Genomic DNA, 244,116 nt, shown 5'->3' with positions numbered 1-244,116 from the left:
TAGAAACTAGTACTTATTCATTAGATACTAGTACTTATTCCTTAGATATATTATAGATTAAATACTAGCATTTATATAGCATTTATTCATTAGAAAAACTAGTACTAAATACTATAGCATTTATTCATTAGAAACTATTACTTATTCATTAGATACTAGTACTTATAGTAACTATTATATTGTTAATAGTATTAAATACTAGCATTTATTAATTAGAAAACTAGTACTTGATTCATTTTAGATACTATTATTAGGTACAATTATTTTAGTAATAGTGACTATTAACTATTACCTTGTTAATAGTAACAATTACTTGACATTTTTGCCATTGACTTGGAGTCTATGGGGATCTGGACATTGCTCACAGATTTCAACTATTCAGTTTTAAGTTTGTGTAAAGATATGTATTCCTACCAGTGACTAGTAACTTACAACAATGACAAACCATGGTTACTAGTATTTATTCATTCAGGCCACAATTACTATTTTTTACAGATACTAGTACCCATTCATTAGATACTGAAAAAGGAGACCTATTAAATAGACATTAGTACCTATTCATTGTTTTTTTAAGCTCCTGCCACCGATCTGGACGAGCTCACAGAGAGTAACCCCTCTATACAAGCCTGTTTTGACCACACTGATTGGAGTGTTTTTTTAAGCTCCTGCCACCGATCTGGACGAGCTCAACAGAGTGTACCCCCTCTAAATGACTACAGACCTGTGGCTCTAACATCTGTGGCCATGAAATTATTTGAAAGACTGTTTTTGGCTTATCTAAAGGAGATCACTGGACCCTTACTTGACCCCCTGCAGTTTACCTACAGAGTAAACATACCTGGCAATAAAGCTCATTTTGATTCTGATTAGATACTAGTACTTACTTTTTAGATACTAGAGAATATGTATTAGGTACTGTTGCTAATTTATTAGAAACTAGTACTCATTCATTAGATACTAGTATCTATTAAATAGATAATAGTTCTTATTCAATAGATAGTCAAAACATAAGACAAGTAAAAAAGCAGATCTGACTAGTAAGATAAGAATTGTTAGTAATTACAAAAGATACTAGTGTCTAATAAATAAATAATAGCACCTAATGAATAACTACTAGTACCTATTAAATAGGTACTAGTATCTAATGAATAAGTACCAGTATCTAAAAAATAAGTACTAGTATCTAATGAATGCTTACTAGTAATATGATATCTTCTTTTAAACAGATCATTACATAAAAATTAAAAATTAATTACACATTAATATGCTGAATTAATTTGATTGTTAATTAAGACTAACTGGTTTTGTATGTTAGCCTGTCTTGCTAATTGGTTACTATGAAAACACAAGGAAAGATTACAAACCTGTTATCCAACAAAAGTATAATTATATGTTTTAGTCCAAATTCACTTCACAACATCAGTTAAGTATTTGAAATAACTTATTATTGTAATCAGACACGGTTTCATTAAACAGAATGAGGCAGAAATCATGCCACTTTATATTATTCTGTACAGTGATAAAGGCTATATCGATTAGCATTGCATTTTAAATATACTTTATTCTTATAATAATACCAGAAATGGCTTGAAGAGCACAGATAAAACCACATATTGTCACAGATATTGTTTATTTTCTTCATTTTTCATGTCTATGCATGTTATTCAGTTGAAGCTGAATGTCTTTGTCCATATAAGGGATTTCCTGGACCGTCATCAGTGAGTCTCACTTGTGGAGTTTCTGAGTGAGGGCACACTCCAGAGACGAGTATGAATGAAAAAGAAATTTCATTAATTGAGTACTCATTATTGGTCACAAAACCCTAATTTTATGTAAAAATAGCAAAAATAATTAACAACTTTTTTCTTGCAGCTATATTTATTATTATATTTATTCTTAAATACTCAGTTTTGTATATTATAGTGAAATTTTGTTATTACAAAAGTAATATTCCTTATTTTTATTTAAAAATACTAACATAATCATTATAAGTTATATTGATATATAAAAACAAATTTTTTGGCCAAATTGTGCCGACCTACAAGTACAGCAAACATGGTGTTTTTATTTTATTTTATTTTTATTTTTTTTTATACAATTTTTGGCCTTTTTTTCCAAATAAAGAAAATGTTTATCTGAAAACTATAAGGTTTTTGTGTGCCCTGTACAGAAAAAAAGTTTATGTACAGCCCTGGTATGATATTTATTGTTTTAACTGGAGATAAAATAGGACAATAACAGATAATTACATTGGTGTCTTCTCTCCGTCCTGCCACCAGAGGACACTTGATGACCAACAAACACACTAGGCTACTTTGTTTACGAAATTACAGTGTTTACAAAACTGACAAAAATACGTTTTCTATGTGCTCATGTACAAATAAATGTTTCTTTTCTATGTGGTTTCCTCAAAAAAGTACATCCATCTCCTTGTTTCTGTTTCCTATCTAATCGATCTCCTTTATGTTGCTGGCTCATTAATATTCAACATACGATTACCAGACTGGGTTGAAATGCAAATTTAAAAAGTACTAGTATCTATTAAGTCGATTAAGGATATCTCTGGCCTAAAAAGTTACTAGTAACTAATAAATAAGTACTAGTTCTATTTTTTCTTAACAAGAAGAGTATAATTAATAGGTAGCCTTAATGGAAAAGATACTAGTATCTAAAAAATAAGTACTAGTACAATGAAAATAGATACTTTAAAAAAAGTGCATAGAAATATTTCAGTGTGCAAATGGATTACTCAGTATTCTGGATGAACAGACAGTAGTGCAAGTAATAACAAGTTTACTGTTTTTTGTTGTTGTTGTTGTTGTTGTTGTTTTGATTTACAAACAAGCTAAAAACAGTAAACTTGTTATTACTTGCACTACTGTCTGTTCATCCAGAATACTGAGTAATCCATTTGTACACTGAAATATTTCTATGCACATTTACTGTCCATTGCACTAGTGTAAATGGTGTTCATATGTTCATAGTTTCTGCTTATAATGTACATACACTTTTACATAATCCATCTGTATAGTATGTTCATAGTACACCTGTCTATCATGCTGATGATATTTAAAATCTGTAAATTATGTCCATAATGCTGCCTTATTGGTATATTTATTGTACATTTGTAACATACTGTAGACACTGTATATCCTGTACTTACTGCTTATTGCACTTCTGGTTAGATGCTAACTGCATGTCGTTGCCTTGTACCTTACATGTGCAATGACAATAAAGTTGAATCTAATCTAATCGAATCTAATACTAGTACGGTTTATAGATTAAATGCTAAAACGGCTTTCCATACTCCCGCCAGGCAATCGGACGGTCGGATGAATTTCTGACATGTCAGAAGTTTTGGTCGCCCCTCGTGATTGTATCGCACAGTTGAAGCACAGCTACGAACCGACTGCCCTAGACGCAGTGCTTTTTCCCTCACTGCGCCTGCGCGGAAATAGAACTTTAACTATTTAATCTTTGATACAGCAAGAAAGAAAACGAAAACAGGGAGATCTTTTGATAAAACAATCTTATTATCACGGGATATGTGAATCATTGTCCATCATTTTGTAATTGGTGATAAAGACAGACACGTCGCAAAATAATATTTCCGTTTTAAACCATGAAGGCGAGCCAGTGCATGGCACACAAACAATGTGCAAACTGCAAGAGCGTTATCGTGAAGACGTTTTAAACTTCAGTCAATTCATTAAGATACAGAAAGTGAAAGCAAAAACAGACCGAGCTGTCGGCATCTGATGCTTAACGACACATATTCTCAGGAGTCGAGACATATTGGGTATTGTCTTCATTTATTTTCAAAAAAAAATAGGGCCTACGTAGTGAAACAACAACAACATAATAGTATATTTGAAGTATTTTGTGTAGTATACCTATAATAAAAGTACCATGATAATAATATGATAATAATAATAATAATAATAATAATAATAATAGTAATAATTAAATTCATTAAATGGAAATGCCAAATCCTCTCGATATCAGCTGATGCTTTTTTTCTTTCTTTCTTTCCTTTTGTTTTGTTTTTTAGATATCTCTGGCTATGGTCCATATACAGTGTCATCGTCTGCGCAACTGGAGTATTTCACACTTATACAGTCGTAGCCAAAAATTTTGGCAGTGACATAAATTTTGTGTTTTGCAAAATTTGCTGCTTCAGTATTTGTAGAATATTTTCCACGTGTCTATGGTATACTGAAAAAAAAAAGATAAGCGTATCAGAAGTTTTAAAGGCTTTTTTTGGCCCAAAAATACAATGAGTCAATATTTAGAGTGTTGACACTTGTTCTTCATAACCTCTGCAGTTCACTCTGGCATGCTGGATATTAGCTTCAGGCCCAAATCCTGACTGATGGCGATCCATTTTTGCCTTATTAGTTCTCGGAGTTGATCACACTTTGTGGGCTTCTGCTTGTCCACTCACCTTTTGAGAGGACAAGCAGACACAGGTCACCACAGGTTCTCTATGGGATTGAGATCCGGGGAGTTGCCTGGCCATGGATCCAAAATTTAAATGTAATGATCTTCGAGCCACTTCTTTATCACTCTTGCTTTGTGACATGGTGGTCCATCATTCTGGAAAATGCACAGATCATCACCAAATTACTCATGGATCGTTGGCAGAAGTCGCTCTTGCAGGACGTTTTGATACCATTCTTTATTCATGGCAGTGTTTTTGGGCAGAATTATGAGAGGGCCCACTCCCTTTGTTGAAAAGCAACCCCACACATGGATAGTCTCAGGATACTTCACTGCTGGCACAACACAGGACTCATGGTAGCGTTCACCTTTTCTTCTCTGAACAATCGATTTTCAAGACGTCCCGAACAGTTGGAAGTGAGCTTCATCAGAGAAAATAACTTTGCACCAGTCTTCTGCTGTTCAATCCTTGTACTTCCTGCAGAATTTCAGTCTGTCCTTGACATTTTTTTTGGAGAGAAGTAGCTTCTTTGCTTCCCTTCTTGACACCAGGCTGTTGTCCAAAAGTCTTGGCCTCACTGTGCATCCAGATGCTCTCACACCAACCTGCTACCATTCCTGAGCAAGCTCTGCACTGCTGGAGACATGACCCTGCAGCTGAATCAACTTTAGGAGACGGTCCTGGCATTTATCAACCAATGTCATGAGGTGCATCCTGGGATGATTTGAAACACAACCGAAGGAGGAACTCATGCATTTAGGAGTTTTGTTAAAATTCAAACATCTCTAGTTCAGAAATTTTTTACGATCATGAGAAGCATAAATTCACTCAAGTACATCCAGATGTTTATGCATTTGTTACAGAAAGCTTGCTTTTAAAGTCAAATCTGAAGAATGGATTCATGCATAAAGATTAAAACACCCATAAAAGGCATTTTTTGTGTGGTTAGCAGCTTTTTCCAATAAGGCTGAATCATTCCCCAAACTGTAAACAACTAATTTGTCACGCAGGTTCAGTTTGTGCTTACATGATCAAGTTTAATAGTGACACAGTTTTGCTTTATTGTGTCTTTCTCTGATAAAACTTTTTACAGGATATTTATTTTACACTTATCGCACAATTTCCTACAAAGAGTAACACTGCAACAAAACATTAGCAACTTACAATATAAAGTAGTTTCAGAAGGGCCCCCCCTCGTTTATCTTAGCCCAACATTTAAAAAAAGTTGTATAAAACAAAACAAAAATTAGGAAAAGAAACCTGGTAATTCCACTTTGGTTTATTTTAAACCATTTTTGGATGAGAGCGAAGAACTGATGCATAGACAAAAAGGGACCAAATCGGATCGTTTTCACCCTTGATCGGCCACAAGTAAATGCAAAAAACCTGAATGCTTCTTACCTTAATAAGGTTTACAGGTGAAATTAACAATTGAATGAATCATTGCACATGCAATTTATGATCTCCAAGCATTTCTTTGTCAATGCTGGGAAAACCTATTGATTGAAAATGTAATGGATTTTAAACAGACATACAGATTAAGTGTGTGTGTGTGTGTGTGTGTGTGTGTGTGTGTGTGTGTGTGTGTGTTTCCACCCAGCTGTATGAGGTGAACTGAAAAAAGTAAGGGAGGAGGCCACTTTACTAGGTCATTAGGTCTTCCTGTTTGCTGACTGGCTTCTGAGAACTACCAGTTATAGCAACTTCAAAGCTGTTGTAAGAGGTTTTGTGTAGCATCAGTTGTATTTAAAGGGGCTTGAGAAATGTTTTCACTACTGCGACACGTGCTGACTAGAAACTGGCACAATGACTTCCTGTAGTAGTATTAAATCTTTATTGTCCATTTATTGCACTTTAAAATATATTAGTTGCACATATAATGTGAATTATTTATTATTATTATTTATTAAACATGTAAATTGTTTAATAAGTTGAAGCTATAATAATTTTGCAATTTTATTTACATGCATTTGATCCATTTTATGATTGTTTTTAAGTGTTGTATTTTAATATTTTATTTGTTTTATTTTATTTTTATTATAATTCACTGCATTTTTATTTTTTTATTTTTTTGCAAACAGCATTCACACAGGTGACAGATCTTTCCCAATATGTACTATATTCATTACCAAATCTTAATGCATGCAATGCAACATGATTTTTCTTATGGGAATCCATGATTTGTACACTTTCTGGGAATATGTCACAATTGTGCATTTTAAAAAGTGTAGAAATTGAGAATTTTTGCTTTCTCCATTGGGTGTGTCGAATATCTGCAAGAAGGCTTCCTTCCTTGTTACTGCAGGGTATATAATCGTTCAGTGAGCTAGCACTAGAGCTTTCTGCATCAGAGCATGGCTCAATACCATTTACACCAGCATCACAAATAAGAGGTGAGTTAAGACCCACCAGGAAAATGTCATTGGTTTTTATTTAAAAAAAATGTGATTAAATTTTTTTCCTATTAAGTTTATTATAAACTATTTTGTAGTAATTAAAAAAAAAAAAAATCATTATTTAGCTTAGATAAAAACTTTTAAAATTAACCTATAAGTTTGTATTTAAATTTAAAAGATTTTTAAGTTATTTGTTTATTCATTAATTGATTGATTTATTGCATTTACTACGTTTTGTGTGGTCACGTGTTGGCTCTTTAAACATGCCACATACACCCTCTAAACCACAAGTGCAGTAGTGAAACTACAGATATTTAAATGTACTTTACACATGCAGAGATTAAATTAGATCAATCTCATGATGCGTTCACTTCTAAAATATTGTTTTTAAAACAAAACAAAACAAAAAAAATATATATATAATATAGGATATTTAAATAATTCTTTACTATTCTTGTCATTATTCTCTATATTGTAGGCGGTGGAGTAATCTAGTGGTTAAAAATCTGGTAACCGAAATGGGCTTCACAAACTACTGAGATGACACCATTGTGCACTTAAGCAAGACACAGTGTCAGCGGGATGGTCCCTGTGATGTGAAATCAATTTTAAAGCAAGATTATTTTTTACAACCACATGATAGCAGGGCAGCTTAGTAAAAACGAACATTTAACTGCCATCACCTTTGGGACGATGACTTTAACAAACGTGATGACCCTCATTTGGCAAACACTCCTAAATTTATTGGCTTAATTCATTTATTCCATATCTTCATCAATGGCATCAATGAATAAAATTAAAAACCCACAAAATCCATCCAATCTCTCCAAAGTCCAAAAAGTGCAAAAAGGGTTCTTTAGAATTTTTTTTATGTTCTTCACACTAAGAGAACATTTTTTAAATAAGTTCTTTGGGGAACCAAAATGGTTCTTCTATGACTTTGATGTGAAAACTCTTTTTTGGAACCTTTATTTTTAAGAGTGTATTGCAAATTGTAAATCTTTGATTTTTATTCAGTTCAGAACCCAACAACAATGAATTGACTTTGTCAAATCAACTGTTTTCCATCAGGTCACTCCAAAAGAGGGCACCGATATTCCTGAGAAGCCGGAGTCTGATTGCCTGGAGTCAGATTGCATCGAAGACCGAATCGACCCCAGTGAGATTCAACTCCACATTCCAGCTTCTTACACCATGGAGGTCGTGCGTTCTTTCAGCTCTGCCTCTTCCTGTCTCGACATCTACAACAGTACCAGCAGCAGTCTAATCCTGGAGCATTACAACTTCACCGGACGCCTCCAACACCGCAAGCCCTCGAAGAAAGGCATGAATGCCATCACCATCCTGTTCCTGTGCATCAGCATCTTCATCATCCTGGAGAACCTCCTGGTGCTGCTGGCCGTGCTGTTCGGCGTCCGTTTGCGCCATCGCTGGATATTCATCTGCATCGCCAACATCGCGCTGAGCGACTTGCTGACTGGATCCGCCTATGTGGTCAACATCTGCATGTCTGGCGACCGCACCTTCAAGCTAAGCCCAGTTCTGTGGTTATTCCGCGAAGGACTTTTGTTTGTAGCCTTGGCGGCGTCCATATTCAGCCTGCTCTTGATCGCCGTGGAGCGCTACGCCACCATGATGAAGCCCGTCCACCACAAAACTGCCACAAAGACTTACCGAATCTACATAATGGTGGTGCTCTGCTGGGTAACAGCGCTCATAATCGGATTCCTTCCGCTGATGGGCTGGAACTGCGTTTGTGATCTAAGAAGTTGCTCCACGCTGCTCCCGCTCTACTCCAAGAGCTACATCTCGTTCGCCCTGGTCATCTTCTTCATAATCCTGCTCACAATCGGCGCTCTCTATTTCGCCATCTACTGCCACGTCCGCAGTAGCACTGATACCATATCCGTACGCAGCAGCAAGCGTTCGCTTCGCCTCCTGAAGGCTGTCATCTCCATCGTTGGAGTCTTCATGGTGTGTTGGGGTCCTTTGTTTATCCTCCTGTTGGTGGACTTCTTCTGCTACTCTCGTAATTGCAGCACGCTCTTCAATCCCGAATGGGTCATCGCCATGGCCGTACTCAACTCGGCCATGAATCCACTCATTTACTCATTCGGCAGCCTGGAGCTGCGCAAAGCCATCGCAACGCTCCTGTGCTGCTGCTGTCTGAAGGCGGGACTGTGCGACCCCAAGACCTTCATGTCCAAGGAGACTTCCAGCACCTCTGGGAGTCGACGTAACAGTCTGCGCAACAGCTTCAGTAAGGTGCGAAACCTGAGCACCAGCCCTCAGCCCGAGCCCAAGAATGGCAAGAAAACACGCCTTAGCTCCACCACTTCTTGTTTATCCGCATCGAGCGGTTAAGCCGCAGTGGGCAGGTGAGTTTCACCTTCGCCACAGGAACTGCACCTCCTTAATCACACCGTCTCTGTGGCTTCAGTGGCGTTTCACTCGTTGTGGATCAGTAGTCAGCAGGTGTGAGTTTCCATGCTGATGGACAAATGCAGAAAGGACTGTAAAAGTGAGCAGCTGTGCAACAAAAACCATAAAAACCATAAAAACCATAAAAAAAACATAACTTGAATGCATTTCTGTAAAACATTTGAGCCGAATGCAAAGGAAAGCAATCAGAACTGTAAAATACTCAAATGCATACTGCCTTCTGTTGTTGTTGTTTTCTACGAGAATGTACAAGTAGTGTATAAATGTTATAATTTAAAAGTCAAAAAGTATATTTTCATAAAGGGAATTTTTATATATATATATTTTTAACATGCACTTTTGAAACGGTTTTCAGGGAAACATTTTATGTATATACATTGTCAAAGTTTGTAAAGGAAATAAAGAAAGCATTGATTATTATTGATAATGCGAGGTTTCTTGAGGATTCTAACTCAGCAACAATCATTGAACACAAGAGGGAGACAACATACAGACTTCTTCAACGCAACATGTTTCAGTATTTCAAAGAGCATTAGGTCTTTTCATTTCAAACACATCAAATTCTGATGAATAATGCATACGATTTTACACAATATACACAAAATAATAACATTCTCTTGTCAAAAGATTCCAAGTTTCAGGTTAAGCTTTACATGACACAACTAAGATTAGATTAGTGTAAAAATCCACATTTTGAAATCCACTCAGCGTTCACTTAAGTGTGCATGGCAACCCATAACATGACAACCCATCTCAGAACCACCTGGATGATCCAGACAGCTATTGGAAGAATGCATTATGAATGGAAGAAATGAATAGGGCCACACCAGAGATGATTTTAAAAGATGTACATGTCCACATACCAGTGAGGTTGCCTGAGGAACTGTTAGCATTTGCATATTAGCTGTAGTATTTACTGAGACATGTGGAAAATATACACAAACACTGACTCAACATGCCTGTGGTTAGCACACACCTTACGTCCGTTTGTGATCCTAACTGATGCAAGCAACGAGATGTTTCCTTCAGGCAAAGTCAAGTAGGCTATTAGCGCCATAAAGGCCTGTTCACAACAAGGACAATAACTGTAAATATAACGTATTTAATATGCAATGTAATTTTATAATAACACAAACTGTGACCCTGGATCACAAAAGCAGTCCAACAGTACATTGTATGGGTCAAAATTATCTATTTTTCTTCTATGCCAAAAATCATTAGGATATTAAGTTAAGCTCATATTCCATGAAGATATTTTGTAATTTTCCTTCAGTAACTATATCAAAACTTCAAGTGTTATATATTGCTAGGAACTATTTTTTTGCACCCTCAGATTCCAGATTTTCAAATAGGCTAGTTGTGTCTTGGCCAAATATTGTCCTATCATAACAAGCCCTACACCAATTGAAAGCTTGTTTATTCAGCTTTCAGATGATGTATAAATCATAAATGGTTTTGTGGTCTAAGGTCACAATTTACATTACATTTACACTTACTTTTATCCAAAGCGACTTGCATTGCATTCAAGGTTCACCTTTCAGCAGTTCTTGCGTTCTCTGTGTGCCAAATGTAAAACTATAGGCTTATACCTTATTTAGAGTAGTGCCATGTTAAATTTTTAACAGGAGCGATTTTTTTTTTTCAGCAGAACAATAAAATATTAACAGCCAATCAGAATCCACCCAACAATAAAGTGCGCCAATATTTAAATCTGCAGTTGTCATAACAGCAGCGTGCACGTATAATAAACAGAACGTTATTGTCCGTTGATGCGGTATTATTAATCATTCATGGTGTGAACTTGCCTTAAGACAGAGAGGCGCCACGCACCGCAAACACGTTCCTGAGATGATTACAGTTTAGTTTATGACAGGAAACGTGGATTTATGTTCTATGTTCTTCTCTTTACAGAGGGCAGGAAGGGTTAACCGCGGTTGCGTGCAGACAGAGCGTCCCGCCCTGCGTCATTACAGCACGTAGCCTCCAGGTATTCTCCAGTCTGATAATGATGAAGTTCTCGGAGGGTCCTCGGGTGAAGGTAGTTCGGCGGTTTCTGCACATTTGTAGCTGGTTAGCTTGATAGCAATTCAAACCATTACGGAGTCCATGCAAATTAATTCAACATTTCAGTTAATCGACAATTCAGAGGAGAAATGAAGACAACCACAACGTTCTCATTGTCTAGTGTCTTATTTAATTAAGAGAATCATGTTGTTTTGGCATATTTGGAAAAAACATCTCCATAAATCAGATACAAAGAGCAGATCAGATAAACGTGTTCCCTGCTTATTATGGTGATTTGCATATAATTTCACTGTGTGATATAAATTTGGCTCTAGGCACCGTAAACAGGACTCCGAAAGAGTCTGCTGAACAAGAAATTAAGCATGTGTTTATCGTTATTCAGTTGCTACATGATTTAACTTAAGAAATGCTTGCCAGATCGTTGAGGATAGGAGAAAACTAGCCTAAGTAATGTCTGCATGCTGATTGGAGGAGAGGAAAACATGCTGCATGCTGATTGGAGGACAGTTAATCTGTCGCAAATGGACCTCACAGGCATTCATGTGGTGTCAACATGTCTTTAAATTTATTTTAATAAATATGTCAAAAAGTCATACTTTCAGCACATATGTGAAATCCTTTTCTTTACGCGCTGGATCGTGATCCAGAAGGATCTACGGACACCCAGTACCGCGGGTTTCTCCACACGGCTTTGCTCCTTTATTGCACAGCTGGTCTTGTTCAAGTTAAATCAATTATAAAGTGCACAGCTCTGGTCTGCACCGCAAACACACTGACTACATGGTGGCGCAGGGAGCAAAACAATATCAAACAACTTAAGGAGGCCACGTCACGGAATCTGGTCAGTCTCTGAGCGCATGATAAAAGGACTCTGGAATCGCTGTGAAACTAAAATAAGAGGCTTTTCGCTTTTATCCCCGCAGCTCCTTCCCACTGATGCATTTATGTCCTATAATTGTTTCTGAGCAGCACAAATCTTTCCAAGTAGCTGTCAATGCTGCAGACCGAGGAGAACGGTTCAAGTAAGGCCACGAGACCTGCAGTATGTCCCTCAGAAACTGTCCCTCAGAGATGCGCTATAACAGATCAATGGTTAAGACACTGTCAAATTATGCAGCATTTTTTTTTGACTAAGTAGTTTTTGAATAATTTTTTAACACACTAGCAACTACATAGCAACATGCTTATAAACACCCTAGCAACTACATGGCAACAATCTAAAAAGCATGCAACCAAACAGCAACATTCTAAAAACTATTCTTAACACCCTAGCAAATACCCAAGCAACTGCCAGATGTGTTACAAACACTCAAAACACCCAAACGACTGCATAGCAGCATGTTACAAAAACACCCTAACACTGCATAGCAACAAGTTAACAAAACGAAACTATAAACTATAGCAACATAGTAAAAATCTCAGAACACCCTAGCAACTGCATAGCAACAGCATGTTCAAAACACCCAAGCAACTACAATAAAAACACAACAACAAACTACAAACAAAACACCAACACAAAACAAAAATTCAAAACACCCAAGCAACTGCATAGCAACATAGTAAAAATCTCAGAACACCCTAGCAACTGCATAGCAACATAGTAAAACTCTCAGAACACCATAACAACTGCATAGCAGCATGTTACAAGCACTCAAAACATCCTAACAACTGCATAGCAACATGTTACAAACACACAAAACACCCAAGCAACTGCATAGCAACATGTTACAAAAATTCAAAACACCCAAGCAACTGCATAGCAACATAGTAAAAATCTCAGAACACCCTAGCAACTGCATAGCAACATGTTACAAAAATTCAAAACACCCAAGCAACTGCATAGCAACATAGTAAAAATCTCAGAACACCCTAGCAACTGCAAAGCAGCATGTTACAAGCACTCAAAACATCCTAGCAACTCCATAGCAACATGGCAAAAAAAAAAAAAAAAAAAAAAAAAAGAACAATTAGAACACCCTAGCAACTGCTGTAACAGTATAAACACAAGCACTATTCAACATGGTAAAAACAATTAGATCTAGCAACTGCATAGCAGCATGGTAAAAACACTTTTCAAAATGGTAAAAGCTTTTCAAAATGCCCTAGCAACTGCACAGCAACATACAGTTCTCAAAACTATTCAGAACATCCTAGCAACCACATAGTAACAGCATAGTAAAACTATTCATAACACCATAAGAATTGCATAGCAATACATTTAAAAACATGCCAAAAACCTCAGCAATGACATACTAATGCCATTAGTATTACACCAAAACCACACACATTTCCAATCTATTTTACAGTTGAACCTTGAGGAATTTTGGTACATATTAGGAAAAAGAGAACTACAAAAATGCTATTTTATGTTTATATGTGTATATCTAAATGATATCCAATTAATAAACTTGAAATTTGTCCTCTGACGGTTCTATTAAGATGCAGAAAAGGAAAAGCCAAAGTTAGCCTGCAGAAAGTTAACACTCTGAGGTAGATTTATGATCTACCTGAAGTATTCCATTTTTTATAAACGTAAATTAATAGGACAGCGCCACCTAAAATAAGTCTCCCACCGTAATTCATTCGAACTATCTTTAACACGCAGAGACACTGCAGGTGTTCCTCAAGCACGCTGAACATGAGGTAAAACCAGCTGAACATAGATCTTCAGATCTCATTATCGTGCAATCCCATGGCCATGCGTGTGCTGAGAACAACATGCAGTGCTAAAGATATGGATATGGCTTTCATAAGTATGCAAAAAATTGGTTAACCATTCATATTTCAAGGTTGGTTCGCTTGAAAACATATTCAGTGATGACAGATGTTTATGTATTTGAGAAAAAGAGAAGCACACTTCATGCTAACTGGATGAGAGTAGAGGAGACTGCGTGCTGATTGGAGGATACCGACGTACGCTGCATTCTGATTGGAGGAGAGTGCAGCAGCGGATATAGGGCTTCACTCCTGTTCCTGCTGAACTGAGCCAGCATTTAATCAAGAAACTGATACCAGTTTAGCAGGCACAAGAGGGCACAGCCCTCAATCGTTTTGTCAACACCACACCATCGCAATTATTCAAATAATCTGAGAGGATTTGTCTGGACAAATAAAAGGTTGGTTACAACATCACTCTGGGGAAGCCACAATTCAAGCAATCTGACCCCAATTTGTTAATTGAAGGTTAAAAGTGCAGTTACCGCAGCTGGCAAGAGCAAACGTCTACAACGACAATCCATCATGTTCTCAAACATGTTTTGTGTTTAGGTGCGGTTGTTCAACAAATTTTCAATGGCGAAATTCAGTCACTTTAGTAGGAATCCATGTGAAATATTTGCCCATGCAGATTTCACAATGGGTTCAAGTTGGTCACGTGAATTTGCCAAAGCTGTTCTTAATACATGGCAACACTATTTGCAATAGACAATGGATGTCTCTGCCTAGTAAATTTCACTAAAGCTGAAAACTTTCCTTCTTACAAATTTCCATCATTTAGACAGAAATACAGTATAAAACGCACTTGGATTTAACCCTAAATTTCATGGGTTCTTAAAGGTACAAAATAATCAAGTGGCAATCTTCCGGTTGCTCTCATGAAACCAACACTAAGTGACTAAAAGTGACTAAAACTGTAATTCATCGGCTGGCCGCTAGAGGCAAAGATTGGGACGGCTGGCTCCGCCCTCTTTGAGCTTCAAAAACGCTCTTCAGAAATCTACAGGTGACGTCACGGGCACTATGTCCATGTTTTTATACAATCTGTGATGCCAATGGAAGAGTATGTGTACGAACCTTTTATGCTCACATAAGAGTAAAAAAAAAATCAACATTGCTTATTAAAATGTAAAGGTAAATAGGCACAAAATCTAGTACTATTATTATATGCACAAATGAGTAACATTTTAACTGCTTTGTGATAATTACATAACTGTCATTAATTATATTAGTCATTTCCTAAAAGAAAAAACTGAAAGGATATTTGTAGTTGTTGATGCTCTTGTTCACACTGCATTTGAATTGAAAATTAGCTGTGATTTACACATTTGAAATAATATGATTTTTATTTTAGGAACATATTTTGTGCATTTTATAATTCACACATGCATGAATGCATGAAACTGTCATACATTCACATTAAGGATCATTCTATGCACTTCCTTATTAATGAGGCCTATTTTCTTTAAAACATTCCCAAAGTCACATTAATGCTACGTGTTATTATTATTATTATTATAGAGGGAATAATTAACCACTTCGACTTCTTTAAAACAAAAGTTTTTAGGACCAAATTCATAAAACATAAATAATGAACAAATGAACACTTAAACAAACACAATCTTGGGTGGGGTTTCCCGCTTGGTAGAATTTGCATTCTGCTTTCCAATTGCGTGGTTTAATGCAAATCTGTAACGACTTTCATTATTCTTGTCAAGTCCAGGCCTTTACAGACTTTAAATCATGCTGACATAGGTCTAAATTATCGTCAATGCTGCAAAAAAAAATAAAAATAAAATAAACACCACCATACAAAGCTACATTTGGGATACCTCTAAAAGCATGACAGAAAATGTTCAGCTCAGTCCATCAAAGTGACGGATGATTCATGTTAGATAATGATTCCTGGAACATCCACACCTTGCGGCTTTCAAACAACTGTGTGAACTTACTAACACAAAAGGACTGGTCTAAATGGACTTGAACCTTGTGTGCCAGCGCTTCCATTGTGTTCGACAAAGTGATTCGAACCTGAGATATAAAATGATAGCCTGACACATTTACATCATCTGCTCCGGCTAATGGTTCTCAGATGTGATGCTAACTGATAAGGGCTAAGAGCTTAATTTTACCTCTCTTGCATTCATGTCCTAACTGGGTTCACATTTACTGGCATCCCACCCTTCATTACACCCAGTTTCTGCCCAGTCTCACTTTGATGCCAGAAAAAGTGGGTGGACATCACCAGTCCTCGATGGGACGGGCGGTCTTCCCTGTACACTTACCGTCAGTTCACTTCAGGCACTGAACTTAGCCACTGTGAACAGTATTCTTAAGGGATCAATGCTCACCAATTAGCTAAGCTCTGCGCCTTTAGCAAGTGATGACCTGCTGGACGAACTCGAGTTGGAAAGGGTGCGACCGAATGAGATGTATTAGCTAACAAGATGAATTTTGAGTGTTTATACCTACTTAGTCATTGCAATTTTAACACAAATAATTCTTAAAGGCATAGTTCACTCAAAAATATTGGGAACACAAATTAAGATTGTGTACTTTCGATAATGGTGGAAGACGGTAGCCCAGGGGAGCAGAAATTGTTGAACGAGTTGTTATTTCTGTTTTCTTTATGCCTAAAAAGTATTCTCATAGCTTCGTAAAATTAAGGTTGAACTGCTGATGTCACATCGACTATTTTAACGATGTCCTTACTGCGTTTCTGGACCTGGGAACATTTCAGTTGCATTGCTCTCTGTGGAGGGTCAGAAAGCTCTCGGATTTCATCAGAAATATATTAATTTGTGTTCTGAAGATGAACAAAGGTCTTATGGGTTCGGAACGACATGAGGGTAAGTATTTTTGGGTGAACTATGCCTTTAATACCGGGGTTTGAATGAAAAAAGGACACAAATATCTTCTGATTTAGAAGCACACTTGAAGCCATTGTGAAATTACGATAAATCTGTGAACACACGTCCTTTATCCATTTTTGGTAGAATATATATAATAATAAGTTAAATTAGCACTAACATTATTACACATATATTATATATATTTGTATATATATATATAATACATATATATATATATATATAAAAATTTATGCATTTAGCAGACGCTTTTATCCAAAGCAACTTACAGTGCATTCAGGCTATCAATTTTTACCTATCATGTGTTCCCACGGAATCAAACCCCAACCTTGCGCTTGTTAACGCAATGCTCTACCACTTGAGCTACAGGAGCACTATATCTATCTATATATATATCTATAGATATATAGATATATATAGATACAATTAAATATTATATATAATGCATATTAAATATATATAGCATTGTATTTTATATATAAGACATCATATTTAAATATAAACACAGTATTAAGACCATAGTACTAGGTCACTAGGGAAGGCTTTGGGACTGTAAACGCTCTTGCAGAGCATTTTTTTATTCAGGATTTTTCAGTCATTCATAACATACCGTCTGATATCAGGCCTAAGCACTGTGGGTGTCAAATGAGGTTTGCATCCTTTTTGAAACTTGCCAGACGCCCTTTTGCCTTCGCCGATATTCCAGTAAGCCATTATCTGTCATTCCTGAGGAAACATGATATTTCCAAAGCTATGAGTCACTGTTTGTATTATTGAGTCTGAAAAACACATCAAGCAGTTGCACTCGCATGAACTAAATGCCAAAGAGGTTACATAAACAAAAACTGAATCTCAATGTGCTGTAGCAAGCAGTGAGTTAAAAAAGAGAGGTTTACATTTTCAGAAGAACATGTGAGTGCTGTTTGTTAAGGTAAAACTCACTAATACAATGCAAGGATGTTTTTGGTGATTGTCAGGGTATTGCTGTGTATTGGTAAAATGTTTTTAGTGGATTTAGCACGTTGCTATGTGGTTGCTATGATGATTGTTCATTGGTAAATGTGGAAAGGGCTCTATTTTGGTTCTTCACGGTTCCTCCTGGGTTGTTTTTGCACATTTCATCATCCACAAAGCAGAAACAAGTCCAGCTTCTTAGAAAAGCAAGCAACCAAAGTTTAATTCTCACGGTTAGGGGTTTGCTTAAATCCATAACCCCAAGGATGAGCATTAGTAATAGTGATGCTTGACTTATTAAAGTAAAATCATTTTCTAGGTGGAGCAAGTACATTCTGATGAATGATAAAACCAGCACAATGAAAGCAGGAACGCACATTAATAAAGTAAACACACTCCATGTTGACTTTAAGCAACATGCACACAAGTGCACTGACAGACTAATTCAGACAAATCTCTGTGCTTCTTACAGGATCTCCAAAATACAGCCGGTCAGGAGCTGGACACGTACCAGCGGGAGGCGTTGTAGGTGTGGGGCACCTGAAGAACTGTGCAGGGGTGGAAATCCCTGGCAATGTGATTTTCATTTCTGTTTATCCACCAAATCACGGTGCCAGGAACCCTCCCCACCACAGCCGCACCTCCCAGCCACCCACTTCACATCCAAATGCTCTACAGCTGCCATCCAGCTGTGTCCTGGGGCGGCCCGTACCCTATGGGGAGAGAGGGAGAGATCGTCAGCTTTTCCAAACCAGGTTGGCATTGTTGGGTTTGACCCCTGGTGGTGGTCTAAACCACTCTACTGGATATTTTCAACACTCTCAGGGATTCGAAGGCAAGCTGCTCATAATTGAACAGTACAGTTCACCCAAAAATTAAAATTCTGTCATTAATTATTCACCCTCATTTCGTTCCAAACCTGTAAGACCTTTGTTCATCTTCGGAACACAAATTAAGATATTTTTGATGAAATCTAAGAGCTTTCTGACCCTGCAAAGACAGCAGCGCAACTGAAACATTCAAGGCCCAGAAAGGTAGTAAGGACATCAGTGGTCCAACCGTAATTTTACGAAGCTATGACAATACTTTTTGTGTGCAAAAAAAAAAAAAAACCTTTATTCACTGATTTCTTCTTTTCCATGTTAGTTCTCTACGGGCGTCCACAATGCATGCGTGTGCATTTTTATGCTTGTAAACAAGGTGCAACACATGCGTGTTCTACGTTAGCAGCATCACACAAATGAGTCGCGAATGGCAGTGGTGACTGACCAGAAGAGAAGAAATTGTTGAATAAAGTTGCTATTTTTATATTCTTTGCACACAAAAAGTATCTTCACAGTTTCGTAAAATTAAAGCTGAACCTCAGACATCACGTGGACTATTTAAAAAAAAAAATGTTGGTGTTTTTTTGCCTTTATTGCAACAGGAAGCAAAGTGGGAGAGAGAAAGGGGGTGGAATCAGGAAAGGTCCTCAAGCTGAGATTTGAACTCGGGACGACCGTAACAAAACGGCATCACGTCCGCGCACTCCCCACAAGGCTATCTCAGCTGACACGTGGACTATTTTAACTATTTTTTTTCTAGGGTGAGTAATTAATGACAAAATTTTCTGTTTTGGGTGAACTATTAAGTTGTTAAACTTGAAATATGCAACTTTTTATGTTAAATAAATTTGTTTCACCAATTGCAGATGATGTGAGCGTTCAGGAAACCTGTTTGGAAACGGTCATTATTTCGCTATTCCGTTGAGTATGGAGGAATTATTGAGTCAGATTATAAACTAAAAGTCTAAAACTAAAAGTCTTAAACCAAAACTAAAAATCTAAATTTGAAACTTAAAGTCCAAGTCGAAAATTAATTTGGTATTTAGGATTGGGCATTTGGTATTTAGGATAGGGCATTTTGTATTTAGGATTGGGCATTTTCTATTTAGGGTTGGGCATTTGGTCATTTAGCCATTTAGGATTTAGGATTGGGCATTTGGGGATTTACAGTCTTACTATTCATCTACTATCAAGATCATTTGAGATAACAATTAAAACAGCAAGCCCCGCCCCACAACTGACAAAAATAAAAGTGTTAGAGCGAGCAGGTGAGAAGATCGAGCGCGAGCAGCTGGGGAATGATCATGCGCGCGCGAGGGCTTGTATTGCGCGCAGAGAACATGTCATGCGCGCGCTAGAGTTTGAAATGAGCTCGCGGGCTCCCGTTTCCTCCCGTGCGATTTTGTTTTTCATCTCACGGAAGTGATTTACCGCGCGCGCAAGCATCAGTTGTACGCTCGGTTATTAATGGCATTGAAATGCCGCCATAGTATAGTCTGAGGGCACAAATGTTACAAAGCTGTCATTAAGTTGAAGTTATCACACAGTCCTCGCTCAAGCCGCTCACTCGCTCCGTTTGGTTTCATTACAGTGTGCTCCTTAGCACTGGGAGCTCCCTCTGCTGTCCATAAAGTGCCTCTGCGCACCAGCCATTTCAAACCCAGCCTCCAGTATTTGGGCCACGCCTCCTAATTTGCATACACTCCTCAATCCTCAATCCTCAAATGCCCAATCCTCAATCTTCAAATACCCAATCCTCAATCCTAAATGGCTAAATGATTAAATGCCCAATCCTAAATACCAAATTCCCAATACTAAATCCCCAAATACCCAAACCTAAAAACTAAAATTCTAAATTACCAAATGCCCAATCCTAAATAGAAAATGCCCAATCCCTAAATACCAAATTAATTATCGACTTGGACTTTAAGTTTCAAATTTAGATTTTTAGTTTTGGTTTAAGACTTTTAGTTTTAGACTTTTAGTTTATAATCTGACTCAATAATTCCTCCATAGTTGAGTAGTGCTAGTGAAGCAAAAAATGACACTTCAGATTTAAACTAGAGTGATGTTATGAGTTATGAGGAACTAAACTGAGGATAATTTATTCTAGAAAATTATGAAGTTATATAATTTATAAAAACAATATACACAAAAATAATTTATAAAAAAAAAAAATTAAAATTTTTTTAATAGTGAAATAAAATTAAAATAAACTTAATTCAAGTTTGCGTCCTAATCTAGTTGAAACCAATAAACTATTTAATAAACCTGGCATCATATTATAAATACTTTGGCTCTTTGACAAACTGCCTTTGTTCCTCTTTTGTAAGCACTTTGGATAAAAGCATCTACTATGAACAATGTAGCATTTGGTCACACACTATAAATATGTATTTTTTATTGAAAAGGTAATTTGTAAAAAGTGATATAAAATGCTAGAATAAAGCCTTATAAATGGTTAACTAATTACCAGCTACCTTACCATATACTGTACAGTGAAAAGTATTAAATATTTCAGTCTTATGTTATCTAAAAGCCTCTGAAAAAAGATAAATGTACAGTACTTTATTTAAAACAATGCTTTTTCACTGAATAACATGAAACCTGGCATTTTCACATCATATTTTACTCTGAAAGTGTCTCCACAGCTTCGCTTGTCACACAAAACTATTATATTACTTCAAAAAACATAAAAAGAAATCAGTGCACAGCTACTTTCATGACACTTTAATACTATTTGTGATTTTTGTAGCTTGACAGACATGGTCACTATGAGCTGAATACATTTCAGTGCTTCAGAATGAAACAGAAATAAACAACTTGAGAGTGAGTCATTTTTGGTGAACTATTCCATTAAAGTTGCACTGCTTTCAAAGCTTCCCATATCAGCATATTTGGGCTTTAACTAGACTTTTTGGAGGACAACTGGCTCCACAAAAGCCCCGATCCTAGGGGAATACAGTGAAAATAACAGTATGCTTAAACCTGGAATACAACAATCTGCTTCTCGATATAAATTGTCCTGTTTAGCTGATAGACATTGTCTGCCTGAGAAGAGTCCAACAGGATTATACAGCAGATGTTACGGTGCAGAGGCTACAGATACAGCTGCACAGTCAAAGTTCATCTTTTCAAAGCTCCTTGGGGAATAACATGACTTGTGTTTTGAATGGCTCAAGACATGAGCGCTGCAAACAGCTACTGGACAAATTTGTTCCCAGAATCCTATTTTAAGGACTCTAGCATTTTTTTTCTTTTTCTTTTCCCTCTTATGGAGTGAAATTTCCTCAAGAATATAAAATTAGGGAAAAGGGGGTGAACATGTAGAAAAGAGTTTGCTATGCTCCTGTGCAAAAGTGGCCCGATGTCTCAAATCTCCTTTCATGGAGCTGATCGGAACAGAAAGATCCATTAGATTTGGACATTCCTAGACTGGAGGATAGACAGCCGAATTTTAAAGCCATGACGGCTGCTATTTTTCATGCTGCAGAAAAATGCGATGTGTTATTGTTTTTTCCACAGCATTCCTAGGCCACCCTCGTAGTGATGTCATAATGGCACGATTGTGCTCCTGTCTGATAGCGTTTTGCTGAGCGAGAAGAATATATTTAGGTAGATTTTTCTTGCTGAATATGTTTAAAATATCACTGATAACAATGGGAAAAAAACAAGGGTTTTGATGAATGGATTTCCGTGGCTGATTGTGATTGTAAGTATAAGGATTTTGAAATATTCCTTCTTCTGTTGAACACAAAAGAAGGTATTTGGAAGAATGTTGGTAAACAAATAGTACATGGTAGCCACTGACTTCCATAGTATTTTTATTTTTTTTTCATATCATGGAAGTCAGTGGCTACTGTCAACTGTTTGGTTACCAACATTCTTCAAAATATCTTCTTTAGTGTTCAAAAGAACTCACACAGGTTTGGAACAACTTGAGGGCGAGTAGCTAAATGATGACAAAACTTTCATTTTGGGGTGAGCTATCCCTTTAAATATGTATCTACCATTCAAAATTTTGGGGGTCAGTAATAAAACAATAATTCTATAAGTTCACTTTTCTCCAAAGTGACAGTGAAGTTGCAAAAATATTATTCAGCACAACTGTTTTCAACACTGATAATAAGCAGAAATGTTTCTTGAGCAAATCAGCATATTAGAATGATTTCTGAAGGATCATGTGACACTGAGGGCCCTATTTTAACAATAAGTGCACTTAGGGCATGTCCAAAACCACTTTTGCTAGTTCAAAGACAGAAAAAACAGTCTGCGTAATATCCATTATGACATCATGTAGGCATTTTTATATTTATGTAGCCTACACAATAATAATCTTTTATACTGTAATCCTTTCATTTTTAATATTTGGCATGTTTGTGTGCTGCTGCACATCCCTGTATGTGTAATAAACAGAGTGTACGCGTGTTGTGGACCCGCCAATAGCACATCCTAAATCAGTTGCCTCAAAATAACCATTGACTTCAGACCAGGTTTTAGATGGTCAATGGCACAGTCTATTTCAGTTGCCTCAAAATAGCAATGTGCCAACAATGAGCCTGAACACACCTCGTTTTCAACAAAGCATGCCCATGAGCGCACAAATGCATTTGCTATTTAAACAACGTGGCGCAGGGTGTGAAAATGATAACTAGCACAGTGAAAAAACACTTGCGTCGCACCTGGCGCCACATTGCACCAGATGTATGATAGGGCCCTGAAGACTGTGTAATGATCCTGAAAATTCAGCTTTGCATCATAGAAATAAATTACATTTCAAAATATATTTGCTTACAAAACACTTATTTTAAAATTGTAATAATACTTAAACTTCAAACTTTTGAACGGTAGTACATAATTTCCATGACTTTTCTAGGCCTCGAAATCACAAAATCTCATTTTCCCACGTGATTTCCATTATAAACAGCAATATATCTATATTTACATTTTATATGACATCAGCTTTGTTCTGTTATGTGCATTTTTATTTTTAAAAAAATGCAATAGTGTTGGTGTACACTGGGTTTACAGTGTAGCAAGAGTCTGCAACTGTCCGGTTTTCTCCAGGAAATTGCTAAAGCTCTTGAGGGTATGTGTCAGTGTACTGTGAATAGGACACTGTGGTGCCAATTTTTTCCAGCCAGGGAAAATATATGTTAACACCTAGCCCCCTTTCCTACCGTATAATCAGGGATTGAATTTTATATATTAAAAAAGCGTGGAACCAATGAATGAGGAAAAGTGGAAAACAGAAGCTGAGAAACCGATTCTGTGTGATCTGCCTTTGAGTTTTGAGCTGATTACAGTTTTTCGTTGCCAAATACATTCTAAAGGTCACAGTAAAGTTCAGAGAGTAACACATTTTATTGTGAAACACATCATACAGAGATTAAAGCTTTACTGAGCACTAAATTTAAAATAAGAGGCGTTAAATGATGTAATACCATTATAAATATAAGAATATGTTATAATATGATTAGATGAAAAACAGCATTACATTTGCATTGATTGGTCAAGTACATTCTGCATGAGAAAGCAAAGAAGGAATTCACATTAGCTTTTGTGGAATTTCAGTTTTTCTTCTTTATTAAAGGAATAGTTCAGCCTCACATCTCCAAAAAACAAAATATATTTTAAAACACTTTTTTTTTTTTTTTAGATATTCAAAAACATCACAATAAAAACACACATTATATACAAAAGATCCACAAATATTCTTAAAAAAAAAAAAAAGTGTGTTCCACACAAAACATAACAACATACAGATTTAGAATGACATGAGGGTGAGTAAATAATGAATCGTCTTGAATTTTGGATGGACTATCCCTTTAAGTCGATATTCCAAAGAAAGACAGCACCAAACAGCTCATGGCCGGACTGGTTCTGCTCCGGCGAGCAGCCATGCAGGAAAAGGTCAGACAAAATCTCTGAGACTGATTGGATAATGGCCGCATGGCCTCATGTTTGGGAGCCGTTAAGACCAAATGATCTGTGGCAGAAATGTCAGATTCTAAAAACATGTTGTGCACTCATAAAAATAAAGGTTCCAAAGAGGGATTTCAGAGCGATGCCATAAAAGGAACTTTTAAGAACAGTTAAAAGTTCCTTTTAAGAACATCCACTAAAAAGAACCCTCCTGTGGAATGGAAATATTCCATAAATGTTTAAGTTTCTTCATGGAACTACAGATGCCAGAACCTTTATTTGAAAAGTATAAGATGTTTCCAGTGCCTTCTACCATGCCGGGTTGGATGTATATCACAAACAACTCTCAAGAGGAAAAAAAGGAGGAACATAATGGTTTAAAAAGCTTCAGACCACGTTTCACTTAAATCTGAACGTACATAGAAAGTTATGACATTAAATGAAGAGGAACTATTTCTAGGTCACAAATAAAATGCAAGTAAATGATTGATCATGTGACTCATTGTATAGATGGTCAATGAAGCTCAAGATGCTCTTTGGATCATGTTAAAAACAAAAGAGATACATGGCCAAGACATTCTTTTTCATTTTTTCAGTTCAACTTTTAACTCAATTTGTTATGCTTATAATATGATTTGTAATGGAAAGTTTGTATTAAATTAGACATTTGGATACCACTATATTCACTCTAATGCGAAATATGTTTTTGCACGTATAAAACACATATGGAAGCATTTCTCCAAATCCGCTAACCAGCCTGCTAATATTTCCTCCTCATGAGAGGCCACAGAATCAATGATTGTAGAATAAACACCATTTAACACTAACATCCTTTGAAGTGTACATGATGCATATTAAACATCAAGACGTGTTGACATGGGCAGAGTGTGACCTTGTCAAAGAGGAAAATCCATCCATTCTGTTTTGTATTTTAATTCCAAGCTGTGCAATGCATTACTGTCCTTGTCATGTATGTACATTGACCTGTAGATACAAATGTTCTTTGTGTGCAATATCTTTTGATAGATATGACATAAAACAAATGAATCTAGCATGGAAGTTAAAACGAACGGATTTAGTGGAGACCCGCTGACTCACAGGGTGTCCAAAGCACTAAAAACGTCAAACCCGAAGCCAATGCATTATGGGCCCGTGTCTCCACGTGTGTGAGCTTGTACTTCATCAACCGCAGCCGAACTTTCCAGAGGGTCTGTTTATGCCATGCTTGTAAAGTGAAAATGCAGCAGTCTGGCCTATCAAAGTCATTTCATGCCGTGGTTTGCATTCGTCTGGCTGCCTGATTCAATCCTTCCAACCGCATCCCATTCATGAAGGACGGAGTTTGAAAAGATGCATAAAATTTCCTTCTACAGCTTCCAGACTTTCCAAATGAGTTGTACACATTTAAATATTTATCAGGGTCCATGCGTTTGGAACGTGTTCAATACAGTTCAATACAGAAACTATGCAATCCCAATGCAAAGTGCATGCACTTATGTTTACCCTGAAGGTCTGACAAAGCAAAAAAAACTTATTGATTTGGAATGTTTCAGTTTCATTTCAGCTTAAATTGAACTTAAAACAGCGACCAATGTGAAAATAAATGAAAAAGTAAAAAAAAAAAAATTCAAATAAATAAAGTACACTCAAAGATAGATAGATAGATAGATAGATAGATAGATAGACACTAAATGTACCACAACATGCAGCCTGTCAACAACTTAATTACAAAAAGATTGACTAAAAAGTAATCTAGCATGCATTATAGAGCCACTTACCGTGTTAAATCAAGTATTGTGACTGTAGGGTTCACATGAGGATGTTGGAAGTGAAGTGAACCTCTCTAGATCATGTCATTTCACATCGAGCTCCGACGAGAATTTACCAATCGTACTATGGTGAAGGTTTTCCTCTTAGTATTCATGATCCATGTATTAGCCTTTTGACGAATACCAAGCGACGTCGGAAAGCCTTAAAGCGCAAGACTTTCCTATAGGTAGGTCAGCGGGTGACGTCAGAATAAATTAACGAAAGTTTAGAAGAGAGCCGTTTGCCATTGGAAGACTGTCCGCGCTACGTCATCGAGAGCTACTTAATATTCAAGAGATGAACGGTTGCCGTAGGACTGGCGATTCGCGCGCTGCCGAGCTGAGGTAAGGAGCTGTCCAATTAACAGCTAAAACTCTCACTAAAACCTGATGAATTAGTTCCCAGACTGCACCAAGGCTGTCGAGCCATTATCCGAAAGAAAAAAAAGAGGGATGGAGCGAGATAGAGAGACAAAGACATGTCTAATTATTGTCCCAAAGGATCCTCACAGTCCATTTATGAATCACCTCAGCGCGGTTTTCTCCAGCTCCGGAGATTTCTTCACCATGGCAATAACATTAGCCTTTAGCCTGAGGAGAAAAGCTTTTAGTGCTTTAATGCTCTCTCTCTCTCTCTCTCTCTCTCTCTCTCTCTCACCTCCTTGCCCCTCTTTTTGGCCTCCTATTTTATTTCTTAAAGGAAAAGTTCACCCAAAAAAGAAAATTCCGTTGTAATTATTCACCTTAATGTTGTTCCATTCATGGATGTTGTTCATTCTAATGTGGAACACAGAAAATCTTCACCGCATGAGTCAAATACACTATTTTATTAGTGTTTAAAAACTTTACAGCCATTGACAGTATGAACAATGGATGGAAAAACAACACAATGAGGGTGAGTAAATAAAGACAAAACATACATTTCATTTTAGGCTGCATTGTCCCATAAAGGAGCACTGTTTGGTTAGTTAACTGATCAGAATGTGAGCAAGAATTTTAAGCTTCTGCTGTAATAATTTTGGTTTTATTTACACCACATTTAATGCTAATGTTTTTAAACGTTATGGTCCAGATCAAAAAGTACCATGGATGAGTGGACAAGAGTTGTCCTTCTTTCATTTTTAAACGTATTGGCAGATGATCTCAAGAACACTTTAATAAGGAAGTGATCACATAAACTAAAAATTTAAATAGTCCCATCAGTCCTCTTTCTGTAATGCTGCAGTGAAACCTCAGCTATGTTGGAAAGAAATGACATGGAGTGATGTAAATGTTATCTGTGGCCATTTCAGATCTGCATCGTGATAAGTATGACCACCCAAATTAGCTTACCAGCAACTGTCAAAACATTAAAATTTTGTGGCAGCCAAACATGGGATCATTTTTTCCCACAACATTTCTTTCAGATTGTCTGTGAAAGCCACTGAATGATATTCGCAGTGACATGGAGTGACGGAACTTTCGCTGCCCTTGGTTTGTTTGTTTTGCCGGCCTGTGTGCCAGCATAGTGAAGAAGAAGTGTGGCTTGTTTTGGTCAGAGTGGGCAGTGGTTGTTCGGATGCCATGCTAGCCCGTTGCGCTGCTCGGAAGAAACGCCCACACACACACACACACACACACACACACACGCTAACACAGACGCACAAAGACACAGTGCCATGTACATCGGAGGCCTTCGTGGTATGTGGCAGATACCCAGAGCTGCAGCCCACTCCAGTGTGCCAAGAAGAATCCCTCTGTTCATGAGGTGGACCGTCACAACAGACTAAACAAGGGAAAAAGGTCTTTCTCTTGTGAGAACTGAAAAGAATTGAAGAATTAAAGACTTTGCCGAGGCATAGACCGTGAAATAACAAGAATTCTCTGTCATGCAAGTGGCTTGCAAGGTTTCCCCCGATGATAAACTGACTGGAACGTACAATTAGCTTCATTGTACATCACTAATTTCTATAGAACTACACAGATCTGCGAGGCTCCACCATGTGGTCATGATGGAGAATTGTTGCCAAGCAAAATAAACTGATTCCCAGAAATCTGTCTGCAGAACCACAACAGTCTAAACTGCACTTTTTGGATGTACATTTGGGTTGTATACATGAGTTTTTGTTATTTTTTTTAAATGTTAAAATACATGATCATCTCCCACATTAATATGCAAATACATCCAAGCTGTGGTACAGTGGATTGTGCACATACTTACAACATATATGTGCTCTTCACTTAAGGGGATCCCACTCTTGTCAACTATCCTATAAAATAAATGTAAGAAAAAGCCCAAAAATTTAAATTATGACCTGTAAGTTGATTTGAATCTGTAAGTCGTCTTGAATCTGTTTGAATCTTCATAGAAGGCAGGTAAGTCTAGAATATTGTTTCATCATTGTTCCCTTTTGAAACTTAATTTTCTGCTTTCCAGAACTTAATTTTTCCAGCTTTCCAGCTTTGTGTCTGGATCACTGACAGCATATCAAGAATATACAAACACTTCCTGATATCTCCAAATCCTCAGGTAGTGCAGAACTCATGGCCAGTAATTAGGATCTGATGGTGGGATTTAAATAAGGTATTTAATTCTTTGTTGCCCTTGAGCTGAAAGGATCAAGATCCTCTCCATCTTAATTTTCTGGGTTTTTGGGGCAATAATAGTGTCATCTTCCAAGCATTACACAATTACAGCACCAAACTGACTGCCTTCACTCTTAAAAATAAAGGTTTTTAATTGGCATTGATAATTCTATGATGAACCTTTGATGTCCATGGAACATTTCCATTGGGGAAAAAAGGGTTCTTTATAGAGGAAAAAGGTTATTCAGGTAATTCAAATGTTTGTCACACTAAGAAAAATGATTATTTTAAGAACTGTTTATTGAAAGGTTCTTTGGGGAACCAACTTGTTTCTTGTATGGCAGCGGTGTGAAAACCCCCATTTGGGACCCATATTTGTTTTATCAAACTTGCAGTGAACTCTGCTATGTTACTATTCTTCTTCCTGCTATTTGTTTATCTTTTAATTATATATTGTGATTTATGCATATTCGGTGATTCATCAGCCTGACTCATCTGTGGCAATGTGCATCCTATCGAGCAGATGAGTATAAAATCCTAAAAGACTGCCTGCACTGGAGGCTCCAGACCACAGATGGGCCTCCACATCTGGCAACCACCCCTGTGCTCACATCAAAGTCCAATCCTGGACTGTGAGGACAGGTGGCGTGGTAATGGCGTTCAAAGAGGCCTGTGGACATCCAGATTTCAGTGGCATATGCAACACCCTTTTGTGGGATGGTGCAATTGTGTATTGCATTGCTTCTTGATGCGTGCCTCACTGCAGCTGATCTGAGATCATAGTTTTGCTTGTTCTACTGGGACCACAAGCCTCCTCCACCTTTAGGAATGGGCTTGACGTGGCCAATTCATCATCTCTCCCTCGCCGCTCCATCATTCACACAGGCAATCCATCAAGACCAGATGCTGAGACAAGGCAGTGGAGAAGAGAGCAGCTCTGGGTGAGACGCTAATGCTGTCTGCAGCCATTACTCAAGAGTGACGCTTGATGTTACCACTTCAAGTGTAGTGGTGCAGTTTAAATGCGGAAGTTTTCATTTACAGCCCTGTCCTCTAAACACCATATTGGATTCATGTTTAGGAAAGCACTTTACTTCTCTATTAACAGTCTGGCCTTTGAACTAGGCATTCATTTAGACTTGCTTTATATATTAAAAAGAGCACCATTTGTTCTGTGTGTAAACACGGGCGGCAGTCGGGCTCTTTTTCATCATTTGTGGCTACGAGGTTTCTTCATTTCCTGTACAGAGCTTTCCAGATTTGTGTCTGGATCACTGACAGCATATCAAGAATATACAAACACTTCCTGATATCTCCAAATCCTCAGGTAGTCCAGAACTCATGGCCAGTAATTAGGATCTGATGGTGGGATTTAAATAAGGTATTTAATTCTTTGTTGCCCTTGAGCTGAAAGGATCAAGATCCTCTCCATCTCGGATATATGTTTGAATTTGGTTAGAAAACCGATACCAAAGAATCTTTTATCTCAAGCTGTATAAATCACAGTTAATATGAACTTTCAAAATTACCTTTAAGACAAAAGAAGACCTATGTTGTGTGTATCTTGCCATGATTCATCACTAAATCACAAAAAAATGCAAAAAGTGTTGAGACTCAAGGGGCCAGCAAAATATATTCCAGTCCGACTTTTTCTGTGATTAAACATGAAAAGAAAATCCTTGGACTCTAAGATCTGTGCTATTCAAACTATAATGGACTTGTTGTAATATCACTAGAGTTTTTTGTTGTTGTTGTTGTTGTTGTTGTTTTTAAATCAGTCAATTCACACCGAGATTCACACGTCTACAGATTAATTCAAAAGCTTGTCCGAAAACAAGTGCTATTGAATTTGGAATAAAAATTTTCTCCTTGTAAACTGACTTTAACAAACAAACAAAGTGTGCCTATTCATTCTGTAATTGTTGGGCAACAGATTCTTAATGTACAAACGTGAGCTTTAAAGATTCATTTTAGATGATTAAAACACCACTAGAGCTGTCAACAAAACAAGTGTGGGTCTGATAAAATTGAGAGTGTCACAATAGGATGCCAACAATGTTATTTTAGTAGAATATTGTGACATTTTGCAGAAGTAGACGATTTTATCATTGTTTTCTTCAGAAAAGTGATGTGAAACAAAAGTCTTACTCATTGTTTATGATATTGCGCTGCATTTAGTACTACGCAAGACAAATGTGTGTTACACAGCAGCCAATTTAAATCAGAACACTTTTGATGTATCATAATACATCTGTGCCATACACATAAAGTTCGCGAGGCAAATTTCTGTCATAGTGGGTCTTCTGTTTGTTGCTCTAAAGGTCATACACTGATTTAATGTCAGGCCTGAAGCGTTTTTATATTAAAAGGCAGACCATAGACAGCATGTCCTGCTCTTTGCTCTTTTAGAGTAAATGGCTTCTTTCAGAGCCATATGGGAGTTTAATTGCAGCATATTCAAGATGTTAATATTACAGTAACTGCCCAGCCCACACACATACCTCTGACTTGCTGCAATCTGTTTTGATGCTTAACCAGTGCTTTCCCAGCTAACAAAATTATGTTTTAAGAATATTCCTGTTATGTTATTTTAAAAAAATATATATAAAAATCATTTCTGAATGTTTTTTTATTTTAATTTTTATTCTTGGTTATGCAAATGTTATGCAAAACATAAAGGGATGTTCCATTTTATTATTATGGAAATGTTACTTTTAAATGTTCTCTGAACACCGAAACAAGTAGTGAGTCCAATGTTCCCTGAATAATGTACAGTATAAATAACATTTATGTGCTAATGTTTTAAAAACATTTTTCACCCAACAACTGAAAATATACTTAACCTCAGGCCATCCAAGATGTAGATGAGTTTGTTTCTTTACCAGATTTGGAGAAATGTAGCATCACATCACTTGCCGTCAGTGGATCTTCTGCAGTGAATGGGTGCCGTCAGAATGAGAGTCCAAACAGCTGTTAAAAAACATCACTGGAGTGCTGTGGATTATTATGATGTTTTTATCAGCTGTTTGTTCTCTCATTCTGACGGCACCCTTTCACTGCAGAGGATCCACTGGTGAGCAAGTGATGGAATGCTACATTTCTCCAAATCTGGTAAAGAAACAAACTAATCTACATCTTGGATGGCCTGAGGTTAAGTATATTTTCAGCAAATTTTCATTGTTGGGTTATCTATTCCATTAAAGCCCTGATAACTTTGAACATAAAATCTATTACAGTTACTGGAAGAACATTCGTTCATAACTTTGAGGGAATCTTGCCAGAACATTAGCCAAATGTACTGAAAACATTCTCTCTTAGTTGGATAATCACATTAGCTTAAAAAAAAAAAGATTACATGATGGCACATTTGTGACGCACAAGCACTTCAGTTTTAACAGTTATGTTTCAAAAGAGCTTTGGTCAGCCACAACATTGCAGCATCATCATAAAAACAAAAAGACATCACGTTCAGTATGAAGCAGGGTCATGGACGATTTAACCACATTAATATAGCCTATAATATTTTTTCTTTTTCATGCACAATTGACTCAATTCTGTTATTTGTGGGCAAATCGCCATTTATCCCTAAACCCTATAATGGTAAACAAGATAATAGACTCTTACAAGAGGGAGACGTTTAACCACATTTGCATTTCCCAGACATTTTGAATCCCATCAAGCAGTTTCGAGACAATATATCGTATGCACCACTTCACAGTATTTTCCCAGACAGAACATTAAAGTCCTCAGAGCAATAACCAGACAGTACGCAAGCTGTCAAACACGAGACCCTGTGTTCGACGGAGGAAGGAGAGCTATGAAGAGTTCAGGCCAGTCTTCTGGACCCGATGAAACTGATCTGCTCTGCTAATGGATGGCATAACATCTCTCCGGGTTAAGGAAGCAGAAAGGGCAGACGGGATGTTGGACATGCTCATGTGCATATGGGTCAGCGGAGACACTGAAGTCGTTGAGAGACAAAAGTGGCACTTTCACTTCAAGTCCAAACTCTAAATATCAGATAAAGGGTGCTGTCCCGGCCCGCGTGGATTTCAGAGAGTCTGAAACGGGATATGAAGAGATGAGCCGTGCGAGTCTCTCCTGAACGCATTAATGCAACTTAATGGAAACGCTGGCTCCTCCAGGACTACTCCGTCCATTAGCTCTGACTGCTCGGCTCTTCCAGACCATCAGAACGCAAGCCAAGCTGTCCGCTTCACTGCACGACTCTGTTGACGGATGTTTTCACATATATATATATAAATGTAAAATCGTGTTTACATTCACGTGTTTATTGCCCAGAACTAGTGCACATACTGTAGGTGACCTGTTCACCGCGGTGGCTTTGCACACACACACAAACAGAAAGCCAGTGAGTGAAGGATTGTAGCTATTCAAACACCTATAATAACTCTTTATATTTCACACATTCCTCCATTTTGAGAGGCTGGACTTCAGTTTAGTCTATGAGACTTTAGTTGGTCACAGTAGGCTACTTCCGAACATATAAAATAGACGTATAAAAATATGCTCTAAGAACGTTTTGAAAACATTCTCGTTAAGAATATTTAAAATGTCCATTTTTATATGTTAAAAAAACAACTGTTGAACACTTTGGAGACCTTTTTCTGTATTAAAGCACTTAAACAGATTGATTGTCTCCTTCAAGCACTTATAGCCATTACTAGAGTTTACCGTTCTGTTCTAAATGGCATTAAATATTCTGCTTCATGTGCTTTTTGTTTATTCAGAAATACCTAGTGCTGAAATGGGCATTTCTCAGATCAATTATAGGAAAAACAAACAAAAAAGCACGTTTTAATGTCATAAAATTGTTCGATAATCGCATCTTATTGGGAAACTTGTAACTGGAATCCTGCATGGATCCGTTTTTACAGTAAACAAAAGAAAAGACTTCAAAAAAAGATATAGCCTATAGACTTCACCTCACAAATAAAGCATTTTCAGCCTTTAGAATCTGTTTTTGTATTTTAGATGTGACTAAATGAAATGTTCTTACTGTGTCTATCTGTAGACTATATTTAGGGTAGAGAAGTGCAACAGGGGCCAAGTTTAATTGTTAGGAAAGCCGCCCCTCTAGTGGACATCAAGAGCACGTAATTGTAATTATTTAATGTAACTTTTACATATTTAATTTATTTTAATTCGAACAATATTATTATCAGGGAGCATATTGTTTTGTATGGCCAGTAAATAAATGAGAAAAATAAATTAGAGTTATTCTGACCGGTAAATAAAAATGAATAATAAATGAATAAATATTCTAGAAACATTGAATTATTTAATTTAAATATGGCAGCGTTTGTATATGAGGGAAGGTACATTAATTTATTAATAATGCTTTAAATTATTCTTTATATTAAGAATTGCACTGCACTCCCCACATATAACAGTTTCTGTGTGTTTTGCAAAATACATAAATAAATAGACAAAATAAATCTGACTAGAGAAAAGGGTCAGATGAGGCAGTCCCTGAATTGTCCTGAAGGACCCCAAACATCCCTAACAAGAGGCGCATGGACAAGATTGAATCAATTAAAATGATTTCCTAAAACCGAGATATCCTTAATTTGATGTATTAAACCAAATCGGTCACAGAAAAAGCTAAACGTGCATCGTTTAAACGGTGGTATCATAACAATGCATGCGGGCGTGTAGGTGTCCGTGGACTTCGCCTGTCTGAAATCCTCCCCGCGGCTGCTGACAGCTCGAGCGCTCGCCGTTATCCGCTCGTTGCGTGTTTTCTCGGTTTCTCTGCGTCGGAATCCAGCGCTCCGGCTCCAGGATGTTCGAGGAGGCCAGCGAGGTGTTGGAGAACATGCTGAAGTGGTCGTTCCCGCTGAGTCTCGTGCTGTTTCTGGTGCTGGTGTGTCCGCTGCGCGCGGAAGCGGCGCACGAGTTCAGCGTCTACCGCATGCAGCAGTACGACCTGCAGGGACAAACCTACGGTGAGACACACCGGACACCGCCACGACACGCTTCAAACCGGCGTGCAACGCTTTGATAAGCGACAATCCCGTCGTTCTGTTCAGGACGTGCCGTGGCGTAGTGGTTCGTGAGTCAGCGGTTGCTGGGGTTCAAACCTACAGCCTTTCACTTACACCCCGCTACCATGGTATGGTTTTTATAGGTTTAAAGCTCGCGAAGGTTCACCAGGGCTCTTAACTGAAGGTTGTAGGTTCAAAGCCATCAAGCGTTGACTGAGATGTTTAAATGTAACGTTAGCGTTACTTCAGTATTACCGTAGAAACAGTTATTTTAGTCCAAAAACATTAACAGCTTCATTCACTAAAAAGGTCACTGCTTTGAGGGCCGTTTGGGGATTAACACAAATATCACTGTGAAGCAGTAATATCGTAGAATTATTTAAATTCATTTATAGTTATATATTTAAATTTTAAATACATAGTTATACAATAAAAATATTAATACATACATATTCAATACACACACATAAACAAAAATAATTCATTTTACACACATATTTAAAATATATATATTATACTTTTATACATTATTGTTATATATTTATTATTATGTGTTTATGTATTTATAATTTTTTTTAATTTACTAATTGTATTATGCATTGTCTTTTTTCATTCATATTGTATTTTATAATTTATTATATTATTTATTCTATATTTTTTTAGTATATATATATGTATATATATATATATATATTATATATTATATATATATATATAATATTATATTATATATCTATATAATACTAAAACATAAGTCACTCATTTTAGAGCTGTTGAGGGATACAAATCATATTCATCATATTTAAAATCATATCTCATGTTGAAATTGAGTGATTTTAGTAGTATTTATGTATATATAGTATACTCACAGAGACACTATTGTAGTTTTTATTTTTATTCTTATTCATATTTTGATGCAGCTTCCATTTTTTGCATTTTCAGTTTTCATTTCAATTTAGTCATTTTTTTATTATTTATTTATTTTTCTTTTTATTTCGGTTTTAGTTTTTATTTATAGCTTTAAAATATTTTATTTATTTCAGTTAGCTGCCAAGGTATTTTTTCATTTATTTTTATATTTTTTTTTTCATTTAATGTTTATATTTGAATTCATCTTCATTTCAGTTAACAAAAAAAAAAAAAAAAAAAACTTTTTTAATAGTCTGCTAGTAGTGATTTTTTTTTAGTAATATTAAGGTTTTTTTTCTCAAATTTTAGATTCGCCAGCTCTGTTTATCAAACAGTGTCCTTCATAAGAGGTCATGACTCAGAACTGGTTTTACAGGTTTTTATGGACTTTTCACATATATTTAGTTAAAAAACAAAACAAGCCATTTATGTCTATGATCATAATGCAGTATTAAATCAGTTGGCTTTTTCGATGGTAAATAATACACTGCTCATGCTGTAATAACCCAAGTTAATTTTTTAGGTTCCCGTAATGCCATTTTAAACACGGAGGCTCGTACGGTGGACGCCGAGGTGCTCAGCCGTCGATGTGTGATGGTGCGGCTCGCCGATTTCTCTTACGAGAAATATCAGAAAGCGCTGCGACAGTCGGCGGGGGCCGTGGTCATCATACTGCCCCAGAACATGTCCACGATGCCGCAGGACATAGTGCAGGTAATGCTGGCGACCGCTGGAGTCGTGTGTGGGACCTTCAGCCCGCCGGAGGCTGATCGTGCTGTGCTTTGGTCTTCTGTAGCAGTTCATGGAGCTGGAGCCGGAGCTGCTGGCCACGGAGACCATCGTGCCCGTGTACTTCGCTCTGGAGGACGAGGAGCTGCTGTCCATCTACACACAAACACAGATCTCCTCTTCCTCACAGGGGTCTTCATCAGCTGCTGAAGGTACTTCACGCTGCAGTCCGGAAAATAGGACTTTCTGTGGCCTTGTTTATGAATGTGCAGAATTTAAAATAAAAAGAATTGCAATTGAATGCAAAAACAGTGCAATTGAATGTTATGTGTGTATCTCAGTGGTGCACGAGATGCAGTGATGATGCAAGTGACATTGTTGTATTTGAATGTTTTGTTAGTCTAGCCCATGAGACACGCCGCTGCTGCATTATGCATTCAAAATATTAGAGAAATATAGAAGCTCAATGCATAAGCAATGCATAAATACATAATGCTGTTTTGTTTATAATTGTTCATGCAATTTATGAAATTATATTTGATTTACATTTCTTAATTTAAACGTTATGCACATTTCATTGCACTGAATAAACAATTTAATGCGCTGCATTATTTTGCTCGTTGCACCCTCCTGTGGCCTCGGGAGACACAACAAAAGTTTCCTTTAGACTTATTTAATCTGCATATAAACATAAGTTTAAATTTTATTTTGTGTTTGACTGTTAAAACAAAACAAAACAAAAAATTTGACGTCTTAATAAATTGACTAAATTAAAAATACAGTGGTTAAAAAAAAAAATAAAAATCATATTGCTCTTTGTTTTAAAAAGGGTTATAAACAATGTCAATAATTATCGATAACGAACAATATGAAACATTATATCGTTGATACGTTTTTTAGTTATATCACCCAGCCCTATTTTAAATATAATTCATTTATATATATATATATATATATATATATATATATATATATATATATATATATATATATATAATAAATATATTTTGAATTGTATATAAATACAAATTTTTTATTGACATATTTATATATTTAAATGTAACTTTCTACATTTTTACATGTATTTTAATAGTACATGTAAATAAAAATTATAATTTATAATAAAATGCATGCATGTATACAAATAATTATATATATATATTATAGTAAATATTTCATATTAATTTGATTATATATATGCTATATAACATATATTCATATATATATATATTATATATATATATATACTTACTATATATTTTTACTAATATGCAAATGTATATGTAAATGTATAGCTTCTTATATTACATATAGCTACATAGTAATAGTTATATAGCATATATAGTTTATTATATTAATGTATGCATATCTAAATGTGCCTAATTTTGTAATAATATTTTTGTGCATATTAATTTAAAATATTGTTGATAAATAAATGTAATATTTCTAAATGCAGATATACACTTAAGTGTTATATGTATGTGTTTTTTATAATATTTCAGTACATATTAATGTGATATATTGTTTGTGAATTTTATATATTTATTTAAGCTTTATTTACTTTATATCATGTATATTTAAGTATTATAAATTTATACAGGATATATGCAAAGTATAATCAACCTTGTATACATACACAGTATATATTGCTATATATATTATATATATAACATATAAACATCCAGATTTTATATTTACTTTTAAGTATTATATGTGTGTAATCCGTGTATGTGTGTGGAAAGTTTTTAATGTATATGTACTTACTTATAATAAGCTGAAGTATATTAACCTGGGCATTGTGTGTTTTCCTCCAGTGCTGCTGCACACAGCGACAGCTAACGGTTTTCAGATGGTGACCAGTGGAGCTCAGAGTAAAGCTGTCAGTGACTGGGCCATTACTAGTCTAGAGGTGAGTATAACTCAGTCCAGAACAGACTCGTTTACCCATAAACCAAGCTTCTGTCATCACATGCTCACCCTCGTGTACTTCCAAACCCATGTGTCTTCCTTTGTTCTCTGGACCAAAAATGAAGATGTTTTGAAGAACGTTCATCCCGCTCTCTATCTTCCAATGAAAGTCAGTTGTGACCAGAAGCTGTCGAACTCCAGAAAGCACCATTGTGTTGGGTGTTCTAGCAGCGGTTTTAGGCTCAGAGGACATTAATAACTCTAATCTTCATCTCACTTATCATGTAATCTCTGAATCGTGTTGTCAGGGTCGTCTCACAGGTGCGGGAGGAGAAGATCTGCCCACTATCGTCCTGGTGGCTCACTACGACTCTTTCGGAGTTGCTCCGGTAAGCTGCTTTCATTCTTTAAGTGCATTTCTGAGTTATTTGTTGCGATGTTCAATGCGTGTTTTGTTTTAGTGGCTGTCGTATGGCGCAGACTCGAACGGCAGTGGCGTCGCCGTACTGCTGGAGCTCGCGCGACTGTTTTCCAGACTCTACTCCTACAAACGCACTCATGCAGGGTAACGTTGAAGATTTATTTTGTAAAACAGACTTTTGAAACCGATTTCTGTCTCTGCACTTTAGGGCTGGGTGATTTGGCAAAAAATTAAAATCTCGATTTTATTTAATTTTTTCAAAACATTTTACCGATTCTCAATTTTTTACGATTTTTAACCAGTCGACTTGAAAATGTAAATGTAACAAAAAAAAGGCTTTATTTGTCTAGTTCTATTCCAAGTGCACAACACATGAAGTTGTCAACATGATGCAAATGTTATTTGCAGAAAAGATGCATGAACTACAACTACATCTTGTACAAAGTTGTGTTATACATATTATGTGTTCAGATTTAATGCTTTTAACAAATTCTCCAAAGTCTCTGTGTGAATGATGCCTAGCGCTATATTTATGGTCCTTCATGCGTGAGTGGTTTATCACGGTTGGATCGTTCTTTTCTTTACTCTTAATACCGGCATATTGTCAAAGTGTCTAATTCTAATGTTTAATAATATTTCTATTCAAAATCGCAAGTCCTCAATTTCTAAAAAATACATTTGTGGCAAAACATCACATTCAAATTAATCGATAAAATCAGACAAAATGCCCAGCCCTAGCATGCTTTAAAATTTTTTTACATTTTTTTGTAGATACAACCTGCTGTTTTTCTTGTCGGGAGGTGGGAAGTTTAACTACCAAGGCACGAAACGCTGGCTGGAGGACAACCTTGATCACACAGGTACGAATATTGCTTCACAACCTAAGCTGGGAGTATTTCACTCACATTCGTTGCTAAAAATAGATGTTTATGAAGGTGCAGAGCAAAAAATAGTTTTAAATGGAGTACAATTTCAAAATAAGAGTCTCAGTGTATTTCGGCCTTGTTTATTATTAAAAGTCTCATATTATACATTTCTTTTTCTGGTTATTTTTTGGTATTTCAGTTAAACAATCTGATTATTATGAGCAGCTGAAAGTAAATTATATGCATTTCAAAATAAAAAAAAATGTGATTAAAAGTCCTGTATGATGCATAATGTTTTTTTTTCTGGTTATTATTGGTATTTTTTGAGACATAATCTGTTGATAATGAGCAGCTGGAATTAGTAAAGCATAGATATTTCAAAATAAGAGTTCTGGTTTATTTCAGGCTTGTTTATAATTAAAAGCCCAAAATATTATGCATAACATTTTTAAGTTACTACAGTGTGATGCAGAAATATCTCAAGATCTAGTTAACTTTTTGCCTTTTAACAAATGAGATCATTTTACTTGTAAATGTCTCCTTATATCTGTTTATTAAGGAAAAAGAAATTATTTCATACATTTTCATTTTGTACCCAAAATTTTACATTGCTTAAATACTTTCATAGTTAAATTCCCCAAAGGTGGCTTTAATAATGTTGCTTGGTACCAATAATAATGATAAAAATAAGAAATTTCAAGAAAAAAAAAGAAAAATCTTCTCGAATGGAACAAAAAGTGAACATCTTGTAAAACGGCATGGATTGACCTCCCCCTTGTCTTTCAGATTCCAGTCTGCTCCAGGACAACGTGGCGTTTGTTTTGTGTCTGGACACTCTGGGTAACAGTGACAACCTTCACCTCCATGTCTCTAAACCACCGAAAGAGGGAAGCCCGCAGCACGCCCTTCTCAGAGAACTAGAGACTGTAAGATTATCCGCTCCTCATCTAGAAATAAACACATTATTTACACCTCGTGACGTCAAACCCCATTGGCTCCTGTTCTTAGGTTGCGGCCCATCAGCACCCTGACCTGAAGTTCTCAATGGTCCACAAGAAGATCAACCTGGCAGACGACACCCTGGCGTGGGAGCACGAGCGCTTCGGCATCCGCCGCCTGCCCGCCTTCACCCTGTCCCACCTGGAGAGCCACCGCAGCCCCGCGCGCCACTCCATCATGGACATGCGGTCAGTGTCCTCTCTGGAGGGGGCGGGAGAGGCCACCGCTGGGTGGGTGATGATTGGTGCTCTCTCTCTGTCGCCCTGACGACTAGTTCCCTCCCTCGCTGCCCATTGGTTGGATTGGTTGATGATGTCATCTTTGTCGATTCTGTTTCCGGCAGGCCTCACGTGGATCTGACGAAGCTCAGTCGCAACACTAAAGTCATCGCCGAAGCGCTGGCGAGAGTCATATACAACCTGACGGAGAAGGTAATGTTCCATTCTCTACATTAGTCTTCGTTCCTCAGCGGATATGGATACGTATGAAAATATGTAATATATAACTCAACCATTGAGTAGGGATGCACGATTTGAAATCTACTTGATCTAATGCTGAAATAAAAAAAAAAAACTACTTTCATTATAAGATTGCATTTTTAAAATACTGTGATGGAGTATATTTGTAATGTATGAGTGTTATTTTGGTATCATTGAGTAGGGCTGGGTATCGAGTTCGATACTTTTTAGGCACCAACCGAATTTCCTCGATACCATCGAGTTAAGGAAAATAATATTTATTTTACAGTATAGCTTTAACATGCAGTACATGATTTAATTAATTCAGTGTTTGTGATTCAATAATAGCATTATAATGTAGCGTATGTGATTTTAAAAAAAAATTACATTTTAAATTTTAATATTTGACTGTTAAAATTAAAAAACAAAATACAAACTGCATAAAAAAAAAAAACAATCTGAAACACACAGAGCATATATGTGACCCTGGACCACAAAACCAGTCATAAGGGTCAATTTCTGGAAAATTGATATTTATACAGTACAGACCAAAAGTTTGGAAACATTACTATTTTTAATGTTTTTGAAAGAAGTCTCTTCTGCTCATCAAGCCTGCATTTATTTGATCAAAAATACAGAAAAAAAAAATGTAATATTGTGATATATTATTACAATTTAAAATAATTGTTTTTTAAATTTATTATACTTTAAATTATAATTTATTTTTCTGTGATGCAAAGCTGAATTTTTAGGATCATTATCACATGATCCTTTAGAAATCATTCTAATATGATGATTCATTATCAAAGTTGGAAACAGTTCTGCTGCTTAATATTTTTTCAGAACATGTGATACTTTTTTAGGATACTTTGATGAATAAAAAGTAAAAAAAAAAAAAAAAAAAGAAGCTATGTTTTTAAAATATAAATATTTTGTAACAACAATATACACTACTGGTCAGTAATTTGGGGTCAGTAATTTTTTTTCTTTTTTTTTTAAATAAAATCAATACTTTTATTCAGCAAGGATGTGTTAAATTGATAAAAAGTGATAGTAAAGAAAATATATTATTAGAATTTTTTTTGAATAAATGCAGTTCTTTTTAACCTTTTATTCATCAAATATATTAGACAGCAGAACTGTTTCCAACACTCATAATAAATCAGAATATTAGAATGATTTCTAAATGATCATGTGATAGACTGGATGTTACATGTGACACTGAAGACTGGAGTAATGATGCTGAAAATTCAGCTTTGCATCACAGGAATACATTATTTTTTTTAAGTATATTCAAATAGAAAACTATTATTTTTAAGTTGTAATAATATTTCACAATATCACTGTTTTTTTTCTGTATTTTTGATCAAATAAATGCAGGCTTGATGAGCAGAAGAGACTTCTTTCAAAAACATTAAAAATAGTAATGTTTCCAAACTTTTGGTCTGTACTGTATATCATCTGAAATCTGAATAAATAAGCTTTCCATTGATGTATGGTTTGTTATGAAAGGACAATATTTGGCAGAGATACAACTATTTGAAAATCTGAGGGTGCAAAAAAATCAAAATATTGAGAAAATCACATTTAAAGTTGACCAAATGAAGTTCTTAGCAATGCATATTACTAATCAAAAATTAGGTTTGGTATATTTATGATAGGAAACGTACTAAATATCTTCATGGAACATGATCTTTACTTAATATCCTAATGATTTTTGACAAATCGATAATTTTGACCCATACAATGTTTTTTTTGGCTATTGCTAAAAATATACCCCAGTGACTTAAGACTGGTTTTGTGCTCCAGGGTCACAAATATATTTATTTAGTTATATATGATAATCCCACTAAACCATATCATGATTTTGGTTTTATTTTAATTAATCATTCAGTTTTATCACAGAGCTCTTTTAATGATGCGATAGCTGTCTTATGTCCCGCAGGGCGTCGGCGGAGACCTGCAGATCTTCACTGAACAGATGGTGAGTGTGAAAGAAGAATCCATCAAAAATTTCAACCTTCAGAGTTGCATTGAATAAGCCCTCATTTCTGAAACCTAGTGAGCTGCGGTATTTGCAGGCATCATATGTGCGCATTTCCCAGCATTTAGCATTCACTGCAGACTCGTCTCTGTGAAGCTGACGTGTTGAGTCTGGTTTGTTGTTGTTTAAGTGCGGTTCTGCGTTCCCACCAGCAGGTGCAGGAGGATCAGCTGGCGTCACTGGTGGACTGGCTGACGGCCCAACCGCGAGCCGCCCAGCTGCTGGACAAAGACAGCAGCATCGTGAACACGCTGGAGTATTACCTGAGCCGCTATCTGAAGGACGTCAAGAGACACCTGGTCAGAGCCGACAAGAGGTGAACCAACACAGCAGCGATTCAGTGCTGAGTGCAAACGAATATTCAGAGCTTCATGATTGTTTCTTGTTTTATTTTTTTGACAGGGACCCTGAATTTGTCTTTTATGATCAACTCAAGCAGACCATGAATGCTTATAGGTGAGATATTCAATGATGTTTATTGTAATTTACATTTTTTGCATACTAGGCTTTGTTCATCCTGGATTATTTTAAACATTATGAGATATTGTTTCATATTTCAGAATTAAACTCAGGTTAGTATTGAATGTAACCCAGATTTCAAGGTTTACATTTGTAAATCCTAAATTCATTTAAAAAATCAAGTTAATAATATCAATAATTATGGAAGCCTGTTTCCGCCACTAAATAAAAAAATAAAACAAGGTGATTGTGACTTTTTATCTCACAATTCTGACTTTTTTTCTTGGAATTTTGAGTCCATATCTCGCAAATCTGGCTTTCTTTTTTTTCTCACAATTGTGAGATTATATCTCGCAATTCTGACTGTATAATTCGCAATTATGAGAAAAAAAGTCAGAATTGTGAGTTTATTTCTTGCAATTCTGACTTTATAATAACTATAACATGTTATAAAGACAGAATTGCAAGAAATTAACTCACAATTCTGAGAAAAAGTCGTCAGAATTGTGAGATAAAAAGTCCCAATTACCTTGTTTTATTTTATATTCAGTGGCGGAAACGGGCTTCCATAAATAATTGACCCCTCTTTAACTTGCACAAGAATGAAATAATGCTTAACCCAGGGTTAAAGACTTTGTTTGAATGATTGTTGTATTTGAAACGAACCAGGGTAAAACCAGCTATCTTTGACCTGCTGCTAGCTGTCTGTATCGCATCTTATCTTGGAGTGCTGTATTTGGCTGTTCAGGTAAGACAATATTCAGACAAATTGATTTTTTTAACACATTGATTTTTTTTTTTTTTTTTTTACATTTTTCATTTTATTATTATTATTATTTTTAGTGCAGTGATTTTTTTTTTTCCACTCTACTCATGAATTATATAATTGTCTAATCAACCCAAAATCACAAGCAAAAAATATTGTTTATTTTAGCAATATATATATATTTTTTTTTTGTTATTATAATATTATAAAAATATTTTTTTAATAAAACCTTTTTCTTTTTACTTTAATAAACTTTTTTTTCCCCTGTTATTTTCAGTTTAGTACATTTCCTTATTATTATAATAGAATATAGTTTGTATCTTTGCGTATCATTTTAATATTTTATTTGATCATTCTAGTATTAAGTTTTTGCTTTGTTTATATAACTTATTTTTGTTATTGTTTATATAGCTTATTTTTATTTTAAAAAATTTTAGTACATCAACTGAAACTTACTTAAAATGAGAAACATTTTCTTAGCAACTAGCTTTTTTATAGTTTCGTATTTTAATTATATAAAAAATATATATTCATTTATTAAATTCTATATTTTTTCAGTTAACGTCTTATTTCAGAGAGCGATTTATTGTTTAACAGTTTATGTAATATATATTTAATTACCATATTATGAAAAAGGCAAATTCTTGTTTTCCTGCAGAATTTTGGACTTCTGTACGGTTTCCTGCGTAGAGTCACAGCTCCTCGGGTCAAACAGCATTAAACCGCATCCGTCTCTTCATGCACCTGCAATACGAGGGACCGCCGGGGTCTCACAGCAGAGCCAAGAGTGTGTTTGCTTTCCTTATTTCACTAGTTTGATTGATTTAGTTGAACGTTGATTTCCATGCCAAGAGTTTCATCCACTACATCTCCACTAGCATTTAAAGTCTTGCCTCGACTCCTGCGTCCTTAAAAATACAATCCGGAATTGCTCAAACAGAGTTGATTTCAATTTAAATCGCAAACAGATCAGTTCCCATGTAATGTTGTCATGAAATGTGCCCTTCTTGCATCAATTACGGATTGTCCTTCTAAGCAGTGTTTCCTGAAAACCTTTCCTCGTGTGGTTATTCTTCACTGGCAGCTACTGTGAAGCTAAGTGGGCCAAAATCATTGCTGGTTGAGTTGAAGTCTGTCAACGCTCCTCAATCTTCATCATGCGATTGTGAGAGTCTCAACTCAAACTGCTGATTCTCTTCAGAGCAAGTATTTTATATATATATATATATACAGTACAGACCAAAAGTTTGGAAACATTACTATTTTTAATGTTTTTGAAAGAAGTTTCTTCTGCTCATCAAGCCTGCATTTTTTTGATCAAAAATACAGAAAAAACAGTAATATTGTAAAATATTATTACAACTTAAAATAATAGTTTTCTATTTAAATATACTTTAAAAAAAATAATTTATTCCTGTGATGCAAAGCTGAATTTTCAGCATCATTACTCCAGCCTTCAGTGTCACATGTAACATCCAGTCTATCACATGATCATTTAGAAATCATTCTAATATTCTGATTTATTATGAGTGTTGGAAACTGTCTAATATATTTGATCAATAAAAGGTTAAAAAGAACTGCATTTATTCAAAATAAAAAAAAAAATTCTAATAATATATATTCTAATAATATATTTTCTTTACTATCACTTTTTATCAATTTAACACATCCTTGCTGAATAAAAGTATTTGATTTTATTAAAAAAAAAGAAAGAGAAAAAAAAAATTACTGACCCCAAATTAACTGACCAGTAGTGTATATTGTTATTACAAAATATTTATATTTTATAGCTTTTTTTTTTTTTTTTTTTTTTACTTTTTTATTCATCAAAGTATCCTAAAAAAGTATCACGTTTTGAAAAAATATTAAGCAGCAGAACTGTTTCCAAATTTGATAATGAATCATCATATTAGAATGATTTCTAAAGTATCATGTGATAATGATCCTAAAAATTCAGCTTTGCATCACAGAAATAAATGATAATTAAAGTATAATACATTTAACACAATTATTTTAAGTTGTAATAATATTTCACATATTACTGTTTTTTTCTGTATTTTTGATCAAATAAATGCAGGCTTGATGAGCAGAAGAAACTTCTTTCAAAAACATTAAAAATAGTAATGTTTCCAAACTTTTGGTCTGTACTGTATATATATATATATATATATATATGATATAGAGTAATGTTTGGAAACCTGGCATTTAAAGTTTTTCATCAAAGACTAATATTAATTATTCCATGATTCTTTAGAAATTTTATAACTCCCATTTCTTTCTTCAGTCCTAGTTCCTGGTGTGGTTTTGACATCCAATGATCACTTCTGCTTTCGCTATTTATTGGGAAGCAGTGTGGTGCAAATTTGCTGTTATTTATGGAAGCTGATATGCTTCGACATGCACTGGTTTAATGTTTGTTAGTGTTTTTTTTGTTCTCCAAACTTAATTTAACTTTGCAAATCAGCGGTACATGAACTTGATTCTTAAGGGCGAAGAAGAAAAATAAAGTTTTTGTTGAGTTAAGAATATACTGCAGTGGTTTTCTTTGAACAGTTTTTATTAAATGGAAAACAAAAAGCATGACAACACAGTTGGTTGCAATTCACTAATTCAACTGGAATTATTAAAATTGTTCTATTACAAATGAGATAATACCGGGTTACTCCTATTGGTCAGATCAAAATCAAGGAAAAGAGTCAATAAATGATCCAAGAAAAATGTTTAAATACATTTTTTTCAATGTTAAATTAATCTGTATAAATCCCCTAGTTAACTATTTTTAAAATATATTTTATACAGGCGAAATTAGTGCAATTTCAATTAAATAACATTTTATAACCCAGATACAGCAAAACACCCCAGGCGAAAACACCTCAAACTTTACATTTACCGGGGGTTTGATATTTGTTTTTGGCACTTTTCTAGAAAATTAACACATTTTGATTATATCCTCAATGTGATCAAATGATTTCCACTATGAATAAAAAACAATGATTTTTCATGGAGTGTATTGCTATTTGGTAACCTGAATTTTGACTCCAGGCAAACGCTGGAAAAGTTTCACAGAATGAGGGTTACCATCTAGCCACAGCTGTATTTAACGGCAATGTTTTTGTCCAGTGATTTGACAGTGACGGGTAAAAATATGACTACAGACCAGAAACTGACTAAACTCGTTCGAGAGTACCATAGTACACGGCTGCTGTATAAATAATGGACGTGTACATCGAAAAAAACGAATTGCGTTAAGGAATATTTCGCGCAAAAACAAAGCATCCAAAAATAGCAACACGAGCGGAAGACATGACTACAGCGACGTGTGTTTGTGCGTGAAGATTATGAACTTTTGATACAGTAGGCAAATAATCTATTCAAGTATTGTGTTAGTTTTGGAGTTATCAATATGTCACGACAGATGATATCGGTTCCATTTCGTCTTTTGTCGTAAGATTTCTTCATAAAGCATATTCTCAGATATCATGCGTTCCTGAATACAACATCTGCATAAATACTTTAATTTGAGTACAGCAAAAATGTCGGACTGAATAAGCATCCACGATCACCTACTGCTAAGTTTTAGATCCATATTTATGCAAAACAAACACGATATAGCGTCTGAGTGTAAAGTGTTTAGCCAATCAGAAGCTAGCTTAGATTGCGCCATTACTGCAACGGTTGCTAGCAGGGGAAGAAGAAGAAAAATCTATGAGGGGAATGCAAGCAGTATTTGGTAATCCAAACATTGAAAGTGATTCCCTTGTACATTCAAAAATGGTAATACTGTACAAATGCGATTTTGGTTGATGCGAGTCAGGCTAATTTGTGGTTGTAACCCTGCGTAGGGTGTTAGTAGACAACTTTAACTAGTACAGTGGCTCTCAACTGGTTTTTCTTTAGGATATTGATTTTATATTGTTTTTGTAAATTATTTAAACTTGAAATGTATTAATATTACAAGGCCGCACTGCGAAAGTGGTGGATATTTTTTTCTTGTTTTCCAGTACATGTCTAAAAACTTTATTAAATGATGGTACATTAAATGACAAAATAAGAAGTCTTGTTTTCTGAAAACTGTATTTTTTTTCTTTAAAAAGTTTTTACTTTAAACAAGATAAAATATCAAAGCCAGTAAGGTCAGAAAAATAAAATTGCAACATTTAAATATGCAACATGCAGAATATCTAACATGACTTCTGCACAAACTGTTTATTCTTGTATACCTGTATTCTGAATGGTTGTTTTTAAGTTTTTACCATGCAAGATTTTCTTCATGGTTTTCAAGAGACTGGCATATGTCCCAATTTGACTAGTTACTAATAATATACATTTTAATGAATTTCTGCCGAAATATCATTGAGTGTGATTTGATGCACAACCTGCCCTTTGATGCCAACACCAAAAGATATGGTAAGAATTTGTTACATATACTGCCTTAACTATTTTAGGGCATTTATCATTTGCATTTAACATTATACACTTCTAACGTTTCCATTTCCTTTGCTTTTCAGATCAGACCTTCGACCCACTATTTGAGAACCACTCCACTAGTACTCACATACCACAAGTTACGTATTAACTCTTCAATTCTTTCACTCGTGGAATGAAAAATACATCAGAACAGCAAAAAACAGTGGTCTAAATCGAAAACAAACTGTGGTCCCAAATGATGACCACAAAACCTGTTTATCATGGTTTCCGGCATTCTCTAAAATGCATGGGTTTGTTTCTCACCGGCAGAGATATCACTCCCGCCGTAAGTTCCCGATTAACAATTAGTGAGAGGTCACTCATTTAACTTAAAAAAAAAATTAAAATACATTACACAAGACAGATAACAAATAACATTCACAGTGCTATGATTACAATTATAATATCAGTTACAATTATAATAATCAAGGTAAAATGCAAATGGTCAATATTATTTCTTCTCATGACTGTCCAAGCACCTTGGCATTCTGAGGTTAGAATCAAACTAGTTCGCATAAGTACCTTGCAGTCATCATTAAGTGCCTGCAGGTGGCAGCACCTAGACATTATAGATGTTTCTTCTTGGTGATGCCGTTCTGCACGTGTTTCCTAAGGAAGGAAGAGACGTGAAAAGCACACGGTCAGGCTTTAAGCAGGTGATCGCAGGATGCATGTGGCATGGTCTCATATCACTTTACTTCAAGGTCCGAGAGATAAGGACAGGACTAAGGCCATGATGCTTGTCACATATACATGAGACGGCACTTATCCAATCTCCACGTCTCACAGATCAGGTCGAGACGGACCGTCACACTCGGTGATCTCAGATTGCGTTACCCTAAACCTACAGCTATTGCTGTCATAAGGTGTGTGTTACAAAGCGGTCTTAGTGGTTAGTATATCTAAAGCTATAAAAAAAAACACTGCCCAACTGTAAAACTTTCAAAGGGGCCCAGGTTAAGCACAAATCAAGTGTCTAATACAGTGGTTCCCAACCCTGGTCCTGGAGGCACCCCAACAATGCATGTTTTGCATATCTCCTTAATCAAACACATCTGATTCAGGTCATAAGCTCATTAGTAGAGACTCCAAGACCTGAAATTGGTGTGTCAGAGAAAGGAGACATGCAAATTGTGCAGTGTTGGGGTGCCTCAAGGACCAGGGTTGGGACCACTGGTCTTATATAGCCTTGTTTTATATACACTCTCCTGGTCCTAGTTAGTGTTATATTTTAGTAAAGCAAAGCAGCATTTTCAAAGAAATAGAACATTATGCTGCCTTCAGGTCATGTTGGAATGAGCACATTAAGTGCACTTGTAGCCTACACCACTGCAATAATTATAAATACTAGTAGGAATAGGCAAAAACCATTTTGGTTCAAAAGAAGTCTAGGTAGTTGACTCTACAGGTCTCAGTTCTGCCTGAACTGCTAGTTGACCACACGACTTCCTCTTGTTTACATGCACATACTTTAAAACTGCACAAACCACCAACTGCTGCATGTCTTTGCTTACCCTTCAGTAGACATCTGATCATTAGTGTCTTTTTTCTCTTTTAGGTCCTCATCCTCGTACTCCCGGACATCATTTACCTCCGTCATCTGGCCCGTCAGGGCCTTCACCACAAACAGCACAATGAACTGTAAAAAGAAAACATTTGACATTTACTGAGAATTTTCAAAACACATAAGAAATGTAACTTGAACAGGGTAAATGATGGTAGGTAATTGTTCTAAAAGTTCTAAGCCAGTTTGTAGGTTAAAATTCAAGTTATAGTTAAAGTCAGGATAGCATGCACTGTTCATGTTGTAAGTGTACTGGAGGACACTTTCAGTATAAAGTATCTGCTAGATCGCTAGCTAACACGATCTGACACCACTGATTTCAGGTCAGTGAGATTTTTTAGAAGTACTCTTTTTAGTAGACCTTTTTATGTTAAGCTACCTAAAGCAGCGGTTCTCAATTCCAGTCCTCGCGCCCCCCAGCTCTGCATATTTTGCATGTCTCTCTTTGTTAACACACCTGATTCAGATAATTAGCTCATTTGAATTGAGCTCCGTGCATGAACTGTGTTCCCATTGACATGGTCCCTACGCAGTGTTCATTGCTCCTTACACCCTGAGGAGGGGAAATCTGTTGAAGTTTACTTCACTTCGGAACATTCATTCACAGATTTGTGCGGATTAGCGTCTTCACACACTGACAAGTGTGACATCATATACTTCTGTAAATAAACATGCTTCAGTGCACTTTGAATGGAACATATATGTTTGCTTTGAACTGGAATCATGGCGGAATATCCTGTGAGGTCCGCTTCGCAGGGCACTTACGTTCAACTCGAACAGGGATCCTCAAATCTGGACCTCGAGATCCACTTTCCTGCAGAGTTTAGCTCTAACCCTAATCAAACACACCATGCTAATCAGTGTCTTCGGTATCACTGGAAAAGCACAGGTAGGTAAGGTTGTTCAGGGTTGGAGCTAAATTCTGCAGCGCATTGGACCTCCAGGGTAAGATTTGAGGAACCCTGGACTAGAACAAACGTCTGAAGCCTTATGAGAAACACAAATTGTGCAGATCAGGGGGGCATGAGGACTGGAATTGAGAACCGCTGACCTAAAGCACACTTAATCCTGGGACAATCCCTCTAGAGCAGGGTAGTCCATACTTGTTCCTGGAGGGCCACTGTCCTGCAGAGTTTAGCTCCCACTTGTATCAACACACCTGCCTATAAGCTTCTAGTAGACCTAGATTAGTGGGTTCAGGTGTGTTTAATTGGGTTTGGAGCTAAATTCTTTAGGACAGTGACCCACCTGGAGCTGGACTGGACACCCCTGCTCTAGAACAATAGTCAACAGGTCATCAGCTCATTAGGTTGTCTCCCTTATCTGACGCACTAATGAGCTGATTGGTGAAATCAGGTGTGTTTGATAAGGAGACATTCAAAATGTGCAGTGTTGGAAGTACTCCTGCATCGGGGTTGGGAAACACTGCACTAGAGCAGTGATTCCCAAACCTGTCCTGGAGTACCCCCAGCCCTGCTCATTTGTATGTCTGCCTCATCTATCACACCTGATTCAACTCATCAGTGGAGACTGCAAGACCTGAAGTGGGTGTGTCAGATATAGGGAGAAATGTGCAGTGCTGGGGGTACTTCATGGAGAGGTTTGAAAACCACTGCATTATAGCTCATAGTGGATTCATTGTAAGGCTCAAGCCAGCAACCTTCAGGTTACTAACCCTGAGCTACACTACACTGCTGTTGTGTTCTTAAACTACCACTGATCTATATATGACTGGATCGCTCATCGCGTTCTAAACTACCAACAGGCAGTGAAGCCACCGGAAGTGTTCGATCTGCCATTTTATTAATCCCTACCGGCAGAGAGCATCATTGAGTCACATGCAAACCACTGTCCTAAAATCACCCGATTTGAAGCAAATCAGTCAAACGGGATTATTTTTTTATGTTGTATGTAAATAAATTTTTACTTTAGATGTTACCTGCAATGTTTATGGTCTTTTTGGGCAGGATAAGAGAGATATTTAAACCGTTTAGGTGGGTGTGTCTGCTGCACACTGATGACATAGGTAACTAAACCAACACAAAATATAGCCAATTATGAACATAATTTATATGAAATGGATTTGAATATATTACAATGAATAATACAATAGCCTCTGTTAATATTGCGCTATACTGAAATAAAGCTTAACTAACTTCTTGGAAATAAAGCCTTTAAATCCGTACTGTATACAGCAATTTATTTCTCTGAATAAATTATGATGTGTATATTTTTAATGTCCTGATTGAGCAACATCTATTTCAGACTCTCCAAGATTGCACAAATATGTTTACTAGCATTACCGTTTCCATGTAAAATGTTGTATGCTAAATTAATAAATAATTCAACCACCGTTTAAATCATTACCTGCTTCAAAATGAATGCTGTTAACGAAATCATTGTTGAAACATTTGCATTTAGCACCGAATTACGAATAAAAACACTATAACAAAATCATATTAACAATGAATAACTATGCAAGGCAAATAAAGGTATACAAAGCATAAATCTTTCTTCAGATTTCAGAATGAGCACTTTGTCGTTTTTTATATATGTTGAGGTGTCCGTCTCTTGTTTATCATATTCATGATGTTCGCTACTGTAAAGAAACTTAGCTTTTTAATAGGGAAATCCCCGACATTTAGAAAATAACCTTTTACATGCCTGCAGTGTTTGCATTGTAAGAATGTACAGAGATTTAAAAACGCTGACTTGTTATGTGATGTTTTCTCATTAAAATCCTACAATTTCCTATTAATTAAATAGAATGTTTGCGCACACTAGGGGTTACCAATATGGCGTGGCGGCTTCACTTTCATGACGTCATGAGCAATCCAGTTCTCTACTATAGATCAGTGTAAACTACCCATTCTTACCAGGAACCAGTAGATGTTCATGAGAAGCAGGGCAAACAGGAGTATGTTGAAGAAAAAGTAGAAAGGGATGTGGGGAACCGACTGGATACTGGTGACACAGGAGGCCCACAGAACTTTGAGAGGGAACCAGTACAAACGGAACCAAAACCTGCACAAACAGCAAGAACAAACTAGCTCACAGGTGAAGGCAACCTGGATCTCTCAAGCATCCTCTGGACAAAGGCTAAAAATTCCATTTCAAAAGGGCCAATAGGTAGTTGTTACTCATACAAGGGATATGGCAGAGCAGGGGTTGGAGAACTCTGGCCTTTGAGTGCCACTGTCCTGCAGAGTTTACCTCCAACCCAATGTCTAAGCAATCCTGAAGATTTTTTCAAACTCTGCAGGAAAGCGGACCTGGAATGTTGGAGTGGCCCACCCCTGCTAAACACCTTCACATAGATTATTAAACCAAGAAGGGCATGTTGCTAGATGAACACCTATTGTTTTGCATAGCAATCCTATCAACCTTCCCTAACCCTAAACCAGGGATACCCAATCCTTCTACAGATTTTAGGTCTAGAAATTACTATACATTTTGTCAGATCAAAGTGGAGGATTGAGCAAACCAATCCCTGAAATTTTAGGGCAATGATCAGGTGATGGGAATGTTTTCCTGGGACCAACAAAGGGTGTGTGCCAACTTTTGCAAATCACTTTTAGGCTTGTATAAGGTTTCAATGCTGTGTCACTATATATGTGTCAATAAGAAAACTTTTGGTTTCTTGAACAACAGGCACACCTCACCATGTGATGCTAAAACTAATAGCCCCCATGTTGGACAGAACATCATTGATGAGGTACTCTTTCCCTCCCCGGGTCTTGAAGTAAACGTTGATCTTGGTGAATTCCAACTGAATGTCATTGATGTCATGAAGAAAGAGGACGAGAATGCCAATGTTGTGGTATCTGAGGACGATACGAACCATGATGAGCGGTTTATGAACTGTGCTTTTAGTGGCATATAATTTGAGTTGATTATTTTGCAATTGCTGTAACTATGGAAACTAGAACTTCAGAACCTATTTTGACAAGCTGTAGCATCACTGCTTTAACAAAGCCTGTGAATTTGCCTGACCTGAAGGCATAGGAGAATGTGATCAGGGCCAGAGTGATAAAGTGATGCACCACCATGACGAGGGAGTCCTTCCTCCAGGCGTCCATGTAAATGGTGGCATATATGGAATGGCCGTAGAAGCTGCCCTGGATTAGGTAAGCTATTGTGATATCAGTGGGAACTGACATCCCACTCTTCCAGTCTAAGCCAAGAAAGAGAGAAAAAACAAGTGACACTGAGTTCTCCAAGTGAACTCCGCAACCATAAAACATCAACTCTAGATTGTAATGACCTTGACTTTCAAACAGTGGAACACTGGCCTCATAAAACATGATTTATACTGATATAGTAGAAATTAGAGTTGTTTGCATGCTGCTGGCAAAGGGCATTCATACTATCAATGAGTTGATGGGTTCCGGCAACATCAACAATCTTTGGCGATGTGACAAACTTTATGCAAATAAGCAATGACATGATACAGCAACAACCAATGGGAGATTAAATAGTGATCAGTGACCAGTGCAAATGAGCCTTCATTGTGTTGATAAAGAGTGTTAACAGATAATAGCAACTTTTGCAGATAACAGCAAACTTTGTGACCCTTAATTTTTTTTTTTTCATCAGATATTTAGTCATTAAACATCCTCAAGGTGTCTAACCCCCACCCCATTTAAAAGTAGGATGCAGTGTATACTACACAACTCTTACTGCTTGTAAGAAAACAATGGTTGAGTTATTCAGGTCTGACAGGGTTTAAACAAATTATTACATAAAAAAAAAACAGGACATGCGTCAAGTATAAACCTTACCGTAAAACACAGATGGGGGGTTTTGAAAGAAGGAGTAGTTAGTGAAAAACAAAAGGTAGGTGCTGTATGACCATGACATTGTGTAGAAGACCAGCTTCCAAGCACTCTCCGGCATCTTTGAGACATCCTTTGGTTGGATACAACACCATTGTGCAAAAGGCTGTGAAAGACGAGGAAAGAATGAAATTTAAGTGCCTGCATTTGAATAGCATCCATCAACAAAGACATCTAGGAACCAAATTACAGAGGATAAATGTAAATGTAAAAATATCAACAAATGGTAATTTACCATGCTCTACTTAATACTTATTACATAGTAACGTTGATTAATTTATGCATTTAACTTGCTTGAAAGTGAATGTTAACTATGTATATCTCATCAGGTGCCACAAAGTTGGTGTGATGTCATGCAACCACAACAGGGCGAAATCAGTTTTCAAGACTATCTAAGTTAAATACAGCATAAATTCTGTCTATAAATTCACATTAAACAAAACAAGAAATATTAAAGCAGCTTTGTGACTTCCTAGAGTAGGATGGGTTATAAAAAGGCCACTCTGATAAGCTCATGACATTGGATGACTCACGATTTTGGTTGATTCACATGACCCATTGATGGTAATAACCTCAAGCTAAAGTAGTACCTCATCTTTGCTAAACTTGGGTGCTTTGTTTACGTGTGCACTGACATGCATTCACCTTGTCTCTCCTGTGACAGACTATCCTCCATGTGAAGCCAAATGATACCGTAACTGAAGATGCGATTAAAAGCTTGTCTTAATCATTTATCTATTCATGATCACCACCTTTACTTGCCGTTACCTGATCTGCACTCTCCCTTGTGCTCAGGACAATCAAAAAAAGTAGGCCTTCGAAACTAAGCATATACATTGACATTATGTGGCCTCACAATTGTAGATGTAGGTCTCATGGTTGCCTCTGATTGGTCATAGGGCAATGTGGCTCGCACTGTTGGATTCTGCTCTCGGCTTCCACCCGCTGGGGTTATTTATAGAGGCCAGCTGTCACCAAAATGCCCCAACCCTGTTTGTCTATCACTACCTCTAGCTGAGGCCCTGAGGTTCAGGCTGTCTGCTGCTGATGCTGGTGGCTGCGGATGACTGCAGCTTATGGTTGTAATAGACAGCACACATCCTTTCTCAGCTGAGCAGCCTGACATTGCTCTGTGGTCTAAATGAGATCTCTTTAATATTCCAGCTGCTTGCTCTAGAAGTTCAGGGAAGAAGTTCAGTGCTTCTCAGACTAACTGTTTTCTTCTGGTAAATTTCTCAGAAGAGTTGTCTTCGAGTGTGCTCGGTTTGCTAATGGAAACTAGGATTTTCAATATGATTCAATAATTAATTAATTTATGAATCATCCACATCAGTTTCATAGCTCTGTTCTCTTAAGCCCTGAGACACACTGCACGATTTTCATCTGTCCCAGACGAAAGATTGGCATCGTAAAACAAGTGAGGCGATTTCTGTGATCGTGGCTCCTAATCGGTGGTCCTATGTCATACAATGACAGAGGTTCAAAGATGGCCGTTGTCACAGTCTTGTGACCTACGATAATTTTCTGGCAGTGTCAGAAATTCAGCATGTACATCGCACAGTGTGTTTGCAGTTACAACCCACATTTACTGACCAACCAGTAAAAATGCGACATGAAATCAACGCGACATGGCGCTAAAACCTAAAACTGCTTACCTCAAGTTCTACTTCCTTCCTCTTTTGCCGCTTCCACTTTTTTTCAGTGCACACAAAAACTACAACTGCCAAAGTGTGATTCATAATGCTCTTTTTGTTTACCACTAGTGCATGCTAATGATATTTTATTCTTCTATAGAAACGTGCGTCGTAGCCTACGAGTCAATAGGTGTCATCATCGTACAGTCTACATGCATATCGTACCCAAGGTTATTAGATCCATGTCGCAGTTAGACCAGCAATGATCTTATAGAATTGCTAAAATTGTGCAGTGTGTAGAAGGCTTTACTTTGTCAACCGTGTTTAATTTGTGTCTTGTCATTTCTCTATATGAATCGATGAAGAAACTTAAAGCTGCAGTCCGTAAGTTGTGCCTCTTTGTCGCCATCTCTGTTTGAAATCTGCAATTGCAGTTATTTGCAGAATTATCATTTTTGTATGGGTTGTGCATCGACATGACGACTCAGCGCAAATGAATCTAATGTTTTGATGTGTGGCTGTCAGTCACCACACTGGTGTGGATATTCACTGTACTTATGAATCAAGGATTGTACATCTTGGAAGTATGACTCTCGAATTTTCACCAGAAAATGTCATCTGAACAAGTAACTAACATGTCTGCCACTTTTGTTCTGACCAACTGAGGGAAAAAGCTTTACAATAGATTGCTTTAACAATGGTGATTAAATCTAATGATCGCTAAGCTCATATCACATCAAACCATGCAAATTATTATTATTGTTACACTTTGTTCTCAAAATGTTAATGTTAACAACATCAGCATTGCGTGACTACATCTATCTAGTGTGTATTAGCATTACCTGTAGACTACTGGTGACTATAGGTGAATCTCCAGTTGACCTTTCTGGATTACAAGCCACCATCAAAATGATAATTTAGTTATTCCAGATGCTGTGAGAAAAGGCTATAAATGATCCTCCACCTGCAGGATCCTCACATGCGATATAGCCTACTAGCAAGCACTCCTTTATGTTTAGGGAAGTGACGTAATGATGCAAAGACGAATGGAAAAATGCTTGTACTTCCCACGAAAACATACCAGTACCACTCAAATTAAAAATCATTATTACAAGCTTACCATTGTGGATCGGGCTATGGTAAGGAGATGGTTTTGAACATTGGCTGGTTATGTACTTGCCCAAAAATTGATTTTGCATCATTTTTAACCAAAAAAAGTTACGGACTGCAGCTTTAATGAAACACATAGGAGTTCCCCAAAGTCTCCTGAGCTTTGGAAGACCACCCTCTGGGCAGTAGAAGTTTCCTCTGGGAATGCAGTTTTGTTTTGGAAGACACGTTACAACCCATATTAGGCCGCCAACTACTTCTCCTCACTCTCCCAGCACATGAACGGCAAGCAAAAGCAAGGGCTGAACTGAACCCATTCTGGACCTGGTGACCGAATGCAACTGAAATACATTTTGTTTTAAGGGTCTTGTACAAGAGGCGACCTATCGGCTAAACATGCAGTATCCATGGCAACTGTTTGAGGACCGCAGGTGGTTTTGTAGAATAAATAAAAGACAAATGACAACAAACACAATGAATTAGCCCATCTCCCACATATGTAAATAGCTTTCCATCACACAGTGTCATTTCCCTATTGGTTCGATGCTCTCTTTGGATTTCCATTGTACTACAAGAGCAACTTGAAGAATAAATAAAAGACAAATGACAACAAACACAATGAAAAAGGACAAGCCCATCTCTGACGTATGTAAATAGCTTGGTGTTTTTCTTAGGATCTGCATTACATTAAAAGAGCAATTTAAAAGGACAGTCAACCAAATATTCTGGCATTATTAACTCATACCTTTTTTAACCAATAGTTTCCCTTTAAAGTTTATTTGAATCTTCATGCAACTTCTCAAATGGATCACTTTAGTCAAATGTGGTCACTTGTTTGGAAGTCAAGAATGAAGATTCTTCTACTAATGTGTTCTATACAGGTTAAAAACGACATAATGGGTGAACAAATCATTACCATTTTAATGTTTGGGTGGAAAAGGACACTCACTTGTTATGAGGGTGCAAAAATATAAACAGATCCGTTCATAAGAAGATATAAGAGTTTTATAAGAATAAAACCTTTTCCCCAAGACAAAAGTATCTCCACAGGGCCAGATGTAGCCACATCTTATACTTATTTTCCCCTCAAAAACCATCCTGCTTCCTTCCTGTTGGGGCTGAGTTATGTTTTTCCTTAAGCTTTGATTGTTCTTAGAATCACTGGTTCGTTTTCTGTCATCATTTCTGAAAATGATGCATCAGATCAAGAGATCAGAGTAGACGTTAAAAGGGCGCCACAAAGAGGAAGGAAGGATGCAGATGTATTTACATGCCTACTGATAATGGCATGCAATTTCCACTCTGAGCACCAAACATTCAAAGTACATCAATACAAGCATCTAGTACAGTGCAGTTTATCGGGTCTCTGAGCAGGCATAAATTACTGAGTGCTTTAATTGCCTTTCAGGGTCAGTTTACAGGGCTGCACATTTCGAAGGGTTACCTTTAGAAGAATCTTCTATCAGCATAAGCTAATAACCATTTCTGCTTGATCATATAAGTGCTATTTTATGCCAATTTCAAAATCTAGAAATGACTCTTTCACTATATGTATACATAATTGATTACTTAAAAATTGATTGACAGTCAATGAAAGATCAATGCACCTGCTGGTGTCACAATTACGTTTGTTCAGCATGTGTTAAGACTCTAAATCATTCAAACATCTGTATCTTTACTATCTGAAGAGCTGATAACCTCTGTCTGTACGAACCGCTGTTAAGACACAGAACTCAAAGGTTAGCTAGTGCCTGGAGAATCCACAGTGTGACATGATATTTATCTGGCAGCTCTTCAGACAGCTGATGTTGTTTGCCAGAACACGATACTGTCATGTATTTTGATTTAAGTGGAGTGATTACTGAAAATATCCTCTGGTTCAGTGAATAGTGATCATCACAGGCTCATCAAAGGTCAAAACAGCATGCAGTCAACACCTTGATTTTTTTCACACACACACAGTTTACAGTACTGTCCAGATGGCCTTGTGCTAGTCATCCATCGAGTCTGAAAACGTGAAAGTGCAAGGGAACTTAAAAAATGGATGGGCCTCATTAGCACTAAGAGCTCATGCCATAAATTGTTTATTAGGCAACATGGAGATTAGTTTAAAAGCAGGCGGAAAGATCATGTTACCTACCGCACGCATGTGTTTGAGAGTGCAGGACATAGTCCAGAAAACACTTTAAAATCTGCAGACTATGTCAGAAATTATCTCCCAAGACAATCCTGTGGCCAAGGTACAGTATTCTAATACTGCAGTAGCGAGTTCAGACAGCCAAAAAAAAAAAAAAAAAAAGATTTCAAAAGGGCTCCATATGACTTGTGCACTATATTTGATGTATTCAGAAGTCCTTTGATAGCTTAGTGTGAAGAACAGACCCATATTTAAGTCATTAATCACTGAAAACCTTAACACCTTCCCCAGCCATCCTTGGCACATTTCATGAATCAGAATGATTTAATCTTTTGAATCAGATCAGTTCATCCAGTCTCTTTACAAAGTTATGCGGTTTTCAGGTTCTGCTTACTAACTCCAAGAGTTGACAGTTCACTGCACAGGAAGATTATCAGTAAATAATGGGTTCCTCATTTAAACCTATCCTATGAGTTTGCAATAAAACGCAGGTTTTATTCGGGTGAACTATTCCTTAAAGAAGCCTTTTGGCAGTACCAGTACACCAGAATCCCATCTGGTTCTCATTGATTGATGGATTCTTTTGCAAGCAATGGTTTGATCACGTTGACATTAATACTGTGTTGTGTAGAAGGGGACACCCTCTTTCACTGAGAGAGTATTATTAGCCAAGAAGCACAAGTTACACTGATAAGAGACTAACGGTCTGCAAGTGCTAAATGCTTATCTTTTTATTTTCAAAGCCATGCCTGTTTTTAATCTCAAACTACGGTGCTGCAACTCTTTGCAGAGACCTCGCTGTCTCTTACTCAAGGGTTACAAACCAGACAAGGTCCTGACACGTCACATATTTCCGTATAAACATCACGCCAGCTGCCCGCGCCATCCGTCAGGGGTTCTCAATGTGCCGAGAGAAAGGAATTTACTGAAGGGGGAATAAACCGCAGTCCAGAGCAAACATGAATGCAGGGAACCCATGAATCAACTTGATTCCGCTAATTGCAACACATGTGGTGAACAAGGGAGAGTCGTAAACGCACTTGAAAAGCATGCTTCCGCCCCACACGTTTCATGACAGGAAGTGAAACCGACATTTGCATACGTCAGCTAAGCCGAAAATAAGATTCAAATGCAAAATGTGGGGATATCATAATCTCAGACGCGAGGCAATTTGGTAAAGTTCAGGTCTAGGAAACTTGATCGTAATATGGCCTGTTTGCATAGCCATCTTTGTATGTAAAAGTATGTAAAAGGTAAAATGCAAAGTAAAAAAACTATGTAAAATAGCTCTTGTGCACATTGCAACTTTGTACAGTGAGTTTAAAATGAATTTCACTGAGCTGTGAAGAGCGCACAAAACCTCAGAGGATTTTCTGCTTCAACAGAGGATAAACTACACCACAAACTCATCTTAATAGACATTTTGCAGTCACAGCTGAAATAGTGACTTGTGAACTTTCTGCATCAAGTGTGAAGACTTCTGTTAAAACTGCTGTCCAGATACAACAAGAGCTAAAAACTAGACTTTTGAGTGGTTTGCTTGAGCACAACTCATTTAGATTACTAACACCAAGTATGGGTGGTAGTACGAGTAATACGTGACACCATTAAAAACCTCAGAAGCACACTTTCCCACATGTAGATCTGCAAATTACCTTTAATATACAAATGGTGATGCAATGTCCAATGTTTCAAAACAACTTCAAATATTAATTGAGGGCGCCAGTGATGCTTTTTAAAACCCGGTGTTTAATACTCAAACAGTTACTGGATACGCTAATGAAATTTTTCAATAGCCGATGCCAGAATTTGAATTGTTTAAATAAATTAAAACCCACTGTACACAGTATAAATAATCGATACCAGTGTGTCACTTGATGCATTTGCATCGATAGTGACTTTGTTAGTATATTTACCTCAAAGATGTACACGGTCAGTCCCCTGCGCACCTTCGTCCACATGACCGCACACATGATGAACATGAAGATCTCCATCCAGGTTATGTATGCATGATCCAGCAAGGTTCTTCTGGACAGCTCCAGCCCGCAGTCTTCACAGTCTCTAAAGGCACTGAACATGACTGAACATGCTCTAGTGATGAGCTCCACGTAGCCAGGCATGCTCTCCATCTCCATGCCATCGCTGGAGGAACCATCATCCATGTGATTGGGGTCCATTATATTAGAAAAACTACTATAATAACAATGCAATGCACAATGCAAAAGTGCCACCAGCTACAGCTGCTGTAAACCTTAAGCTGATTATGGTCTCTGAAGTATCCGGTCTTTTCTTGTCTTCTAAATTAAGACTTATAAACGACTAATGCTAATTAACAAATTATACCAAACAATACAGATTCCAACATTAACCCTAATGCCAAGAGAAAAGAGATTATTTTATATCCTATACTGCATATATGCCAATGTCAGCCATTGGGGTGTAGCTTTAGAGTACCACCATCATCTGCTTAAACAGCCCATAACAAGAAACCTTCTCTGTATATAATATTCACTACAACACTTCCCTTACAGTGTGGTTACAAAATCCATTGCACAATACGCTATATCAATCAGCATGCCTGCTTAACAGTTCCTATATTCTCAATGTAAACTGATGGCTTACAATTTAACCATTCTGTGCAACCCTGAAATGAAAGGTTGATAAAAAGCATAACCAGTGTCGATTCGCCTGTTTATATTCCGCGCATGTGATGGGTGTCCAATTCATGTGCCAAAATAGCGCGTCCTCTCCTTTTCGTTATTTAGTATACATAACATCTCCTCTGGGTTTCATCTCATGTCTAGAGGTTTACAGCAGACATGATCCCGCGGTATGTCCATGTGTGGGTCGGATATAGAAAACAAGTAGAAATAAAAATCCCCAAATGAATACTACACTCAAATGAACCTGCGTATATACAGTATATCATCCAGCATGTGATATATTCACAAACGCATGTCTATGATACTGTGTCTAAAATCTACCTAAAGCATCCCGTGAGAAGCGACCGACGCGCCGCGCTGTGAAGAAGTTGAGGTTAATGAACCAAAAAAAGAAGGCAGATGATGTTCTCGTGTTAGCCGGTTCTTTAGAACGATTCGGAGGAGTCGATTCGCAAAGCGGTTTTGAATCACTTGAGTGTAGCCATCGCGAGACGTGTGTTTGGGTGTAGAATACATGTCGGAAACATAAAAATAGACTAAATCATAAGTATAGCAATATGTGACACAATAGAAATTGCGGCATTTGGGACAAAGATCATCAGCGTTTCAGAGCAATAACTGTACATCGCAAATATATGTACAGTAAGAAGCATACTAATTTATATAAATTAATCAATTATACAATGACTAAAAAATATATGTATATTTAACGAAATATTTATAGCCTATGTAATCAAAATAAATTGTTGTTCAAATCGTTCGAACAAACCGAGTCGCTAATGAATCGGACTTCTTAACTCAAGCAGCGGCCCGTTATCTTCAGATAGATTACACACGCGCGCACACACACACACACACACAGAGAGAGAGAGAGAGAGAGAGAGAGAGAGAGAGAGAGAGAGAGAGAGAACAGGAACTGGTTTAAAGTGACAGTAGCATAATTATGTGGAGTAGGCCTAACTGTTTATATGCTTCTCAGAAACGGGAAGGAAATTCAGAGGTTTTGCTTATATTAATAATACTTAATAATATTATTAAGGGGCTAGTAGGTTTCAGAATTTTAACTTTTATCCGAGCACATTTCTTGCGAACAAACAAAGACCTTTTGCTTAATGTTATAATGCACTCTCTGTAATGAATATAATCACATTAGTATAGATTTTTTATACCACTGCATTATATGCCTTCTAGATGAATCAACAATAATTATATGAAGACGTTCAGACGTAGCGACTATATCGCTATAGGCATATTTGATTATTATTATTATTATTGAATTTGGCTATTTTAACAATTGATTATGTAATGACAACCCAAAATGGTACAACATTCAAATGAGAATTGTATGCTAAAAAATGCATGTGTTTATAGCTTATCCGAGCGAGGGCTTTCAGTGTTGTGGCTCCCAGATTGCGGAAAGCTCTTCCCCAAAACAATCCGTCCAGCATCCTCCCTTCTCTCCTTCAAAAATCCAATTGAAAACACAATTGAGTATTACTCTTCAGCTCTCAGTCTGTCGTTCGTACCCTGTTATGGATGTTTATCTACATTCTCTCCGCAGGCCTATCTCTAATCTAACTTTGTAAGTGGTCTCTATACATCACTCTCAGCTCTTGGTATGGGTTCTGTCTTCTGGTATTGATGTTTATTTGTTTCTGTTCCTTAAACCTGACTTGTAAAGTAACCTTGGGTGTTGGAAAGGCTCTATATAAATAAAAAAGTATTATTATCTTTGATTGTAGGCTACTTATTTGTAGGCTAATTGTCCCATCATTTTTTTTATTATTATTATAAAATAAAAAATGTATGCAGTTAATTCTTTAAATAAAAGCATTAAATAAATAAAAATAATATTAATAAAATATTAGTGCATGTTGCTGGAGCCTCATACGCAGCAATACAAAGTTGTAACACTAGGTGACGTCATCGGGCTGTGTAACACCCAAAATGACGCGCTGCTTTTCTTCCAAATAAAAACCAACCGAATAAATTATTGAATTTAAATTAGTAAAAGCTTATTAGAATATGAAATTAATGTTGAGAAATTAAATGCATTCGGGTTTAAGAAAAAAAAGAAAGAAAATGTTATTAAATTTACAAGGAATAGCATTGCTGTGTGTTATTATCGTGCTAGATTATGACCATCTGTGGTCGCAGGTGTTAGGGCTCTTTGTGTTATCAGTCACTAAAGAGGATGTTATATGGTGTAAGGCTCTCTAATGTTTATTTCAGCCACCGGATGTTTCTAAATACGTTCCATTTATGAACGGAAAAAAACAGGTCCAAGACATCCGGGGAGGACTGACTGGATCTGTCTCATACCTTTCACAAAGTTAACAAAGCACAAAAATATATACAGAATGAAACTCTCAGGTAAATTACAGGCATTTTGTCACGGAAACAACTAAATAAAACGTCCTTAAGCTCGACAGCCATATTGTTTACAGAAAACAAACCACTAGTTGCGAGAGTCCCCCTTCATTGTCCAGCAGAATTTCCTCTGGGAAATTTTCAGCCTTGGATTTTCACAGCATAATGACGGGAAACCATATGGAAGGCGGGACGCGCGGGCCTCTCCGCCCTCTGATTGGCCCGCTGGCGTTCCAAACCCGAGCGCGATTGGTCAAATAGAACGTCACTCACCGAGCGCCTTGGACCCTCAAGTTTGAAACTTTTCGAAAAGGTGGAGTCAGGTTACAAACTCTGGTAACCAAACGCGAAAAGAGGGAGAAGAAAACGCGTGAATTATTTACACCAGCGGCGCAGACGCAACACATACCTGTTGGACACATTTTACCGTCTTTATATGATATTTTTAAGCCTTATTCATGCGGCTGTAGGTGGTTTATTGGCTGTCAGGGGTGTTTAGATGGAGGTTTGAAGAACGAAAGTTATTCTTTTGACGCCCAGTATCCGGTTCAAATAGGGGAGAGGTGAGTAAGTTTCTTACTGCATTGAGTAAACACATATTCTGCATAGTGTGCATTCATCAACTCCCTTGAAAATGTTTTTCCAGCCGTGTTTATATATATATATATATAAAAAAATCAATAGTTCTGCATAGAACACATTTATTATTGATTTAGGTTATTTCGCATAATATTTATTCAGTGATGTCAATGCATACAGTTTTATCTACAATTTTACTTGTGCTTTTACTGCATTTATATACAGATTATAACCATTACAACTGTAAAATAACAAACCAGTATGAATACTATGACTATTATGTCAACACTAACTGACAGCAACTCAAATGCAGGGAAGCATACTAGTGTTATACATATTTGAGATTAAGGACAAAACAATGAAAAGTCTGTATAGGAGTTACAGACCGGTAACTCATTGACAGAGACAGGGGGATATGACCTTATTTACTGGACTGCAAAGTTCACTTACATGGAGGCTTCGGTTGTAACCTAGGAAACATTTACCTTCTGTGTTCTTTCAGTTGTCTGGGATGTGTGTCTTTAGATTGTCTGAGCCTTGTTTATGTTCTGTACTCAATAGTCAGTGCTTATTATGAGCTTGAAGGCTCATGTTTACCAGCATTAATTATATGCAAATACATTTCGAACCAACACCTGAAGCCTTTATTATCAAGACAGAGACTTTGTTGACATAGATACTCTGGAGTTGAGAGTCAGGCCGTTGGATATGGAGTAAAGACTAAAGAGCATGCCGTTTTAGTACACATGGATGCTGACTAGGCATTTTCTATGTGTCTGGAGACGCTGGATGCAGGAAAAACCCTCATCCATCTCAGGCGATTTAACTTTACTAGTGCCGTAACGTAAAGTTGTGACGTAAAGTTTTAAAATAATGAATAAACTCACATGATCAGATATCACAATTCTGAGAAACACAACTGCAATTGTGAAAAGTTGCAATTCCAAAAAAATAAAAAATAAATTTTTTATTATTATTATTTTATGACAACAAAAGAAATGTACCAAAAATTGCACAAGATTTGCTCTGTATTTACTCAAATCACAGAAATTGCTAATGATTTAATTATTAAATAAATAAATGTACATATGTATGTGTATGTGTGTGTGTATATATATATATATATATATATATATATATATATATATATATGCACACACATACACCACAAATTATTTATTTAGTTATTATTTATTGAAAAAAATTATTTTAATAATGATTATTAAATAGTTAAATTAAATTGCAAAACATTTAATTCTTTAATAAACAATTTAATGGCAGTGAAAACACATATCAAATAACAAAAAAATATATATATATATATATATATATATATATATATATATATATATATATATATATATATATATAAAAATCACAATTTATGTAGTTATTTATGTATTTATAATTATTAAATATTGTCATTTCATTATTTAAATTGCATATGGAGCAGATCTGGCTACCAATTCGTCACCTCTTCAGTATATTTAATTAAACAAACAACGGGTTAGTTTGCTTATCTTTTCGGCATCTTGTATCTCACGATCACTAATTCTGTCGGAGAGACTTGTTCTCGTATTTAACATTTCAGGCTTTGATCACCTTTGCACAAAAACACATTTAGTCTACCCAAACCTTTATTCCTAAATTGGTTAATGTATTATTAAAATGCAGGACTATTTTGTGAAACCGCTGAATAATTCATGTCACCACAGGCTTCTCAAGATCTGTGTGGCCAGAAAAAAAAGAGAGTGTTGTTCTCATCATTTTGACTGTATCCCATGAACCCTGCACAGCAGATGATCGATAAGACCAAACACAGCAAACAAGAGCTAAACCACATGAACACTTGCTGCTGTTACGTGCTGTGACTCTGCTGCCTCAGTCCATACCTTAAAACAGAGCTAGATGTTAGTTGGAGTTTGGACAGTGGCCCTTTTGTTGGCTTTTCCAGCTTCAGGAAGCTTGTTCCTCGGTTCCTCAAGGCATGATTGCTGGGGAGGGTCGCTAGATGACAAGGAGGTCTAGTATGCTTGGAGAAAGTGATCCATTAGATGTAGATTCCAGCAACTACCAGCAGGGCAGGAACTAACAGCCAAACCTACAGGTGAAATCACTCACCCCCTTACACCTGAAACAATCAGTTCAGAGAGACAGGCATGGCTCAGTGATCTCCACTGTTCTCCACAATCTCTTGCTTTCCAGCTCCCCAATCATGGAGAACGTAACCTTATACCTCCAGGAAGGTGAGTGTTGGCTTCTGGTTGATGCTGAGCAACTGAAAACCCCAGTCTCTTGTTACAGCTTCTTTGTCAAGTGGTGAATCAAACACCACGAGCATTGCTGGGATATATATCTGTAGTCCTAAGTTGTTTGTTTCATGCTAGTTTTTGTTGTTACATGAGCTTTAATGTCTTGTTTTGTTTCCACCCATGTAAAACTGGCCACTAATGATAATGTTGTGAAGTTGGTCACTGCCCAATGTTACTTGGCCAGGGTTCAGCTATTTTTTGCTGCTGCAGTTGGTCATGCAAAAACGAGAGAAGAGCGTAGACTTAACGTTTTCAGATTTGTATCAACTGAGAAGTGTGGCTTGGAAACCCATTTCCTTCAGAGACCAGATTACCTTGGGATTTATGAATGATTTTGGTGTCATCTGTTTTGTGGGGGTATTTTGACAGCAGTTATTAGTGCCCAAATGCATCTAGATTTGGTTGTAAACATGCTAATTGATTTAGCGTGCATCTGTCGGGGAGTCCAGTGTCTCCAGTCTCACCTTGTCCCTTTCTCAAACGACTTACCTTTTGATCTCCACAGATATTGTGGAGTTCTTTATTAATACGAGGCTCAGCAATCGGCGTGTAATCCTTTGAAAACAATCGGCGTTAGAAGTCCCGCTAACCAGGGATACAGTCTCACGAAGATTTTCCCAGGGAATCGAGTCACATCAAAAGTGCCTTTTCAAAGAAATGCAAATCGCATGTGTTCAAAAAGACAATGTTCTAGAGAATCCGCCAGTATCACTTGTTCTGCGATTTAAATCGCAACAATTCATCGCAGTGACTCAGACTTGAAGGGATTCTGTTGTGACCAACGCTTCCCCAGGGAGCGGTCATTTTAAGAAGGGGAAATTGTCCTGTCAGGCCTATGCGAGACTTAGGAAGTTCATTGTTTTGTTAAAGCCTCTAAAGTGAAGCGTTCACCGTGTGAGAACGGAAATGCATGGATGTTGTGTGTTCGGATTGTTTAGTTGCATACAAAATCTGTGAATTGACCATTTATGTTTGTATGTGCTGGAAGGAAACATGTACAGGGGGTAGTTTCAGAAACCTTTTTATGTCTTGCCTCTGAGAAAACGAGTCAGTAAGATTGGTTTCCTCCATGTCCTGAAGAGAAACCTTTTGAAGTCTGCATGTAGCATGAATGTCTAACATGTTTCATGTACTCTTATAAAATTATGGTTTCCAATGTCTTTTGCAGAGATGCCATATAAGGACCATTTTAGGTTCTCCAAAGAACCTTTTAATTATCTGAAGAACATTTTCTCCAATGGAAACATTCCATGAATGTCAAAGTTTCTTCATTGAACTATAGTCAGTTAAATGCTAATAAAGAACCGTTATTTGAAGGGATGCATCGATCCGATACTCAGTATCGGTATCTGCTCCAATACTGGCATTTTCTGCCAGATCAGGAATCGGTCTACAAATCAGATATTGTGCTTATACTATTGTGTTTTTTGTTAGACTTGCGGTCTTATGGACTTACAATGGCCGCCGTGTGTCCATGAGACCATAGGGTGTCCCATTTGTAATTTTAGTGTTCAGAAGGGTGCTTAAGAATGCCCCATTTGAGGCTATCATTCCACAAAATAACCCGACGGGGGCGAGCTCTGCAGCAGACTTTTACCTGACAGTCAAAGCGGCATTACAACACAAAAGTATGGACTCAAGAGGAAGACCGCGAGGGTTTAGGGTGCCATATGGAACAGGGCCATAGTTTAATGTAAGCTCCATTTGAAAGCAGGTGATGGCAATTTAGTGGTAATCAGGAAACCGGCTTTACTGACGAAATGCGCGTGACAATTGCATGCGATATATCGCCCAGCCCTATGTAATGTACAGATTAATATTTAAGTCGTTAAATTCAAGTTGACAAACTCTTCTCTCTGCTCAGCTGTCATCCTCCATTCAGCAATCACACTGTGGGTCACAGTCACAGTAACTGAAATTTAAAACTGTTACAAGAAAAGGCTCAAACTATTTGACCAATTTAATAAACTAAACTAGAGAACTATGGCTCTGCGTAGTAAATGCTGCTCCACCTGAAAGCAGGTGATGGAGATTTACTGCTATGCACAGAACCGGCTTTACTGACTAAATGCGCATGACAATCACAATTAATCGCATGCGATTAATCGTGCAGCCCTAATATTTATAATGCAATGCCTTTATAACTGCTTAGAATACTATGAAATATGTTGCATGCCTTATTCTGTGTAACAAGCCACATCATCTCACAGAAGATGGCTTTACTGACAACTGACAAGATGTGCATGACAATTGCATTCGATTAATCATGCAGCCCTATTTGCATCCCTAGTTATTTATGAGTGTATGAGCCTGGTTTGTGTTCCTCTCATTAGATTGTGTTTGATTTAAGCATGAGTCAATATTTAGCATGTTTTGACTTCAACGTGGGAGTCATATACGCTTCCAGGCGAGACACTCAAGATAAACATCTGTTGTCCCAATTTGGAGGCATGACTGTTGTTTGAAAGAATTTCAAACAAGCAGCTCCGTTTTAAAGTTTTTCATGTTCATAAAACTCATTTTGAATGGCTGCCTTTGTTTGTTTGTGTCTCATCCATAGACATCATGGACTCATTCAGCACAAAGAACCTGGCCCTGCAGGCCCAGAAGAAGCTCATGAGCAAGATGGCAACCAAGACGGTGGCCAACCTCTTCATAGACGACATCAGCAGCGAGGTACTTGACGAGCTGTACCGGGTGACCAAAGAGTACACACGCAACCGCAAGGAGGCCCAGAAGATCATCAAGAACCTCATTAAGATGGTGGTCAAGTTGGGCGTCCTCTACCGCAACGGGCAGTTCAACAACGAGGAGCTCGCGCTGGTTGAGCGCTTCCGGAAGAAGGTACACACGCTGGCAATGACAGCCGTCAGCTTCTACCAGATCGACTTCACCTTTGACCGCCGCGTCATGAGCAACCTGCTCAACGATTGCCGCGAACTGCTGCACCAGGCCATCAACCGGCACCTGACGGCAAAATCTCATGCCCGTATCAACCACGTCTTCAATCATTTCTCCGATTGCGAGTTCCTTGCGACGCTGTACGGACCTTCGGAAGTGTACCATGGGCACTTGCAGAAGATCTGTGAAGGAGTCAACAAGATGCTGGATGACGGCAATCTTTGACCACTACCTGTTGTCTTTTTTTATGGAAATGCTAAATTTATTTGAACACTTTCTTTTGTGTGTTTTAAATGGAGCTTAAGCTCGGAATATCTCGTGCCTTATTTGTGCATTGGACACTTAATCATCTGTCTTGAATGTACGTCTGTCCTTCTAGTGGAACGTCTTTCTTCTTGACTCCTGTATTTTTAGAAACGGGGGTTAGAGGTGGTTTACAGCGCAAACCTAACGTGACCCAATGCAAATCTTGCTCCTGTTCGTCCAAAGGTAATTTTAGAGCGCAGTTTGTTTAAGATCCACCATCAGAGGAAATGAAGGACCATTTCCAAACCTTTCTGATGCTGAGAGGATATTTCAAGCACTGCAAATACGAAATGCACTGGGGGATATGTATGAAACGTTTCATCTCTAATTTTAGGAAATGAGCCTGCAGCATCACCCTCTCACTTCCCGAAAATAGACATGCTAAATCCGGAGCCCAAAAGGACTGTTTTTGGACATGTCTTTTGTGATTCATTGTCAGGTTGATGTAAAACTATTTGTAAACAATCACCCGTTATTTCTAAACTTGGTCATAAATCAGTTTACGTTCATCTTATGTTTGATTTTCCACTCCATATCGCCCCTCCCTGCTGATGGGAGGTCTTTACTGCGATGCAGTTCCTTATCGAGGAATGAAGAATGTGCTAGAATGTCACTGTACTTACCTTTCGGCGTGTTTATTTACTGTTTTAATGAAGGTTTTATGTGTATAAATACACGACTGAGCCGTTATTTCCCTGATACGTCACTTCTGATTGTTTTTAACTTATGTGAACAAAAAATTCAACAACTAAGTCTAACTGTCCCATTTCTACCATCAGTTTGTTTTAGCTCCAGTGGTTTTGAACGATTATTTTGTCCATTGTACTGGGTGTATACAAGTTCAGATCTTACGACATCACCTCTGGGATGTTGGTTACCACAAAAACAAAATGTGCATACAGAAATGCTTTCAGTAGGAGTCTATGAGGCAACTGTGTACTTGTCCAATAGACTTGCATTGTATGTGCAAATCTGCCCACATGTTTTATATTTGTACGTGTACTTGATTTTAACCTAGGATATTCCAAACTTGTCTTTTTACAAAATGACATACTGAAAGTATCACAAAGTTTGAGGTCTATATAAGGCTCTTATTGAACAGTTTAATGTGTCCTCTTGGGCTCAAAACTTTATTTTTCTGTATCTATGCACTTATTATGATTAATGCTGTTTAGTCTGGCAAGTCAATAGCAGATGGTTGTTTGAATTTGTCTTCTTGTCACTAGTATTTTTTTTATTTTTTTAAGGTAAAGTTCCAGCTTACAAATAAAGTATCAATTTCAAGGGGAAAAAAGTTAAACTTTTGATTAACTTTGATGGCGGTGAAAGCCATACCTCCTGATTATACTAAAACCTCTCAGGGTTCAGTCTCGAATGCCTCTTACATGTGGTGTTTTGGGCCAATTTAAACAGATAAAGGACCGGATACCTTATTTTGCTTTGTGCAGATATCATCTGAGCATTAAGACTATCTTTCACATTACAACATGTTTCTAAACTAGAATGTTAAAGGCTATTTTTGTTAATCACAAACAAGTCCTGTTAATGTATGTTGTTTTCTTTTTCTAAAAATTATGTATATAAATACAGTATTGGTGTGTGTGCCTATATATAAATGTGTCATTCTTAAGAGGCCAGTGTTCTGTTTTTATTTAATGAGAAATGCAGAACAATCTAGTGATAGAGTTCAAGCAGTATTAGCGTGTTTGCCCTGGATTACAGTATGCTAATCTCTTTAGGCATGCTAGATTGTTTTATCCAGAAAACAATCTCATAAATCATACAGAAGTTTTTTATTTTCAGAATGCAAAAATGCACAATTTTTTTTTATGGGTAGGTTTAGGGGTAGGTTGTTAGAAAATACTGTTTGTACAGTAGAAAAAAACATTATGCCTTCGGAGAGTCCCCTCAAGGATAGCAAACCAGATGTGTGTGTATGGCATCTATGTTTACAGTGTGGCGTCAGTATAAAAAATATAATCCTAATTTTCCCTGGGGTAGTCCCGAGCTTGAAACCAATCGGAGTGATGTTCATGGTTCTGACGAGTGCAAGACAATATAAAAATATGTTAAAAACGTGTGAAAATGACATGCTGGTTTCATTTGCTATTCTTCTCACGGCTGTTTCGGTGTGTCGTTCTGACACAGCTTCTGTTCTCTATGCTGATGCTCGATCTCCCTCCGGCTGATACCTGAGACGTGACAGTTACCAGGGACTTAAGTTCTTAAACCTGGCAAGTTCTTTTGTTTTTTTTCCTCCTTCGCTTTTCTCTCTGGTGTCCTCTGGGGATCTAAAACCTGCTGTGTTTGTTTTTTAGTTAAAAGCAAACATGATATATATAATTATTTATATAATAACAAATACATAGCCTATATAAAGAATTCATTGATATTCTGTATGGCTCTCAAGGTTATACTATCAGCGACATTACATTACGGACCCCGCCGGGTGGGGTATATCACCTTGTTTGTCCTGATTTCTATTTATTAGAAGTGGAATTTCTGAGTTATTAATAGCTGGCGACAACGTCATGCATTGACCCGATCTCCGCAATGTCCCTTCACACCTAACCTGCAAAAACACACGGCTGCCTGTCAGTTGTCTTGGTAACCGCCACCAGAGGTGTAGAAATGACCATCTGACCACAAGACAAAGACGAGAATCACATTAATAGCTCTTATTACAATCAGCTAGCAGAGGCTTGTAAAATCTGGTGCTTTGACTTATCAAAATTCAGCACAGAAAACGAGCATAGCGTTGGCGCTTCATAATGTAAGTGTCTGAGTTTAAACACACCACAGCTGTTGAACAGCATCTGCAGGCCATTAGTGTTATATAGTGTCGTCAGTCTTGACAGGTAACAGCACTTGTGCATCCAAACTGAATTTGAAATGAACAGCTGCGTTCAAGCGTTTTGCGCTATTTACGGCTCGCGCTCAGCGTGAGAGTGACGTCTCAAAGCAATGCGTTCACTGCTGCAGTGATGTGTCTGGTGTCAAAGAGAAGGCCCTCTGACCAGCGCTCTTGGAGCATTAGCCCACAGAAGCTACGTCTACGATAACATCTTTGTGGCTGCTTTCAAGTTGTTTATCAGTAAGACTGAACAGTGACTTTTTAGTCATGTTGCAGTCGGCTGCAAGACCTAGTGCTATACTCAAGATTTTTATTGCTTTTATTAAATTTTTTTCCTAAAGTGAAATTTCTGCACTATTAACTGCTGTTTTCAAATCACCTTACTGTTTAGAATAGCATGCTAACATGCTACTACCATGATGCTTGGAGAATATAGTATGCACACAATATACAAAATTTTCTGTTTGCAATATTAAGTTTGCTGTGGCATCCAGCATACAAAAAAATGCACTTTGTGCAATGCTGTATCCCACAATGCAACGTCCTCAACTTGACCTTGCCATTTCCAATGTGATGAATGGACTGAAAATGATTAGATCCATATTTTCTAATATTATTATTATTAAATATTATTTAGAATGCAAAAACAAAAAGTGTACTTAAAAGTACAAAATAACCATATTTTATTCCAAGATGATAATTGGACACATTATTAAAGATGTAATGAGGTCATGAGACAAAAATAAAACATACAATTGTTGCAGTTGTTTATTGTATGCTATATATAATTGGTATCTAGCAACATCAAAATCATGAGTAGTACTTTATAGTAAAATATAGTTGGGAGAAATGAGTAAGTAAATCCAGCCTGAATGCAAGCTATTTTTTGGCTGGATGTACTTTAGATTGGGATTTTATGAATCAGAGACTGTGTCAGGGGTAAATTCCTGACCTTTCTCAGAGTGATCATTCAGTTTATGTGGAAATGAGAAAAGAACTGAAAGCAAAAGCAGCTGGGAATAACAATGGTAAACATTTGCATTTATGACCTTTCAATCTTGGGTATGGAGAATACAAATGTTACCACAGGACTTCCATCTTAAAAATGTGGGAAATATATAGACTGACTTTCCAATTAATTGCACTTTTATTTTATTTGCAATGTTTTTATAGGTCATTATATAGCTAAACTGTTACATTTAAACATTTAAAACATGCAATGGAAATGAAAATAACAACTAATGTACAATTGAAACTTCAGTGCACTTTCTGAGAACCTCTCCATACCAGAAATAAACCAAAGACATTAAGAAGTATTTTCATGCTGCATTGTGCCAGGTTATTAATTTTAAAAGTCACATCCTCATGCATTTTTTTTAGGGACTAGCCCTGCCTGTGCTGCCCCATAAAGCACTAGAGGGGGAGTATGCCTCCCCTGGCATCCTGCTATAAAATCCTTGGTGTAATTGTAGTGTACTGAGGCAGAACAGGAGTAATCAGATCAGTCCCAAGGCTGGGAACATACATGGACACACAGCATCAGCACTGGATTAAATCCCCCCTCCATGACCACCCTCACTGATTGAGGTACGACGAGTTCCTGCAAGTACATAAATGAGAGCGAGGGAGAGAGGAAAATCCGTGAGAGGGAGTGGGAGGAAGAATGAACCAGAAAGGGAGGCAGCGCAGTGCGAGTGAGTGAGAGAGAGGGGATGGGGAGGGCGTCAAAGGCAGGAAGCAAGCAACAGCCAGTGGAACAGAAATGCTGGGAGTTTGAGGGAGAGGGTGAAAAACGGAGGCCCGCCGCCAACGAGAGGACGAAGCGAGCAAAGTGAGGTAAGAGAGAAAGAAGGGCAAGGGTCCAGAGGAAGAAAACACACCGGGATAACATCTGTGAGAAGAAACAACACACCAGAAGGTGGGGGTCAGATTGAAGAAACATGCAAGATAAAGTTTAAAGACAGGACAGATGAGAAAAACATCTCCTGGTAATGACAAGGCCGGGACACTTAAAGAAGAGACACGTCCTCTCGAGAGTCCCCTTCTTGGGCCGCAGAATGTTCTCCGAGACAAAAGGGGTCGGAGAGACACGCATTCAACCCACCAGTTTAAGCCAACTACAAAATGGAATACAAAGACCTCAAGCGGACATCCTTGCCTATTTTGGGACTGGGGAACACGGAACGAACACCTGTGGACCAAAGCAGCAGAATTCCCCCCTTAATGGATACACTGCCAAAAAACATTTAGCTGTTCAGGGGGGTCATGCACAGTTAGACGTGACTGGCCAGATTTCTCAGACCAGCGTGCAGTTGAACCGGCCTCCAGGGAACGGGCTGCAACATAACAGCGTCTCTGTGAACTACAGCTTGAGAAAATGCAGCTTTGTGGTCCACCGGCACCAGACCGAGCCACACCCCTTCTTGAGGAAGTGTGCTCGAGACGCGCCAACACAGTTCAGAGGTCATGGAAACTGTGGAGTGCCTGTTTGTGCAGCTGAGCAACAATCGGGCTCTGTGCAAGGGGCCTTGCTTACGGAACAACATGCATCAGACTGGATGGACGCAAGCGGTGCTCACAATTCGACCTTTAATAAGGATGCAGAACTTTGCCCTTCTAACAGACAGGGAACTTTATGTAAATGCCCGGGACCTGTAATGCAAGACTTAAATGGACCTAGTCTGGTAAATGAAGTTATGCTGTCTACCAAAGATGTCAACAAGACCAATTCGAACCACCTTAAGTGTCAAGCAAAGGTCGCCCAAGTGGATCTCAGTGGACCTGGAAGAGGGTCTTATGCTTTCAGCTCTAAGCAGTCAGAGAGAGCTATTCGGGACCAGATCCAAAGAGTTGTTGTGAATCTTGAGGAGGTTCTACATGGCCTGAAAGAGATACATCTGGAAATGAAGGAGGTAAAGGTTTATTTATCACTTGGGGATATTAACAGATGTTCCTCATAATGAGTTCAACAAAGGGCAGCGTTTAAATGTTCAGTTCAATTAAATCCCAAACTCTTTACTATCTATCAGCTGCTGGATACCCTTAATGGTTGTACTTTAGATAACACTTGGGCCATGACTTTTGTTTTAATATTAATCTCAATATCAATATTGAATACTGTTTATAGAGACCCCTGAATATATTGCACACTGGGCAATTTCACTTCTATGAGGGGATAGTGAAACTTTAATGCAGAGAGGATTGGTCTGATCTGCTCCATTTAGCAAATGTATTCGTTGGAGAGGAACGTTGGCCGGTGGTTTATAGTCCCCTCAGACAGGGAAGAAGAAAGGGCCGCTGTCCGCTCTCAGCTTTTTGACGCAGTTTCATAAGCTTGTAAACTAGCCTGTCGGCACTCTTGCGTGAAATGTGCCCCAATAGAAACTCGAGGCATGTGTAGTACTTAATGTTTCCAAGAACTATTTGCATTAAATGGTAAATAAACTATGCTTTGTCTTCCCTTGGAACACAGGTGGTCCAGAAGATAGACCTTCTGACAGCCGATATTGACATAGGCAATGAGGAACCAGGGGACCCTTTAAAAGGATGCCAGTCAGGAAGGATAGACTCCGAAGTGGCATCATCTCAAGGAGTCTGCTCTGACAAGTCATCCCTCAAAACACCAACTCCATCTGTGTCACCACCAGCATATCCCATAAAAGATCAAGGGCTGCATGATGCAGGTCAAACACGGGAATCAACTCAGGATTTGGTCATTTCTCAAAGACATACATTCGGGACCTGTTCAAGGCACAGGAGCCAGAAGCCTCCACCTTACCCCTATGCCAGCACAATGGGAAGAGTGACTCCTAAAGCAAAAGACAAAGGTCAGAAGACGCCACCCTACCCATTTAGACGGAGACTGCTCTCAACCATTGTTTGAGAAGACTGTGGCTTCAGGGTACAACGTGGAGCATTACACACTCTACATGGTATACCGTGTTCCAGGCACCTTTGTGGTAAGTTTGGGCTTTATTGGACCTGATAACTCAGAGCGCAGCAGCAATTTATTGTACAGAAAGTCTCTTAGATTGCAGGTGAACCGTGTAATACCTTTTCTCTTTAGGTCTATAAAGAGGACACGACAGAAACATCATGTACTAATAAATCTAGAGAGTGACACGGGTGACTGGGGACCACTTCTTAGAAATACTGTACGTCAGAGGAAAGCCGAAGGTAGCGGGAGATTATTTCTAGCCTTAGATGACATCTGGAGTGGGACGCAATCACAATTCCAATCTCTCAGCAACCCCCATCTGTTAAGGGATTATTTTTTATTGCTTTCCCAACTCTAGTCTAGTATTTGAAGTCTTGCCTTAGCAATATGATGTTCTCAGATACACCTCCTAAGGATATTTGAACAAAAACACAATGCAACAGTACTTAGTATTCAAATGTAGGCATTTTTCAACAGGTACTAATAAAGAAAATGGGCGAAAGGTTCTTTTACAGCATTTTGTCTCCCTCATGTGTACTGCAATGCTCATTTCAAGCTTTTTAAAGATGTAGGACAGCATAAAGCATTTTCTGGCTTTAATGTATTTTTAAAAGTCTAAATGCCAGAATCGAATGTAGGAAAAATGTCACCCTTTCGGTTCAAGACATTAATTTCCTGAACTGCTGACAATGAGGATTATGACGGTGCAGATGCTCATATGTCCATTTGTGGTACCGACAGTCCTTCTGCAGGGCTGAGTGGACAAATCTCACAATATGACCAGAATCTGCACATAGAAGGATCCTGCAGATTTTTTTCAAACACATTTTAGTGTAATTGAAGTTCATGCGGCAGAAATATACAGATTTCACCCCCTTAAAAGTCCAATAAAATGCTAAAATGTCTGTAGATTTTCAGATTATAGTACATAGAAACAGATAATGCACATTTACTTTATGAAAAATATTAATACAAGAAGTCATTTAAATCGGCAAAATGAGAAACCAAAAGGTTCTGATAACAGATTTATTAAAAATTCCAGTACATCAGCTATCAGAATAAAGCACGAATTTCTGTCTTTTCCTCCACCACAGAAATAATCAAAGGATTCTGACATACCCCAAAGATTAAGCGGAAATTCTCTATGAGCGTGCCATTACACCAGCTTAAGAAAGTAAGTATGAGCATGAACGCACTCGTAATAATCAGATTTTCAGGTATGAAGTCAGGCTGAAACCCTAAACCCATAAATGCTGCCAGGAATAGAAATCAATCTACTGCTCTGAACTTAATTTGAAAAAAAAAAAAGCCTTCATATCACCTCACAAATATGAATAAATGTGCATGTACATATTATTTTCCTCATTTTCAATAATAGACTTTTCGTCTACTATACAGTCCAGTTCTTGGCCACTGGCATAACGCTGCCTCTAGTGGAAATCTCTGTAGTATTTTCTATCACGGGAAGTTCTTTCTTTCATAACTTCCTGTGGTTTGATTTCCTTTGCTTATGACAGTGAGCAGTTAAGTGGCAGGGTGTCCATAGCTGTCAAATAAATGTCCCCGAGAGATGGGACAATCCTCTTTCGGATCGGCCAATCAGAGTTCATCGTGGCGTGTCCGACCAATGACAGTGAGCTTGGAAAGTTCCGAATGGAATTTCCCTTCTCTGTGGGTCACTGAATGACAGAACACACATGTGCTTAATTAGAAACATTTATTTTCAGTATTGCCAGAAATTGCCAGGATTGACTTTTCCAAACCTGGAAAACACTATTTTAATTTTCTCTTTTTTTCCAGGTTTCTCATAGCTGTGTCAGCCTTGCTGGAAGTAGGAATATGCAGACTCACCTGAAGACTCTGACACAATGTACTCTTCTTCCTTCAAAGCGACATCCCTCTGTCCGCCCACGGCCATCTGGGACTGAGAAGAAAAGAAAGAGAGAGGATGAGTGACAAGACAGCAGAGAAGCCTAGAGGAGTGGGCTGAATAACAAAGAGCTCCTCACTAAGAAAACAAAAAAGAGACATGGAGTGTATGGAGCACTTGTTTCAAGCACGCTTTTGAACTTTTCTTATTTACACAGGGGACAAGGCCACCAGGACATAACCATCATCCCGCTACTGAGAATTTCAATTTAAATTGAAGATGTTTTCACAAAGTCTTGATATGCAACACCTGTACAAAAAGGGCTGACTGCTTTTGATCTGAGAGCGACGAGCGTTAGGAATCTGAATTGAGGTTTGATCTGCGGCAAATGTCAATGTCACGACTAAGGATAAATTTTAAACGATCTTCAAAAACCTGTACCAATTCTTTGTATGTGCAAAGCACACAAATAAAAAGCTGTCATCTGAATATTCTTGGTCGATGAAATGTGTCAACACATTAAAAGCTAATTTCTTCATATTGAATCATACATTCTACGGATTGCTGAATGTTTCACTCAGTTGTATGTGGTGTCAGGTCATGAAAGATAGCTGAAGTTAATGTGAAACTTACATATGCGGCGGCGTACTCAATCTTGGCTCCTTTTATCTCGGCTTTGAACTGGGTAAAAAACAAGTAGGACTTCCCTTGGGGCCTATCGGGAAAAAAATGTCAGAGAAAAATCAATATTGTCCCCTCTTTCATCTCAAATTACATGACAATCTTTGAAAACACAGAAAACCGAGATTAGATTTGCTTGTACTTCTGAGTAAACCTCATTTTTGGTATTGCATACTGAGTACAGCCACCAAAAACCAATGCAACAGTGTTTTGAAAGTTACCTCCATACTGAACAGGAAAACATCTGGTCATCATCACTTAGTCCCACGCTCATTTGCCATTGCTAGAGGAAATTAAAGCACAAAGGGTTCACATTTAAGTCTGAAACTGTGCAATTCTATAAAATCAGGATGTTTTACAACAGCGCATAATTGCTACAATTTCCAGGTCGTTAGTGCCAGAGTGACAAATGTCTTGATGTCACAACAATAGTTGGCATTGTCTTAAAAGGCTCACAGACACAAAGCTATAAATTTTAGGAGGGTCGAAAAGCAATGTTTAACTTCCTCATATTATCTTTGAAAATATAATAAACTTCTCAGCACCATAGGAAGGAAAAGTAATAGTGAAGCAATAATATAAAAGTGCTACAAAATAAAATCATACATTTTGTTAATGCACTGACTTTATATTTTGTGAACTGTATATTGCTTACATTTATCTCCAATACACTTATGTAACCAACACAGAGTTTATAAAAAACTGAAAATATGTCTTACCTCATTGGTTCCTCCTTGACACGCATACGTGAAGGTGCATTTATACTTTTTCTAAAACGAAACCAAGAAACAGATCACTGTAAAACAGGTTGACAATGCCAAGCTTCCACCTACGAGATATGCAAATTTTCCAGACTAAACTGAACTTTTGAAGATGGCACTGAAAGGATGTTGACCCTTACAAAAATAACCATGGCAACGATAGTTCCTGTCAAAAGACCTACAGTTATTAATACTACAATAAAATAAAAACGTTTCTGAAAGGCCGCATGAAAACTGATGAACACTGCGTCACACCTGACACTACTTACATCTGAATATGAGATTTGATTTCAGAGCTAATATAGAGAGCAATATTTTGGTCCATCCCTCACTTAAAGGAATCGAATGGCTTCATAAGACTAAAGGCCCGTTCATAACCAAGGAAGATATCTATAAAGATAACGAAAAAGATATCGTTTTAAAAATAGTTCTCAATATTAGAGAATAGCAGAGTCCACACCACAGCTATAACGATAAAGGCACAGAGAATCACTTTCAGAACAATGTTTTCTAGCTGATGAACAATAAAAAGATTTGACAGCCAATCAGAATCCATCCTTCTATAACTAGCTGGAGAATTTAAAGTGGCAGACGAGTGTGTGCTAAGAATAAACAGCTGGTGTGGATGCAAATATGCTGTGTACAAACATCTGACAGCCCTGTTGAAAAAAACAACATATGCTGGTTAGGTATGCTTTGAAGCTGGTTTAAGATGGGCCTTTGCTGGTTTATGATGGGCCTTTGCTGGTTTATGATGGGCCTTTGCTGGTTTATGATGGCCCTTTGCTGGTTTAAGCTGGCCCTTTGCTGGTTTATGATGGTCCTTTGCTGGTTTAAGCTGGCCCTTTGCTGGTTTAAGCTGGCCCTTTGCTGGTTTAAGCTGGCCCTTTGCTGGTTTAAGATGGTCCTTTGCTGGTTTAAGCTGGTCCTTTGCTGGTTTAAGCTGGCCCTTTGCTGGTTTAAGCTGGCCCTTTGCTGGTTTATGATGGCCCTTTGCTGGTTTAAGCTGGTCCTTTGCTGGTCCTAAACTAGTCCGACCAGCTTAAGACCAGCACTTGACCACCTAACAACCAGCATAAACCAGCAAAGGACCAGCATCCCATCTCTAAAACATACCTAACCAGCATATGCTTGTTTTTCTCAACAGGGTGACGTCTGTAAGATGTCAGTTCTACATACATTCTAAACTTAAAGGTATCTAATAAATGTCTATTTGACATCTGAAAAATGTCCTATAGATGCATAGCATATGAGCAAACAGCCATGATGTGTGTGCGCTATCGGTATTAAGCCATGGTCAAGTAATATGGACTACTTTATGAAGACTTTCTTAGCTTTTCGTTTCTTCACATCTCCATCCCCTTGCATTCATTAGAAAAGAGCAGCTCGGAGATTCATTAAAATTTGGAGGATTTCACAGAAGTAATCAAATCACACGGGGTCGGAGTAACATGCAGGTGAGTAAATCATGTTTTAGTTTTTGACTTAACTGTTCCTTTAAAACGCAAACTCGTGACGCTAGGGGCGCATTGAACGTCATCATCGATCCTCAACAACAGTCCAATGAGAAGATGACGTGTGGATTTCCTTTCAACGCCTCGCGGTTTTTCAAAGACAGCACCCATTCACTACTATATGAGTTTAATACAACGCATTTTACAGTATTGCATTAACATACTTTAAAATGTAGAGATGACTGAAATCGACTGTGTAAACACGAAATCGAGTCTATATGCAAATGATTCAGTGGAAAGAATACACGATTGTTACTTTCGATTCACAAAAAACATGGTTTAAATTTTTATAAAAACATGTTATCATATATTTTTTCGTTGCTAAAACATCAAAGGGGTTTACTCACAAGTTTAGCAGAGAAAGTCTGCACAACTCCTCCAGGTTTGACATCGAAGTCGAGTGTTTTAGTCCTGTCTGCAACAGCGCGAGCCGCGCACAACACGACCAGTAGCAGCAGAAGCTTTACACACGAGTTCATCTGATCATTGCATGCCATGATGCTTTATGGAGGGGAGATCTGTGTGGATGTTGTGAATGAAAAGCTGCCAGCACTGTTCCTGTATGTTCTTCATAGGATGGGAAAGTGCTGTGGCTCGAGGTGTGAAGCATCTAGTGGACTGGAGTAGAATAACAACTCCTTTCTACAACTTACAGTGGCCCCAAAAAAAAGCATTTGGACACTAAAGGTCATGCACATTCAAATTTATGAAAATTTGTGAATATTGTTTTAATGATGTGGCTTTTTGAATAAACAAAAATAGCAATATCACTGTACATTCAAATAGAAATTTAAATATAGGCTTATATTTGAATGTGCATGCGTAAACCTTACCCTCACGGAAATTACCCATGGTTTTATTTTAGTAAAAGTGTTGTAACATAGTTTTATGGTGTATTGGCTACCATTTGTATAACCACAGTTCTACTACAAATACCATGGTTAAACTATGGTTAGTGTAGAAAAACCATGGTTAATCTGCGGAGACCAAAATAAATAAACACACTCATTTTTCATTAGGGCTTAAATTTATATTAAAGATCCCACTGTTTATCAGAGATGTTTTTCACTTCTCCAAACATCATTCACGGTCAGCATGTCAGATCAGAATTTTCTTCAGCTGTTCACCCTTTTGCAAATTTCAAAAATCCCAACACAATTCTTCAATATATTTCTATTCAGTTTCCTGAACACATCAAAAAGCACAAAAGAATCCCTCTCCATAACGGCTCTTGAATTCTCTTTCTCGTATCATTACTAAAGTCAAAGTTGATGGCTCAGATTTCTCGTGTTATTTCAAATGTTCAAGTGGATGGGAACATTTCTGGAGACTTTGTTGTACTCTCAGCATGTTTGGAGATCTTGAGTAAACTGAACTTTAATGGCTCTGATGTCTGGCTGTGTTGATTTTACACCATAGACACATTTTTAAATGAGCCTTGACCACAATTACGTCAGATTCTTATAAATATATGACCCAGTGGTTAAAACAAGATAAACTAGTAGTAAAACATATTTATGACTAAATAAATAGACCATAAAAATCTGGGTGAGCTCTCAGCTTTATTTCTACATGTTTTAATGCTGCACGCCTTTGTGGAACAGATATTCTATTAAGTCAAGTTATACTTAATCTATCCATAACAATGTGGATTTTTTGAATAATGTGCTTGGATGATTTCAACTTAGCACCGCAAGGTTTGAATGAAGTAAACTGGATCAGTATCTGTGAAAGAAATAAACATAATTAAAGTGTTTGCAGTGAAAAAAGAAACTTCTGATTCAACGCATTCTTAAAACTCACCCTGTGATTCTGCAGTTATTTGCTTGAACGTACAGCCCTGTGTATCTGATGTGACATCTAACAATGTTATTGGAGAAATCAGACTCTTGCACCTGGAAACCTGGGTTCACGGTTACCTGTCAATGGGTCACATAGTTTAAAAACATGTTTCTAGCTTTTGGTATTGCTAAATAATGCAGTGACCAATTGATAACTCACTTTTAAAATATAATTTCCAGGAGAAACATCTGTAATATCAATCCACTGACAGTCGATGTTGGCATGGTAGGTGTCATAGGGCCCAATCCCAGCTCCACAAAAAACATTAGTAAATGGCTTATTTGTATCAAAATAACACGTTTTACATGAGTAACTGTATTCTCTTAACCTGTGTGTGAGCTGTGCAGGCATATCTTCTCTTGCATATAAGATGCTGCTTGGATATATGGATCAGAAATGAGATCAGGCAGACCTGGAAAACATTTTTAGAACTTAAGAGCATTTTAGTTTAAACCGAAACGTCGTATAAAATAATTAAAATGCTCAAATTTTAAAGTTGCTTGTTTTTCAAAAGTAAGCAGGTAAAATTGTATAGGCCTCAAAAATCAGTTAATAATTAACATTTAAATGGACAGATATTTTCCACAAAAGGGCAAACTAATAATTCAGGGTCAAATATAATTTTATATTTTTATAACCCATTTAATTTATATTTTTATAAGGTTTCTTAACAATATACAGATGTTTACACATTTTTTTTAATTTATTTATTTTACTTGGCTCTATAAGCCAAGCCTGAGGTAACATAGCAACAGTAACGTTACCCGGCTCGATCACTTTTCGTCGGAACTTGACGCAAGAAACCATGACGGTAATGTAATTTATCGCTTTATTATAGATTTACATCACAAATATTGTACATAAACCGTTTATGCGTTAAAATGTGAACTGATATTTGGCCAACAGTTGGCGCCAAAGCACAATGTGCGTTGCGTGAAATACATAACCTGCTCGCGCCACTAAATTTAGTGAAAAGTGATAGCTAAAGCGCTTTAAAACGAGCGAAACCCTCATTTAAGTCATTGTATAATTCGCACCTTGCATAAAAAGGTACAATTGTTGTCTTACCGTTGTGAAAAGACCTTGTACCATGACCCGTTTCTCTCTGAGGAGATCTATCGTTACTTCCATACGGGAGAAGATTATAGTGAAAAGAGTTTCTGTTGCTTACTTGAGGATTAGTTGGTTCATCACCAATAATACTGTTACCTCAGCTTTCCTCAGCCTGGAAGGGAGGATGTATTACTGTATTTATGTGGTTAACAGTTACTGGAGATGCAGCAAAATTGGTTCTTGTTAAAAGTTTTGATTTATTAGCAGTTTTACTCCCAGTCAAAGTGGAAAGTTGAAGAAGCGGATTCTCCTCAGAATGAAAAGTGGATGGTTTTCCAGTAGCTGCAGTGGGTGATGTTCGTTTTGGCACTGGTGTGCTGGGAACTAAATTATGGCTTCTGGATGCTCTTGAGCTCCCTGAGGCTTTCAGTGTAGTTGTGCCAGTTGGTGCTGTCCCATAATTTATGGACTGGGGCACTTCATCTGAAGAAAGTGCAGTTCTTTTTGCATGCATAGGCAACTGGTTATTATTCCTCATTTGAGATGCATAACCAGATATCATGTAAGGTCTTGCATCCATACCAAAACTGTGCACTGGCAGAGTTTGAATGTACCACATGCCCAACTGTGTGAATCTTAGTATTGGCAAAACGTCCCATGAAAATTAGGCACACCACACATTTACAAAAATTAAATGTTGTGCCACCTTAATAATAAAGGCATAGTTAGTTGACAAAAAAATCCCATAGTCTATTTGTTTTCTAGTCTTTCTTTATTGCAGATCATTGCGTATGATTGGTATTACCACTAGAGGGAGTTAGATGAAATGTTTGAGTTATTTTATTTAATTGCGTAAGGGTTTATTACTGGCATAATGTTAACAATACACTTACCTCTTTATCAATAAAACACAATAAATAATGTGAGCATCTCAGTCACAAGGAAATCTGACCTACGAAATGTTTAAACCATTCCAATCTCCCAATGACGACAATTGCTCCTAACAGCAATGAATGTCTTCACTTTCCCCTTCCACTTATTTCATTGGCACAAATATTTAAAGTGAATGTGTAGGCATTTGTCATATGAGAAAGGCACACTATTTAAAAGCACATAGGCACATTCAACACTGAGTTTAAAACACGAGCTCAAGGTTTATTCAGGAAAATGTCTAGACAATGTTTGTTTTCATGCAGGTTGAACGTCAGCCATAGGCCTTACTGCACACAGCAATAAATTGTAGAGCGGAGCTGGAACTTGTGTTGGAGTGAAAATGATGATTATTTTGATCATGGAGATTACTGTATAAATTTTAAAGGTTGTTTTTGTAAAAATAGTCTATGGGTCAAATTCAAGCTAATTTGGGAGGGAAAAAAACATACCCTTGAATGTTATTTGTCAGATTATTTTTCATTTTAAGACTATTAGGACAATTTTAGGAAAAAACCATGAACATTAATGAATGTTTACGTAATAGTTTATGGTCTTGTTGAAATTTAGCATGATATTCAGCTCTTATCTTATACATTCATAGTATTTGATGGCTATAACCTTAACTCTAAATCAAACTTAAGTAACAAATATTCTCATATTGGATATGGCAAAGTATACAAAGAACTTAAAGTATTATTTTAAAATCATAAGTATTTAATTTTGATAAAACAGCAGCAACTTGGTCTTTATTGGTGTGAAATGCAAAGACGGACAAATGTAAACAAGTCAAAGCACAATGTTTATTGGTACAAACCAATTTCAGAAATTCATTTTATGTGGTAAACAGACTATTTCCAGAATGAAGTCGTCACAAAGGAGTGCTTTGAAAAACAAAAACAAAACTTAAAACATGGTCCTCAAATGGTAATGCAAGAAAGTTTTTCCACCAGTAATTAAGTTACATTTCAGTCAAACTATTTACAAAAGAACATGTTAAAAAAGGCCACGTGTCAAATTCCTATTTACAATATTATACAGATGATTGGCGGCAACCTCCTCCTGCTGAAAGACAAGAAAACAAAAGTTTCTTTATTATGGAACAAATACAATTAATTATTCCAACAACCATCTAGATTGGCTTTCTTACCTATAAACGATTCAGGAGTGTGTTGTGGATGTCTTCGTAAACTTGGTTGTAGATTTCGTCTTTTGTTTTCAAGCCGTCCAAGTATTCTTTGAAGCAGACGTGAAACAAAATGAATATTCATCTAAAATATAGTGGTTCTGATTCAAAGACAAGACTCTGAAGAACATATACCATACCAATTGGCAAACCGCAGTTCTCCATGTCATTTCGGTGTTTCAGGTACATGGGCCACACGTGACCCTCAAAGAGCCCAGGAGGGTCGGGGACGGTGTATTGTCTTGTACTGAAATAAATAATAAAAATTTATTTCAGCTGCTCAAAATAAGCACAACTCATGAGTTTTTGATTGCAGTTTTAACACACCTTCTCCTTAACTTGCACTGCTCATATGGGATGGTTATGTAATATGATTTGTCAAAGAACTCCAGCAAAGGCCTGTTTGGAGATAAAAAGGTCATAACCTTAAAAAGAACACAGTCTCTTAAGTCATTGACTGATTGGGGCACTTCTACATAGCTGACTCAGAAATCAGCACATGCAGCTCCACGCGCCCACCAATAGCTCAGCGTGTCTCCTTATCTACACTAATGCAGAGCGTCACATGACTGGCATGTATGCAACGATGTTCCCTTCTTACATATGCATTGAGCACATGTTACCAAACGTTCCCAGAATCTAATCTTTGCCATTCATGCGGTTCAAGCCACCGAAAGTTAAATATGACGCTCACTTGTAGTTGTACAGCAGAAATCCTTCTATGATGAGTATGTGCACTTGGCTCTCCGGATCGTCCATTTCCGTGGCTGAGGTCACTTGCACACCGTGGGAACGGGCGAATTTGATTGGGTTTTCAATCCAACCCTTGACAGTGTTCACCATGGCCTCCATATCCATAGCTGTGATCACTACAAAAGCAGAACAAAAGATTTTAGCGGCAGATTGAAATTTGAAAACGGAAGTTGAAATTTAATTTCAGTTATAGCAAAGCCACACAGAGAGAATGTAAATGGGTTGGGAGGGATTGTAAAATCTTTGTTATGGGAGGGCGATGCGTAGAATGAGAAGTTATTACTCTCCTACTGTTTATTGTCTTACCATCCCACTGTTTAAAGCCATCCTCTCCGACTGCTATCTGATCCGGAGGCTGAAATAACAGTGACCAGTAAAACACTGCAGCAAACGCCATCTTCTACATCTGCTGTCAAGTATATTTAAGCCAGACTGCTGATCTAGAATCAGGTCTCAGCCATCATAACCTGATGAATACAACTCGACAGATGGGAGGAAACTGATCTTGGATCAGCACTTTTGAGTTCTTAAATTGTTATATTACCCTCTTATCATGGACTTGTAAAAAAGGAGCCAAATGAAAGTTTTATGGAATAAAATTGAGAAAAGGCAAACATAAAGGGCATTACTAGATCATTATCTCAAAGTTACTTCTTATTGAATCCATGCATGCAGTACTACAACAGGCAAGAACAAAACCCTGTTGAAAAAACCAGAATATGCTGGTTTGAGCTGGTTGGACCAGCACATGACCAGCTAAGGACCAGCTTAAACCAGCTCAAGCCAGCATCAAAACCTACCTAACTAGCATATGCTGTTTTTTTCAACAGGGAAAGCTACAATTAAAATATTATGGTAATTAAAATACATAAATAAAAACCCTTTGTTTAATTACTTATTTAAACATAAAAAGTAGGGGGGTGGGAATTACAGCTATTTTTTTTTTTAATTGAATGGAATCATTTTATTTGTAAAGTCAACACCAAAATAACTAGAAATATTAAATAAAAATAACACATTTAGTTGAACTCACCTTGAAGAAGTCATCCTGGTGAACCACACAGCAGTTTGGTAAGGCTTTTATTAACCTGTTCGTCAGGGTGGTTTTACCACCATTAGTCACACTAAAAAATAAAAAAGCAAGGTTAAAATAATTAAACAGAGTTGAAACGACTCAAAAAGCAGAACGATTAAACGTATTTTCCATGTAATATTTTGTTTAATCGTGTATTTATAAAGTTTATTCGAGTAAAAATGGCGGGATGGTCCTCAGCTGGCTTATGACAACAAACTGACCCAGGTTAACATTGTTGTTAGTTATCCACGTGTTCAATACAATAACGTACTAAATTAACAAAAAACGCTTTTGTAATCTACAATAAAAATATAACAAAACACGGCTACTTTAGACGTCTTTAAAGTTTAATATTCCGTATTTTGTATTAAAGCCATGGTGGCCAGGCACAAACACATTACAAATCACAGATAACATTAAACATGTCACCTCAACAAGATAAACTAATTTAAAAGCTGTTATTTTACTTCATACACTATAAAAACATAAGCTTAATAGATGACTAGATATACCGAGGCGCGAATGTCCGTTAAAAACATTCAGAAGTTTCGGCGCGCTAAGAGTTTTAAATCTCCCGCTCAAAACCTCGTTGTTTCAAACCTCGCGATTCTTTTAAAATACTAATCCAACACGTCATAAATGAGAATAATAAATCATTTAATAAATTATTACATGTACAATATATTAACTTCATTAAAAATTATAATAATAATAATAATAAATAAAAGCCACGTGGCTCGACTGTAACTACTACAACTAGTTGGTCATAATATTACTGTAAAAAGCCACTTACCCCCCAATTCCGATGATGTACTTCATTGTATCCGACCTGGTTGAGGTTTTACAATCTAGACGCCGCAAAACGCCTAAAATAAAAACGTACGATTCAAAACTTCCGATTAAAACTAAACTTGTAGTCTTATCTCTGTAGACACTAGTGCGTTGTGAGAGCATATTGGGTTGTGGGCATATAACCAAAATTACACGTCACAGAAAAGGCGTGGCTTACGTGCTAGGCAGCCAATCGCGGCTCACGCAGGAAAGAACATACTGTAATTCTGAATCAGTCTATAAATTCCCACGAACTGCACGGAAGATAAAATAGTACAGATTAGTACAATTAGAACAAAAAGGCAAAAATAGATATTAAATACTGGGGTGATGATGAATTAGAGCCATTCTTTAAAAAATTATCATCACTAAAAGAAACAAGCTAAATTAAACTAAAAGAACATTTCCTGTAATACCAACTGATAAGGACAGACACAATTAGAGGCAATTAAACAAAGTGTTTTTATAGATATCATATTTAGGTGAGGGGTCAGAATAATCCTGCGGGATACTTGCAGGGCAACACGTTCCTCAAAGTCTCACAAGGGCAAAATCACATGCATTGTGGTTTGGTACAGTTAATACATCACAGATGTGCACTTGTACCATGAGGGAAGGATATCTTGAACACTTTTATAGTGTGAAATATTTAATTCACAACGTCTTTCAAGCATGTTAAGTCCCTTTCAGTGGTAATCCAAACTAAATATTCATTTACATTTGAATTCTGTTGACTAGAGCTAAACAAAATCCAGGTGTACATGCTTATGGTCAAAGCGTATGGTTAATGAGTGTAGAATTTATGACTGTATAATTGTTTCCCACTTCTAAATGTCCATGACAGTGAGGGTCATTCTTTATTTAGGTCAGATAGAGTGTGACTGGTCACTCCGTCGTAAAGACTGCTGATATAATAGTCACATACATACAGGAATAGTCTGTCACATCATGGAAATACGAAAATAACTCTTTCTTGTGACTAGATGAAAGACATCTACGCAACTCTTCTTGAACTCTTGAGAGGTAAAACCCCACCTTTTTTTAATTTAAGAAAGAAATGTGTTTAGTCTGTGTTTTTTTTGTTAATAAAAACACATTATTATTATAAAGTCCGATATAAATAGTATTGGCTAGATTACTTACAAAATGGAGTGTGTTACTAATTCCTAATTACATTTTTTAGGTAATATAATCAGACTACTTTTTGATTACTTTTGATTAACTCATTTAACATATTTAAATAGGATGATTGTGTACCATATTGATATAAAAATACAAAGAGAAAGAAAATATGTGATCCTGGACCACAAAACCAGTCTTAAGTGTCAATTTTTCAAAATTGAGATTTATACATCATCTGAAAGCTGAATAAATAAGCTTTCAATTGATGTATGGTTTGATGATGTCTGATGGATCAGACAATATTTGGCTGAGATACAACTATTTGAATATCTGGAATCTGAGGATGCAAAAAAATTTAAATACTGAGAAAATCGCCTTTAAAGTTGTCTAAATGAAGTTCATAGCAATGCATATTACAAATCAAAAATTAAGTTTTGATATACTTACTGTAGGAAATTTTCTAAATATCTTCATGGAACATGATCTTTACTTAATATCCTAATGATTTTTGGCCCATACAGTGTTTTTTTGGCTATTGCTAAAAATATACCCCAGCGACTTAAGACGGGTTTTATAGTCCAGGGTCACATATATTCCCTTCACTGCAATTAACAACATGAAATGCATTAAAGATTACATTACATCAAGGTTTCCTAAAACTGGGGTTTATAAAGTTTATTAATGTGTTTAATGAAAAGCTAATAATTAATTAAATTATAAAAATGTACAATTAAAATAAATCATTTTAAAATAAATAAAAGCAAACAAAATCAAGCAAACAATAAAAAGTAAAAGTAGTGTGATTACTATTTTGTAATATAAATGTAACATGATCTAATTACAAGTAGTTAATTTCTGGAATCTGATTGCATTATACAGATTACACATAATCAGTTACTGGATATAAAGATCAAGAAAAGACAAAACCAAACCAAAATTGTTGTCATACATATAGCAGAATGTTTTATTTTTAACCATTTTCATAGCAAACATAAGGCAACATAAAGGTACAGCTAATGTCAAAATGTTTTCAGAGATGACTGGCACTTATCGTTTACAAAAGCTGGTCATTAAACAAGATGGAAGGGGTTAAAACGTTCAAAAGCATCCAAGAAAGGATTCCAGGCAAACATAATCAGCGAAATGGAAGAAAGTTACATTCGGTTTGGGCGAATACACACAGAGAAGCACAGAGATGCTTGGAAATCGACATGCACCAGCAATCGAATCCTGAGCGGACACACCCGTCTATTAAAGGCAGGTCACATGACGTTCTCCAGGGTCAGCAAGCAGGGAACAGCCTATTTAAAATAGTGATAACAGCAAAGAGGCTACAGTGCACAATGGTACATCCTGGTACCAAACAGTGACGTTTCTCTGTGCGTAGTGCCATCTGTTGGTGGATTTCAAAATGCTTTTTTAAAATTGTGCCTTTCAGGACGAAAGCGAGAGCAGCTGGCCTTCTCACCCACCAACGTTCGATTATAGTTTCTGCTTTTTTGTTGATCTGAGACCAGTTTCGAGTCATCTGATATGTGTAATAATATATAATTTGGGAATATGAAAAATGGTCCAAGATCAGCAACAAAAGCATTCAAGTTCTTCCGCTCACAGTCCAGGTTCTTCCATCGCTGTTGTCCTGGAGGCAGAGAGTTGTTTGGTTATTTTATGAATCAGTCATGGAATAATCATGCATTTTGTTTGTTTGCTCACATCTCTGGATTGACGGGCTTCTGTTGCTGTTCTTGAGGCTGCTGCTCTTTCTGTTCCTGCTCCATTCTACGAAGAGAAGAGCATTCTGGGTAAATAGGGAGTTGCTGGTCTCCTCTTCCAGTTTGTGAAAGCATTATCTAATAGGTGTCAAATAAGCCAGTTTTGAGGAGTCTGGTGATTACCTTGCTTTTCTAGCGTTCATTCTTTCCTCTTCAAATCTGCAATACAAATTGAACTCAGAAATTGATATCAGATTTTAGTTTTGGTTAGCAAAGGGTAAAATATGTTTGTATGTTTGAAATCTTCTTACTGTAAGACACACTCTGGGATCTGGATATGATCCATAGGAACAATCTTTTCCAGCTCTTCCAGACTGTGCACATAACGGATCTTATTCATGAACTTCACACTGTAGAGCAAAAAATATCATTCATGAGCAAGTCTGAACCCTGCATAATGAACTTTGAATAAGTATCCGTGCACTTTTCATTAATTATGTGAATTTATTTCTATATAAAACAAAATATTTTATTTAAACAACATAAAATAACAAAAAATTTAAAAAATTTAAAATGAAATATATACATAACAAAAACTTAGGAAATATCAACAAATATATGTTTACCTGATGAAAGGTTTGGAAATTGCAATGACTGTCCGGATGAACCAGGAGGGATGAGTGATGATCAGAGATTTCAGGTTTTTCCTAAATCTAAAAATTTTATCTCAATTTCTTAAAATCCATTTCCATAAAAATGATCACTATTTCCATACCTTCTGTCGATCATCTGATAGCACTTCTTGAGCCAGCTAATGCCGGGCATCTTGCTCCGCGGCGTTCCTCCGTTCATGTATATGATCAGGTAATCCTCCGCCACCAGCATCTCCAGACTGCTCACCACATACCTGAGGAACAGGTGTGAAGTCAGCGTGAACGTGTGAAGAGAAGCCAAATAAGAAAATCACAGAACAAGAAGGTTGTACAGTCTAGCTTGGCTGTGTTTGCTATGTCAAATAAGTTCATTTCCTTACAGGAAGAGGTTTTCCATCAGGTAATGGTAATCTGGGCAGCTGCTGTCAGGAAGGTAACACGCCGTGAACACAATGATGGCGTTCAAGCCCTCACCATAGTAGCCTAAAGTACAGAGGAGAAGAAGCACCTTCAGGACACAGCAGAGATGATATACTCCATAAACGTTAATTCTGAAGTGTGACGTACCTCCATGCGATATGACACGCAGATAGGGTCGTATGACCTGCATGTCGATCCGATGTTCCTGTTCGCCGATGATCACGGTCCTCCATAAACGGCCATTGACACCCGTCCCGTCCACACCTTCTCCATCAGCGTCGCTGTCAGCAGGGGGTGCTTTGGCCGAGGCGACGGGTGTATCATCTAAAAGCCATGGATCAGTGAAGCTACTTAACTTCTTATCTACCGATCTAACTATCTACTGATTTTTCTATCTATCTACCTATCTTTTCGTCTATCTACCTACTGATCTTTTAATCTATCCACCAACCATCTAAATACCTACATCTATCTACCTACTGATCTTTTAATCTATCCACCAATCCTTGCAATATTTTTATCTATCTACCTACTGATCTAACTACTAACCGATCTTTCTATCTACTTACCGACCGAAAACTACTATTTACCATTTTACTATCTATCTATCTATCTGTCTGTCCGTCCATCTATCTATCTATCTATCTATCTATCTATCTATCTATCTATCTATCTATCTATCTATCTATCTATCTATCTATATATCTATCTATCTATCTATCTATCTGTCTGTCTGTCTGTCTGTCTGTCATGCTATCTATCTATCTATCTATCTGTCTGTCTGTCTGTCTGTCTATCAATCTGTCTATCTCATCTGTCTGTCTATCTATCAATCTGTCTATCTTATCTGTCTGTCTGTCTGTCTATCTATCTATCTATTTATCTGTCTATCTGTCTGTCTGTCTATCTATGTGTCTATCTATCTATCTATCTATCTATCTATCTATCTATCTATCTATCTATCTGTCTGTCTGTCTGTCTGTCTGTCTGTCTATCTATCTATCTATCTATCTGTTGGTCTGTCTGTCTGTCTGTCTGTCTGTCTGTCTATCTATCTATCTATCTGTCTGTCTGTCTGTCTGTCTGTCTATCTATCTATATATCTGTCTGTATCTTTCCATCTATCTATCTATCTATCTATCTATCTATCTATCTATCTACCTTCCTGTCTGTCTGTCTGTCTATCAATCAATCTATCTATCTATCTATCTATCTATCTATCTATCTATCTATCTATCTATCTATCTATCTATCTATCTATCTATTTAGCTGTCTGTCTGTCTGTCTGTCTGTCTATCTCTCTGTCTGTCTATCTATCTTATATCTATCTATCTATCTATCTATCTATCTATCTATCTATCTATCTATCTATCTATCTATCTACAGTATCTATCTATCTATCTATCTATCTATCTGTCTGTCTGTCTGTCTGTCTATCAATCTGTCTATCTCATCTGTCTGTCTATCTATCCATCTATCAATCTATCTATCTATCAATCTATCTATCTATCTATCTATCTATCTATCTATCTATCTATCTATCTATCTATCTATCTATCTATCTATCTGTCTGTCTGTCTGTCTGTCTGCTATCTATCTAGTCTGTTTCTCTTGCTCCCCCTCAGCTGTCTGTCTGTCGTCTATCTCATCTGTCTGTCTGTCCATCTATCAATCAATCTATCTATGTATCTATCTATATCTATCTATCTCTATCTATCTATCTATCTATCTTCTATCTATCTATCTATCTATCTGTCTGTCTGTCTGTCTGTCTGTCTGTCTGTCTATCAATCAATCTATCTGTCTATCTATCTATCTATCTATCTATCTATCTATCTATCTATCTATCTATCTATCTGTCTATCTATCTATTTCTCTCTCTATCTGTCTGTCTGTCTGTCTATCTCAATCTCTGTCTATCTATCTATCTGTCTATCTATCTATCTGTCTGTCTGTCTGTCATCTATCTATCTATCTATCTATCTATCTATCTATCTATCTAATCTATCTATCTATCTGTCTGTCTGTCTATCTATCTGTCTATCTATCTGTCTAATCTATCTATCTATCTGTCTGTCTGTCTGTCTGTCTGTCTATCTATCTATCTATTTATCTATCTATCTATCTATCTATCTATCTATCTATCTATCTGTCTATCTATCTGTCTGTCTGTCTATCTATCTATCTATCTGTCTGTCTGTCCATCTATCAATCTGTCTATCTATTATATATCTGTCTTTCTATCTCCTCTGTCTGTCTGTCTATCTATCAATCTGTCTGTCTGTCTATCAATCTATCTATCTATCTATCTATCTATCTATCTATCTATCGCTGTCTGTCTGTCTGTCTGTCTGTCTGTCTGTCTGTCTGTCTGTCCATCTATCAATCTGTCTATCTTATCTGTCTGCCTGTCTGTCTATCAAACATACAAACTATCATTCTGTCTGTCTGTCTGCCTGTCTGTCTGTCTATCTATCTATCTACGGATCTTTCTGTCTACCTACTTACCAATCTCTTTCCAGAGCCATGAAGAACAGCATATTCTTACCCTCCCACTCCAGGTCGTTGCCGTTGGTAATGAACTCCAGCGAGTCCGTATCATCGGGTGTCTCAATATCATCCACGTTAATATCCAGATCATCAGGCGTATCCAGGAAGTCATCGGAGAGTAAGGACCCTTCGCTCTGGTCCAACGACAAGTTCATATCCGGGGCCACCAGCGTGCGACGCTTCCGGTGTGCTCCGCTTACCCCGGCTCCACCGATGAGGAGAGAGTTTGGGGGAGCTGAGCCAATAACGATACGATTTGCATTACACAAATGCAAATTACTCATTTAAGAAGAACATTTGCGTATGAAACAAAGTCACTTACAAGTTCTCCCCTCGTTCAGGGAGCAGGAAGAGTCCATGTCACCCTCTGCAGGAAGTGGCCTAGCCAGGAAATTTTTTTAATTCACTTAAAATGACACAAATTTCTGCAAATAATGTTTCCTGTAAGAAAGAAAGTCCTATCTTTGTGTTCAAAAAAAGTCAAATGATTTTGGAACAAAATGAGGGTGAATCAATGTCAAAATGCAAATTTTTGAGTGAACTGCTTCTTTAAGACTAGAGCATATTGTGATATGCTAATTAGCAAGTAGGCCCTCGGGGTCGTTGCACACGCATCTGATAAACAGAGGGGGTTGTCAGAGCCGGTGGGGTTCACAGCTGCTGCTTCTGTGCTAAAAGACTATTTAACTCACAGTTGTCATTGTTTCCCTATGACAACGACAAACCAGAAGCCTTGAGAAAGACGGTTATTAGCATCAACAAAGCAAAGCATACTAAAGAAGTGCATAATAATATTGCATATTAATACTAACAGATGCAAATAAATGTATGAATCACATCCATGTTATTTCTAACAACAACAACAACAGCTTCCCTGTGGAGATGTATCAAATTTCTATTTCTCTCAGTGGGTGTTTGCTATTAAACAATAATACAGCATTAAAACCCATTTTAATCAATACAAACGTAATAAAATGGATGATTTTAGCATGCTTTAAAAAAAACAAACAAACCAAAAATGCACAATCAAAGCTGCTCTCGCTTACCTGCTGCGTGGTTTGTGGCTGCTTTCTGATTGTGTGAGTTCTTACTCCACGCTAGCATGAAATCTCATGGTCTTAACGCTGTTTAATATTTCAAAAGCATCATGCTGCCGTGTGATGCTGGAGCTGCTCCTCTATGCCTGACCTGCCTCCATTTTCCTGGTGATGCTGCTTGTGTTGTTAGCAGCTCACTGCGTCACATGACGTGGCTGCTTTCCGTTTAAGGAGAGAGCTGCACCTGCTCCCGTCTCCATTCAGCATCTCACTCAGATGCTCTTTTCCTTTTTTTAAAGCCTGTATCTATCTGTCAGCCCAGTGTAGCATTCAAGCTTCAAGTTTGTTTTGATGAACCTGCTTTGCTTCCATGCATTGGAATTTATTACATTCCATTCAGACTGGAATCATTAAATGAAATTTGAGGCAGAAAATTTAGTAAAGTTCAACCATTCAAAACCAAAACATCAATGTCTATGGTGACACATGGATTTTTCAAAAGAATAACAGTAAAGGTGATGGTTACCTGGGAAAATCATCGTCCAGCCATTCGTCTCTCACCTCAATGATCTCCATCAGCGGGCCGAAGTCAACGCTGCCCATGCTGAAGAAACCTGGAGCTGAAAAAACAAAGTCAAGTCCTCTCCTCGAGAGTTTAATCCCCAAAAGTCAGTGCCCACCAGAGGAATTTTTAGTGTGCTACGGATTAATGGGAAAAATCATTTTAATCCCTCTTTTAATCTCTGACGGAAGTGGCCTGTGCTTTAATGTGGAGATAATTCCCTTTTGTTCACTTTTGAATTGTATTTTTGAATTACGACTATTTTTATGTTTGAGCATTGGAAGAAATTTATATATATATATATATATATATATATATATATATAATACATTAACTGGATTATTATAGTTAATTAAAAGTACAATTAAACTAAAAACAATTAAAAGACATTTCCATTACTTGAAATAAAAGAAATATTAACTGGAATAAATTTGATAAAATATAAAATAAATATTTATATATTTACATAAAATAAGATTTATATAAAATAAATTATAGTATATAAAAATAGTTATTTTTATGTCAACTAGTTGCCAAAGCAACATTTATTATTTTAATTTAATTTAACTTGATGTACTAAATTGACTAAAACTGGATAAACATATTCAAAAATAAAATAAAAACATCTAAAAAAAAAATCACAAAACAAAATGACTAAATTCTAAAAACTGAATTTAAAATAAATATAATAAAAAAAATTCAAAATATGAAGATTATAAGAGTACCACAGTGATGCTACAATTGGAGTCTAAATGTTATATATTGAATATTAAATACAATATTACATTGAAATGTCATGGTGGTGTCTACAAAAGCACTAATCCACTATTTTTCTTCAGGATTCTTCAAAATTCTTTAAAAAACATAACAAATCTAGCTAAATTCAGTCTGTGATAGATTCAAATAAAAGCAATACATTACTAAGTCGCTCTTACTCACATAAGGATGGGATTATTCCTGGTGAACTGATTATTTTTCCTCTTCATCCAGAGCAGAGCGCAGGTGTTGATGCAGGTGCTCCGGGAGAAACACAAGACTCCTCTGTTCACTGTGAGGGAAAGAAAAAAACTACGCTCACCCTCCAGGTCACATCAGGCACTCTGACACTGAATTCAGCCCATCATGTTTCCAGAGGCGTGTATGTTCTGCTATATAGATCCACACATTACCAGTGAGGATGCTTTAGGAATATCAGCGATATTGCTTCTCCTCCTGAATGCTGAATGCTGGTGGTCCAGGCTCAGGATGAATGGAGCATCTGTTATTTAGGCACTTCCACATCCTCTGAGCACTGGAACAACAGAACCTTTGAAATCCCTCTTTAAACACTTTAACCCACTCAACCCACAGGTGGCGCTAATGTACAAGACATATTAATAAACAAGCTCATTCTGAGTGGATGAGACATTTATTTTAGTTTATTCATGGTTTGGTTATAAAATATTTGTAACCCTCGTGGGCAGATATATATATATATATATATATATATATATATATATAATTACATTATTATTAAAATATACAATATTAAGTATATATTTCTGTTTATATATATATATATATATATATATATATATATATATATATATATATATATATATAGTTCTCACAGTATTATTTTTTTCATATTTGAAATATTATTTTATACAATAAATATTTATAGTTATATACACATTAAATACAGTATTGTGGTTAATTTAGTTTATTTGGACAAACTTTGATTTATATTTGGATTTTTATATATCTATAAATCATATACAAATATTGAAATGTACATAATATATATAAAGTACATGTAGGTATGCGGACATATTAATATTAATTATAGAATAATATTATAAAATATTATATTTTTGTTTACTTTTATATTTAATATATCTGTACATAATAATAACATTTGGAAAAATATTTTAGAAAATATATTTATAGGCTTTCACATACTTGCATGTTGTACTGTTGTGCATTTGAGTTAGTGTTAATTATAATATTAACATAAAACAACGATAACCGCGCCACGCATGCGCGTTACGAATATCGGTCTGAATGAATCAAACTTGTGGAAATTTTTAAAAAGTACGGTACCTAACGTTAGTTTAAATCAAAACAAACTTTTTGTAACTTCCAAATTAAACCTGAATTACCTGAACTAAGGTCTTTGAGGCGGTTTTTAGCATGTTTTTAGATCGTACCCGACACCTACCGAGCATTTGACGTGTAAAGTTACGAAAAAAAGTGACTATTTAAAAAGTAACAGCTGAACATCGTTCACAAATATAATACAGACGAAACCTGACGGTTATTCTGTTTTTGTATAAATCTAAAAATAATCAAAAACGTACTAACTTTCTTATCATTTCAGAGCGCCACTGTAGCACAGGCCACTGATAGAAACATATGTTAACTATTCATAGGTCGCATTAGCATCATTCATAATTACATCGCAACGGTTTTCTTTTGAGGGCCAGCGGCGCGAAGGTGACCGGTGACGTCAGGGACACGTGTTGGTCACGTGATCGCCGGAGACGCCGCCGCCGTTGCTGCTGCTGCTGCTGCTGAAGTTTCTATGATGGCGGCCAGTAATTATTATGGATTCACGCATGCAGCAGCCGCTGCCGCCGCCGGCCCGCAGTACAGGTACCAAACACACACTCACGCGCTTATTTACAGCAGTCAGGATGCCACGGCAGCGCGTTTAAACGAGATGCTGACGGCCAGTGCGCAAAGATCTCACGAGCTGCTGGTGTTTATTGATGCTTGAGTGATATTATTATATCATTAACGTGTGTTTGCGTGTGCTAATATAAATACCGCGGTGCTGCCATACTCACTGACTCGTAGTACCATGGAGTACCATGTTTATACCATGGTAAACATTTGGTACTGTGCGTTTACCATACAATTCTGTGACTTTACCTTTGCACAGTATTAAAAAAATGCATATACTTCTGTATTTTGGTAGCCTATTCTCTAAAGTAAATACTATTACCATTGTATTGTGCACACTTGTAACCCTTAGGAAAAGTAGCCATGGTTTTATTGTAGTAAAAGTGTAGTTCTCATGTGAATAAATAAGCTTAGGATAGCTAGTTTGGGATCAGATAATATCTGGCAGAGATACAACTATTTGCGAATCTGAGGGTTCAAAAAAATCTGAGTATTGAGAAAATCTCCTTTAAAGCTGTCTAAATGAAGTCCTTAGCAATGCATGTTACTAGTCAAAAATTAAGTTTGAATATATATGCATGGTAGGAAATTTACAAAATATCTTCATGAAACATGATCTTTACGTTTTAAAGTAAGAGTACTTTTAATTCTGGACATTATGTCATAGCCTACTGTGTTTTTATCATAAAATTCATGTAAAATGACTGTTGCAGGGCTGCAAAATTATTATCTTTTTGTCATAGCGGGAATAGCAATGTCAAGTGAAAGAATTGCAAGAATTATTTATATGATTGCAATCGCATTTAAAAATATCTTGACTCAAAAATTCTAATATTTTTCTAATAGTCTGCATTGCTTGAACATCTGTTTTGAGAAATTACATTTTTCTCCCATTCGAAAATGAATCCCGCGTTCATGAGTGAATTATGTGTCACTCCAGAAACTTTGCTGCTTGTGTAGGGTAAGCTATTTTGCCGTTAGCAGCACGAAAAACATTTTTATTCAAATTCTGAACAGATTATATTCAGCCTAGAAAGTGTGCAGATAGCTCTTACTTTATAATCTCATTTTAGAGTCATTTACTTCAGTTCATCGCGATCTCACAAAGTTTGTTTATAAGCAATGAAGCTCTTATTTACATCTTGTTACAGTAAGAGGATTAGCAGAGCAGTGGCCAATCACAGGTGTTTAAGAAATCAACAGCTATGTTTGTGATTGGCTACATTGCTCATCGCTACGAAAACACGTCGTAAATAGAATCTTTTGGGGATTTCCAGAACGCAAACACAACTATGCACTGGAGCCTTCACCAAATCTGTTCCGCCAAAATCCTGTTATTACAGCTTTAACTGAGGGTGCTTCTGACTGCGTGAGAAAACGGATGTGTGGCGCGAGAGCGTGAGGAAAGTGTCAATTGCGTTGGTCTCGTGCTGAATGCGTGAGAGTTGGCAGCTCTGAATGTGTTTCTGGCTATTGCTACAGAAATACACCTGTGCTACTTAAGACTGGTTTTGTGCTCGGGTCACATTTGCATAACCACAGTTTTACTACAAATACATTGGTTAAACTAGGGTTAGTGTAGCAAAACCATGGTTAATTTTCATAAGGGAAGGGTGTAGGAAACTTATTAATTCTGAATCCCAAAATTCCCGTCAAGGCCCAGCCGCCTCCTGCATATTCCCACCCAACCACGGGCAGCTATAACGTCCAGCCTGCCCCTGGAGTGGCCCATGCGGTGACGGCCTCGTACCCTGCTGCCCCCGCCCAACCGGCGAGCCCCGTGGTGACCGCCCCCTACCCCACCTACCAGCCCCATCCCGCCCCGAACTACGGCTACCGGCAGCCCGAAACATCCCCACAGCTGACACCCACCCCTCAAACTTACCAGGTGTTGGCTGAACCGGTAAGTTTTCTCTTTGCTTCATTCTTATTAATGACGCATCTCAAGTGGGCTCACTTACTTATTCCCAATTTAATTGGTTATACAGGAGAATTACAGCTACGGTCGACCACCACCGGTCAGCAGCTACGAGAACAAGCAGTACTTTCAAACGAGCATCGCACCCGCGCAGAGATCCGCGACCGAGGCCTACTTCCAGACAGGTGAAGCTGCTTTCTCTTTCAGTCTGCTTTGAATGCTGTTAGAGGTGAAACAATGATAGCCAAGTCCTCAAGATGTTCCAAACTTGTATGAATTTCTGTCTTCTGTTGAACACAAAATAAGCTCTTTTGAAGAATGTCAGTAACCAAACAGTTGCTGGAAAAAAATACTACAGAAGTCAACTGTTTGGGTGCCAGCATTCTTCAAAAGAGATTATTTTGTGAGTGAATGATTTATTTTCATTGTTGGGAGAAGTAGCTATCCCTTTAAGTTTCTGCGTGTTTTGTAAACGTGTTTCCAGTTTTCCCGGCACTCTTGATGCAGATTCAAATGTGGTTTGCAACATTCACATTCAGAAATCCTATATAATTTTGAAAATAAACTTCAGTGTCTGTAACCATATAGTTATTATATTTTAGAAATGTAATATAGATGAATATTAATATAATATCTTGTATTGCAAGAATTAGTCATGTAATTGCAACCGCATTTAAAAACATCTTGACTCAAAAATACAAATATTTTTCTATTAGTCTGCATTGCTTGAACATCTGTTTTGAGAAATTATATTTTTCTAAATAATATTTGATAATATTTGAATGTTATTTGTCATGCATTATGTTTGTAAGAATTACAGTGATATATATATAAACAAAATTTCTGATTATTGCAATGATTTTAATGCACTTTTTGATCATAAAGTTTTCTTTAAAAACATTATACCAAAATTTCTAATTATTGCAATGATTTTAATGCACTTTTTGATCATAAAGTTTTTTTAAAAACCTATGAAAGCATTAATTTGGCAAGTTCAATTAATTTTCAAAAATCCGTTTCAATAAATCAAACTGTTGAAATGAAAATTCTAAATCAAAGGTTTATTAAAAAATTAAAACGTTTCAGTATATCAGTAGTTTTTGTTAACTAAAGCTATTAAAAATAGTTGTCATTAATTTAAATGAATTTAAATGTCTTTAACTTAAATAAAATATAAATAAATGTTATAAACTTAGAATAAAATTAGGAAATGTTGCCTTGGAAACTAACAGAAGTTTAAGATGAAGTCCTAAAACTGAAATAAAGCTGAATGTTGATTTTGAAATAAAAGAAAGAAGATTGAATTAAAATTACAAATACATTTGTACATAACAGAATACTGAAACTTAAATTGAAAAATCTAAATTGAAGTTTAAAATATGAAAAATAAAAGCTAATTCAAAGTACTTATCAATACAGTAGTATCTAAATAAACGCATTGCTTGTTTAGATCATTATGTATTATGTATTGTTACAGTGGCACATATAAATGGCAATAATTAAATATTCATGTTCTTTTGGTGAGAAACCATGTGAATTTTTATTTTTTTTTGTCTTGCATTAAACATTCTGAATGTAAAATGACCGTTTGATTGAAAAAAAAACCCAAACCGGCCCATCTAACCTATTTCAGAGCAATCAGTATACCAATAAAAAAATAAATCAAGTTATATTGCTCATCAATAGCTTCCAATTTTTAGGTTTAAATGCGAACATCTTTGCCTTTTCAGGGCTGAAAAGTGGCTACAGCCCCACGAGCACAGCGTACAGTCAGCCGCCTGTTCAAAGGCAGGTCGCAGCTCTGAAACCCCCTCCCGCTGTGACCTCTAGCTACACCATCTACCCGACGTCAACCAGCGTACAGCAGACTCCAGCCCCCATATCCACTTACACCCCCAGCTCTTCCTACAACTCCACAGCTGCTACGTCCTACTCCGGTACTACTCAGATTTATACGCCACAGCTAGCCGCCGGCGAATCGTCTAACGGTGTCTCTTTCTTTGTTGCTTCAGCCGGTCTCAGCTACTCCAGCTATGAGTCTAGCGTTTACACATCCACGCCGTCGTACTTCCAGCCGGCGCAGTTGGCGCCCCCGCAGGCACAGCCTCAGCCGCCCCTCCAGCAGCCGCAACAGCCTCCGCCGCCGCAGCAGACGCAACAACCTCCCAAACAGCTCTCCAACTCCTCCTGGAGCAACACGGGCAGCGGCGCACTCGCCAGCTCCACCGTCAACACGTACAAGAAACCCGTTTTCCATCAGAACAAGATCCAGAAACCCAAAGGCCCGCCTAAACAGCCGCAGCTGCACTATTGCGATATCTGCAAGATTAGCTGTGCTGGTCCGCAGGTGAGCAATTGCATTAAATCCACATTCAGCTTCACCCAAAAATGACAGTTTTTCTTATTTACTCACCTTCAGGCCATCCAAGATGTATAGTCTTTAATTCTGATTGATTGAAGTAGATGGATTACATCTGGGGGAAAAAGAAAGGCTGTGATGAGAACATGGTAACTACAGTAATTATCAGAGTGGGAAGTGATGCCCTCTTGGGGCATTTGGCCAAGAGTGTTTTTACACCACAGACAAGGTTTGAGAAGAAAAAAATAAAAATCATTATGAAAATATAATTATATTTTCCTTCAAATGTTCTTCCGAACTCCAGGCCTTATTCTCATGTCATATGTAACTGTGATGTTCTGCAAAACAACAAACTTTAAAACACTTTTCTCTTCCTGGTGAAGATCAGATGGTCAGATCTGTTTCCTCTCAGGTACATGGCAGTGTAAGCTTCACAGTGAACATTACTCTCGTCAATGTAGTCCATGTCAACAGCAAAAATATATCTCCATATAGTGGTTATTTTGGGAAAATCCCAGGTATTTTGAGCAGTAAGATCATAATAAATATGTGCTAATATAAAATTTAATTAAGTAGCCTATATAAAATTGCAAACTAAATCTATCAGTACTTTTTTACTTAAGTACATAAAAAATAGAGTACTTTTGTACCTTCACTCAAGTAAAATTGAAAAAGGAGTAATATTTTATTATACGTATCTGTACTTTTACTCAAGTACTTTATTTGTGCACTTCGCCCACCAATGGAAAGGACCTTTACAGTTGTAAAAATAAGTTATGGGTTATTTGTTATTAAAAATTAAATAAGCAAGCACATCCAAAGTGACAAAGTAATGCACTTAACAGTTTATTGTTAAGAAATGCAAACTTTTAGTTTTCTAAAATTATCTAATTAAACATGCGCAGATTTGCGTGCATTTCCACAGAAAAAAAATCTGTAAGGCCAGGTTCCGAATTCTTGTTTCATGTTGTTGACATATTACAGTCAGGGATTCTGGATATCTCTTTTTATAACTCCGTTTGAACATCTTTGTAGGAATAAGATGATATTTATAAAACGGATAATTCCAGTCCTTGATTCTGATTGGTTGAGCCACGTTCAAAGCTGTTTTAAATTACTCTACAAACATACACCCACTGATGTATAATATAGAATATATAGATCAGTGCATACACCTCTGTTTACTTCCGTGTGTTGCTCAGCAACTACTTTGTTGCAACCACAACTGTTTCTGAGGAACTACATTGTTTGGTGGAAGAATGCTTTTTTTATTTATATCATTACACATTACTTGCTCTGTTTTATTCTGTGAAACATTACTACGTATATGGAATAACCGTTTTATAAAAGCAATAAGTGAATTTATAACAGCTAAGGGGGTTTTAGGCATCGCTTCGTGTCGCGCCTAACAACGCCCCCAAACCCCTAAAAATACAATCAAAAATAATGCCTCCCTTATATTAATCCATAAAAGAACAAACCCCTCAGTAAAAATCTTCACAATATAGATGGGAATAAAACAGAAAAATTTGCGTATGGAAGTTCTACTAAAGTAGAGGGGAAAAAAACAACAATTTTTTAGAATACTTACTTTAAAGATCTGAATTGGAATCTAAATAGATAAAGTACAAAAAAATAAGTATTTGGGGTGTTTTCTTAACCGCTAGTCAACAACACGTTAGTTTCTTCAAAAAAAAAACAATCCTAATTCAGATAAAATGCTGTCATAAAATATACTAAACTGGTAGCAAATGTAACTTCTTCATTGACTTGTGTTCCTGTGCTCTTCTGCAGACGTATCGAGAACATCTGGAAGGACAGAAGCACAAGAAGAAAGAGGCGGCTCAGAAGAGCGGCAGTCAGGTGACTAACGGACCCCGTGGTGTCCAGACGCAGCTGCGCTGTGAATTGTGCGATGTCTCGTGCACCGGCGCCGATGCATACGCCGCGCACATCCGGGGATCCAAGCACCAGAAGGTTTGTTGTTGGTTCGTTTGCCATTTTTTGGCTTTTTGACGTATTTTGGTGTTGTAGCTTTGTTTGCGTCTTGTAAACTTTTAGTTGAAATGCACCTGGTATCGAACTTTTCCTCAGGTGGTGAAGTTGCACACCAAACTTGGCAAACCCATCCCTTCCACGGAGCCCGTTTTCGTGAGCTCTGCCCCTGCTGCTGTGACGATGACTACTAGCAAGACAGCGGCGACAAGCACTCCCACCCCTACATCGGCTGTGCAGAAGACGCCGGCGGCGACTCTTTCCAAACCCGTGGCGTCTCCTGCGAAGAAACCCGCCACTGCTAAAGTTGTCCTTATCAGTAAGTAACTTTACCAGGCATTTTCATTAAAGTGTCGTGACATCCCCCATGTTTCAACACTTCTCTTTCACACCTTAGGTCTGAAAAATACTCTAGAAATGGGTGTGTAAAACTGTGGTGTAGCGGGTGAGAAGAGGGGAGAAAACGACCAATAAAACACACTCATTAAACAGACACATGAATATTACAATATCTTTAAAACAGAAAGAATAAATGCAGACACTTTCTGTTTACTCTTCTTTGAATTTTCAGTCTATAAGAGTTAATTCTCATGAATAATACTGAGAGAAGCTCAGAAAACTGATGACGGAGATGTGACAAAAATTAATAAATGTATTTCTCATCATTGCAGTAACAAATTTGAAACGTTAAAAAAAGATTTATGAACGATTTACACCTTAATTTGTGACAGTTTATGTATTGTAATACACAGTTATGTTCAGCTCATGTCTTCTAAATGTGTTTAATTTTTAGTTTAAGCTCAGTTTTAGTCACAACCTAAAAAAAGAACGTCATAAATGCCGGGAATGTAGGCATTATAGTTGTCCTCTGTGTGTCACTTCACCTTAATTTCACCTTCTTATCTTTAATTTCACCAGCGCTTATGCAATCAGCGATCACACTGATCACAGAAATAGATATTTCCTCTTTAGTGCATCACTCACAAAACCCACATGATTGGAATGAATGATTTACATCCTGCCTCGAAGAAGAAAAAGCTCCTTGTACACATTTCAGTCATTAACGTTGACGCAATGCGTCGGTCAGATTGTAACATGACATCAACGCAGAAGTCTTGCTCAGTCTTTTTGCTTTATATAGTTTTTGATATTCATACCAGATAATGTTGCTCAGCAAACCCTGCACATCTTAAACATTTTGGTAGCATGGTTATGTTACGAACAGCCATCTTGCTGAAACATGAAATGAAGTGAATTCCCTAATATCCGTTTCTCTCCAGGCAGCAGAACGTCTGCACCAGCTCCGGTAAAGCTGGAGGAGGCGAAGGCAAATGTGGTGAAGACGGACACTTTGAGCGATGATGAGGACGGTGATGGTACTGGAGCCCTAGGAGACATTCAGCCTGTGGGGCACGATTATGTTGAAGAAGTGAGACCGTACAGTCAAAATATTTCATTATTTGTGTTGACAAATAGCTGGAACAAAACGAGTGAATCTGTCTTTTTGTCAGTGAATCAGTCAAATTGATTCATGAATCATATTTATTAGCGGATCAGTCAAAAGGATTTCTTCTAGTACTGTAAATGTGTGTGACATTCAAGAACAATTGGACTTGTGTCATTCCTTTGAGGGGTTTAAATCTCTGATTCATGTGTTTCTTCTTTTTTCTCCTCAGGTTCGGAATGATGACGGAAAGGTGATTCGCTTTCACTGTAAACTGTGTGAATGCAGTTTCAATGATCCCAATGCTAAAGACATGCACCTGAAGGGACGGAGACACCGGCTGCAGTACAAGGTGAGATGTCACCCTGTAGAACGAAAAAAAAAAACATCTTTGTGTGCTTTTAATTTTTTTTTATATAATTACATCTGTGTATATTAATTATTATATAAAATTAATCAAATAATTATTTATATAACAAACATGAGTTTGTAAAATAAAAAAGTAAATTAAATACTTGCCCGGTTTCATATAATTATATTTTCTATTTTATTAAAAAAAAATTTAAATGATGTAGCTGTCAGTAAATAGCCATTTTTGTACTTAAATATATTTACGTATATTTTTGTGTATTAATGTAATTATTAAATTGACAAAATAAGGGGTCATGACATGGGTTTTTTTATTTTATTATTATGGTCCCCTAGGTGCAATTATAGTATTACTATAGTTGTTTTTTTTTTTTTTTTACTTTTAAAATGTAGTGAATTATGACATTTTCCCACCCTGTTTCTCATCCTTTTGATTCAAACAGTCTGTTTTTGGGTTGTTTCCCCTTTAAGAGTTCAGTGTTATCGCCCATTGTTATGATTGGCTAACGACAGTGCCCATGGATCAATTATTAACACCCCCAGCCAGAACATTTATGGATTGAGCGTAACTGTTTAGTAGCGGGTGATGCATTGGAAGCGATGGCTCTTGCAATGATAAAACCTTATATGTCTGAGCACATCTGCGTGGCATTGTAATTTTCCTGTACACAGACCCACTCGCTGTCCGTCGACTGAACACTTGTGAGGCGCGCGGCGCGACAACGATAGGAAATTAGCGTAGTTGTCTTGTGTTGGAGGCGGTCATGTGCAAATGGTTGGAACCTCACTTCGCACCATGACGTCACTTCTTACCATGGATCCAGAACGAGCTGTATTTAGAGATTGATTAAATAAATGGCTCCTTTATAATGGGGAGGACGTCTTAAGCTATGAAACTTGCAGGACATTTTAATGGTACAAAGACCTCTTATATTCCAAAAGATCAAGGCAAATTTGGTTTCTCATTTCATGACCCCTTTAAAGGAGTCATATGATGTTGTACACCAAATATAAGATATTTTTTTTGTGATTGAATGTATGCATATTTCATTGCTTTGACTAAAAGCTTTTGCGGTTACCGCATTACCACAATACCGCGGTCACGTGACGCCTACCGCGGGAACAGAAATGTTACCGCATTACTAGCAAATTAACTATTTGACGTATTTGAAACCGCGGAACTTATGACCTGTTCAAGTGAAAGATCAGATTATTGATAAATAAAAAAACAGTGCAAAAACCAGCCTTCACTTTTGAATGCATTTGAGTTAAACACACAAGACAATTTTAATCTAACATTATAAAACAGAAAAAGACAGTTATTGACCAATACAACAATATGACTAACAACAAAAAAAGTGAACCCAGACCTCCCAGTGGAGATCAAGCCCAGTAATCGAGCACGGAAACTTCTGGAAGTCAAACTGCGGAAGCAGAAACAGAAATCTGTGCTGAAGAGACAACAAGAGGACGAACAACGCTGGTACACGGAAATGAGGTCTTCATCAGCAAGATTTCTGAGACAAAGTTTCAATTACCTGTTTTAACGCTAAAACCTTCATTGCACATTTCAAAAGGCCTTTTCACTACAAGTTAAAACATTTATCATGAAAACAAATACAGATAAAAAAAACAGATTTATATCCATGCTCTTAACTCCTTCAACACTTTTTATTATTTTGAATAATATTGTGCAGAAAAACTATGAATATTTGATATTTCCACAACTTTCATCTAATATGCATCAAACGCGATTTAAGTCACTTTGAATAGGAAAATCTGAAAAAAAAAATGATGTTAAAATTATAGACTCTTAAACATTATTATACATGTTTTGCCAATATTATAAATAATATTTAATTGTTATAAACATACATTTATTTTCACACCATTGTAAATTATAAACAAAATAAAATCAACATTTTATATTGCATAAACGTTTTTATAAATGAAATTTAAAATAAACATTTTTCATATGCTTGCAATTCAGCACTCTTAGTTTTAGTGTACGTTTTGCAAAATATTATTTATAACAATATATTATAATATAATATAGATATCTATTTCAGACCATTTTTTTTGCGCATAAATGTAATTATGAGACAAAAAGTGGTTATCACAAACATTTTCATATAATGATTACAATTCAACGCTCTTTAATTTTACTGTACATTTTTTTTGCAAATCTTATGTATAATAATTGTATAATAATTATAAATATCTAACAATTTTCACATCACATTTTACACCGAATGTGGTAGGGATGCACAATATTAGATTTTTGCCAATATCTGATATGCCGATATTTTTCAAATCATTTTTGCCAAGTGCCGATACCATAGTATCCGATTCCCTTTGTTTTCCAAACCTCATCAAGTCAAATATATGAGCAAGTTATTTTTATAAAGACATCAGATCAGAACCATGTTTCCATTGCTGCAAAAAGGGCACCTAAATCCTTTAGGAGGGCATCTGCCCTGCCATTGAAACATTCCTATAACGTTCCGATAATCTTGTTTTCCCTAGAATGAAAACAAACACCCCAAAAGGAGTTGCTTGTATACCATGATTTGTAATTTCTTATAGTCAAATTCCTATTTGTTTCCAGCAGGAGGTATGAGGGAGGACATGTACTGGAGGAGGAAATGTGAGGAATAGTTATACTGTTAAGATGAAACAGAATGGCCCTTTCCCCGTCTCATGGGCTTAGCCCAGCATGCCGGTGCAACCCCTATCGGTATAGTACACGTGAATCACATTTTCAAACGACGACTGTTGCCTAATTTGAAGATAAAAATTGTAAACAGCAACATTTCTCTTATTTATCTTTATCCCGTGCGACGGCCCGAAAATGCCCCACGGGACGACCGCCACTATCATGGCCAAGCTTCGGCCATCTGTTGTGGATTGGAGGAGCTCTCAGGCCGTCCCCCATCAAATATGAAGCTATTCGACCGCGCTATTATTTCTGGTGTGCTGAATTTTATGCTCAGACATCAGGCGTGTGGTTTCTAACGATCAGTGATGTAATGTATAAAAAAAGTGAGGAAACCTGTTCCCAGCTAGCTTCGTTTTAAGCCTCCCGTGTGTGTGCGAAAGTGAAATCCATCTATCACGGTGGTGGGGTGGGGGGGTTGGCGGGTTGCGGTTTACCGCAATACCGCGGGAATTTATTGCTTTTCAACCGCGGTAAGAAAAATTCATTACCGTCCAACGCATAATACTAATTAAACATAAATGAACTTATCTAGCAAATTAACTATTTGACTATTTGAACTTCATGAACTTATGAACTTTCAAGTGAAAGATCAGATTATTGATAACATCTGACATCAGTGCAAAAACCAGCTTCACTTTTTGAAACATTTGAGTTAAAAATACAAGACAGTCAAACTAACATTATAAAACAGTAAAGACAGTTATTGACCAATATTTTTATTGTTTTTCAGAAAAAAGTGAACCCAGACCTCCCAGTGGAGATCAAGCCCAGTAATCGAGCACGGAAACTTCTGGAAGTCAAACTGCGGAAGCAGAAACAGAAATCTGTACTGAGACAACAAGAGGACGAACAGCGCTGGTACACGGAAATGAGTCTTCATCAGCAAGATTTTCTGAGACAAAGTTTCATTACCCTGTTTTAAACGCTCAAACCTTCATTGCCCATTTAAAGGCCTTTTCACTACAATTAAAAAAATTAACAATAAAAAAAAAACACATAAAAAAAAAAAAAAAAATTAAAACCAACGCTCTTAATAACTCCTTCAACACTTTTTATTATTTTGAATAATATTGTGCAGAAAAACTATGAATATTTGATATTTCCACAACTTTCATCTTATATGCATCAAACGCGATTTAAGTCACTTTAAATAAGTTAATTTATTTTCAGGAAAATCTGAAAAAAAAAAATGCTAAAATTATAGACTCTTATTATACATGTTTTGCGAATATTATATATAATAAATCATTATTATAAACATGCAATCATTTTCACACCATTGTAAATTATAAACAAAATAAAATCAACATTTTATATTACATGAACATTTTTATAAATGAAATTTAAAAAACATTTTTCATATGCCTGCAATTCAGCACTCTTAGTTTTAGTGTACGTTTTGCAAATATTATTTATAACAATTATAAATATGTAATAAAATACATTTATTTTATCAGTGGTTATCACAAACATTTTCATATAATGATTACAATAAAACGCCCCTTAAATTTAACTTAATTTTTTTTTTCGCAAATCTTATGTATAATAATTGTATAATAATTATAAATATCTAACAATTTTCACATCACATTTTACACCGAATGTGGTAGGGATGCACAATATTAGATTTTTGCCAATATCTGATATGCCGATATTTTTCAAATCATTTTTGCCAAGTGCCGATACCGATATATATTTCCCTTTGTTTTGAAACCTCATCAAGTCAAATTATTAGCAAGTTATTTTTATAAGAGACATCAGATGCCCATTTTCCACAAGTTGATATGATTCTTTAGGGTCTTAATGAAAAGTCTATAACATACTTTGGTTAAAATTTCTCAATGGTAGTGTAAAAAAAACACTCTTTTTAACATGTCTAAAAGCATAAAACATCACAGCAAACAGCAACCCTTCACCTCCCATTTAAATTCAAATCAAACTACCCACCCTCACCCCGCCCCTCTCTTCTGTAAATGATGTAAATGCTATTCCGTAAATTATATAAAAAGTAAATGATGACTGCTAAGTTCATTACATTCATCAAAAAAGCACCTAAATCCGTTAGGAGACATCTGCCCTGCCATTGAAACATTCCTATAACGTTCCGATAATCTCGTGCATCCCTAGAATGAGGAGTTGTTTATGATACCGTGATTTGTAATTATTTATAGTCAAATTCCTATGTGTCGTCCAGCAGGAGGTACGAGGAGGATATGTACTGGAGGAGGATGGAGGAGGAGCAGTTATACTGGGTGGAGATGAGGCACAGAATGGCCCCGCCCCCTCTCATGGGCCGGCCCAGCATGCCGGTGCCGCCCCTATTGGTACGTACACGCAATCACATTTCAGACACAGACTGTTGCAAGTTTTTATCAAATTGTAAACAGCAACATTTCTCATATTTATCTTTAGCCCGTGCGGCGGCCCGATTCGCCCGACGACCGCCACATCATGGCCAAGCACTCGGCCATCTACCCCGTGGAGGAGGAGCTTCAGGCCGTCCAGCGAATCGTGTCGCATTCTGAGCGCGCTCTCAAACTGGTGTCTGATTCGCTGCTGGAGAAGGAGGCGTGTGCTGCGGACGATGACAGTGATGTGATGGATAAACAGTGAGGACTCTTCCCAGCTAGCTTTGTGTTTAAGCTGTCATGTTGTAGTGGGAAGTGTAAATTTACATGCTTCCTCTTGGACAGGTCGGAGTCTCAGGCTCGTGTTCTCAAAGGAGTCATGCGTGTGGGAATCCTGGCTAAAGGTCTCCTTCTGCGTGGTGACCGCAACGTGCAGCTCATCCTGTTAGCGGCCAAGAAACCCACCGTCTCTCTGTTGAGAACCATTGCGGAGCAACTGCCCAAACAACTAGCGGTAAGCTTGTCTTTTGTAGTGGAGTTGCTATGCATGCATCAAATGTTCATGTTGAAGCTGCTGAAAACCATTATTGACTTATGACCTGTTTATGCTCGTAACTTTCCACTTGTGGTTTATCACCATGTTTCATTATGTTCTGGCTGCTACATGATGGAAATCGCCCACATAAGAAATCACATGATCCCAGGGGTTAAGTTTAGACATAGCAACAGGTAGCTGGATGTGTGGTTAACACTTTGCAATTTCTTAAAGTTGACCTAAAGCTTGGCTGTCATATGAGTGAATCTCACTAAGAAATGTCCAGAAATCTAAATAGTAAAAAAAATTTGATATAATGTTTACATTTATTCAAAAATATTACAATTAAAATGTATTATACTTTGCATCAAGCAAGTGAGTATTTTAAAGCCCATTTTTATATTTATATATATATATATATATGTGTGTGTATATATATATATATATATATATATATATATAATATATATATATATAATATATATATATCTATAGTTGTATGTGTGTGGATATATATGTGTATATATATGTGGTGTGTGTGGGTATATATATATATATATATCTATATATATATATAATATATATATATATTATATATATCTATTATATATATATATATATATATATATCTATATATATATATAGTTTTTTTTTGTTTTTGTTTTGTTTTTTATCTCGGACCGTTAAACATTTTCTAAATTGTCATTACCACAATTCAGCAATAATTACTCACTATGGTAACACAGAAAATCATACAGAATTTTTTTATTTCAGTTTAATTATATAAAAAAAACTTATTTACTGTAACATGCAGAAAATTATATATAAAAAATATTTTTATCACAGTTTGACATATTTCCTAAATTATTTTCATGACAAGTAAACATAATTAATAAAATGTCATTACTGCAGCACAAACCCTTGTTACGGAAACTTGTGGAAAAGTATAATTTTTATTACAATTTAACATTGTCTAAATTGTCTTTACTATGATGCAGCAAAAACATTACCATGACATGCAGAAAATGTATTTTCATGACAGAAAATGACAGAAAATCATAACATGCAGAAAATAATAAAAAAATTCTTTTCATGACAGTTAAACACATTTCCTAAAATGTAATTACTAAAATGTAGCACAAAACCTCATTACTGTTACATGCAGAAAAAAAATATACAAAAAATTGTTTTTTGGTAAATATGTTTTCAAAATTGTATTTACTATAATGCAGCAAAGAAATCATTACCGCAACATACATATAATGCAACGACAAAAACTCATTACAGTAGCATATATATATATATATATATATATATAATATATATATATATAAAAACACAAAATTCTGATTTTTCTTTATTAAAATTGGAATTAAATTCATTACAACACTACTACAATATAAAAATACTTTTTAAAAATAAATTATCTTTATTTTTTTTTTATTTTTTTCACATTACAGCAATGAGATTGGGATTGTTGTGCATTGTGGTAATGACTCTTGCATGGGGAAAATGTAAAAGTGCAACAAATCTTTCTGATCTTACAAATGTACTTTATTTACTTGATGCAATCGTTAACATACAGAAAATTGTTCCTTCCAACTTTTAACTATCTTTATTAAAATCAGCACAAATTCAGTGCGATACAACCATCATGTTTTAATATTTTTTTTAATTTAATTATCTATTTATTATTATACATTTTTCCACATTAATGAAACTGAGATTGTTGTGCATTGCGGTAATGACTTATTGCATGGGGAAAATGTGCTATATGTCATGAAAATAATGTCAAATCTTTATAATCTTAAAAAAAATACTTATTTATTCAATCATTAACATACAGATTCTTTATTTTTCACATTACAATAATGAGATTGAGATGGTTTTGCGTTGCGGTAATGACTAAGTGTGCTAAATGTCATGAAAGTAATGCCAAAACTTTGATCTTAAAAAATATACTTCATTTATTTGATGCAAAATATATAGATTTTTGGGAGGAAATATGACCCAGACATATTTCTGGTATTTTATTGTGTGATCCACCCATATATAATTCAAAATAACTGCCAATAAATGAGCTTTTGACTTTGCTCCTGCTGCTGCTGTTGTGGTCCATGTATCTTTAACTGATCTTTAGTTCCACTGCCTGGTTACGACACCTACAGAGAGACTGGGGCATGTACTTCATTCCCATACCCATTATATCCCATTAACCCCTGCATTATCCAGCCAACACTTTGAGTGTGGTATTTACCACTGGGAATATAAGGGACAAATTAAAGGCCCCTGCATTGACCCCCGCTGTCTCCTCTGTAGTAATGCAAAGTGTCCTTTTAACCGGCAGACCTTTTCTGAAGATCAGTATGAGGTGCAGGTACACCCTGAGGAAGCCAACATCGTCATTTTTTCAAGCAAGGAACCAAATGCAGGTCACCATCTCTCTTACCTCGCCAGTGATGCGCGAAGACCCCGTCCCCAACATGGAGAAAGGTTAGAGAACCCGTGCTTTCCCTCAGCAGCACTATATGTGTTCCCTTGGTTCACAAAAAATACGGATATTTCCATACAGGATTGAATTTTTCATCAGGGAATTGGCTTTCCTGTTCATTTCTTACCCCACCCCCCTTCTTCATTTTCCTTTTGTTTAGTTTTTTTCGGTTCAGTCCATTATTTGCCCTCGTTCGGTTTTGCATTGCAGGGCTCCAGACTAACATTTGAGAGCAGTGGCACCAGCGCCACTAAGTTCTACAGATGGTGGCGCCAGGAACAGATTTGGTAGCGCTGTTCAGGGGTGTGATTCTTCCGGAAAAATAAAGAAAACCTAATCATCAGGGGTGTGATTCTTCCGGAAAAATCCGGAAATCCGGCTTTTCCGACCTGAAAATGATGCTCTCATAAATCTTGCAAAAAAAAACAAAAAAGGGGTGGGGGGGGGGTGATGGGTTGGGTATTGGTAAACATAATGACCGCTCACCGCTGTCAACGTTTTTTGTGCCTCTGATTCATGCCGTCACTCCGCAAGTAGTCCAATCATTTGTCACGATTGAAGTTCAAAGTGTACGCGCACCGTTATGAATTCGCGCACACCCAAGCATCTACTCACGTGAACCGCTTCAGTTGACTGACGAAGACAGTGAACACGGATGATTCAGGTGATCAAATCCAATATATTGTCTTTCATTTTTATATGCAGGTCTAGTAAAATTTAATCAATCTATTGATCATTTTTGTCATGATTCCATAACATTAATGTTAAACGATTCTGGGCTAACTTAGCAAAGTAACACCATGTTGGTTATTGCTTACTTCTAGCTAGAAAGCTTAGCAGCTTCTACAAGACTCGAAATTGCTAACATTTTTGTCGCATATGCTCCTGAAATTTAATCTGTGCGACCTAAAAATATATTTGGGAGTAACGTTATATGTGCGGAGCATATGAGCATATCTGTCCACTAATGACACGTCCGATACTCAAAACCACTACTAACCTAAACACATTCACTAATACTAAAAACTAAAACTGATCTAGTTCCACTATAACGATAAATATTAACTCTAAATATCAATATCTCCTTCCAAGGTCACAAAAGCTTACAAACCACCGCCACAATTCCACGCGCTTTTCCCAAAAAATTTACTTGACACAAAGGCGTTCTACGTGCTACTTAAGAGTCGCTGTCCATTCGCGAAATTAGTGCTGAAATATAACCTATGGAATCGTATTCTGACTTATCAAAAGCTGCGGCTGAAAGCATTGAAAAAGCTTGCTGCCAAGTAGTGTTGTCAAAAAGTACCGGTGGTACCGCGAGCGTCCGGTCAACCCGGTCTTGATGCGCTATCCGAAAGGTGCGCAGATGCGCTCTCTTCAGAAAAGCACTGAGACATGACTACAAAAAAAGAATTAATTAAAGGAGCGCTTATCTGATTACAGCCGTTACTGAGGAAACCTCTCGTGTGCTACAAGCGCCTCCTGCTAGGGCTGGGAGTCGATTCCAAAAAGAATCGATTCCTCGATTCCGTGGGCTGTGGAAAACACCAAAGGTTGGAACATCGATACCATCAAGGGAGTCTTCGCTCATTCAGAGTGTCTTTTATCATTCAAAAAGTTGATCAATGGCGGGTCCGAAACGGAAGTGCTACATCCGACAAAAGCGCACACATTTAAATTAACGAAAAAAGGGAAAAACCCAACCTCCAAAGAAAACGAGTCGGTACTGATCAATTGAATTTTTAGATGTAGGCTAGCCCTTCCGTTTCAGAAGCACAATTCACCACAGCCATAATTACAACAAAGATATAAAGCTTATTGTATATATAAATACGAGTCAGCGAGGTTATTTTACCAGTAGAACTGCCTTGGTCCAAACGGTTCATGGAATAGAATCATTGCCGACAAATGAGGGTATTGACACATTAATCTAAAATACTATTTTTTAAAAACATTTCTATCAAATGAAATAAACAAAACGAGCAGATCAGGTTTCCGAGAAAAACGGAACGTTCGGTCTCGTCAGTTGTAATGTCTGATCAATTGAAAGTTTATATTTGGTGTAGTGTAGCCTACAGTTTCAGAAGCACAATTCAGCAACAACTGTGCCCATAATTCATGTCTTCAGTTGTGAGATAAAAAGGATTATGGCCCTGATATATGGGCATGACGATTCAGAGGTTATTGAAAAGTTAGAACTGGGCTGTCGCGCACAATTTTAGAGCGGTTCATGACAGAATAGATCATATGACGTCAATGAGGGGTCTTGATCCTTATACCATCTAAAATACTATTTTTCCTTTAAAAGCATTTCTATCAGCCAATGATAATTATAAAAGAATTCGACGTCACGAGCAGGAATAGATCTTGGATGGCCGCGCTTGCGCCAGCTGATTGACAGATCCAAAACCAACAGCTCTACTCGCTTATTAGAAAGTGAGTTTGCATTAAATTCCCGCCAAAAGAGAGTGGAAGGATTCTGGGCCGGGTTGGAAAGTAACCGCCTTGTTTTATTTACTTTTAGAATATTTTAATTTTGCATGTCGGATGAAATGACAATTGCTAAAATTTTTGCGAGTTAGTAGGTTAAATTAATCTGTGCGACCTAAAAAATCTTTTGGTGTATAGTTCTATGGCGGAGCAAGTATCTGTCCTTAATGAGTCGTCCGTTAAACATGATCATTCAGCGCTTCATACCATGCACATTTTAAAAATTTTCTGGATCGATAGTTTCCGATCTTCGATGTCTTGAGCTCATGAACCATGCGATCACCAAACGCATGTCACATGCTGAGCTGGGCTATGAAAATAATTTCACGAGCAAAGCTGAAAAAACAAAACTTTTCATATCATCATTTTTTTACAAAATTTTTTTCATGGCTCATATTATATGAAGGATACATTATACGACCCTATCCTGCAGTCATCATGATGAGATTAGGTTCCTTTAATCAAAAAAAGAACGAAAAAAAAAAAAAAGAATCCGGAAAAAGAATCGAAAACAACCGAAAGTGAGGAATCGATTCTTGGAATCGATTCCCATCGATTCCAGGACCAGGAATTGGAATCGGAATCGATTCCAAAAATTGTGGAATCGAACAGCCCTACCTCCTGCTGGCAGAAAATGAATTTGCATATATATGCCGCCAAAAATAGAGTGGAAGGCTGTGGAAAACACCGCTTGTTATGAATATTATTAAATATTTTAATTTGAATGTCGGATTGAAATGAATGCTGTTATTAGAGTAGTTAATCGTATAATGAATTATAACTACTATAAATATAATGAGCATTAGAATGAAGTTTCTTTATTAACTATTTAATGCTCCTATAACTTTTATTATGTTAAAAAAAACAAGAGGACATGATGCTATTTACTATTTTACACACAAGAGGCTTTTAAATGAATTATGAATGTAAGATATGCGTTTTAGAGAATGAACAAATAGTTAACATTGTGTCATATCAGTCAGAAAAGCAGTTCTGTTTTTTTTTTTTTTATGTAGTCTACTAACTTAGATGTTATTCTTCACTGAATAACTCTAAAATGTTCTCAAATTTTTTAATTATGTTTTAGTGTTTTGCTTTGGTACCGAATACTGAAATTTTGGTACCGTGACAACACTACTGCCAAGAAACAGAAGTAGTCTAATTCGCCGCGTCATGGTAAGTCCACCGTATAGTTTCCTGCTTTTTTGTCCTTTGTCCTATGAATCATAAAATTACTGTTGTTTTGCATTAATAAGTGCAGTTACTAATAACATTTCATGTTCATTTCTTATTTATTGTTTATACAGATTTGACAGTAAAGCACTAAGCTTGAGATAAGATGCATACAAAATGTACTTTTGTTAACAACTTTTTATATACAGAAAATTTATATATTCCACTCTTATTAAATGTACCATTATTCTTTTAGCATACGGAACTGACCGACTTCAGTGATTATGTGTGATTTAGTAGCAAATTGAAGATAAGTTTGTGACTTTTCTTACTTTATACACAAAAAAAAGTGTAAAATTCTGACAAAATCTGATTTCTTGATGATTTGATATTTTATAATAGTGATTTTATCATTTCAAAATATAGAGAAAAAGCATAAATGAATGACTAATAAGCAGTAAAGTGCTCCTCTGCTGCTTGTCTACTGGTTATAATTGTGATTTGATGTATTTTTAAACATTTTACATTAGTGTTTGTTTACCACAAAGTATATTTTGTTCATCCCATTAAAAATAACATTCAAACTAGATCATTTTAGAGATTTAAAGTGCTGGAAACAGTTGTGTGAAATGATTGAAAGTCACTAAAAAAAAAGTGCTCTCAAAAGGTTGTACAAACCCTGAAATGAATTATGTAATACAGTCTGACACCATGGTTACAGTTAACATTACCGCTTTCCTGACGTATGTCAGTGCTGTTCATGACAGATTTCTGTGTAGAATTTGAATGCTTCTCAGTAAATCTCGCAGAATTCAAACACTTCTCACTGGATCTCGCAGAACTGTTGCATCCGTGCAGTAACAGTGTTGAGAAATCAACTTTGGCTCCCGAGTAAAGCTGTTCTGAGTTAGGACAAGTTTGTTTGTGTCGCGATCCGAGCTGAGAAACGGTCTGTTGCATTTGAGAGACATCAAACGGCAAATGAAACAAAAGCGAAACTAACCCACGAGTTGGGCAATGTGGTGGTTGCACCAGTGCCACCACTCACAAAAATTAGTCCCACCGGCAGAAAAAATGGTCACAGTCTGGAGCCCTGCAGTGCTTTTCTGGAAACGTTTTAAGGAATCAAAAACAGGATCTCTGACCTTTCTTTACCACTGTGGCGCAATATTGTACAGGTTGTGTTGTAAGATACATGAGCACTTCAGCATGAGAGGGATTTCTAGCTTTCACCACAAAACTTTTCAGGCCAAGTTAGTCGTACATATAAAAGTGGCGGTGAATGGTGTAAAGATCTGGAAGTGACAATCGCATTTATTTCTGAACGTGTACAGAAAACAGTCGATCTTTCATCACACAGAATTGTGATTCTTGACATTTCCATGTTAAAAATAAGTTTTTAACAACCAATATGATCTTTTTCATCAAAAACAGTGGCTAATATTATTTTTAGTAACAATTTATTTATGATTTTTATTTGTATTATTGATTGTAGATATTCATTTCTATTTTTATAAATAAGCAGTTTTGTTTATACTTATTAAACAGCCACTTTTGTCAAAATTACGTCACTGCATTCGTAACTTTTTGGCTTTTGTCTTATTTTTGTGCATGCGATGCATATTTTATGTCAGTTTGCTTGTAACTGCCTTATTTTTTTAGTAAATTAAAGGGATACTCCACCGCAAAATGAAAATTTTGTCATTAATACCCCCATGTCGTTCCAAACCCGTAAAAGCTTTGTTCGTCTTCAGAACACAATTTAAGATATTTTGGATGAAAACCGGGAGGCTTGTGACTGTCCCCATAGACGGCCAAATAAATAACAGTGTCAAGGTCCAGGAAAGTATGAAAAGCATCATCAGAATACTCCATCTGCCATCAGTGATTCAACCGTAACGTTATGAAGCTTCGATAATACTTTTTGTACATGAAGAAAACAAAAATAACGATTTTATTCAACAATTCCTCTCCCCTTTGTCTCTTCAAATCAGCGTAGCGCCATTTTGGCAATTCTGAGCAGTATACAGGTAGCGTATGCTCTTCTGTGTGTGTGAATAAAGTTGTTATTTTAGTTTTTCAGTGTACAAAAAGTGTTCCTGTGGCTTCATAACATCACAGTTAAACCACAGATGGAGTATTCTGACGATGCTTTTCATACTTTCCTGGACCTTGACACTGTTATTTATTTGGCAGTCTATGGGACAGTCTCAAGCCTCCCGGTTTTCATCCAAAATATCTTAAATTGTGTTCCGAAGACGAACAAAGCTTTTATGGGTTTGAAACGACATGGGGGTGTTAATGACAAAACCCTTTAACGTTTTCTTGGTTACAAAAATGACTTTGCAAAAACACTCTTATTTCATCATACAAGAATTACGTTTTACAAAAATACGTTTGTCACTCCTGTAGCTAATAAATTTATGTGGCCACTGCAATATTTTGGGTAGGGGTGCACGATAAATATCGGCCGATAATTAATAATTAATAATTTTTTAACTAGCAAACAACTTATCTAACAACTAAACTGCACAGCAAACACAGCTCTATGTGAAATCACACACCTGATGGAATTTACTGCTGATTAGAGAACCGGCTTTACTGACGAGATGCACATTAATCATCGGAGGATATTTATCGTGCACCCCTAATTTTGGGACTGACAATGTATGAATAGTTTCACGGTAGTTTACATAGACTTTTGTCTTTAAATAAGACGAGACATAAACTACAGTTTTATTTATTAGAATGTAAGTGAATATGAATTTTAGTGTCCACTGTGTGGCCTAAAACAATCTCATCCTCTCATCCTGAAGTTTTTTAACAGTGACCTCAAAGGCCTCTGTAATTACAATTTGTAACCTGAGGTCACTGTTGTTGTTTTTTTTTTTATTATTAACAATAATTCTCAATTCTGTTTCTTTCAAACAACCAAAAACCAAAGTGGTTATCCACACTAGTCTTGTTTGGGTTTGTTAATCGTGCATTAACAGACCCAAGCAATAATATATTTTTTTACATCTACATCTTTTGCATAGCATTGCAACAGCTTTTTTAGGAACCTGGACGTGTGGAAAGCCCCCTCGTCTTGTGACATTTCGTTGTGGTCACTTTGTTTTGACTTGTGTTGTAATGATCACATTAACACAGCCTAGTGCCACAAAGTCCCTAAAATACTTTTGTGTCATTTAATCAACAATAATTTTATACCAGTGAGATCTACTTACTATTTTCTTACTGTTGCTTAACATTAAATACAGTTGACGATGTTTCCTACATGTGTCCTTGCAGCATCAGAGAAAGACCCTCTGGATGTTCTCAGCAGGACCAAGTGCCTTGAATATTTAGCAGCTCTGCGACATGCTAAATGGTTTCAGGTAAAAATAAAAATAGGGGGTGTGGGGAGGGTGGCTTCGAAAGTTGATAACTAATTTAGGATAGGTTTTAATTGTACTTTAAATTTTAGGACAGTAAACACTTCATGTGTAACCTTGTTAAAAAGGCATTGGAGAAGCTCCTTTAAAATTACATTTTGCTACGTTACAAGCAACTCATAATTTAACAGTTGTCAACGTTGTTAAATTGTAACATTGTTACATTAGGCATAACATTACAAAAAAATATTTCTGAAAAAGTAATAACTACTACAAAGGTACTAGCCAAACCTGAATATAGTGAATTTTTATAAGCATTATTTAAACAGTAAATTGACTTGATAGCAAAAAAATTGTTATTGAGAAAGTTTCATTTATCTACCATGCTACCGACTTTAGCCTAAACTGAAAACATACTCTACGTAAGTATTGCTTTTAGCAGCGCAAGTTTGATTTCTGTTTTTTTCATAGCTATGTTCCTAAACGCAATTAGTAAAGCATCGCTAAGTGCACTTTATTTTAAGTGTTGCCACAAGGAGCGCTGTAATCAACATTATTGTAAACTTACTTCCTCTAAGATCCTTTTTTTTTTTTTGTTCGGGGAACAACAATTTGAAGAGATTACCGCGGATCAAGTCAGTTAATTTTATTGTCAACTGGTTAGCATGTTAGCTAGCTAACTACCTGAATAATAATTAGGCATTAGGCAACATAAAAAATATATTTCTGAAAAAGTAATAACTACTACAAAGGTACTAGCGGAAAGTATCTGAATATAGTGAATACCTATAAGCATCATTTAAACACTAAATTACTTGATAGCTAAAAACTCGTTGAGAAAGCTTCGTTTAGCTACCATGCTACTGACTTTAGCCTAAACTCGAAACATACTCTACGTAAGTATCGCTTTCATCAGCGCAAGTTTGATTTCTCTTTCATTCACAGCTATGTTCCTTAACGCAATTAGTAACGCTTTATTTTCAGTATTGCCACAAGGAGCGCTGTAATCAACATTATTGTAAACTTCCTCTACGATCCATTTTTTGTTCCGGAACAACCTTTTGAAAAGACTATCGCGGATCAAGTCAGTTAATTTTATTGTCAACTGGTTAGCATGTTAGCTAGCTAACTACCTGAATAATAATTTGTAGTTAAGCATGTACAATGTAACTGTGTTTACATACTTGTGTAGAGTATGTTTTTGGTCTTAGACTCAGCGATTGTTTAATTTTAGTACCATTTTAGCATTAGCTGTTGTTCGCCGTGATTATATCGCATATAAATGAGTTTTATGCACAGACTTATGCTAACGGTCTTCAGTCTTGCGTCATTACATTATGATTTAGATTGCTACAGTAAATTATAACATAGTTAAGTTAGACATAACGTAAAAAAATATATATTTATTAAAAAAAAAATAATTGTCACTACTTGTTACTAATAAACAGCTAAATATAGAAACATTTTTAAGGAAGTGATTAAGCACTAAATTGACCTTAAAATATCGCTATTGGGGACTTTCGATTAAACCCAAAACATATATTCCTAAATATGTCAGCACGCAATTTGTAATGCATTGCTAGTATGCCTTATTTTCAGTATTGCCACAAGGGGCACTATAATGTACGTTAACATAAACTTTTTCTTCTTTGACCAATTTTCATTTTCAGGAGCAACAGTGTGTAAAGAATATCGTAAAGCAAGTCAGCTAAGTTTACTGTCAACTAGTTAGCATGTTAGCTAGCAAATAATTTGTAGTTAAACGTGTACAGTGGAACTGTGCACTTGCGATACATTGGCCAAGTGTTTGCGGACTTACATAGAGTATGTTTCTGGTCTTAAAATCGACCGTTGAATAATTTTAGTAGCATTAGCATTATCAATTAGCGTTCACATTTGTGTCTTATTAACTGAAGTGCTGTAGTTAGCTGTGATTATTGCATATTAACGAGTTTCATCCACAGGCTCGGGCGAACGGTCTTCAGTCTTGCGTCATCATTATTCGGGTTCTGCGGGATCTGTGTCAGCGCGTACCAACCTGGGGCAAGATGCCCGACTGGGTCAGTTAGCTTTGTTTGCTAACAGTGATTTGAGTTTATAATAATGGAGATAATAATGGGCGCATTAATTAACGTGTTGAGTTTTCTTTCCCAAAGGCCATGGAGCTGCTTGTCGAAAAAGCCATTAGCAGTGCATCAGGTCCACTCAGTCCTGGAGAAGCTCTGCGGAGGGTCCTCGAATGCATCGCCACCGGGATTCTCCTGCCAGGTAGGACCAGTGTTATTTTAGGAATTATATATATACAGTACAGGTCAAAAGTTTTTGAAAGAAGTTTCTTCTGCTCATCAAGCCTGCATTTATTTGATCAAAAATACAGAAAAAAATTTAATTTTGTGATATATTATTACAATTTAAAATAATTGTTTTTAAATTTATTATACTTTTAAATTATCATTTATTTCTGTGATGCAAAGCTGAATTTTTAGGATCATAATCACATGATCCTTTAGAAATCATTCTAATATGATGATTCATTAGCAAAGTTGGAAACAGTTCTGCTGCTTAATATTTTTTCAGAACATGTGATACTTTTTTTACTTTGAGAATACTTCGATGAATAAAAAGTGTAAATAAAAAAAAAAAAAAAAAGCTATGTTTTTAAAATATAAATATTTTGTAATAACAATATACACTACTGTTCAGTAATTTGGGGCAGTAATTTTGTTTTTTCTTTTTTTTTTTTAATAAAATCAATACTTTCATTCAGCAAGGATGTGTTAAATTGATAAAAAGTGATAGTAAAGAAGATTTATATTATTAGAAAATATTTTTTTTTTATTTTGAATAAATGCAGTTCTTTTTAACCTTTTATTCATCAAATATATTAGACAGCAGAACTGTTTCCAACACTCATAATAAATCAGATATATTAGAATGATTTCTAAATGATCATGTGATAGACTGGATGTTACATGTGACACTGAAGGCTGGAGTAATGATGCTGAAAATTCAGCTTTCCATCACAGGAATAATTTTTTTTTTTAAAAGTATATTCAAATAGAAAACTATTATTTTAAGTTGTAATAATATTTCACAATATTACTGTTTTTTTTTGTGTATTTTTGATCAAAATAAATGCAGGCTTGATGAGCAGAAGAAGACTTCTTTCAAAAAACATTAAAAATAGTAATGTTTCCAAACTTTTGTTCTTTCATGTTTAGATTTTCAATTTTGATTTTAATGTTAGTCTAAAGTCTAGTGATTTTGTTGTGTTTTTATCATTTTTATTCATCTTTATTTTTCTAAATATTTCTATATAGCTCTTATTGGTTTTAATTTGACTAATTTTAGCACTTCAACTCAACTTAAGTTGCCATGGCCACGTTTCTCATTGTTTCAATTTTTTTTTACTCTAATTTTTATATTAGTTTATTTGAGGTTTAACTGAAATCATTTTTAATAGTTGTAATAATTTTATGTGCTTTTGTCATTTTTATTAGTTTTCATTTTTCACTACATTTCTTTTTAGCATTAATTTATTTCCATTTCAGTTTTAGTACTTCAGCTTTATTTTGGTTAGTTTCCAAGGTAACGTGCCAGATTATTTTTGCTTACGTTTTTTTGGTTTGTTTTTCATCTAATATTTAGATTTGATTTTGTTTCAGCTTTATTGCAATTATCAAAACTGTTTTTAATAGTTTTAGTTAACAATAACAACACTGGGGTAGTACGCAATACTTTCATGTGCTTTTCTCATTTTTACTTATACTCATCTTTAAAAAAATTCTACTTATAAACACCTCAAATAATTCCGCCTTAAATATTTCTATTTTAGTTTTCGTTATTAAAAAAACAGTTGCCAGTTAACTTAAAATAAGTTTGTTTGATATATTTTATTTTATTTAAGCTTTATTTTTTAATTGTTTTAATTGTTTTGTCATTTTATTAGTTTTTGTTTTTCTGGATATTTCTATTTAGGTTACATTTTTATGTCACTTTTAGTTTAGTACTTAAACTCATTTTATTTCAATTAGTTGCCAAGGAAATTTAAACATTTTCACTTCAAGTTTTAAATTTGAAATGCAATATGTTTTGTTTTGTTTCAGCTTTGTTTTTAAATGAACCAAACCAACTTTTTTTCTTGCTACACATTTCATAACCCATTTACACACAAATTTATATTTAAGTCAGTCATTAAATGTCTGTCCACCCCTCAGATGGTCCAGGTCTTCTCGACCCCTGTGAGAAAGGTCAAACAGATGCTTTGGGAAGCATGTCAAAACAAGCTCGGGAGGACGTGACCGCTAGTGCCCAGGTACTAAACAATGCTTTTCTAACAAACATTTCCATTTGCATGATCCATGCTTGTTCTGAAAGCACGTCTCGTTGTGTTTCAGCATGCGCTGCGACTGCTGGCTTTCCGTCAGATCCATAAAGTCCTCGGCATGGGCTCACTGCCGGTCTCCAAGGCCGGAGCTCGAAACCGCAAGAGACGACGCGACGGCAGCGACACCGGCGAGGGAGAAGCCGACGGAAAGAAGGATAAAAAAGACGATTCTCACATCCCTTGAGACGTCTGCTTAATCTTCGCAAGCCGTTATGTCTTTGGAAATGTATAAATATCACTCGAAGAGGAAAAAATACAACATCCAATGGTTCCGTTTTTCACAAGGACGAGAGATGGAAAAAACGTAGTCGTTCCCCTTTTATGATGCAATACATCTTTCTATTACATCTGAGCTGAAAATAGGCCGAAATGCAGCAGCCGCACCCCTTTTTCAGAACATCAGATGATGAGTGAATGTCGTTAACGATCAGCGACCAAAATAATATATAAAGTTACTGAACGTCACATTAGCTCTATTAGGCACTTTGACATATTAATGGCACTTAATTAAAAGCTTTAATTATCCAGACACAGGCCAGTCTTTTTTGTTTACATCATATATATATATATATATAAATGAATAAGATATTATTATTATTATAATTATTTGTTTTTACAGTGGGGCCCAAAACTCTGTGTCCACATTGACATTTTAACATTGAAATAAATGTTTTATTATTTTGAAAAATGTAAAATGAACATCATAACATAAAATGAATAAGAAATATTTAAGTTTTTCATTACTAATGAATTTACGGTAATTAAGTGACAGTGCACTATGTAAACAGATTGACATTGCACTCAAATTGTTTGCCAAAAAAATTAAATTTTTCTATTAATTTCTATTTTTTATTTATTTATATTTTTTTTCATGAAAAATTTGGATCCCACTGTATAAACACAAAATATTTCGATATATTTATAAATATAAATCTGTTCGGTGTAATATTATTATAATGTATTATATAATAACATTATGTATGATATTATTGCAAAGTAATTAGTTTCTCTACTGTGTATCTTTAAAAAATAAAAAATACGTTTTTAAAACAAGTAGTTATTAGTATTCACTAATAAGCGACACGATTCAGCTTTGTGTGGTTGTTTATTAACCCGACACTGGATTTATACACGTTTAGGCATCAGATCTATAACCGACGGAGGAAAAAATAAATAAAAATATAGATTTATTACTTCTCTGCTATCATTATTTTTATTTGCATATTGAATAATCGCTCATTTGACGGTGAGAAGCTGGCGTTTCGACAGGGTATCGAGTCGTCGTTCTCTAGCGAACGACGCGAAAACACAACGTAAAGTCTGTGGTTCTTCACACGTGCCTGCGGTAAAGACTTAAAGTACTTGAAATGTGAACGAGGAGGTGAATTTCCGGTTCTTCATATTGCAATATAATATAATGTAATACCTCTCTATTCTTACATTTTTATATAAAAGAGTAAAATCTAACGAGAGATGCGCAGTTTGCTAGAAAGATTGCTGTGCGCATATTGAATTGATTATTCGTATCGCCTGAATATGCGTTCTGCCACCTGTTTTTATGTATAATGCAATGGTATCCCGGCGTTTTTAAATGTTCCTGCTGAGTGTTTGTTCTCGTTTTGTAGGACTGTGAATAATTATAGTGTGATCTTTCTTTCAGTTGGAATATCTGTGTAGTGCTGCTTAACTAAATAAAAAGAGAAAACGATCAGACTTCTCGGCCCGTCTGTGTCTGTTTTGGTTCAAGTTGAAGCCTTTTTTTTTTTTTTTTTGCTTTATATTTTTGCCATCATATATGGTCATAAATAGGGGTGGAAAACATGTCAGAGGCACAGCATGAATATCAGGAGGAAGTGAGTGCATGTGTAATAAACCTCTGATGAGTGTGTAACCGCTCACATGGAGTGACACCCTCTACATATTCACAAACACATACTGGTGAGTGACAAGAATCTCAAAAATATCAAGAATGTAGTCTGTTTTCATTTTATACAGCACTGGGCTTGCAAAGCTATTAGTTTAATGTTTGTGTAAAAGGATTTTTGTTGATTTTATAATAATCTGTACTAAAAAGTATATGCACCCAAAATTTTTTTGAAACTACAAACACTCGTGTATTTAAGGTGGGTTTTTTAAAAAGTATTTTCTTGTTCAGTTGTCTTTTTTACAATTTTATTAGATTTTTGTGGAACATTTTAAATGACAGTTTTCTTTAGCTTTTTCAAGTCGAGGGTTTATGCAAAATGGTAAACATTAAGTTTTGCATGTGGGTTTTTATTTATTTGTATTATTTATTTATTTTACATATAACTCCTTTTAAAATACTTTTCCCCCCTTGTTTCAATTTTTATTTTATTTTTTATTTATTTACTTTTTCTGCGGTTTTAATCACATTGTACTTTTTTGCTGTCAAGGTGTCATACGGTGCGACCATTATTTTTTATTATTTAGCACATGCATAATGAGGATGTTTTATTTTTTTTATTTTTGAAGTGCCAGTTTGATGTAATGCTAATTTTACATGTTTTTTAGTTCATACTGATTTCTTTTTTTCTCCACCATTCATCATTTTAATCACTTTATGTGATGTGACAATTTATTTAATTCATATGTATATGGAGTTTTTTAAATTAATTTTTGGGCCATTTTTGATTGCCTTTTGGCGTTTTTTTTATGGCTATGTGGCTTGATATTACTATTAAATTAATGTGTAATATTTAACCTTTTTTTTTTTTTGAGTTTTCATTGAGTTCTTTTGGCCATTTTACTACTCTAATCACTCTCTGCATTGATAAATGTGGAAAATTAATATTTAATTCATGTGTTTTGAGTTCCTGGAATGAATTTTGGGCCAATTCTTTGTAACTTTTTTTTGCATCTTAGGCTAATTTAGATGAAGTATAAAATTTTACACATATAACATATTAGAAACATCATGCCCGATCTTTTTTGTGCGTTATTTAATTTATTTATTTGTACCACGTTTTCTCCATCAGGTTGAAGGTCTGAAGATCTTCAGATGTTCAGTACTCAATAAAAACATGGCGATGGTAAGCGAGACATCCTGCTAAATATAAGCCAAGGCCTTGAGAGGTTGTCACACCTCGCTGCTCACTAACTATTATTATTACTCTGTTGACTCTACTGTTACTCAGAAGAGCTGGACGGCAGGTACGCAGTGCGTCGCCAAAAAGAAGCACCGCAAACCTAAAGCCGGTGAAATAGCGTATCACAAAGGCGACATCTTGACAGTCATCGGACCCGGGACGGTAAAATAAGCACCCTTCCTAAACACATTCTCCTGTATAAAGCCACCAGACCCTGACTAAATTATTATTATTATTTTTTTCTCCAGAGGGATGGAGAATACAGAGCCCGGCATAACACAACAGGAGAGGAAGGATTGGTCTCAGGTTCTAAACTCAGAGAAAGGGAAGCCCTCCGTATCGACCCCAAATTAAGCCTGATGCCGTAAGTGAGCAGAAATCTGAATTCTGACGAACTGTGATGAGGAACAAGCTCGTAATGTTGTAGTAGTTACTCCACAGAAGGACAGGATGTGGTTAGTTTATGTCAGCGGAGGTTATTTTAGGCCTGATGTTGTCTATGATCTTTTTAGATGGTTTCACGGTAAAATTTCGGGACCGGAAGCGGTCGGCAAACTCAAGCCCGCGGAGGACGGGCTTTTCTTGGTGCGGGAGTCGGTTCGGCATCCCGGCGACTTCGTGCTGTGCCTCTGCTTCAGTCAGAAGGTCTTCCACTACAGAGTCATCTTCAAAGACAAAAAACTGAGCATCGACAACAAGCAGTTCTTCTACAACCTCATCGACATGATCGAGGTGTGCCCGGCGGCTAATTTTAGTGCGCGTGTTTCTTTATTTATCTTGCTTTTGCAGTGACACATCCGCGCTGCTGGCGTCCTGTGGGTTTAGAGGGGAAATGAGAACTGGGCCACTCGTTTGTGTCGAGCGTCAGATGCTTTTGACAAGTTTTGGGGCATTCTGAAGGGGAAATCTACTTAAAAATGGTTGTGTGGTGTGACTTTAATTTTTAACAATAACAATGCTTTTTTTGAGGTAAGAGGTCACGGTGTGATAACTTTTTTTATTTCATGTTTTGAGGTTTTGCTTTAATTTATATCCAGATTATTTTGATGGCATCTTAGCTGTTTTTAAAGTGACTATGTAGTATTTTTTAACAACATATGCAGGCTTTTTTGCACATTTGTCACACTTAAAGGGTTAGTTCATCCAAAAATGAAAATTCTGTCATTAATTACTCACCCTCGTGTCGTTCCAAACCCGTAAGACCTTCGTTCATCTTCAGAACACAAATTAAGATACTTTTTATGAATCCTGACAGCTCTCTGACCCTCCATAGACAGCAATGATCCTTACACGATCAAGATGCAGAAACATAGCAAGGAGATCAGTAAAATAATCCATGTGACATCAGGGGTTCATCCGTAATATTACGAAGCTACGAGAATACTTTTCGTGTGCAAAGAAAACAAAAATAATGACTTTATTCACCAATTCGTCTCCTCCGCGTCGTAACCACTGAACGTAAACAGCGTATGCTATTCTGTGTCAGCTGCGTCACGCGGATACGTTGTTTTCATTCAAATCAAAACGTAAACAATGTACAACATTACTATTATTTTATTTATTTACTTTATCACATTTGAGCTTTTTTTAAGTGGCGCTTTTTTTAAATGTGATTTATAATTATTTATAATAATGTATTTTTTAAATCATTCTTTGTGGTGTGACAAATTATTGTTATTGTTGTTGTTGTTATTATTTAGGCCAATGCTTGTCGTCGACTTCCTCTTATAGACATTGCATCACACTTTCTAACCGCGGGGAATTATCGGGAATTAAAGGGGAAATTCTGGTGTTTTTTGTAGTCACATGCTGTGTTTGTTTGACAGTTTTACAGCAGAAATCAAGGCGCCCTCGCTACGCTTCTGCTGAAGCCCAAGAAGAAGGAAGGCACGAAATCTGCCGAGACGAAGCTGTTGAAATGTAAGTGTGACTCATGAATACCTAAGGACTGATCTCTAGTAGTTTAACACTGTGAATCTGGCTCTGTGTTACAGCCGGCTGGCTCTTGGATCTGTCCAAGCTGACGTTAGGAGAGATCATCGGAGAAGGAGAGTTCGGCGGTACGCTGTGAATACACACATGTGACTGTGTTGTTGTAGATCTCTCAGATAACCACTAGAGAGCAGAAACTGAATGAGACATCGGCTGCTATTGGGAAGAGAGCTGTAATTGAGCACTGTATACTGTCATTTCTAATGAATAATATGTCAGGAATACATTATGCAACGTTATTGTGTTTAATTCAGTGAGTGGAGAAAGTCAAAATTGTGAAAAATGTTGTCAATCCAAAGATTATTTTTATCTAGAAGGGTAAAAAAAGATAAAATTGAGGATGATGTTACTTACGGCACATTGGTACACTGGAAAATATGAAATACACACTTTAAAACTTTAAAAACTTAAAAAAAAAAAAAAAAAAACTCCCCAAAAAAAAAACCCCCCCCAAAAAACTAATTTATATTCCTATATACTGTAGTATACCCACATATACATACCACATACACATACACATATATATATATAATATATATATATATAATATATATATAAATACTTATATATATATATATACACATATATGAATGCAACAATACTTATAAGTTACATTTAAAGTAATATACATATTTTAAATTTTATGTATACATTTCTATATATATATAATTAAATGTATTAATGGACGTATATATTAATTGCACAAAAAATAATAAAAAAAAAACAAACTCCAAAAAATAAACACAAAAAAAAAAAAACAAAAATTGCCTTAACATCATAAGTAATTGATATAAAAAAATAAATACATATAATATATGCTAGATTATGATACAGTACGTACAGATCATAGATGCTTGATGGTTAAAGATGTATTGGTGTATGTTATGTTCTTTTGGTCTGTGTGAATCTGACGGATATGTTAATATTTCAGCTGTGTTCGAGGGGGAATACGCAGGCCAGCGGGTCGCTGTTAAGAACATCAAATGTGACGTAACCGCTCAGGCCTTCCTCGAAGAGACGTCTGTCATGACGTAAGAGCACTTCCTCCTCCGTTTCCTGCTCTGTGTCTTTATTGCATATTCATAATATCCTCTTCTCCAGAAATCTCCATCATAAGAATCTGGTGCGGTTATTAGGAGTGATTCTTCACAACGGCCTGCACATCGTCACCGAGCTCATGGCGAAGGTACAGATTTCAGACGAAGGGACAGATTTGATAACGTTAATTCATGAACTAAATTGTGTGTCGTCGCAGGGGAATCTGGTGAATTTTCTTCGCACACGAGGACGTTTCGCTATCAGTGCGACGCAGCTGCTGCGCTTTTCACTGTAAGAGCTCACCAAAATACACAAACTGATATCTATTTTAGGTATTCAAGTCAAGTTGCCCTTCATTTTAATACAGAAAACCAATCAGTTTAAATATAGTCTGTCATATTTCACTCAAAAATCAAAAGAAATAAGAAATGATGCTTTGCATAAATAAAATCAAGATAACATTTTTTTTTTTTGCATGAGAAATTAAACCTATTTTTTCCCTTAATTCTCATTACCACACTGTAAATAGTGTCATTTTTTTTAATTGAATAAGAATCATTGAGAATAATAATTGCAAAAAGAAAAAAAGAAAAAAAAAAACTCATGGAAAATTTAGCAATACAGTAATAATAAGAATGATTTTATTAAAAACAAAACATCATCAACAACAAAAAACATTAGGTTATTTTTTAATTAGAAAAATGTGCTTATATTTTGTGTTGTTTTTGGTAATATAGTAGAAAGAATTTTATTAAATAAAATACTCTATTTATTTATTAATGTTTTATTTTTAAAATGTTTAAAATCTTACTTTTCTTATTATTGTAATAAAATTAATAAAATTATACTAATTTAAATATCAAAATTCAATCCATCAATTTTATATAATGATAATTTATTAAAAAAATGTTAAATTGTTTTTTTTTCTAGTATTTTGTGCTATTTTTAAGAATTATTTAATTTGTTTAGAAAACAGTCTTCATTTTGTTTAACATTACGATACATGAATGACATTTTTTTGTGCTATTTTTAAGAATTATTTAATTTTTCTAAAAAACAGCCATCATTAAGAATTAATATAATTACATTATATTATTAATTTTTTAAAAATAATTTTGTATACGTTAATGACATTTTATGGGAGATTTTTTAAAAGTTTTTTTTTCCATATTTTGAGCTATTTTTAAGAATTATTAATTTGTTTAGAAAACAGTCTTCATTTTGTTATTAACTGTTGTATGACATTGACATTTTATTATTAATTTTTTTTATAATTTTTTTTTCCGTATTTGAGCTATTTTTTAAAAATTATTTAATTTGTTTAGAAAACAGTCTTCATTTTATTTAATATAATTTTGTATTACGTTAATGACATTTTATTGTAGATTTTTTTAGTTTTTTTTCCGTATTTTGAGCTATTTTTAAGAATTATTTAATTTGTTTAGCAAACAGTCTTCATTTTGTATTACGTTAATGACATTTTATTATTAATTTTTTAAAAATGTTAGTTTTTTCGTATTTTGTGCTATTTTTAAGAATTATTTAATTTGTTTAGAAAACAGTCTTTATTTTATTTAACATAATTTTGTATTACATTAATGACATTTTATTGTAGATTTTTTTCATAGTTTTTTTCTGTATTTTGAGCTATTTTTAAGAATTATTTCATTTGTTCAGAAAATAGGCTTCATTTTATTTTATATCATTTTGTATTACTTTAATGACTTTTTTTTTTTTAAACAAGTAGGCTTTATTTTGTGTTTCTTGCATCATCGCAGTAAGCTTAATTTTATTTATTTTAGAAAAAAAAATTCTTTATTTTATTTTATTTCTGTATTAGTATATTTAGTTGTGTCAAGAATCAAAGGTTTTTAGAACATTTCTCCAGTCATGGAGGTTTTATTTCTGTGCTTCTCTCAGAGATGTATGTGAAGGTATGGAGCACCTGGAATCAAAGAAACTCCTGCACCGAGATCTCGCCGGACGCAACATCCTCGTGTCTGAAGACACCGTCGCCAAAATCAGCGATTTCGGTCTGGCCAAGGTCAGCTCAACGGCTACCGACAACTCAAAGTTACCCATCAAGTGGACGGCACCCGAAGCCTTGAAGAACAAGGTGAGAGAAACATCACGAGACACTTGACCATCATCACCTGAATTAGTTCAGACTCACCCTGACGTCTCTGTCCCTGCAGAAATTCTCCACTCAGTCAGACGTATGGAGTTACGGAGTCCTTCTGTGGGAGATCTTCTCATACGGCAGACAGCCGTATCCCAAAATGGTACGTTTCTCACCATGAATGTATGGCTTGCTATCATCTTCCTGAAGGTTTGATGTGGTGTGCTGGTGTTTGTTGCAGTCGGTGAGTGAGGTGCGGGAGCGCGTGGATCAGGGTTACCGCATGGAGCCGCCGGACGAATGTCCTCCTGACGTCTACAGCATCATGACGTCCTGCTGGGAGATGGACCCCAAGAGGAGACCGTCCTTCCACAAGCTCCGAGAGCGAGTGGAGAAAGAGCTCGGCAAACACTGACCTCTGCAGGTGTCCACCGCATGTGTATACTGTAGATTTAATTTATTATTCAGAGCACTGTATATTTATGTGTTTTTGAGTGAATCTTGGAAACACGCCGAAGTGTTTCGACCTCAAGATGGTCAAAAAGTCAGATTAAACATGAAATTGCATGAAATTAAAGCCTGTTTTAGGACCTTAATTTAATTTAGTTTTTTGCATTGTATTGTATCACTTATTATTATTTTTTTATTTTCAAAAAAATGATCAAAAGTGGTTTCATTCTACTGATTTTTAATTCTTTTAAAAATAAAATTCTTAAATTTTATTAAAATATTATAATACAAATGATTTTTTTTTTAAATCAGTATAAACAGTACAGCATATAATAACATGATGAAATAACTTTATTAAATATATATATTTTTTGCATTAATTATAATGTGAATTTGGTAGAAAATGTGCTAAATTGTCATGAAAATAATGTCATGTTGGTCTCCAAAAAAATTTTTTTGCTTTGAAAGAAATAAAACATTTCTTATTTTATTGTTGGTTATAATAATAATAATAATAATAATAATACAAAAATATTTTGATCAGTACACATTAAAACAATATAGCATATAATACCATGATGAAATACTTATTACTTAATATATTTATTACATATATGCTTTTTTGTACTTAATTGTCATTCCATCGACTAAAATTACAATATGCATAAATCAAATCAAAATTAACTTTTTTTTTTTTTATCTACTTAATTCTCATTACTGTAATGCAGATATTATGTTATAGTACAGTATTTAAAAAAATCCCCTGCCTTTTCTTTTGATTTTGGGGTGGACGGGTTTCTCCCAAATGATGAAATTCATTATTGCACATGCTTTATTAATATTATTATTATTATAATTTTTTTTTATGTGCTTCAGTCCTCAGTGAGGTTATGTAAAAAAAAAAAACTTTCTGCTTATGTTGTACATGTAATTCAGAAATGTTTTTATTGTAATAACAGTAATAAACCCATCAGGAAATGGATTTTCTACAGGAAGTCTTCTGTTCTAATCACTCTTTCTAAAGAAAGAGAAGAATGAAAGAGTGTTACACTCAGGAAACATCATGTTTATCTGGGATTAGCTCTTGGATCACTCGTATCTGCTTGTTTTGTGCTGTAACTGTCCAGCGACTATAAATGGAGACTAGTGATATATCCAAACTATCCCTACTTAACCACCTAGCAACCACCCAGAATACTTTAGCAAGATGCTAAAAAATCATCATTCCAAATGATTCACTCAATCCATATTAATTGCATTGATTTGCTCAATCCAGATTATGTCTGTTGTGTTTATCTGTCACCCATGAGACCGCAGCAGATTGAATTTCCCATCTTTATTCTGTTTTTATAAATCCTCCAATGGGATGATGTGTAATTCCTCAAGATGATTTTAAAGGCCTCTGACCTGCGCAGAGGAGAAGACGTGATCATTTATGTGTGGGAAATCTCAAATCTATGCTCATAATTTCAGATTCGGCTCAATCCTAGTCACGTTTCAATGCTAGCGTGTTCTGGGTGCTTGCACAGCGTGAAAAAAGAAACCTCTTTCTATTTAATCTGGGAGAAACTAAGGGTGATTTCTGGTAGGAATTAATATGATGAGTCAGTTACTCCAGGTAAAACAAATATGTGGTGGAAATGTTGGAAAATGATGATGAGATTTGTGCTGTGGATTTGACTCACGTAGAAACCATATTAAACTATATTACATGTAGCATGAATAAGAGTTTTGACCCAATATAGGATACAAGAATATAAGAACATCAACCCAAAAATACTTCCCAGCAGTGATGTCTTACCTATGGAAGCACATTTCTGCCATAACAATGAGATAAAGTCGAAATTGACATAATATAGAGATTATGACAACGTCAACTTATTTCATAATACTAACTTTTGTTTTCTCATAATTCCCACATTTTAATCATAATTTCAACTTCATAATTTACTTTGTCATAATTCAAATGAAGTATTTTCTTTAATTTGTTTTTATCGTAATTCTGATTTGCCAGTTTAGATGTTTCAAAATCCCAACATCTCATAATTGAGTTAGTGTTTCATAACTGACTTTGAATCAGAATTTCAAAAAAAAAAAATTCATAATTTAAACCTGTTATAATCATGATTGTCATTATTTTGACTTTTTATCTCAAAATTGTTTTTGTCACAATTTTAGACTTTTTATCTCATAATTAACTTTGCATTTCAAAAGTATGACACTTTATATATATTTTACATAACATACACTTTTTGTCGATTTTGACTTATCGCAATGTTTACTATCTCATAATTGACTTAGTATTTCATAACTATGACATACTATCTCATAGTTTCCACTTTTTGTGTGATAATTATTACATTTTGTCATATTTAACCTTATGGCTGTCATAATTTACATCATAATTAACTGTTGTCATGATTTAGATTTTTTTTTTTTCATTTATAATTTTTATGATATAAATTTTTGTCAATTATGACTTTGTCAGTTTAGACTTGTCATAATTATAAATCATAATCTTGACTTATCTCAAAATTGTTTTTGTCACAATTTTAGACTTTTTATCTCATAATTAACTTTGCATTTCAAAATTATGACACTTTTTACATAATATACTTTTTGTTGATTTTGACTTATCGAAATGTTTACATATCAAATGAATCATTGATTAGCTTTTTGTTGACATACTATCGCATAGTTTTCCACTTTTTTATGTCATAATTATTACTTTTTGTCATAATTTAAGCTTGTGACTGTCATAATTTTGATTTTTTATCTCATAATTAACTTTGTATTTTTAAAATTATGACTGTTCACCGTGTTGATTTTTTTACATCATAATTGACTTTTCTCATGATTTAGATTTTTTTTCATTTATAATTGACAGTATTTCATAATTAATTTTTATTCTATAAATTTTTGTCATAATTATGACTGTCAGTTTACACTTGTCATAATTATAACTCATAATCTTGACTTCTTATCTCTTAATTGTTTTTGTCATAATTTTGACTGTCGATATCAACTTTTCGTAATTGTGACTTTTATCTCATAACCGACTTAGTATTTCATTATTTTAAATGTTTATCTCAGTTTGTAATTTTTACATCATAACTGGCTTTTTTTTCAATTTAAATTTGTCAGTTTTGATTTTAATAGTTATGCAAATTTGTATTTTTATGGATGTCAAATTCTGATTTATTATAAGTCTAGCATGACAGTTACTGTTCCTCGTACTTATGGTTGAGAGTAAAAGTGAGACCACATGCAGTGCAGAGGGATGTTTTTAGAAACCAAATATTAATTTATCTAATTTAATCCTATTTAAACAACCAACATCAGTTACTCTTTGCCAGTGTCTCCCTCTACTGGTCGTCTCTGGTATTACATATTGTGTACAGTATGTGTTTGTATAATGTATTTGAAACCATAAAGCTATCATATGGCTTCAGAAGATTTGGAATATAGTGACCCATGTTAATACTGTTATAATTCTTTTATGCTTTTGCTATTTATAATACTTGATAGTCATCACTATGAAATATTGTAGCATGGGAAAGAGCTGTAAGTGTCTGTTTAAGTGTTTGTTTTTATGGGTATACGTGCCTCATGCTTTAATCTATCTCTCCCAGTCATGGAAAGATTTACTCAGTGATGTCAGAGTGGGAGGAGCCTGCGGACCCTTTTAGAATAAGGGGGCGGAGAAGACCATTTGACTGACAGGTGAAGCATCTAATCAGCCGATTAAAGGCCGAAGCACGTCAGTGTCTCCAGAGGAATATCAGCTTTAACAACGTTAAGAGTATCAGATTAAGTGTTAAGGAGGAAAGTTTAACCTTGTTCTTTCTGGGCTGTGAAGCGCATAAACTGTCTTTTGATCCTGCCGGGGCAAACGGGGCCAAAAACACAAATTAAGGGCATAACACAGTCACCGATGCAGCAGAAACCTCTGAAAGCTGTTAAAAAGCATTACTAATCAGTAGTGTGTTACTAACAAAAGCAAGATTTTCTTTTTTTCTTTGACGGCATGTGATGTTTACCCATGTAATAGTTGCCAGAGGGGTGCTATGCAGTCACATTGTGCAGATTTGAGAAATCATTCATGTCTGGAGCCCAGCAGAGTTTAGTACTTACTGTAAGGTGTTTGATCAGACCACTATTTCAAACTATGATCACTAGTATAAGTATTGCTTGACTTATCAAGAGCCACATATTACAGAACCATCTAGACGATGATTCGTTTAGCAGTTGTGACGCATCTTACTACACATTATGCAATTGACCGCTAGTAATTGTGTTGGTGTTAATTAGCAAAAGGTTAAAGAGTTCATTTAATTTTATTAAATTCAGCTGGTTATCATTTTTAAGTTTCTTCCCAACAGGGGTCCCGTGATCAACCTACATGTTTGCATGTTTGTGAAATTTCTGGCTGGATGTGAGAATCTGAGAAAATCTATGCCGAGCTCCAGTGTGAGCCTCCATATGTTTGTTTGGTTAATCGCTGTACAGGTAAACTGCACACAGTCGCGCGTTCACTGGGTCGACAGAGGGGTCTTACACGCTAATCTACAGATTACTAAAAGATGTCAGGAGAACGGGGAGGACAACACTGCGGGATAAACGCATGTAAGTCACTCTGAACAGGATTGGTCCATTTTTGGATACCTACCCAACATGCCGTGCAATAGTTCAGTTGAGGCCGAATATTGTTTTAAAGGTGCAGGTTTTCCCTCATATTTTACTACAAAATCCTCACCCTCAAAAAAGCTACCCAAACAGTTTCTGGACCTCATTGGGGTTTTTTCTCTCTTTCTTCATACTGTGAAATCCAGTGAGGTCCAACAACTATTTGGTCACCCACATTCTTCATAAGACCTTCTTTTGTGTTAAACAGATGGAAGAAACTCACACAGGTTTGGAAAAACTTGAGGGTGAGTAAATGATGACAAGTTTTAGATTTGGCAAACTAGCCCGTTAAAAGCAGTTTTATTTTACATTGAGTGGGTCTCCTAATGGGGGCAAGCATGAGCTGGAAACTTCTCACTTTATCTGATATCTGACTAATATTACCAAGATTATTATCTAATTACAATAAGCGTTGAAGCTAGTATTTATATGCTAACATGCTCATAAAAGTTGGTTTAATTGTAAATAGATTCGCATTTGTGCCAATAATCTCTTGTTTTAGTCAGTATTTTCATTTCCGTTAGCGTTGAAGGACTAGAATTCGTATTTGGGATGCTAACATGCTCATAAGTAAGTTGGTTTAATTGTGAAGTTGTAATAGTGCCATTTCAAATTTCAAACAGTTTCTCTTGTTTTCATTCCTTGAGCACACAAAATGATTTTTTGCATAAAAAATCTAGATGAAGTCCGCACCTTATAAATTAGCAATGGAAAGTAGCAAGTCATGTTTAATGGCTGGGATTTAAAGCAAAAGCTATTAGCTATAAACAGCCCAAAAACTACACTCATCAAGCAGATTCATTGGGCCTTAAGGCCTTCACACTAAGAATGATAACAATAAAGAGAACTGTAACGATAACTATATAAGCATCCACACCAATGCACCATAACACCCTGTTTATTACATTTGTTGTCTGACACTTTAAAAACTTGAGCACAAAAAAACAAAATATACTCATATTCTCTCAAAATTTTTTTTATAACACACAACATCTGAAAAAAAAACAAAAAGCATTTTGAAACTGATTCCAACGACGTTGTTGAGGATGATTATGTTTGTTGTCTAGACTCTACTAAATTTTGAATGATTTTCAAAACTGTATCGTTATTGTTAAACTATATAGTTATTGTCTTTGGTGTGAACAGGCATTAATTTTGTTGAAATTTAGGATTCACCACCAGCCCCATTTTTCTCATTACATGATCATGCAATACTAAAGAGTAGCGCTAGTTGTCCACTGGGTGATAAGCTGAATTGCATAAAATGCTTTACAGGAACCCGTTTACAAAACATTCTGTACAATAGCCAACTTTCTGGCTCTTGTCTTTCTCCTTGCCTTGCTTCCCCCCGGTGAGCTGACACAGCTCCTCTGCGTTAGCTGCTTTGCGTCTAATAGGATCAGAGGGCTTTACGTTGTCATCTGATAAACCTAATCCTCTTGATAGCTGCGCTGCACCTTCTGAGCCAATTTGTACTCAATTAGTGTAATGAGGAAACAAGCACAGAGCTTCAGGAAATACATCAGCGTGATCGAATAATTGCACTGTCTCTCGTCCAATCCCATCAAAAATCAAACCGAGAACTCAAATTGAAGTGACCTTTCTCCCAAGACGACTCTATGAACAAGACCAATAGTCTAGACGTGGATCCCAGATGGTTGGACCAATAGTCTAGTTTTGGTTCCCAACTTGTAGGACCAATAGTGTAGTCAGGGGTTCTCAACTGGTTGAAATACTAGTCTAAATAGTGGTTCTCAACTGGTTGGACCAAAAGTCTAGTTGTTGGTTCCCAGCTGGTTGGACCAATGGTCTTTCCGGGGGTTCCCAACTGGTTAAACCAATAGTCTAGTTGGTGGTTCCCAACTGGTTGGACCAATGGTCTATTCGGTGGTTCCCAACTGGTTGGACCAACAGTCTTTTTGTTGATTCCTAAATGGTTTGATCAACAGTCCACTCACAGGCCCCCATCTACCAATACCAATACATTACAAACCAAAACACAATACTTAACTGAAATGAATTCTGACATATTTGCATATAAGCCCAATCAAACTCTAGAGTATTTAAATGCAATTTGGTTCTAGGAACTCCCATTATCCTCAAATGCCTCATGAGCCAACAGGGATCCCATACACGTGAGATGCAGCTCTACGATGAAACTTTAAGCTTTCCAGGTATTTTTCTATCTCCAACCTTGTCCTTTGATGATTGACTCTGGCTCACGAGACTTAGACATCAATCTGGCAACATGTATGCAAGCATACGGTTAAAGTCGATCTTTCCTGGAGGTCTTTCGTGTTGCCTGGTTTTAGCCACTTGCACTGGCTGAAACATTTGGCGGAGCCAAGGTATTGTATTTCAATGATATTTGAGAGGTTTTTGGAATATATTTCAGACCATTTCTTTACTCTTCATTTTTCGTCTCACATCTGTAAACTAACACTGACCCAAAACAAATACAGTAAGTGAGCTTCTTCAAAGTATCTTAAGACTTCATTGAGGTCATAGGAAATCTTCAGTGTCTTTAGCCTCATTGGAGTTGTTGCTGATCAACCTCCATTAGCCCATCAAAGTTTTAGACTTCTCCAAATAATTCCAACATACCAAGACAAGACAATAAGTGTCTTCAAGCCTGAAAATTAATGTTTCTGTTGTATGTTTAATAAAAAATTGCAGTTTATACTATATTTTACACAAATACAGAAGAAATGAGCAAATACAGTCATATTGGTGGAAGCAGTAGGATCCTTTACATGTAAACACTTGAACAAGTTAATCTTGTTCTGAGGTCATATCTCTTAAGCAATGATCACTCATGAGTTTGACTAGGGACTAGGTTAACTCTTTAATGAGTTGGTTAAATGAGTCTGCGCTCATGTTGTTTGCTTTAATTCACTTAACGGCTTCTAATTATTCTGCAGGTGACAGTATTGAGTATTTTACTGTAATACCTTCTGTGACGCGTGCCAGTTCACACGCAAAGACATGTATGTATATGAATGTTAAAATAGATACATATTTAAATGACATACATTTTATGTAATATATGTATATGAAAATTGTGTGTAATAATAATAATACATAAAATGATATTTGTAATTTATTTAATGGATATATTTTAGCATTTCTTTTTTTTTTTTTATACCTATGATTTAATATTTGGTCTAGTAATGGATCTATATTTTTTAAGGCTATTCTACCAGTAGGCATATTTTTACATATATATGCTGCCCAGTAACAGCTTTCGGCTGAAATGTGAAAGATCTTTTAGTTTTAATAGTACAAGCATCAGTGAAAACTTTCAGTTCATCCTTTTGTCTCTAAAACAATTGAATTTTGTAAGAGGAAGGAGAAACGGCTTCATTAGTGTCGCCCTCCTCCTGTGGGGTGAATTCAAGCTCCATTTAGAGCAATTACTTGAGCAGAAACCGTCTGTCAATCATTCTTAAGGGGGAAGAGTCCCAATTAATGAGCTCCTGTAATCCCTTGCTATTATTTCCCTTCTGAAGAGACACACACACACCAGCTCTCTGTCCAGCGGAATCTACTGGAGAACTTCTGTGCATTCGTGTATGTTTTCATGTTTAAAGTGAGAGCGGTCGAGGTCGGTCGGGGCATACAGTAGCAGACGGAGGCGTGCTCATCACCCGCCCTTTCATGTGACCCTCTGCAGGGAGAAAACAGGTCGATGCAGGTCAGTCTGGATACAGAAAGCGCACGGAGCATCTCGTGTCAGAGGTACGTCCCATACTCCGGTCACTCTGTCCTGGGTAAACTTTCTTCATAAACACATTCACAGGAAAAAAAATATATTTTAAGATATTTTTATTTGAATTATCTGACATTCTTGGGTTTTGATAATATACATGATACACATATATTACATATTAAAATTAAAATAGAATTGCTATAATATTAAAATTACTATTATATACATGTTCATGTAGCTGTAGTAAATATATACTTTTAATAAATATAATATTTATATAATACATTTATATAAATTTACATAATTTGGATTTATAATACATATTTTATTATTTAACAATTTAACATTAAGCTCCATTTTGGAGGTTTAGATAATTATTTGAATCTGGTTATGTATTTGGATTTATAGAAGAAAAATGTTAATCTTGCTGTTGTCAGATTATCAGTAATTACAAATATGAATGTTATGTTAATGTTCATATAAATGTCTTTGTCATATGCCTAGATCATCTGATTTTCTGTGAATGCAGATATTATATTGTGTGTTGTTTTGTGGTGTGATATTTATTCATCACGAATAGATTTAGTCTGTAAACTTTTTTTTTGCATTATCTCTAAAAGGTAAAGTAGAACAAAAATTAAAGCAAGAGTTTATTTAAACTTGTTTAGGGCAGCCTATTTTTCTATGAATATTTATAGACACGAGACCTCATTAAGACACTCTTACAATAATGTTAATAACGAAGAAATTGGTCTGAAATGCATTATTTTGCACACCTGTTGATTTTAGACTTTTGGGTGTGTCAACCCATTATTGTATTAAAAAGACTATATATGCTTGGATATTTATTAAATGTCCGTATACATTTATAACCCATTTTATGTATTATTATTTTTTTATTATACGGACAATTTTTATGTATTGTATCAAAATAAATTGGAAAAAAAATAGAAGAGCTTATTTGAAAAACTTGCTTAGCCCAAAACCATTAATACCTGGAGAATAGTTTGGTTATTCTATAAATAGCGTCAAAGAAATTAGAACTCATTAAGCCACTTATAAAGAAATATTAATTCTTGAAGAAATTGGCTTCTAATGCATTATTTAGTGCACTGTTGATTTTAAGTTTTGTTTTTTTGATACCTCGGATCAACTAGGTAAAACCAGTCCATTTTGGGGTATTCCTCCATCAGATCAAGATCAAGTGGTTTTCATTAGTTGGACTTGCCTCATCCCAGCATTCGAATGCATTTGTCACTGGACACCATGAACATGGGTGGATGACAGCTGTCTTTCCCCCCAGTAACTTCCAACGAGATGGTCAAAGCAGGGGGCGCAGCGGTGGGCACCCGTGTCCACAGCATAGATGTCATCCTGGGCTTCAACAAGGACCAGGATCCTTTGCTCAACCCTGGTGGCAATGTGGTAACACACAAAGTTGGAGGTGAAAGTCTTGGAGATCCAGGGAAGCAGGACCAGCGGGTACAACCCTTCGGGCACCTGCCAGCCCTCAGGGGACGGCTCGGAGCAACCTGCATTTCAAGGTAAGTTCTTCATAGGTCAAATATCAAGTGTTTCTTTCCTTGCAATTACCCTCCCTAACTAGCCTAACCTGTGAGCCTGGATGGATAGTACATTTAGACACACTGTTAAAAAACCTTCTTATTTGTATCTGAAACTTCTGTTGATTTTAAGGTGACAGTAGCTAATGTTTTCCATCCACCCTATTTTTATGCGCATTTTTGGATTATCGCATTAAAAAAAAAAAACTGCTGAATAGGAATGTCAAGATGTGCATAAATTCTAAAAATGCACATCAAGAATGTATGCGCACAACTGAGTAGGATAAACTTTTTATCAGATAAGAAAAAATGTGCATAAACTACGATGGAAACACAGTTACCGAATAAATTCCACCATGCGCATTGAAAAAGTCATGTGACTTTGCGCTATGAGACGGGATAACTTAACTAACCAGTGGACCAATCTCGCTCACAGCATCTATATGCTGTTTCAGTCTGTTCCCAAACAGCAGGCATGCACCTCTAAAAGCAATGACCGCATTTATTGTGTTACGTCTGCTCTCTCTGAAGTGAAAGTAATTTATTACATACAAAATATTCAGTGGCTTCTCCTAGTTTTCTTAGTGATATTTAGTGCCAGTTTATCAGGAAGTGATGATTTTGTTCTCTTTGACTCGTTGGATGGAAATGGTGCGTTCGCTTTATTCGCAAAATGTTTTATATCGATATTCCAATTTTGCGCATTAGTTAAATTCGCATCTTTGGATGGAAACATGGCTAGTGGCAGCTCATCATGGGCATTAGCATCAAGCGTCACCTTTAAGAGACCTAAAGGAAAAGTCTGACGCTTCTTTTATATGTAACTTACAAAACCAACGGCACAGTTACCTAGATGCATTCTGTTAACATGCCATCCGTAGTTTCCATTAACACTACGGATTGAAGAAACATGGACGCTCCTAGAGAATGATTGTTTTGCTTAGTTGTTCTTTCATAGTGCTGTATACTTCAAAGTTGCCTCAGATGTTTCATCTAAAATTCCTAATTAGAAGATTGCTAGACATGCTTTAAGATAATAGCTAAGATAATTTGGTCTTGGAAAAATCTTGAGAAAAATGGTTGACACCTCAGACTTTTTGTTGAAGCGACGAGACATGCATTTGTTGGGCAACATAAAAACTTGAAAAAACTCTTGCGATTATGAAGAGATCTTGTTTTTATGGTGTGTTTTTTGGCAGTGGTAATATGCCAGGCTCAATCAGGCCTGAATATGAAACAAGGTCCTTTCAAACCTGAAAATAATTTGGCAATGGGGCTCATCCCTTGTTCTCATCCCCGTTGTGGAATTCTCCTATAATCTTCTCCTATCTTAAACAATATTGCACAACTGTGCATGCCGACATAATCATTTTTCTATTCTGCGCCAATTTTTTTTTTCCATTGGGCTCATAATCCATCATGCTTCTTAGTCCTGTGATGAGAGAATCTTGCGCATGACCCAGAGTTGACTTGCCTGACTCAAAAGGGACAAGATCCTTTTGAACGGTTTGAGCCCTTGAGATCGATTGTCCTCATTTGACGCGAGTTGCCAGCAAGTCTGAGCATTTTTATTGGGGACTGTCTTGAATCTGACAGGCGGTGTGCTGATCCTTGAACCAGATTTGACCCCCTACCATGTGTGAGTTCAGTCTATTGCCTGTTGTATGATGCTAGCTCTCCGCTAATCTAGAACGCTTTTTCCAGCCTGATAATTAAACCTTGTTCTGGAGTTTGTTTTTCATACTTTGTTTTCATGTAATTACTGTTTTAAGGAGTTTTATCCATTCTAGCTAGCCTACATTGAGATTATGCATTTTTTCACCACTACGAATAAGTGTATTCAGGTAGTCAGAAAGTCTGTGTTCATTAGCATACACTTTTTCCCAAAAGCGTGAACTTAACCATGTGCTGATTTGTCCAAGGACAGTCACCCCAGGAAGCTTAAATCTGCAGTTAAGTGTCCTCAAGGACACAGTAATGATAAGGGTTCACTTCAAGTCCAGTTCATTGGTTGATCTTATCTTGGGTTTGAACTGCAGCATCTGAGTTACAAATAGAACCTTCAGCATTTCATTACTAATGAAAAAAGCTAACAGATAAAAGTGTATTGCTATTATCTATGCATAACACATATTACATTTTTAAATCTTTTTTTTTTAAATCTGAAAATTTCTTCATAGATTTCATTTGGTGCGGCTGTATCTGTGGACGTGCTAGCTTCATGAAACTATCGCCAATTTAATGTTTAACAGCTATTTGGCTTGCATGTACATAACAACTTTGCAGCTATTGTTAATGTTCACTGGTTTAGTCAGCATGTGTTCTGAGCTCGTTTACAGTTGAACAGCACTAACTTGAGGAATATGTCAGCTACATCTTATGAGTGCAGTACACACAAATCCATTCGCCCTGATGATCAGTATTTTACTGGAATTAACTGAATTAGCTTTCCAACTGCCAATGGGTCTCTCCAGGTCATCAAGGTAAAGCTTTTCCTAGAAACATAACCTTATGTTGAGGACATGGGGTAGAATCAAATGAAGCCCTTAGGTAGATTATGGTCTGGTCTACAGGTAAACCATCAGGGGAATTAACAGACTACATCTGTTTCTGCTTGGATTACGGGATGGGAAACCCTTCAGTGAAAGCCATGCCTACCATCAGTGACAATAAACTGCTCTAGTCCAAGCTGTGTATTACAAGAGTTTTGGTCAGGAGTATTATGGGAATTAGAATCTCAATTTTGGAAATGACATATCAGTAATGGAATTTACATGTAGTCACCATCTGTAAATAACAGAGAGATCATATTAGTCATCTTGTCACTACTTAATTTTACTGCAGTAGTAGGTTGTGTGGTGTTTTTGGTCAAGAATCAGTATTGGTAATAGCAACATTGCTTGTTCAGTCCCAAAAGAACTTTGTGCCCTTGGATATGGCTCTTAATCCACAGTTTGTTCCAGTGGGATTGCAATCTTTGCAATATATATTCATAATGCATCATGTAAAAAAACATCATGTAAAGGTCCTGTCTAAAGTGGACTCTCAAGTCATGTCTTTTGTTCTTTTGGTCACCTGTGGCTTTAGAGACGCTGACATATTCTCCAACCAAGTGCGACGGGGACTTGGGCCTAGCGACCTGCGGAAGTCCATCGAGAGGTGACAGCAAGTCTCCGGCTGCGACCTGGCCGATGGGGAGCAACCTAAGAAAAAGCACAACCGGCCGCAACCGCACCACCTTCACTACCTACCAGCTCCATGAGCTTGACCGAGCCTTTGAGAAGTCCCACTACCCTGACGTTTACAGCCGAGAAGAGCTGGCCATGAAAGTCAACCTCCCTGAAGTTCGCGTGCAGGTGTGTTTCACAATCTCTTTGTGAAATTAAAAATATCAGTTTTCAGAGCACAGCATACGGTGTTGATAAAACCAGTCTCCAGTGTACGTACGCTTTGGATCTGGTATGCTGGTTCCTACCGTGAGATGCTGAAGTTCTGGTTTCTCCTCACCTGGTTGCTCAACCACAGACTTGCTGAAACCAGCTTGCTTAAACTTCTTAACCAGCAAGGTGCCACATTAGTTTGACCACTTTATAAAAGAACCAGCTTATTTTGCAAGACCACTTGTTCAAGCACCTTCAGCAAAAAAAACAAGCAGCACTAACCAGCATTCATGCCAGCCTCAGCTGGTCTTTTCAGTAGGGTTTCTACACACGATCCATGACAAATCCAACTTTGGTCATTTCCCAGTAAGTTCGGGAAACAAATAGTCTTGTTGCACAGAAAACACCATCTTAAAAGCATAGGATTGCCATCACATATTGATTATTTGAGGTGTATGTGTTTGCCCAGGTTTGGTTCCAGAATCGCAGAGCTAAATGGAGGCGGCAGGAGAAAATAGACGCCAGCACTATGAAGCTCCATGACTCCCCCATGCTCTCCTTCAACCGGCCGCCAATGCACCCCACCGTGGGGCCCATGAACAACACGCTGCCCCTTGACCCTTGGCTGCCCTCCCCTCTATCTAGTGCCACTCCAGTGCACAGCATCCCAGGGTTCATGGGTCCTACGCAAGGACTGCAAGCGGGCTATGCCAGTCACGGTTTCCTCAGTCCATCCCAAACCATGGCCCAAAGCATGCAGCCCATGGCGCCACCTCCATACCAATGCCCTCCTCCCTTCACTGACAAATACCCTCTGGAGGATGTAGATCAGCGCAGTTCAAGCATTGCTGCTCTGAGGATGAAAGCTAAGGAGCACATCCAGTCCATGGACAAAACCTGGCAACCCATGTGCTAAGACATTCTCTCCTTGACTGCAGGCCTTCATATTTTTTAGTTACTAATTGATACTTAAGGCTACTCAAGAACCATGTCTATTCTCCATTCCACAAAACATAAAAGCATCAAGAAAGCAAAATTTAAACGATAAACCATTTACCAATTATTTATTCAACTTAACAAAAGAAAACAACAACCTCTGGATGAAGAAAAAAAAATTGTTTAGCATGTTCCATATATGTATTTTTAAGGCACACATTGGTGTGTTTTATGTCTTTCACTGTCCTAACAGGTTTAATTGGTTTTGGCGTGGATTCTAAAACCAGAGTTACTGAAATGTGAATATGAGGGGCCTGTTTTTGCATCACATGACCTCTGTCTGCAAATTCACACTTTCCTCCTGAAGGACTGGTCCAGATGTTTTGGGTTTAAACAGAAGACAAATGTGGTCAGTGGTTAGAAAGGACCTCTTACACAGGCAGCTGATTTCATCAAAACCCCTCGTTTTGATCACAGTGGCAAGGACAAGGGGCAGAAATGATTGGCTTTGGGGGAGAGGTTTGTATGCCTCAGTGTTCATTAGAGGCAAATGCTTATTGGCAGACCAGTCTCCTGTACGTGCAGAAGAGCAGAAGGGGAATCTATCTGCCATCACCGCATTGTGACTCCCCCTTTGTTTGGGCCAGTGAATCCAAGTCTGAATCTTTTTGTTTCGGCTTCTTTAGAGGGAAAGACCTCACTATAAGACCCCAATCAAATTCAGAAGGTTTTTTTTTAGATAAAACACCATCATTGTGGTTTAAGTGTCATTTTATGATGACTCTCAGAGAAACAATTAACCTTCGAAACAAACCTGGCTTCATAGGAACAATGACATGTCCCACAAACACGCAAATGGGATTCGCTGCTTATTTTTGAAAGGAAACTCACTCAGTTCATGTTGCCAGAGTTTTTGTAGCAATAAATCATGTGTAGTTGTGTTTGACTAATGAAGTTCTGGAACGCTAGATATTGACTCCTGTCAGGAAAGGTATTAAACTTTCAGGATGATTTGAATTATTCATTTGAAACAAACTATGCTTACTAAATAATGTTTTAGCTGTTTAAAGGATGTCAAGGATGAAGAGTTTGTAGATCTTATGAATATATACAGTTGATTCAACTGTATAAGTAAATTGTTTTTTGTTTAATTTTGGTTTCCACAGTTCTGGGGTCCTTTGGGCCAAACATTAGTTTACAAACCGAATCTATGACGTTTAGATGACTTGCACAGTTTGAACAATTGAAAAGCCAAAGCTAGACAGCAATATGACAATCATGGGTAATTAATTTGAGAGTATGATGTTATTTTTTTGTCCAAGAATATGAATGTGGTCCCTATGTTTGTAATGTGTTCTAGATGTTTTCACGATTACATTTGAATCAAGCAGAGCAATGAATGCCCACAAACATTCTTAAGAATAAACAAAATATAGTTTCTCAGAGATTTGCTGTCAGCTTGTTGTTTGGATGTCTATGTCTCTGGTTGAACTATAGGAAAAATTGTCTTTTTCACAGCCCCTCCTGTCTCTGTTTCTCCTGACCTGTGGCACCGAGCCAGCCTGTTAGGAAGATGAGGTTCCAGTCAATCAGCCTGGCCTGGAGGGGGCATTTGGCCCCAGGGTCCGCTGTTCCCTAATTGCCTCCTGACGCTGCTGTTCAGGCACATGTTCAGAGTGCCTGGTGCTCGGCTGTATTCATGATGTTGTGAGAGCAATGCTCTTGGACAGATGGGACACTATGGGGGCCATACTGGGGCCCCAAAAAAACATGTGCTGGGGAAAAGAGCAAAGGGGTGTAAATGTAGGCTCTTTTGTGTTGTACAGTTTCGTATGATGATTACCACAGAAGGTGTAGACTTGCTTTAGTCCAGATTTACATTTAGGGAGTGAAATAAACAGACAAAATTCCACAGACCTTAAAGGGATAGGTCACCCAAAAAATAAAAAAAAATTGTCATCATTTACTCACCCTCATGTCATTCCAAAGCTGTATGAGTTTTTTTCTTATGTTGAACATAAGAAAAGATATTTTGAAGAATGTTGGTAATCAAACAGTTGATGGTGCCCATTGACTTTCATAGTATTTTGCTCCCTACTATGAAAGTCAATGGAGACCAACAACTGTTTGGTTCTTCAAAATTCTTCAAAATATCTTCTGTTTTCAACATAAGAAAAAACAACAGGTTTTAAGAATGAAGTGAGGGTGAGTAAATGATAAAATGTTCATTTTTGTGTGAACTATTCCTTTAAACAGGGACAGAAGCCAAGGAGAAGATGGTAAGCAATGTCCTAATAACACAGATATGTGCTAAAACTAACTTAAACCTAGCAACATGCTTAAACCATACTGAGCACTTAAACTACGGCATAGCAACCCCTTGGCAACCACAATAATAATGTAAAAAAACACATTGTAACAACATACTACAAAAGCTCTCCGCTAAAACTTTGCCACATCATAAGAATCTTGTGTTAAAACTACCTTAGAACAACCTAGCAACCGCATAGTAACAGAACACTGAAAACTTTAGATAATACATAGCAACACCTTGGCAACCACCAAGAACAATCCAAAACCACATAACGTAGTTCTACCAAAAACACATCGTAACATACCAAAACTAACTTAGAGCAACCTACAGTAGCATATAGCAACAATCTAAAAACCATATAGAACACTTAAACTGCATAGCAACACCTTGGAAACCACCAAGAAAAACCGAACCATATACTGTAGTTCTACAAAAAACATATAGCAATATCCTACTGAATCTAACGTAGAACACCCTAGCAACTGCATAGCAACATGCTAAAACCATACTGAACACTTTCACTACTGCATATGCAACACCATTGGCAAACCACAAGAGCAACATAAAAATCACAATTTGTAGCCACATGCTTCAAAAGCGCTCCGCTAACACACAGCCTCATGCGAATAATCATGCATTTAAAACTAACTTAAAACAACATAGCAATCAAATAGCAACTTAATACTCCAAAAAACTTTACATAATGCGTAGCAACACCTTGGCAATGACCAAGAACAATGTATTTCTACAAAAAAAAATTAAAAATAAACCAACAACAAAAAAACAGTATTATACCAAAACTAACTTAAAACAACATTTTAAGCAACATGCTAAAAACCACATTGAACACTTTAACTGCGTAGCAACACCTTGGCAACCACCAATAACAAACTAAAATCACACATTGTAGCAACATGCTACAAAAACTTTCTGCTTTCCACATAGTTCTAGGAACCACATGGTAATGTGTTAAAACTAACATTTGCGTAGCAATGCTAATGTTAAAATAAGTTTCAGTGAAAACAGGTTGCATTAGACTTACGCTCTTATATACGCTCTTTACCATCTGTTTTGCTGTTGTGATCATGCTATACATAGTAAAAAAATATTAGTACTGTGGCTGAACTTTGCAGTGATGAAGGTAGGAAGTATTAGCGATTGCACGGATGGGAACGGAGGGTGGGAAGGCTGCTCATCAAGGTTAATGATGGAGAAAATCCCCCAATTAGAGCCTTTTCCCGCAGGCCAGGATGAGTTCAGTGCGAGGATTAGTGGCCAGGCCGAGACCGAGCAGCCACTGACCGCTGCACATCTTGGCAGACGGGCGGATGGGTTGAGGGTAGGCATGCGTTCAGCTGGACTGGCACAAAGGAATCATGGGAAAGCAGCAGTTCATCCACTGCGAAAAGCTTTGTTCGCCAGGCTGAGGGAAATATCCAGCTTTTCCTCTCTCATGCTTTGAATGTGGGTCAGTCTGTTGTGTTTAATGTCCATTTTATAATCTCACATTCGGTTCACAGGGTTTTTTTTTTTAGTAGGTTAGATGTTTTAATAACACAGTCCAAGTGACATGTCATCCAGGACTGAAACTTTTAAAATTTTATGAATGCATAAAGTTTTTCTCAAGATAATCTGTTAAAAAATGTCTCTGCATGAACTGACTGGAAAAATATTGCACCAATTCCTTCAGTCAGACATCTGGTAGGAAGATATATAAACCAAGGGTTAATCCGTGACATCAGCTACAAATACGATTTCCTCTGCGTGTCTGATTTTATGGATATTAAAACATGAATATAATATGCTGTGATTACACAATATTGGCATTGGGTATTATTTTTATACAACATCAAAATTCTAAACTAAAATTCAAATGTAATGTAAAATACTGAAGAAAATTTGCATTAAGAAAATTAAGTTTATTAGTTATGCAATTAATTTTTGTTGCAGTTTGACATTTTTATTGAACAATATTATTATGCCAAAAATATCATTACTCTAATGTGAAAAAAACTGTGTATATATATTGTATTATACTTGTATTAAAATTATACAATATTATATAATTGATATAATATATAATATTGTATTTATACATGAGGAGGGTGTTTATTGTGCTGTTTTTCATTTAAGGTAATATTCAAATAAAAAAAATACTGTATAATAACTGTTTACAGCTAAAACACGACTTAAACCAGCACATTTTGCTGAGTGATCGTATGGTTATCGAGGGAAAATCCTGACGCTCTGAATCACAGGACACCCCCCACAGAGTTACTGTATTCATTAAGAAACAATTAAGTCTCTAACGACTAAATTAAATTGCGTAATCTATTATTTTGCTCCCTCGACACGGCGCAGGCTGAAGTTAACAGGCTGATGGGGATAATACGGGAAGCCAGAGCGGAATTAATGGGGTTTGATTAAGCGAGGTTTTCAATGGGACACGTCTCTTTTCGCATGACATAATTAGAGGTCATGGAGAATGGGTGGGAGGTGCTGGGCTAGATTTGAGGCCTGGCGCAAGTATTCTTCTTGTCAGTGAAGATGAAAACGTTTTTTTTTTTTTTCTTCTTTGTCATCATTTGTAAACATGTGGAATGCTGATGATTAGTAGGACAGTTGGAAATGAATCATTTATAGACATTATAACCTATATGGGGGATTCTTCAATTACTTTACAAACCCGATTCCAAAAAAAAGTTGGGACACTGTACAAAATTGTGAGTAAAAAAATGAATGGAATAATTAAAAATCTCATAAACTTATATTTTATTCACAATAGAATATAGATAACATATCAATGTTATAAGTGAGACATTTTGAAATGTCATGCCAAATATTGGCTCATTTTGGCTTTCATGAGAGCGTACACATTCTAAAAAAAGTTGGGACCAGGTAGCAATAAGAGGCCGGAAAAGTTAAATGTACATATAAGCAACAGCTGGAGGACCAATTTGCAACTTATTAGGTCAATAGGCAACATGAGCCTCTGAGAGTGGCAGGGTCTCTCAGAAGTCAAGATGGCAGAGGATCACCAATTCCCCCAATGCTGCGGCGAAAAAGTAGTGGAGCAATATCAGAAAGGAGTTTCTCAGATAAAAATTGCAAAGAGTTTGAAGTTATCATCATCTACAGTGCATAAAATCATCCAAAGATTCAGAGAATCTGGAACAATCTCTGTGCGTAAGGGTCAAGGCCGGAAAACCATACTGGATGCCCGTGATCTTCGGGCCCTTAGAACAGCAACTGCATCACATACAGGAATGCTACTGTAATGGAAATCACAACATGGGCTCAGGAATACTTCCCAGAAAACATTGTCGGGTGAACACACAATCCACCGTGCCATTCGCCGTTACCAGCTAAAACTCTATAGGTCAAAAAAAAAAAAGTATCTAAACATGATCTTCAACATCATTGCATTCTGTTTTTATTCACAATTTGTACAGTGTCCCAACTTTTTTGGAATCGGGTTTGTACTTTAAAGGTAGTTGTTAATAATGAAATATATAATAGCTATGAAACTTTTATATTGGGAAGCTGGCAGGATTTATAATCAGAAATTCTACTTGGCCCTATTTTTTATTTATTTATTTATTTATTTATTTATTTAGCACAAGATCTTTCAACTATGAACAAAAGTGGTATCTGTTACGTTTTAATTGTCAGATTGGGCTATAATTAAAAACATTTTATAAATAATTTTGTTTTTAGTTTCTATTGGGCAAAATAAAAATATTTACTGTTGAATTATGCTTGTTTTGCTCCTTAAATTTATCTTAAAAGCCATTAAAAAGCCCAAAATGCATTTTAATTACAATTGTGTTGAGGAAAATGACTTTTTTCTGCTTTACATTGTATTTCATATTTTCCATTCTGTGTGACAACATGCCCCAGCACGTGTTTCCTTTTTAAAAACCTTGCTGATAAATATTCACCTGGTGTAAAAAGTTTGACCTGTCTGTTTAGTACTTTTCACAAACACATCTGGGTGTACCAATCAGCACCAGCGTGCCTTTAATCTAGTTACAGATGTCATTAGCATGAGAGAAAAGGCCTCCAGAGAGGCTACTACTGGTTTTTCAGTGTGTCCAGTACACAATACTTACATAATTTCCATGGTCTCTAACAAGATTACATGTGAAATCATCTCAAAAGTCAAGATATTTTTTTCAGTGTGTCCAGTGCACTGAAAGACTGACCTAATTTTGAAGAGCCACCAGCAGTTTCCGTTAAAGTACACACATTAAACTTAACGATATGCCATATTGACCTGAGGCGACTCACTCGTTAACAAAAGTTGCGCCATCTCATGGAGTAATTGTGAATCGATTGAAAATGATTCACTGTTTCGAATCCCCTCACGCTGGTGACGCCTGCTGGCCAAAACAAACTGTTTAATGCAACAAAAAACTCAGGCAAAAATATGCCTAAAAACACCATTTCGAACCCATTGCTAATGCTTTATTGAAAGTATGGCCAATGCACAAACCATCAAATACCATTAAATATTAAGTTCATGTATAATATGTTTTTCATTTCATTTTATTTTATTTGATTAATGTACAGGGATTACACCCATCACAGAAAGAACTGTTGTATAATAATATAATATAATATAGGCTAATATAATATAATATAATATAATATAATACAGGAGCAGAAGTATATAAAATAATCGACCATATTCCGTCTAACATGTAAGTTATTCGATACTCACCTTTTTTCGACCTGTTGTATAAGAACTGTCACAATCTTGTTGCCTGCGCCATCAACTGGCCTCAGAGATTATACATTTATTTAGCAAGATTATGGAATACTTTGTGAAACTAAATAACCTTTCAGACTTGAGAAAAACATAATAATACTTCCGAAGGATATAAATTCAGCAGAGCTTGTTGACGATTCATTATTCTCGGAGACAATCGACATTAGGACGCGGATACTGTCGAATGAGCTCTCCTTGTATATTCCTTTAACAAGTATTCAAGTTTCACATCTGTCACTGCTCTTGACTGAATTACTTTTTTATATTTTAGAATCAAGAAATTAATCCACAGTCAAACCAAAAATTATTAGATGAAAAGCTTGGTCTTTGCCAGGTTTTTTTACTAGTGGGTGCGGGACACTAGTTCATTTATGTAAGTGAGTATAGCAAAATAAAGTAAACTGTGACATTATACCCAAAAATTCTTTATACAGTGGACTACCAGTAAAACTGATTAAAAAAATTGGGACCAAAAATTATTCAGACTCTTTGACCTGACCATGTTTTGCTTAAAGGGGTCATATGATGCGATTTCAATTTTTCCTTTCTCTTTGGAGTGTTACAAGCTCTTGGTGCATAAAGAAGATCTGTAAAGTTGCAAAGACTAAAGTCTCAAATTCACAGAGATATAAAAGTTAAGAGTCAACCACACCCTCCTAAAACGCCTCATTTAAACAAGCCCCCACATGTCTACATCACGATGTGGGAAGATTTGCATAACACTGCCCAGATGTTCATGCAAAGAAGGTGTAACTTTTATCCTCGCTGTATTGTTGTTGTTGTTGCCGCCATGTTGTGGAGATGCTGTGTTTCATTGTGAAAGGGAAGCTTCTTTGTTTGGTCTCCCAAAAGAGGACACAACTAGGAATCAGTGGTTAAGTTGTATTTACAACACTGTTCCAGAACAGTTCAACCCAAATATTCAGATGTGTGCAACGGCATTTTATAGAGGACTGTTTCCTGACACCTGCAGAGTAGCCTACAATGCATCTGTGCTCAAAGGCTGTTTCTATAATTTGGGGCAGTTCCAACTTTGCAAGGGCAGTCGGTGCTTCTGACTCACAGCCTGTAAGTACATTTTTATATTTAAAGGATTTGCCACTGATGATTCAAAGCAGTGTAGAGTAGCATTTGTTGTTTGTAGTTTGTTGTTTCTCCGATCACAAATGCAGACATGATTTTATGTTTACGCACCGCAATAAGCAACACAATTCGTTAAAAGACAGTATAAGTCATTATAATCAGTAATTATGTCCCCACTGGATGCAACAAATGCCTTGTTGCGCCTGTGTTCTGACCGGGACACACATCACAGTATGGTGAGGGGTGTAACATTTTCGTCACACACTTGAGGTATTCAGCCAATCACAATGCACTGTATAGCTGGCCAATCAGAGCACACCTCGCTTTTCAGAATGATAAGCTTTGTAAAAATCAACGCATTTCAGAAAGGCGGGACATAGAGTTGTCAAGTGGTCAAGTGCAAAGAACACAATGCAGTTGACTCTGGGACGATGGAACCAGAAGTGCTAAAATGCTAACTCGCTTCCAGGTTTTTGCCTACGTCTATTTGACGTCATAGTTACACCACTCTATTGGGCTATTTTGAAAATGCAGTAGCACTGTGTTTTTTTGGGCTACTTTGCATTTTTTTTGGGGACTACTTCATAATGTACTGCTAAGACCTTAAGTTTATCTATAGTCAAATCAAAATGAAAATCCTTTTACTAATGTGTATTCTGAAGAGATGGAATTCAAAAAATGCAATGTTTTGTTGTAAATTAATTGTTACATATTATCTTTTATTTTACTTTATATTTTATATTTTTAAGATTAATTAAATTGTTAAAGTTTTATTAATCCATTTCATTTGACGTGATTTTTGATGATAAATTTGTATTATCATAAAATACTTTCAGGGGAAAACCAAATGGATTTCATGGGGCCCTAAATTAAAAGTTGGCTTTTAACAAACACGCGCAGAGCATTTCCTTTCATATTAATGGTAATTATGATATAAATATTGACATAGTATGACATGGAGAAAAATTGTCCGAATATTTCTGGCCATATTGCCCAGCCCTAATTTTATAATTTATAATGAAAAGTACTGAAAATTAAAAAAAAGAAAAAAAAAAAAAAAAAAAATAAAAATAAACAAAAAAAAAAATGCATAATACAAAAAAAACAATCCCCAATAAATAAAAACAAAAACCAAAAACAAAACAAAAACAACATGGAATAGATAAAATTAAAAGGTTTATTTTAAAGTGCATTAATGGAATAAAGCAGTAGTCAACTGTGTTTGGACGGGGCAAAAATTGGGCAAGTTTTCATTCTTTTTGAATGGGTGGTTGACTAAGCTTTGGGCTGGATTTTTTTTCTCTGGGACCTGGCAACCCTGGCGGCGTTCTGCGCTCATGAATTGATAAACAATTCAAGATGGACGTCGTGTATAGTGTTGACGCCGCCCATCACTCGGTGCTGTCTGTTTTACAGTTTCTGCTTATATTCGTATGTTTTATTAGCACGAACTACTCTCTCTGGACTTATGACTGCAAAACCTTGCTTCACATTCGCGCAGTGATGGCAGATCTCACTCAGAGCGGAAAATGTGTTTGCCCCCGCGGCGGAAAGTCGGACTAACCGCCGGCGAAAGCGTGGCAGCCGGGCAGGAAAAGCTATCAAAGCCAAAACGGCGGAGGTGCTGGAAATATAAACCAGTTGCTTCGACAAAACAGGCCTCCGAGAGAAGTACATCTTAGCAATCTGAGTTATATCGACTCGACCGTCGGTCTCGAATGGAGCTCCATCGCTCCCCGCTGGAGTCTGGTAACTTACTGTAAACATGGCATCGGTAATGCCAGATCTCTTTCAAAATAAGGCCTTTGTTTTAAATCACAGCTTGTTTAGAAACCCGTCTTAAAGGGATAGTTCACCCAAAAATGAAAATTCTGTCATTAATTGCTCGCACTCAGAGATGGATTGGGAGTGAAAAAACAGCCATGGATTGTCTCCCAAATAGACCCACAGCTACAAACAGTGGCTACTATCTCACAATATTACAACAATCCTATTGCATTTATGGCAAATAACATCACAAAACCCATTGTGACCCTTCTGACAAAAACAGTAGAAAACATCATCACAGAGTTTCCATTTATTTCCACTACATATACCATTACAAATCATAAACTTTTAACCACTAAAACCAATGAATAATGGTTTCCTGTAGTGTGTTTTGGGACGTTACATTAGGATTACCAGTAGAGATCATCAGGCGCCATTACAGTTTCCATTAAAACCAATACAGTTTTCATTAGTTTGTTTCTTCATCAGATTTGGAGAAACGTCGCATTACATCACTGTGGATGCTCTGCAGTGAATGGGTGCCGTCAGAATGAGAGTCCGAACGGCTGACAGAAACATCACAATAATCCTCAAGTAATCAATTAACATCATTCGAAGGCAAAAGCTGCATGTTTGTGAGAAACAAAGCCATCGTCGATGCATTTTGAAACTTGGATAGAGAGTCTTCTATGCATGATGTTTTCTCGGAGAAAAAAGTGGTCTGGTCTGAATTGTTTTGAAATCTGCACAGATCAAGCACCGTTTACGAGCAAAAACAGCTCTAACAACAAATATGTGGATGGATCTTGATGTGGGAGACAACAGGAGATGGACTTTTTCACTGGAGCATTTATGGATTCATATGGACTCATATTTTGACCAGAAGCAGCAGTATTATGTTAAACGCTTGGGTTTGTTTCTAACATGCAGACTTTTGCTTCTCAAGATGTTAAACTGATGAAAATGGAGTGGTGTGGATTATTATGATGTTTTTATCACCTTTAAAGCTCATTCTGATGACACCCATTCACTGCAGAGTATATTGAGTATATTGGTGAGTATATTTTCAGCAAATTTTCATTTTTGGTTAATTATTCCTTTAAAGCTAAGAACCTTACTTCCCTTCACTGTTTTTTGCTTCATACATGATATCTAAACTTGTGCAGCTTGATTTTATTTTTGGTTTACTTTTGTTTGCAAATGCAAGTGTTCTGTATAAATCTTGATTCAAACTTTCAGTTTCATTTTCAATCTAAGGAAGCCACAAGCAAGCAGTTTTCTTTCGGTTCTTTACTTGATTTCTTTTCCCATAAGGAAAATCCAGGCAGTACTATCAACCATGATTTACTCCCTTCCTCGGCTTAATGTATCCGTATTCCCAATTTTTCGTGCAATTCTCTCCAGACATGGAAAATCAGAGGGGAACTAACAAGCATGAGTGATTTCCTGCATGTTTCTCTGATCTGAATGGCTTTGCTCTGGGAACATCCATTCAAACGAGAGTCAGTTTCTTTCAGTAGCGCTTCCCAGTTCGCTTGTTCACCCAAATCCATCAGATCTGGATGCACTGGCAGGCAGATGTTTGTCTCTGCGTACAATAGAAGTCATGTTTTTTTTGCATTTGTGTGTTCTTGTGATTAGCAGTGCTCTGTAAACCCCCGGATAAAGAGGTTGCAGATGTTCCCGCGCCGATGACGATGCTCCCGCCTCCGACCACGCCGTCTGTGGAGGAGCTGATCCAGCAGAGCCAGTGGAACCTGCAGCAGCCTCAATGAATAGTCTATGGCACTTTGCGTATTTTTATGGTTCGTTTATCTTCTGCGTGCTCAAGTCTTCGCCCTCAGTCTTTGGGACTTTGCGTAATTTTGATGGTCAATTTATCTTCTGCGCACCAGAGCTGCATTTATTTTGAATAAAAAAAAAAAACGTGATATTGTGAAATACAACTCAAAAGAACTGTTTTCTGTTTAAATATATTATGCTGGCTTGACAAAGCCAACATACTGATCTACTATTTAAACTGCTGATTCATCTTCTGAGACTAAATTTAGTAGTAAGCTAAAATCACCAAACTCAGGTCAGACCTTCAGACTGCTGTCAAGTCACCTTTATTTATATTGTGCTTTTAAAGGGGTGGCTCAGAGTTTTTTTTTTTTTTTTCTAGGGTTGATTGTGTTTATGGGGTGCAGTCTAACATGCGTTAATGTTAACGCGCGTCCATGTTTAACGCTTCTCATAGCTATGTGAAAATAAGTTTATAATTTGAACAGTTCATTGTGAAGTGAGCTGAACGAGAGAGATGGACAGAATCCCGATTCATATATGAATACATTAGAACCGATGCTTTAGAATATTGATTTTGAAACTTGTGAATCCATTAGAATCATTAGAAGACAGAATCCCGATTCATATATGAATACATTTTTACGCGCACCTCTAGTTTCTCTCTTCCTCTTCTCTAAAGCAGCGCAGCATGGCCTCGCCCCCTTTGCTGCCTTTTCCGGAGGGCTTTATTTCGCGGGTTTGTTATGTCACAAACCCAGGAAGTAACTTGTTGTAGTCCCTACCAGCCATTTTTGTAGGCATTAAACTGCCAGAATTTTAAAAGACGATATCTCTATTTGCATTGAACTTTCAGCTTCGTAACTTTGCAGATATTGTTTGTTCAGACAGCAACATTATACACTAACTAACGTTAAAAAAGTGAAATTGCAATCAAGCACCCCTTTAACAATACAGATTGTGTCAAAGCAACTTCACAGTATCAAATAGGAAAATAGTGTGTCAATGCAAAAGGACAATAGAAAACATTCAATTTCCAGTTAAAGGCAGTTCATCATTGAGTTCAGTGATGTCATCATCCAGCACAGTTCAGTTTAAATGGTATCTGTGCAATCAAGTTGACAATATCACTGGAAATTAAGTGTCCCAAACTAAGCAAGCCAGAGGCGACAGCAGCAAGGAACCAAAACTCCATCGGTGACAGAATGGAGAAAAAAACCTTGGGAGAAATCAGGCTCAGTCGGGGGGCCAGTTCTTCTTTGGCCAGATGAACCAGCAGGTTGATCCATGCTGCAGCAAAGTTAGATTGTGCAGAGGGCACATCTGGTTCCGAGGTCTTGTGTCTGCCTCCCGAAAAGTGTTAGGTAGATTATTCCAGAGTTTGGGCGCTAATGTAGGAAAAGGATCTGCCACCGCAGTTGATTTTGGTATCTAGGTACGGTAATCAATCAAACGGCCAGAGTTCTTTAAACGCAGTGGACATCGGAGGGAGCGTATAATACGAAGAGCTTGCCTCCATGGCGCGTACTGCGGTTGCGTATAACTATCAGGGAGGCCTTTATAGATTACCGTAATCATCCCTGTTGGTCACGATATGCTTAAAATCGGATACAAGGAGCTGCTAGGACGATTGCCAGTGATGCTAAGCGTAGTGTTTGGTTTGACCAGAACCGCGGGCAAATATGATCATACTTCCGGTTCTAAGAAGAACTCTAGGGACTCAGCTGCGTTTGGTGTACCATCTGGAGTTGTTTTTAATGTCGTGACAGAACAACCACCCCTAAAGCATTACATAATCTATTGTAATTTTAGTAGTAAGGTAATTACTCGTCTTCACTTTTTTATATCGCAGGCATGGAGCAATTCCATTAGTTTTTTCAATATTGGTATGTTTCGACCGGGCCGTGAATTAATATACTAGAAAGCTGAGTGTCATCAGCATGACAGTGAAAGCTCACACTGTGTTTCCTGATGATATCTCCCAAGGGTACACATGTAAAGCGTGAAGAGTAACGGCCCTGTAGCACTGCGCCTTGAGGTACTCCATACTGCACTTGTGATCGATATGATATCTCTTCATTCACTGCTATGAATTGATGACGGTCATATAAGTAGGATTTGAAAGTTTTCTAGTCTGTTCAAAAGAATGTTGTGGTCAATAGTGTCGAACACAGCGCTAAGATCCAATAGTTTTTTGTATTTTCTAGTTCGGGGAACAGACACAGTCTCTATAGTGTGATATCTAGGTGAAAGAGTCTCCTATGTGCCGAGAATTGTAATGACTTCTGTGACGTTAGGCGGCTAACAGACAAATGGGTTTAGCCAGTCGTCTGCTTCGGCTGACCTGGGCCCCAATTAGTCAAGTACAAATTCTAAGTCATTTCAAACTTTCAGACAAGGCTTTGTCAACCCGACATCAACATTTGTTTTTAGCATCATTACTCCAGTGTTCAGTGTCACGTGATCCTTCAAAATTCATTCTTATATGGTAATTTGCTGCTCAAGAGATACTTCTGATTATAATCAATGTTGAAAACAGTTATGCTGCTGAATATTTTTTGTGGAAACTGTGATACATTTTGTTTTTCAGGATTTCGTTGATGAACAGAAAGTTCAAAAGAACAGCATTTATTTAAAATATAAATCAATAAATGTCCTTTACTGTCACTTTTGATAAATTTTAATGCACCCTTGAATGCTCGGAATAAAAGCATTAATTTCGTACCCAAAATAGTATCTATGGTTTCCCATTTAAGACTTTGCAAAGTAATATATTAAGTTAAATGTGTTTTGGGGTAATTCAGGCACAAGTGAGTGGCCGCCATCTGCTGGCTGGTGAGATGGAGATGCAGCAGATGCAGATAGCAGAGCTGGTGTGAGACCGCAGATGCTGGACATGAACGACGTTTGATAACCTGCTGCAGCCCATCATAGACACCTGCACCAAAGACGCCATGCTGGTTGATGGGTTGTGAAACCTGCCTTAGCTCCATGAGACGCACTCTGTCTGATGCGGGCTCCCAGATTAGTCCGGTACTGCTGGTTATTTCTCTTTCTCAGGCTGGGAAAGGAACTGGATGCCTGCAGTAAACCGCTAAAACCACGTCGCACTGCGAGCTGTGATGGCGGAGTCGCATCTCCAGAAAACCGCAATCACTGCAGACGGAGCCGCGTTATTCGAGGCTCCCCATCATCTCATCTATCTGACCAATTGCGTCCTGCATCAACTGGTGTTGGGAGACACATGTGAGCTTTTTATCTACAAACCGTGATGTCACATCATAATGCATTTGAATACTTAAATCAGCTGTTCGGGGAGTGTTATTTTAGTATCATTATTATTCTATGTAGTATTAAAACATTAATATCTTTAATTAATTTTAATACTTTAAGCACTTTCTATTTTTTATATTTTGATGTGTTTTTTTTGCAATTTTTCTCAGCTTTTTAAACTATAGATTTTACATTATATCTTAAAATATTTATACAATTACAGTAATCACTAATTTCACTAATTCCATTCAAAAAGTGAAAACTTGTATATTATTAGTTCATCATTCATTACACACAGACTGATATATTTCAAATTTTACAATTGCTTATTAATTTTGATGATCATAACGTGAACTGTAACAGGTAAGGAAAATCCCAAATTCAGTATCTCATAAATTTAGAATATTGTGAAAATGGTTGCAATATTGAATAGACCACCCTGGTGCCAAACACTATAATCAGCTAATTAACTCAAAACACACCTTGCACAGGCCCTTTTAAATGGTCTCTCTAAGCAGTTCTATTTCTGTAGGCTACACAATCATGGGGAAGACTGCTGATCGACAGTTGTCCAAAGAACGACCATTGAACCTTGCACAAGAGGCAAGAACAAAAGGGTGTACAAGCATAGTGATAACCTCACCGTGGAGAGGATTGTGAACAAAACCCATAACAAATGTGGGTGATGATCCATATAGAGTGGGACTGCAGCTGGGAGTCAGTGCTTCAAGAACCACTAGGTTAACACAAGACGTAATGGGCACATAAGACAGTGGGTTTCAGGCTGTCCTACGGCATATCCTTAGTGTCAAGGCCTACATCTTTGAAGCAATACAACAGCGTTGCGAGAATATGTCCATCAAATATCAAAGAAAGGAGTCTGTGCCTGCTTGCTGAGTGGGTCTCGAAATGTTAATGTTCTGCTGATGAAAGTAAATTTTTAGGCCTACTTATTCCTTTGAAAATCAGGGTCCGCAGAGTCTGGAGAGAAGTAGCAGGAGATGCACACGATCCATGTTGCTTGAAGGTCCCATTAAAAAGTATTCCACAGTCAGTGATGGTTTGGGGTGCCATGTCATCGTGCTGTGTTTGTCCCACTGTCGTTTTCTGAGGTCCAAAGGTCAACACAGCCGTATACCAGGAAATTTTAGAGGCGCTTCATGCTCCTGCTGCTGACCAACTTTATGGAGATGCAGATTTCATTTTTCCAACAGGACTGGCACCGTGCACACAAGTTGCCAATAGCTACCAGTAACCGTGTTTAAGGACCATGAGTATCCCGTGTTCTTAATTGGCCAGCAAACTCCACCTGACCGTAACCACATAGAAAATCTATGGTGTATTGTGAGAGGAAGATGATATATGCCAGACCCACAGAATGCAGAAGAGCTGAAGGCCACTATCAGAGCAACCTGGGCTCTCATAACACCCTGTGCCAGTGGAACAGACTGATCGACTCCATGCCACACCGCATTGCTGCAGTAATTCAGGCAAAAGGAGCCCCAACTAAGTATACTTTTAACTCATACTTTCATGTTCATACTTTCCATTTGGCCAAGATTTCTAAAAATCCTTTTGTTTGTATTGGTTTTAAAAGTAATATTCTAATTTTCTGAGATACTGAATTGGGATTTTCCTTATTTTCCAGTTATAATCATCAAAATTAAAAGGAATAAACAGTTGAAATATTTGCAGGTCTGTGTGTAATGAATGAAAGAATATAAAGTTCACTTTTGGAATGGAGATTAGTGAAATACATCACTTTTGATGATATTCTAATTTATATACCAGCAGCCTGTATTTATATAATGGTATTTAGATGTTTATATTTGAAAAAGTTCGAATATTTTTAAGTTAACTACAAATAACTATTTCAATATTACATATAGTTTTTAATTTATTCAGTTTAGTTGTTAATCATTTTAGTACTTTAAAGGTGCTGTATGTAGGATTGACACATGTAGGAATATGACACAGTGGTTGAACTAAGTATTGCAGACCAAATTCATAAATACTGGAGAGGGTTTTTTTCACGCCGGCCTCTCCTACCTCAACTGATGCACAGGCAGGTTGCCCAGATTGACGACACAAACAGGATATGTGCACACTTTACATTGAATGACAAGACAGATGCTGTTGTTTTCCATCAACTGGCAACCCGGGGTGCCGAAATACAATTGGGAAAACTGGCAATTGCGCGGGTTTTCACAAACCAAAACAAAGACCGACATTCCTGCCTTGAACACACATTTTCAAAGGATAAAACTGACTTATTTTCAAAGTTTTTCAGTTAATCAAGTATGTTAACTTAAATGTTTCTTAAATATCTTCAAACATATTATGGTATTTTTATGCTTTAGTAGAGTCAAAATCTTACATACAGCACCTTTAACTTAAACTAAAAAAAAAAAAAAAAAGAATAACTGTAGCATTGAAAACTAACTTTTTAATTAGTTTTAATTTGAGTTATTTAATTTAAGAAAAAAATTATTTTTTTAAAATTAGTTTTAATTTGAGTTAATAATATAATTAGGGGTGATTTTAATGATTTACCTCAAGAAGAACTTAATCAAAAATTTAAATAATGTGACGCTTTGTTTTCACTTCATTTTATTTTGGCAAGTTCTCATATATTTTTATATTTTCTATTTTCATTTTTATTTTAGTTTAATGCAGTTGTTGTTCGATATTATTTTACGTCTATTTAGTTTTTATTATTCATTTAAATTTTAGTTGTAGTAATTTTACGCTAAATGAAAAAATATTGCTTTGGAAACTAAATGTTTGAATAAATTAATTTCAGTTACTATAACACACGTGTAATAGTTTTAGTTGATGAGAACAAAAACACTGGTTTGTAATTTAATTTAAACATTTAATTTGATGCCTAATATTCACATTTATTTATTTATTTATTTTAATTTATTTTTGATGCCTAATTTTAACATAAATCTGATTAATTTTAACTTGCATTTTAAGCTCCAAACTAAAAAGATTATTAGAAAATAAAGAGTTATTATAATCACTTCTAATATTGGGGAACGTGGAATAGCCCCATTTTAGTTTTTTTTTGCAACAGCAAGTTTGTTTTATGGCATTTTATTGAGCAAACCCTTGGTTTTTTTCTCCACATTCTTTTTTGATCGCAGTAGTTGCCAGAGGACAAATCAGATGGATCTTTGGGCGGCTCTTCAGAAGGTCGTGGTTCCCATTTACTGCACCAGTTTTCCTGGAAGTAGAGTAGAAGACAAGCAGCAGAAAAATCACCCGCGTAAGATCATACATCCCCATTTCTTTTCCATTTTGCAAATTCATTATTGGTTGTCAGTTTTGACTTGGTAGCAGAAAAATGAGTCGTTGCTCTTCATTGTTTTCAGCTGCTGCAGCTCTGGGAGTGTAAAATGGTTACTTTGACGACGTCCACCCATTCAAGCAGCTTCAGAGTCCGGCTCTGGGTCTGGGACAGTATCAGGTACTCAGCTCGTGCTGTCAGTGTTTTGTTTTTCTGGTTAGCTCAGGACGGATAGTGTTCGCCAGCCTGTCCTCTTTTGTGTCTGGTCGGCCGTCCGCTCCGCACGGAGATCGCTGCTGTGGTGCCGTCCGTTTCCCGGAGCTGGCCTTTCCCCGCAGCAATTTCCGAGCGTCTGCAGAAAAAGACCAGCACTGAGGCGTTCTGTTGGTCCCACTTGCGGCGCAGCCAGAACAAAGTGTGTTTGTGTATGCTGGGTTGGTGCTCGGTCTCTAGGCCTTGTAAATACTTCCCTCCTGTCTATATATTACACTACATCTGAATTGATAATGTTTCGCTCCGTAGATCAAATTTTTTTTTTTCATTATATATTTTTGTTAACATATTCTAATGTACTTTTTTCACTCTAGTCATTGTGTTTGGCTTCCGTTTTCCCTTATCTGAAGTCAAGTGTAGCGCGGTACGCCTTCGGATCCCACTCCATGTTTGGGGTTCAGAACTGTTTAATGTTTCTTCGCGCGGCGAGGGATTTGCCTTCCCAATTGCTTGCCCGTGACCGCCCAAAGCCCTTTTCTTCTTACACTTGCCTGTTGTTCTTTTTCCCCTTCCGATTCCTAAAAACTGTGCCTCCTGCACCATCACCCAGTCCACACCGGCGTCGACGACACACTCGCCGCCCCGCCATTTCATCATATTCGCATGCTTTCTGAATGGCTCTGTGCTGTGACCCTGCACCCTGGCGTCCTTGATGCCGAATACTTCCGCTTTTTGCCTCGCAGGCCTACCACTCCCCCCCCCCCTTTTAACGGAGTCGTCTATAAAAAATGGCAATCGTTTACCCTTGTCAGACCATTTGTAAATTTTCCTGTTTCTCCCTGTCCATTTTGGCTTTTGTGTCCCACACCATGGTCGGTCACTGCTTAAGCCGACCACACTTTATTTCCACCGCCACATATTTCCACACCACCGTTGCCTCTCGTACCTCCTGTGTTTTTATTCAGGCGAGATCGGATTTTTCGCTGACTGCCTGACTTGCAGTTCTTAGTCGGTATTGCACCCGTGACAATTGGCTCCTCGTCTATACGGGCTGTTAAAGACACGTGGGTCGTATGTGACCTGTGTGCTGGCCCCCAACGTTTAGTTATAAAATTATCTTGCACGGGTTCCTTATCATTGGTTAAAACTCAAAAAAGCTCCTTAAACCGGTGTGGTCTTCCCCTCATGAATCCCTCCACGTGTGCTGTGTTCCCTTCCTCCCTTCCATACCCATCAAAAGTTGATTTATTTCACTCCTTTCCATTCCCCCCGCTGCTCTCTTTCCCACTATTCTTCTTTCATTTGCGCTCATCACTTGCAGACTCCGATATATTCAATGTTACGTATTTCTTTTACCCTTTGCCAATGATTGTGGCCCCGGTTCCCTCTTGCCCCCCCGTGCCCCCCTTCCCCGTACCTTCCTCCCCCATTTGAATATGCCCCCACCGCGCTTTCCATGGTTAAACCCTGGTCGCTTCTCGGCTACACCTCCTTTGGCCGCTGCTTCCCTTGCCCGTGTCCTGCAAAGGCCCTTGACCCCCTGGTCTCCGGCGGCCCGCCCCCCCCCGGGCCTTACACACCAAAGGTTCCATAGTTGCAATAGGGCTGACTGTGTTCACAGAGCTCTGTGTCCAAGCCATTCCTAGAGCGGCGAAGAGAGAGACCCCCCGCTTGTCGTAAAACCCCCTTGTAACAAGCAGTCGGGCCTACTCCCTTCGAACCCTGGAGACGGATTGAGACAGTAAACAAAACCCCTATTCACAACAAATTTGGGGCCGAGATTCACAAGGATTCTCCGTGACTCGCTCCACCGCTGGAGTCGTGGCCTTCAAGAACACTTATGCACTAGATAGCCTGTATGCAAGAACATGGGTTTTCAGGCTGCTCAGCACATTCTCTTTTCGTCGGCTCCCCTGCACCGCACGCCGCACCAACAATACCTACCTCGACCCAAACAGAACCGCGCTCGAGAAGCATCTCACTGTCAAAAGGACTGGACTGCTTGCGGAGGTGGTCCAAAGTTATGTTCTCTTGATGAAAAGTAAATCTTTGGCATTTCCTTTGGATATCCAGGGTCCCCAGAGGCTGGAGGAAGAGAGGAGAAGGCACACAATCCACGTTTCTTGAGGTCCAGTGTAAAGTTTCCCACAGTCCGTGAATGGTTTGGGGCGACCACTGGTCATCTGCTGGGTGTGTGTTTCCACATGTGTTTTCTGAGGTCCAAGGTCCAACACAGCCGTATGCAGCACCGGAAGTTTATAGATCACTTTCATGCTTCCTGCTACTGACACAATCTTATGGAGATGCAGATTTTCATTTTCCAACATGACTTGGTCCAGCCCCAGCACCCCACGTGCCAAAGCTACCAGTACCTGGTTTAAGGACCATGGTATCACCTGACCTTAACCCCATGGAAAATCTCTGGGGTATTGGCCGAGGGAAGAATGCGCACTATGCCCACGACCCAAGAATGCAGAAGAGCTGAAAGGGCCACTATCAGAGCAACCCCCTGGGGCTCGTCACTACACACCTGAAGCAGGGCCACAGACGATTACTCCATGCCACGCCGCATTTGCTTCAGTAGCGGCTTCAGGGACACCAAACGGACGCCCAACTAAGCCAATTAAGTGCTGTACATGCTCAACCCTCTTTCATGGGGGTTGCATACTCATTCAAGCCTGGCCAAGATTTCTAAAATACTTTCTTTGCTTTATAGCGGTCTTAAGTTATATTTCTAATTTTTTCTGAGACTACTGAATTTGGGATTTTCCTTAGTTGTCGCCCTTATAATCACTCAAAATGTACCAAAGAAATAAACATTTGATGAATATATCCAGTCTGTGTGTGATGTAATGAATATAATATACAAGTTTCACTTTTTGAGTGGAATTAGTGAAATCACATCAAATTTTTGATGATATTCTACATATTATGACCAGCACCTGTATATATTAGGGCGGTGCTCTGATTCATGGATTCTTTGCAGGCCGATCACCAGAAAGCAATTATCTGCTGATACACGATCTTTTTAAAGGCGTTTTTAAAAAATAATTTAATAAACTACGATAATAGTAAGATACTCATCAGCAGCATTTTTTCGAAATTTTATTCAGGGGTCTGAATTAATTTTTGGAAATGGGGGCAATTCCCCTCTTAGATAAACCTCTTTAACATTATCACAAACTTACCCATTGACAGCAATAGTCCACTCTACTGCCTTTCCTTTTTTTAAAATATTTATTACAAGCAATTCCTGATAACGTTCATTTTTCTTCCATACCACAAGTGCCATAATTTTGCTTTGTTTATCTAAAAGTGCTCTTTTCCTTTAAACTACCTAGCCAAAGCATACAGCCATATGTGTTGGACCGTGAACCATAATAGACTTTACTAATATACATGTATGGTCTAAATTGCTATGTTCATATTTAATGAAAACAGCACGCTGTTATTTTAATTCAGCGCTATGTTTTAATTGTTAAGCACTTGCCCAGCGCAGCAATAGACTCGGTGCGGGGAAACTATCCTTACAAATACTGCAGACGCACTGCCTGACCGCGACCGTGTGTGCAGTGTGAACGCTTTCCATTAACAATCCGATAACATGATTGCGGGAAAAAAAACGCAATGCAATAGAAACCTGCAAACGGACTAGTAATGTTAACCTGTGCATGCACCCTGTGAGATGTGCGTGAGATGCGCATGGTGTGTCAGGAGAGGGCATGGAGCACGGATGGTAAAACACGGGCAAGAATTAAAACAGTATGCAATTTATAAACTTTAGTGACAATGTGACACTGCCTCGATTGTGCAAGTGACAATTCCAGTGTCACCTGTGCAGCTCGCTTATAGACAGACATGATGTGTGGTGGTGATTTGAATCCATTAGCGTATTTTAAAAGAGTCTCAAGTCTACTTTATTTCTAGAGCCCTTTCCACTACAAAGTAGACCAAAGGACTGTACAGCAACATAACAAGATGAGAATAGTAAAAACAAAAATCAACGATAACATAAAAACAAAAAAATTTTCTTCTTCCAAAGTCAACTATGAAAAGCCGTAAAAGTCCGTAGGTTAAAAACAAGTTATGTTTTATGTTTTCAAGCGAGTTTTAAAAACATCAGCTGAGGGTGCAGATCTGATGTCACAAAGAGAAAGAGAGAGCACTCCTGATGTTCTCACACAAGGTTTTCAAATTACTTTCTAAGTTATTTAATGAAGAAATATAGCATGATAATTATTTCACCCGTGCCAGACAGAGACTGCATGTCATGCCAAACCTCTCACGGCAGCGTCATCAGCTTGAGATCGTTTTTTTTGAAAAACGGCCTTTTTAGAAACGAGAATCAATTTATTTGTAATGAACATGCATAAGTCATTTTTACATTTATTTGTTTTTCGTACATGAATGCTTTAGTTTAGATATAAAATGATAACAGTATGCATTATTTGTTTCTTTCTAGGCTATATGTTCAGTTTATTTTTTTGCATCTGTTCTTATTTATAATAGCAAAGATAAAATAAAAAATAGCTGTATTGTGATTATCAATATAGTAATTAATAATAAGAAAAGACAGAGGACTTCACTCTATCGACTTCAAACCGATGTGGGTAAATAATTTTTAGTCTGATTCCAGTCTTTTAATGGAGAATGTCTTTTTCATTTTTTTAAATTGGTCATTGTGACTCGTTTTGTCAGCATAGGTCACAGGATGCAAAAAACCTGTTTCCATTGCAGTTTTGCGATGCATTCCTTTTTAGAATTGCCAAATTATCCAGCATAATTTTTAAATTTTTTTATTTTGTGATATATCAGCGTTTTTTGCGAAATTGACATATTTCCATTAAGTGTATTTTAATTTAAAAAAATTTTTTTGCAGGAGATCTGAATTCTGCGCAACATGCTGGCATGGAACCCGCAACAAAACCCGCAACAACCTGTGAGTGAAAAAACACTTTATCTTACAATATCTTACAGTAACAATATCTTGGGCGCGCGGATTTCTTACACAAGTTGGCTTATAGTGTTTGCAGCTGTGTATTAAAGGGGTCATATGTATATATATGTATATGTATATGTATATGTATATTCATTATCAAAATCAGTAATATCTGTTAAAATTGTAGCAATCTCATTTTTATATAGTAAAATTTAATTTTTTTTTTTTTTTAAACATTGGTCTAGCATACATTTAGATTAGTGATGCGCGGGTCGTCTCATAAGCCGCGGACCCTACGGGTCAGGTTGGGGCGGGTAAAGAAATTGTCACTTTATTTGCAGGGCGGGTTATTAAAAACAAAATAAATAAAAAAATCCATGCATGTTATCTATTTTTCCCTATAGCCTATGTGAAATATTTAAAATATATATTCATATTATATTAGGTTCTTTGATAAGGTTACAAAACGAAGGCCTACTACGTAAGCAACGTAATTTGCGTGATGTCCCCAACCTTTGGGCGCGCACGTCATTATCAATTTATCGCCCATCCAAAGCAGCTCCCGCCGCCAGCCACGACAACAAAAATTGAACTCTTGTTATCGAACTCTTGTTATCTTTTATTTAGGAAATTTATATTGTGCGATAATTATCATTATCAATTTATCGCCCAGCCCTATCTAAAAGTAATCAAAAAAGTATTGCAATTAGATGGTTAACTAATTACAATTTTTCGTAATTTGAAAATCAGTAATGGATTACAGTGTATTTTCCAAATATAAAATGCGAGTGTAGACACCTATTGCAGGCGCATTTTTTTTTTTTTGCATTGTTTTCAGATTTATGTCTTTATACCACCTAAAATAAATATACAATACATAACTAAAACTAAATTCAATCCACCACTCAAACCAACATTCCACCCTCCAGCCGCCATTCGACCCGTCTCAACCCCCGCCCCTCTGGCCGCCCTGGAACAGCCACGGGGGCATGTGGAACTGGAGCGGCACTTGGAACGGGGGCCCTGCAGGCCCCTGGAGCAGCCAGAATGAGCCGCCGCCCTCCTGGAGCGGTCAGTTCGGCAGGTGCCGTGGAGCAGCCAGCCGGATCAGCCGCCGCTGTGGGCCACATGGCAGCATCTGCCGTATTTCCGCGGCGGTCCTTCCCTCCTTCCTCAGCAGCCACCCGCCTTGTCAACCAGCCCGCCACCACCACCTCACAAATTCCGGAGTGCATTCCGCAAAGCTTCATGCAGGACACAGATTCCTTCACAGCATCACTTCGACCAGCCCGCCGTATCCACCGCACCGATTCGATAACCCACAGGGAGACTTCCCAGATGGTGAGGACTCCGGCTTTTCTATTCAACAAAAACTACTAGAGTCAAAAAGACTCTGATTTTCATGAAAAATTTACACAAGTCCTTGTTTGATTTTTTTTCTTCTGTATTTCTACAAATTTCCATTTTCCATCCTGAATTGTAGAAATGCAAGGTTTTATGTTTGAAAGGAATTAAGATGGCAATAAATATTAATATTAGTGTATTTTATTATTCGTGTAATTTTGCTGTTCTGAAAAATGTATTATTATGATAATTAAATATTTTTTACAGTAGTTATTTTAATTATTTGTTTTATTTTAGTTATTGTAATAGTGTAATATAGGAACAGATACCAAATAAAACCTGATGCAAAGATTAATAAACCTACTACAATACCCTAACTAAAAACCCTAAAATAAAATAACGTAAAAACCAAGCAATACAAAAACAACAAAATTAGTAAGGGACCTAAACTAACATTTCAATAAAAAAGTCTGATAGTTAGGAAAATATACAAACCTAATATTACTAATATAATAATTAAATATTTTAAAATAAGTACTAAAGGTAATCAATTCATTCTAAATACTAAAATATAGTATAAATTACTAACATATTTGATAAAAATAGAACTTTTAATTGCCCATGGGAACAAAAATCGTCATTTTGATTTTACAGTACAGTTCTTAATAAACAGTATTATTGTGATAGAAATATATTCTTTACTTGATGTTGTACTTAATTACTAATTAAAAGAAAAAAAAGACTGTTTTTTGAAAACTAATAACAGTAATTAGTTGTGTGTTTCTGTAGTCTTGAAGTGTCTCGAATCCATTACTCATAAACCAAACAACAAACTACTTTCCATAAGATTAGACACCTAAACAAAAAAACCATACACCTAGTACATAAAACGGATTAGTTATAAATGATCTAATAGTATAACGAACAAAAACTAAACTGCCTAAAATTAGGCAACTGTATTTCATGATTTTCTTGTGCATGTTTTATTTACTAAAAAGTTCTAATCTTTGGGTTAAGACACGTTTGGAAACTTGGAAAGTTTAAAAAAATAATAATTCTAAAAAATACGTAGAACATATAAAAATGATGGAGCATAAAAATGGGCTGAACTAACCCCTTAATACTAAAAATATATTTAAAAAATACACCCTACAAATAAAACAATAGTAAAAACAAAAACCAAAAAAAAAGTTAAAACATTAAAACCTACTAAATATAAAACACTAAGTACTAACTTAACCAAAACCAAAAAATAAACCATAACTAAATAAAATAAAAATAATAAATACTACATACCTATAAAAAAGATCGGATGCGTCGCATGAACTAAAATTAAACCATATAAACCACCCGACTATGTCAAAAAAAAATATACTCAAAGCCTCACATACCAATAATGGAAGCAAGCCACATAAATTCGGGCTAAAAAATAAACACAAAGATGAAGGTAATAATAAGGTACGGCTTACAAACGATAATACATTGAAAGTAAAAACTATGGAAAAAAGACGCAAATAAAGCGCCTTAAAATCACAAAAGTCCATAAAAAGGACGTGACTAGGAACAGGACAATAAACAGACAAATAAGTGCATTGAACCCTACTTAAACAAAAAACATCAAACACAACTCAAAACGTGCATCGGTGCCGTACGTTGTGAAGGTCTATAATACAAAACCCAACAAATACATAAAAAATAATATAAAACAGTAAAACAATAAACATACAATTAATATAAAACTATAAAAACATAATAAAAACCATAAAAACATAATAATAAAAAAAAAACTAATAACTAAATTAACCTACTAATAAAATATAAAAATAATAATAAAAAAAAACAAACTAAAAATAATAATACCAAATTAACAAACCTAAAAAACAACAACACAATAAATAAATACAAAATATAAAAAAAAAAAAATTAAACACCAAAAAAAACTGCAATAACCTTAAACCAAATTGGTTATTAACACTAAAATATTCATAAATAACAACACAATTAAAACATATATATACAAAATAAAAATAAACCACAACACCTTATATACGAGTAACAACCCTAAACCAAATAGGAGATAACCTATAAATACATAAAAAAAAAACCTATACCTTAAAAAATACCTTAACTAAAAATAATAAAATAAACCGCTGTACCTAAAATTGACCAATATTACCGTAAAAAAAAATAAAAAACAACTAATACTAAACTTATTACAAAAACATATATAGACCATACTACCCATAACTACCTACTATAACTAAGACCCAATAATAATAAAAAACACATATGGCTAAACGTAAAAAAATAATATAAAATACGATCCAAAAAGTAACTAAACAAAAAAACAAAAAAGAATGACATAAAAAAACAATATAAACTAAACTAACAACAATACATAAAAACCCTACAAAACGAAAAACACAAATAACAAATAACACATATAATACAATTAACCCACCATAGTAACACAAACACAACACCACAAAGTCCTCATTAACCCAACCCATACCCCCGATAAAAATTATAACTAGCACCACGAAAACTCAAAGCAAAAAACACCAATTCAATTCCCTACCTACAGAAACACTATTAAAATTTAACAAACATATAAAAAAAATGGAATTAATAAAAAACACCAAACAAAAAACATTATATTACCTAAATACATAATAACATCACCAAAAATAACATACAAACAACATATTAATTACAATAAAATCACCCAATAAAAACTAAATTAAAACACATACTATTAATAAAGCCAACAAAAACCATATACTAAAAAATATAACTAACCAAATAAATAGAAATAAGATAAAATAACAAAATATAAATATAAAACCTAAATAAATAATGAAAAAAAAAATAAAAAAAAATAAAGACAAAACAGCAAATTTAGTGAAAACTAAAATTAAAATGAAAGCAGAAAATAAAAAAAAACTAAAAATAAAAATAAATAATAAAAAAAAATAAATAATAGTGCAAAACACAACCCTCTTTTGGTTTTTCATTTAAAAATATAAAAACATTATTATGTGGTTTTAGGTAATATGTGCACATATACTCCGATTATCTTCACTGTATGTTTCATGAAATGAAATATGACAAACACAACTCTGCCTTTTTTGTTAAACGTCAGTTTTAATGAACAATAATAAAGTATAAGAGACTTATGTAATAGGAAATAAAGACAAAAGCAAATTTGTATTTATTTATTTATATTTTTTTTTGCTTTCCAGGGAGTCCTTCACGCAGTCCCGGTTCTTAGCCGAGGGCGATCCGCGTCAGCTCCAGCTCCAGGTCTTCGTCCTCGCTCCAGATCCGCTCCAGATCCCGCTCTCGTTCTCGCTCTCCAGATCCGGCTCCAGATCCCGGCTCTGGTTCACCATCCTACTCCAGATCCTGCTCTCATGCTGCTTCCTCCAGATCTCGCTCTTACTCCAGATCTCGCTCTTACTCCCAGATCTCGCTCTAGGAATCCCCCAAAAAATATCTGTGGCATTGTTGTTGAACACATTTTTGACATTCTCCCGAGGAGGAGCAGAATTAAGCTCACGATCAGGTCCGGGGTCTCCGCTCCAGATCTGCGACTCCAAGTCACGATCTCCAGATGGCGTCGTGGCATGCAAAATCACGCAGTCCATGCGTAAGTCCATGCTTTTGTTACCCAAATCCAGTTCACATTAAACACTTTTTTTTGGGAGATTTGTTATCCTGTCTGCATCAGTTTTTTTTTACATTGTGATATTTTATTATATGAAAGTTTATTTTATTTGTTCTATTGTGTTTTTATAATATTTTTTTTTTTTTTTTTTACATTTTGACTTTCTGCGGACGAGGTCGCTCAGATCAGGACTAACACCACTGTAAGTTAGGCTACTTTTTGCCTTTCTGCAATCCAGTTTGCATTTGAAAGGCACTTTTTTTTTGATAAATCTGAAATATACAAACTAATAAAAATTATAATAAAAAATTTATTAAACTAAATTTGAAATGAATGATGGAAAAAATTCTGATATCTTCTTAATCATAGTTTTTAATTACTAAAAATGGTATACTAAAATTAATGAAAACTGAAGTATAAACCAATTGACTAAACAAAACTGACTATATAAAATACACAATATAAACACAACCCTCTTTTCGTTTTCATTTTAAAAATATAAAACATTAATATGTGGTTTAGGTAATATGTTTCACATATACTCTGATGATCTTTCACTGTATTGTTTCATGAAATGAAATATGACAAGCCACAAACTCTGCCTTTTTGTTGTTAACGTTCAGTTTTAATGAAACAATAATAAATGTAATAAAAGTAGACTTCTGTACTGGAAATAAAGAACACAAGCAAAATTTTTATTTATGTTATTATAATTTTTTTTTTGGCAGGCACACCTGAGGGAGTCACGTCACGCAGTCGGTTGCGCAGACGAGGACGATCCAACGTAAAGCTCCAGCTCCTAAGGTCTTCCAAATTCTCTCGCGTCCCAGATCCCCGCTCCACATCCCGCTCGCGGGTTCGCTCCTACTCCAGATCCCGCCTCCAGGAGCCCGCTCTCGTTCTCGATCCTACTCAGATTGCATCTATCCTACGCTTCCACTCCAGATCCGCTCCCTTACTCCAGATCTCACTCCTACTCCAGATCTCGCTCTAGGAATCCCAAAAAAATATCTGCTTTGACATTGTTGTTGAACACATTTTTGACATTCTCCCGGAGGAGCAGGTCGCAGGGAGCGCTTCACGAATCTGGGTCCCGAAAGTCACTCCCGACTCCAGCATATCGCTCCATAGTCACGCATCTCCAGGACAAGCGTCCGGGACGCTGCAAAATAAAGCAGTCCAACGCCACCGTTTAAGTCCAATATGATTTTGTTTACCCAAAATCAGGTGTCACATTAGAAAAAACACTTTTTTGGGGGGGGGGGGGGGTGGGGGGGTGGGAGATTTGCTATCCTGTCCTGCATCAGTTTTGGTTTGTTTTTACCATTTATTGATTTTTATTATTATGCCGAGGTTATTTTTATTTGTGCTATGTGTTTTTAGAATTTTTTATTTTTATTGTTTACACATTTTTGACTTTACTGCCGGAGGAGCAGGAGTCGCTCCAGAGCCAGGGACCCAACACCACTGTAAGTTTAGCTACATTGTTTCTTGTCTACCACCAAATCCGTTTGCAGTTGAAAGGGCACTGTGTTTTTTTGATCTTTCTGACATCAGTTTTTTTTTTTCACGTGACTTGATATTATTATGTGGAAGTTATTTTATTTTTATTGCATTGTTATAATTATGATTATTTTTTACAAAATTTATTATTTGTTACACATTTTTGACTTTCTCCAGAGGAGCAGGAGTCGCGTCCAGATCCAGGACCCGAAGTAGTTGTCCTGCTCCAGATCACTATCTTCAGAACAAGACCTTGTGATGCTTGAAAAATCACGGCAAGTCCAACACACTGTAAGCGAGATACTTTTTTTTGGATCCCAAATCAGTTGGCCTTTGAAAGGCACTTTTGGGGGGGGATTGGATCCTGTCTGCCTCCTTTTTACGGTTACTTGATATTTTATTTATTTGATAGTGTATGTTATGTGTTTATATTGTTTTTATATATAATATATATATATATATATATATATATATATATATATATATTAATAATTGATGTAATATTATAAATTTTTTGTACACATTTTGACTTTCTTCCGTAGAAGTAGCAGGAGGGGACACTACAGATCCAGGGTACCGAACGGGCCTCATGCTCAAGATCCGCTCCCAAGTCAAGATCTACCAGAAAAGCAGTGTGACGCTTCCCAAAATCACGCAGGCCCACGACCACCGTAAGGCGAGCGACTTTTTTTTTTTTGCAAAATCCAGTTTGAATTGCATCAGCACCTTTTTTTTGTTTTGTTTGTTTTAAATCGGTTTATTTGTTTATTGCAGTGTTGATTATTTTTTATTTTAGTTTATTTTATTTTATTACACATTTTTGACTTTCTTCCATAGGAGCAGGAGTCACTCCAGGTCCCAAAGTTGCTCCATCTCACGTCACTATCTTTCAGACAAGAATATGTGGGATGATGAAAAAATAATGCAGTCACAACGACACTGTAAGTCTGAGCTACTTTTGTTACCCAAATTCAGTTCGCATTTGAAAACCACTTTTTTTTGTTTTGTGATCCTGTCTGCATTTTTTTTCCATTTATTTGATATTTTATTATTTGATAGTTTATTTGTTTTGTGTCTTTATAAAAAACATTGTTGTTGTTTTTTTTTACTACCCATTTTTTATCTTTCTCACGGCAGGAGCAGGAGTCTTTCACAGATCCAGTTCCCCAAAGTCGCTCCCACACTCCAGATCTCGCTCCATGTTCACACGATCCTCCAGAAAAGGGTCGTGATGCTCGCCAAAATCACGCCGTCCAACACCACCGTAAGTCTAGATCCATGCTTTTGTTACCCAAAATCCAGTTCGCATGTAAAACATGCAAAAAAGAGGATCGTGGAACACAAGGCTCTGTGTTAGTAAATGCTGCTCCATTGAAAAAGCACGCAATGGATGTAGAGATTTTTTACCGCTGATTACAGACAAGCGGCTTTACCTTTTTTTTTTTTTTTTTTTCACTCATTAGGGGCTTGAAAATTTTAATCGATCCCATCCTACAAAATCCCAATTAGTACAAAGTCTATGATTGTATTTTGGTCCACAAATCCATTTTTTTCTTAAGCTATATACTCTATATAAAATTTATAAAAATATACATTTATAAACCTATATGCATTTATGTTGGACACCATTATATGGTTCAATATTATACCTAAAACAAAATTTGAAAAGAAAATGGTTAAAAAACAATAAAAAAGTATCTATCCAGATTGCAATGTTTATGATTGTATTTATTGTATTATAAATTATTATTATTTTAATGGTCAGTTTTGACTTTCATAAGTCACAAATTTTGTGGATCAATGCTAAATTTAGTGTTGGTGCTGCAGGACTGAAAAATGGTACAACATTATGTTAGTGGTTTAATGAGGTCTGTCAGCCCATATGACATAAAATAACGATTTTTTTAATTAAAAATAATAAATGCATAAACAGGAATGCCAGATTTTTGCATGATATTATGATAATTTGACCCTAATTAAATATAAGTAAATTGAGCCAGATCCAAATAGCAAGTTACATAGAACTATGGTCTACATCGCGCAGCCCAGCATCTGCAGTGGCGGTCAGTCCCTGCTGGCGTACCAGCAGACCTCAAGCTGGGGGGCGAGAAAGAAAGAAAACAATGGGCCATCAGATGCATCATGAAGACGGGTAAGTGATACAGTGAAACACGTGCCATGGAAACACTTTCGTTCATTACTACCGCACTAAATCCACCACTTGTGGGTTGTAACATAGAGGACCCCTATGTGAGCAGAAAGCCTGTTTGCCAAGTCAATCAATCACTAATATTGATGCTAATACTATACTTTAGGGTTAGGGGTTATTCAAAAATAGAACCCTTAAAGAATTAAGCATCAGTATTAATTATGCGACCAAGTCATGAATGTTTGTATTAATCTTTCTTGTTCCTCAGTACGAGGAGACCCAAAGGATCAATCAAGCACAGCGGTTGCTCACCAATCACAAAATGGTCTGTTTTTTTACGGTAGATATCATTAAAGATGGTTTTTCACATTGTTTGGACCTTTTATCTTTGTTCCTTGGGTTCTTTTTGTAGTGAAACTGCATCCAAGCCATTATATTGAAACTCACAGAAAGTGTCACGTTCTCATCGCAAGCGTTAATTCTGATTGATCTGAGAGACTGTACAAGCAAAATAAAGACGCTTCACAAAAAGTGCACACAGGTATAGTATCAACATTTTCTGTATGCATGAATGATGAAAAGTTAAGAACAATGAACAGATACTAAAAAAATGATGGTTTATTTTTTAGGAATGTTATTGCATGAACAATGATTAAATTTTGTTTTTGATGTTTATGATTTGTGGACGGATGCATACCACAACGTTGAGGAATCTGTTTCAATTTAAACTAATGACCGTCTCTCTCATGTACTGTTCAAACTTCTTCTAAAGCGTCTTCAGTGAGCCGGCTGTATATATAAGTAACGAACCAGCTTAAAGGGGCAATATGAATAATTAATCATAACTAGTTATAATGAATGATAAATATTTAGAAGATCCGCTGTAAGTATTTACTTGACATCTCAGTGTCATTTCTGTCAAATTCTAAGAACAGTTAATTTTCTGGTTAAGGAAAATAAACTTTCTTACTGTACAATTACTACTCAGAGCATGTAGCTAAAAATCTGCATGATTAGGGGACTCCAGTCTGAGACTCAAACAATGAACAACCTCAAGTGTGATTACAAGGTAAGACTTTCGTTAACTACATAAACACTTAAAACTAGTCTAACATACAGTACACACACACACACACACACACCCCCAATTAGATACAGTGGGCATAGGAAAAAGGGTTTTAAAAGCTTAAGCAGTAAAGAGTAGAGAAATAAGACATGAAGCTATTGGTATCATTTGATATTCAGCAGATCTACAGCCTGAAGGAAACATCAGTTTCTTAGTTCAAACACAGCACCTTTGTAAAGGTCCCCTTGCAAATGATACTTAATATTAGTCAATTAGTAAGACTAAGTTTGATACTTGCAAGTCTCGCCTGTTTGAAAGAGAGTCCTGATGCACTTTTGGGCTCCAGTAGGTTGGCTGAAATTAGGTGATTGAGAAACGAACCATTGTAACGTCAGAGGATCTTGATGGATGGGAAAGGCAAGGCCAAAGACCTGGGCGCAGGACTTTAAGGGTTTACAGACAGTTTGCTAGCATACATTCCTCATTTTCTTTTCCATCCTGATCCACCGGATCTAATAGAATGTGCATGATCCTTTTAAAGGTATAGAAGATTCACGCCTCTCAGGATGGGCTTGTCCAATGAAAAAAGGCTGAAATTACTGGAGAGTCGTTTACGAATATGTCCCCCTTTGTGTGAGAGCATGGTAATTTGCATATGTTAACTTGGATCAGACGTTGATATACATAACTAGTTAAGATTCTTAGAAGACTAATATGTTGCATAGGTATCTGCATATAATACAACACTCTCGTTTAGATCATCAGGGAAGACGAATTCATAGATGCTAAACAATTTGGGGAGACATGAACGAGTGGGCTTCTAGCATAAGCATAGCAAAAAGAGTCAAACTTCAACAGACAAGATACAAGAACTGCAATCATATAGACACAATGACCTGAAGGATATGCGTGTTTCGTTCTGAAAGAGAGGTTTTCTTATGAACTTATTAGAGAAGAGTCCATTTTATGGGCATTATTTCCTAAGGGGAAATAAAGTGAGTGTTGCTCTGCCCACATTCCTTTGAGCAATAAAACTAGTGTTATAAGATTGGTTGCCAAGGAACCTGGGGCCTGGAGTCAATCAAAGACATACTGGCACACAGTATGTGTGTATTGGATGAGGTCTGTGACTATTTGTAAAATCTAATGAAATATTGTCTGATTGGTCCAAATATATCACTTACTGTCCAGTGTTGTCCAACAAAACAATACATATTAAACGCTATGAAAATAAATAAAGTGAATAACCATGTAAGTTACAGATTGTGAGTCAGAACAGCCGGCATTGTAGTCTTCAAAATGAGTTGCACACATCTGAATATTTGGTTTGAACTGTTCTGGAACAGTGTTGTAAATACAACTTAACCACTGAATTCTAGTTGTGTCCTCTTTTGGAAGATCAAAGAAAGTAGTTTCACTTTCACAACGAAACAGCGTCTCCTCAACTTGGCAGCGAGAATCAAAGTTACGCCTTCTTTCTTTTTTCGTGAACGTTTGGGCGGTGTTAATGTCTCTCAGCCCCTCACAGTCACACATTCAGCACAATAACATCATATCAGGGCAATGTTTTTAAATTCTAATCAAGAAAAAAGTAAGCGGTCAGTGAAAATGTTCTTTGATAATGTAACTGTTACATGTTCTTTGCTCTCTTTCTATACAATGAAAGTGTTATGACTGGTAGCCTAACTTGCAACGTTTTCATTCGCATAACTTTCAATGTTAAATTCACATTAAATATAAAGTCAGTCGTATTAAAATATGGTGTGTAAGGAGATTATGTTTTTATTTAATGTTAAATATTTTTTTATTAAACTCCGAGGCCTCCCAACGCAAAGCGACGCTGTGACGTCACGGACCTTCTCAACGTCACCAGGGCGCGTGCGCAACTGGCCTCCCAACGCAAAGCGACGCTGTGACGTCACGGCCCTTCTCAACGTCACCAGGGCGCGTGCGCATCTCACGCACCGGAGGAAGTCGTCAGGATTCAGTTTCCTGTCGCTTCATCTTGAAGTTAAACACAACAGACCCATGCCGATTTAATGGTCGCATCCTTTTAAAACGAGCTATTTTGTTTCGCGGCTCAGCGTCATGTGTTATAAATGAATTCCTGGTCTTATACGAGCGAGTAATCCTGAGAAAATGGATATTTCAACGCCACCAGAAGGTAACAGTGCGCTTGCGCGCGTGATTGTACTGCAGCGCGAGCGCGAACGAACTGATATTATTTACATCAAAACGACTCTAATAAACACAACTGACACATAAAGTCAGCTTTTACATGCCAGTTAGGCTAAAGTGACTGTCTTATGTGTGTAGGATGGCAAATGAAGCAGCTAAATCGCTTGCAGGTGTAGTTACTGACTGACTGTAGCTTTGTATATAAAGATTTTACAGTATAACTCAATGGTGACCAACATTATTAGTGAAAATATCATATTTATTAAGCTCAAACTGGCTAGAATTGGTATTAGCGATTACTGTCATCACAAAAAAAAAAATATTAAATGACTGAAAGCTTTCAAAAGACTGTTTGATATTGAATATTTAAAACCATACTACAAATAATTTGTCGTATTCATTAAAAACAATACTATTTAAACTGTTATAGTTAAAAATATACATGTGACCCCAGACCACAAAACCAGGCATAATTTCAATTTTATGAAATTGAGATTTATAAGCTGAATAAATAAGCTTTCCATTGATGTATGGTTTGTTATGATAGGACTATATTTGGCCGAGATATAACTATTTGCAAACTGGAATCTGAGGGTGCAAAAAATATTAAAATATTGAGAAAATCACTTTTAGAGTTGTCCAGATGAAGTTCTTAGCAATGCATATTACTAATCAAAAATTAAGTTGTGATATATTTATGCTAGGAAATCTACTAAATATTTTCATGGAGCATGAGCTTTACTAAATATCCTAATGATTATCAGCATAAAATAAAATTCATCGATCATTTTGACCCATGCAATGGCTATCGCTACGAATACACTCATGCTATTTAAGACTGGTTTTGTGGTCCAGCGTCACATATTTCTACTTATGTCTTTTATTGTATTGTTTGTGACTTTGATTTCTCCCGTCAGATCAAGAGCTGCGTAATGTCATTGATAAACTGGCTCAGTTTGTCGCCCGAAATGGACCCGAGTTTGAGAAGATGACCATGGAGAAGCAGAAGGACAACCCCAAGTTCTCCTTTCTGTTTGGAGGGGAATATTTCGGCTACTACAAATACAAACTGGCCATCGAACAGCAGCAGCGTACGTCAATGAACCACTGCTTCAGTCGCATTTATTTCTACTAACCAGTGTTATTTTAATATTATTCAGATTGTCTTGTAGTTTGTATGAACATGTTGATTGAACTTTATTTTTTCGTTTTGTTTGTATTATTATTATTATTATTATTATTTTTAATATTTTTAATATATTACTGTTAAGGTTTAATATACATTTATTTCAGTTTTACGCTTGGTTCTGTTTTAGTTTTTATTCAGTTTTTTATTTAGTTTTTATTTTTATTATATTATGTTATTTATTGTTTGTAAACTTGCTGCTTCAACAGTTTCTTTTATTTTATTTCAGCTGCACTTAACTATAATGCTTCAATGCTTTAATAGATTTAGTTTTAGTTTTAATAACCCTTCTACTAACACAGGGCTTGTGTGATGGAAATTTACAGCTAGATTTGCCTGTTGTATCGTGTATGCATTCGTCTTTAAGGTGTGCTTCTCTCCTTTATAGATTCTGGCTCTCATGATGATGAATATAAATTAGAAGGTATTTATTAGACCGATGATCAGAAATGTTTCATTTTGCCTGGTATTCATGGAGTTCTTCTGCATCATTAGTGTTGTTTTCTCTTTTTTTTTTTTATATATTTCATTTGTCAGATTATGTTATGGCTTTTGTTTTCTCAGACAGATACCAACTTGTATAATTGGTTGAAACTTTCAAAAACCGCTGCGAAACACTTTTGGTGGTGTTCGCCAACCTTCACTCTTACTATTTCTCATATTTGGCGATTTGAACCAAGAATTAATAGAATAGTACCACAAAAAATCAAAATGTATTGCAGTCATCCTCACCCTCAGGCCTCCCTAGATGCAGATGAGTTTGTTTCTTCATCAGATTTGGAGAAATGTAGCATTGCATCATTTGCTCACCAATGCAGTGAATGGGTGCCGTCAGAATGAGAGTCCAAACAGCTGATAAAAACATCACAATAATACATATATATGATGTGAGACAACAGGGGATGGACTTTTTCCCTGGAGGAAGTGTTATTATGGAATCATATTTTGGCCGGAAGCAACAGTTTAAAGTTAAAATGCCTAAGGTTGATGCATTTGTTTATTACAAACACGCAGCTTTTTGCTTCTCAAGATGTTAATTGATGAACTGGAGTGGTGTGGATTATTATGATGTTTTTATCAGCTCATTCTGACGGCACCCATTGTGGTGATATTGCTGCATCTCTACAAATATGTTCTGGTGAAGAAACAAACTAATCTTGAATGACCTGAAGGTGAGTAAATTTTCAGCAAACTTATATTTTTAGGTAAGCAATTTCTTTTAAGTAAGCACATTACTTTCCTGCACTGTTTTTTTGCTTCATACATGATATTTAAACGTGTGCGGCTTGATTTTATTTTTGGTTTACCTTTGTTTGCAAATGCAAGTGTTCTGTATAAATCTTGATTCAAACTTTCAGTTTCATTTTCAATCTAAGGAAGCCACAAGCAAGCAGTTTTCTTTCGGTTCTTTACTTGATTTCTTTTCCCCTCAGTTATTTGCAGGTGGTTCAGTTTGTCATATCCCCATGCTTTCCTCGGCTTAATGTATCCGTATTCCCGAGTTTTTCGTGCAATTCTCTCCAGACATGGAAAATCACAGGGGAACGAACCAGCATGAGTGATTTCCTGCATGTTTCTCTGATCTGAATGGCTTTGCTCTGGGAACATCCATTCAAACGAGAGTCAGGTTTCCTTCAGTAGTGTGGCCGTTCACTCACATCCGTCAGATCTGGACGCACTGGCAGGCAGATGTTTGTCTCGGCACACAGTAGGAGTTATAGATTTGCGTCTGTGTGTTCTTGTGATTAGCAGTGCTCTGTAAACCCCCGGATAAAGAGGTTGCAGATGTTCCCGCGCCGATGACGATGCTCCCGCCGCCGACCACGCCGTCTGTGGAGGAGCTGATCCAGCAGAGCCAGTGGAACCTGCAGCAGCAGGAGCAGCACCTGCTCAGCCTCAGACAGGTGTGCAAACAAAAGTTTTGACCACCTCAATGGAAAGTCTATGGGACTTTGCATATTTTGATGGTCTGCTTATCTTCTGCGCCAGTAATATTGTCAAATACTACTCAAAACATATGTAACGTATTGAGAGTGAGGAGTTGGAAACTGTTGCTGTTTGACTATATTATAACATACTGATTTACTATTTAAGCTGCTGCTTCATCTTCTGAGACTAAATTTGGTAGGAAGCTAAAACCACCAAAGTTGGGGCTGAGCATCAGATTGCTCTGACTTGGGATGCCAAATCTTTTCGATCTTATCAGGCAGTTTTTGTTAAATGCACAGTTAAATTACAAAACGTCCCGTAAACTTTCATTGAGGGGGTCAAAACTTTTGTACAATAAATAATATATACAATATTTAAGCTGTCTATTAGCAGAGCTTAACAAATGTCCCGGGACAACTTGCTAATTCATGCTACCAACATGTTAAAATAGGCTAGCCGTGTGTTTAATCATTCTGACGACATGCTAATTCATGCTAGCAACATGTTAAAAATAGGCTAGCAGTGTGTTAAATCGTTAAAAATTAGGCTAGCAGTGTGTTAAATCGTTAAAATGGGCTAGCAGTGTGTTAAATCGTTAAAATGGGCTAGCAGTGTGTTAAATCATTCTGACAACATGCTAATTCATGCTAGCAACATGTTAAAATAGGCTAGCAGTGTGTTAAATCGTTAAAAGTTGGAAACTCAGAAGCGAAGACCAGGAGACTCTTGGGTAATCTTCAGCACAACATGTTAAAATAGGCTAGCAGTGTGTTTTAATCGTTAAAATAGGCTAGCCGTGTGTTAAATCATTCTGACGACATGCAAATTCACACTAGCAACATGTTAAAATAGGCTAGCAGTGTGTTCAATCATTAAAATAGGCTAGCAGTGTGTTTAATCATTCTGACGACATGCAAATTCACGCTAGCAACATGTTAAAATAGGCTAGCAGTGTGTTAAATCATTAAAATAGGCTAGCAGTGTGTTAAATCATTCTGACGACATGCTAATTCATGCTAGCAGTGTGTAAAATCGTTAAAATAGGCTAGCAGTGTGTTAAATCATTCTGACGACATGCTAATTCACACTAGCAACATGTTAAAATAGGCTAGCAGTGTGTTCAATCGTTAAAATAGGCTAGCAGTGTGTTTAATCATTCTGACGACATGCTAATTCACGCTAGCAACATGTTAAAATAGGCTAGCAGTGTGTTAAATCATTCTGACAACATGCTAATTCATGCTAGCAATGTGTTAAATGACGTTAGAATCATGTTAGCAATGTGCTAAAACATGCTAGCAACATGTTAAAGCATTAGAAAAATGTTAAAATACGCTAGCAATGTTAACTCATATTAGCAACATTGTTAAAACCTCTCAGTACTGTGTGAAATGCTAGCAATGTGTTAAATCATGTTAGCAGCATGTTAAAAAATGCTAATGCGTTAAATCATGTTAGCAGTGTGTTAAATGTGCTAGTAACATGTTAAAATGTACTACAACGTTAAAACATGTTTGCAACTTTCCTAAACATTTCAGCAATGTGCTACAAAATCGTATTTTATTGCCCTCAAGTAAAGTCTTCGAGTTTTCCAAAGTCATTTCAAACAAAGCTTTGTCAAGCCAACATCAACGTTTGTTTACAAACTTTTCTCATCTAGTTTAAACTGTGTTTTATTACTGTGATCAAAGCTGGATTTTAATTTAAAAGTTCAAAAGAACTGCATTTGTTTGAAATAGAACTTGAACTAGAATAAATGCCTTTTATAGTCACTTTTGATCAATTTAATGCGTCTTGCGGAATAAAAGTATTAGTTTCTCACCCAAAAATAATCTAACTGACGCCATACCTTTGAACAGTGATATATTCTGTTAAGTAAATGTGTTTTTGGGGTCTCAGGAGCAAGTGACGGCCGCCATCTCTCTGGCGGTGGAGCAACAGATGCAGAAGCTGCTGGTGGAGACGCAGCTGGACATGAACGAGTTTGATAACCTGCTGCAGCCCATCATAGACACCTGCACCAAAGACGCCATATCGTATAATCGGTACGAGTTTTCGTGCAGAAACCTGCCTTGCTCATGACCACTCTGTCTGATACGTCTCAGATTAGTCCTTATCTGGTTATTTCTTATTCCCAGGCTGGAAAGAACTGGATGTTCAGTAACGCTAAAACCCCGTCACACTGCGAGCTGATGACGTCGCATCTCAGAAACCGCATCACTGCAGACGGGGCGCATTTCGAGCTCCGCCTACATCTCATCTATCTGACCAACGATGTCCTGCATCACTGGTGAGAGACAGAGCTTTTATCTGAACTGTTGTGTCACATCATAATGCATTTGAATACTTAAAGGGTTAGTTCTCACCACTGTTTAAAAAAAACGCTAAAAAAGTGTGCGTGGTGCGCTGAGGAGCAGGAAGAGGGGAGACAGACAACACACAGAGCTTAGCCTTCAGACTGTTTCATTTCGCTCCAATTGAGTTAAAAACACAGATAAATGCACAGCCAGTTGCACTATTCAACGCAAACATACAAATTAACATTACAAAGCAAAAACAAACTCTCCTTTGATCCATGAACATTACTCCTTATAAGAAACTCTCCTTTGATCCATGAACATTACTCCTAGTTAATGTACGCAAGTGAATGCAGTGTGCCGAAGTCTCATTACAAAGCAAAAACAAACTCTCCTTTGATCCATGAACATTACTCCTAGTTAATGTACGCAGTTTCGCAGTCTGAAGCGTCTGTCATAGCAAATCAACACATGCTGTTGTGAATAATTAAGAGAAGCGTCTTCTCATAGGATATGAACACGCAGTCTCATGATTAATTTAATAAACCTATCATCCTTTGCCACGTCAACACAATCCAATTCCAAAACAACAAAAATAAAAAAAAAAACCACAAAAAAAAAAAAAAGCCCTTTAAACAAAAAAAAAGCTTACAATTAACAAGTTTTCTCCAACAGTTAAAATTATTGGATGTTAACATTCTCTTCTAGGATGTGCAACACAAACGCCTCTAAAATCTCAGAAAAAGTAGTCTGGGGTTTCATGACCCTTTAAATCAGCTGTTCAAAGAGTGTTTTTAGTATAAATAATATGCTATGATAATACTATAACATTAACATTTTTAATTTGTTTTTATATTTTAATATCAATTTTGCATTGTTTTCTGTTTTTTTCCAATTTTTTGTATTTTAGACATTTTTAATGTGAATATTTTAAAATATTTACAATATCTTATAAAGTATTCAATATTTATGCAATATATAAAAATATATTTATAATGTCATATTTAAAAAAGTTACATTTTAAATGTTGAAAAACAATTTTGTTATTAAATAAATATTAAATATTGTTTATTTCAATTTTAGTTTTAATTGTTTTAGTACTTTAACTTTAAATAAAAATGAGATATGTTGCCTTGAAAACTGGCTGAAATAAGATTTTAGTTAATGTTTTTTTTAATTAGTTTTAATTTGCGTTAATTAGGGGTTATTTAACTCAAGAAAAACTTAATACATTTAAATAATGCATCAAATGAAATAATGTTTTCACTTCATTTTGTTTTTGCAAGTTCTCAGATTGTCATATCATATTTAAATTTTAATTTTAGTTTATTGTGGTTGTTTTGTTATTTTAATATGTCTATTTAGTTTTTATTATTCATTTCAATTTTAGTTGAACTACTTCAACTTTTTTTATTTCCTTTTTTTTTTTTGAATTTATCTAGATTCCATTTTTTTTCTGTAAATTTTTCTCCACTCCTTTTTAACGACTGATATTGGTTTTTTGACAAAAAAGCATGTCTAATTAATTTAATTATCATGAAACTTACAAATGTACTTTATACATTTTCGCTAGTGGTCGACTGATATTGGTTTTTTTGACTGCCAAATACTAAACCTATAAAATCATTGAAAAATAAAAAAATCCAAAATAATTTTTAAATAAAAAAATATTTACATTTTTTTTTAAATTCATTTGACAATAGATTAAAAAATAAATGTCTAAAATAAACATACTTATACTTTAGATGACAAAGTATTTTTCACAAATAAATATTTAATAAAAAAATAATAAAAATCATGTAACATACAGCACACAGAGAAAATGACACAGTATTCTGGGAACTCTGTGTGCATTGGGAATCATATTTTTCAAATAAAGCAAGGGTAACACTCATTTAACATACAGCACACAGAGAAAATGACATGAATATGACAGTGGGCATAAAGCATAAAGCACAGCATAATTTGAAATCACGAGTTTAAGGTTTAAAGTATTCCGTTCACACGGACCAACCGTTACACAGAGAACAAGCAATCATGTTGGTTAAAAATGCACACTTCACAAGATCTCACAGCTGGATTCGACTAAGTTTGCAAGGTTTGTGAAATTAAATGTTCATTATTCATTCAAAGATTTGTTTAAATGATATAAATGTGTATTTGCTTAATGCTGACGCAAACGAGAAATTATTATAATGTTTGCCTTTCTATTACTAATAATATAAAAGCAATCGTTATAATACTTATTGTATAGATTAATTCCTTTGTTTAACCTTCTATCCGTATTAGATTGAACTGTTAACAACAACAGTGAACAAGAGGGAGTATGTGAGCACTGTGCGCCATCAAAATAAAAGTCCTGCCTCAAACACATCAGCCAAGCAGAAAGACGTATCTGCTGATACCGATATTTGAAAAATGCCAAATATCGACCTCTGTCTTGGTTGACCACTAATTTTCACAACAATTTATTAAAAGTTTAACAAAAATTACATTTAGGGCTCTATGAAATGTTTTATTTTTTCTAACCATATTTTTATTGTTACCAAATATGTGATATTACACTAGTTTTACTCAAATCAAACGGTCAAATGCTCATGAAGTGACAGTTCTTAGGGATGTTCATGTTTATGTGTTTACGTCCTCATTAAGTGAGACAGCAGACGCTGAAGTCACCGCGAGTGTCACGTGCGCATCTGTGCCATTTATTAACACAGAGACACAGAACATGCAGGATTCATATTTAAATCGACTTTTGCGGCTTAATTTTTACAGATACTAGTCCATATCGCGATTTGATTTAGGTGTAATGTCCAACTTTTGATTCATTCATTCAAAATTTGACAAATTCCGTGACATTCCGTGTTAAACTGTGAATTCCGTTTTTATGACAGGATTCCACAATTCCGTACACGTTTTCCGCAACGCTGAAATCATAGGACCCTAGTTAATCAACTCCAAGTGTTTATGGCGTTTTATTGAGCAAACCCTTGGTTTTTCTCCTCAGTCAGAGGAAAAATCAGAGGGATCTTTTGGCGGCTCTTCAGAAGGTCGTGGTTCCCATTTACTGCACCAGTTTCCTGGAAGTAGAGGAAGACAAGCAGCAGAAAATCACCCGCGTAAGATCATCCCCATTTCTTCCCATTTGCAGCTTCATTAAGGTGTCAATTTGACTTGTAGCAGAAAAATGAGTCGTAGCTCTTCATGTTTTCAGCTGCTGCAGCTCTGGGAGAAGAGCGGTTACTTTGACGACATCACTATTCAGCAGCTTCAGAGTCCGGCTCTGGGTCTGGGACAGTATCAGGTACAGCTCGTGCTGTCAGTGTTTGTTTTCTGGTTAGCTCTGGAGGATGTGTTCCTCATCCTGTCTCTGTTTGTGTCTGGTCCAGGGCGTCGCTCATCACGGAGTACGCTGCGGTGGTGCAGCCCGTCCAGATGGCCTTCCAGCAGCAGATCCAGGCGCTGAAGACGCAGCACGAGGAGTTCGTGAACAATCTGAAGCAGCAGCAGACAGCAGCGGTAGCAGCAGCCGCAGTCGCCGTCGGTCAGCTGACGCCTGCTGACGCTGATGTGAAGACTCAAGCGCCCTTGACCTCTCAGCCTGGTAAAAACTTTAAAAAATAATATATATTTTAATTATATTATTACATATATTTAGAATGTAATATTTTTATTATGTATGTTTAAAATATTATGAGATTTTTGTATTAAATCTTAAAAACATTTAGTTTTCATTTTCATTTTAGTTCTAGTAATTTTAGTACTTAAACTAAATGAAGATTAGATATGTTTCCTTTGGAAACTATCTGAAATAAGTTTTAGGTCAACCTGGGGGGAAGAAAAAATAATAATAAATTGAGATCATATACAGACAAAGTTGCTTATGAAGCACACTGCTGTTCAAATGTTTGCAGTTAAAAAAACTAAATAATGCTTTTTCTCAGTAAGGATGCATTAAAATGATCAAAAGTGACAGTCAAGATATTTAGAATGTTACCAAAGATTTAAATAAATGCTGTTCTTTCGAACAAAAGCATTAAAAAACAATGGGTCACTGTTTCCACTAAAATACTGGGCAGCACAATTTTTTTCAAAATTGATAATAATCAGAAATGTTTCTTTAGCAGCAAATCAGCATATTAGACTGATTACTGAAGGATCATGTGACAATGAAGACTGGAGTAATGATGCTGAAATTTCAGGTTTGAATTACAGTAGAAAAATGGATGTACAGTATATTCACATAGAACACTGTTATTTTAAATGGTAATAATATTTCACAATTTTGCTGTATTTTTATCAAATAAATACAGCCTCAGTGAGCCGAAGAGACTTCTTTAACACAAACAAACAAATTAAAAAAACAATTTTCATGTGTCTGTTTTTAATCTCCAATTTGCTCTGATAATTGTTACTTTATCATGTCTTGGCTTGATAAATTATGAGCTTTATTAATCCTTGTAAGGCAGTATGTTTTGATTACAGTGCTGCTTCAGATAAACAGACAAAACACACATTGTCTTTTCAACACAGTTTGATGTCTTTCTTGCTGATGTGTGATTTGTGATTTATGATGTTTTTTTCTTAATAATGTCATCAGTAGATCTAAAGCCTCCTCCATTGGCCGGTCCTCCACCTGGCGATTACGAAGGTGCTCCGAGCCGACCATCAGACTCGAACCCGGCAGCGTCGTCTGACATTCCCTCCTCTAAACAGGGCTGGTTCGATCCGCAGCACAACATGCCGGCGTGGAACCCGCAACAACCCGTGAGTGAAAAAAAACACTTTAAAAACTCTTAACAGCTGTGTTTTAAAAATAACTCACTAACTGATTAAATGTAATCTGGATTATGTAAATGGATTCCAAATATTAGGTACTTGTAATTAGATTACTAATTAATCAGATTAGTGTTACCATTTTATTGATTATATTTCACTCACTCAATAGCAGTAAATTGTTCATGATTAATTTTTCTTTTACAGTGTTCGTTCTAAAAAAAGCCTGCCACTATTATTCATTTTGTAAGGTTATATTTACATTTTTATGATTTAATCACTAATTTAATCATTAATTTAAACTTACGAACCCCCATTTGGTTCCTTCACAAACCCACTGACATTTTTATTATACAATATGTTGTTGATAGCTAGTGCTGTCAAAACGATTAATCGCATCCAAAATAAAAGTTTTTGTTTGGATAGTATATGTGTGTGTTCTTTGTATATTTATTATGAATATATAAATACACACTCATACAGTATATATTTACATGTATTTACATGTCTATGTTTATATAATTTAATTTATATTATAAAATAAATATATTTAATATGTAAAAATATTACATTAACATTTTTCTGAAATATATACTAGGGCTGGACCAGAATATTCGATTATTCGAATATTCGTTCAGTGGGTTGGCATTCGATTTTAAATTGAGATTCAAATATTCAATTTTTTATTTCTTGAACACCTGGCATCTCCCGCGAAACGGTTCTCATTCGCTTGAATATGAATCGCCCATGAGTGAACGTCATGACCAGATTGTTCATCTGGAAGAGAAGAAAAAAATGCCCAGACCTCAGCTGTGTGGGAGCACTTTATTATTAATTGAGTGAGGACAAGAAAGGCAGTGTGCCAAATTTGCAATTTGAAACTGTCCTACCACAACAGTACATCAAGTTTGAAAAATCACCTTAGTTCTGTTAGTGGTGCGCCTAACCCGAGTTGCTTTTATCCGCCATGTTAATCAGTAATTTTACACGTGATAAAAATGCGCACTTAATTTGCTTGTAAAAAACTTGCGTATACGGCAGTCATAAAAAAAAAGTACAGTAGCCCAGCCTAATAGTTTGTCTATATTAAAAGTATTGCTCTTAACAGACCTGTGTTTCAACACTGATAATAAATCTGCATATTAGAATGATTTGACTCCTGTGGTTCAAGTCCTACCTCTCAGATAGATCCTTCAGGGTGTCTTGGAGGGGTGAAGTTTCTTGCTACTGGGGTTTTCCTCAAGGCTCAGTACTTGGACTGCTTCTCTTCTCCATCTACATGACGTCATTAGGATGTGTCATTCAGAAGCATGGCTTTTCCTATCACTGCTTCGCTGATGACACTCAACTCTACTTCTCATTCCAACCAGATGACCCGACGGTAGTTGCTCACATTTCAGCCTGTCTGAGTGACATTTCAAGCTGAATGAATGACCATCACCTTCAGCTCAACCTTACTAAGACTGAACTGCTGGTGGTTCCAGCTAACCCATCGTTAAATCACAACTACTCTATACAGCTGGGTTCGTCAGCCATAACTCCTTCCAGGACAGCCAGAAACCTAGGAGTTGTGATGGATCATCAGTTAAGCTTCACAGACCATATTGCTACAAGATTTGCCTTATACAACATTAGGAAGATTAGACCCTTCCTGTCAGAGCAAGCCACACAACTTCTTGTCCAAGCTCTTGTTCTCTCCAGACTGGAGTATTGTAATGCTCTCCTGGCGGGCCTTCCTGCATGTACTATCAAGCCTCTACAACTGATCCAGAATGCAGCAGCGAGGGTTGTCTTCAATGAGCCGAAAACAGCCCATGTTACTCCTCTCCTCATCAGGTTACACCGGCTACCAGTAGGCGCTCGCATCAAATTCAAGGTACTGATGCTTGCCTACAAGACGACCACTGGCACAGCGCCAACATACCTAAGCTCATTAGTTCAATCTTATGCACCCTCCAGAAGTTTGCACTCTGCAAGTGAACGACGCCTTGTGGTGCCATCCCAAAGAGGTTCAAAATCACTCTCACGGACCTTTTCCTGAACTGCTCCCAGCTGGTGGAATGACCTCCCGATCTCAATTTGACCATCCGAGTCTTTACTCATTTTCAAAAAAACATCTAAAGAATCATCTTTTTTCGCCAGCACTTGACCAATGAAAAAAAAAAAAAAAAATTTCTATTCTTGTCTATCCTATACTTGAAAAAAAAAAAAAAAAAAAACCCTGGCTACGTGTTCTGTACTAGACTAACTGAGACTTGTCATAACACTTGTATACTGTTGTTGTTTTCTCGTTGCTCTGATTGCTTCTATTGTTCTCATTTGTAAGTCACTTTGGATAAAAGGGTCTGCTAAATGATTAAATGTAAATGTAATTTCTGAAGGATCGTGTGACAGTGACAACTGGAGTAATGATGCTGAAAATTCAGCGCTGCATCACAGAAATAAATTCTATTTTAAAGTATATTAAAATAGGAAAGATTTCACAATATTACTGTTTTTTTTCTGTATTTTTGATCGAATAAATACAGCCTTGAAATCAGTAATGGATTACAATTTATTTTCCAAAAAACAAAAAGTTCAATAAATTTTTCCGCCTCCAGCTGCCATTCGACCCGACTCAAGCCCCGCCCCCCTGTCCGCCCTGGAACAGCCATGAGGGCATATGGAATGAGCAGCGGGACCCCAAAACTGGAGCGGCCCTCGGGACGGGGGCCCCGCAGGCCCCTGGAGCAGCCAGAATGAGCCGCCGCCCTCCTGGAGCATGCGGTCAGTTCGACCAGCCGCCGTGGAGCAGCCAGCCGGATCAGCCGCCGCCGCCGTGGGGCCAGAGGTAGCCTCCCTTCCGCATGCAGCGTCCGCCACATTTCCGCGGGCCCTTCCCTCCTCATCAGCAGCCGCCGCCGTTTAAACCAGCCGCCGCCACCACCCACCTCACAAACTTCGGACGCTTCCCGCCTCGCTTCATGCAGGATGAGTTTCCTCCACGGCATCCCTTCGAACGGCCCCCGTATCCACCGCACCGATTCGACTACCCACAGGGAGACTTCCCAGGAGGTGAGACCTCGGCTTTTCTATTCACAAAACTACTAGAGTCAAAAATGACTGATTTCATGAAAAATTTATGTTACATTACATCTACATTACACCTAAAAATTTTATTAAAATTATAATTTTATATAATATGTTCTGTAATATAATCTTATTCTATTATACAATTAAAAATTCTTAGTAGATATTTTTAATTATTTTTTTTAATTATTTTATTTTACTGTTATTGTAATAGTAAGAAATGAAAACTGAAAATGTCAAAATGAAAACCTAATTCAAAATACTTAAAACAGGTTTCGTACAAGGTGCTTAAAGTGCTTGAAGTACTTTAGTTAAAATATTTCAAAATACAATTGTTTTGATTTGTGTGATTAAAAAAAAAAACAAATATTCATTCAAAAAAAAAAAAAAAAATAGTATTAAAATATTGTCTCATTCTAGTGAACCAAGTATCTGGATATCTCGTGAGCTAAGTGTATTATCACAAACCCTAGTGTTGATAAGTGGTGATATAGCTCATAATTTCCCAAGTGTATGATACAGCTTTCATTCTTCAGCTCAATCGTATTCATAGAAAAAAAAAATCAGTTTGGATAAGGAAATTGATAACTTTGCCATAATATCCTTTCAAATGTTAGTTGCCACAGTCATTGCATGCTTAGTGCTGCACTTTATTTGTGCCATTTAGTTTTATTAGTTTACTAGAATTTAAAAAAGATAAGTAAGATCTCTGATTTTAGTCCTTGAAAACCAAAAAAGTAGTGCTAGAAAAGTCCTTGAAAATCCTGGAATTTCATTGTGCAGTTTCTGTACGAACCCTGTTAAAAATACTATAATACTGTGCTAAAACTAAAATAAGATACATAAAACATAACAATATAAAAACGAATTTAGTAAGAGCTAAACTAAAATTTAAATAAAATCTGAAAATATAAAAAGTAAATATTAAAATAATATAAATATTTCAAAACAATGTAAATAATATACATTTTAATTACTGCTGTAGTATACTGCTAATATTTAAATAAACTTTAAGATGTGACCAAAATGCTAATTTATCTTGTTTTATGTCATGCATAATATATTGTTCTTCTCATCAGAGATTGGTCCGCCTCCTCATCACCACCCGAACCAGAGGATTCCTCCTCCTGGGATATCTGATCCTCCTCCGTGGGGCGGGAACCAGCATCCTGATTTCGGGCCGCCGCCTCCTCATGGCTTTAACGGTCAGGCGCCACATATGCGTCGGCAGACCCCTTCTCACGTCAGTCAGGACGACCCCAGCCTGGTGCCCAATGTGCCCTACTTCGACCTTCCTGCAGGACTTATGGCGCCGCTTGTGAAGGTCATTTTACATTCGACGTCAGCTGGGAAAGTAGATGCTTGTTTTTTGACAGTCTCGTCTTAAATGTGATTCTTTCTCTTTAACCTCAGCTTGAAGATCATGATTATAAGCCTCTGGACCCCAAAGACATCCGTCTGCCGCCTTCCGATGCCTCCCAGTGAGCGTCTGCTGGGCCGGACGGTGGAGGCGTTTTACAGCCCCACCGTCCAACGACAGACCCAGAAATAGGTGAACACCAATGTGGACTGCTCTCTGGTTTATAGTTTTTTTTTTAATACTCCAGTTGTAAATACTAAAAACTACAGTTTTAAAAACTAAAAAGGTTGATAACATAACCATCTATACTAGTTAACACAATCAAAAATAAGAGCTATTCCGAAAAAGGAACACGACAAACGCAACAGGAAAAACGGACGGACGACAAACGCAACAGGTGCAGAAGAAATGAACTGTTTTAATGTATTCAAACAAAAACTAAGATCTTTTCATTAGTTGAAATAAAGCTGAAATAAAAATGTAAATATTAAATGAAAAAGCTTATGACAAATGTTGCCTTTGCAAGCCTCAGGTTAGTTAACTTAAACTGAAATGGCTGAAATTGTGTTAGACTAAAACTGAAATAAAAATAAAAAACTTACTATGAACGCGACAAACAAGGAAAAACTCACAAGAATAAAAAAAGACAAGAACACAACAGAATTAATTGAACTAAAATGAAAGCTGAAAAATTAAAACTAATTTAAAATATTAGTGAAATACTATGATAATTACAAATAAAAATAAAAATGAAAAATTACTGAAATAAAAATAAATATAAAACCTGATTTAAAAAAAACAACAACAACAAAAAACACAGCAAAAAAACTAATTGAAACTAAAATTTAAACGAAAACTGGAAATATAAAAAGGCTTTATCATAATACTGTAATAGTATACTAAAATTGCTAAAACTAAAACTGAAATAAAGATATACTTAAAAATAATTGCCAAAACTTTAAAATTATACTGAAAAATGAAAAAAAAAAAAAAAACAAATGGTACAAAAGACTAAAAACTAAAGACCTGAACTAAATATAAATACAACAATAAATGATTAATAAACAAACTAATAAAAATGACAATAATTATCAAAACTAAAATTTAAACATAAAAATAGGGAAATAAAATGTAAAACATGTTCTAAATTACTAAAATAAAATCTAAGTATAAAAAGCCTAATTAAACATGACAAAATACACTATTAGTAAAATTTGGACTAAAATGAAAATATAAAACTAAGATATTATAAAATATTAATAAATACTATTATAGTATACTTCCAATACTAAAATAACATTGAATTCAGATGCAACCAAACAAAAGTGATTCCCACGTTTCATCGTTGGTAATATTTCACGTGATGTTTTTTTGGCAGCACCCGAGGGAGTCCTTCACGCAGTCGGTCGCGTAGTCGAGAACGATCCACGTCACGCTCCAGCTCCAGGTCTTCCAAATCCTCTCGCTCCAGATCCCGCTCCAGATCCCGCTCTCGTTCTCGCTCCTACTCCAGATCCCGCTCCAGGTATCAAAAATTAAGATTAAAATAAGTGATATTTAAAACCAATTTGTTTTTCCAGCCACACAAAGTGTGTGAACCACATTTTTTGACTTTCTTTCCGTAGGAAGCAGGAGTCACTCCAGATCTGGGTCCCAAAGTCCGCTCCCGCTCCAGATCTCGCTCCAGGAGTCATCGAGCGTCTCAGACAAGCATCGTCATGCTGCAAATCCCGCATTCCCAACCCACCGTAATCCATCTGCTGTTGTTCGCCAAACCTCCTCGTTGGTAATATTTGCTACGTGATTGTTTTTTTTGTGCAGTCACCTCGAGGGACGGTTCTTCGCGCAGTGCGGGTCTGCAGTAGTCGATGCAACGATCCACTTGTCACGCTCCCAGGCTCCAGGTCTATACGGCAATCCTCTCCGCAGTCCCAGATCGCCGCTCCATTATCCCTTTCTCCCGCTCCTACTCCAGATCTCGCTCCAGGTATCCCCAAAAAATAAATTAAAATAAGCGAATATTTAAACCATTTTTTTCCAGCCACACAAAGTTGTTGGGGGGGGGGGGAACACATTTTTGACTTTCTTTCCGTAGGGAGCAGGAGTCACTTCTAAGGGGGGAGTCAGCTCTCGACTCTGGGTCCCGAAAGATGTCGCTCAGCCCAACTCGCTCCAGATCTCGGGCTCCAATTCACGATCTCCCGACAAGTTGCATCGTCATGCTGCAAAATCGACGCAGTCCAACCCCACCCGTAAGTCCATTACTGCTTTTGTTACCCAAATCCAGTTCACAATTAAAAAGCAGCAGATTTTGCTTTGTAATCTGTATCTTGGCATTTTCAAACAAGGGTTTATTTGGTATAGTTATTACTATCAGGATTTCATTGTTCATTTTTATTAAAATGTATGTATTTTACTTATTTTTTTATGTTTATGCTTAATTATAGTAAAATAATAGCATTAAATAAATTCATCCATTTATTGAATTAAATTAATTTAACTATTTTTCATTTGTTTTTAATTATTTGTAAAATGAATAATGAAAGACAATATTAATACAAAAAGTGATTTCAACAGTGTTATTTAGGTGAAAAAAAAAAAATTATATATATATATATATAGAGAGTAGAGAGGAATAAAATAGTCGAGTAAAAGTTATGGATCCAATTTACGTAAAATCCTTTTTTCTCATTAGGGGCTCCTAAATTTAAATCTAATAGAATCCGTGTGGATAACTTTATACTGCGAAATCACATACAAAGTCTATTGTTGTATTTTAGTTACAAATTTTCCTCCAGGCATTTTATTTTGACCTTTATAAGTTGCATGGTGAAAGGAAAAGAAGGTATCGCCTCAAAAAAAACGGATAAACATGCAGATTGCAGTGTCTGTGATTGATTTTTTCCCACATTTACTTTGACTTTCTTAAGTCAAGTTTTGTGACTAAAGGCTTTTAGTCTAAAGCTAAATTTCTTGTCGTGGTGCATGATAAAAATGATTAAAAATGTGGCGGTATCACAAAAATGATCCAATCCTAATGGTGATTTAGCATGATGTTGATATGAAATACATCCTCTCCGCAGCTCCACATCTGGTTTGGGTTCAGTCCCCGCTGTGTTAGCCGACCTCAGCTGGGCGACGAAAACAGGCTGGGCGAAGAAAACAAGGGCCATCTAGCATCATCTCATGAAGATGGTATGTAATTCTAGAATTCATGTTTGACGAAGACCACATGAACTGATGTCCTCCACTGATCCAGCACTATTCTATTCCTGTTCATCCTGGCAGGCTGGACGCGGATCAGGAGGTCTTGGTGCTAAAGAACAGGGCATTCAAGACCCCATCAAAGGAGGAGACATCCGGGACAAGTGGACCAGTATAAAGGAGTGGGGAGTCGCGCTGGATGACCCGTATGTGATAGCCTACAGGAGAAACAAAAGCTACATTTTTTGTTGGCAAGGATGAATAGCACGAGAAAAAGGTATTCATGTTTTTTAAAACGCTCACTATTAGATTTGTTGTTTGCCGAGTCAATCATCAACAAAAATTAATACTAATACTAATACTTAGGGTTATATTCAAACTAAAAAAACCAAAACCTATAAACTAAAAATAAATAATAACCAAAAACAAAAATTGAATTATCTTTTATTTTGTTTATCCTCAGTAAGCAGAGAGGCGAGACCCCCCAGGAGCCCTCCAGCACAGAGTGATCACTCATTTCACATGGTCTTTTTTGTTTTTGTTTTCTGTAGATGCCATAAAGCTGTTTTCACATTCGTTTGGCATCTTTTTAAATCTTGCCCTTGGTTCCTTTTGTAGTAAAATGCATCAAAGCATCATATTGTAACTCAGAAGTATCAGTGTCATTGCAAGTGTTTCCTTTGATTAATCTGAGACTCTGTAGGCAAGCAAAATAAAGATGTTTTCAAAAGGTCACATTGTTTATTCAAACATTTAATTTATGCATGAATGATTGAAGAGAAACAATGAACAGATACTGAAAAATGCTGGTTTATTTAGGCTCGTTATTACATGAACAATGATTGAAAAGTTTTGGCTGTTTATAATCTATGGAGGATGCATCCAAAACATTGATCATCTGTTTATTCAACTGTAATGATAGTCTCTCTTTTCCTGTAGAACTTCCTCTAAAGCATCTTCAATACTCAGTTTGGGAGACCTGTGAGCGCGAATAAACTAGAAAAAACAAAACCCTGTTAGCAAACACTTAAGTTATAATGAAAGGAAAACCCTCAGCCTCATTTTGTAGATACATAAACTTGATACAATTGTTGTACGTTTAACCCTCAGCCTCATTTTGTTACTCGTTGAATTCTTACCTCTTTAGTATCCTCTAGTGTGGTGTATCTGTAGTCAGCAGGTCCCAGTGACTCAATCACTGATGTGTAGTGACGTCAATTAATGCTCTAGTGAGATCCAACTGCTGCCGCAACATGCCGTTAAGTGCAAAAACGGCGGGACTGTACACCATCAAGCCTGTTAGCATTTTTTTTTTTATTATTATAGATGAAAAAGGACTTCGATGTGTTCTTTACCCAAATACATATTTCACACAAAAAGAATGAAAGTGCTCCTAAACCATTACCTTGAGGGACGCCCCAAAGAAATGCATGAATTATGACTTAGACATGTTCTTGATTGCTTTTGTGAGATTCACCCTAATGCATTTCTTTCAGAACAAGAATGAAAGTGGTCCTGACTTATAACCCTTGAGTTACTGTCCCAAGAAATGGATGTCAGATATATGAATCTAGACTGTTTCTTGACAGGTTTTGAGAGATTCACCCATATGCATTTCTCTCAGAACAAGAACAAAGTGGTCTTGAACTATAACCCTGAGCTACGCCCCAAAGAAATGTAGCCTGGCTGGACTGAAGTATCAGATAATGTAAACCTACCAGAAGACCATGTGTAAGTTAGTATCTCATCTGTCTGCGTCTGTAAACGCAACCCTCCTTTACACGACGGTCAGGACTGGGGCCCATGTGTGACTGTTGCAATGGACGAGCTAGACCTCGAGGAAGAGCCTGAGTGGCGACTGGATGACGATGATTGTGATAAAGTATGGTCATCGTCGTCTTCATCCTGGGGTTTGTATGTGCTGTGCTGGGGCCTCGCTGATCATTGAGGCATCTGTGTTTTTATCTGTGAGACGTCTGGAGATCTCACCGGTGCTCTGTGGCATCTCAGATGGGATCTCGCTCTCAAAACCGCGCTTTCCGGTAGGTAAGGCAGCCAAGGCATCTTCCGGTGTGGGTGGTGAAGCAACCTTTGAGATGTTGTTGGATGACTTTCTTGTTACTACCTTCTGTTCTGTGTTTTATGTTTCTTTCTGAGTAAAAACAATGTTTTTCAGTTGTAAAAATTATGTAATTCTTTCTTCCGCATGTAAATTATGTTCAGAATGTAATTTTACACAACACCAAAAAAAAAGGCACAACTTTTCTTGTGAGATTGCAGCTGCTTTCAAAAGGTATAGGGGCGAGATTCATCCCAGTGTCATCATTCAGTTTGAAGTCTGTGGGAAATCACCAAGGGAGAAAAATGTATTTATATTTGTGGTTTGGAGAGGTTTATGACGGTGTGGCATACTGGGGCCACACCATTTTGCTTTTCTGGTTTCTGATGTGGTTCTCGATGAAGGCTAGTCTACTCAAAGCCGCGCTTTGCGAACTACGTTGAGGTATGAACCTAAATTCGTCTGTTCCAGCAGGACTTCCTGTAGGAGCAGATGACTGTCTATCACCAGTGGCATCTTTTGAAGTCTTCTTCAGAAATTGGCTCCCGCCACCCATGCTGAAACTCTCCAATGTTGTCGTTTTCACAGGGTCATGGTTTTTTACTCTCAGATGGTGAAAAGACGTCATTCAGGTCCTGGAATTGCATCTGCTTAGACGGTGACGTGTTTTCCAGGGTTTTCCTGGGTAAATAAGAGTATTTGCAACACATCACAAACATTTAATAAGAGTATGGGGGTTAGGAAACAAGATCTCCACATATCCCAATTGTAATGTTTTGTTTTTGTATTTTCTACTAAATTAGCATATTCTATTATAGTTCAAACCTTTGTTACAATAACATTAAACAGCATTAAAATACTTATTTTTTTTTGTAAATGTTTTTTATTCCAAGGGGAAAAAAGCTTACACTATGGTACAACAAATTTAAATTTACACCATATTTAAGAAAAACAAAAACCAAGGGGAAAAAAAGAAAATAGAAACAACCAATACCATAGCTCAAAATAGAAACCTAATAATAAAGGAAAAAGAAAGAAGAGGGCATTATACAGAATAAAAATTATATATCGTATACCATAGAATGTTTGTAGGCTGTGCAAATTGGACGTTCTGAGTGCTTTCTTGTTAAGCAAAACTGAAATTGTGAGTAAATAATCTTAAAAATGCTACAAAAACAGGTTTACAATTCAAAAGTTTACTTTTGTGAATAAAGAATCTACATAAGAAGAGAATAAATAGCTGATTAGCGTTATAATACTGCACGGCCTCTGTGACGTCAGTTATTAAGGATAATTAAATAAAATTAAATGAAAATGTTATCTTTAAATCTGTGAAAAACTCTGTTCTTCAGGTGTGTTTGGTGTTAAAATGAAGTCAGTGTCAGTGACAGAGCGAGATTCGATCACTCTAAACTCGGGACGTACTCAATTAATGGGCGATGATGAGATTGTATGGATGTTTGGAATTGAAAACACTTTAATAGCTGAAATTACTGTAACGGCTGACGCCCCTTAATAAAAAATCAAAAAAAAATCAAACAAACTGGATCTCTGGACATCACAAGCATCAGAATGAAACATGCTGGACTCTATAAACTACAGATCAACAGTGTAAGAAAGTTTCAATCTCACTATCAGTGGTGAGTAAATATTTTCTCAACCTCATCTGTTTCACCTGCACTCTTAAGAAAAATGGTTCTTAAACAGTACCAGAAAAGGGTTCTTCAGCTTGTAACAATAGCAGAACCCTTTCTGGTGCTAAATAGAACCCTTTTTAAAGGGTTCCATAAAAGAACCATGCTTTGAAAGTGTTATATAGAACCTTAAATGTGCTATAAATAACCTTTTTAATGATAGTTTATTTTCATTAATATTCGTTTTATTAATATTATTTGAATAAATAATTTATTATTGTTTTTTTTTTTAACCCCCTGCCTGGTCTTATAATATCTTATAGCATATCCATTAATGTTTGCACAAAAATTATGTGTACTTGGTGTGACTGAGAGGCCATTTCTCTCTGCAGATGACGAGATTGTAGGATGTGACATCATCTGAAATGGACAATTGAGTTTAGGGCTACAATGTGCCTCCTTCCCACTTGTTTATGTAAAAAACAATTATGTTTAATGAAAGGCCAAAAGTAGTATGTGAGCACTTCGCAATTTTATGTTTATGTATAAACCCAAGTAATAATTATAAAAACAGAAAAAAAAAAAAAAAAAAATCTAAGAATGGACCATTAAATTAAATATTTTTGCTACTAAAACCATACATCAATAGAAAGCTTATTCATTCAGCTGATATTAATGTTGATCTCAGTTTGATGTTTTTATTCTTCAGACTCTGTCCACTGTTGTGGTTCTACTGAAGCTGTGATCTGATTGGTCCTCTCTGCTCTGGTGGCGTGGCTGAAACAAGTTTAAGCCCGTTCACATATCAAAAACCTAAATGATGATGCCACATTTCTTATCATGTATTAATCTTCATGTATATGTAATGGCTTTATATATTAATCTGCTGGTATTGATGTTCATTTATAGGCAGCTCATTTCCTCTCTAGAAGAGGATTTGAGAATGAAAAGCAACAGATTCTCACATTAATGCTCAAAGTATCAAATGTGAGTGTTTGTCACAATAAATCCTGAAGATGCTCAAATATCACTTAGCAAGATTGTGTTCAGTGCACAGCATGTCACCATATGATGTGTATGCTGCTCTGTATCATCTGCGCCACAAGGATGCGCTGTTTCTACGTGTATTTAGCTTTGATTTGAAAGAAAACAGAGCATCCTTGTGGCACGGTAGCCTGGGTGCCAGCCCGAACCCCGCCCACAACTTTTTTTGGACGGGAAGTTCGGTCTGGACTCGATCCATTGAGGAGTAATTATGCTCGGCTCCCAGAAGGCCAAGCCAATCAAATTGCCAGGGCGGGCTTTAATTGATGATTGGACAGGCTATCTGCGGTTTACGTAAGATAGGGGCGTCTTGGAAGGTAGGACTCACGATCTCTTTTCTCTGAAGCCTCAGATGAACACGCTTCTTTCAGCCTTTAGTCTCTTTCGTCGTCTTTCCATTTTTTAAAAGTTAGTCAAGTCGTGTTGCAAACCGTGTAATAAAGTTGAGACAGGGCCGACAAATGCGATAAGATTTATTTTTCATTATTGTCGAGATCTAATCATAAACAGAGAACTTGTTCGTATATACATGCACCTTTTGTGTTTCTCTCAAAAAATGTTATTCGTGCTTTTTAACAACAGCGGCAAAGATCGTTTACACTCATTACTTTTCCTACTTCTTCCAGTTCCAGCGTGCGTGCGTGCAGTTGAACTCTGTTGATAACTATGCGTCGCTCAACATACGTCACTTACTGCGTTGCTCTGATTGGTTGTAGGTCTATGCAATTAAGTGCAGAGGTTTTTTTTTTACTGGTTCGGTTAAGACACGCCCCATAATTCAAGTGCAATGGAGCAGTATCAGACTCACATTCTGCCTAGAATATGAGTATGACGAAGTCAGGCTAGTGGCACGGATGATACAGAAGAGAATACGCAGCATACGGTGATATGGAGAGACACAGAGGAGACTGTTGACAAAGGCATTGTTGAATAAAGTCGTTATTTTTGTTTTCTCTTTGCTTACAAAAAGTGTTCCCCGTCCCTTCATATAACCCAGATTGCACGTCTGATGGCAGATGGAGTATTCTGACAATGACTTTCATACCTTTTATGGACCTTGAAACTGTTATTTACTTGGCAGTCTATGGGACAGTCACAGGCCTCCCGGTTTTCATCCAAAGTATCTTAAATTGTGTTCTTAAGACAAACAAAGCTTTTACGGTTTTGGAACAAATGGGGGTAAGTGATTAATGACAAAATTTCATTTTGGGGTGGAGTATCCCTTTAAGTACTGTAACGAAGTATTTTTACTACATTAGATTACTCCACTGGCATTAAGCTATCTGAGACTTGTTATAGCACTTGCATATCATTGCTCTTTTGTTAATTTTGATTGCTTCCATTGTCCTCATTTGTAAGTCGCTTTGGATAAAAGCGTCTGCTAAAAGACTAAATTATTATTATTATTATTAAATTATCTTCGGAACACAAATTAAGATATTTTTGATGGAATCTGAGAGCTCTCTGACCCTCCGTAAACAGTGCAGGTGATACAGAAGAGCATACACATCATATAGTGACATGCTGTGCACTGAACACAATCTTGCTAATCAAGCTGTGTATGAATATATATATATATATCCATATATATATATATAACTATATATATATATATATATATATATATATATATATTGCTTTTTAAAAATTAAAAAAATACTTTTTGTACTTAAGTACAATAAATATCACATACTTTAAGACTTTTACTCAAGTAGTATTCAAAACAGTGACTTCAACTTCTACCAAAGTCTTGTAACTGTACTTTTGTAACTGTATGACTTTCAGGTACTTTATACACCACGGCTTAACACAGTACACGTAGCAAGGTTTATTTTTAAATTATATAATAAATAAAAAGAAAACACATAGAATAGAAAAAGAACAGAGCAAGCTAGTGTTAGAGGTCTTTTTTGCTTTAGTTATTTGCTTGACTTAAACTTTGTTCACTGTTTTGCCTTTCATCTGTCAGACTGTTTGCTGATTTTCTGAACTTTGCCTTTCCCTGGTTTTGAAATGTAGCATCAGCAAAACCCTATTGATTTTCACTATATAAAAGGGGATGGACGATTGTGGATTCGCACACAAGGTAAATATCACAGTCGTGTTTCAGATCAATATCAGTGTTTCAAACATTTCAAGGGTTGCCATTGTGGGCCTATCAATAAAACGATTAACAAAATTCTTTTGTTGTGTTTGTGGCATCTGATTGTTGCATCTTAAAACACTATCTTTAAACACACTCTCTTTATTACGGCTTTAGTTGTTTCTGTTTTGCCACAGAATTATAAATGACTATAGTTAAATTAGTCACATCAATTTAGTATTAACAAAAAACTCTAGTTATGTGACATGCTTTTAAAAATTACACAGATATTTAGTAGCTATTCAGCTGTATTTTTCTTAAATATGATGACTTATTCTTCAGTGTTGGCTAATTTCCATTTCGTGAAGCCCTAGTTTAGATACTTGGACCTTGTGGTGTATTTTGAGATCAGTAATTTGATTAAACTTTTGGTCATTCGTGTTTGGACAAACACAGAGAGGGACATAAACTGTCATGGAGCTGATAGCAGTCCAGTGTTTGTACATACACCTCTTCAAATCAGCAGAAAGCACAATGACACAACGTCAAGAGACCAATATTGAAAATAATCGTCTCTTATCACTGATGTAACCTCCCTGAAATGAAATCGGCTCTAAATGTGTTTTATATAAAAACACTGGAGCTCAAACAGCAGCAGCTTTAGTTTCAGTCGTGACGTGATTCTCATCTGAAGTTAGTGTTTTCTGTGTATGATGTTGTGTGGAGCTCAAATCAACTTCAGTTCCCCCCCTACAGGTGTGTTTGGTTTTGAAGTGCAGATCTCAGTGAACGAGGGAGAGTCAATCACTCTAAACTCTGGTCTTACTGAAATACAGACAGATGTTGACATACTGTGGACGTTTGGAAATGACAGGTCTACCATAGCTATAATCAACAGATGAACAAAAGGATACTTGATAATCTTGATGGGAGATTCAGAGACAGATTGCAGCTGGATCATCAGACTGGATCTCTGACCATCACAAACAGCAGAATGATAGACTCTGGACTTTATGAAGTGACCATCAGCAGAAGCAGCAATTTAGAGACTAAATACAATTCGATGTTCGATGTTTCTGTCTATGGTGAGTCACAATTACACTATCATACTAATACACATTTACTGTTATTTACTGTTCATTTATCCTCACATGGTTTGTGCTCACATTTACATGACTGAAAGTATGTTATTAATTATTTAATAACTATAAACTGTGACAAACTCTGTGTTCTACAGAAAGGTTTGTTGAGACAGATACAAAGAAGTCAGTGATGGAGGGAGATTCGGTCACTCTACACAGTGGTCGTACTTATCTGAATGATGATTGGATTCAGTGGTGGTTTATGAATAAAAACAATTTACTAGCTGAAATCAATGTACCGGAGAGCAGATTCTCTGTTTATGATGATGTTCTCGATGGGATATTCAGACACAGACTGAAGCTGAACAAACAAACTGGATCTCTGACCATCACAGACATCACAACTGAACACACTGGAGTCTATGAACTAGAGTACAACACACACGGAGCAGAGCCTCTCTTTTTATCTCAGTGTCTATAGTGAGTTAAATATCATTTTCTTGTGTTTTATTAATTAATGCTGATAATAGAAACACATCATCATATTTAGTTGTTGTTGTTTGTCTTTTTTTCTTTACAATTATTCCACCTAAATTTGTTTAACTTTCTACTGTATATTGTTAAATGCTCTACTTTTGATCAGTCTTTGTTTCTTTGTTTTGGGGAAAGTCGTGGCCTAACGGTTAGAGTGTTGGACTTGCAAAATCCAAGGGTTGCGAGTTTCGAGTCTCGAGCCGGCAGGAATTGTAGGTGGGGAGAGTGAATGAACAGCGCTCTCTCCACCATCAATACCATGACTGAGGTGCCCTTGAGCAAGGCACCGAACCCCCCAACTGCTCCCCAGAAAACAACGGGCGCCGCAGCATAAATGGCTGCCCACTGCTCCGGGTGTTGTGTTCACGGTGTGTGTGTGTTCACTGCTGTGTGTGTGCACTTTGGGTGGGTTTAAAGCAGAGCACGAATTCCGATCATCTGCCAAAATACCTTCATTCATCCTCATTTATCTCTATTCAAAAATTACTATCTTCCTCGTCTGCTTAAATATCTTCATTCATCCTCATTTATCTCTATTCTCTCATGTTTTCCAGCTCGTCTGCCTGTTCCTGTCATCAGCAGTAACTCTTCAAACTGCTCTTCATCATCATCATCATATTGTTCATTGTTGTGTTCAGTGTTGAATGTGAGTCATGTGACTCTCTCCTGGTACAAAGGAAACAGTTTATTGTCCAGCATCAGTGTGTCTGATCTCAGCATCAGTCTCTCTCTACATCTGGAGGTGGAATATCAGGATAAAAACAGCTACAGCTGTGTGCTCAACAATCCCATCAGCAACCAGACTCAACATCTGGACATCACTCAACTCTGTCACACATGTTCAGGTACAGCAGAGCTGATATTAGTTGATGTTGGTGCTGACATTAACGTTTATTGACTGAGCTAATGTATTTATTCTTCAGATTCGGTGAAGCTGTGATCTGATTGGTCCTCTCTGCTCTGGTGGGCATTGCTACTGTCCTTGTTCGTGACATCAGTTCCAGGGCTGAACAAGATCAAGCACATATACACAGAAACCTATATGATGATGTGATTTCAGTGATTGACATTTAAATAATTGAATCTCCATTTATTTATAATGGCTTTATATATTCATCTCCTGGTATCGATGTTAACTTATCGGTGGCTTATTTCCAATCTAAAAGAGGATTTCAAAAAGGCTTGATTGCTTGTTAAACCTGCTGTGATCTGATTTGTTCACAGCTAATGTGGTGTGACGTTTGATGCATACTATGCATGATTCTTTTGTAATGTGATGCCAGTTTAATATAACACACAATGCTAATAACTGAACATCATCACAGTCTGTGAATGTTTCTCCTTTCAGTGGTGCATCCGCCAAGCCAAATGTCTCAGGTAATCAAATGCGATTTTTCAAAAATGAACAATTACATTTACAGTTTACTTAAATGTAATTTACTGTGTTTAAAGTCAAAGTGGACTTTGCAGTGGTTTTCCTCTCATTAATCTGTACAGAAATGTGGTTTGATCTGTCGGGGACTTTGCAGTGGTTTTCCTCTCATTAATCTGTACAGAAATGTGGTTTGATCTGTCGGAGGGATAAACAGCTTCTGCTGGATATTTGTGTGTGTTAATAGTTTGTGGGCGAAGTGGTTTTTCCCTTCTAGTATGATAAACTAGTGCATGTGCATGCTTTCACTGCGTGATGTAGCCTATTATCAGTGCCATTTAAATCACCCTGAAATGACTTTGTCATATTAAATATGATCTTTGATATTTATACAAATATAAAACTTTTGTATTTATATCATTTGATAAGGAATATCATGTGAGCGAGAGTGCTGTTTTCTCGAATATCAGCATGATTGCAAATGTGATATTGATTTTATGCAACAGTTCAAGAAACAGGAAGTTAACATCTTCTTTAGGATCTTCGTATCAGTTCACAGTGAATCCAGTGAACTCCATCTCTGCTGTGAGTTTAACATGCATTTGGGATACGCAACATGTCCCAGTTACACATTATTTTCATATTAGCATAATTTCCAGCATTTTTCTTGAAACAGGTTTGAGTACAAGTCAGTGCAAAGACTTTTTACTCTGTTCAAGTTGGACACTGAAAATGTGTTGGAGTTCTTAATTTTTGGACCGCCAAAGTGGGCCACACTATACTCATAGATATATTTATAAAAACCTTTTAAAATCTATAAAAACACAAAACACACAAAAACACTTTTGGCTGAGCTAGAGTGTCCTTGTGTACAGCAATTAGCCGCTCTTCTGCTATTAGTTTTCATTCAGGCCCAGAATTCATTTGAAAATGTAAGATCAGCAAAAGCTTGTTGATTCTCATGATGTTAAAGGAGACGGACGTGTGAGCGGAAACTGTGACTGGGGACACATCCAGATAAATATCACAGTTCAGTTGTGAGTGTTTTCACACATTTTAAGCATCACTGTTGTGGGCTCTTTGGTGAACCGATGAGAAAAATGTCTCTCAGATTAATTTTGTTCTGTTTGTGTTTCTGGCATCTGGATGGTGAGTTTGAAATGTGTTTTTACAGCTTCAGTTCTGGTATCATGTAATAAATTACTGGTTAAGTCAGAGAGGATTAACATTCACTGTTGTTCTCATACAGAAATTATTGGTCTGTACTCAGTTATTAGGGAAACAATTATGAAGCTCAAATACCCAACCGCATTAGTTTTAGTATTACTCTTAGCTAAATGAAGATAAGTCTCAATTTTGATTTATTTAGTCATTGGTCCATAAAGAGAAGATCTATATCTCTTCTTTAATGTCGCATCTTTTGTGCTGCTGCAGAACATTATTTGCATCACATTTAAGTTATTAAAAGTACTTTAGTAAGGCTTCATTACACCAAGATCAAGTGATTTTAAAGCTTTAATCTGTGATAAACTCTCCAGGTGAGTTTGATGATATTCTGACACCAGTGTCCGTGAAGGAGGGAGATTCAGTCACTCTGAACTCTGGTCTTACTGAAATAATGGATGATGGTCTGATTCTGTGGGTGTGTTCAAATAAATTCACTTTAATAGCTGAAATCAATAAACGGGCCGACAGCATCTCTGTACAGGATGATGCTCTTGATGGGAGATTCAGAGACAGACTGAAGCTGGACAAACAAACTGGATCTCTGACCATCAGAGACACCACAACTGAAGATACTAGCTTTTGTCAACTACACATCAACCGTATGAAGAAGATTTTCATTCTCATTGTCTATGGTGAGTTAAATAATTGTTTCAAATGTTTTATTGTTTAATCATCACAAAGATACAAGTATTCATCCACACACCATTTTGCTTCTGTTGTTTTATGATATTATTAATTTCGAATGTAAGCTTTTCTTTACTAAAACCCTGTTTCTGTTTGTTCTTCAGGTGTGATTGGTGATGAAATGAAGTCAGTGTCAGTGATGGAGGGAGATTCAGTCACTCTAAACTCTGGTCTTACTGATCTTACTGAAATAAGAGATGATGATCTGATTCAGTGGTTGTTTGTAGATGCTTTAATAGCTTTTATCAGCAAAGTGGCTAACGTCTACACTGTATTTGACAACAATGGGAAATTCAGCAACAGACTGAAGCTGGATCATGAAACTGGATCTCTGACCATCACAGACATCAAAATTAAACATGCTGGACTTTATAAACTTCAGATCAACAGCGTGGTCAAGAGTTTCATTCTCACTGTCAATGGTGGTAAATATGTGTTTTATCTGTTTTTATTTTTTATTCGAGTCGATATCCTCGGTCTGACACATTGTGCAGTTGTGCTTGAATACTGGTTTGTGGTTGCCTTCCTTTCTGTCTTTCTCCAATTTCACTTCATTTCTACTCTTCATACCATTCTGTATAAGTGAAAGCAAAATTGCAAAAAATTAAATCAAATGAAATAAAAAATAATTAATAAATTAATTAAAAATAGCAAACTATTTCAGGAAATCATAATAGAGTTATTTAAAGATCATAATCTGTTTCCTGTTTGTTTTCCAGGCGTTGCAAATGCATTGATGCCAGTGTCAGTGATGGAGGGAGATTCAGTCACTCTAAACACTGGTCTCACTGAAATACAGACAGATCATTTGATTCTGTGGACATTTGAAAATAAAAACACCATAATAGCTGATGTATGGCTTGACAGATTCTCTGTATATAATGATGTTCTTGATGGGAGATTCAGAAACAGACTGAAGCTGGACAAACAAACTGGATCTCTGACCATCACAGACACCAGAACTCAACATGCTGGATATTATGAACTACAGACCACACGTATGATGATAGTTTTCTCTCTTAAAGTCTATGGTGGGTTAAATATATGGATTAAATACACCTATTTTATGTTTTAATCCCAACAGCATTGAGATTATTAATCCACACCCCATTTTGTTTCTGTTTGTTCTCCAGGTGTTACAGATGCAGTGAAGTCAGTGTCAGTTCTGGAGGGAGATTCAGTCACTCTAAACTCTGGTCTTACTGAAATAGATGGTGATGTGTTTCAGTGGGTGTTCATCAACTCTTTAATAGCTCATATCAATGTAAAGGCTGACCACATTACTATATTTGATTATAATGATGGGAGATTCAGAGACAGACTGAAGCTGGGACAAACAAAACTGGATCTCTGACCATCATTACAGACACCAGAAATGCACACTCTGGACTTTATGAACTACTGACCTACAGAGAGGCCAAATCCTGGAAATTCAGTCTTACAGTCTATGGTGAGTTTAATTTGTTACAGCTTTAAAGTTGATTTGAAGAAGTATCATATGTTTTGCTCTTAAAATAACTAATTGATTTGTACATTAAAGGCATTTAGGTTTACTATTTCACTTTCTATATTTAAATGCTCTACTTTTGATCAGTCTTAAAAACTGCTTATTTGAAATTAACATTAACCTTTTAAAACATTATTTTATCGTTATGTTTAATATTTTTATTTAGTAGTCAACCAATCATGAATTTAAATAGTGCAGCGATATGCAAATATGACACATCTATGACAGAGTTCAAACTGCTAAATGAGTCTCATATTTACATTGTGGTGATCAGTGTTAATGATTAAAGCATTTGTGAAATTGCAGAAATTGTTGTTGTTTATTCCTTATTGTCTTTAATATTATCCTCATTTATCTTTGTTCTCTGATGTTTTCAAGCTAGTCCACCTGTACCTGTCATTAGCAGAGACTGTTCTTCATCATCCTCATCATCAGGATCGTCAAAGACCAATTGTTCATTGGTGTGTTCAGTGGTGAATGTGAGTCATGTGACTCTCTCCTGGTACAAAGGAAACAGTTTATTGTCCAGCATCAGTGTGTCTGATCTCAGCATCAGTCTCTCTCTACCTCTGGAGGTGGAATATCAGGATAAAAACAGCTACAGCTGTGTGATCAACAATCCCATCAGCAACCAGACTCAACATCTGGACATCAGTCAACTCTGTCACACATGTTCAGGTACAGCAGAGCTGATATTAGTTGATGTCGGTGCTGATATTAGCGTTTATTGACTGAGCTGATCTCAGTTTGATGTTTTTATTCCTCAGACTCTGTCTACAGTTGTGGTTCTACTGAAACTGTGATCCGATTGGTCGTCACTGCTCTGGTGGGCGTGGCTGCTGCGGCTGCTGTTGTTCTTCTGGTGTATGACATCAGATCCAGAAGAGCTGAACAAGATCGAGCACATTTTCACACATAAGAAACCTAGATCATGATGTAATTTCTAATATAACCATTTTAATCATTTGTTAATCTTAAATGACTTTTTATATTCATCTGCTGGTATTGATGTTCATTTACTGGCAGCTCATTCCCCCATTAGAAGATGATTTGAGAACAAACAGCAACACATTCTCACATTAACGCTCAAATTATTGATAAATACTGAAAATTAACAAGATTGCTCACACTTAATATAACATGCTTTTTTATATATACAATTGAATCTTTCATATTTGATAAGGCAGTGATGCTCCTCTACTGGCTGAACACATGAAAGCACATGAAAACATATCTCTCTTTGCCATTTCCAGGGTGAGACGTATTATTTTTTTTAATCCAGTTTGAACAGCTTTATTGATTATAGCCTCTTTCTCTAAGATCTCACTTTACTATACTGTTATCCGTTTTCCATATGTATTTCATTGCAATTATCAATAAAATTCATTATCATTCAGACCTTAAAGCCTCTTTGATTTATTACATTTAGAATACTAACTTTATGTACTGTATAAAGATTTTTTTTAAAACATCCAAAACAAACCTTTGTTGAATTGGCATGAGAAAAGAGAACCCTGTTTGAAAAGTATAGTGTTTAGCTTTTAGGGTTAACAGTCTTCAACAAATGCAAAGAACTCCTATTATAGATAAGTTCACTTTCTGAAGCTGCAGTTTTAGTGAATCAGTTTGCACTTACACACAGGTCAGTATTTTCTTCTACACATTAGTTTAGACACCAGAAATTCAGGAATGAGCAGACAGAGAGGGTAAAATGTCATCTGTTCATTCCTCTTTGAAAATCGGAGAAAGAAAAAAGATAAGTCTCTTTTCAGCTGACCACCTGGACGACCAGTCTCCATCCCCCAAATGTGAGATTACAGGGGCCAGCTCAGTCCTTTATCTAAGCTAAATTACCTTTCTCACCTGAAACATATTCCGGTGCAGATGCACTAGTTTGAGGGATTGAACTAAGGCTGTGTTAACCTTTTGAGCGGTACGGTCCCACATATGGGATTCTAATTTCCGTGCCCCTAGGCGTATGGTCCCACAAATGGGATTTAGAACGTTCGGTGACGTCGCATAACTGCCAAATTCAAACTGCGTTTTCGCCGCGGCTGGGCCTTGGCTGGCGCTGAGCCAGAGACAGGGACGTGCACTGCTCTTTTGTTTTTTCATATTATCACAACTATGCAGTATTATTAACCAAGATATTACCGTAATGCATATTTTTAGTTTTCAGACATTTAAATACACATAAGTACTAGTAAAAAAAAAAAAAATACATTTAGAGTTTGAAAAATACAGGCATATGTTCTATGGAAGCAAAAACTAATAATCAATTCAAATTTAATTTGCAGATTTTTTTATATTCATATCAGATACACATAGTGTAAGTTACTATAAAGTTCACTCTATTCTCACCCAGTTAATCGGCACACTAGTTATTCTTGTATTTCGGAGAAAGGAAATCGATGAATTCACGTACTGTAAATCTGACTGACAGGACTCTCCTGCACCCTGCAGCTGCGAAAAAAAACATGGCGGCGCCCATCTCACATTTCAGATCCCGATCAAAATCATTTAGAAAGCTTTTTAAACGACAAAACACACTCATTTACACATATTTATGAATCGGAATATCAGATTGTTATCATGACATGGTATGCAAGTTTGTGAATATTTTAAATAAACTTTTAGCTGCGGCAGCTGCGGTGTGTAGCCTACAATACAAATATCACACATCGCCATTGTAGACGCGGTGTGTCACGCGACAGCCCTGACAGCGTCGCCATGGAAACAGTAAGGGGAACGTTCTAAAATAACGGTCGTCTTAAAAAAACACACTCTGGGGGGACCGCTGGAATATTTTAAACTCACCACTGAAAAGGTTAAAGTATCTTTGCATACTGTCTTCTAGAAATCAGATTGGCTCACAGTTCCGGGTCATATTGGAGAAAGGACCAAAATGCAGGTGGAGGGCTTCTTGTGTCATCTTGGGAAATGACCTGTCTGGAGGTAATGCTGCCTTTACATACTATCTGAAACTTGCAAATTCCCACTTCTGAAGTTGTAATTATGAGTTTGTCGTGTTCAAGTTCTTTGTTGTTGGAAAGAATATAAAAATCATGGTGGACAGTCTATTCATTTTGCCTGTTTCTTGGGGAAATTTGATTTAAGCCAAAAGCTATATACTAGAATATAGTAGATTAGGATATAGCAGGGGTGACCAACACGGTCCTGAAGAGCCGCAGTCCTGCAGAGTTCAGCTCCAACCCTAATTAAAACTCACTTTGATGAGGGTTGAAGCAGAGCTCTGCAGGGCTGCGGCTCTCCAGACTGAAGTTCGCCACCCCTGGGATATAGTCAATATCCAACAGGTTTTAAATAAAAAGTAGAATTGGTAAAATCAACTTCAACCCTACCCCATACTTTATTTGAAAATTTTTGAGTATTTCCTTCATTTTTATCGAAAAAAAAAATGCCTTTGATGTGATATGATTTGTGTAAATAGAGACTCCGTAAAAGAAAAACTCCTGCATGGTTTCCACTATGGAATATTAATCGATATATCTTCTTTTATGTCCAAAGAAAAAAGAAACCTACTGGTTTGGACTGACACAAGGGGGAGTAAATGATGACCGAATATTTTTTTGTATATATATTTTTTTTGCACATATACAACCACCCCAACAACCTTCTTCTTTACACAATATAAAAAAGTCAAAAAAAAAAAACATTCAATACAAACAAAACAAGAATTTTTTTATTCATAGAAACAGGAGAAAATAAAATAATAATAATAAATAAAAAATAAAGAAGTAAAACATGATTTTACAAGAACTTCTGAGCTAGATTGTAATGGTACTAACAAGACATAACATCAAAAACTTTTAAATATAGCATATTTGACATTTGATTCAAGTAAATACAAGTCAGAAAACAGATTGAAAAAAAAAACAGGACTGATTGCATTTTATGTGATATATCCTTATTAACTGAAACACAAAATGTATCACACTATTCATAACACAAGATTTTTCTTGTTTACCTCTCAAGTCTAAAAAGCCAAAACTGCAATGAGACAAAAATCTTTCTGGTTGTCAAATCTAGTATACAGTTTGAAAAAGTTTGTTCAGATGGACGATTTTCTTATGATTTTAAAATTCAATAAAATTCAAAAAAAATTGTGTTAACTTTTTTACCGAAACTGTGATTTGATTGGTTGAAGATAGTGGCATTAAATCATACTTGGACACCTAAAACACGGTAAAATTTCGCTTGATTAGAAAACACAATATCAAACCAAATTATATCTGTGAACAAATGATTAACAATGTTTCGCAGAATTAACTTTTCTGAGATTTTTTTTCTTTTGCACATTCTTTCAACAACTAGTTACTCTCAAGATAAATGGAAAATTACATTTTTAGTGAATTCTTGTATACCAGAAACAGCATGTAATGATTATGAGTCCAATCAGTCCTGCAAACATGAAGGATAAAACTAAAAAGAAAAAGAGAAACAGTACACAGATTACAGTAATAAATACTTTAAAGTTTAGCGAAGCATTGCTGATTTATATGTTTTCCTGTAGCTTTTAAATGAAGTAACATTATCATGGATTTATGTATATCATAATATTTACTTACAAGTTTTTACAATATCACGAATTTGAACAGATTTCCGTCCATTGTCCTTGGGAGGTGCCTTTTCTGAAATAATGCAATAAGAGACTAAGATAGTAGTCTAAAATGGTAATTAACTTTATCAAACTTAAGAGAAAATCTAAAACCATAGAAATCAAAATCTTGTAACAGTGTGACACATGCTGCATACAGATTTTGGCACAATCTGTTTGATGTATGTAGGACATAGTAAAGATTGGTGAACATCAATCAGGATGCAAGAATTGATCATTTTATCTTCTATAGTGTATCGTAGTTCACAGCAGCCAAAAGATTTGTCACTAAGCAACTGAAAAAATCTCTAAAGGGTTGGGGAAGTTGCTAAATCTAGCAACAAACTCACTAAATTGGCAAAACAAACAATATGTGTAGTCTGAAGCTGGTTTAACATGTACCTGTCTGCTGTTTGAAGCAGAGTATTTAGCCATTTTTTCAGAAGTACTTTACAGGAGTTTTACAAAAGAGGAAATGTAATGGATAGATTAGTCCATAATTTATGGATGTCAAAGCTTTACAGCTCTAGATTCTACTTTTGCACCTGGTCTGATAAATATTTCTCATAGTTCATCCATAGTTTAACCAAAGACTATTATTTATGAATGGGAGAAAGTGCAACCCCAATAGTAATAGTAAGTGTACTGGCGGCTGGCCTAGCCTGAAAAAACAAAGATTTTGAATGTAAAGGAACAAGTTTTATGAGCTTGATGTTGTCAGATTTCATTAGTATTTTCAAATATGAAATTTAACCGTAAGAGGAATTGAACGTTTCCTCGATCAAAGAGATAGGAGCTGCATTTTTGATGCCCAAGAGGCACTTCAGAGACAGCCGCTTGTCTTAAATGGACTTTGGCTTAGCTGAGACATTTGTAATAATAAACATGGCCCCAGATTAGATAATGATTGATTTTCTATTGCATGAACCATTCAGGTCCCGAAACTAGTTCAGAGATGACATTGTTTGTCCAGTAAATGAACTGATTACATGCAGAACAAAAATTAAACAAAAAGCATATACTGTTACAACCCTTCATTAATACTCTTCAGAATCAGTCAAACATTTATTTGTATTCAGCTGCAGCGATATTTTGATGCCTTCGCATTCAAGGGATTTCCTGAAAAATAATTTGTGTTCTTACTTTTATGAGTCTCGCTTGCTAACTTTCTGCGCAAGGGTGCCTTCTGGCATCAAGTATGAAAAAAACGAATTACACATGAGAGTTTAATACTGGGTACTTTTCATTGTATGCATTATGGTTATATCATGATATATTGTGACATTCCTAACTTCATATTTAAATATCACGATTATTGTATATAGATAATACTATGGATAACATAGTCATGCTAAAAGCTAAAAACTTCACTTTTGATTTCATGGGGACTTTAATGACACAATGTTGGCTAATGTGTTTGTTAATTCTATGTCCTCAGCAGAAAAGCTGTGTACTTAATCAGAAAGTCAACCGCAGTTAAATTTTTGTAGTAGTTTCACATTTTATTGAAAAGATGCAATATGATTTCTTTAAGAATAATCCATACTATAGTATCTGATATGAGTCTAAAACATTTCAACACTGAGACTTCTCTTCTTTCTTCCTGTTCAAAAGCATTTTAAATGTTTATTTTAATTACATTTTACAGTAGAAAATGGTACATTTGGAAAATTTGCTCTGGAATAGCAAATAAAAACAGCCTTACCAGTAAAACTGGTACAATTTCTTGGTACTACAAAAGCGTGTCTAAGATTGTTGTATTAACACAAATGTTTAAAATGTTAACTCACCACCACCTCCGTTGATATTGACCTGGAATCTCTTGTATACAGTTGCGTCTTTTTTGATAATCTTCAGATGATAAACTCCGGAGTGTGTGGATTTGGTGTTTCTGATAACGAGAGATCCAGTATATTTGTCCAGCTCCAGACTGTCACTGAATCTCCCATCATCAGTGTTATATGTTTCGAAGATTTTATTCCTCATATGGATTTCAGCTAAGAGCGTGCGCTCATCTCCATACATCCACAGTATTTTATCACCTCTCTGTATTTCAGTCTCACCGGTACGCAGAGCAACATTTTCTCCCTCTTTTACTGAAACTACTTTGACTTTATCTGTCTCGGCACCAAATGCATCTGGAGAACAAACAAAAATAGTTCTAAAATCATTTGTCCTGTATATACAGTTCCTATGTGAAAGTGAAAAGTGAAAGTCGTGACATTTGCCAGGTATGGGTCAACCCATACTCGGAATTGGTGCTCTGCATTTAACCCATCCAAGTGCACACACACAGCAGTGAGAGTTCACTCCCTCACCGTGAACACACACCCGGAGCAGTAGGCAGCTATAGATCCAGCGCCCGGGGACCAACTGGGGGTTCAGTGCCTTGCTCAAGGGCACTTCAGTCATGGGTATTGAGGGTGGAAGAGAGAGCTGTTCATTCACTCCCTCCCACCTACAACTCCTGCCAGCACCGAGACTCAAACCTGCGACCTTTGGATTACAAGTCTAAAGCTCTAACCATTAGGCCACAGCTCCCCCCTACTAGTGTGTCAGGTATTGGCTCACTAAAACAAGTATCAGATAAAATCTTCAGCAGGCATTTTTTAAGCAAAAGCACTCGGGAGTACTCAGAACAAAGCAGGATAAACACAAACCAAATACAGATGTAAGAATGGTCAAAGAAAGACTGAAACTGTGGGCTGAAACCTGTTTTCAGTCTATGGTATAAGCTTTTTGTTCTAAAAATCAGGGTCAATATTTGCCTTCCAAAATGTATCCTCTAGACTTTAAAGGCGGATTGAAACATGCTCAAACTGATGTTATGATTTAGCTTGATTCATTGAATCATTCAAAAGAAATGATTCAAATCGACCGAATATATAAGAAATGAAGCAAGTGATCTAAAATCTGAAGAAAAGAAAAAGAAAGAAAAAAAACAGGGGTATTTATTTTGTTCATTACTTTAATTATAAAGGCATATTCTTATATACTACATCACACAGTGAATTCTTTTGGACTTTTTATTTTTCTATTCTACCTACTTTTCTTTTTATTTATAAATATTTTACTATAAAAACCTTGCTAAGTGTATGGCGTTAGACTAACCCAGACTTGTCACAGCACTACATCTTATTTAATTGCTCGCGCATCTTATTTAATGAGCCCCCCCCCCCCCCCCATAGAGTCAGCTGCTGACGCAATGTCGAGTCAAGTAAATCGAAACTGGAAGTAACTGGAGACATTCCAGCAGTCTCAGGGCAATAAAATGCCCTTGATCCGATTAAACAGAAAACAAAACAAAACATACAAGTTCTTTAGTTTACACATAGGCCTAGGCCTAGGTTTCTGCAACCTTCAACAAATTAAGAACCTTTCAAGAACGTTATGAATGCAAAATATGACCCCTTTCACATCGCATTTCATAAAATCTGAGTTCCAGAACTACTGATAAGTAAACAAATTAAAGTCGAAAATTTGCGACGTATTTTTTTTTTTTTTTTTTTTTTTTTATTCAAATGTCGAAAAAGCCGCGAGCATTTCTAAGTATTCACGAGTCTATTTCGAGTTTATAGAAGTCTCAGCAATAAAAAAATAACGAGCAACCATCGTCCAAGGGGCAAAAATGCAACCTGTCGAGACTGAATCGAGCTCTACAAAACAATTTTACAGTGTGATATCGGTCCGAACGGATTCGATCAAACATGAACAATTATACCTTTCAACGTACGTGGTTTAATTACATACCAGTCAATAAAATTACATATAAAATGTAGGCTATCCAAGTCCCAGCGGGTCAAAAATTACCCTTAAGTCATATTTAATATTAATTTGAAACAGGCTATAATAAATTATAAATTAATAATCATGCAGTTTTATTATTATTATTATATATATTTTTAGCAAGGTGAAACCGAAATTGTTAAAACAAATAGAAAGGCTATGAAGCTCTTACCATTCAAGAGTAGTAAAAACAACACTATTCTGAAAGTGTTCTTCGTATCTCTGTACAGTTGTAAGTATAAATATGATCCGGATTTCATAGATTGCTCCATCGTGTCTCCGTTTCTGATTTCCCTATCCGACTGTCCAGGCTACGCCTCTGTAGGTAGGCTATGGTTGTTCAAAGATTTTCGGTTTCTTTTCTCGGTTATATCCGCATATCTGAATATTCGAGTCTCCTCGTGACATATCTACAACATTTCTGCCGTCCGCCGTTTCATATCCCCACATCCGGCTGAACCCTCAGCGAACCACAGGTACAGTAGGCTACGTGACTGCCACTCACTGAAACATCACGTTCTGAAGCAGCCCATGCGATCAGAGAAAGTAGTGGCTGACGGGTGATTATTTCACCACAGGGTGTCACCAAACAACCAATCAGTGCTACAGTGTGTGAGGGACCTGCTTTCAGAACAAAATACCTCTGTATTTAATTGATTCAAATGTATGTTCTAATGACAATTGTTATATGTAGGCTAAATAGCATTTTATGATGAAATTACCAGTTAAAGGGGCACTTTGCTGGCAAAATGGGCTTTCATTAAAAACTTTGCCTAATTAGCTGCCTAGTAGGAAAAATAGGTAAGAAAACGCCAACACCCTCAATGCACCTATCTTTTTATTTGTAAAAAATATTAACTTTTTTATTTTTGTACAGCTTCACGTTTTTTATGCCAAGGTAATATCACTCAAAATCGTGTTAAGTACATAATTGTTTTGACGTATTTGACGATGTTAATAACAGTGAAAATGCATCATCACAGTCTGTGAATGCTTCTCCTCTCGATGGTTCATCCAGCAGCAGGCGCTCGGCCTTGTTGCTGTTATATGCATCACACACGTAAAATACGAGGATTTTAGGAAACACTGATCCAGACCTCTACTTCTGTTTCTCTAGAATAAAAGAGAAAAAACTAATGTTTCAACTAGAATTAAAAAAAAATAAAAAATAATAATAATAATAATATATAATATATATATATATATCTATATATATATATATATATATGTATATTGCCAAAGAAGCAAAATCTGCAATCCAAAAAAATTAAAAATAAAGAGACAGAGAGAGAGAGAGAGAGAGAGAGAGAGAGAGAGAGAGAGAGAGAGAGAGAGAGAATTTGTTATAAACACAGTATTTCTCATTAATTTTTCCAAACACCAAGATCTTGTTTTAAACTCAAGTATTTCTCATCAAATTTTCAAAAAGCAAAAAAATTATCTCAAGTAAACACATGCAAATTTCTCTAAATTAACAATTACATTTACAGGTTACTGTTTTTTCTCATTAACATTCAACTGATGAATTTTGCAGTAACAACAGATGTGCAAACACTATGAATACACTCCAAAAACATAGCCTGCAATATCTATTTTGCACAGAATCTGTACAGAACTGTGTGTCAATAGTTTGTGGATGAAGCATTTTTTTTCTCCTAGTATATAAAACTCCTCACGTGCGCATTGATAGTTCATGCTATCACTGCATGATGTAGCTTACGCAATGAAATTTAGAATGACCACAAAAGTCACAAGATATGCTGTATATTTCTGTCGCTGACTTTAATATCTTTTAATACTTGCCTCATATGACAGAATTAAACAATATCACATGAGCAAGTATCCTCACACTTTCCTCCTCACATGCAGCATGATTGCAAATGTGATATTGATTTTATGCAACAGTTCAACAAACAAGAACTTAATATTGAGTTACAATTTAGAACTAATATTGTTTGTATTTGCTCTGTGTCACAATCCTGCCTACTGTGTAGGAACGTGGAACGAAGGAGCGAGGAGACATGGGAGAATTTGTGGCGGAACAGTCTTTATTAATCCAAAAAAGACACTCAGGATGGAACACACACGGAGCACAAGGGAGTTGGCGTTTAAAACAGGAGAACAGAGAGCTTAAATAGGTAACTTAACAAGGAAGGGGGGGGGGGGCGCTCTGGAGGCCTCTAGGGACAGGCTTGCACATGAAGGACAGCCTCCAGGGTGGTACCCGTTCCGGGACCCATGATGGATCAGGCAGTTCAGGGAGCCATGGTGGAGTGGGTAGACTAGGGAGCCATGGCGGAGCAGGCAGACTAGGAACACATGGCGGATCAGGCAGACTAGGGACACATGGCGGATCAGGCAGACTAGGGACACATAGCGGATCAGGCAGACTAGGAAGCCATGGTAGAGCAGACAGAGTAGGGACACATGGCAGATCAGGCAGTTCAGGGACCCATGGCGGAGCAAGCAGACTAAGAAGCCATGGCGGAGCAGACAGACTAGGAACACATGGCGGATCAGGCAGTTCAGGAGGCTATGGTGGATCAGGCAGTTCAGGAGGCTATGGCAGAGCAGACAGTTCAGGAGGCTATGGCGGAGCAGGCAGACTAGGGACACATGGTACACAAGGCAGATCAAGCAATCCAGGAGGCTATGGTGGATCAGGCAGTTCAGGAAGCTATGGCAGAGCAGACAGTTCAGGAGGCTATGGTGGATCAGGCAGTTCAGGAGGCTATGGTGGATCAGGCAGTTCAGGAGGCTATGGTGGATCAGGCAGTTCAGGAGGCTATGGCGGAGCAGGCAGACTAGGGACACATGGTGGATCAGGCAGTTCAGGAGGCTATGGTGGATCAGGCAGTTCAGGAGGCTATGGCAGAGCAGACAGTTCAGGAGGCTATGGCGGAGCAGGCAGACTAGGGACACATGGTGGATCAGGCAGTTCAGGAGGCTATGGTGGATCAGGCAGTTCAGGAGGCTATGGAGGAGGAGACAGTTCAGGAGGCTATGGTGGATCAGGCAGTTCAGGAGGCTATGGCGGAGCAGACAGTTCAGGAGGCTATGGCGGAGCAGACAGTTCAGGAGGCTATGGCGGAGCAGGCAGTTCAGGAGGCTATGGCGAATCAGGCAGTTCAGGAGGCTATGGCGGAGCAGACAGTTCAGGAGGCTATGGTGGAGCAGACAGACTAGGGACACATGGTGGAACAGGCAGTTCAGGGAGCCATGGTGGGGCAGACAGTTCAGGAGGCCATGGCGGAGCTCATTAAGACAATGAAAAAAATAAATTTCTGTTACAGCAGCAAGACAGTTCAGGAGGCTATATGGCGGAGCAGTACAGTTCAGGAGGCTATGGCGGAGCAGGCAGTTCAGGAGGCTATGGCGGAGCAGGCAGTTCAGGAGGCTATGGTGGATCAGACAGACTAGGGAAACAGGACGGGGAAACAGACAGTTCAGGAGGCGAGGCAGACAGGCGGGACACAGAACAGTTCAGGAGGCCATGGCGGAGCAGACAGTTCAGGAGGCCATGGCGGAGCAGACAGTTCAGGAGGCCATGGCGGAGCAGAAGACTAGGGACACATGGTGGAAACTACAGGGACACTATGGTGGAAACAGACAGTTCAGGAGGCTATGGCGGAGCAGACAGTTCAGGAGGCTATGGCGGAGGAGACAGTTCAGGAGGCTATGGCGGAGCAGACAGTTCAGGAGGCCATGGTGGAGCAGACAGTTCAGGAGGCTATGGCGGATCAGGCAGTTCAGGAGGCTATGGCGGAGCAGACAGTTCAGGAGGCTATGGTGGATCAGGCAGTTCAGGAGGCCATGGCGGAGCAGACAGTTCAGGAGGCTATGGCGGAGCAGGCAGTTCAGGAGGCTATGGCGGAGCAGGCAGTTCAGGAGGCTATGGCGGGAATGCAGAACAGACTAGGGACACATGGTGGAAACAGGCAGTTTCAGGGAGCCATGGTGGGGACAGAAAGCATAAGAGAGGCCATGGCGGAGCTCATTAAGACAATGAAAAAAATAAATTTCTGTTACAGCAGCAAATTTAACCACACAGAAAATTAAATGCTTTGGGAATCTAGCAAAATTACCGTTTACAAAATCTAAACAAGAGTATTTTTTTTTTCAACATTGCACACCCCTAGTCAGAAGTCAAATATGATTGACAGCTCACAACACTAAATAAAATACCACTAGATACTGATTTCTAATCCAATATTTCGCTCTTTTATTAGTTTTCACACAAGCTGGACAATCATACTGGATCCCTGACCATCACAAACATGAGAATCTCAGACTTTGGAGTTTATCAGCTACATAACAATTATATTATGGGGATTATGTTCTTTCTCAATGTCCATAGTGAGTTAAATATCCGTTTCATCAGTTTTATCAGTTTATAATTTTTAATTTAAATATTCAATAATTAATCCACACAGCATTTTGCTTTTTTTGTGTCTGTTCTGTTGCATGATATTATTAATTGCAAATTTAAATATCTATTTACTTTTATAAACCATCTTAAAGTTGTTTAACAGTATTAATCTGTGACAAACCTTGTTTGTTTTGTGTGTGTTTTGGTGATCCAGATGAAATATCAGTGATGGAGGGAGATTCAGTCACTCTAAACAATCGTCTTACAGAAATACTGAGTGGTGATGATATTCTGTGGAGGTTGGAAAATGAAAATGCTTTAATAGCTGAAATAAATAAACAGACCGACAGCATGACTGTAAATGATGATGTTCTTGATGGGAGATTCAGAGACAGACTGAAGCTGGACAATCAAACTGGATCTCTGACCATCAGAAACATCACAACTCAACATGCTGGACTTTATAAACTACAGACCAACAAACTGACTGCGATTTTCAGTCTCACTGTCTATGGTGAGTAGGGGTGGCACGGTTCACCACACACGGTTCGGCACGCGCTCGGACCGCGGTTCAACTTAAATCTGACAAAGCATCTGTAATATGGTTTGCTATAAATAGCACGTAAAACAAACAGCTAATATATGTTTCTGTTGATGCATGCGCATTCCGGAATCCCAGACATTATAACAACAGCGATGAGAGAGAAAAAAAAACCCTGGAAAAATCATTCACTCTTGTTCAACGCTGGAATATGAGCAGTCATTTATTTCGTCATCACCCGGATGCTGATAGCGCGCGCACAGATGAGACTTGAACAGCACACGTTGATATCTGTGTTTAAACTAAACTCATTTAAGCCTTGCGAGTTTAAACATGTAAGAGTGAGCAAAATTCGCGCGCAGTGAGAAAAATTGTGCATGCGCTCACCCGAAGCGCGCAAACCCGCGCCTCAGAATCTGAGCAAGTATACAATAGCTCTGAAACATTGTGTTTAAATGGACAAATTCAGACAAAAATTATGTCCGTTTTGGTAAGTATCCTATAGCAGACATAGCCGGTTGAACGTAGGCCTACTGGATCAGTGCATTCTCTTAAAGTGACAGTCTTTATATTAATCGAACAGCAACAACAAAGAAATCACTCACTGCTCTTGATTAAAAAGCTTTTGTAACTTTAATGAGGAATAATCTTTAATTTATAGTCCAATATGCAATGCTGTTTTACGTTTGATTACTTTATTCAATTTCTGTACCTAAAAACTTATGCTAGACCTACCTAAAAAACAAAAACAAAAAACTGAAACTCACTGTTTATTGTTTGTATCTTTACTCTATTGTATTTATTTGTGCTGTTGCTTGTAGTTAGATATCATATTCTTCTTTTTTTATTAAAAAAGTATAGACTTAACATAAAAACCACACACAAAAACCAACAAAAAAACCAAAACTCAAAAAAAGTTAAACAAACCCAACCCTAGAAAAATATGAAAAATGCCACAAACAATGGTGAGTGTTTTATTGGTTTCATTTATTTATTGCAGCATTAAATTAAATCTAAGGAAGTATCTAATTACTTAGAATTACAAATCAGCTTTTTTTAGCTTTATATTTAACTTTCTATTAAATTGTTTTTAAATGCTCTTCTTTTGATCAGTCTCGGTTCCTCTTAGTGTTTTTTTTCACAAGCTTCACTATGTTCATTCATCTTCATTTCTCTTTATTCTCTCATGTTTTCAGCTTGTCTGCCTGTTCCTGTCATCAGTAGTAACTCTACAAACTGCTCTTCATCATCTTCATCACACTGTTCATTGTTGTGTTCAGTGGTGAATGTGGGTCATGTGACTCTCTCCTGGTACAAAGGAAACAGTGTATTGTCCAGCATCAGTGTGTCTGATCTCAGCATCAGTCTCTCTCTACCTCTGGAGGTGGAATATCAGGATAAAATCACCTACAGCTGTGTGATCAACAATCCCATCAGCAACCAGACTCAACATCTGGACATCACTCAACTCTGTCACACATGTTCAGGTACAGCAGAGCTGATATTAGTTGATGTCGGTGCTGATATTAACGTTTATTGACTGAGCTGATCTCAGTTTGATGTTTTTATTCCTCAGACTCTGTCCACTGTTGTGGTTCTACTGAAGCTGTGATCCGATTGGTCCTCTCTGCTCTGGTGGGCGTGGCTACTGTCATTCTTCTGGTTTATGACATCAGATCCAGAAGAGCTGAGCAAGATCAAGCACATCTTCACACATCAGGTACATGATTCATATTGTCATTAATCACAAACCGTTGTATAAATATTTGTGAGATTTACTAATTTATGGCTGTATGTCTTGATCTTTTTCAGGAAGTACTGAAATCTAAAGCAGCTCATGCTCTCTGCAATTTTAAGTGTCTACATTTTTAAAAATCAAGTTTTACTTTCTAGTACTTTATTGTTTATATTTCCCACATATGAGTCGAGACACACATATTTGTCTTTATTACTGCTGTACATCTGTCATATGTATTTTCTGACCTTTATGAATAAAGTTACTCACTCTGAGGTTCAAGAGTCTCTTCATGTTTTATTACATTTATGATGTCGAGCGCCTTCTGGAGGAATACATTATGTACATTTGAATGAGTTCAGCATTGCACTACATAAACACAGATTTACGGTATTTATTTGTAAATGTAGGCCTACATTATTGTTAAGCTCATACAGCTAAGAACATGATAGCTATTTATATTACTGCCCATTTTTCCTAATAGTATTATAAAATTATAAATGAATAATTAAAAAATAATGAGTGGAAAATAATTAATAATTAATAATCACAGTCTGTGAATGTTTCTCCTCTGGACAGTTCATCCAGCAGGAGAGTCTCTGTTTTTTTTTTGTTGTTTTTTGGAGACATGCACTAAAATATTGTTTAATGTTTTGAATGTACGTTTTTCAGTCATCTTCCCGTTACCTATGTTGTAAACATTTGAATTTCAGAAAACTTGAAAAAAAAAAGTGATTTTGTGGCTTGTTTTGTGTGGACTAGATATAACGTGTGCAACACACAGGTTTGCCATTTCTGATATGAGGCCTGTATCTGGTCCTTTTGTGGCTGACTTCTGGTGGCCACAGGTAGAACTAAAAGTGATCTGGATTAAGATCACTTTTAGGGAGAGCATTTTTAAATCAAATACTGTATAATTTATTTTTAGAGTTGGTGGTTCGGTTCTGCTGGGCCCTTATTGTGCCAACCACAGCAGTCGGGATTTTGCTCATTTTCAGTTTTTGTTTTTGCTCCTTAAAACACTTACAAACTCCTAAATACACTTTTATGTATGTCTACGACACTTAAACTGAATCTAGCTGTATCAGACCCATCTTTACAACTAATCCAGTCAAAGATTTTTACATTACTTTACCCACGTACCCAGCACTCTTCTAAACCCTCTTTTACAGAATGTTATTTTCTTTAATGGAGACCCAAAGGACTAACAAGACTTAACATTGAAAAATTTTAACAAAAAAAAAAAAATCTTTGAATAAAGTAGATGCAAGTCAGAAAACAAAAGTTGTGGATGTGATATTTACTTGAACATAAAAGGACTGATTTCATTTGATGTGCTATATTATATCCTTATGAACTTAAACACAAAATATATCACAATGTACATAAAACACAAGGTTTTCTCATTTACTTCTCAGGTCTAAAGCCAAACTGCAATGAGACAAACTCTTCCTGTTTAGTCAAATCTATTGTTAAAGTTTGCAAAACAAGACAAAAGTAGCAAAGTCGTATGAAAGAGTCTGTTCAAATGGATAAATCTTCTTTAACCGTTGTGCCCTCCTCATTTGGGAGTCATACATGGTCTTTGCAGGGTAAAAAGGATATTTTTTACACTAACATTGAGAATTTTTAACCAAAGTATGTTATACACGTTTCATTGAGACCCTAAAGAATCATATCAACTTGTGGAAAATGTGCATCCGATGACCATTTAAATCTTTCAAATTGTGCCAACTGTTTTGGTTTTACTGAAACATGATTTGATAGGTCAAAGATAGTGGAACATACTTGGAAACTTAAAACACATTAAAATATAATATATTTTAGGAAGCCGACCACACAACAAACAGGAGGAGTCCGAATCCAATAAATCCTGCAAGCAGGAAGGTTGAAACTAAAAAAGGAAAAGAGAAATTATACAGTATAGATTACAGTAAGAAAAATGTTAAGGTGTATAGAATCATTGCTGATTGATCTATTTTCCTGTAATCTCTTAATTAATTCATTTTGGGCATTAAGTTATGTGTTTTTGTGCAGTAATGTATATAATATTTACTTACCAGTTGCTCTATCCCATACCAGAGGGTTTCTCTGCCACACTGTAACAATTCCAATTAACAAAAGTTTAACGCATTTTATTGTTTAGGCTTAGATGAGAATACATATTATATTAAGTCTGCACAAATGTATTAGAAAAAAATCATTCCGCATGTGCACGAGTCTGAGTGACTTCGCAGGAGAAACACTGCGCTGCCATCTTGTCAAGTTCACACGTCAGGTAAGTCCCACTAAATAGTTATTTTTTTTTAGACTAAATTTAACGAGAAAATCATGCAACATATTTATATATATTTTTAGTGGACATTTAGAAAGTGTTCTATGAGTTGTATATCTGAAGAAAAGTGGGTAGGCCTATAAGACAGTGTATGTCAATTTCAGGTGTCAGGTAATGTTAAGTTAAGTCAAGTGGCACGGAATAAAATATTTTTCATTACTGAATTTATCAAAATGTATTTTTTAAAATCCTTTCAAATTAGCTGATATTGATACATTGTAAATAAAGGCATCATTTCATTTTTTTTTTACTTAATGTAATTTTCGTTCTCCAGTGTGTAGCCAAAGGTTTCATTGGTATTTTGTCATCATTGCAAGATTTCAGATGCAGCTGAGTCGGATCTTCCAAGGCACCAAACACTTGCATGTGACCAGACTTCTCCACTTCAACTACATACTGTGTGTACTTTCGAGACTAGAAGTTTTTTTTTTTCATTCCAGGTAATGTGTAAATGTTTAGAATTTTTACTACAATTATAATGTGCTTTACTGTTCTCAGTGGCATCTACAGTACATTCTTATTCCGAGGTGAATGTAGCCACCCAGATCCAGTCTGTATCCAGATCAGATGGTGGATCAGCACCTAGAGATGACCTTGACAGCCCTGAATGCTAACAGAGACCAGGACAACTAGATGAGCTCCAGCAACAGTTTCCCTTTATTGGAAGAGAGCTAAACTTGATGTCAACACTGAATCACCAATGAACTGACTTCAACTGGAAAAATGACTTAATGTCCTCTTGCATTGTTGACAAACTATTTTCCGTTTTGCCTCTGTAAAGCTGCTTTGACACAATCAGTATTTTCGTATGAAGTGCTATGCAAATAAAGGTGATTTGATTTGTTTTTATATACTGTAACACCTGTTTAATTTTATTTATTTATTTTACTTCTGCCTCATTTTAAAGATGTAATTGTGAACAGTAATAATATTTGTAAATGTTTGCTTGCTAACATTTTTAGTTTTTTCTTAATTTAAACAAAGTTTAAACTGAATTTTGCAGTTGTTTTATAGTTGTAATGTTTGTCAATTGGACCTTTAAAGGGATAGTTTGTATGAAAATTTTTACAAATGGAGATTTTTGTTAAATGTGTTTTTAGTGATAAACACCAGATAATAATTTTCAATATATATATATATTTTTAAACTATAGAAATGTTTATGTAGTTCCCCAGCAATTCCTTATGATGCCCAAATAGTAAATCTTAGTTGAGGTAACATAAAAAATAAAATAAAGAACAGTAAACAGTTAATTTTTAATTGACATAACTTCCTGTAGTCTTCTAAATGTTTGACCAATTAAAACATTTTAGTTGAATGGACTATAAAACTAGCTCACTAAATGTTGAGCCAACTAAAATATAACAAGTCAAATAACACTTTGAAGTCAGAAATTGACGGAATGTAAAATTTCTGTGGAACTTGTTACTAAATGTCCACATCGATGTGCAGTACACATGCAAACCGCTAGTCTACAGTGTCCACCACCATCATGCTGCTGTAACAACAAGAACACCACAAAAAAAAAAAAAGAAGAAGCTCCTCATAAAAGAATCATAACAGCCATGGCGGCAAATAAATATCAAATCATTAAATCATTATTTAAAACTACAAAAGGAGACCACAACGGAACAGGAGAAAATGACATTCTTTCCATCTCCACAAAGACCACGGTAGATCAGCATTGTTTGTCGCGGACAACTACTGATGTATAATGCTGTGTAGGATAATAAATGATAAGACACTTGTTCTTTGCTTTATTTTATATTAAAATACATTAAAGTGCACATAAACACACACAAAACTTACATATGGAAGGAGGGGTTCTTGCAGACCAATCACAGCACTTGCTGTCTGCGTAGAATTGAGGCGCTGTTAGATTTTTGGAGAGGTGCACGTCAGGCTACGCCGTACTACACATAGCCTATGCCGTATTTACACCTTTCACTTTCTATGACCAAAACGAATGCTTGAAAGATGGATTCTTTTTTTTTTTCCGTAAAGAAAACCATGACAACAATATACACTGAACAAAATTATAAATGCAACACTTTTGTTTTTGCCCCCATTTTTCATGAGCTGAACTCAAAGATCTAAGATTTTTTCTATATACACAAAAGGCCTATTTCTCTCAAATATTGTACACTAATCTGTCTAAATCTGTGTTAGTGAGCACTTCTCCTTTTCCGAGATAATCCATCCACCTCACATGTGTGGCATATCAAGATGCTGATTAGACAGCATGATTATTGCACAGGTGTGCCTTAGGCTGGCAAAAACAAAAGTGTTGCGTTTATAATTTTGTTAAGTGTAATAGTACAATAACAAATTAGCTTAAAGCTCCAGTATGTGACTTTTGTAATTGACCACAAGATTATGTAATTTTCCAACAATAACAAAGGCGAAGCTTGATGAGGCTATGAAGCAGGTGACGATGGGAGATGTCGTTTTTAATTCGTTTTCACCATAGCAATGTATCTAAATAGGATAAACGAATCATGATCACGGATGAGGTAATTTATTCGTTTTTGTATTACCTGTAATTGATTTGCTTACCTGTCTATCAATACACTTGCGAGAGCAGAGTCTCTGTCAAGTCCAAGATTTTCGCGCAGCTCTCTCCATCTCGTAAACGCCTGGCCGATATTTATCCTGGTTTTATTCCTCTGTATGTCACACAGTCTGCGTGTATCCGAATATGGACGCTTATGTTTTACTGGCACTTCAATACTCGCCAAAGAGTTATCGTGATCCATAACAACGACAATCAAACCATACGCGCGGCTATAACATAACCACCACTTCCGCATTTGACCATGTGATATTCCGGTGTGGTGGAACATCACATGGTCTACACCGGAAAAAAAGTATAGAGCGGACATTGCGTCACTGAGAGGCGACATATTTTTTTCGGGGATGGCCAGTTATTTAAAATCGGAAATTTCTCTGAAAAAAAAAATCTTTGGAGACTTTTGAGATATTGTAAGTACACAACTGGAGGAAATATATCACACTGCGCAAGTTATTTTCGGAAATTTTATTACAAAATTCCTACATATTGGAGCTTTAAAACATTTATTAACAAAACAAATAAGATGACTTGGAAGCATGGCATACACCACATGTTGCTGTGTATTTATGTATATATATATAATTTATTATGTTATATATTGACTAATAACACAAATGTTTCAATTATTTACTCACCTCTGACAGTGACATGGAATTTCTTGTATATGGCTGCTCCTTTGTTGATTTTCTGCATTGTATAAACTCCAGAGTGTGGTTCTGCTGTCTCTGATAATGAGAGATCCAGTCTGACGATCCAGCTCCAGTCTATCCTTAAATTTCCCATCATTGCCGGCATATGTTTCGAAGATTTTGTGCTTTGTTTTGATTTCACCTAATAGCATGCGCTCCTTTCCAAATATCCACAGTACTTCATCATCTCTCTGTAGAGACTTTGGGATGATTTTATTTTCATAAAGCAGATCAACACTTTCTCCTGCTTTCACTGAAACTGTTTTGATTTGTTGTGTCTTGGCACCAAATGCATCTGGGGGACAAACACAAACAGTACTGAAAGTGTTTGTCCTATACATATTGCTACATATGTGTCCGGCATTAGTTCACAAAGATTTAATCTTCAACAGTCAGTTTATTGAGCAAAATCACAACTCTAGGCATACTGTCTTAGTTAAACTAGGACACTTAAGTAGTTATTTATTAATTATTATTATTTATTTTTTTTAAATGTGCCTTAGAAAACACAATTACCGGTGTGCATCTTCAGACAGAACCATGGCACTTTTAGTCTCAGATATGCTTAAGTATGAAACCGGGCATAGGTGTACCCAAAATGCAAATTTTGAATATATAAATTAAGGGTTACACTTTATTTCGATAGTCCACTTTAGACATTCTACTAAGAGTGAGTAACTTTGCAACTACATGTCAACTAGCAAATAATAGAGTATTAGTGGACTGCTTAATATCTTCTAACACTTTCTTTGTCAACTTATTCAACTAACCCTAAACCTACCCCAACAGTCTACTCTGACATGTAGTTGCAAATAATGAGATTTAGTTGATATGTAGTTGACTTGTAGTTACAAAGTTACTTATAGATAGTACAATGTCTAAAGTGAACTATCAAATAAAGTGTAACCAAATGGAGTATATAAATATAAATTGGGTACAGGCCATGTCGTTGGCATAAGTGGGATTAACATTCAACCCGTTCATTTTAATAAGTATTATTTGTGATTTGACTTTTGTGAATGGGAGTTCCTCTTTGCTGTGTTATAAGCCGGGCTTCAGATGCTTTCACTTTCAAATTCTTGATCTTGGTGTCACGTTTTACAAGAAAAGATAATCGTCAGCTTAGCCTACATCTTTACACCTTTCACCTTCTAAGACTAAAACGAATGCTTGAAAGATGGATTCATTATTATATTTAATAAAAAGCACAACAACAACAACAAAAATACAATGACAAAATAGCTTATATAAAGTTTATTAACAATATTGAAAAAGACTTGGCATGGCATGCACCACATTCTGTACTGTATAAAAAAAAATTATAAAAAACTCTGTAAAAAAAAAGATATCAAAACAAAAAAAAATAAAATAAAAATCATAATAAGGATTTTTTAAAATAGTGTTTTCTATTTAACAAAAAATACAAATTTAACACGTTGAGTGATTGAACAAACCTATTATATTGTATGGGTCCCATCTCCAACACCAATGACTGACCACTCTGATGATCTCGTATCTGAATGGGAGCAAATCCCTGAACTAACATGAGCATACTTATGTGTCCAGGTTCCTGTGTTTCTCAGATTTATATGACACATAATGAACACATGGAAAATGGTCCTTTGTGTTCCCAAAGTCATACTTCTTAATTTAACATGCGACATAGGAAAGACCCCCATACCAATATTAATTCAGTGGTTCAGCAGTATTGATTTGCTGTTGGCACTACACAGCCAAGAATGTTTTAATTGTTTAATATTGGTACAAATGTGTGTTTACTCACCACTAACAGTGACGTAGAATTTCTTGTAAATGGCTGCTCCTTTGTTGACAATCTGCACTGTATAGACTCCAGAGTCTGTGGTTCTGCTGTCTCTGATAATGAGAGATCCAGTCTGACGATCCAGCTCCAGTCTGTCACCAAATCTCCCATCATCACCATCATATGTTTCAAAGAATTTAATCATTATATTGAATTCAGCTATGACATCGCCTTCATCTCCAAACATCCACTGTATGTCGTCTTCTCTCTGTATTTCAGTCTCACCAGTACGCAGAGCAACATCTTCTCCCTCTTTCACTGAAACTTCTTTGATTTTATATGTCTCGACACCAAATGCATCTGGGGACCAACACAAACTGTTTGTCCTATATATACCTATGTCCTATGTGTCAGGAATTAGTTCTCAAAGACAAGTTTCAGATATAATCTTTAAGTTTATTTAGCAAGAACAGAACACTAGGTATCACAGTTATGACTGTGAAACCAGGCCCTTATTTTTGCTAAACTTTTTCTTTATTGTTTCAAAAATATATGTGTTTGTCATGTTGAGTCAGATTTGAACAGGTACTTCAAATCTTTGAATTTTAAACATGTAGATAATGTAACACAACTAACTAACTAAATAAATAGCCTCTTTAAGTTAAACAAAGACAGTTAATTTTTTTATGACTTTCAATTATTATTATTTTTTTTAAATACACTCAAGTACACTGTAATTATATCAAATACAAAGGTTTATTTTAAAGTGCATTTTAAATCTGTTTTAATAGTACTAACTGAATTAAGCCAAATGCAAATGAAAGTGAAATGTAGTGTAAATGTGTCAATTTCGCTTCTTAAGATTTTTTTTTTTGTCCGTAATTAGCATTATTTGTGCACTAATAATTCTGAAAATGTATTTGGGTCTCACAAATTAACACTGAAGTCCAACTAATTCATTATATTTAATAACAATTTAAAATATCACAGGTTAATTGAATACCAAATCTACTACACGTTAATACACACACACACACACAAACACACACACACACACAAACTATATATATATATATATATATATATATATATATATATATATATATATATATATATATATTGTGTGTGTGTGTGTGTGTGTGATACCGAAATTTAGGGCTCAAGACATGAAGCTCTTACCGTTCAAGAGTAGTAAAAGCAGAACTATTTTTAAAGTATTCTTCGTATCTCGGTGCAGTTGTAAGTTTAATAAAGATGATCTGGATTTCATGAATTGCTCCATGTCTCCGTTTCTGATCCGCTATACGCGTCTCTGCGAGTGCTCGAAGATTTTCGGTTTCTCTTTTACGGTTATATCTGCATGTCAACATTTCTTGACGTTCACGAGTATCCTCGTGACATATCAACAAATGTTGGAGAAATTTCCCCGTGTGCTTGAGGCGTTATGTCTCTCGCAGAGTCTAGCCTCCGATAGATTCAAGAATAGAAATAAGCAGCGAACTTTAAAAGAATCACTTACAGTTGCAACGAACGAGGCTAACATCTAAAAACATCCAACTACAAATAATTTTATTAGCCTAATGAATTTTATAAATAACATTATCAATGCTAAAATAAAACAGGAACGAAAACGGAGAGCAGATCGTCTAATAACCATAGGCTTTCTTAAATGAAACTTTTTGCCCGTTTAATCAGCGCCTCTTTTTTTTTCTCCGCAGACGGCCAAACATTGACACTTATAAAATTGTGCAGGAATGCAATATTTCCTAATATATCCTACAGCCTGAACCACTGTAGGGAATCCTCCCTTATTATTTTGACTTGAACATTGTTCACTGTTTGTGTGTTTTTCTTGCTTCTGACAACCTATATGCTGGTCGCCTGAATTTAGCCTTTTCCTGGTTTTGAGTTTGGAAATGTAAGATCCGCAATAGCTTGTTGAATTTCATGGGGATAGATGTATATAAACTGTCATGGAAGTTGGAGGAGGATTGACATAGAACGAGATAAATGTCACAGTCCAGCTGAGTTTTGGATCAATCTGAATGTTTTCCCACATTAGTGTTCTATTCATGACAACAGTGGTGTATGTTCTTTATTTCATTGGAGCTTTAAAGTGGAACTAAAGAAATATCTTTTTAGAGTTAAAATGACTAACTCTGGATTTATTTTTATCTCTCTATAGGTGAATGGAGAACCTAGTCTTTATTAAGCTTGTGTTTTTAATTCTCAGACTCTGTGAAACTGTGATCCGATTGGTCCTCTCAGCTCTGGTGGGCGTGGCTACTGTCATTTATCTGGTTTATGACATCAGATCCAGAAGTTTTTAGATCAAGCACATATTCACACATCAGGGAAGTGTCATGTCTCATAACTATTTCAATAAGTTCTTAATCTTCATTTCGCTATTTTAATATTTTTTATTAAGCAGATCTTTTAAATAACAATGTGCATTACATGTTGAAAAAAACCACACAACCTGGGTTTTAACATCAATAGAAATGAATAAGAAAATATTATACAAATATACGAAACACTCTTAACACTACCCAAACCCAAAACATCCCATACACACACACAACAAATAAAAAAATAAATTTAAAAAAAATAAAAATTAATAATATAATAATTCAAATCTCCAGTGAAGGTGTTGTCTCAACAAAGGAGATAATAGGATTCCACACTTTATAAAATGAGTTAACAGAGTCCCTGATGGAGTGTTTAATTTTTTACCAGGTTGTAGAACAGGACATTAAGTCTTTGCAGCCACGAAAAATTAGAAGGGGGGCCTGAGGATTTCCAGTGCAACAGTATTCGTCTTCGTGGCCACCAATGAGGCAAAAGCAATAATATCAGCATGACGTTTGTTGTACAAGCCATCAAGGTGTTATTCCAAAAATTGCAATTATTGGGCAGGGTTTCACAGAGACATTGCGGAAGCCTTGACAGTGTATCAAAACAAGATGACCAGATGAATACATGTAGGAAGGTAATAAAATGTATGAGTGTGATCTGCTGGGAGAGCAACATCTATTGCACCTATCATCTTCTATTAAGCAGAAAGTTTCTTCAATTAGCTTTGGTGAAGTGAATTCTGTGAGCAATTTTAAACTGATAAGATTCAAGCTGTAGCACAAATGCAGACAGAGTTAATTTAGCTAGAGCCTTGATTCCACAGCTCCTCTGTCAAGCTCCAGTCCAAGCCTCTCTCTTCCCAGGTTTCCCGTTGAGTGCAAAAGAGAGGAGGGAATTGCGAAAAAAAAATCGTAACAAGCCATAAAATGGAGGAGATATGACCTATGCGATTTCGGGAGAGAGGACAT

The 244,116-nt window shown here is 36.5% G+C and overlaps 13 protein-coding genes, 3 long non-coding RNA genes and 2 pseudogenes across 32 annotated transcripts; 12 read left to right on the top strand and 6 right to left on the bottom strand.

The window, feature by feature from the left end:
* Positions 1 to 6,707: 6,707 nt before the first annotated feature.
* Positions 6,708 to 9,706, top strand: LOC109047153 (sphingosine 1-phosphate receptor 4-like). The gene is made up of 2 exons (XM_042749044.1): positions 6,708 to 6,834; positions 7,909 to 9,706. Exon 2 carries the CDS (start codon positions 8,032 to 8,034, stop codon positions 9,199 to 9,201), a length of 1,170 nt encoding a protein of 389 aa, XP_042604978.1. The 5' UTR covers positions 6,708 to 6,834; positions 7,909 to 8,031; the 3' UTR covers positions 9,202 to 9,706.
* Positions 9,707 to 17,357: 7,651 nt separating this feature from the next.
* LOC122141513 lies at positions 17,358 to 27,005 on the bottom strand. 2 transcript variants are annotated; one of them, XR_006157856.1, is made up of 3 exons: positions 26,371 to 27,005; positions 18,355 to 18,556; positions 17,358 to 17,615 (listed from the first exon to the last, which is right to left on the bottom strand). It is a non-coding gene; the product is annotated as an uncharacterized LOC122141513 (long non-coding RNA). The 2 variants fall into 2 exon arrangements; XR_006157855.1 differs by lacking the exon at positions 17,358 to 17,615 and having other exon boundaries at positions 18,046 to 18,556.
* A 7,620-nt stretch (positions 27,006 to 34,625) lies between these two features.
* On the top strand, positions 34,626 to 45,768 carry LOC122141507 (nicalin-1). 7 transcript variants are annotated; one of them, XM_042749038.1, is made up of 15 exons: positions 34,626 to 34,934; positions 36,406 to 36,596; positions 36,679 to 36,823; positions 38,426 to 38,520; positions 38,828 to 38,908; positions 38,981 to 39,084; positions 39,712 to 39,800; positions 40,593 to 40,732; positions 40,815 to 40,993; positions 41,149 to 41,236; positions 43,209 to 43,247; positions 43,463 to 43,623; positions 43,710 to 43,763; positions 44,436 to 44,514; positions 45,191 to 45,768. In XM_042749038.1, exons 1-15 carry the CDS (start codon positions 34,772 to 34,774, stop codon positions 45,251 to 45,253), a joined length of 1,671 nt encoding a protein of 556 aa, XP_042604972.1. In that variant the 5' UTR covers positions 34,626 to 34,771; the 3' UTR covers positions 45,254 to 45,768. The 7 variants fall into 7 exon arrangements, with proteins under 7 accessions (XP_042604972.1, XP_042604970.1, XP_042604967.1 ...); XM_042749036.1 differs by having other exon boundaries at positions 43,191 to 43,247; positions 43,460 to 43,623; XM_042749033.1 differs by having other exon boundaries at positions 40,815 to 41,035; positions 43,191 to 43,247.
* A 1,303-nt stretch (positions 45,769 to 47,071) lies between these two features.
* On the bottom strand, positions 47,072 to 63,548 carry LOC109047146 (ceramide synthase 1-like). Its single transcript, XM_042749050.1, has 7 exons — positions 62,196 to 63,548; positions 55,345 to 55,504; positions 54,557 to 54,737; positions 54,226 to 54,387; positions 53,440 to 53,587; positions 50,514 to 50,638; positions 47,072 to 49,608 (listed from the first exon to the last, which is right to left on the bottom strand). The coding sequence occupies exons 1-7, from the start codon at positions 62,454 to 62,456 to the stop codon at positions 49,566 to 49,568; spliced, it is 1,080 nt and encodes a 359-aa protein (XP_042604984.1). The 5' UTR covers positions 62,457 to 63,548; the 3' UTR covers positions 47,072 to 49,565.
* Positions 63,549 to 65,599: 2,051 nt separating this feature from the next.
* Positions 65,600 to 73,042, top strand: LOC109047150 (tumor necrosis factor alpha-induced protein 8-like protein 1). Of its 2 annotated transcripts, none has more exons than XM_019064863.2 (2): positions 65,600 to 65,875; positions 70,764 to 73,042. In XM_019064863.2, exon 2 carries the CDS (start codon positions 70,769 to 70,771, stop codon positions 71,327 to 71,329), a length of 561 nt encoding a protein of 186 aa, XP_018920408.1. In that variant the 5' UTR covers positions 65,600 to 65,875; positions 70,764 to 70,768; the 3' UTR covers positions 71,330 to 73,042. The 2 variants fall into 2 exon arrangements, with proteins under 2 accessions (XP_018920408.1, XP_042604994.1); XM_042749060.1 differs by lacking the exon at positions 65,600 to 65,875 and adding an exon at positions 67,554 to 68,137.
* Positions 73,043 to 76,002: 2,960 nt separating this feature from the next.
* Positions 76,003 to 80,556, top strand: LOC109047141. 2 transcript variants are annotated; one of them, XM_042749043.1, is made up of 4 exons: positions 76,003 to 77,176; positions 77,737 to 78,223; positions 79,296 to 79,375; positions 80,013 to 80,556. In XM_042749043.1, the coding sequence occupies exons 1-2, from the start codon at positions 76,256 to 76,258 to the stop codon at positions 78,145 to 78,147; spliced, it is 1,332 nt and encodes a 443-aa protein (XP_042604977.1). In that variant the 5' UTR covers positions 76,003 to 76,255; the 3' UTR covers positions 78,148 to 78,223; positions 79,296 to 79,375; positions 80,013 to 80,556. The 2 variants fall into 2 exon arrangements, with proteins under 2 accessions (XP_042604977.1, XP_042604976.1); XM_042749042.1 differs by having other exon boundaries at positions 80,002 to 80,556.
* On the bottom strand, positions 79,214 to 83,624 carry LOC122141509 (myeloid-derived growth factor-like). The gene is made up of 6 exons (XM_042749061.1): positions 83,375 to 83,624; positions 81,472 to 81,522; positions 80,974 to 81,035; positions 80,705 to 80,786; positions 80,053 to 80,125; positions 79,214 to 79,880 (listed from the first exon to the last, which is right to left on the bottom strand). Exons 1-6 carry the CDS (start codon positions 83,522 to 83,524, stop codon positions 79,801 to 79,803), a joined length of 498 nt encoding a protein of 165 aa, XP_042604995.1. The 5' UTR covers positions 83,525 to 83,624; the 3' UTR covers positions 79,214 to 79,800.
* A 4,011-nt stretch (positions 83,625 to 87,635) lies between these two features.
* On the bottom strand, positions 87,636 to 90,826 carry LOC109047147 (nicotinamide riboside kinase 2-like). Of its 4 annotated transcripts, none has more exons than XM_042749056.1 (8): positions 90,660 to 90,826; positions 89,825 to 89,915; positions 89,098 to 89,146; positions 88,733 to 88,907; positions 88,366 to 88,437; positions 88,179 to 88,285; positions 88,003 to 88,088; positions 87,636 to 87,914 (listed from the first exon to the last, which is right to left on the bottom strand). In XM_042749056.1, the coding sequence occupies exons 1-7, from the start codon at positions 90,818 to 90,820 to the stop codon at positions 88,003 to 88,005; spliced, it is 741 nt and encodes a 246-aa protein (XP_042604990.1). In that variant the 5' UTR covers positions 90,821 to 90,826; the 3' UTR covers positions 87,636 to 87,914. The 4 variants fall into 4 exon arrangements, with proteins under 4 accessions (XP_042604990.1, XP_042604989.1, XP_042604991.1 ...); XM_042749055.1 differs by having other exon boundaries at positions 87,636 to 87,917; positions 90,660 to 90,825; XM_042749057.1 differs by lacking the exon at positions 90,660 to 90,826 and adding an exon at positions 90,379 to 90,512 and having other exon boundaries at positions 87,636 to 87,917.
* Positions 90,827 to 92,756: 1,930 nt separating this feature from the next.
* Positions 92,757 to 117,606, bottom strand: LOC109047432 (caytaxin-like). Of its 4 annotated transcripts, XM_042749045.1 has the most exons (14): positions 117,554 to 117,606; positions 105,749 to 105,809; positions 99,693 to 99,801; positions 98,718 to 98,811; positions 97,477 to 97,535; positions 97,153 to 97,389; positions 94,752 to 94,928; positions 94,565 to 94,667; positions 94,307 to 94,438; positions 94,158 to 94,244; positions 93,843 to 93,941; positions 93,715 to 93,750; positions 93,533 to 93,598; positions 92,757 to 93,458 (listed from the first exon to the last, which is right to left on the bottom strand). In XM_042749045.1, exons 4-14 carry the CDS (start codon positions 98,792 to 98,794, stop codon positions 93,428 to 93,430), a joined length of 1,104 nt encoding a protein of 367 aa, XP_042604979.1. In that variant the 5' UTR covers positions 98,795 to 98,811; positions 99,693 to 99,801; positions 105,749 to 105,809; positions 117,554 to 117,606; the 3' UTR covers positions 92,757 to 93,427. The 4 variants fall into 4 exon arrangements, with proteins under 4 accessions (XP_042604979.1, XP_042604980.1, XP_042604981.1 ...); XM_042749046.1 differs by lacking the exons at positions 105,749 to 105,809; positions 117,554 to 117,606 and adding an exon at positions 99,923 to 100,048; XM_042749047.1 differs by lacking the exons at positions 99,693 to 99,801; positions 105,749 to 105,809; positions 117,554 to 117,606 and adding an exon at positions 98,201 to 98,592.
* On the top strand, positions 101,203 to 129,548 carry LOC109106536 (zinc finger RNA-binding protein-like). The gene is given in 21 exon segments (XM_042749066.1): positions 101,203 to 101,387; position 101,802; positions 103,075 to 103,320; positions 103,406 to 103,520; positions 105,066 to 105,272; positions 105,348 to 105,682; positions 107,489 to 107,671; positions 107,789 to 108,008; positions 108,970 to 109,118; positions 109,366 to 109,485; positions 110,855 to 111,000; positions 114,419 to 114,545; positions 114,634 to 114,830; positions 114,915 to 115,083; positions 117,452 to 117,528; positions 117,530 to 117,597; positions 124,550 to 124,635; positions 126,597 to 126,692; positions 126,789 to 126,900; positions 128,850 to 128,947; positions 129,030 to 129,548. Coding segments are annotated over 21 exon segments (2,997 nt in total). The 5' UTR covers positions 101,203 to 101,316; the 3' UTR covers positions 129,204 to 129,548.
* A 359-nt stretch (positions 129,549 to 129,907) lies between these two features.
* On the top strand, positions 129,908 to 137,880 carry matk (megakaryocyte-associated tyrosine kinase). 2 transcript variants are annotated; one of them, XM_042749041.1, is made up of 13 exons: positions 129,908 to 130,957; positions 132,016 to 132,069; positions 132,178 to 132,288; positions 132,375 to 132,490; positions 132,639 to 132,858; positions 133,953 to 134,046; positions 134,121 to 134,186; positions 135,050 to 135,149; positions 135,220 to 135,304; positions 135,374 to 135,447; positions 137,077 to 137,272; positions 137,352 to 137,438; positions 137,517 to 137,880. In XM_042749041.1, the coding sequence occupies exons 2-13, from the start codon at positions 132,061 to 132,063 to the stop codon at positions 137,688 to 137,690; spliced, it is 1,332 nt and encodes a 443-aa protein (XP_042604975.1). In that variant the 5' UTR covers positions 129,908 to 130,957; positions 132,016 to 132,060; the 3' UTR covers positions 137,691 to 137,880. The 2 variants fall into 2 exon arrangements, with proteins under 2 accessions (XP_042604975.1, XP_042604974.1); XM_042749040.1 differs by having other exon boundaries at positions 132,175 to 132,288.
* Positions 137,881 to 147,365: 9,485 nt separating this feature from the next.
* LOC122133876 lies at positions 147,366 to 151,984 on the top strand (annotated as a pseudogene).
* A 35,095-nt stretch (positions 151,985 to 187,079) lies between these two features.
* Positions 187,080 to 202,148, top strand: LOC122141622 (annotated as a pseudogene).
* Positions 202,149 to 214,296: 12,148 nt separating this feature from the next.
* LOC122141512 lies at positions 214,297 to 215,021 on the top strand. The gene is made up of 2 exons (XR_006157854.1): positions 214,297 to 214,441; positions 214,520 to 215,021. It is a non-coding gene; the product is annotated as an uncharacterized LOC122141512 (long non-coding RNA).
* A 959-nt stretch (positions 215,022 to 215,980) lies between these two features.
* On the top strand, positions 215,981 to 218,233 carry LOC122141621. Its single transcript, XM_042749520.1, has 5 exons — positions 215,981 to 216,117; positions 216,507 to 216,827; positions 216,984 to 217,304; positions 217,599 to 217,910; positions 218,013 to 218,233. The coding sequence occupies exons 1-5, from the start codon at positions 216,060 to 216,062 to the stop codon at positions 218,231 to 218,233; spliced, it is 1,233 nt and encodes a 410-aa protein (XP_042605454.1). The 5' UTR covers positions 215,981 to 216,059.
* A 777-nt stretch (positions 218,234 to 219,010) lies between these two features.
* On the top strand, positions 219,011 to 219,784 carry LOC122141514. The gene is made up of 2 exons (XR_006157857.1): positions 219,011 to 219,064; positions 219,154 to 219,784. It is a non-coding gene; the product is annotated as an uncharacterized LOC122141514 (long non-coding RNA).
* Positions 219,785 to 230,657: 10,873 nt separating this feature from the next.
* On the top strand, positions 230,658 to 233,793 carry LOC109049977 (SLAM family member 5-like). Its single transcript, XM_042749519.1, has 5 exons — positions 230,658 to 230,760; positions 231,323 to 231,673; positions 232,897 to 233,187; positions 233,277 to 233,420; positions 233,513 to 233,793. Exons 1-5 carry the CDS (start codon positions 230,658 to 230,660, stop codon positions 233,527 to 233,529), a joined length of 906 nt encoding a protein of 301 aa, XP_042605453.1. The 3' UTR covers positions 233,530 to 233,793.
* A 3,444-nt stretch (positions 233,794 to 237,237) lies between these two features.
* LOC109049968 lies at positions 237,238 to 242,173 on the bottom strand. The gene is made up of 4 exons (XM_042749518.1): positions 241,973 to 242,173; positions 240,815 to 241,153; positions 238,978 to 239,326; positions 237,238 to 237,268 (listed from the first exon to the last, which is right to left on the bottom strand). Exons 1-4 carry the CDS (start codon positions 242,073 to 242,075, stop codon positions 237,238 to 237,240), a joined length of 822 nt encoding a protein of 273 aa, XP_042605452.1. The 5' UTR covers positions 242,076 to 242,173.
* Positions 242,174 to 244,116: the final 1,943 nt, after the last annotated feature.

Source organism: Cyprinus carpio, chromosome B22 (assembly GCF_018340385.1).
Source record: "Cyprinus carpio isolate SPL01 chromosome B22, ASM1834038v1, whole genome shotgun sequence".
Taxonomy (NCBI): domain Eukaryota; kingdom Metazoa; phylum Chordata; class Actinopteri; order Cypriniformes; family Cyprinidae; genus Cyprinus; species Cyprinus carpio.
The sequence above is the reverse complement of the archived record's forward strand: the minus strand, read 5'-3'. Positions and strand labels throughout refer to the sequence as shown.

What these genes read in the sequence shown, in the direction of transcription:
- LOC109047153 (XM_042749044.1), top strand. Translation starts at nt 8,032, where the DNA reads ATGGAGGTCGTGCGTTCTTTCAGCTCTGCCTCTTCCTGTCTCGACATC.
- LOC122141507 (XM_042749032.1), top strand. Translation starts at nt 34,772, where the DNA reads ATGTTCGAGGAGGCCAGCGAGGTGTTGGAGAACATGCTGAAGTGGTCG. An exon ending in GGGCCATTACTAGTCTAGAG is followed by an intron (nt 38,521 to 38,827) that starts GTGAGTATAACT and finishes TCGTGTTGTCAG; the next exon opens with GGTCGTCTCACAGGTGCGGG. An exon ending in TACAAACGCACTCATGCAGG is followed by an intron (nt 39,085 to 39,711) that starts GTAACGTTGAAG and finishes ATTTTTTTGTAG; the next exon opens with ATACAACCTGCTGTTTTTCT.
- LOC109047146 (XM_042749050.1), bottom strand. Translation starts at nt 62,456, where the DNA reads ATGGACCCCAATCACATGGATGATGGTTCCTCCAGCGATGGCATGGAG. An exon ending in TGACCGTGTACATCTTTGAG is followed by an intron (nt 55,505 to 62,195) that starts GTAAATATACTA and finishes CGTCTTTCACAG; the next exon opens with CCTTTTGCACAATGGTGTTG. An exon ending in ACATTCTCCTATGCCTTCAG is followed by an intron (nt 54,388 to 54,556) that starts GTCAGGCAAATT and finishes TATCGTCCTCAG; the next exon opens with ATACCACAACATTGGCATTC.
- LOC109047150 (XM_042749060.1), top strand. Translation starts at nt 68,107, where the DNA reads ATGGAGAACGTAACCTTATACCTCCAGGAAG. An exon ending in AACCTTATACCTCCAGGAAG is followed by an intron (nt 68,138 to 70,763) that starts GTGAGTGTTGGC and finishes TCTCATCCATAG; the next exon opens with ACATCATGGACTCATTCAGC.
- LOC109047141 (XM_042749043.1), top strand. Translation starts at nt 76,256, where the DNA reads ATGACAAGGCCGGGACACTTAAAGAAGAGACACGTCCTCTCGAGAGTC. An exon ending in TACATCTGGAAATGAAGGAG is followed by an intron (nt 77,177 to 77,736) that starts GTAAAGGTTTAT and finishes CTTGGAACACAG; the next exon opens with GTGGTCCAGAAGATAGACCT.
- LOC122141509 (XM_042749061.1), bottom strand. Translation starts at nt 83,524, where the DNA reads ATGGCATGCAATGATCAGATGAACTCGTGTGTAAAGCTTCTGCTGCTA. An exon ending in TTTTCCTGTTCAGTATGGAG is followed by an intron (nt 80,787 to 80,973) that starts GTAACTTTCAAA and finishes TTTTCCCGATAG; the next exon opens with GCCCCAAGGGAAGTCCTACT. An exon ending in TTGAGTACGCCGCCGCATAT is followed by an intron (nt 80,126 to 80,704) that starts GTAAGTTTCACA and finishes TTTTCTTCTCAG; the next exon opens with TCCCAGATGGCCGTGGGCGG.
- LOC109047147 (XM_042749056.1), bottom strand. Translation starts at nt 90,820, where the DNA reads ATGCTCTCACAACGCACTAGTGTCTACAGAGATAAGACTACAAGTTTA. An exon ending in ACCAGGATGACTTCTTCAAG is followed by an intron (nt 89,147 to 89,824) that starts GTGAGTTCAACT and finishes CTGTTATTTCAG; the next exon opens with CCTCCGGATCAGATAGCAGT. An exon ending in GAACTGCGGTTTGCCAATTG is followed by an intron (nt 88,089 to 88,178) that starts GTATGGTATATG and finishes TCTGCTTCAAAG; the next exon opens with AATACTTGGACGGCTTGAAA.
- LOC109047432 (XM_042749045.1), bottom strand. Translation starts at nt 98,794, where the DNA reads ATGGGCAGCGTTGACTTCGGCCCGCTGATGGAGATCATTGAGGTGAGA. An exon ending in GCGTGTCATATCGCATGGAG is followed by an intron (nt 94,668 to 94,751) that starts GTACGTCACACT and finishes TCTGTACTTTAG; the next exon opens with GCTACTATGGTGAGGGCTTG. An exon ending in TATCAGATGATCGACAGAAG is followed by an intron (nt 94,245 to 94,306) that starts GTATGGAAATAG and finishes TAAAATTTTTAG; the next exon opens with ATTTAGGAAAAACCTGAAAT.
- matk (XM_042749040.1), top strand. An exon ending in CCCAAATTAAGCCTGATGCC is followed by an intron (nt 132,491 to 132,638) that starts GTAAGTGAGCAG and finishes TGATCTTTTTAG; the next exon opens with ATGGTTTCACGGTAAAATTT. An exon ending in CGAGACGAAGCTGTTGAAAT is followed by an intron (nt 134,047 to 134,120) that starts GTAAGTGTGACT and finishes TCTGTGTTACAG; the next exon opens with CCGGCTGGCTCTTGGATCTG.
- LOC122141621 (XM_042749520.1), top strand. Translation starts at nt 216,060, where the DNA reads ATGAGAAAAATGTCTCTCAGATTAATTTTGTTCTGTTTGTGTTTCTGG. An exon ending in TTTCATTCTCATTGTCTATG is followed by an intron (nt 216,828 to 216,983) that starts GTGAGTTAAATA and finishes TTTGTTCTTCAG; the next exon opens with GTGTGATTGGTGATGAAATG. An exon ending in CATTCTCACTGTCAATGGTG is followed by an intron (nt 217,305 to 217,598) that starts GTAAATATGTGT and finishes TTTGTTTTCCAG; the next exon opens with GCGTTGCAAATGCATTGATG.
- LOC109049977 (XM_042749519.1), top strand. Translation starts at nt 230,658, where the DNA reads ATGGCGGAGCAGGCAGTTCAGGAGGCTATGGCGGGAATGCAGAACAGA. An exon ending in TTTCAGTCTCACTGTCTATG is followed by an intron (nt 231,674 to 232,896) that starts GTGAGTAGGGGT and finishes TCATGTTTTCAG; the next exon opens with CTTGTCTGCCTGTTCCTGTC. An exon ending in ACTCTGTCACACATGTTCAG is followed by an intron (nt 233,188 to 233,276) that starts GTACAGCAGAGC and finishes TTTATTCCTCAG; the next exon opens with ACTCTGTCCACTGTTGTGGT.
- LOC109049968 (XM_042749518.1), bottom strand. Translation starts at nt 242,075, where the DNA reads ATGGAGCAATTCATGAAATCCAGATCATCTTTATTAAACTTACAACTG. An exon ending in GCTTTTACTACTCTTGAACG is followed by an intron (nt 241,154 to 241,972) that starts GTAAGAGCTTCA and finishes GTTGGTCCCCAG; the next exon opens with ATGCATTTGGTGTCGAGACA. An exon ending in ATTCCATGTCACTGTCAGAG is followed by an intron (nt 237,269 to 238,977) that starts GTGAGTAAATAA and finishes TTGTTGTTACAG; the next exon opens with CAGCATGATGGTGGTGGACA.